Here is a 287,296-nt window from a genome sequence, read left to right on the forward strand (position 1 = left end):
TTTTTGTTTGTTCTACATCAAATGCTTCAGAGTCTGATGTAAAGTTGCTACAAGTTCCTGTAGAATTAGTCTTCTTAAATGTTACAAGCCTGCCACTTCACTGATATAGCAGCCAGTTCTGTTAAATATCAAAAGCCTTATTTACACTAGCTGAAGAGATATTAGTACATTATTTTATTCAAGCACTAGCAGATGAACTCAGATTTAAAAGTTACTGTAATCATATTTTCAGCATACATAACCTTGGTATGTTGCTTAGTTTATTTAGACCAAAAGATATAAAATACATACAAATGTAGTTTGGCTGCTATATAAACTAATGCATTCCTCAATAATTTTTTAAAACAGATTATTTTGTTCATCAAGACTTTATTGTATATGAAGAAATTTAAGACAATGAAAATCTTATGTCTTCTAATTTCAGCCAGTTTCCAGAAAACTTACATGCAAGCAAATAATCTCAATTTAATTTCCACAGATGGTCTACTTTAAAGATTTAAAAATTAAATTAATGCATAAGTGCTGTCTTGTATAGGGAAGCTCATAAGCATCAGCCTTACCAACGTTCTACATAAGCAAATATATTGGGCACTGTTAGACTAGCTTAGGTAAAATTCATGAATTAAGGTGGTATCATTCAATGGTTTAATAGCCAGATGGCAGCCACTGCCCTAAACAACTGCCTTAATTTATGATGAACATATTTTGCCAATATTGTGGAATATAAAAATGTCTCATCATTATTATACATACAATACTGAAAGATTTTTATTTCACAGGTATTATAATACTAATCCTGCCTGGGGATGGAGTATTTCCTGTGTATTAAGATAATAGTATCAAATCTATCTTCACTGTAACCTTGGCAATGGCTGTCCTTACATTAAAACAGCCTTTCTACCAGCATAGATATTTTACAGTGCAAAGAACAGGGTCACAAACAGCAGGGGTACCTGCAGGTGAGGAACATACATGATTGTAATACTGCAGTCAGAAAACTCTTTCTGTAACTTAAGTTATGAAAAAATAGAACTAATGATGCTCCATTTTCTGAAATGCAAGTGGAAATCCCATCTCCATCAGTAGTCAAAGAGCTATTTCTGCTCACCTGGAAAGATACTTGTGATTTATCTATTGGTTTTGCTAATGCTACCTATAATACTTACATCATTAACAAACACATTTGGAAGATTATGCTACAGAGAAGTTAAAGCACCTAAATTATTCCAATACAATAGTAACTACATTGTAGTATAAATAGGATGTCTCTGAAAGTCCTATTTCAGAGCACAATAGAATAAGTGTTCCCATGATGCAAGGCAGTTGTAGTTTAAATAGCAGACTGTAACTGTGTGTTTGTGTTGTTAACCTCCCTTGAAATCCCTCCTAAACTACAAATCTTTGCTGAGCTCTCAAACTATGAGCTTCTATCCTGCAGTTAGATCTTTGCCAGATCAGCATTTATTAAAACTTTTTACATCAAGCGCATTTTCTACAGGCAGCTAATCGAAGTTAGGAGTGTTTGCTTCAAGGGGTTTTACAAGGAAGGTACTCAGGACCCCTGCTGCTCTTCCAATTAAGTTTACTGATTTCATCATGGGTGTCAAAACATTCAGGGATTCATCCAAACTGTTTTACATGTATGACGGGGAACTGATTTTACAGGTGCTCTGTATGTTCCCTATCCTCTGTTATAGGCCAAATAGAAATCTGAAAGTCAGATAATCCTTTCACCATTGTTCCAATAGAGAAGAAAACCTCTTGAAAAATAGTCTCTTCCCTTAGTGACTTAGCCTTTTTTTAAATAAGAATAATAAAAGCAACACCAACACATAACCAATTGAACTAGTAACACCATTTATATATACAGATAGAATGCACTCAATCTGATCATACCAAGTCTGATTTTGAAATACATAGCATAAAAGCCAAGTTCCTAGTATTTTCAGAAGCATAACTTCTTAGAAGATTTTTTTGTTTTATATAACTAGGAGAATTTACAAAATTAAAATAGATCAAACCTGTTATGAAAGAACATATAGAGAAATATGTCCAAGCCAGAGATTTATAGCCAAAACCCTGTAAATTGAAACACTAGGCCCATGTCTTCCCAATCACATCTAATCTTACTGGTATGGTCTATGTTCTACATTTATACTGATTTACAGTTCCAGTTTACAAGAGATGTAACAATGAGAACAATGTAGTATTTCAACTTAGAAACAGGGGGGAAGAATGAAAAAAACTTGCATATAACTCATAAATGCTGCCTATAAATATGTGCAAACTGTTTAATAAGCATATAAAAATTAGGTAAATTAAGGAAAAAGTGGAGTAAGTAAACAAGAGTATATTGGTCACTTAAGCAATAGCTGTGTTAAAATGGTAAGTCATTCAACCATATTTGAAAAAATATAATTCTTCTTTCATAAGCCTGCAGCCATACCATCTCCTTAAACCTCTTCTATTAGCCTGTACAAATCTTTACATGTTTCTATGGAATAGATCGAAAGAAAAACAGTGCATATCGATTCACAGCAGGTAGCTGGTTTCCTTCTGAATCAGCACCAATCCAATGCTACATCTTAGTAGCAGGGATACCATGAAACCCTTGAATGACTAATATTAAAGTGAGAGCCTGAGTGTACAATTTCAGTAAGAATCCAGGTATTTTTTCAGAACACAGAGCAAGTCACTTGGTACCTGATCAAATTCTGGTGTGGGCGATTCTTTCCGTTTCCGTTTTCCCTGCAGTTCCAGGAACATGACTCTCTGCACAACAGTGTGCTATCCCAGGGTACTGTGCTTCCACTGCTATATTTTTAGCAGCACAAAACCCAACTGTTTTGTAAATGCTTTGAAATTCTTTGAACTGGGAGTTGTATATGATGTGTCTAATTTCACCACATATAGAGGTGGTTTTGTCTATTTCAGCAGATAAAATATCTCAGGATTTTAGATTTTAGTCCTTCAAGAGAGCAGCTCCAGCTACAATACTAGCACCTCAGAGTAAGTCACTTCATGGAAGTTGGTTTATACCAAGGGAATTACAACACCCAGTTTACACGGACGAGGCATTACTTAAAATTTACTGAAGATTATACAACAATGGGAAGCATATAACTTTCACACGCCTGTACAATATTATCCTATGAACGAACTCAGAGCGACAGAGCAAGATACGAACCAAGTAAGGGCTTACTTCTGCATAAACTCCCGCCAGAATACCCACTCTTATCCCAAGTCTGTAACTGCTCACTGAAAAACGGTCTGTTACTACTGAATGGCTACCGGAGCCAATACAAAGCTGTTTCATCTGTCCTCATACCAGCAGCAGTATAAAAAGTATAGTCCCATAAGCACCTATACATACTGAACTCAAGACCATCTTACTGACAACCTCTTCCCTCACAACGCTACCAGCACCCCAGCTAGCCAGAAGCCATTTTGTGCGTAACCCCCACCCTCGGGCGCCGGCAGAAGGTTGCGCGCGGGAGGAGACCTCCCTTCCGCCACAGCCCCGCCGCCATCTTGGAGTAGCCGGGCCGGCTTGTTTGCGCAGCTCTGAGTCTCATCTCCTGAGGTAAACTCTAAAGCAAAAAACCATAATCCTTCCCTCGCCTACGCCCTAAAACACCCAACGGCCGAACTCACAATAAAATCGTAAGGGTTAGCGAACGTGGCTCGGCAGATGTATAATGAGGGTAAGGCGGCTAAAGCCGTTTCCCTCGTCTCTCAGTGAGGGGAGATCTCTGTCTTCAACAGCGTTGTTACCTACACGCAGGGGCGCGGCTCAGGTGTCTCCAGTAACCGCAAGAGGTACGAGCGAAAAGCACTCTGCGTGTCCTACTCGTGAAAGAGAAAGATAAGCGATACTTGAAACCACGCCCGGTATTGGGGAGCCTGTTAGGCTGGTACCGCCTCCTCCTCCTCCCTGCTCCTAATGCCGGGCCTGGCCCCGCTGGTGTAGATGAGACCTCCCCGGCGCGTTTGGGTGCGTTATACCTTTCCCTCTTCCTTTCCCTCTTCCTTTCCCTCACATCTCATAGCCCACCCTGAGCCTGCAGTATAGGCGCCCCAGTACCCCGTGCTCCGGGATCGGGTTCTCCTCCCTGTCTAGGCCCGGTCCTTACCGTGGGGCGGGCTAAGCCGGGTGCGGAGAGCCGAAGCGTCCGGCGCAAGTGGGGCCTTAGCCCGAGTATGCTCGTGAGGAGAAAGGAAACCCGACGCTGCCCATCCGCCTGAAACTTTTTAAACTTGAGGAGCGGAGTTTCCTCTTGCTTCATTTTCCAAATGTGATTTAAAATTATGTAGTTAGAAAGTTGCGTGGAAATCTGCATAAACTCCCTGCGGTAAAACCAGTTTTCGTTTTGTTCTTTTGATGAGGAGGATTGGGATGTTAGACTAGTGTATCTCTAAATGGAAATCAGCGTGGTTACTGCTAGTTTACGCCGAGAGCAAACTATTTAAGCCTAGTACAATAATGAGAAATGTGAAAGTTACAGCAGGATTTCCCTGTTTTTCCTAAGTATCTCATACCAAATCCTCTTTCTGTTATAGGGAAATGTGAAAGTTGTGGAGCACACTCCAAACAATTCAACATTTTGAAAAATGCCAGATGATGCAGATTCAAAATGCAGTTACCTTTGTGTGGTTTCATCACCTCTATCTCTTAAACAATGCGGAGTGGAGGAAGCACAAAATGCAGCAAGTGCCTTCTATAGCAAAGTAACCTCCTACTCTCTAGCGTAGGGGCTTCCACATGAGCTCATCTTGTGAAACAAAGATCCATTTTCCAATCAGAACTACACCCACTGATTGTATATCCTGTTTTTGCTGCTGCAGACATGGTTGTAAATCATTGAAGAAAAAACGCTGTCAGAAATGACAGACTCTAATTGTAGACCATGTCTAGGGTGTGAAATGTTTCCCTGCTTCTCTTGAAAGACCTTTCCTCTTAATATGAGGCCTGATATGTTGATTGTTATTAATACGGGACACTTCACCTTGATAATCACATTGGTATTGGTATATTGTGCAGCATTTGTGTTGCAGTCATGGGAACAAGGGTTTCATATATGGTGTTAAACAGCAAAGAATAAAATTGCTTGAGCCTTATATATGCACACCAGCCTCCACTTGTTAATCCCAGCAGGGAGTTGCTGGAGCCTTGTGCATCTGTGTGTGTGAAGTTTTAGTATGTTGTTTCCTGCTCCTTGCGGGGGGGGGGGGGGGGGAAAGAAAACTTACCCCTGATTTTGGTTGTATTCTGTATGGACTGGGGGCAGTGCGAAATAGTTCAAAAATAGGAGTATAGTTAACTTTAGATATGTTTTTCTGCCTGTTTTAGTGTGGAATGGAAATTATTTGGGGTCTGAGGAGTAAACGTGCTTGCTAATATTCTCAGGTGTTTACCTTAAAAATTTTCTTCTTTTGAACCTTGTTTACAGTGTAATACCCAGGGTCAAAATTCAGTGCAGACTTGGACAAATGTGCCTGTGACAAAGGTGGTTTCCTGTGCAGAATGTGAGAAATTATTCAGCTTTAAAATCTTACACTTTGCTTAGGAAAGTCTGAAAGATAACTAAACACATAAACTTGCATTTAAGAGCACTTTGGTGCTATCTCCTTGAGATGTGTTTTCTCTCAAACCTCTTTTGGGGACAAGAGGACAGATGAGTCACCCTAAAATCAGTGATTTTCTTACCAGAGACCCTAAGACTGTTTCCCAGAAGAGCCCTTCCTCTGTGAAAATTTGGGGTGATAGTGAACTAAAATAGCCAGACTTACAGATAACTCTTCCGTCACCGGTCATTTTCCCTCAGTGTACCAGGGCTTTTCCTGATTCTTTGAATACAGGAAGAAAAGAGATTTTGTTGTTGTTGTTCCACGTGTAGGCCTGCCCCTTTAACTCGCTCTGCCCTTAATGTCACTGACGTGATCTTGTAGTATCCTTTTATCTGTCAGTGGTGGAGGTTGTGTTAGACTTCAGCTATTTGGAATTATTCTGGATTTCTTTCTAAAATTGGGAATGTAAATGAGAATGTGTAGTACTTTAGGTTTCTTTTTTGAAACATCTTCCTGCTCCATAAGCTTTGCATTGAATTCTTTACTCAATACACGAAACGTTGACCTGAAGAGAAAAATCTTGACTGTGTTCTTGCAGCAATATTGGCAAATTACACGCGTACATGAACACACAAACTAGTGAGGCAGCTTTATCTCTGATGAGTATGAAATTTTTCGCTTCTCTTGAGAAGATAAGCTGGTTTTCCTCTCCTCTTTGTAAAGAATTTACATTCAATAACTCTTCCCGTCGCAGGGCCCAGCTAATCTAAATTGAAAGCCAGGCTTCTGGGTTTTACATTGTCATTGCTTTTCTCTTTTTCTTTAATTGTTGCAGCTATGATAACTGTATCTGTGACGTTTGCAAAAGTGGTGGTATTGGATGGAAGGGTGAAGCATGATGCCCTTCATGGTGAAGTGGATCTGGCTCAGATGTATGCAGATGGAATGTATCAGGCTTGCCCCCATAGTGTGACACTCCTGCTATCAAAATACGGTGACCTGGGGTTTGGATGCAAAATTATAAACTTTTTTAGTTTATACTAAACACTTAGGACATGTTGCTGTTACTCATTCACCACTTAGAACCCTAGGGGAATGAATGTTATTGACAAATCACTATATGTGCACAGCTGTTTTTCCTTTTATTTGGAGCATCATTCCTGGTTCACTGGACCAGTGGAATTGTGCAGAAGAATGCATGATCCTAGGTCATTTTTCTTTGGTTTCCCCCCCACTAAAATTAGGAAGTAGCCCCCAGCAGTAATTTGTGACGTTGCTATTTGTCCAACAGAAAACGAGCTAATGTAATCAACTTTTGTCTGTGGACTGTCATTGGAGAATACTGAATGGAAACCAGAGTGTGCTGGATCTGGATCAGTGGATTTGGCAATGGTCAAATGCTGGCCTTCCAATGTTCTTGTGGACAGACTTGTATACAGGTGAGAGAGTTTCAGCACTGGAAGTATTGATCAGCATTTTTTATAATGAGCGTGTGATTTATGTTATATAAAGGAAGTTCACAAAAATAAATAATTCATATGTATTTTTTAAAGGCAGATTATTTTTAAGATAACATATAAATAGTAATTTTGCGTGTCTGAAATTTCAACTCTAGGAAATTCCTCCCTACCACCACCACCCGTTTTTAACTAGTTTTAAAAGATTAGATAAAAATCACCTAGAGTCACCTAGAGTAGATAAAAAAAAAAGTTTATCTGAGATTTCTGAAAATGGCCAAAAGTTGTTAAATTCCCATCTCCCTTCAGAGTGAGTCATAAATATGACTTCCACAAGCTCTTTTGAAACTCCCAGCTGTATGTACCTGGGAGATGCTTCATATGAGAGTGTTTTGTGCTTCCGCCCTTCTTGACTGCATTATGTCATGAAAACAATCTTTGTCTTTCTGTAGAATTCTAACAAATGTTTGATGCTAGATTGAAAATAAGAAGTTAGCAATAAATATGCTTTTCCTCTGATAGAAAACTGTACAAAACACGTTCCAGTGCATGAGGGGTTCCTCTGCTTATCAGAGGCCTGAAAATTTTCCACCTTGCCCTTCCACTCCAGCTGTACAAGTGATAGCATTGCAGGTCCATGTGTGAAATAGAACAGGTTCAAAAGCACAAATATTTTGTTTACCCAGTTTGATTTGTTGGAAACAAAGCTTTTCAGCTTGCTATATTAAAAATACTGTGGTCCTGGCTATTTGAAAGGGGCAGCTTCTACTGATGTTTGATTTCTGTTTGTGAGTTTTTTTGCTGCTTGCCCTGTTTGCATTAGGGTTAAATGTTGTTGTACTTCTTGGAGCAAACAGTGCATTTAATTATCCCAGGTTCCTAAATGTTATGATGTAGTGAGGGAAAACACTGTGTTTGTGCCTGCCCCTTTTGAGTTCTGAAGAACAGAACTGTATCAGAGAGGACAGTTGTGTGCTGTAGCAGGAGTACTATAATTGTGTGTTTTCTCTGGGTATTTAGCACAGTCTGTGTAGAACACATATAGGAGGCTGCGATGGGCTAAGCAGGTTATCTGCGGCCTTGTTGCACTCAGCTGCAGTTGAATGCTCTGTGCTTCTGAAAATGAGCCAAAGTGGCCTCAGTGCCATTTTGAGGACTGTTACATATACATTAGATCTCATTTACACTGTGGTGTGGAAGTGCAGGAGTACTTAAACTTAGTAATGGTTGGGTCTTCTAATGTGGTGAGTTTATGATATTTTACAGCTTGCCTGTGCTGCCCTTCCTTACCTCCCCCTTCCATTTTGCTTCTGAAGGTGTGACCTTGAGGTCATAGCAGCTACTTGTGTTATAATCCCCTAGTGATTCAGAAGACATGCTATCAGCGAGATTAACAGTGTTTGTTTTTTTGTTGTTTTGTTTGTTTGTTTGTTTTAAATACTGATAGCTTGCTATTGTGACTGTCAGCAACAGCTTTGAAGGAAAAAGCCACTGCAGTTTTTGACTCCATAGAAAATACGGCTCACTGGGATAGATGTAGATAAAGGAGACTTTGCCCTAGGAACTTAAATTTGATGCACTCTTTTAGTGGGCAGTGGAACCCAGTCCATGGTTTTAATCAAATCCAATTCTTATTCACTTTCTGAGGAAAGTCAGGTGCATGTATAGAGTTATTTTTCATTTAAACAGCATTGGAATGGAAAAAAAGAAAAAGAACCTTGTAGGTGAATTTATCTCATCTCCTTATAATGCACGGACACAATATGTGACAATTCCAGAATGTGTAACAAAAGGCTGAAAATCCTTTAAAAAATGTTATCCAGGTGCTAGAATCTTTCAGTGTATTAGGCTTTGAAGTCGAATTGGTTTTTGCTTTTAGAACGGTTTAAACAAAACTCTGCAGTATAGTGACTGAACTTCTTGTAAGGGCTAAGATTTGTCTTCGGGTTGCTCATTTCACCTTTCTCCATGTAGGTAATGGGGATCAGAGAAGGTTAGATAGAATTTTCATAGTTGGTGGCAACAGAAACTGAGCATAGCACCCTACTTATTTTGTTAATCACATGGGGGGGGATGGTTCTAGGTTTGAATTTTTATTTCAGTTTTCAGTATGGTGAATCATGAGCATCACATGAAGAAAAAGGCAGTCTGTTGCTTATCTATACTTTCAGAGTTAACCAATTTGCATACTTCAGGTTAGAGTTTTTTCTGTGTGGTTCTTCGATCTTTTTGAGCATGTAGGGTGTGTGGGGGGAATCCTTAAAACCCCAGTAACTCATTCAGATTGGAATCACTTTAAATGGTGCTAATAAGTAAAGAAATCCACACATTCCTGAATTTATAGATAATTAATATTGTAAAATATTACACATTGTGAATATTTCCTTTATTTTGACTTCATTTAAGGCAGAGTGTGTGCCTGATAGCAGTGGGTTTATATGTGGGGGAGGGTTTAATTCTTTTTTCTACAATGTGTGGTTACGCTACCTTTTAGCTCCCAAAACTCTTCCTGAAAAATGCCTTGAGACTTTTAAGGGAGAAAAGGTGGTGGTGAGCAGAGGAGTGGAGGGTTGCTGGGAAGAGGTTGGAGCTTTAGACTTAAATTGCTGTGGAACTTAACTCTTATTTCCTGAAGCATTTGAAATGTCACTCATCAGCAAGCTGATGACTTTTGTTTCACTTCCTATGGAATTCACAGACTTGTGTTAAGGTAATTTTACTTTTAAAAGAACTAAAATTTTTTTCTGATTAGTATGACCTACCAAGTACTTTTTGTTCTGTAATGAACAGCTGGGAGAACCCCTTGAGAACAGGAGGCTGTGTAAACTACATTGGTGTTTTAGTTGTAAGTGAAATACATCAGATAGAGGAGTTAACTGTGAACTTGTGCAGCAGATCACTGATTCAGTACCTTTTAATTCTCTCCTACAGAACTGCTTATGTAAGAATGCATCTAGTTAACAGTGACCACCAGAGAAGTGCTGTGGTAGACATGGACTTCATGTCATGTTGGCTTCCTGATTAAAAAACAGTAGGCTGGTAGTTTTAAAGGGACAGTGACAAAGTGATGACCAGGTGCCAAGTGCCAGCTGTCCTTATTCACCAGATTGAACAAGAATTGGATAAAGAAGAAGAAGAGATGATGGTTTTCCTTTGCCGAGACCTTGCTCCTGACTTGGCCACTGCTGACCTTAGAGAGCTCTTGGTGGCTTTGAATGAGAGGGAGAAACTGTCTTTTCTTGGCTTGTCTGAGCTGTTGTACAGAGTTAAGAGATTTGACTTGCTGAGGAGGATCTTGAAGATTGAGAAAGCAACAGTGGAAGCTAACCTTGCCAGGAGTCTCAAACTTGTCCCTGATTACAGGTAATACATCTATTTCAAATTTCAAGGCTACTCTGTTTTGTTCAAAATGTGTGTGAGTTGCTTTTGGTTTTGCAGAGGGGTTAATCAATAAAACCAGTGGTGTTCATACAGTTCTAGAGTAGCAGACAGAAAAGATGCTTTAGAGGAATGTCAGTAGTTAGAGTTATTTTATTTTCTAGTTTGCTTTGGGCACATAGCCTTGTGGTATAGCTTTTCTCAGGGGGCCTGTCTCTTACTACTTTTTACACTGTAGTTTTAAGAAGCTTAGATTAAGAATCTCCAGTTGTTGTCTTTGAGAAACTTCAGAAAGAAAGAAATGTACTCATAATGTTAACTTTTGACTGAAGTGAAAACCTTGTAACTACTAGGTAAAAAAGTTGAAGATGTGTTCTGTTGTCTCATTCTCTCACTTCATCTCTATTGAAATATTAAGGAGACTTCTGTTTTCCTAGCAGTGGGTATTACACAGTCAGTCCGAGTAACGCAGGTGCTTATTAACAAGAGTAGGTATTTTGTAATTGGATCTTGGAGCAGGGTAGGCTTTTTTCCTGTTGTTTAATTGGGAATGGTATATTAAGACTGGAACATGGGAGAAGTTGGGTAGTAGGGCAAGTGTGGGATCTTGCTGAAAGCTAGTAATTTAGGAATGTCTCAACTTTATTTCAGGGTACTAATGGTAGAGATTAATGAGAATCTGGAAAAAGAAGAAGTGGGTTCTCTTGTTTTTCTACTCAGAGATTACGCACCTCGTATGAAAATGGTGAAAGATAAGGTATGTCTTTCTGCTGGTCTTCTCTGGAGCAATGAGAGATTGAAGTAAAAAGGGAAGTAGCTAGATAGTAAATGAGGGGAGAAAGTACTGCAAGGGGTAGTGAGGCAGGAGTAGACAGAAGTCAGAAAGTGGAGAAGGAATAGTGGCTTCTATTTAATATTTTTTTTAATTCAAGAAAAGAAGCATGAGAAACAGTAAGATGGAACAGTGAAGACTTGCTTTAGTGAATGGTGTTAGCATGTCCCTCAGAGGCAGAAGGCATTAAAAGAAAAAAAAAAAAAAATCTATCTTCAGTATTACTGATCTGAAAGTTCATATATGAAGGATCTCAAACCAATACTCATATGAAATGTATCTTGAGTTACAAGGTCACTTTTTATGTTTGTGCTTTGCTTTACTTACAAAAGAACAGTTTTATTTTAATTATGTCTTTCTCCACACATTTGCATTCTGACTATTTGTTTCAAGTGCTCTGAGAAAGCAGAGATTCAGTAGAGGGGGTCCAGAAAACTTGACCACTGTCCATAGAAGACTGAAGATTTCTGTCTTCTTCCTTTGTTTTTTTTTCTTTTTCTTTCTTTAACCAAAGAAGGAAAGAGGCCCTGCAAATTGCCCAAAGCCTTTCTTACCTCTTGCTTTGTGGCATGCGAGGTGACATTCCAACTCGCTGGCTTTTTAACATCAAGAAAATGCAAAGCTATTTCCTCAAAAACTTTGATTTGTTTTTAAGAATATCACTTCCTGGTTTCCATTACTCCTATGATAATACCAAGAATTCTTACATTTTCCAGATAATTTTCTTAGTGTTTCAGAAGGTAATGTCCCTAGTTCTTGAATATACAACCTTTATGACCCCACCCCCCCACCCCCCATTATTTTCTGGGTTGCTTTATTACTTAGTGATAAAGAACAAATTACTGCTATGACAGTATGGGTTTCTGTTCTAGAGTTTTCTAGCTCTTGTGATTGACCTGGAGAAACTCAATTTGGTGGCTCCTAATCAACTGGATTTGATAGAAAATTGTTTTCGAAATATTCACAGGATAGACCTGATTAGGAAGATTCAGAATTACAAACACGAAGGTAAGATGCTATTTTTGCACTGGTTACTCTTGATATTAAGGATCAGATGTGTTCTTACTGAAGACAAAATTATGAGTTACAAGTCAGAATATTTGCATGCTTCAGGGATTTAGGCTTTTAAAACAGTTGATATATCATGGTGTATTTCTTTGTGTGTTTCTGTTAAATTTTCAGCTTTAATGTCCTCCGTTCATTCTCAGCCAGTATATGTAAATGCACTTCAGGCATCTCTCCCTAATCTCAGTCTGATTGATCCTCCTTATAATTCAGGGGTAAGTATGCAATAGATCAGACAGATCCTTTATTTCTAAATATTGCCAGACATTGAAAGGGGATTCGTTTTTGCAGAGCCTAAGGAATGAGAGATTGCTACTAAAATATTACTTGGTTTATTTCTCTTATTCCTGTTACTTGCTGGGTTTAGGGTCTGATTTAAATCTTCTGACTAAGAAAGATCCCCTTTAAAGAGCTTCTGTGAATTTTTTCCTATTAGTTGGATATGTAAAATCTGTTATCTTGAAACTTTTTCTACTACTCTGGGGAGTGAAAAGTATTGCTTTGACTGTTGTTTGCAAAATGTATCATTCTTCTTTGTACTTCTGGACTTTGCAGGGAAAGTAACTTTTTAACTTTGGAAGCTGAAGGTTATGGCTTCTTAAGGAGAGCTTTTCAGATTTATTTTTTTGTTTGTTTGTTTTAATCTCATTTTAACAAAGATATCTCAGTATGTGAAAAGTCATCAAATCCTATTGCATGCTGCATTCTTTATATTTGGGTTAGGTCTGATATTGTAACAACATGACCTTACTTAAAGTCATTAGTCTTGCTAAATGATTTGATGAGAACACACTTCTGTCACGTGTTCAGTAAATATGTACATATAAAGACATACAAGACACCAGTGATGCAATTTGCCTTTACTAACAAAGCCACAACAGCTTTGTTTTCCATACTACTAATAGGAAAGAGTTTGCATTGACTTTCCATATTATGATAATACTGTTACAATTTCCTTTCTAATTCAGTGAAAGTTCCTTCCTGCTGCTCTATAGGAAACAAAATTCACGTCGTCAGAGTTTTTTTGTTTGTTTTACTATGTTAGGGAATAATCTTTTCTTTGCTGTTCATGGCGAGCTGGTAATTTTTTTCTGAGGAGAAACGGTTTGGGATTTTTTGGTTGCTTGTGATTTTGGTAGGGGTTTTTTTACTTGTTATTTTGTAATTCTACTTAGCTGATAGATGTGAATCTAAAATATGTAGTCCTTTTATTGAGGAAGAAAAATACTACTGTGTTATATTTTGGAACTCATGATTATTAATTCTTGAAGGAGACAGGGAAAATATACCTTTTTCTTCATTTTAGATCCAGAATGTGAACAAAGAAAAATCACAAAATGGACAAAGTCTTATTCTAGGTAAGAGCATTTTATCTAGTTTTGATAATCTAAAAGAGCCAAACGATGAATTTCATTGTATCAAAATGACTTCTGTTTCATAGTTGTGTTTATAGCTAATCCAGTTGATAACACCAGGAGCAGAGAGTATTTCATACCTCTGAAAATTGAGCCTTGCCTTATTGTTTGCTTTTGTATATGCTTTGCTTGTGCTGCCACATCTCAAAGCTTTATTGAAATTGTCGTGGGCTTCCACTGTCACAACTTTTTAACAGAATAAATAGTTTATTAATAAAATCATGGAAAAGGTTGACTAGCCAGCTCTGGAGGCCTGTGTAGTACAGCAGTGCCCACTGTGTCTTGAGTAGGAAGTTTTTGTGTCAGTTCAGTGGTAAACTCTTCACCAGGCCAGCCAGGAAGTTGTCCAGTGAGTACCAGGTTCTTACCATGTGTGTTGTGTTCTTTCTGGAAACCCAAAATACTTCTCAAATATGGTGAATTTTAAGAGTACTTGGCTGAATTCTCTCATTGTAGGAGGGATTGTTTGTTTGTTTTTTCTAGTCACAAGCAATGTAGAATGCAATCCAAATAATGTTTCTGAGGTGAAAATTTTTGTGGTTTTTTTTAACTTCAGTAGCATACATAGAAACTAAGAGGTCCAGGTGAGTGAGAACTTGGCTGAACTAGATAGGTTCCTCTTTAACTGCATTGGTGTCAAAACAAATGTCACTGGTACCTACATACTGAGATTACTTCTGTATGTTTTAACTGCAGCAGAACCAGTCCACATGTCCATTCAGGAATCTGGACCAGTGTCACATAAGGTATGTGCTTGTGCATATGTATCCATGTAAATATAATAAAAACCTCTGCAGGTATTTACCTTAGTTTTCTTCGGGTTTCATTTTGAGATTTCCTTTAATTGCATGCAAACAGAACAATATGTACATCCATATCTTCCTCAGCCATAAACAGGTTTTATGAATTGCTTTTGCAGAATATATGTTTAATATAAAATATTTGCTACTGCTCTGGAAGCAGCAGACTGCAAAATGCATGTACATATGATGCGCATGTGTTATATATTTATTAGTGGAGGCTAAGTCAAAACCTGTTGGAAGTCAAACCCCTTGCCATCTACATTAGAAGTCGCAGGGTTTCTTTACATGCAGTAAATTTTGTGCCTTTTTTCCCCCTGCCCCTTGCTCTCCATGTAGAAGACAGATGTGCTTTGAGTATTAATGATAAGAATGGATTACTGCTATTTTCCCTAGCTCTCCTATAGGCCAGGAACCAGGGAGTTACCTATAGCAAATCGATTTAATCTTTTGAAAGGGGAGAAGAACTGTGATAGAGTCATTACAGATTATTTAGGAACAAGGAGGTTGTTCCACTAAATAAAGAAATAAATGTTGTTCTGATGAGCAGTGCTTGTGTGCACACCTGAAGAACACAAAAGTTCTCTACATTTATTGTGTTGGCAATATGAAGTTTATAGCTCCCAACATCTCAATAGCAGCTACACTTAAGGAACTTAATTTGGAAGTACTGTAGAAGGATCATTGCTATTGTAGTCCAGGCCTTTAAAAAGCCCCTCAACACCATACAGTGCCTTTTTTTTTTTTTTTTTTTTTTTTCCCCCCCCCCCCAAACATTTGAAGATCTGTCCAGAGTTAAGGTTCAGTCTCAAACTTGCTGCTTTAGTTTCTGGTACAGTCTTAGTCTTTGTTTAAAGATCTTTATGGTACTAAGATTGCATAACACAAGGACGCAAAAATTAAGCCTGTACTAAAAATAGGAGGAAAAACTATTAGTTCATGTCTCCTGCTATTAGTTCATGTCTCCTGTTTTTTTGGTTTTGTTGTATAGATAAGACATACTACATCCCGGTAGATAGACTTCTGCTAGCTACAAAAGAATGTAATTGAATAGATCAAGTCTGTAAGTTGAGAGAGTGACATATTAACTTATTTGTCCTTCACGTTCCTCAGGTGTTTGATGATCAGTACAGAATGCAAAGTCAACCTTTAGGAATATGCCTGATAATAGACTGTATTGGCAATGACACAGGTAAGTCTCTGGAATTTCAAGTGCCTTATCTTGTTAATCTTGGATAATTAGAACAATTTAGTATAAAGAATATGATGTACATGTACCAGCCAAATGAGGGTAATGTTGTCCTAGTCAGTTAGTCTATCAATTCTAGTAAGTCTTCTAAAGCAGAGAGTTGGAAGGCCCAACCTGAGGTTAAGCCAACTGTCCTAACTATTGCAAACAATGTTTGGTTGGTTTTTGGCGCAGAATCTCTGAATGAAAGAACTTGAAAGGGGATAGACTGAATTCTGGGAGGGAGAAGAAGGATGTTCAGAGACCAACAGAACAGCTAAACTATAGTCATACAGCAGGTTATTGGCAGAGATGGTAAAGATAGTGTATCCCACCAGTTAACAAAACCAAAACCAAAGCTGTTGTGGATTTGAAGCATAATCATATCGGACACCACAGCAATTGAACGGCTGAAGGCATGTGGTCATTTATTAATAATGCACCTAGGCTTCTGTTACATTTTTGACAGTTTAACTGAAACCATCATCATAGCTTTTTAGGGAAAGGAATTTTCTTCCTTTCCTCTTGGTTTAGCTAAAAAAAAAAAAAAAAAATTAAAAAAAATCTGCATGTAGAATTCAAGATAGTCAGTGCCTTGGTTAAAATGTGGGGTTTTCCTGATTGCCTTTGTAGAATCCAAAAATTAGATTCTTGCATAAGCAAAAAAACCCCCACTCTCTAATCACTGTAACACATGAGGCTAAAAATAAAAATGAAGAGAGTACTTGCAGTCAGTTTTGTAATAGGCTAGGAGACGTAGGGGAAGAAGAGGGTTTGTTGGCATATCTTTTCTCTTTTTCGTAACTAATGGTCCAGCAGATGGACCAACTTAGAATTATTGATGTAGTTGTTGAAGAGTAGCGGATGCAGAGCACAGACACAGAAAGTAAATTTTTTATGTTTGCTTGTAAATAGGATTTTAGGTAAATTATATAAAACAAGAGACTTAGTTTTCCATTAGGGTAACAGGAACTAGAACTGATTCATAATCCTGCCATGCATGGACAAGAGGGACAAGGAATGCACTTAACACAGTTACATGCATCTGGGAAGCATCCTTAGGATCTGATTTCAGTCTGTCCTACCAAGTTCATCAGTGACCTCTGACCAAAAAAAAAAGAACAAGGATGCAATTGCTGGATGTAGAAATTAAATTGTTCAATCTAAAGCACTTCTTCACTTCTACTCTCAAAAAAAAAAAAATGCTGACTCTGCCCCAAGAGGAAAATAAAACAAAGCCTACCAAGGACTGAAAGATTGGGGGTGGGGGAAGGTCTTGGGATCAAACATTCTGCTCTGTCCTGTTGACTGCTTCTTTCCTTTCCTGTTCTTCTCCCTTTCATGGTAGCTTTAAGGAATGAACCTCTTGATGCAAGAGACTTACTATGCAGCCTTAATCTGGAAGGTAGCACAATAATCTGCTCCAGTACCAAAAGAATTACTTATTACTTGGAGTTCTGTTTCTTAAAAGCAAATGCAAAAAGGATTGCTAGAGAATTTTCAGTGTGGAGAGCTGATGAAAACATGAGGTGTGAAAATAGCCTTGTTTAAAAAGAAAATCTTTCAATTTCTTTGTCTCTAATGGGATAGAAACATGTGCTGACCTGATTTATTGAACAAGAGTGTTTTACTATGCCAGGTCTGAGTTTTTTAAATGAAACAGTAAGTATAAAAGGTTAGGCACGTACACTGGAGAAAACAGGAAATAAAGAAGGAACTGCTATGTCAGTTCATAGTCACAGATACATGCATTTAGATGTGTGCCTTCTAAGGAAGAGTCTATCTTTTGCACAGGCAATATACTGTGCAGACACTTTTGTCATAGTAATTGCTACTAAATTCAAATGTGTGCACAAAATTTAAAAAAAAAAGGCACATGATCTTCATGAACTCATATGGTCATTTCAGTACTTGTACAAAAACAGAAAGTGTGATTGTGATAGAGGAAGTCTGCTGACTGGAAAGGACAAAAATGGGTTACATGTTTAGCATCTGACATGTAAGATACACCTGCAAATAGTGGCTCTGCTGCTGTTGTGCCAAAACCATCGAAAGCAAGTCTTAGTGTGCCTCAGTCTCCATGCATGTCTGCATTGGATACAGAAGCAATTAAACCATGTGTATGTCTCAGATGTTTAGCATCACCAGTGCATCATCAGCATTTTAACATGATAGAAAGCAAGACTTTCACTGAAATAGTGTGCTAGTGAGATTCAGGAGAGGCAGGACATAAGGCATTGCTTAAAGGAGTTTGTTAGAAAGGCATACACTACTCTATAGAGCTGTTGTGCCACAGTACTTCTGAAGTCTGAAAATACCAAAGAAAGAGAAGAGGACAAGGAGCACATTAGGAATCTATCTGTGGTGTGCATTAAGAGACTGTAGTTACCCCAAGATTTAATTTGAGAAAGATGAACCAGTAATAGATACAATAGGATCAAGGATTACAACAATTGAAAATGCTCAGCATAAACAATGTGAATTCATCAGATGCTGATAAAATTGAAACTGGCACCTTGCTGTTTTGTAAATAGCTGCTTTTGACTTTTCCATTTGGAAGCCAATTTTTATTCTTATGTTGTAAACAATTGAGGGGAGAAAAGGGTAATTTTTTATGTAGCATGGAAATGCTGGAAAGTCAGTGGAGTTTTGTTGGGAGATGATTAATGTTGAAGAAACAGATGTTTTCTGATCTCAGGTTGCAGCATGTAACGCTGTATTTTGTCTTGCCTTAAAGTAAAATTGCTGTATACAAAGCTTACCATGTATAATTTTTGATTCATTGTTAAAGTAAGGTATCTGCTCTAAGTTTGTTTGGTTTAATTTTTTTTGATTGTGACACTTAGAGTGTGTGTATGGTCTAAGGTGACACTGGTCTAAGCTGACACCAAGTTTTGTATCTTGCTATGTATGCACACGTGATAGCGAGGTAAGTAAATTACAGGAAAGCACTCTCGTTGCCGTAACTCTCGTTTTGCTATGTACTACTGCCCTCTAATGGATGAAGTGCTTCATGGAGTATATAACTGCCCAACGGTGTTAATACTGAATCTTCCACCTGAATTTTGAGAGCATGTTTTATTGCCTAAAATAGAGGGACTTTTCCTTTCTATTTCCAAATAAAAAAATGTATGGAAAGTTTTTTAATTATTTTACAAAATGTAATCAAACCAACAGAACTGGAATGAAACTCTATAGTTCCTGTTTATAACCTTGCTATAGTATAGAGTTTGTATCAACCCTGTATTTTGCTGAGGAAAGTTATGAGTTCTGTTCTGTGTTTTCACTGTGGGCTTTTTGAGGAGAACACTGCTTTGCTGCCAGTTACCTCTGAAATAGCCTCTGCTAACTAGGGGTTGTTAAACTTTTGAAGCCAAGGAACATGCTAGCTTCCTGTGTGTGTAAGGCATTTTACATACACATGGCACTTGATATGTCCTGTCATATCAGAAACTGTGCTTGGGCAATGTATATGTGGTTTATACTAAAGATAGGATATGAGGTACAGGTATGAGTCATTGTAATAGCTTGTGGTTCTCTGAACACTTAAAAAATACCTGTGGTTTTAACCACCTTGTATCTGGTTTCACTCCCATATTAATAAACATCCAAAGTAGTTATTCAGAGCATTGCACATTTTTTTGCAGCACAGGTTAACACAAACACAATAAAGTTAAATCTTGATTTTTGGCTATCTACAGTTTTAATTTCTAACACATTTGAAAGGGTTCATTGTTCAGCTTTTTTTTCCTGCTGAAAATGCCATTCTGTCACAGTTAACGACTCCAGTGTCCATTTTCCAATTGGGACTCATCACTTAAAGTCCATTTTATACAGTAGGAAGCATAAATGACTGCAGCAGGTTCGTTTGGGACTGATGAAAAGGAGCCTATCTGTTTCCTATGCAGTTCCGTATATCTATAATAACAATTCAAAGTAATTTTGACAAGTTAAAAGGTGAAACAGACTTCCCACGCTATCCAGATCACTCCTTGCCATTTCAAGAATGTTCTGTGTGAAGCATTTTCTAATGTATCTTGCCTGATATTTTAAGTCCTAGGAACTTGGGATACTGGCTCTAAATGAAAGTATCCAAGTGTCTGTGGAATTTGGAACAGATCACATGCTAAATAATACATTGTGTCTTTGCTATCATGAAGTACATAACTCATATTAAAGACAACATGCATGTAGCACTGTAAACATGTGATGTACTGTGATCAACATCGTTCTCTGCATTTTTTAATTATTGTGGTGAAATAAATGTCTTATTTCCAATACTGAAATACTGTAAATACTGTAATTCAAGATAGTTGAGACTGAGCCTTGATGTGCTGTGATTTAATTACATCTTCCTTTTTTCAGATGTGTTGGAAGAGACCTTCAGAGGCTTGGGCTATGACGTTCATTGTCACAGATATTTAAATATGAACACCATGAATCAAACATTACTTGAAGTTGCAAGGTTGCAGAAGCACAGAAATTTTGACAGCTTCATTTGCGTATTGGTCAGCCGTGGAAGTCCTCAAAGCATCTTCTGTACAGACCATACTTTTTCTGGATTCCCTTTGGAACAAATAAAGAAATACTTTACAGCAGACTCATGTCCTGAACTCCTAGGAAAACCGAAGCTTTTTTTTATTCAAAGCTACATTGTGCCAGAAAGTGAGCAAGAATGTACTAGTCTGCTGGAAGTAGATGGGAATAATGAGAAAATTACTGCTAATGCAAAAATTCCTTGGAAAGTCACTATCCCCCAGGTAGCAGATATCTTCTGGAGTCAGTGCAAGGTGGATGTGTCTACACTAGAAAAATCTCCGAGTTCATCCTCATATTATCTGCGTTGTCTGGCTGAGCTACTCCGCAATCCTCATAAAAGGTAAATGAAAAAAAGAGGAAAAAATAATGCTTTTCCTATGACAGCCTGCGGTCCTAGAGAAAGAGAAACCTTAAGTTTCATCCTGTATGGTCCTGAAAAGTGTCTTCATGCTGTGTCATAGGTTAAAAGACAAGTATAACTGATACTGGAACAATGGCACAGGAAGGTAGTCTAAAGTAGGAGTGAGGTTTCTGATTCTGGAGAGTAAAATTAAAGTGTGTTGGGGCTTGCAGAGTGAGAAGGGAAGAACCTGTCCTGGGTAAATGTATATCAGCGCTTTAAACAGGATTGGAAATCTTCCTTCTCCAAGATAACAAGGCACACACCAGGCTTCTGTCAAATTGAGGATTGTCTTTTATCATTAAGAAGGGCTCTGCTTGCAAATATAAGAAGTCAGTGCCTAAGTTCCAGGAGAAGGCAGTTGAGAGGAAAGGTTTTTGTCCTTTCTTTAGATCTAATTAACCCTCCACTCAGTGAGCTGCTAGATTGCCAATTTTTAATCTTGAATTCAAGCTATCAGAAAACTTTAGTCTATCTAAAGAGGAATCTGAGCAAAAATGAGGTATGTTTGGATATATAATTTACCAACAAAGGTTTTCTTTGCATAACTGATCTACCAGGGAGCTAGCAACTTCTCTCAAGGTAGTTGTGGGGTTGACATTTAGTACCCGTTTACAAACCCTAAAACCTTGTAATGAAAGCACAGATCATCATGTCAGCATAACCATTATCACAACAGTGATTTGGGTTGTAAGAAATTGTCTCCAAAATGCATATTCAGCCTTGGGTTTTAGAGGTGTAGCTGCTGCAATAAAGACTGAAATTTGAAACTTTCTCCTTGCTGAGTCTAAAGTTGTCTTCTCTCTTGTGGATGCTTTAATGGTGTCTTGCTTCATTCTCTAATAGAAAGCTTTTACTTTTGTTGCTGCAGGAAACTGTCTATATTAGATATCCATACGGAACTGAACAGAAGAGTCTATGAATGGAATAAGACCGCTGACCCAAGCCAACAGTACTCACTTCTGCTTCAGCACACACTAAGGAAGAAACTTTTTCTTTCTCCCACTTAACTGGTGTTGAAAAGGACATGTCTGAAGTGGCTAATGAGAAACACTTACTATGGTAGTTTCACATATACTTTTATTTTATGCATTGTTATTGCATGTACATCTAAAGTGCCTATTGCTTCCAAACCCAGCATTTTGGTGTATTAAGGCACTAGATTTTATATTTTAATACAGAAAGCTCTGAAAGCTTGGATGAGAATGGCAGCTAACATATAGCACTGCAACAGATCTTACAACCAAGTACAACAGGTAAACAGGGTGGAAAGATCTGTAAACTGTATAGCTATTGGGTTTTCCAGGGTTTTGTGTTTTCATTGTTTCATTGGTTGTTTTTTAGCATACCTATTAGCAGTGCACCGATCTAGGTTCTTCTGTTGATGCTTAAAACAAATACAAGCCAGTGCACACCACTGAAATTCACTGGGTACTTTTCCCAGCACCTAATAATGGAAAACGTGTCAGGAAAGAATGCCTACCCAGCAATGCTAGTTCTTCATTAACGAGTTCCAGCTTGCATGCCTCCACAGACTAGGAAAACAGAAGGGAAGAGTTGGTCTTTTAAAGGTTCCATCTGCCTGCTGCATTAGAAGTTGTGATTCACCCAGAACCCTGTGTCATCAGTACTGTCCACAGCACACAAAGGTTATATATTAATAAATGAGACAGTCTGCCATGTTTTGGGCTATATTTTCCGCTGATGCAAAAATGAGGCTACATGTGGCAGGGCTTTACAGTAATCCACCATGCAGTTAAAAAAATGAGGGATTTTGGCAGATGTTTTGTGGAAGCTGAAGCATGATTCACACTTGTTTTACCACGCATAGTTGTAAAAGTACACTTTATCATATCTGAACCTAAATGTCGTGTAGCAGCCACTGGCTCTTAAGACTGGATTAAGTTAAGCACCCCACCCTCACTGCTTTTGTTTATGAAAAAGGAGATGTCTTTCTTAACTGATTTTTTTTTTTTTTCAAGTTGCCCTTGTTCTTCTGAAAAAGGCATGAGAGAAAATTGTCCTAAATACAGAAATTTTTCTCCATTGGAGCAGATGCCTAACATGAAGAGTTCATGTAATCTGTTTGTTACATAGCAGTATAACCTGGATGAGTTGTACTGAAATTTATTGTCACTGAATTTATGGCATTCTCTTCCCTCCTAGAGTAGGCCACTTGCAGATTTCTAATACTCCTAATACAGTCCCCTGTCCAGGAAAAAAATTCAAGGCCTTGGCATGCTTTGCTTAGTTTCTGGTGTAGTTACACCATACATCCTTCTGGCATATGTTTCATGCAAGCAAAAAGGAAAGGGGTTTCTGCTAATACAGGGTATGCTAGTTCCTTGAGCAAATACACTGCAAAAAGATTTTTTGCTAGTGTAGCTGCCTTTGATTTGAGCAAAAAGGTGTGCTTACATATATAACTTCACCAACAATGCTTTTCATTGTAGACCAAGTCTAACAGGCAGCTAGCTTTTTGATACTGTACATTGTATACTATCAGTATACATTAATATATTGATAATAATCAGGAGGGCTTGGCCAGTAAACTTACTCTGGTAGCAGTGATTTCTTTTTATTCCTTGATACTATGTTGTACTTAGGTGTTGGCTTGACATCATTTTTATTAACTTTTTTTTTAAACCAGGCTTTCTTAAGTTTCATTCAGGAAAAAAACCAAGTGAGTTTTCAAGTAGCTTCTGTAATTGAAAGTAAAAATCACTTTTATTTGGCAAAGAGTAGATACTGAAGTCTAAAAAGTGCTCAGGAGTTCTTCCTCGTTATGTGATGTAGACCCAGTCTCTTCCTGGCTTAAGGGGTTCCTAAACTGGTGATTGATGAGGATTGTTAAGAGTATTTGAATAGGAGAAACCCATGGAATAAATTTTACCTTACAGTTTTTTAACTCTCCGTATAAAATGTTAAGATTAAAATATATATTTATTTATATTAATGTACCATTTTGTATAATATAAAAAGTATACTTTATATAATTGTGATTAAATCTTCACTCATTATCTTTTCTTAAATTTTGTATTCAGTTTTATTTGCATGTTGACTCTAGATAGTTACATACACAGATGTGCAAAAATTTCTTCTTACCACAATTTAGAAAAATAATTCACCTGTATTGCAAGCCTATGTATTCCATACTTTTCTCTTTCCACTTCATAAGCTATAGTGTCCTCTAATAAAATTATATGGAAACTTTTTAATAGCTTTGAATCTGGAAATGCAGCCCAACGTTTTATGTTAACTGTGGGTACATATGTTACTTGTGTTATTGTAATTTTATATAGGCACAGGCATAGGAGGAAAAATAGAAAATAATTTTTTGCAAAATTCAGACATTCTCTAAAAGCTTGTTCTTTATGAGCATTGAAATAAAAATACTAAATCCGTTTTCATGATGTTATAGGTGTGGAAATAGATGTATCGTAGTGAGGCAGGGAGAGGAGGCAAGTCTTCCTTTCAGTTTACTGTTTTCTAAGAAAGGGCCTGTTGAACTGGTCTAGTGCCGTATTGCTTCTGGCTTTAAAAATACTTTGTGTCTTAAAATTACGTTCATGTGTATTCCACACACTCAAGTAGAGAACTTAGAAGGGTCTGTATTATATGTGATAGGTAATAAAAATAGCATTCATTTCTAACCCTGAATATTTAATAACTGACTGTCTTACAGTAGAATAAAGCACAAGTGTAATTTTGAAACTCGTACCTTGCTCATGTTTCATGGGGTAAGAGAAGGATTGTAAAACGACAGATTTTGAATCTTAGAAGTTATTTTCTGTAGTAGTTGGTAAATGAAGCAAATGGTGAAAGAGATGTTTTCTGTGGTTGTAGAAATAAGATGTGGTTTCTAGTTATCATATATATATATATATCTCTATGTGATGTTAATAAATGTGATTTCTTTCATAAATTAACTTAACTTTTTCCCATTTCCCTTACTAGCTTTTGCATGTGATGAGCACTTCTGCTGCCTTATAGACAACCAAAAGCAGGGAGAATGGAACCAAGAGGAGGCAGAGAGATGAGGGAAAGAAAGACGGAAATTTCAAACAGGAACAAGAAGGGGAATGGTAGGGAGAACCAAGAGAAGAACAAGTAGGGAAAAGAAGATTTGGAGGAGAAATACAGCATCAATATTGGAAGGAGAAAGAAGAAAACAGGAGAAAAGTGAGAAAGGAAGTAAGAATAATAGTGGCTATCCTTACAGGATCTAATGATGTGGTAGATTTTTATGGGTTGGTTGTTTTGGGGGTTTTTTTTCAGTGACGCTAAATACAACTATTTACTTAAAATATTAGCAATAGAATGTATTCTTTTTTTGATAGTTTTGTGACAATGTAGGTTTGGTTTGGGCATTATGACGTGTACGTTTTCTTCACCTTAATGTATGACACAGTAAGTAAAGTCTATGTCCCCTTCCTTAAGAAATAACAAAGAAACACTGTTTTGAAAACTGTAGAGGCTCCTGTAAATAACTCTTGCAGTGAAAAAGGAAGAGTGTCTTTGTGTCTGGCTGCTTGGGTCGGAAGTGATGACAGCCCTCTAATGACCAAAGAATTGTGGGGACATTTAATATATTGTGCAGCATTAATGGATGTTCGATACTGATTTTCCACACTGATGTCTTGACCCTCAGTAGATTCTTAAAGCAGAGCAGTATTCATTCTGTAATCATTCATCTAAGCAGTATTTACTGCCTTGACACCTCTTTCAAGAGTGGCATGTGGGTAGATTGATTCCCTGTACTCACTGCATAGTGAAAAGCGGCACTGAAGTCAGAATTTATTAACATGCAGGAGTTTTGCGATGCCAGAAGTTGTCTGTCGCTTCTCCCATAGCTTTTTGTGTCCCTCTGTACATGTGATAGGGACTGTCTGTTGCTGCTGTACTATGCACCTAAAATTTGAGTCTGGAAAGTGACTCGATGCACGGCATGGGCTGCATCAAATTGTACATGTATTGCTGATAGGGTGGTTGAATGATGTCAAACTTCCATAGAGTAGCCAAAAGAAAGGGGGGAAAAGAATTAATTCTGGATTCATCATGAGTTTGGGGTGTTAGCACAGGAACATAAAAAGTGACATGCTGGTGAAATTTCATGGTCACAGACTGCCAAAATGTCTAGTTTTCAGAACCTGCTGTTGAACAAGATAAAACAAGCCGCTCTTCCTCTGCTCCTGTGTTGTCAGTGCTTGGAACAACGCTGTCAGACTCACTGCACCATGGCACTGAATTTCAGTTTTGCTTTCCAATAACTGAAATAGAAATTACTTGTACTTTTGTGTGTGCTGTGTATATGGAAGAGGGAATGGAGAATTAGCAGAATATAGGTGATGCCTTTCAGTGGCTCGGAAGGCATACCCATGAGGCAAGAGATGGTGGTGTTTTGCACCAGACTTAAGTTGCATGATTTTTGTCAGCCACCTACATTGTCATGACTGAGCCATAAATCCAGTTTACTTTGTACTGTTGCATACTTGTGTCTTGCAATGATTGCCAACTCCTTATCCAGAAAAGAAGTTACATTCAAGAGGAACTTACAGTGCTAACAGTTGTAAATGGAGCATGCTGTATGTCCGATCTCCCCTTTCAACTCTGTGTAAGAAGTAACAGTGACTCCTGTTCCTGTTACAGGTACCTGAGTCAGAGAAGCTTTTTATGACAGTTTCTGCGAGTTGTTTTCTGATATCCAGAGTTTTATATTTCTGACATGCAGGATAATGTTGCTGAGAAGAAGCTGCCATCTGTGTGGATGATCTGCTCTGTATCTGTGTTCTACTTAAAACTGTATCTCCTGTACTGAATTATTTGACAGCTTTTCTGTGGCTGTTTTGGAGAATGTCTTTTTTTTCAGCTTCTGTATTAGAATCAATAAGACATTGCAAGTCTTTTCAGAATTCTAGTTTTGTGGATTGTGCCTTCCTGTACATGCCATATTTTAAAATTTGTGTTACTCAGAGTGTGTTGTCAGTGTTTTGTAGAAACATCGTAAGAAATGGGATTTGAATTTCCCTATAGACCACAGAATAACTCTTTAAATTCTTGGTCGACTCATCTTGTAGACCTCTACAAGCCCTTGTTAAATTCAGCAGTGAAGTTCTACAGCTCTATTTCAAGTGAGCTGGCTGAATAAAGGACAGCGAGCCTTTTAGTTTCAACAGGTAACGTGGCCATTGTTTGTGTGTTGGACAAGCAGCTCTTCGGCATGAGCAAGGAGACTCTTCCCATTCTGGCTCCACGGACCCCAGGGCGTGGGGGGGGATACAGGTGTCACTGGAGATGCTGCAAACCCTGAGGAGCCTGCACTGGGCAGGGCCTGCTCACCTTCCTCCTCCTCCCTTTACTGCAGCAGGGGTGTGGAGGGGACAGACCCCCGTAAAAACGGCATTGAAGCCTTCTCCCACAAGCAGTGCTCCGAAGCTTCTTGTCAGTGAAAAAAATCTGCCACAACTGTTCGAGGTATTTTTGTAGTGTAGCCTGCTTTAAAATGACTTGACAGCAAAAGCGAAGAGAGTTGCCTGTCACTTCGTGTGTTTCGTCGTGGAAGTGTTGTCGCTTGGTTTTTTTCTATCTAGCGAAGTTCCTCGGCCGGGGGGAACGGGTAGGAGGTTCACAAGCCCTGAGGCCGAGTGCTGGGCGGGCCCCGGCCCGGGCTCGGCCGGAGGGGAAGGGCGGCTCCGCGCGACGGCTGCCCGGCGCTCGGCCGATCCCCGCGGCGCGGCGCCGCGCTTCGTAGGAGCCCGCCCGCGCCTTTGCAGCGGTGTCGTCGCGCTCCGCGGAGGTGCCGCCAACTCCTTCCCCTAGATCGACTTTGTCCCGCTTTTTCCGCCCCCGCTGCTGGGGATGCCGCCTCCTTCCTGCACGGCCGCCGGCTGCCAGCGCGGCCGTTCCCGGCTTCGGCATCCCCGCAGGGAGCCCCGCCGTCGTGACTCAGCACTCGGGCACGCACCGCCGGCTTGCGGCTGACCGGAAAATAAAGCGGGAAGCGCTGAGCGCCGCCCCCAGAGCAGCTGCCGGGAGAGGGGGACGGGGTCGGAATTCATGTAGGAGGTAAGAAGGGAGGGACTGAACTGGAGAGGGAACGCCGAAGGGTTTAGCTCCCGAGTCCTTTGCCTGCAGCCCGCTCTTTCCTTCCGGTATTGTGCAGCTTCCGGGCTGCCCGCGGGCCCGGGGGTGAATACTGCCTTTGCGTGTGGCGCTGTAGGCTGAGCCTCGGAGTTCCCTTGTGCTCCGTGGTTTTGTATTATTCTGAAATCTTTCAGTCTGGCAGTGCCCCAGGCAATAAAACTTTAACGGAAAAAACAATAATCCGATAATCCTCATTTCTTGTTTTATGTGCTTTTCCTTCTCTAAGAGTTTATGGCAAAACAGAACATTGGAGGCGCTGATCCATCACTTTTCTGTGAGTCGATGTTCTGCCTGCTAGTGTCCTGCTAGCTCTAGCTGTAAACGTTAGCGTGAGCCGCGGCAAACCTGTGGAGCAGGTAGGTCCTGGGTCGCGTGTGTGGTAGGCTGGGTGTTTAGCACCATCTTGTTTTACTGGAATAGGGATTATTTGCTCCTTTTCCTTCTTTGCCTTAGGACTCTGGGATTTTACCATGATGTTTTACAAATGGCTTGTAAAACGCTTGAAGTAGTAGAGGGTTCTAAAAACACCGTAGCAGTAAGCTGAGCAGTGGATGAGCAGGCAGTGAGCCGGCGGTATTTCCTTTCATTGCAGTGCTGGGAGAGAGGGCCAGCCCAGCCTGCCCACAGTGCAGAGGTGGGGAAGAGAGTTTCCAGACAGCTGGCAAATGCAGCACGCGTTGAGAGGTCTTGAGTGTATTTCAAACTCAAGCAGGAAATCTTAGGAATGAAAAAAGCTTTCCAAGAATGACAGCAACACAGACTTGAAAACTATTTTAAAGGTAGATGAAGGAATTTGTGCTGGATTTTGCTTCAGTTTGATTTGCTTATGAAATGACAACGTACACCTGCTGTACACACAACTTGCACCTGTTCTCTCAAAGCCATGAATTTTCAACTCATTTAGTTGAAATCATTTGCTCTAAATTCTGAATTGTCATAATTCAGTTTGAACCTGGATTATACAGACTTGTTAGTTTAGGCAGGAATCAGTTTAACTTAATTTATTCTTCTAAATTTAGTTGATTAAAGCATCTAGATAGGATTTTAAAGTAGCTTTTAGCTAAATTAATTTAAAGTCTGAGTTACTGTGAAGTGATATAATTTCTGTGTGTAGATAACTGGCTGAGATCTGAACCTTTTTGATAGCTTAAGTGAAGAGGATGTCACAACACATGGGATTTCATATGAGGAGATAAGGAATGTGAAGAACAATTATTGAGCTATGGGAGAGCAAGTTGAATACAGGAAAAAAGCAATCTGACTTTTTTTTTTTTTTTTGCACAGGCTCTGACTTGTGACTTAGGGACAGAACACGATTAAGGATTCCTGGGTTGTGTCAAACATAATTTCCTAACTGGGCATCTGGACTTGGGGATTACATTTTCTATCTGCCACTGAACACAAAAATGCAACAGTCTCTATGCCCCCACACACTATGATATCCTCTGTGGTTCATCTGCTGAGCTGTCCTCCCAGATGCTTCAAAGGCTTCACATTCAGAGGTCCTGTCCCTACTCCACTTCCCCGATTTTGTCTTGAGCTCCCTCATGTAGAAAGCTTTGCTGCTTCCAGCTGCTCTAACAAAAGATGAAAGACCTACCTGCCCATTTGGGCAGAAGACACTGAAGCACCTTTTTACCTATATAACCTTCCACCAGCAGAAAAAGAACTGCCTGGGCTACACAGAAGTTGGTGTAAGAAGGGTGATTAGTCTCTGTTAAACTTCAGTAAAATTGAGTTGCTTGCACAGAGCTTATTTAGCCTGAGCGCTATTACATTTAATTGACATTTACTTGTAAGGGAGGCTTTAGGGGTTTCCTGTGCCAAACGTGAAATACAGCCTGGTAGCAAGATATGACTGTGGGTGGGTGGATATTTCATAGCTTCATTCAGCTTGGGTGTCAGGCTTGTAACAGAGGAACACCTACCTTCTACAGCTACAAAAGAATGAGCCCTCGGACTGCAGATCAAGGAATGTGTGTGAACCACTGTGCTCTCTCCACTGAAAGTTGTAGTAAGTTATTGCAGGAAATATTCCCACCTAGAAACAGTGGATAGAAGCAGAGAGCTGAATGTGGAAGATGTTTGAAAGAAATAGAAGAACTTCAGGACCTCCTGAAGTCATCTAGCCCAGTTTTCTGCTCAGAGCAGGCCTAACTTCAAATTTAGATTGGGTTGTTCAGAGCTTCTGCGAAATCTGGTCTTTGTTGTAGTCTTGTGTTTGGAGAAGGAAGTAAGTTTCAAATTTATTTAAAAGGAAACTTATCTTCCGCAGAGAATTAAGGGCTTCCAAACAGCTGTTGCATGAAATCTTGTTACAAGCATTGTTGTATTGAAGATTCAGGTGTTTCTAGTGTTTGCTTTCTACTTTCAGGCAGAGTCTGTTGGTTCCAGCAACATGGAAGCTGATGTCAGCTTGAAGTTCCGTCAGCAGCTTCTGCTCATTGATGAAAATCTGGTGGCTGAAGATGTAGCAGCTTTAAAATTTCTCTGTACTGACTTGCTCCCCTTCAGAAAACTCGAAAGCGTGAAGTCAGCAGTGGACATCTTTCAGCTTCTCATGGCTGAAGAATATCTGAATGAGGAAGATACTTTCCTACTAGCTGAACTCTTATATAGAATTAAATGTCACTCGTTGCTCAAGAAACTTGGTTATTCCAAGGAGAAAGTGCAAGAATGTCTGCATGAGAAGGCAAGGGTATCTCCATACAGGTAAGTTTGCAGTGGAATTCTCTGCTCTCCACTACTGCCATCTATGCCATACTGTTTCCCTTTCCATTTTTTAATTCTCGGATTGCTTTTAGGTTTTGCACTGTCTTCTATTCTGCTTGTATCTTACTGGATCTCTGTTACAGGCAGATGCTGTATGAATTGTCAGAAAACATTACCAATGAGATGTTGAAGGATATCGTATTCCTCCTGCAAAACTGTCTTCCAAAGCGACGGATACCTCTTGTATGTGAGGAGAGAGCCAAATGTATATATGGTGGGAAGGGAAGAAGGGGTAGGACGGGAATAGGAGGAAAAGCCTGAAGAGAAAAGTATTTGGTAGAATAGGGGATAATCTGCAACTAGGCTGGTCAGTATTTATGGGATTAGCAAGGAGGAAGCTGTTGACAGGTAAGCGTGGAATTTGGTGCTATGTGCCAAGGTCAGTCACTGACAGTCCATAGTCTTGCATTAGATTATAAAAGGGTGACAAATCAAATCTTCGCCCTGCTTGAGCCTTGTGCTAAGGAGACTGATGTCCATGTATTGTTGGTACCGTTTCACAGCAATAAAGCCTTCTCGAAGCCAGGAGTCATTAATATGGTTTGGGTGGATCTGTTTAAACAAGACCATACCAAATAATAACAGAACCAGTAGCTTTCCATGGAGCATAATTTCACCTCCCACAGTGATGTAAAATTGACTGTTTGGACCTTGTTGGTAGGAAGAAAAGCAGATAATAATGTGATTGTGTCGCGGTAGAGACGGACACGACAAGTAATAGATCACGCAAAATGGCTACTTTATTGTTCTAACACACCTTTTTATCCCCTTCTTCAGAGTATGTGTTAGTATATGATTGGCTTAGTTAGTAACTAACAATTCATGATTGGTGAGTTTGTCAGGATGGTTCTTCTTATCACTATCTTGTTTTCGTACTGGTCTTCTCGGATCTTTCCAGACTTCTCAAGGATATACTACAAGCTGCTCAAGGTCGCGCTGTTCTCGAACTGTCAGGAATTCCGTAGACTTGTTGCATCCCCCGACATGATTGTTTGAGGCAGACTGGGTTGAGGCAGGTTTTGAGGTCTAAGGAACAATAACTATATTTTACTTTTTCCTTTTGGCTGTCAGTCTGCTCTGGAATTGCTGATTTTATTGGAAAAACAGGGCCTTTTAACTGAAAACAATGTACAGTTGCTGGAGGAAGTCTGTATGAATGTTTCACCTGATCTCCTGGAAACAGTAAACTGCTACAAAAGGGCAAAAGGTGAGAAATTCGGAGTTAGGGAGTAGGTGTGCTAGAACGCAGGAAGCACTAGAAGGGTCTGGGCAACTGAACCTTGGGGTCCTCTGTGTGCATTGCTGGAACAGGAGCTAGAGTGGGATTGCTCATCTTCACACACAAATTTGGCACAACAGTTCCTGTCTTGCATTACTTCCTAGCTGAATTCCAGCAGGGACATGCGGGAATATCTGAGGCCACACAGAGCAGTCCAGCACATACAGAACAGGCTGGGAAACTGAAATTCTACTTATAGTTATGTCACGCTTCTCCATTTCCCCATCATTGAGATGACGACTGTCTGTAAAAGGCACTTTGTGATTTATGAATGTACACTACAACAAAGCAGTTGCCTGCTAGTAAGCTGGGAAGGCAAAGTGTGTGTGCATGTGTGCCTGATACGTGGTAGGCTTTGTTAATAAATGTGTGTTTCACATTATCAGGGAGTTATACTGCAGTTTGTAGTATTCCTTCATTTAATGTCCTGTGGAGTGACTATAAGCATACTGGGAAGAAGTTCTATTTCCATTTATTTAAGCACTGGGAAACAAATTCTGGGAAGTACAAAGCTACATCTCCCCAGTAGGTGCAAGGGCACTCAGCGTTTCACGAGTTCCATTCCCCCATGCTTTCTGAGTGTGTTTCAAAGTTGCTTTCTATTTTAATATATCTTTCAGTAAGTATAGATCTGCATTTGCCTAATGTGCAGATTCATACTGGTTTAACTAAAAGGTGCTTGGCTTCTCTCATTTTGTCTCTTTCTGCTTAGTGTCTTTCCCTCAGCAGGAGAACACTCTGCCCGTCAAGGAATCTTCACTGTCTCACACTGGAGACTTCAGAGTATTCACTTCCCCACAGGTACACTGGAGTACATACTGCCAACCTGGGTTTTAGTGGTTTGGGGGGGTTGGGTTTTTTTCTTGCCTTTATTTTGAAACCTTACTGGCTGTGAGATTTTTCACTAAATCTTCTTACTTGGTTTTGGAAGGGAATAAGCATATTTGTTCAACATGTAAGAAATACAGCTGCATATAGTACCAAACAGTGGACGTCAAAAATACTACTGTCAGTCATGTGCAATTGGGGAAAAAATTAATGTTAGGAAGAGAGATGAAAGAGAGAAAAAGCTAGACACATGCCTTATAGAGAATGGGTTAGTCAGTTGGTACTGACTTTTAAAGTTTCGGCTGATCAACACTGAAGTATCTCTAAATGCTAACACTGTATTTTGATTATCTGTTCAAACTGCTGCTGCTAAAGGAGGTGGTCCCGTGTCCTCAATGTACCTGTCCTTCATCAGTTAAACCCCTTCTGCAGCTGCATGATGAATCACATTGGGAAACTTATCAGGGCTATAACTGATCTCCTTTTGGGGAGAGAGGAAGGGAGGGAGTTTTAACCCAGTTCTGAATGAGGAAAACCAGTGATCTTTCTAAGGATACTTCCCAAAAGTGAAGTTCTAGTAGACAAGAGCTGAGGAAAATGAGCTATTTAGTATTAGAAGGATATGCATTACTGCTGCTTTGAGCTATTTTTGCTCTACATGTGCAGAGGGTTTGGGGAAGCCTTCATGCATGGCACTTGGCACAGTAAGAAAATGAATGTAGTTTTATTAAGAAAACATAAATTTAAAATAATTTGAAAAACAGACTAAGAGTCTGTTTCCATAATCCTGATGATCATGTTTCATTTTTCTTTAAAATGATGAGAGGTTGTACACTTTTTCCATGCTGTATAATAAATCATTGACACTTACTGCTAGAAGATGTCTCTTAGGCAGTACTAGAATCACTAGTTATAACGATTTATGCTCAAATAATTGACTATCCAAGAGAATTGATGCTTTGTTTGTAGTGACCACCTACCCCTATAGTGAGAGGATCATTTGGAAGTGAAAGAAAATTCGTTGCTGTTTCCCTTTATCCTTAAGAGAAAATATAGTTGTTTCCAGCTCTGTGAGATTTGCTGTAAGTAGGGAAGTCTTTTGTAATTTCATTATTAAATGCTTTGCTGCTCTTAGGAATTCAGTATTTTTACTATTCACTACTTAAATAGCTTTGTGTTAAGCATATTTTGCTAAAAACACTATGAAAACTTATTATATATAATAATGATTTTTAACATGGTATTCCCCCCACTCAAAAAAACAGGAGACCTCAATCAAATCTGTTGGTTCTAATATCAATGGTAAGTATTTCTGAAAATACGTTTCATTTTTATTACCTTTATGTTTGATGATTCATTCCTTTACTTTCTCTGGGAAATTTCTAGCATTTCATTTAATGCAACAACACACTTAACCTTGCTGTCTTCTTGGAAGGGTCTTTTGCTTTCTGCACAAATAGATTTGAAGGATTTCTGTTCTTATATAAAAGAAACAAGGGAAAACTGGCAAATCCTGTGTACATTGTCAGTCATTTGCTAGAGACTAACTAATGTGCTTTCTGCGAAGTGAAATAAGGGCTGGTCTGATTAGAAGCAAAAAGGTGATTTCTTTCCTGAAAACAAAAAACCAAGTTTTCTGTTTAAATAACCCTGGGAGGACAAGAGAGTGAGACACTATGACTGTTTATAAAGCTGAGATGGTAGGGGTTTGGGTGCAGATTTTACCTCTGACTTCTTTTGCCATATGGATTGTTATGTTTAAGAGCCCGAGTGTGTTGCATGGTAGAGATGGATGTTTTGAATGCATTAAATAGTGTATGATTTGTACAAAAGAAGACAAGTGTTTTAAGACATTCAGAAGGAGAAGTAATAAAGCAGCAATAATTAAAGTTACATTTTGGATCAGATCTCTGAAAAGATTCTGTACAAATAACAGTGGGTAGTTTGCATCCATCTTTGTGACTCCAAGTTCAAATAGACCAGTTGCAAAGTATAGCAGTACAACATCTATCAGCTCTTTTCTACTTTCAAGCTCTCTATCAGCTCTTTTCTACTTTCAAGCTCTGTCAATGCAGCCTTGCTCTGAAAGTCAGTCAGAGTTGTTGGTGATTCAGGAACAAAAAAAAAAAAGGGAGCTTCAGTGGTAACATTGCAGATCCTTCTTACAATACAGTTTATTTCTAAACTGATTTCCAAATGAAAAATTCATTTGAATGTCTCAGGTAGAATCTGTCCTTGTACCATGGACATCTTTGTTCCACAATACCAATACAAATGGAAACCTTGCCTTTGTCACAAAAATATATGTAATAAAAATAACTGGCGACATGTTCAGAATAGATCCTTTGAACATGACAGTGCTATCTCATACAGAGGAATCATTCTTTTCAATGAAACAGTATTTCAAATACAAAAAGTGCTATATTGTAGCTAAACTGCTTTTTGATACACCCACCAATATTGGATTTCTCTTCATAAATATCTATGCTGTTTGGTTTTTTTTCATAGATAACAAAGCAGCTAATCTTACACAAGGCTTCTCTGTTATGAACCTGGAGCTGCCTGGAGAATTCAGCAATGTAGAAAATGAATCCAAGGTTTGAGACAATCTCTTAAATCCTTCTTTTTGAGTACCTGGGTATGTGAGGTCTTAATCCCCGTGATGACATTTATCGTGCAAGGACATATGAGATGTCTGTGTGTCTCATGAAGTTTTTTGAGTTGTCTGATCAACTGGAACATTTCAGAGGATATTTTAACCTTGGAGGCCAGACACTTACCCATATTGAAAGGTGTGGTGGAAGCAAAACAGGCATAATACCTTTGACGTTATCCACACATCAGTGCATCTGCTTATCTTTGTGATACAGGCAAAACATTTGGCATTTTCTTAAGCTGTGCATTCTGGAGATAGCAGCAGAACGTGCAAGACACAGAGACAAACATGTCTTCACAGTTCTCTTTCTGGATCTGGCTTAGACAAAGCTTCAGGGCATCTTGAAATTAAAAGCAATAAGGGGTAACATGCAAAGACCTTGTGAGAAGGATAAAAGAAGGCAAGAGTTTTTAGTGAGCTGTTGCAGGCATGTAACAATCTTCCTCAATAAACCTGAGGTCTTGGTACAGGAGGAAAGATCCCTTTTGTGAGATCCTTCTTAGAAGTCTTACGTGCACTCTTTAACCTTGTACAGCAGTGTAACCACGGAATTCTCCCTCTGGATTTTTCCTTCTGATGAGCATGGAAATTGAGGGAGCCAGTTGCTGTATTTGTTTATAGCTATTTATTTTCTTGAAGTTCTGTGCTATAATATATCTCTTCATCACCTGATGTTCAGACTGCTGTAGCAAAAGTACTTGCTGCTGTTTAAGGAGCTCGGAGTGCTGCCTTCATTTTGTTCCACTAAAATGTACAAAAGCAGGTGTGTTGCTCTCTCTAGTGAGCAGAAAGGAATTGAAGTGGTGGGAGTTTTTTATTTCAACCTGAGGTTGGACTTGAAGAGATGGTACTTGGAAGTTTTGGTGACTTTTCAGTTTTTAAAACGTTCTTTCTTAACAGTGGGAGGTAACTTTTAAGTCTTAGCAAAACTGGTACTGTGGCAGGTTTATGCACTTCTGAGATCTCTGTTCTGCTTGCATCCCTTTCCAGTGGATCAATATGAGCTACATGCTCCAGGTATTCATCACTACTCTTGCAAAAAAAACTCAGATGTCTAACATCCTATAGTTCCAACTGTGAACCCTCTGCCATCTGAAGTTAAAATATTGTCGTGACATTTGAAACAGTTGAGGACTTCTATCCCCATCGCCAATTCATATTGCGGAGTTTGGCTGCTGGATCCTCCCTTTTGCACAGATGACCAACTCAGCTGCTAAACCTTTCCGCTACAGTTTGATAGTATGGTGACAGAGTGTGCTTGAGGCTTCACCCATGTCTTTTCACACAAGAAGGCACCATTGAGTTCCAGCTTTTCGAAAGTAACCCACCATCTTAGGTGCCTCTCATTTTTGGATGCTGGTTTTGAGACATGTTAAGGAAATATGAGTAAGTTGAATAAATTCATTGAGGCTGTAAGCTTTTTTCCTCTCCTTTCTACAGAAGATGACAAGCTACAAAATGGATGGACCACACAGAGGATTTTGTCTTGTTATTAATAATGTTAACTTCGATAAGTCTCTTCAGGAGAGGAAGGGTTCTTGCAAAGATGCTGGTAAGTTAATGAAATGAGATTTTTGGAGGATTAGTCTCTCTGTTTCCCCATCTGAATTGATTGTCCACTATTGCTCTGTATTTTATTGTCTATATTTTAGTTAGTAAATATTCTTAAAGAGTAAAATGTTCAATATGTGTTACATTGTTATTTGTGTATCCTAGGGGAGGAAGGGTTAAAGGATGAGTAACCACTGAATTTCTGATGCAGGTGGATCATTCTTGAATCATATTAAGAATCTCTTTTTGCTTAACCTTTATCTATAGCTATAATAAAGAGCTAAAACTAAACTAAACCGTCATTCTACGTAATGTAATGCAAAATTCCATAATCAAGTAACACTGTGCATACTTATTTTCTTCTGTTCATTCTACTTGCCTCTTGTGTATGAAGCTCTTATAGTTAAAACTGCAACTGGAAAATAATGATGTGAGGAAGGTTTTGAAAGATCTAATCTGAAACTGGGGGGGGATATTCCTCATATTTTCAAGTGTCATTTGTGAGCTCACTTAGTATGTCATTATACATTGCAAAATGTCATTGTATGTTCTGAAACTTGTCTAGAACAATCCAGGAACTCTGTGAGAGCTGATGCCATCTTTTTTTATTCCAGTTAACCTCTAGTTGATACTAGTAAAAGGATGAATCTGCAGAAGTGTCAGGGTGTAAGGTCTTTCTCGGTTCAGATTAGCTTGCATGGTGACTTCATAAAATGGTTTTCTGTTGCCTCAATTTTTCCTTTTATCTTTCTTATAATTACAGGGGAACTGGAACGAGTATTCACATGGCTTGGTCTGGATGTCAGGACTTACACAGATCTGACGTCTCAGGAGATTAAAGATCTCATGCGAACTTGGCAGCGTTTGCAAGATCACAAAGACAGGGACTGTTTTATATGTTGCATTCTATCTCATGGAGAGTCAGGAGCGATCTATGGGAAGGACGAGGAACTTGTGTCAATCCGCATGATCATGTCCCACTTCACTGCCAAACAATGTCCACAGCTAGCTGAAAAACCCAAACTCTTCTTTATCCAAGCATGCCAGGGTAAAGAGATACAGTGTCCTGTCTATGTTGAAGCTGATGCACGAATTCCTGACTTGTCTTCCATGCAACAGAGCATTTCTCCTTCTGAAAGTATTCCTGAAGAAGCTGATTTCCTCCTAGGCATGGCCACAATTGATGGATATGTCTCTTTCCGGCACATTCAACAGGGTGCTTGGTATATTCAGGCCCTGTGCAGCAAGCTACAGTTGTTGGTCCCAAGGTAAATACTCTGCTTAGCTCTTCATGAAAAAATGGGAGGAACTTCCCCTTTTTTTTTCTCCAAAGGCAAAGTCACACAAGAACACTAACCCGTGTTCTGAGGTGGACAAAATTAGTTAAGCTGATGATTTGTTTGCTTGCCACTGATAAATTTACATTAACACTGCTAGTACCTTAGAGATAATCTGAAGAAAATGAAGTTTATTGTAAAAATCTCAAAACTTCCCATTATATTCTTTAAGGCAGAGCCATCTGTTTCTTGATTGGATTTAGATTAAAAATATTTTATTCCATTATTTTTCTTTACTGGTTGAATCAAGTGAGACAGAGTAAGAAAAGGTCTTTTCTTTTAATATGACTCAAATGAGAACAGAAGGGGAGAAAGTTGGAGAAAAGGATGTGGGTTTTGTGTTTTAAATGTTTGTACGGTGTCTTCTAGATGATCTGGGAGGTGTTAAATGGAGTGCTATCTGCTCATTAATAAGTAATTTTTTTATTTTTGCTCTCCTGACTGTAGGGGTGAAGATATTTTGTCAATTCTAACAGAAGTTAATGAAGACGTGGGAAGACGTGTTGACCGCTTGGGGACAAAGAAGCAGATGCCCCAACCAGCATATACATTAAGAAGAAAATTTATATTCCCAATACCTAGAGACCCTCCTCCTTCACAGCAACATTGAGGCTTTTAAAATACATCCTTTTATCAGCACACCTCGTTTAAATGCAATTCACCACACAACCTGTTTTAAAGCAGTTACCCAGAGTCCTGAGGAACTGTTAGCTTCAAGGCAAGGCCTCAAAATTTTTTGCCAAACGAACTGTAAAACTGGAGGAGATGCAATTAAAGCAATCCATTTGCCAGCTATTTACATCATCTATATATTCAGAGTTATCAGGGTTGGGGGAAGCATGCTTCTATCATGTTAAATGTTTTTGTACCTGCACAGACCACAGATATAAAAGTGTTTTTCTGATGATATAAGGATTGCATGTAGCCTTCCATATCTAAACCAGGATTGTTAATGGTCTGGTTTAGGCTCATCATGTTTTATTTTGCAGGCTAACAATTTTAAATCCTGCCTCTAAATCCACTAGCTATGTTCACAGAGAAAGACAAAGGTGGGAATGGAAGAGGAGAAAGCTTAAGTAGTAAGTGGAAAAGGATTTCTTCCAGCTCTAATTTAAATTATGTTTAACGTAATGGAGAACCAGTTAACTGTTGAAATCAGTAATTTGTTCCACAGTGCACACTGATACCGTCTAATGGTTAACATACACCTCCTGTACAATGAGGTCTTTCCAAAACTGAGTAAAGCCAAAATGCTGTGTAGTATTCCCTCTGTGAAACCTTGTGAACTGTCATTTCCCCATCACTTCTGGGAAGAAAGAATAGAAGATCTGCACGCTATGAGATATGCATTCAGCAGTGTATCTGTATAGGTTTATCAGATTGATTAACTTTGTAAGCATTAAATTTTCTGATTATTGTTTCTTGTTTTAAGATCTAAAATGCAGCCACATGAGAAGCCCTGCTCCTTGATTAATCTTCTAACAAAGCATTCTGTGAGTTAATTGAAATAATGTCATGTTGTTTTGCTATGAGCATTTACTACATATGTCTGTGTCCTTCCTGTTTGTTACTGCATTAAATTCATACTTCTTTTTAAGAGCTTGGTGAGATAAAAATTGTGTACTGGGGTAAGGCTTATCCTTGTTTCTGAGTGGCCCCTGCACTTTTTTGGACTGCACGAATCAGTGGGGTTTTATCTGCCTCAGGGTTTAAGCTGAAGTAAAACTTAGTTTATTTCAGCAAAACACTGATTGTTACATATTATTATGAGCCATAAGTTAGGGTGAAGATTTGAAAGAGTACTGTCTAGTGCTGTTGGATGCAATTTTTAGCTTACACTATCCAGGATTTTTAGGAGGGTAGTTTTGCATCATACAGAGCATTGAAATGCAGCCAGTTTGCCAAAACATAATGGTCACTTTTTATCATGATGAACTGATAGTTGTGTGACCCATTGCATTTTGAGTGTTCTGAGTTAGTATGGCTGCCACACTTGAAATCACTTTTGTGCCACAGATAGGAAATGTTTTGTCTGTTAGTAGAATATATAACGTGTTGTAATGGAATCGTGAAGTTTCTGGCTCGCAATTACTGTTCAGACTTGGTGCGCTCTCGTTTTGTATGTTTAGGTAGCAATTGAATTTTTATCAGTACGGAGTAAACACAACAATTTTGACCTTGTTTTGCAGGATCTTGTTTTCATGTTTGAGTTTGGTAGACAGAGAACATAATCATGTTATGTTACGTTCTCTGTAGAGACTTCTGCCTGGGTAATCTCCAGTTAAATCACAGGAGGGTATCACAGTCAGAAGAGTCTAAACTGACTTCTGCCTTGAGTTCCCTGGGGAGAGGGATCCACACTTGTGAAGTATAGAAGACCTGGTAAAGTCTCTCTCACTCATAAGAAGGTTTATTCAAACACAGTTTACACTACCATGATTTATACTATTCAGCGTGAATATTTTGCTTGTGTGTGTGGAGGGTTGTGTTTATATGGCTGCACATTCTAATATTGGGTGCATGCAGTGGTACTCCATCAGCACAAGCCCAAAGGCAGGGTATGCTTAGCACTATAACTGCAGCTGCCATTCAGCAAGGTCATTGGACATTTCCGAGTGATCTCCTGCAGTGTAAGATAGCAGTTTGAAAGTCTTGGGGAAGAGTGGGTGGTTTTTATACAACTTAAATATTCATCGCTCTTTGCTGTCCACACTGTACACCTTCAGTGTAACTCAAGTAGTACAGAGCTGTGCCAGAAAGAAATTGGCCTAAAACAAGAAAACAAAAAAAAATTTGGTTGGTTTCTGTTGAGCCTTACTGATGGCATACAGAAGCATATGCACATGTGCATGCTCTCCACCTACAGAATTAAAGAAGGGTTGTGACTTGTGCAGCCCTTGTTTGGACAGATTTAAGTGGAACTAGTGTAAAAAGAGTCTGTTGGGGAAGTTGGCAGCTTGGGAAGATCATGATCTTAAAGTGGGATTTGTAATATCCACAGGTTTCTGGTATCCCGTACCTCCTGACTGTCAGTTTTTGTGCAGGAGCTGTGTATCCTGCCTTATGCCAGTAGAGGCCACAGTCACTACAGTTTCTGAGTAGTCAGTAGCCTCAGCGTTTTTGCTTCCTCAAGACCAGCCTTTCTGGGAGAGATGAATTTTTGGCAGGCTACTGCACAAGGAATAGGTTGGGTCACCGGGACAGTTCTAGAGGAAGCCAGAGGGACAAAACCGGGGTGCAGGGGAGCTGAGGGAAATGGAGACACTGTAAGATAACAAAAGGACAGGAACATTTTGGGGAAGGGCAAGAGAAGGAGAAATAAGAAGTGAAACAGTAAAGACAAAGAGGAAGAACAGTAGGAGGAGGGCTGGTCCTTGAAACTGCTGCATGATGGGAGAAGCCTCTATCTGGAAAGTGCCAACCTGGGCTTGGTCTTGTCCGCAAATACTTTTCACACAGTGCTGAACACAGCATGCTTCCTCTTTCAAACTGCAACTGAAGTCTCGATTCAGTTCAGATGCAGAGGAACTGATGCAGGGAGAGAGACTCTGAGGCATGGGATGACATGGAGACAGAACCATTTTGGACCTGAAGATCAAATAGTGCTTGTGGTGTGTCTCTGTTCTGCCCCCAGCCTTTGGATAAAAGGACAACTCTTGCCAGTAAAGTAAGTCAGACACGTTTTCTGAACTGTTGCTAGCATGTGCCTTTTGGAAGGAATTTGTATGCCTCATTCTATCAAAGGTTATGTTATAATTTTGAGTTTATAAAGGTAGGTGGGTTAGAATCAATGAATGATTGCTTTCATTGCAAAATATTAACAGATTTCAGCTCTCCTGTCTCTCTTCATAATGCTGACTTAACAAGCTTCAGAGAGTCTGGTAGCTGTACTGCTTGCTGATCGTATGTTTCCTGCTGCAAGGAAGATACTGGTGACCAGCAGATCATACTGGGAACTTTACCATTGAAGGCAGAGTTCCATACTTCAAAGAGGGTGAAAATGCCAAAAGTTAATTATTATTTAAATTGTTTTGTAAATGGGGAAGTATATTACATAAATAATTTCAAATTAATGTTTAGCCTTTCAGTTCCCAGTATTCACTGAGTACTGCTACTGAATTCAGTGCTGATAGTTGACTTTTTTTATAATCTTCCATGAAAGTGCATGTTAAAAATAGGCTAGGGTGAGTTGGAGAGGGACTTCAGAGAAAGGAGGTAAGTCATGGGATCCTGTGACACAGCAGGACAGTGGGACTGAGATATTTTTAAATGGGAAGATATAATTGATTCACCTTTGCCTCACTGTCTTTGTCTGAATGGGAGCAAATGTATTGAGCTGTGCTGTATGCTAGAAAGTCCTGGCTATGCTGCTTAGTGTATCCCCTTAAACCAAATGCAAAAGCTGGTTATTTTTGTGGCTTGTTTTCCAATTTTCTCACAAGCACTGTAGTAATTTCCTGAAACTGGAATGGTGATTGGTGGAGTAGGGAATTGCTGTATTATGACCACAGCTTATTACTTTGTTATACTTTTTGTAAGTCACGTGACAGTATAGACCATAGTACAAAAGGCAGCACTTTTCCTGGAACTTCAGAGACTATGGCTGTCTCACTTTTTTCAGAGTTGTTCCAGCAGTCCTCCAGCTTGTCCTGCCATGTAAGTGATGTAAAGTAGTTGTTGTTGTTATTATTATTAAACAGTTTGCTTTTTCTATCAGTTGTGTCTTTAATTTAGTAAAATGGGAGAAAAAGACAGAAGCAGTTAAGCATTGTTTTAGTGTGCTCCCTGTATTTACAGACAGGCTTAAATATAGTGTGTAGGTGACACATCTGTTCTAATTGCAGTAATTTTGCAGTTTGAAACTTGCAGCCTTTGAGAAATAAAAATGAAAATCCCTTTACCAGAAAGATTTACCTTTATAAGGACATGCCTTGTATCTTAAACAAAAGGCATGATTTATGTGAGAAAGAAGGTAACTCATAACTAGCTAACAAGGAAATGTTCTCCTCTTTCCTGGGTGGATATAAAAATACACAGTCAGATCTGAGATCACTGAATTGTTAAACACATACGATTCATTCAGATACTAGTGGTTTTGTGGTTATATGGGCTGAACGGTGTGGATTCTAGTCTGTTTAAAAGTTCAATTTGAATGGATTTAAATAAAACAGTACTTGGTGGCAGAGCATGAATTGTATATGCTGCATCACAATGGATGTTTTGGTGTTTTATCTGGTTTTTTGATAGACAGAGATTCAGTTGTATGTTCACTCTTGCTAACTAAAGAGTGCTGACCAAGGGCGTGCCACAAAAAGCTGCTTGCTGTAGAGTGGTCCTTGGAGGAGAGGGGAGTACAATTGTCTGCTAATTTTATTTTTTTATATTTACAGTAGTACTGATTCAGTTAGTCAGCTGGGTTACCTTGGAGTTATTAGTCCTGGTGTTGAAACATTTGCAGTAGCAGTAACACTAAAATGGATTGCCTCATATTCCAGTAGTGTAGGAGAAGGAAGTTCTGATTTGCTGTTGTCAACTTTTCTGTCTCCCAGTGAGTTCAATGGGACAAGAGACCTCTGTTGAATGCATTTCTGTAGACCTTCTCTTCAGAGATTCCTAGGTGTCTTTAGATCTAAGGCAGAGAGAATAGAGTGACAAATGGTTCTCTTAACAGAGAGGCAGTGGAGGCAGGTCTTTTAAGTGTCAGGGTGAGATAGTTGGAAGGCTTGCACTTGGTATTTTCTAACTTTATCTTGTGCCAAGTTTAATATTTCTGAAGCTAACGGAGGAAGTGGTGGAGAAGGGAGGTGGTATCTGATGTTCAGTGAAACAGAACTAGTTTGAGAAGAATTCTCCTGGCCTTTTTAAAATGGTTGGCATGATCTGTATTTGATTTGAATGTTACAAATTGATTGAGAACTGGGAACAACTGAATTTTACTTGATGCAGACAATCCAAAACAGGAAGAGGCATTTTGGCTACGCTGACCAGGGTCAGTAGCAATGTATAAAGAAAGAAGCCAGACAGAAGAGTTATACTCTTGTGGATTCTTATCTTTGTTGTGCTGTAAAACCTTTATCTTTGTCACGGTGTAAAACCTGGCAGTCTCATTTACTACTGTTTTGGGTTTGTGTGGTGGGGTTTTGGTAGCAGGGGAGGGGCTGCAGGGGTGGCTCCTGTGAGAAGCTGCTGGAAGCTTCCCTGGACCCACCTCTGGCCAACGCCAAGCCCATCAGCAACAGTGGTAGTGCCTCTGGGATAACAGATTTAAGAAAGGGAACCTGCAGTCAGGGAGGAGATTGGAATGTGAGAAACACCTCCGCAGACACCAAGGTCAGTGAAGAAGGAGGGGGAGGAGGTGTGCCAGAGGAGGGGATGCCCCTGCAGCCCATGGAGGTGAGTGGGGGAGCAGATGCCCACTTGCAGGCTGTGGAGAAGCCCATGCTGGAGCAGGTGGATGCCCCCAGAGATGGCCATGACTCCATGGGAAAGCCCGTGCTGGAGCAGCCTGTCACTGAAGATTGGCCTGCAGAAAGGACCCGTGCCAGGGAAGTTTGCAAAGGACTGCAGCCTGTGGGAGGGACCCCACGCTGGAGGGGAAGAGTGAGGAGTCCTCCTCCTGAGGAGGAAGGAGCAGCAGAGACAATGTGTGGAGAACTGACCACAACCCCCATTCCCCGTCCCCCTGCACCGCTTAGGGGGAGGAGGTAGAGAAATCGGGAGCAGAGTTGAGGCAGGAAGGAGGGAGGGGTGGGGGGAAGGTGTTCTAGGGTTTGGTTTTACTTCTCAGTATCCTTGTTTTGATTTGATTTGTAGCAGATTAAATTGATTTTGTTTCTTCCCCAAGTTGAGCCTGTCCTTTGCCCGTGACCATAAGTGGTGAGTGAAGCCTCCCTGTCCTTGTCTCGGCCCACAAGTTTTTCTTTCTATTTTCTCCTCATCCCACTGGGTCTGGGGAGGGGAGGAGTGAGCAAGCGGCTTTGTGGGGCTTTGTTACTGGCTGGGCTTAAACCACAACAACTACATAGTCTGTATTTCAGACTGGCAAGTGGCTCCTGCTCCCAAATGGGATCCAATCTCAAAAAAAGCAAAACCAAAACAAAATGAAAACAGCAGCAGCCTGCTGGGATTGTACATCCTCTACGTTGATCAGTACTTCCCGCTGTCTAGACACACCATAGGAAGCAAGAACAATTGGTGACTTTCTCTGTCAATTTCACTTAGTACAGAGTTTGTTTATATTCCTTGTTAAGAGAACTGTAAGAGCTAAGCATCAAAGCTGTGATAGCAAGGCAGCCTCTCTCTACTGAAGTACTTTTGATTGCATGTATTTATTTTGGACTATTCTGCATGATGTGATACCTTTTATAATCATGTTGTTGCACTGCTGTTACTGCGAGATGAAATCAACTTCTGTTTGTGTTTAGATCCAAATCCTGATGTGAAATGAGTACAGACTTCCACAAGCTCCTTTTTGACATTTCTGAGGCTTTGGCCACAGATGAACTCGCTGCTCTGAAGTTCCTCAGCCTGGAGCACATCCCCATGAGGAAGCTGGAAGCCATCCAAGAGCCCAAGGCCTTCTTCGAAGTGCTGCAGGAGAAGGACATGATCGAGGTGGGGAGCCTCTCTTTCCTGAAGGAGCTGCTCTACCGGATCAATCGGATGGACCTCCTGGCTACCCAGCTGGGCTGCAGCCGAGAGGAAATGGAGAGAGAGCTTCAGATCCCAGGCAGGGCAAAGGTGTCAGCCTACAGGTAAGCACTGAAGTAGTAAACCTTTGCATGCAAAATGTACAACAGTTCTGTTGTGTACTGTCTTGTTTTCTGTCTGTACTGTTGTCTTACAATTATGCTGGGATGTTTGTATTTATCACAGCATGATTACCTGCCATTGTGAGTTTTACATTTTGCAGTTCAGATGTGTAATTGTGGTGGTTACTTCTCATAACTTTCTTAATCAGTATTTCTTTATTCCTTATTGCCAGGCAACTTCTATATGGAATTGCAGAGGACTTGACTCCAGAAGATGTCAAGAGCATAAAGTTTCTGCTCCAAAAACAAATACCAAAGAACAAACTCCAGGATAATGCTGTATGCAAAGTGATCTTGATAAGTTTCTTGCAAGGCTAGTTCACAGTCTGCTAATTCTTGTAAGAAGGGAGGAAAGAGAAAGCAGTCTGCTCTCACTAAGATTTGTCATTGAAGGATTGTGATGTTAGCTGATAGCTGCTGTGTGAAAGAATGGACCCTTTTTTTTCTCACTGTGTCTTTTCTCTGCTCTTTTTTGCTCTCCTGTACCTATTTTCCCTCCACCACCTGTCTCCATAGTCTTTTCTTTTTGCAAAATCCATCATGCTCTTCTTTTCATCTTTGCTTGGCATTTATAAGGCATTTGTACATAAGCTGTATCTAGGAAGAGTGATGTTTACTGGAGGAAAAACTGTTTTGGAGACAGAAAATCAAGTTCTAATGTGAGTTCAAACACAAATTTTTGTCTGTCATTGGGTACGTTTTCTTCTTTATTGTAATTTGGGGTAACAGCATTTTGTTAACTCCCCCACAAATATTAAGAGGTTTGATGAGCTAGTTTAATACTTGTATTGTAAATAATGAAGTATGTTATAAAAATTCTTGGTGGTATTAAGAAGCTTCCTTAAAAGTCCTATTTGTATTGTGGCACCTATAGGAAATTAGCAGATTTACCTCCAACTTGGTGGACTATTGAGCTTTAAAAAACAAAAGTAGCCCTGAACACCTTTTCTGTAATAGAAAATGTAAAATGGCACAGCTAAATGACTTAACAGCACTTCATCTGTACACAGAGGCACAAGAGGATTCCATGTTGTTATCCACTTCAGTGCTTTGCACTGCTGAAACAAAGCAGGATAACCTAGCCATAGGCAATTTCTAATGATCCTGTCTTAACCTTAGTGGTGTTTCTTCAATTGCATTGCATCCTGACCCTTGTTTTAATGAAGAAAAAGAAACTGGTCTTTAGCTGGTCAGTCTCTGGGAATGAGGATGTTGTCTTTTGCTTTGTCCAGAAGTGTCTGATACTGCAGTTATTGAAGGTCATTGTATGAGTTTGGGTTATGTGTTTTTGTTTTACCAGTCAATGTTGAAGGTCTTAGTGGAAATGGAAAGAAACGGGATAATTAAAGAAGATGACCTCGCAATGCTGAAAGATATATTAAAGGGAGTTAGAGCTGACATAAAGAAAAAAATTGATACCTATGAAGAAAAAAAAAAAGGTAAATTATTTAATCTCCTGTTTGAGAGTAAAGCTGGGGTTTTTGTGATTTTTGTGGCTCCATCCTTGGCAGCTTAGGAGTCCAGAGACAAGAGGGAGACCTTACGGTATCCTAGGATAGGCAGAGCAGCTCTTGGTACATGTGGCTTCTGAAGTTTTCTGCTACTTCATTATCCCATCATACCTTCTTGTACCTCTCCTTGGAATACATTCTGTGCCTTGTAAATGGTCTGCTTCTCCCTCCTCTTTGCCTTAAATGCTATTTTTCTCTTCAGGAAACAGTGCAGTGCTGGTTTTGGACCAGCATAGCTTATCAGTCACTGAAAGAGACTGGAAGTGACAGTTGCCTTGGGGAAACTAGTATTGGGAGATTGTCAGCATTATTTTCTGTTAGCCAGGCTGTTTGCTCTTAATCAAAGGAAAAGTCCCTGGAGACCAGGTACTTGACTAAAGCGTAACCATTAGCTTTCTGTACCAGATCTGGTATTTCAAGGACTTCAGTATATCTGGGCTGTTGCAGCTGAGTGGTGACTTCTGACACAACAGTTGGGCCTTACTGTTTGGGAGATAGTATGTGTCAACCGACAACAACTGAGACCTATTAAATTTTTCCCCAGAACCTCCTTCTGGATGACTCAGGACATGTGCTTCCTTAGATACATCTATATAGCCCATGCAGTTCCTTGCAGAGAAACCGACTAGTTTTCCCAGCATGTCTTTGTGCTGCCGATCTGTCTCTAAAGAAGCAAGCCCTGTATCAGGGGAATGGCTTTTTAGTGGTATTCTTATGATTTGGTCCCCCTTGATAAGTAGAAAAAGAGCATGTCTTACAGATCTTGTTGCCCTGACAATTAAATTCCATTTAAACACATCTGTGTAACTTGTAAAAGGGGTACTGTGATTTATTTCCTTGGGTAGAGTCATGGGTTTGATGATTTCTTCACTTATTTCAGGCAGCTGTATTCAAAGAACCATTTTGTTGCTTTGAGGAGATATTCCATTGTGCTGGTATTCTGCATGCTTGGTGTGTCCACCCAAACAGTAAAGTTCTCTGGAGAAGAGACAGTAGCCTCAGAAGTAAAGGAACTAGCTGTAGTGTACCACTGTACAAAAATGGGTCTCCTCCTTCACTTATGTATCCCATAGTGGAGATGTTAGTGAATGGCTTGCCTGGCACGACTACTGACATTCAGCCTTTTATTATCTGGATCTTGCTACCAATAAAAGAGCAGAGAAGAAGCAGAGCACAGCTCTGCACAGCTTCAATAACCAACAGTTTGTGAAACTGGAACCCTACTTGGCCCAGCTCTACAAAATGATGGTGTCTCAGTGATGTGGAAACCACCCTCCACCTCACTCCTTATACTGTTTTTTTGAGTGTTGAACTATGCACAGTGGAAAATTTATCTTTTTAGTCCTAAAATGTTCTGTTTATCTTCTCCGTCTTAGAAAATTACTCTAAGGAAAAACTCCACTATCCAGTGTCTGCGTCTGTGCATACAGCAGAAAAAGGAGCAGAGGGGGAGACACCACACCTGGTGAGAAATATGTCAAGATTACCTTTAAAGTATTTATCCAGCTCCTGGGAGTGGGGAGCATAAATTCTTAAGACTAAGCAGGTGGAAGAGCTGAAAGGGAGGGTTTTGGCTTTGTATATAGGCCTTGGAACAATTCCTGTTTTCAAAACAACACCAAGCCTTGTTCCTTTGTGAGGACCTGGCTGTCAGTAACCTTTTAGGCAAGAAATGAAGGAGTAGCTGTTGTGTGAAGAAAAACCAATCTTAACGATAATGGAGAGAGATACCCCTGGACAGATGGGAAGGGAAAAACAGAATCTGCTACCTCCCTAGAAACCCACAAGGACTCTCAGAAGGAATGGTAGGGTGCAGGAACTTTTTGTCTGCACATGCACTTTTGTGTTTCTGGATACTCACTTTCTCCCGTGCCAAAATCGTATCCTAACCACAGAGAGAGAGGAGGAGGGATTCAGGGAGACAAAGCAGATTCCTCTCCCCAGTAGCTAGCTTGTATTCTTAGGCTTTTCCTTTCTTGTATCTTGGCCCCCATGATTTTTTTGCACTTGGACATGAAGGACCAACAATCTTGTGTATAGCGTATTTCTCTTTTGGATGCTTGGCACTGCTTTCTTACCTGCTTTGTTTCTACAGCTTGTGGAATCATATAAGATGAAAAATAACCCCCATGGTTACTGTGTGATTCTTAATAACTACATTTTTAAAAATCCATATGAAGCCAGAGAAGGAACAGTGAAAGATGGAGGTAAGTACTTTTTAAATCCCATTACTGTTTTGTTTTCTTCTCTGATAATTCTCTGAAAGAATTATCTAATCTTTCCTGTGAAGAAGAATCATGTCCACCGAGGTCCTTTGCCTCCAGAGTAACTAGAATGACAGTCACTGTAGAAATTGGAAATACACCACTTTGAACAGTTTATTTGATGGCTTAAAGAAGGAAGTGCTTTCTGTTCTAGGTAAAAAGCATCGTCTTAATTGGTCATATGTACCAAATACTGAAGGAGGGATTACTATTCCACCTTTTCACTTTTTGATTGTTTTTAATTCTTGGCTATCATGTAGTAATATTTTAAAGTCCTTAAATTCTCTTTAATGCTCAAATAAATGCTACTACTTTATAATTTTCCTTAAAGCCTGTCTTCCTGTAAGTCACTTCTAAGATAAACAACCGTTTATCTTAAAAAAGTAAAATCTGGTTCATGAAAGCACACATCACTGATATTTTAATTCCATTCAGCCTCTCTACAGGCTGCTTGCTTCCCAGCTACTTTCTCATTGCCCACACAACAATTAAGTCAGCATTTGCTGACAAGTCTGCATAGGATTTGTTAGCGGGTTACCCTTGCCTTCCTTCTTGCTGCGTTGATCATTCTCACAGAATGAGGGGCCTACTTCATTAAGAGTGGCAGAATTTATCATTCTAAAGAGGTACCTCCTCTTTAACTTGCTAAGTGTTGTTCTTAAGCATCTGAGATGTGCACATGCACAGTTAAAGATTGCTTTAACACAGTAAGCTTCACTAATTTATACCAGTTAATCAGATAATCTGAAACCTGTTGGTTTTTTTTTTAGATAGCATCTTGCTTAGCCCAGTTGTGTTTAAAAAAAATAAAATTAGGCATTTGGGTTCTTCTAATTAGATTTGGCAGGCTGAGTCAGGTGAGATTATTGGTGGGATCTGAACCTTTCTGCTAGTATCTGTTCTACCTCACAGACACTGATGTTTCAGCATCTTCCTTGTCACTGTTTATGTTTAACAAGTGCCTTCTGACTTTCTTTTCCCAGAGTCTGTGAAGAGGGTCTTTAAGTGGCTTCAGTTTGAGACAGTTGAGCACATGGATCTAGAAGCAAAGCAAATGTATGCAAAGGTTAAAGAATACAGCAAAAAAGATCATAGTAACATGGACTGTTTTGTTTGCTTCATTTTTTCCCATGGTGAAAAAGACAAAATAAAAGGCGTTGATCATGAGCTTATAAATATTAAAGATTTACTCTCCTGCTTCAGTGGATCTAATTGTCCTTCTCTTGCTGGCAAACCCAAGCTGTTTTTCATCCAGGCTTGCCAAGGCTCTGTAGGTCATCCAGCTGTCACAGTAAAAGAAGACTTTTCCAGCCATCTTGAGACAGATGCTACCCCTCTGAATTCCATTCCTGATCAGGCCGATATTCTGGTTGGCATGGCTACAGTGGAAGACTATGAGTGCTACCGCTGTACAAAGACTGGCAGTGTTTACATTCAATGCCTCTGTGACAAGATGGAGTTGCTTTGCCCACTGTAAGTACTATTTTTAATCCATGTACATTTGGGGTATTGCAGACATACATACTTAAGCATGCTGTGCTGAAACATCGGTGTTTTGCTTTTGTGCTATATAATGCTTTTCATGTGCAGGACAGTGCAGAACAGTAATTATTCTGGGATTGGGCATTGTTATTCTTCTACAGATGAACCAAAGTACAAATGACTTCCCCTAATTTGCCTATGACAGAATCAGGTTTGTAATGCTGGAACATTACATATAAACAAGTCTGTGTATGTGTGTGCAGGTTTTTTAACGTTTTTTGACTGATAAACTATTTTTTCTTCCAGTGACACCTGATGAGAGATGAATTTGTTGAGTGATTACACAGACAAAAAAATCAAGTGTTCTTTAGTCATAATTTGCATTATTGCCTCCCTCCCATCCCCAACATAAACTTGCTTTAGAAAATAGAATTTCTCTTCAGATATCACTTTCTCATGGTGTCCAGAAGAGGGCTTGGAGAATGCATAGGTTTGGTTCTATTTCAACTTAGTGCGCTCTTCTGACTATAAGCAAAGCAGGGGACTGTGTTTGCTGGTAAAGCAATGCTACACAGAGGTTGCTTTTATTCCCCCAAACACACTAAATTCTGTGATTACACAATGGAGTGAGCAATTTCAGTGACAGGCAGGGTGAGGGGAGGATATTAGCCCTCCCTGAGATAAGACTTTGGTGGAGCAAACATAATCAGCTTCTTGGCCTAGCTGCAAGTACCATGTATTTCAATGTAACTTTTCTTCATTTTTGTTCAAAGCCGCAAGGATCTCATAACCATCCTGACAGAAGTGAACAAGGAAGTGGGAAGAAGAGTATTAAATGGATGGAAGCAGATGCCAAAGATAACATCAACCCTACGGAAGCAATTGATCTTCCAAATTCCACAATGTTAGTCAACTGAAAAGTAGAAAAATAGGAATACACTCAGTTGGGAATCACATCTGGAATGGGCTTCCACAGGGAAGAGAATTTGCAAGAGAAATTATCTGGATCTATGTAGTTAGTCCCAGTCCTACCAGGGACCATGGGACCTAAATTTTCCAATCCCGTGGTTAATCAGTCTCCTGACACCGGGATCTGTAGCAGTCTGGTAAGGCCGTGGAGGAGTACAGATCTGGCTTTCTGTCCTGCAGAAGCAGTGGAGTCTGTTCAGTCTGGGTTTCAAGAGAGGAAGCACTTCCAGATAGTGTGATTTTTAAGAGTTATTGGAAATGGCAGTGGAAGTCTTATTTCTGTCCGAGTTGTTGTAAGTCCCTGAAATCTGAAGAAAAGAACAGATGGATTCAGAATGCTAGATCCCTTCCCAGGGAGCATGTGTAAGATTGTTAACTGATTTACCCAGAGGTGAATCACTGGCTGTCTCTGGAAGCTGTATAATTTTTCATGGAAAATCGCATCCCTGTCCAGAAGGACTGAAAAGTGATGATAATACAAGTTTTGTTCTTTTCCTCCAAATATTTAGTTTGCTTTATATTACTAATTTACTTGGCTAAACAGCACTGCTGTTTAGGTTTTTTAATAGTAAGGGTTCTAATTGTGTTTTTTCTCAGAGCTCTTAGGGGACTGTTTTGAATGGCTATCAGACGCTGGAAGGAAGGTGGTGCTCCGTTAGATCCACTGCTCTGAGATGCCTTCTCCTGGCAACTGACTCTAGCTCCTGTGGACTGTTCTTTCTGTTGTAATAAATACTCTTCGTTTTCACATCACCATTGTTTGTGGTGTGTTTCTCTTTTGGATGAGCTGACTGAGGTACAGTCACCATGACAAACACTTTTACTTCAGCAGTAGAAGTTATTTTGCTCTTGTTGAAGTATTGGATGGCAGCCACCCCAGGGGGTAGCATATTGATATCCCTTCATTAGCAGCTGAAGAGATGGTAGGAAAGAATAAGTTTAAGTTCAGGACTTTCATGATAATGGCAGCTGATGCCAGTGAGGCTGTTCTTAATTTGCATCCTCAGAAATGTGTAGGTGGTATGTGGGATTCTATATGGGATTCTAACAACTACATTCCTTTTGAGTTTATAAAAAGATAAAGGATGGATTTGAGACACTTTGTAACTTTTGCTTTTTTTAGTTTGTATTTTTTGGAAAGCCATGTCTAGCCATAAAAGCAGGGGTTCTTTATTTAATCCTGCTTGTGTTCTTGAAGCAAAACTTCTTCATTCTAATTCCACACAATGTGTTGGCAGTTGCATTTTTCTCCCCTTACCCTTGTTGACCTTCCAAGTAAAAGGGAGAATGCCCATTCTTAGAATCACAACTCTGTTCACACAGGTTTCATAAATAATAAATAGACGTTACAAGCACTATGTAAATGAGAGTGCTGTTTGTGGCAAAAGTTACCAGAAGGTTTTGCCAGGTATGATACAGTTTAGTGGCTGACATTTGGTTAACAATTTAGGAAATGTGGCAACAATTTATTTACATTTTTATAATGTTTTCATAAATGAGACCCCAATATGAAGTTAGTAATTAGATTTGTGAATGTTTTTTTATGATAAGGAACTATAGCTTAAATGAAGTAACTGCTTCCTCTGGGAGAAACTTGCTGGAAGGTGGCAGCTGCTCCAGTAGCGAAGTTGTGAGTCCACAGCATTTCTGATTTTTTCATATTTCTGTGTGTTGGAATTCAATACTCTCAGACCAAGTTCTTTCAGATATTCTTTATGAGGAGAAATTGAATATCAAATTTACTTATTTGGTATATTTGGTGCTACATGGGATTTTGATTTAGGAGAGTGATATAGCAACATCACAATACAAGCATAATTTAGCAATTGCAATATACAGTTGAATCACAATACAAATATTACTCATATTACTCATTACTACCTGTCTTATTACCTGTCTCTGCTCATAACATTGGGCATCCCCAGTCACGATGGAACATGTGGGTTGAAGCCAGCTGAAGCCCATTGCTCTTTTCAAAGTTTAAATATTTTATCAGTTATCCAGTTTTTACACTTTTCTGTGGGGCTGAGCCACATATTCACGCACACACCACCCCGCCCCATGCTGGTCTGGGTAGCTCAGGAAGACCTTATTCTTTGTAAATTGTCTTGGGGAACCTGATGATTCACAGGTGCAGCTGTCTTCTCTGAAACTAAGGTTACTCTCCAGTGTCCTGATGAGCTTTCTTTACAATATATTCTTTGAGATCATTGGGGTTTTGCCCTTCTCCTCTGACCTGTCCTCCACTGGAGTGGGTGTGCTGGTCAGTCGCATCTTGTCATTAAATTGGCATGGTATTTTGTTCTATCTCTTAAAATCAGGCCACCTCCATAGCTAACCTTATTGCCTGCTGATGAAGACCTACTAGAAGGGAGAGAAAAGCCCATCAGAATCCTCTAAAGGACTGCAGGAAGTAGCCATACTGTGAATTTATGTGTGGCTCATGCAGTGATCAAGGAAGGAGAAAACGCACTTTGAGTTTTATGGTTCTGAGCAAAGTATGCTCACACACGCCTGTGGCAGGGTGGCTGATAAGCTCTTGCACGTATTTGTAGCCTCCCCCCGCCAAAAAAAACCCCACCACCAAACCTGAGAGGTAAGAAGGATGTCAGATCTGCAATTTTCTGACTGTTTTTCCTCTGTAGCACCACTTGGAGAATGGTGAGGGGCAATCACCTTTCCTCTCTGAAGGCCCTCAGCTATAGTTAATTTGCCTGTCCTCCCTTTTCTTCAACTACTGGCTGGGAGGCTAAATGCTATAGCAAAACAATCCTGGCACTCAATTCTGTGTTTTGTTTTCAGCCAGCAGAAGTGCTACCACCAGAAAGTGGAGTCAGAAGGCTAGCAGGAAAGTGAAGTTGGTGAGTTGAAGTCCCGCAGGCTTAAGCTGAAAGCAGGCAAGATCAGAGTGATGCTGTTTGAAAAAAGACATGCTTAGAAGAGTTAGGGAGAACTGTTAGCTGCAGAGGCAGAAATAATGTTGTTCAGTGGCATGAATCCCTGCCCAGTCATTTGCATCTTGCTACCTATTCGTTCAGTTTAACATCAGTTTCCCAGAGAGCTGTTTATGCCCACCTTCTGTGGGAAGTTTGTAATTCTCTCCACTGTAATGATGTTAAGGTGACTTGTTAATGTGCTGCTCTTGGGATGGGTTGGTGGTACGTATGAGGAGCCGGCCCGTGTTCAGATTGCTACCAGCTTCTCCCATTGGACGGGCTGCTGTAAGTATGTGTTTTCCCTATATAAGGGCTCACTCTTCATTCTCAAAGTGGTGTGAAAAAGTCAGGTACTGTGGAGTTGTGATTAGTTGAACTGTTGACTATGTCTGTGATCTTTAAGATCTCCTGCAGGAAATCTTGAAGCCCAGAGAAGTGGAAACAAAATGCACACCATTTAGGAGGTTAAGCTATGCAGCAGGAAGTCCAGAGCTAGATTTTTCTCAGGAGATGTTGGGTGTTCAGCCCTCACTGCTTACCCTTTGTATTCTGACTCTTAACGTGGGCATGTTCTCTCTGAAATTATTCAGATCTGCCTCTCTTCAGCTCAGGATGTGTCAAATGATGAACAGAGAATGGCATGTTTAATCTGCAATGACTTCTGTGAAACATGCTAAAAAATTCCAAGATACTCATTTCTGTGTGTCCTTTCTGTAATTGTGTCTTTGCTTGTCACTGTATCGGTTCTGTTATTGGCAGCCACAGGAATTCCCCAGGCGCCGAACGTGGCTGGGTCTTGTGGGTGCCAATGCATTTCTAGCTAGGTGGAACGTTATTCTGGGCCTGTCTTCTCAGCTTGGCCTAGGTCTTTTACATTAGTTTTATATTTGTGTAGCCACTTTGTGCTCAGGCCTGATTTGTCCAGGCATAACAGTGCAAAGAGAAGGATCCATACCTCCTTCAGTTTATTTACTAGGAAGAGCATGTTTTAACATGACTTGAGGGCATGTTAGCTCATGGGCTGTTAAAAACTGTCTTGCCATATTCAGATTACTTCCACCTTTGACCCAACTTGCCACATGTGCAGTAATCAAATATTTCGTGTGGGGTTTAGAACATTGATAAGCTGCTTCTATGATAACAATGCGAAGATTTCTGCTTAATATATTGTCGAACTGTTTTTTCCTGTTCTTTGGGGGAAGGGAGTCTGGTTTTAAATTGGTGCTTAATGAGAAGAACACTGTTTCCTTATTTGGAGAGTATGGATGCTCTGAGGATTGCTCTCTTGCTCAAGGTGAGCACTAAGGTGTTAATGTTCATTTTCAGAAGGATGAAATGCTAACTGGTAAAACCGCTTCCCTCCTCCCTCCCGTTGTTGTGGAATACCATCTACCGAGAGTGCTGCACCAGAAGGTGTTATCAGAGGTGGTGCACCATCCCGGGCTCTTACGCCACGGTGCAGTACTCCTGCGAGCCTGCTCCTGGTGCTAGAAGGATCTTCAGCGAATCTGGGAGGGGTGGGAAGCGAGCTGGTTCCGTGGCCAGTGGCTGTTGGGGTACAGGGCCGAACGCCCGCGTTGAGCGTGCTGCGTTGCCTGCCAGCAGCCCCAAAAGGCTGGCGAGGAGGACATCAAGTCAGTGGCGCTATGAGCTTCTTTCTGTTGGTATTAAAATGGCAATGAATTGCGAGTGCCTTTAAACCAGGGAGAGGCGATTGCAGAAAAGCTGCGGGGAAAGGCAGACCTTTAGGCCGGCGCCGCTCGGTTCAGCCTTCTCGGGAACGGACTCAGGAGTAGCCCGTGCTTCATCGCCGTGAAGGGAGGGGGCCTACAGCGCGTCCGAGAGAAGTCCCCTCCGGCAGTTCTTAAGTAGAGTCGTGGGCGTTTTGCCGGTGGGTTCGCTGAAGTCAGAGACCCAGGAGGAACTGCAGCTCCCAGGGGCCCGGGCGCCGCCCTCTGCCCGCCCCAGCCCGGCGGCGGGCGGAAGCGCGGCGGGCGGCGGGAAGCGGCCTCTGCCCCTGCCCGGGCCCGGGCCGGCGCCGGCGCTGCGGGGCGATGGAGTTGCCCAGGCAGCGGCTGCTGGTGGTCAGCGAGGAGCTGGACGAGGCCGAGCTGGCGGCTCTGAAGTTCCTCAGCTTGGAGCACGTCCCCATGAGGAAGCTGGAAGCCATCCGGAAGGCGCAGGACTTCTTCGAAGCGCTGCAGGAGAAAGGCATGATGGAGGCGGGGAACCTCTCCTTCCTGAAGGAGCTGCTCTACCGCATCAGCCGGATGGACCTCCTGGCTGCCCAGCTGGGCTCCAGCCGAGAGGAGATGGAGAGAGAGCTGCGGATCCCGGGCAGGGCACGGGTGTCAGCCTACAGGTGAGTGACCGCCGGCCCGGGCCGGCCCGGGCTGAGCCTCACCCGGGAGGGAGCTCTCTGGGGCCGGCTGCCCCTCGCGTGTGGTCGGTGTGAGCTTTTACCGGCGATTTGAACACCAGGCTCAGGTTTGGGAGCGCACAAGCGTCTTCCAAGAGGAAGCGGGTACGAGCCATACGGAAAGGTGAAATTTCTGCCCAGCAAAAGGGAGAAAGGTGAAGCTGCACCTTTCTGAAGTGTCTAACAGCCCCCAGAAGGGCCTCCCTGCCCGAGTGCTGCGTGGTGCCATAAGCGAGGGGGGCCGAGTCTTTGTTCTCAACTCCAGAAAGTTTCAGCGTGGTTTTGATTTTAGGAGAACTAAGAGCTTTTTAATTGCAGCTGAAAATGGTTTGACTTCAGGCTGTCCCGGGACTGATGTCCCCTCATTTAAAAAGGAAAAAAAGGGCGATACGTGCTTGGGGCAGGGGGGGTGAAGGGAGCAGTTCAGCGGTATAGTGTTCAATTGTGCTAAGGGACATGTTTGGGAACATGTTGAAACAGTGTTCTCCACTTCTTTTTCTAGATACCTGCTCTTTCAGCTGTCAGAAGACATCACCGAAGATGAGCTGAAGTCTTTCAAGTTTCTTTTGGGGAAAGAATTACCAAAATGCAGGCTAAACCCTAAGACTGTAAGAATTTCTTTAACCTTTTTTTTTTTTTTTTTTTTTTGTTAAAATGATTATTATAATCTATAGAGACATTTGGGTTGCTATGAGGGGAATGAGTGTCACTCTTCTTATAGTGTCACTCTTCTTATGGTGAAGACACCAAGAGAAAAAGGGTGCACCTGGAAAGGGATTATAGGCTCTCCGGTGCATATGGGACTTGTCTGTGCTCATGTTATGTGTAGCTTTTCCAGCAGTGTTACAGCCCAGGGAGCATGGGCCAGCCCTGTGCCAGGCACAGAGGCCTTCATGTCTGAGCACCTTATGGTGCTTAGGAGACTCAGTGACTTTGATCAGTGGAAGACTGATGAGCACATTCACTCATCTTGCTCAACCGATTTTCTTTTTGGCTGCTTTCTAAGCCATTACCAAACACAGAAAATCACCCACTGTGGCTATTACTTTATACTTTTGTACTTTTTATTTCCAAATTCAGAAAATAGGGATCTAAGCAGAAGATCCTTGCTAAGGCCCAAGAGCTTAGAGTTTACAAATAGCTTTGTGGGAGATCCAGCTGCTCTCACACTATCTCAGCCTGTAGTTCTGACTGCTGGGTATTTTGTTCTGTCTAATGAAAACTCTTGTAGCATTTTCCGTCTTTTCTTCGAGGAGAAACTGTGACCATCTAGTGATAGCTCTTCTAGCAAATCCTTGGGGTGACCATTGTGCTCTGCCACTCACTGTTTGGCGAGAGCTCCTGTCCCTTGGGGTCCCCTTTTGCTTCAGAGCAATCTCTATACCATACTTGCATGGTTATACCCATTTTAGCCATTGCTCAAGATGGTCGCTAGTGATTCTTGTGTTTCAGTTAAGAGCACAAGATAGCCACTGGAAGTCAAATGAATGAAAGCAGTCATTAAAAATTACATTATATATTCCTGTACAGTCACCATTAGATCTCCTGGATTAGATCTTACTAGGTCTCGGCATCTCTGAGCTGCAGAAGGGAAATGAGTACGTTTTGAGAAGATGTTTGTACTTACAGTACTTGTAGGTTTTGTTGAACTAGGTTGAATTGACTCAGCTGGGGTCTCAACTGAGCTACCAGTCGGCTGGACTGACTCTGTGGGTCGCATGTACTGTCAGTACGTTAAAGCTTAGGTGCACATGCTGCAACTTCCCTCCCAGTGGCAGCATGGATGTGCCCTAAGAGCAAACTACCTTTTTGATTACCCAGACAATGCTCGACATTTTCATTGAGATGGAGAAGAAGGGGATTTTGGGAGAAGACAACCTAAGTATCCTGAAGAGTCTCTGTGCAGAAATTAACATCAGCCTGTTGAAGAGAATTGAAGAGTATGAATTAAACCTATTTGGTAAAACAAAACAAAACAGCCTCTTTCCCGTAGTTATTCTTGAAGTGACACATAGGTATCATACAGGACTAATAATGATTGCTTTTCAGGTGAAGAAGAGATGCTCATCACAGAGGAACAGAGGCGCAGCACAGGAGGCCCTGAAGGTAATTACAACTCTCAAAAAATTAATGTTTATATTTTTTGCTCTTCTTCAGCTTTTGGAGAGTCTGCACCACTTGCATCTCTCTTCTTTACACAGATGCCTCTCTAAAAAGTGATTGAGTATCCAGTTACTTACTCTGATGACAATACATTTTACTCCCTTTTAATTGATTATCTAGTGGTTTATAGCTAACAGGAACAGCTGTTCAACCACAATTCAGTGTTTTCAGAGAACAGTTTTATCCTGGGAGGTACTTGTGGAGATGGAGAATAGGAACAGAGCTTCTTTCCTTTCTCTAGTGCTACATTCTGTACTTAAAACTCTTTTGTCTGTATTCAGCCCACACCAAATGGCTGGCGTCATCTGTGGCACCTGATTCTCCTGGCAGTTGGAATGAATCTTCCCAGGTAAGTCAGTTTGTTTCTTAGAAGCATCATCATTTTGTCTTAGAAGAGATCATCCCTCCATGAGGTGAACAGTTATTATAAGCTCAAGTGTTAAAAGCACTATCTAGAAAAAGAAAAATGCACCACTCTGTAACATCATAGTGAAGCTAAGTCACAGGCAGCAGCTGCTGCAGTGTTAAAACTTCAGGAACATTTGCAAGGGTAGCAAGATAGGCTGAGTTTATTATATCAGGAAATACACAGTTGGCAGATGGCTGGGCGTGGAGAAATGGGTGAACGCAGCACCCCATGTGGGCTGAGCATGATGATGTGGGTCTGGGGGGGTGCTGTCATGCAGTGCACAGGCTCCCAAAGCCAGTGGGGCAGTGCATTGCGAGGTCCTGGGAGCAAAGCTGTATGGGGAGAGCTGCCTAGAGAGAAAGCCAGGTGGCTCTTTACCATTCTGTGCCACTAGCAAAGGCTTAGAAGCACCTAGAGGAGAGTGCAGCAGTTTTAACAATAGTCTTTCTTTTCGACAGCTTGAAGCTTACAAAATGACTAGCCGACCCCGTGGAGTGTGCCTGATCCTGAATAATCACAATTTCTCAAAAGCCAGGGAAGCAGTACCAGAACCCAAAAACATGAAAGATCGGAATGGGACAGACGTGGATGCAGGTACAGTGAATATTGAAGATAAGTTTGTGTATCTTCAAAAATAGAAACCTAATTTCTTTTTCTGTACTAAAGGTCTGAATTTCAATCTACCCTTTCTAGGATACTTTTGTTGTAGTGGCTGAGTTGGCTCTGTTTCCTGTGCTGACAAACCCTAATCAACTCATCAAGCTTTTACTGACTGACTTAGAACAATTCACTACCATTTTGCTGCTTTACTGAGTTTACTGCAACCTTAAGCAGTAACCTCAGCCTAGACTTTACAAGCTAGGCTAGCTTTGTGTCAGCCTTATGCATCCTACTTCTAAAATATGCAAAATCAGAAACAGATTTACTGCTGAACCAGAATTGGGCATTTGCTGTTTAACATCCAACAACAAAAAAAAAAGGGTGGGAGGATGTTGGAATTTAGGGACTCGATTACCTTGCTATTTAGGAGCCCTGATTTTAGCAGGCTGTCCCGCAGCAGCAGCATAGCTCATTCCAGGTCTGAACGTCTGTGAGATGGGTGTATTTGCACTATCTATGTGAAGAGACAAAAATCCATCAATGGGCCTTCCTTAACTGAACTGAACTTCAAAGTTTCTCTTCCTGTGACACAGTTACTACCCAAATGGGTACTGCCCTCTCCTCTCCGGTAAAGCAACTGTAGTGTTCAACACCTTTTGGGAGACGAAGGGACTAGCTGTAAAGTGGGTGGAGGAAAGAGATACAGCTTTCTTAATAGTTCTGAACACTTTCCAGACAGAGGCAATATTAAACAGCAAGATTGCAAGGAAGCCTTTTAATGAGAGTTAAGGGAACTCAGTAGAGATGTGATTAGTGATCAGACTACTAGATTATTTTCAGAGCAGTAGTGTAACTACCTGTTATAGTAGTGTTGCAGGATTTAAAAAAAAATTGTTTATCTCTAGAAATGCAATTTGCAGTTGTAGTCCAACTTTCATATAATGAAACAGCTCCAATTCCCCTTCTGTTTACTTTCCAGCGGCTCTGAGAAGAGTCTTTAGCAAGCTTCATTTTACAATAGCAGAATATAGAGACCTCACCGCAGAGGAAATCCGTGAGACTGTGAACATCTACCGGTGCGAAGACCACAAGGACAAAGACTGTTTTGTTTGCTGTATCCTGTCTCATGGGAAAAAAGGCATTATATATGGTGTTGATGGGCAGGAAATACCTATCCAGGAACTGACCACTTCTTTCACTGGACAGAATTGCCACTCACTTGCTGGAAAACCAAAAGTCTTTTTTGTTCAGGCCTGCCAAGGTGATGCTTGCCAGAAAGGTGTGACCATCGAAACAGATTCTGGAGAGCAAGATTCTTCTGTAGAAACAGATGCAAGATTTCAGCTCGACTGTATCCCCTCAGAGGCAGACTTCCTCCTGGGCATGGCTACCCTGCAGGATTACGTTTCCTACAGAAGCCCAAGGCAGGGGACCTGGTACATACAGGCATTGTGCCAGCACTTGGAGTACAGCTGTCCTCGGTAACTATGTTTCCATAAGTTTCTTTTTGGCAACACCTGTATTTTCCTTCTGAATGACAGAAGTTTGATTTGGGTGCAGAGGTAGATGATACGCAGAGGGAGTGCGCTCTCAGAGTGAAAAAAAGTAATGTAGGACAGAGCAACACTCTGCAGATTGTTTAAAGCAGCTTAGCTAACTGCTTTGTAAGCCTGTTTAAAACAGGAGCCATTAGCACTGGTATAGATCAAGATATATGAAAATGTGGTAATTTTTCTGATGTTAACTGCCTCCCTAATACAAAATATACCTGTGTTTTTGCAGAGGAGAAGATATTCTCACCATTCTGACAGCAGTGAATCAAGAGGTGAGCAGAAAGAGTTGCAAGCCAAATGCAGAGAAGCAGATGCCACAGCCCAGTTTCACATTGAGGAAAAAGCTCATCTTTCCCATCAACTAAATGGGAGGGGACTGTGTGGCTCAGGGAGCAGCAGCAGCTTGGAATGAGCTGGTATCAGCTAGCTAAGAATTTGGTAAAACAACAGACTTTCAGTGTCTGCTCTTACCACAAGAGCAAATGTTATTGAAAATACAGCCAAGGAGCAAAAGCTTTTAAGAAATTTGTGTTAATATGTATGACACTTCATACTTGAGAGCATCTCTGAGCTGGTCTGCAATTTGTGGTTTGCTGGCTAAAATATGCTCAGTGCCCTCTATCAGCTGTACCACATTGCTGTTTCTTCAGTAAGGTATCTTCCCAATGCAAATTTTAAAAGAACTGTTATGAAGCCTTGTGTATTTTATGCGTAACTTCTGCAAAATAAAGCAGGGGGAATTTTCCAGCAAGATTTAATGCATGCCATAACCAAGGTCTTACTAGGAATCTCCTCATAATGAGTTATGAATCTGGTTAGGAATTCTTCATCAGTTAGGAATCAAACTTGTTAATTATCAATCTCCACCATTAGTCTCATATAAAGCTACTGCCATCGAGCCCATTGACAAGGAACCCTAGCAGCTCCACAGACCAATTACACTCATTCATATGAAGGAAGCAGACAGTTCTGGCTCACACTGACTCAGGGTATTATCATAGTCTCCCTCCCCTTGGTCCTGTCTTGTTCTCAGTTCAGTTAGGATTGCGGAGACAGATTCTCAGGCAATTTGACAACCTAAAATCTTAACTATAAACACTGAATTTTACACAGTTTTGCCAATACCCAGCTTTTCTTCAGCAGCTGCGCTCTTCAGTAATTTCTGGAAATATTCTTGCAAGCCAATGACTTCTGATCTGTGAGCTTCTTGAAGCAAGCTGTGAAAGCAGTATGTAAGGAAAACACATAGTGGTCTCTTCAGAGCACAGCACTCTCATCTGCCTATTGTGCTACTCATAGTTCTGATTACACAATGCAACCGAAGGGGACACAGCTCAGTGCTGCACCTTCTCTTCAGTTTGGCTATGTGTTCCCTTTCTGTCAGTTCCTAATGACTCAGTTGGGATGAAGAGCATTTAGCAGTCCTTTAACAGAGAAGGAGTTTTCTTTGTTAGCCTGAAATGCATGAGAACTTGGGAGGGGAGCTGAGCCACCAGAAAGATGTAACAGAAACAGGTTTAACCCTGGAAGACAGCTCAGCCCCACACAGCCACTTAGTCCCCACCACTGGGATGGGGGAGACAGTAGGAAGGGTGAAAGTGTGAAAACTCATGGGTTGAGATAGACGGTGTAAGCAGTAAAAGCAAAAGCCATGTGCACAAGCAAAGCAAAGCAAGGAATTCATTCACCACTTCCCACGGGCAGGCAGGTGTTCAGCCATCTCCAGGACAGCAGGGCTTCATCATGCGTAACGGTTACTTGGGAAGACAAATGCCATCACTCCAAATGTCCCCCCACCTTCCTCCTTCCTCCCCCAGCATTATATGCCGAGCATGACATCATGTGGTATAGAATATCCCTTATGGTCAGTTGAGGTTGGCTGCCCTGGCTGTGTCTTTTGCCAACTCCTTGTGCACCCCCAGCCCTTGATGCTGTGTACGCACTGCTCAGCAATAAATTCCTGTATAATCAACACTGTTTTCCGCACAAACCCAAAACATAGCCCCATACCAGCTACAATGAAGAAAATTAACTGTATCCCAGCCAAAACCAGTACACAGGTTTCTGTCTTTCCAGTTAATTTGAAAATTTCAGCTAAAACCACAGCTTCTCTTTGGTTATCCAAACCTACACACCGAGAGCTCAGCTGCAAGAGTTACAGATATTTTCAAGAGGAGACTCCAACCCACACAAAAGGCCTTCTTTGTATTCACTTCTCCATTATATAAAATGCTATTTAAATGCTCTTGCTCCTGGGAGACAGTCAAAAGTTTCTTTTAGCAGTGTGACCAACTAAAAGGAAAATAAGAAAAGAGCACTAGGCACTTCCAAGTCTCATCTGTGCAGAATCACTCCAGAATTCCTTTTAAGAATTGCCAAAGTCCCAGTGATTTAGGTGGCTTAATAAACCTCTTTTCTCCAGGAAGCTCTTCCTTGCACCTTCCTCAGGCACGCCTGAGCTTTTGTGGTTAGTTCTAGCTCTTTTCCTGCAGCTTCAAAGGGGTTACAACTCTCTTCCCTTATTACATCCAAAGTGCTAGAGAACAACTGGAAAAAAAACCCAAACCTGCCCAAACTCTTACACTCTTACAAAGCGGCAGTCAGCTGTACTCCTCAGGCTCGAGCATTTCAGGACAGCTGAAATCTCTGGAGTTCAACAGGAACTTGTACATTTAAATTTTCTTTTCACATACACCATGAACAGCTTTGATGCAGAGAGAGCACATAGCCAGAACTTCCAACTCTACTGCTATCTAACATTCCTCTGGTGCCATTTCACTGCCTATGGCCATAATGCTTCTCTCCACTGTGGGACACACTTCTGTAATGTTCTGATGACATGCAAATACAAATGGAAACATGCCTAACCGTTCATAGGTGTGACAATTGCAGAGAACAGTGGGAAGAGGGGAAGATAACATCTCCTCAAAATGTCCAACTCATAAGCTTCAGCATATGAGAAGGTGAGCTGAAAAGTCAACTTCAGTCTGACAAGAGTGCAAGCCCCTCTCCTTGTTCTCATGTTGGGAAAAAAAAGAAAGCTAAATAAATACAGGATACTTACCATAGGATAATGGGGGTTCTCAGTTCTTTGAGATGTCATGCACACAGACTACTAGAGGAACCAGTCAGTAACTGTTAGGCTAATTCAGGTAAGAACTTAAATCAAATCAATGTTGTTCCCATTCTGTACGACTGAAGGAACGGAGTGTTTTGGGGAAAAATGATCAGAACATTCCAACCTGAAATGTGAGCGCAGGGGCTTGTGCCAAAAGGTGGTATCAGCCCCAGGCTGACATGACCAGCAAGAACTTGGCACCTCTATGCCAAACCTATACAAAGGGAGTACTCTTCAAGGGTAAGTCGCTTGGTTTCAATCTCTACCCCCATTTTATCACAAATATAGAGGGCTGACATAACATCAGCTACTTGAGATGGAAAATCAACAGTGGTGTTAGACAACACTGTTGTCTAACACTATAATGCTAGAGGAACGTATTAGCTGCTGTAAAATAACAGGAAGAAAAAACCCCAAAGCAACACACACACAAAACTCGCAAAGTACCAGAAAACATGAACACATTCATTTAAAGTGAGGCTCACATTCCAATACTCTGTCTAGAGGTTGATGAGCTATTCTTTATCGGTGACATTTTTCATTCTCAAGTAAAAGGCTTTTCAAACTGCAGCAGAAGGTACTCTGCAAGCATTCTGTTCCAGATTTAAGCATCACACATTTACTGAGCAAAGTCAAACCGCAGCTTGTACTGCACATCTGCCACCTGTAACTGCTTAGGTATAAACACAACAGCAGACAGCCCAGCACAGCCTGATCAAGTTTTAAAATCAATTTCTCAGCTTTTACAGCCACCACTTGTGCAGATACCAACTCACTAAGCTCATGTACAGTGTACAATCACTAAATTTTAGCCAAAAAAGGCCTAATTTTAGGTTTATTATAGAAAACTGTAGTATAGAAGATGACATCTGGAACAAACCACACAGGATGACCAATATACTGAAAAATGGCATGTTATACATGTTTATTATCAAAATTACATTCCACTATGAAACAACAGTAAGTGCAAAAAGCAGATGAAAAAACAAATACCATGAAGTTCCCAGACTGTTCAAATATTGTGTGTAATCCCCTCGTGTAACAGCTAAATGAGGCCCCAACCCAATATTCTCCTTCCCTCTCTGCTGCTGTTTGACTCCAGTAGACTTTTCACTTTGACTACAGGTATTTTGAGCATGCAGGCATCACTGAGTTTAACAAAAACAGTGAAACTAGAAAGCTATGAATTTGTGCCTGATTTAAGCCAATCTGAATAAAGATAAATACTACAATAATTTCCTTCCGTCTCTTGAAACTTTCACAAGTCTGTCCTTTCTAGCATCTGTTTTTGTCTCAAACCTACAAGACAACAGAACCTTTCCAAAATGCAATTCTCCATTCCTTCTAGCTCTACCTCCTGCTCAACCAAATCACACTTGTGCAGGATCAAAAGATCTTGTGCAGGATCTCGGCTATCTTAGTCATACAAGTTTGCCTCCTCTCTTATAGGAAGCAACAGAAGCCAAATCAGTTCCTAGAATGATGGCAACTTTTAATATGTTCTCTGAAACACACATGTTATTAAAAAAAATTTATATTCTAGGTTTTGGCACAAAACAGTAAACTTGGAAGTACCACTAATTTTCCCCGTTGCTGCAAGCTAGGCATATATATATATACAAAATGCACGTGACCATCCAAAGGTATAAACGCATGACGGAATTTCAGCAACGCTGCATCACAGCATCAACCAACCAGATAAACACACAATGATATAAAGATCCTTCCATTTTCTTCCCTTAAGTATCTGATGATACATCATCCTACAGAAAACAAAAAAAAACCCCTCTTGACATATCCATAGTATTGTTTGAACTGAACCAGTTTATATTGTTGGGAATATGGAAGCATCCCAAAGAGAAACAGGCATTTAATTAATGTGCTCTTCAATTAATTTTAACTGAAACCTGGGTCTGCCAAAGGAATTCTGATTTAGCTGATTGGCTATTTCTGCTGATAACACACAGAATGATCCAATGGCTGGAGTTATCTAATAAAGCTGGTTACAAACACAGTATAATACTTTCAAAAATTGATCAGTAACTTGTATGTATTCCTCTAATAAACACACATAAACCAGACATATTATTGACACACTATACACTTCTCTGTTGATACCGAACTGTCTCATCTTCCATTAACTCATTCCTGTTGTTTCCCTAGAAGTTACAAATACACAGCAGACGTACCTGTCTTAGTTCACTGGAGAGCAAAACTGCCTCCCCCCACTCCTTTCACTCTTACCTTATTTAGCTAGGCAAGATCCCATCCACAGCTAAGTACATACAAACATAAATACATGAAGAAATTAAATATTTTTCATTTAAAAACCCCAAAATTAACCCGTATACAGTATTTTAAATAAAATTCACCTTTTATAAGTGTAAGATTTTGCTTAGAGAGCAAAAGGCAACTCCAGGAGTTCCTGAAATATTTCTGTGCGCTGCTAACAGACAAGTTTCTGCTAAGAATCCCTGTGCAAGTTTGACGTGGTTACTCCTTTTCCTTTTACGAAAAAAGACTGTCAAAGAGTCATCACAAGATCTATAGAACTGTAACAGCAGAAAGGCCACATTACAAATTTCCTATAAATCAGGTTAAGAAGCTTTCTTTTCCTACCCTACTCCACTGAACCCTGCAGCAACAAAGGTGCTGATTATAGTGGATATGCCTTACAGCAAATGATAATCAGTGTAATTATACTGATGCTTCACACCATGCATCCAGACAGGTACCAGCTATGTCCCACATACACTGTAACAAGCAAGGTAAACTTTGACTGTTTTATCTAATTGTATGGAAACTAAACTTAAAAATAATTTTAAAATGTATGGAACCTAAACTTAAAAATAATTTTAAAATGTTGATAGGTACAGTGAAAAATTACATAAATAACCTGTTTCCACTCAGGTCACTAGGAAAGATCTGTTCCTCCAAGGAAACCTGGGCAAACTTTTCAAGTTACACTGTAGATCTATTGTAGATTATGCAGTTATGACTACAACCTTGGACAGGAAAGAATAAAAAAAGCAGCATGGGCAGTAATATTTTGCTGATTACCACTCAGAACACAGATTTCTAAAATTGACTCCTCTTTTGAGATGGAAAGTCTGCCTCAGTTTTGTTCAGAATCAGGTTCAGAACCACTCTCCACCATCAAAACACAGGATTTCAACGTAGCAAAATTGATTTATGTTCATTAAAATGCTACAAAGAACACTAGCTTTCATCCTTCTGTTTCTAGAGACTGGTAAATTTTGCTCTTAATGAAATCTTTTAAACAAAATCCTGCCTAAAATCAGAAATTAACAAATGAAAGGCATGAAGCTTACTGCAGAACTCTCAAATATACTTAATGTCTACCTGTCAAGAGAAGAGTCAGGTTACTGAATTTCCAACACTTGTCTTGAAGTAAATGCTCTCCGCTTATGTCAAATAAAAAGAAACCCTGAATCAAGCACCTAGGTTTTATGTCCTTTTGTAATACTGAAATGTGCCTGAGATTTTTTTGTGTGTGCAAAAATACCCTCATTTAAAAAGATGCACAGCAACTTTGGAAAGATTTCTTAGCTTGAAGTTTTCACCCTAATACATACTTTCCTGCTTCTTAATTCTTATTCATTGCACCTTCCTCTGTGTGGTTCAGAAGCTCTGGAAAGAAATTAACTTCTGTTAATACCTCACTAGCACAATTGCACTCTTTCAAAATATAAATCCTGACCACCAGTTTCTGTGTTCATAAACAGAAGTATTGTTTTCTTACATAGAGCTAAAGGTTCTCTCCCTTGCTTCTGAAAGTGGGGAGGAGTTCAAAAGAGTACAGTTTCTGAAATGGAAAATACAGGAATAAAAAAAAAAAATAATCTGAGTTTTCATATTTGTTTGCTACAGAGAGGAACTTGGACCAATAAAGCTGGTCAGACTGACTGTTATTTTAGTATTACATTTAAATGATACAGCCTGACTGCTAACAACTAGTAAAATACTATGGTCATATGGTGGAAAAAATAGAACAGCACCTGCAAGACAGTTCTACACATTCGGTTTAAAAGGTTAAAATACTGAGAATATCTACAATGGTCTTTTATTTTTGCTTCAGTTAAGACAGATGCTGAAGGGGGTCTCAAAACTAAGCTTTGGTTTCTTTTTTCTTATCTTCCACAAAAGCCTTCTTTCTCAAACCCAAGCAATGTTCTTTTTCTTCTTGATCCCCATGCTTCTCTCTCCCACATCTTTAACATGCACGTGCCTTCTCCAACTCTTCTGTAACACACCTAACAATGCGTGTACTGGATGTTTATCCCTCATGTATTATTTACTATGCTAAAAGTCAATCATTTTTCAGACCAGTCAGTCCTCCTTCAGGATATCCATTTTTGATGACTGTGTGCAGACTGGAGCTCCCAATGCCCCAATCATGGCTGGAAGACTCTGGTTTCTTCTCAGTCCCGCCATTAAGTTGCTACCTGCATTTAAAAACACAGCCGAGTCCTGCCTCCGCAAGCTAACCTCTGGCCCCTGAGTCTTCCTGTGGTCCTGTATCTCAGGGGGCTTGATCACCCTGGCAATACCCAGCCTCTTCAGTCTGTCCACTAGGTTCATCTTCAGCTGGCCCACATCTGGAGCATTACGGGAGGGCTTTAGGCCATACATTTCCTGCAAGAATGTTTCTGCTGGTCGAGAAGCCAGGAAGTTTTCCGAGTGATGCACTCGAGGCTCAAACAGTGGAGGGGAAGGACAAGGTGAACGCGAGGGAGAATTTGGTGGAGTAGAAGGAATGGGGAGAGTTCGAGCGGGCTGTAGCAAAGGCAGTTTTGATAATACGGGGCTATCATAAACCTTGGCAGAGATGCCTCGTTCTTGCAAAAGTTTAGCCAGACTGCTTGTGCTGCTAAAAGTAGTAGTTGAATCTCTTCTGTTGGTGAGAAATTCTCCAATACTAAGCCTGTAAGAAATGGCTGGACTGCTCACAACTGGGTTTCCAATACTGCTGCCAGTATTTCCAAGTGAAAATGGGGCACTGATGGAGCTGAAATAAAATAAAAAAGCAACAGAGAAGATGCACACATTAGACATCTTTGTACCTGCTCTGCTCTGTATTTGCCTTTTAGTATACAGAAGGCTTGAAAAAAAGTAAACTATTTCTATTAGCTGTGACAGTTTCAACTTTAGCAGATTCGGAATTATTGTTCTGCAAAATATTTAGAAGATACGAGGCTGACAAGAGAGGTTTTGGTGTAAGTACCAATGAATTTACCTTCTGTGGTCACCTGTACTGTATTAGATGGAATATCAATATATATGTCAAGTAATAACTTAGTTTAAAAAAATTATGACAGAATTGGGGAAAAAAATTATCATAGAATCTTTTTTTTTTTTTTTTTACAATAGGTATATGATACAAGGCATTTGGTATTTAAGAGCTTAAATTTACTTCCTTAAGTTACCCTAACCTGTTTTAACTCTCAGTCTAGAGAATTTCAAGTTTCCCCTTTGTAATTCCAACTATTTGTATGAGGAACAACCTATGTGTTGCCTAGGTGCCTTCATGTATTTTAAAACTGGTCCATGTATCACAAGCCAGAAATCAACTGTTTAACCCTATGCAGCAATATTTAGGATGTCAACAGTCATCATACCTGGGAGTAACTTGAGTGACATCAGATGGGTGAAGGATCCTACATGTAGTAAAGGTAAATGTGGAATTTGTAGAAGACAGACACTTCCCTGGATTTGAGGCTGCAACGTGGAGAATTTACATCCATTGAGGGGAAAAATAAAGACAGATAAGAATTAATCAAAGCAAAGTTTAAGATAATGTTATTATCACTGTTAATTTTTTTTTTGTAAGTAAAGAACAAAGACAGCAAAGACAGCATTGTTGCAAGGTCAAATACCTTCCATTGAGAAAAAGACACTGCAAAGTAGAAAGAGAGGAAAAAAAACCCACTAACCATGCTTCTTACCAGTGAGTGGTACTGCTGCTGAAGTAATAGGTGGTAGGAAAATCCCTGCCACTGGCTTTGCCACTGTACATTTCTTTTCCTCTGGGAAGGACTGTTGCACTTGAAATGTTATACCTCCTTCACCTTCTTCCTCATCATCCTCCTCCAAGTCAGAGATGTGGTACACAGTATCATCATACAGAGGGGTAAAACCTTTTGTAACAACACCTGGTCTTGGGTCAAGAATGGTGCCTAGGTTGGGTCGAGCAAGCTGCTGCCAGTGAAAAAGGGTCTGAGATCCTGGTGTGACAAAACAGAAGAGTCTCAGAGAGCCATTACCTACTATTGTATTGAGTTACAAGAATTCATGATCAAAACAACTCCAGTCAACTAGTGCCGACACTGGTGATACACATGGTGCACTTGGATGACAATGCCAAGAAAAAGCCTAACGCTTAGCACCATATAAGAAAGCCAAGTAGAAAGTGATATTGATGAGCTGGTTGGCATGTAGCCTACCGAATACCACTACTTCCTCTTACTGCATATCATACCTAGCCATGTGCACACTAACAAATGATTTAGTTGGCAAATTAATGTGAAATCCTTTTCTGCTGATGACAGAAGGAAGATCATCCTCTTACCTTCAATGGGTTTGACAATTTGCAATTTTTCTGGTAGGAGCACACGGAGATTATTAGAGCTGGTAGAAAGATCAGTGAATTCTGAGTTTGTACCCAGGGAAAAACAGCTTTCTGTTGGTGTACTACAGCCACTAGCCCCTTCTTTCTGCTCAGCCAGCAAATGCATTTTTCGCTCCCATTCCTCCTCGAAGAACTGCTTCTCACTCAGGTAGTTCTGACGACGGAGGGAGAGCCTATGTAGAGCTCTGACTAAGTCATTGTCTCCAGGGGTTCCTGGCTGGCCAGGATTATGAGTGTCTCTGTGAGAAACATCAAATAATAATAGATATTAAGACCATTAAATTAACTATTTCTCTCTTACACAGCAGAGTGTGTAAGCCTGGATTTTGAATCAGTTAGTTTAGAAAGAATATAAAAGGCTGTGTTTCCTACTTCAAATTCCTCTCAGAGCTGCTCCTGTGGGTCATCTGTGTGTGGCTCTCCAACTGATGTACACCAGACTGAAAGGGCTTTGCTGTCATAACAACACTTGACCGATTAGATCCAGGGATTGGCAATGGGGCAGGAAAGGAAGAGGAGCGGGCACGAGTGACATTAGCAACCTTGACAGTGTCAAATACTCGTTTCTGTTGAACCCTGCAGAAAAGACAAGCAAACAAATGTGGTTTTCAGAAGCATTTTGAAAAAGATACAATAAAGAAAAAGCTCTGAACAACAGACTTTCAAAAGTCTGCAGAGACCTGACTAAAAAGATTTAAGCCCAGAAAAACAGGATTGCCTAAGTCGCTGTTTTCAGGAGTACTGCTCGCTCTATTAAATATCAGAATTACCACTTACTTCGACCTGAAAGACTGAACCTCTATTGATAACCACTTGAGAACATTCAGGAGCATATTTTTTATTTATTTAATTTATATATGCTTTCAGAAGCATATATTTAATTTTTTACTTCTTGCTTAGAAGTAAGAGATCCAGGAACAGGGCTTTGGAAACTGTTACTAGTCTTTCAGCTATAGTTTCATTTGCCTGAGAATTTTTCTATAAGCATTAAAAGGGATAAAACTAGTGCTGTGCATCAGAGAATTTGCATCAAAAAACCTCACAAATTAAAGAATGAAATAACACCCTTTTAGCAAATTCCCAACTTCTTCATAGAATCAAATAATAATAGTAGGTTTCAAAGTTGAAAAGATTACCAAATACTACAAAGCTTTTTTTATTAAGTTATGCAGAAAAATTATTATAGAGGGAACATTCACATTTATTGATTTCCAGAAATCAGTTTCACCTTACTTAATACAAGCATATGGAAAAATACTGAAAGAGCACATAGAGATCTGAAAACATACTTTTGCTTGGAGAGAACAGATTCATCACCCTGACTCAATTCCTTCCGCATTGTCCCCTCAATTTCTGCTGCAAGAGAATCCTAGAGAAAAATGGAAACCAGAAGAGTTGACAAATTGGATTCAAGTCTTCCTCCTAGCAATTTTAGCAGAAAACATCTCTAAAAAAATACTCAAAAAATTTCCGTTTGTCTTCCCGCTGTCAGTGCGTTTCAGACAAATCCTTCAGTCTCTGAAGGGCATGGGGGGTAGTTTTCCACCATAACTACACCTATGTATAACCAGTATGGGTTCAGTTTTCATTAGCAACATCTGCTTTTTCTTGGTACTCTTTATGTTGGTTTCTTAAGTTAAGCTACAATTTTATGACCACTTCTTACAAGGCCAAACACGTGCATGAGGGATTCTGTATACAAAGAACAACCAACCAAAACCTGACAAATTCCCAGCACAGCCCAGAAATTTTTGAGAGTACAGGAATCAGAACATACTTGACACTAATAAGAAGAGGAAAATAAATGCCTTTAACCCTTTTCCATTGGTTTAGTCATCTCTGGCAATTAGTCTAAGGTCATGCATTTCTGATGATGCTTAAAATTTAATCTCACAAGATAAGGGCATAAAATTACATCGTAAACTACATAAAGGAAGAAAAATACTCTTTGAACTTTTGAAAACATGCTTTGTTTCTTAAAGAAACACTGTCAAGTTATAAAATTCACATAACATTGAACAATATATTAGCACAACTGAGCACTAGCTGTAGAACATGCCAATTTCCATATTTAACAGAAAAGGTATATAAAAAGTAAAAATAGTTTTAATATCACAACATAGCAGATGAATGATTAGTTTCCTAATACATAAAATTCTCAAAAGTGTACATATTAAATAATTGAAAAAACACTAGATCAGCTCCATTGCCTACTACAAAGTAGTTCCTGCTGCAGCTCCTGTCATGGCTGTTTTACTCATACAGTTGTATGCTACTACAGGCCGTATGTGCCAGTAGGTATATGTCACACTAGCGGTATTTATTACCACAGGAAATGCTCCACATGACTGGGAGTGGCAGAGACAAGCAACAGAGCTGGCCCTGCTGCGCAGCAACTTCAATTCTTCTTGTGATTCGTGCAACATCCCTAGACACTCTGCATTCCGATCTTGCAACTCATGTAGCTGAAAGAGAAAAGAGGACATCATGTGATACCAGTAAGCTTCAAAGAAAAGACAGACTGAAATGGAATTAACTCCTACAGAAATCTCTATTGACTGATTCAACACTGTAATATTTTTCCAACTGCACAGCACATGCCAACATCTGGAATGGACAATGGCCAACATAGCACCCACACTGATTTTTAGTGGTGAAGCATGAAGTCCAAATTAAGACTTGAAAGAGGAAAAAGTATGATAAAATCCAAAGGAAAATACATCAAAAAACTCTGCAAATACAGTAGCTGCTGATGCAAAAGAAGCAAAAAAGAGAACTTCCTTAAAATCTAATGAGCAACAGTATTGTTGATATGATCAGTAATATTCATACTAAAACGGTCTTTTTCCCCTAAGAATAGTAAGATCTCCCTACTTGGAACACCTTCTTTGCCTTTCATATTCCTGTGAACTACAAAAATATTTGTGTAGACTTAAATAAAAATAATTATTCTTTTCCTCCAATCATATGTCTCCAACCACAATGAAAAATGAAAAGCCCTACATAATTAAAAAACAATAGTTCTCATTCTCTTTCTTCTCTTGTATTCTATTCTAAACATTTATCTAAATGTATATATATAGAAACCTTAAGTACCTCTGCTGTCAGTTGTCTCTGAGCATCTTTGGAAGCTTGTAAGTGAAGTTTCAGCTCTTCCTTTTCAATCACATGCTGAAAGCACAAAAAGGTGCTCATCATTTTCTCAGCCAATTTCCCCAAGAGATTTAATCCTCTGCCATACTTCCCTAAAACAGCCACCCTCTTGCAGTGTAAACACCTGGCTTGCAAGTCAATTTTTACCTGCTGTAAGCACTGGCATGCACACGCAAGCACACACACACACACACGCGCGCACGCGTGTACACTCCAGCATTCCCTTACTTCTTTGAGTTTATGTTGAAGATCAACAATCTGAGACAAGAGGGATGAGATCTCTTCCTGGTAGCGAACCAACTCCTCACTCTTCTCTGACAACTCCTCTGTTATTCTGGAAATTTGAGCATTTGTTTGCCCTACAAAACATAAAAGGAACTTAGTAGAGAGCTTTTCCCAACACACAACTAAAACCCAAACCAAATGAAACCAAACCCAAAACCCAGAAAAGATGAGTGAAAGTCAACAACAATATTCAAAATCATCAATACTCTAAGGAAATCAATTTGTAGTACATAAGAGTAGGTGTCTTAGAACATCCCTAAAGAAAAGACAAAACAGTGGGGAGGAGGAAGAGAAAGATAGTTAACTTCAAATGCAGGTATAACATATTAAGATCTAAGCACGCAGAACCTGAAATATATATCACAGGGAAGTGAAATGACCGTAACAAAATCCAAGGTCAGCTGCGATAAACAATTTAAAATTACATACTGGCTCATGAGCAAGGCCAGACTTGGAATATGCTGAAGAAATCAGGCTCTGAACTGATCTTGTTGTTAACTACCATTCTCTGTATGCAAAGGTATTTTGTCAGACCTGGTCAAGCGTAACATACTAGCTCTTGATTCTGGTCAGTATCTATTCTCCAAACACCCACTGCATACAACTTCCAGTTTCTTCCTTCCTTTGAGCAAGCACTTCATCAAGCGAGATGACAAAGCAACTCAAAAGGTGAAATATTTGTATGGACTTAGTCTTGCTTGTATACTTGCCCTGAAAGCATAGCAAAGTCATAATAAAGTCCGATCAATCTGGCATGAAGATCACACTACAAATTTAGTGGTTATTGTACCTCACAGATTTACTGCAGAACAAGGTCCTACCCATGGGCCTGTGGATATTTAAGCTCACAAGTCAGATACCTTTTTCCTGAAGATACAAATTTTAAGGCTAGTTGTAGACTAGACATCCTTTGGGAGAAGATTCTTTCTGTGCGTCCAAGTTACCTAGCACGCCTATATGTGCTATAGAATTGGACAAAACAGAACTCACAGACATTCTCATTGAAGGAAAATAAGAGAGCTTGTATGAAATAACTTCTATTTGCAAAGGATACATATTTTATCAGAGGGAACGGTGTAAATAAAAAGCCAACTAAGTATCAATTCATAGTATTTTATGGTCATCTGAAACAAGAAAAATCAAGCAGCAACCCAGTCTTCTTTATGGTGGTTGTACAGAAAAAAAAATATCTTAAAATATATGCTTAAGGTTATTATGCACAAAGGAAGTAGCACACATCAAATGACTACAGATAAAAAATTGTACCACCGGGTTACACAATCATCACACAAAAAAAAGGATTGTTCCTTATTGTTTCAGAATACTTAAATGCATTTGCATAAGAGTAGCTGCAATTCTTTGCAAATAAGTAGTCCCCAAAGCAAATACAGACAACTGTTCTAGACAAATTAAAATACTTGCCAATTTAAATTTGGTTCATAACTGATATTTTAAAAATAAACTACTGTGTTCATAGACACATAGTGATTTAGAATGAGCATTTAAGAGTCTATGCACTGATACGTTTTAGTGTCAAGCGTGCTGAATACTCTGTACAAGAAGTATATTTTGTTGATTTTCCAGTGTCTGTAGGCTTCAGTTTAGGAGGTTTATGGACGTTAGATGTTGTGTTCATCTTCTCTCTCTAAACACAGTACACACACCTGAAGTTGAATGCCAGAATGAAACTTCATGAAATACAGAAACAACTCTGCACTTGAGTAAAGAGCAAGACTTGAATAATTGGCATAAATTACTGAAGCTCATTTTTTTGATTCAGGGATAACTAAGAAGGTGTTGGCACTAGGTATTTCAAATACCATTTTGCCATTGCAAGATACAGCCTGGATACTCACGGAGTTCTTTGACACAGTCATTGACCAGCTGCTGTTCTTTCTCTTCATATGTAATGGTTTCTGTCTTCAGATGGCAAGCCTTCAAGAAAATTATTGGTATTCCAATTTCAGTTTATCTATACATATATTACTGTTATAAATTTTTATTTCTGAAATTCTTGCAACTGAAGAGTCTCCCCTTTATCTGTCTTCATAATTTCTATGCATCTGGCCATACTTCCTAACCATTCTTTCCACCATAACCTGTTTCCCTGAATTGTATAGGTCTTTTGAGTAAAAGACACACAGACACATGAACAAAACCTGATCTCTCGCCTTTAATAAAAAATTCTTGCAAAAATATGTCATTTGGTAGGGAAAGTAAACCAGCACAGTCATCAGAAGAAAGCAATTCAATTTGCTTCAAAACTTGTTAAGGCAAAGGAATCTTAAAAACTGAATGATGTTAGTCAAATCTTTTATGGCACTGAAAAGATCTCAGTAGAACAGCTTTTCTCCATATTGCCCAACTAGATAGGCTAACAAAAATGTAACGGCAACACAATGGAATTCCCAAAATACTACTACCAATTGCAGTCAGATTTGTATCAAAACCTGTCAGACAAGCTTGAGGGCCTGATGGGTCCAAGTACTTTTGCTGGGTGCTTATATATGTTCCCATATTCTTTTGCATACCATAAAGGCGTTGACTACTAGAGGACTCTGGAGATAGTGAGGAGTAGTGAAGGAAACAGAAGAATGTGGAGGTGGAGGGAAAGTGTTTGGGTATGATTTGTATACAGCAATACAAAATAGTCACACACTTCCAGAGAAACCCAGATGCTGGATTTTTTAACCATCCTGATTTATTTCATGTCCAGCATATATGGTATACACTGTAATTCAGATATACCTTTGATCGGAGAGCAAGGTTCTCCTCTTCCAGCTCTCTGAGTTTATCTTGCAAGACATCCAGCTGCAACAGATCGTGTGGTACATTGAAAGACTCATTGAAACGAAGTGGTGTGGAACAGCTGGAATCTGTTTCACTCTCCTCAGAAGCAATCGAAACAATACGAAGCAGGTCATCCTTCTTTGACAGTTCGTGCTGCAGCTGGTTAACCTATGACAAAAGAAGATCAACAGCTTATGAAATATACTTTAGCTATACAATATTATAGTGTATTATTCATGCAGCCTCTTGGAACATCACTGCTCCAGTCTAAAATGAGATTAAAAAATAGCTCACAAGTCATGATCCTGATTTATATTTTCAAAGAAGATTCAACCTCTATTTATTTTATAGGAAGTTCACCAAATCACTGTAAGGGAAACTGAAAATTCAAGATGACAGAAGAATGGACAACAGAACCTTCTTTTTAATAGTTCACTTCAAAATAATTTTCCAGCTGCTTTGATACATGTTTACATTTTAACATGCTAACTATCAATTTGATTATGACCATTTTTCTGAACTGTAACTTCCTAAAGAAAAGGACTGATAGACATCTGTTTATATGTATATACTGGTACCCCCCAGTCTATACATTAAATGAACTGTAGGACAAATAAAACCAAGAGAAAAGACAGATCTAATTTAGATAAATTCTATTTTGCATATCTAAATTTTTATATGAATACATAAGTTTATGCTCTCCTACCGATAATTATGTTTTTATTACCAGCATACTGTTTTATACAAGCAGCTTAATCCATTTCACTGTAACTTAGACTACATCTGTTGACCCCAAGGTTAAAAAACTTAGGATACTTTATTGTTTGTCAACTATTTAATTCTTTTTTAAGAAAGAAAAACAAAGAAAAGATTCATCAAGAATTTGTGCTTAAAGGAAGAGATGGAGTAAAGATCTTGAGCAGGATTCAGTTTTCATAATATTTTATTTATTTATTTATTCTTAGTGTAAACACCCTGTTAAGGCAGCTCATTTTCTGGCTATTTCCTCACCTGTGAAGTTGTTATGTAGCAGGTCATGTCAGATGTCAACTATTTATTTTGACTTAGTGTCGTGGTTAGATTATCAGATTCTTAGTTTAATGGTGGGATATCAGACTGATGGTCAAAACAAACACTTTGAAAATGCAATCCTGCTGTAGATACATCATAACAATACCTAACATTCTCATAATTTCTGAGTAATTACAATATGAAGTCTTCATTGTCACGTCTTGGACCAAGAAAGCTGATTGAATGATGACAATTAGGAGAATGACATCTAAGTATAATTCTTTAGTTTGAGAGCAGCAATCACCTGCTTGCACAATAAAATAATATATTTCTATTAATCCTCTTACAGTCATCATAAAAAGAAAAAAAAAAGAAAAAAAGAAAGGAAAAAGTCAATAAGTCACTCACTCGATCTAAAGTTTGTCCCAACTGTTCTTCCAGTGTTTCATTCTGTTCCGTCAACAGATGGTTTCGCTTAAGGAGAGCTTGCCCAATTCGAGCTGCCAGTTCCAGGTCCCGATCTTTCTGCTCACAAAATGAGAACAAATGTCTACTTTTGATCAGATAAGGTTTAAATTCAGAGTAGTTTCAGATTTTCCTAGTGACTGCTTAATGCATCACCAGTCTGAGATCCCCCTTCACTCTCAAATGAATCAATATTGTTAGAACAACGATTAATGCTTCATCATTTGGATCCAGAACATGTCTGTAAGTGCATTTCTTGATATAGCACATTCTCTTCCACAGTCATTTGCAGTAAGAGAGAGAGGGGAAGGCACCAAACCTGACAACAGTTTTGGGTTTTGTGCTGCAGACTGGAGAGGTTATATGGGCTCTGTTGAATCATACAAAGAAGTCACATATACTTAGGCCTGTGGTCTTTCAAGTGACACTTTCTCTAGAACAGACTGCTTAACTTGAATAGTGATGAGAGGGTAGAAGCAAAGGAGCAACAAGAAAGCAGAAGAATGCTGTTTCTTTCTTATACCTCACTGGCTCCATGGGTGCCCATAGTTTTGCTAAACTTTGTTTATGAGATGGTGCAACCAAATGGGCAGCTTATCATTATCCATGTGTTTGATAAGCAGCTCCTGAAGATAACTGAACCAAAATTTCCAGTAGCTGAATAAAACCCTTCCTCAAATACCTGTCCTCAAATGTATTAACATAGCATTACAGAGACAAGCATACCTCAGCTAATAGATGTTTGACCATGTCAGCATCACTGTAGGTTTTCTGCTCCACATTATCTGTGCCAAGAACTGAGAAGAGAAAAACATGCTTACTGAAGTAGCTTAAGTACAAAGAAGACTGCTGGGAAGGGAGAGAGCTAAAACTCAAGAGGATGTTGTTTATATACAAATACAGTACTTAGTTGATGAAACTAGCAGAGGCTATGAAAATGCATCTTAACTTCAGCAATAGGAACCAATACTCATTTGGGAGACTGACACATTGAGGTATTGAACATTTACAGCTTTCAGCAATATTAGATAAAAATTGGGGTGCTCACACATACTTCAAATTTAGAAATAGGAGAAAAATCTCTTAAAATCAACTTTTTGAATACAGCTAAGCTATTAAATCATCCAGCCTGCTGGGGAGAGAGGAAAGAATATATTGGAGCATATGCAAATATATCTGAACACACCTGCAGACTTCACCCTTGAAACAAAATTCGCTTTAGTGTGTGTGACAGCTATAGACAGGAAGTATGGAGACCCGAGAGACTAGTCATGAAAATGTATTTATTAAATGCTTGATCATCTTAGTTAAAAGATCATCAGTTAAAAAGAAACAGGATAATGTATGTCTGCAATTTAGATGTAGCATTGAATCCTATCTTACTGATTGAGTGACACTGAAATTTGAAGAGTTTGTATAACTATTAAAAAACTGAGAACTAGTAGGATTGGAAAAACAGAATTGAGTCAAGAATAAACAAGTGAAGAATCTGCAACAACTCTGAACAAAACACAGTACTAAAACACAAAGTACTGGTCTGCTCTGGTTCTTGTCCTGATAAATAGAAGATGCTAGCAAAGAAGAAATCTTAATTACCTTGAGCAAATTTGTGAGATCCAGCCAAGGAGGAGGAAGGAAGTTCAATAAGAGCTAAAGTGACAGAAAATGAAAGGTATGGAGGGAAAAAAGAACAACGAGGAGAAAGAATTAAAATATAAAGAAATAGGTGATTTATTTGCATGCATCACCACCACCAAAAAAATAAATGCATGTGTAAACATACTTTTTACACTATTAAAACTTTCTTAGAACTTTTAAAGAACCATTTAGGTATGATTCCCTTCAGAGGCAGAATTATACATCTCACTTGCAGGTGATGGATGTTTGTCCTTGTCCAAGTTCAAGAAAAATTTGCTATTTTTGCTTTTTTGGAATCAGGATCATAAAAGTAAAGAAAGCAGCAATATAAATTTAACAAATATAGAAGTATCTGCATCAACTGAAGGTCTAAGTTAACCTGTTTTGAAACTAATTCCATCATCACTGCACTGCAAAATGATATTACTATGGATTTGGCCTAAATCTATTTCTGAAGATTTCCTTGACTCTTCTACCTTGTTTAAATCTGATTCATACTCTGAATACATACTGGTATTGGTACTCACGTTTTTTCTTTGTTCTTGTTGAGGACTGCGCACTTAGTTATGAGATAGTGAAGTGCCAAACTGAAGTGCACACTAACTTCATTTATTTATGTTATATAAGCTACGTATGTCCTTTACTTACATAATGTCCATAATTAACCTTTTAGAACATAACACTAAGATTATGCTACAATCAAAAACAAGTTGAATTTTAAAATAGAAAGAAACTTCTTTGCAGTCTTGAAAGACAGGAGAACAGAAAGAACAATATAGAAGAAAAAGGTTTACTGAACTGTTTCTCTTAGAGCTTAACAGAAAAATAAATCAAACTAACAAATCAAACGGTTTTTATCAAGTCGATCAGTAGGCATAAAAACCCAACACAAGTATTTAGGAGCTTTGAACTTACAGCAGTGCCATTTACTAAACGTATTTCTAAGCCAGGCAAAAATAGAAACTCTTCACAAAATTTAAAGTACCTATCTATCAGTAGCATAACATGCATTTGGGAGGTCAATTTTACTGTACTGTTTGGTTACTGATACCAGTTGCTGAGAGGGGACTCCAAACTCATCTGGCTTACTAGTATTTGGAAAATTCATTGCACGTAAGTAAATTTCATAAGTAAATAAGTAAATTTCAGCCATTACAGGCAGAATATTATAGCCAGCACTCCTGTGGTAACTGTTCCCACCAGGTGATATGAAGTTAAAAGTTTCTATCCAGTGCTAAGTCACCTTAATATTTACTCTAATTACATACAAGGTCACCCTGGTAGGTAGGTTCCTAAAGTCAATAGCAAATATATTTACTCTGATAAATGAAATCACAGAACTAACAGCTTTGAAACTTAGCTCTATACAACTTTTGTTATTTTCTCACAGTACAGGATCAAAATTATACATAGCTTGTTATAATTCTCTCTTGTGAACACACACATGCACAATCTCTCCTCACTTACCTTGCCAAGTGAAAGCTGCAAGCATCTCTTCATTTTGGTTAATATTCTTGTTATGTTGTGCCATGTCCCTTTACTCACACATACAAGGTAGTTCTAAGGACAGACTTTTTGTAATTCAGGGTTTCTTACGCCACCACAGCTGAAGCAGAAAATATTCTTCCACCTCACTGGAAACACTGCCAGTGGGAACTCAACTGGTCATTGGATAAACCTTCTAATAGGCAGCAGCAGCCATAAAAAGAGGAGGAGCACAAGTGCAATAACTGTTGCATTGTTTTATTTTTTTTTTTAACTTGGATGTCAACTACAAATTCACTCAAACCATGAGTTTAGCATTCTCTTTAGGAAAAAGTTATAAAAATGTTTCCATACATATATAGGGAGGGGGAGACATATATAAAAAACCCAGGTTACGCTTCAAAAGTGTCATTGTCACATTTATTGCCAATTCCAGTCAACAGAAAAAGATACAAATTTCACCTAACAAGCTACTCAGCAATGATTATAACTGCATCTTGATTTACATCTGTATTTGTCTGGGATCTTCTCAGTATCTCCCTTGAAGTTATTAGGCTCAAAAAAGCTAGTATGATGACTACTACATTCAATCTCTTTGGACGTTTTCTAAGAGAAACATAAACTACATTTATCTTGAGTTTATATGACTCAAGAGTTATGACAGTGTTCTTAAATGATAGAATTAGTTTTGTATGTTGTGCCTAACAGTTATCTCTTGACTTAATGTCAGTCATTGTTACAGCTCATTTTTGAAAGTGTCAAGAAAACACCTATGGCAACTATTCATAAAACTCTCACAGGCAGTTTACTATTTTCACAGGACACATTCTATAGTTAAAAAGAACTTCTCACTGGGTGAAAGAGGAAGACACCACCTTCTGTAGCACCTTGACAGCCAAATAATACATGACTACCTTTGTTAAAACATTGTTGATAAAACCCCTCCCTCTCACTGCAGTTTGGAAATGCAGGCTCACACTGACTGAAGGTCTTTCTCTGAGCTCTGTGCTTCATCACACTGGAACTGCAGGTATTGACTGGAGAGTTCCAGCAGAGTCACCTTTGAGGTAAAGTTCCTTCCACCACTGACAGACTCCAATCCCACCTCTTTATAACTAAAACTTAGAGGCAAGTACACACCCCACTGACTACACAACTGCTTTCAGTGAACTACAAAAGTGTTCACTCAGCTGAAAAATCATTTATGCTTGCAATATTATTATCAGAAACAGACCGAGCAATAAACATTAAGCAGCTTTCCAAATACTTTCCGCAGTTAAAGAGAGTTCTAAGCCTGCAAGTTCAATTGATAACAAGATTGCTTTAAATTGTCGAGTACTGCATTCTTAGGAGGTAATATTTTACTTTTACTTACTCATTTGCTATACACACTGGGTGGAGGCTTAAAGCACAAACAACAACCACAAAACCCTTTCAGAAGTGGCATGTATGAAGAAGAGGTAATCATTACAAATTGTATATAAATACCAAGTTCACTCTCCCAAGTGGTTTGTTCCAATATATGGAGAAACCAGGACTTCCCCATTTCTAACTATGGGCAAGTAAGTGTTCATTTCTTTTGGCACCCTTCTATACATTTGATTTTTAACATATTAAAGGTTTCTTCATGTGATCGGAAGCTGTGCATTTTCTTTCTTATGATCTGCTAGGTTTAAGGATAAGTTACTTAGTATTTTCAAAACTGGAAGGCAGGGATCAACACCGATCTGTTACCCACCTATCTGGCATTCACACCATTTCTATCTCCAGATGAAACCATATCATTAAAAGCATTTCAAAAGCCACACTGACACAAAACATCAGGGCAAACATCAACAAAAGAACCACAGCATCATTCACATTCCTGAAAACAGAGCTGCTGCGTACTCCATGCCTCTCACATTACATCTATAATCTAATGCAATTCTAAGTTCCTGCCTCTTTTTCACTATCAGTTGTTCCAACTCTTATTTCTACGTGAAATCTAATGATCAGGCAGCCACGGAACATGCTAGATCAGCCCTTAGAAGTGCAGTGCTGAACTGTAAGCACTTCCCCCGAACTCAGCTTTTTCTTCCACCTCTCCAAAGTTTTCTAGACTTGAAAACTTTATAGTATTAATAATATTAATTTTATGTTTACAGTTTTCTCTTCAGTAAATGAAAAGAAAAAAAAAAAGCCTAGGCCCAGATATACTCACTCATGTAACGGAAGGGTTCCTCATCACGAACTGGAGAAGTGATTTCAGGAAGATGGCCATGGCAGGCAGGGGGCTGAATCCAGTCTTGATTTTCATACAGATACAGAGAATCCACTCGTAACTTGTAATCTGGCAACTGTTCTTCTAGCATGCTCACCAACTCTACCTCAGGAAGGTCCTCACTGGAGCAGACATCTGAAAGTGAGTAAATGCCAGTAATACTACATTACTATTAAATATGACATATATTTAACATTGCTAACATTGCTAATATAAATTCTATATACTATAAAACATTTTATAAACCTTTAGTAGATTTGAAAAGAATTATTCTGTACTGGACAAATTACCAGAATACTTACTGAATCAGTACTTGATTTACACTGTAATATTTGTAAGCTCCTCACCCCCAACTGACTGCACAACTTCGTGGCTAGACCAGCTTTCCAGGATTCTCTCTGACTTCTTGAATGTGATGTATGTAATGAGTTTCAGTTTCTATCTCTTCCTCTTCACTGAGCTAAAACAGAGACCTACATTTTACCAGCTATTGATTTTGTAAGGTTTCATTGGCTTTAGCATGGTTACACTTCCCTTTTCTGAAGGAAATTCACATTTTTCTTGTTCTTCTGTTTATCCTTTTTTGAACATAGATGTAAATAATCTTAAAGTAACTATAAAAATCAACTGAATACTGCCTTGGAATCAGGGAACAAATATAAAATTCCATTATCATCCATACAGAATCACGGTCTGAGAAACATGATACTCAAAATCCTGGAAAGGAAGTTTAGCCCTTCCTGTGTCTGCTCCCCCTCCCCCCATCTCTTCATAATTACTACAAAAAAAAAACCCCAAAACATTAATTCTAAGTTGCTAAAATACTGCATATCAAAGGTATATGATTATTATCTTTCCACCATTTCCACTAAAGATTAATATTATCTTCAGTATCTTTCAATGGATAAATGTCAATGTTGATTACTGACACCAAGAATTTTACAAACAACATTTCAGAGTGGAAGCCGATTTTACAAGCTAGTTAAGAGGACTCACCATTTTTATTCATTTGCAATATCAGATAAGCAATACAACGAATGCGAAACTTCATGTTGTCTTCAGGTTGGTGTTCTATAACGTTAGATACATTCAGGATTTGTAACAGTTAACTCTTCAACTTACCAGAGACGGTCTCTAAGACCCCGTGATCAAAATTCATGAGTCCTTTCTTCACAGTTCACTTCTTTGGAAATAGCATTCTGTAGTCAGGTTGTGCACCATCCCTTTATTGCTTTGGTAGATGACTTTGGTTTAGAGAGAGAGTAACTGAGAGCCATCAAGCCACCAAGACTTTAACAAATCTGGCATCAACTCACTTCTGTAGACTGGTTCATACTCCAGACCTACTGCCATCTTAGGACATGCTTATTTCATCTGGGCTACTACTCATAAGTAGAAGTATCTATAGGATATTTCAGGTAAGCTTCACAAGCTTCTCAGCTCATCCATCATCTAGAAATAAAGAGAATGCCAAAGTTTCAAACAAGACAGGGAAATTAATGTGACTTTGTCTCTTTCAGTCTGAATCTCCTTCCTGTACTATCATTTAACCAAAAAAAACTAAAGCAAAAAACAAACAAAAAAAAACCCCCAAACATTTTAATCCTCAGTTTACACATTACATGGAAAATGTAGCATTTAAAATGTCTTTTCCCTGCAGACATAACATCTCACCTTGAGCATCGACTTTGTCAATTACCTATTTGTCTATACCATTCCTCCTCTTCCATATAATATTTAGTGTATGACAAGTTCATTCACTGAAATGAGGCATTTCCCTTTTACTCTAAAGGACAGCAGCTCCAACTAAACAGAAATTTTCTTCAGGCTACTAAATTAATTTAAAGTGATGGATTCTAAAGGCAGGACTTCAAAACTGTCATTCTTAGCATTTTGATTGTTAAATAAAAGTTTTATAGGACTGTTTGCTTTAATCTCTTCCCCTTTAGACTCATTTAAACCAGAAATGAAGTTACCATGACTAAATGAGATAACCTATCAGGACAGTTTAATAAAGTAAAAATTCTGCTGTTCCCTTGCCAAGACCAATCAATCATCTTCCATGTAAAACACAAGAGTAGTCCTAGATGACAGGAAAATATAAAATGAAAGAGAACAAAAGTCCTCCTACACTCAAACACAAAATTCTCTTTAAAACTTACATTAATTTCAATTTTGCTCTTAACAGTTTCCCTAAGATCTCCTATCACCGAGCTCAATAGTCTCACGTTTTTCTTGCTGTCTGTAGCAACCTCTCACTTGACAAGATCAAAGTGGACAGTGCAGGAGCTTTTTAAAGAAAGCCTGGAGCCTGCCAGTTCATCTGCTTGTGGACTTTGGCAGGAGATCAAAAAAGAACTTTCTTCCATTAAGGTCAGCTCACACTTGTGAGCAGTATCTTCTTGCTTTGTCATTTACTTTTTTATATATGTACTTCATTTACCAGTTTTATTATCCATATTAGACACTTACTAAAAACAGCAAGACAGGCTTTAGAAACATTTGCTATCTGAATGTATAGCTGCTTCTAACACTAGTTTGTGATTTTTTTCAAGAGGCTGTCTTTTAAATGGATTGCTGAAAAGCATAAACTACACAAACACACACACACAAATGTCTAAAACAACTCAATACAGCAAAAGACAACACTTAAGTCTGCTGTAGATTCACACAGCCAAGATGATTTTATCACCGTAGTCACCATAAAGTGAGACAAAATTCAGTGGCATAGGACAGTTTCTTCACAACTCTGATTGAATCTTCTTCCTTTGAGTTTTAATAATGTAAAAATGAACGCTACTTCCTCTCAAGGTTGGATTTAATCTCTCTTCTATGTAGTGCAAAGCAGAAACACTATTTGTTGCGGGTCAATCTCAGGTCAGCCAAAGAGGGGGGGAAAAAAAAAGAAAAAGAAAAACATCATTTGGCTCAAATTTCTAGAGCATCAGGCCAACATCAAGCTATTGAATAGAAAGGGCAACCTCATTTGTAAAACCTTTGAGGAGTTTGCTAGATAAGCAAACACAATAAAAATTAATGCTCACATTTCCAATGCTTCTCATAGCTTTAGTTTAGTGTGCCATGGGACAAATTCTCTGGAAATTCAACCAGCTAATGCGTTGTGCAGTACCACCCTGAAAGTGACTCCATGACCCTTTTACTCTGCAGCTATGAAACTATTTCCTAAATGCAGATTCCTTCTGTAAGTTACAACTATAATTAAATAAATTTGGATAAAACCCATAAAATTTACAACATGGCTTTAAAATACATGGCCATGCTGTAAAAAGACAGTCTAGAAATTAAAACTGTTAAATTATGCTGAAAGACGTGTCCAAAACAGAAGTAAGAAAACTTTCTCAGGTATTATTTTTAATCTTTATTTATAAAGATTATTTCCACTGTAAATTTATTATATTCATTCCACACAGTTATACTTAGCAGTTTTGTCCCCCTACTCCCTCATATGCCAATTTCCCATTTGATGTTTGAGTCTTTTACAAATAGGTTAACTGAACATGGAAAAACCAAGGAGAATTCAAATAGTGGAGAACGGCCTATATGCAGGAGTGATGCTCTCAGGAGGCTTTCTTCAAGGAAGGCTCAAGAGAAACAGAAGTATCAGACACTGTTTTATATATGTAAATACATACATAGCTACCTCAATCTGTGTACTTCTATGCTCTCTAAATTTGACTCCATGATATGCGTTTCACATTTCAACTATCACGCAGCTTGAAACAGTAAGCTAAAACCAGCAGTACCTATAGCACACCTAAGAAAATGACATTGTGTAGAAGTGAGAACTAGTCCTAAGCCTTTCGCATCTGCCCCAAAGAATCCAAGTTGCTCTGAGGTTTGCTAGATCATCTGTGCATGGGAAATGGAAAAGAAACTCAAAAGGCAATGCTGGAGCCCATTCATTCCAAGAATTATTTTAAAAAGCGTGGAGGGCTATTACTTATGAGCCAAGCAACAGTCTTAGTGTTCACCAACATTATAAAAAGACCTGACAGAACTCCCAATGAAAACTACAAAAATTAAAGCATAGCCAACAAAAAAATAAGAAGGGCTAGAAAAACATGTTAAAAGCATTACAAGAAATACACATCAACTGTCTACTAAATGGTTAAGATGTCATAACGTATAGGTTAAAAAAAGAAAAACTAGAAGAATAGGAATCACATTATTTCATTAAAACACTGATATTTCAACACATTATTTGATCTTAGTAGCAAAGAGACAAAATGAGCTCTCCTGACCACATGATCGGAGATTTTATTAGTTTTTCCTTCAATGAGTTGCAAGATGTCAGTCAAGATTAACTTGCAAAAGCAATATTGAGTAAAGCCTTTGAAAAGTTGAAATAGCTATAAAATATTTAAAATTGTCTTCTAACTACCGCTTTGAACAATTCAAGATAGATGCAAAAAGACAGTTGTTCAATCTTATTTCAGAATGTAATTCTGAAGACATTCTAGCACTAGAGAACTCTAATTCAAATTTGAATTATCAGAAAGGTGAGATGAATTGCTTTTACAAGTTTATGAGTTGGTTTTTTATGAGTTTTACAGGTTTATCAGTTGCTGGAAACCGTAGACGAACAAATGGGTTCATTTCTTCGTGCATAAAGTTAAAAACATATCCAAAATATTGGCATCTTTTTGACAACCATCCAAACTCAAACATAAATATCCTGTTATTCCTGCTGTTTTCCATTTGTTGAGAGCAGTTGACTCCTCACAAGCACTTGGAAAGACTAAACTAGATCTGCTCCTCTGTACAATTACAGGATGCAAGACATCAGGCCACAATTAACACAAACAAAATTTCAACAACAAAGAAGACTCTAACTTGATTAAGAGAAAAGGCAACATCCATTTTCCAAAAGAAAGCCAACTGAATGAGTCAATTATTCTGGGATGCTGAATTTACTGCTATGTAAATATGCAATTAAAAACCCCATTGTATCAAGTCATTATAACAGAGTACTTTTTCCATTACTAAAATTGGAATGACATCAAGCCAACTAATAACAATAAACATATTTTGCATATCAAGGTTAATGAAACAGTTCTTATAGCAAACATGACCGTGCTGGATTGCTGCCAAAACATTCCTGGGACTAGTGCTCAGGGGCAGAGGCCAAATCCTTCAACGCTATATAGTATGAAATGAAGGACAAAGGACTATATACTGAAAAACAAATCTATGTCAACATGAACTTTGTCTATCACATTTAACACTTCCTCCATGCCTAACACCTGTTCTTTTCAGCCATTACTATCCCTACAGAAACCTACTTAGTGCTTGCGTTTCTCTCATGTAAAGAAAAAAACCAAAAACAACATTTAAAAGAATACGCCAACACAATCCTAATAATAATAATAATCATAAGCAAACCTGCAACAGACCTTCAACTATAAATATTATGGTATAAAAAAGGAACTGTAAGAAAACGAAACAAAAACAAACCACACACATCTCCTGGATGGTTTTTAATTTGGGATGGGGATAAGGACTCAGCGGGGAAGCTGGAGAAAACCTCTTAGAGGATGATGAATATCATTGAGGCCATGAAGCCGGCCACAACAGTTCCCTCATCCTTCTTATCCAGAGTTATGCCAAGACGGACTCACTGTTTCTCCTTTTCAGTCATTTGTAATAATCCGTATTCTCCATAAGTGGAAAAACTACCTGTTAAGTACATGTATATATGCTTTATGTATTTGTATACATGTATACTGTTGAATACTACAGTTTGATCGTAAGATTATTTTTTTTAAGTCCTACATGCTTGGAGACTGTCTATACCACCCTTAGCACACAGTGTAAAAATAGCATACGTTCAACTCAAGTCTAATTTCATCTGAAACTATGAATGCTACCTACATGAAATACCCATATCAAGTTTTATCAATTCCTAATTATTTTCCATAAATGCACAATCATAATCTTCTTTCAGAAGAAAACCTGCAAGAAATAATGTGTACACGTAGTAATGTTACAATCACAGGGGAAACAGTCTCTTTTTCAGAGAAAAAAGGAACTGTCATGAATCCAGTATCTGTTGCTTAGAGAGTACAAAAATGTGATACATGCTCTTGAGGCAAGTGCTGTGCTAATATTTCACTATAAAAGTTGTTAGAGGCTTCTTTTAAAATTGAAGCTTGTTCTCTATAAAGTATACTTGAAGTGAACTTAAATAACATTAAGTTACCTGAAATCACTAATTCTTTCAGTTGATGCATAACTGAATTCACTCAAGGAAGTGGTTTAAGTCTCTTATTATATACCCCAGCCAGTGCTCAGCATTTTAACAATTATGATTCTGTATTTATTAGAATAAACCAGACTGATCTATATGACTCAGTCACGAGCGTATCACTAGCAATCTAACTAGATAAAAGGATCTGACATCTCTTTTGTAACAATCTCCGTGAAAATGCTATTTTTGTGTCGTCTTGGAAAACTAATCAATGAATCACGTTTTTCCTTCCTGAAAGACAGCCCTCCTACTGCACAATATTCATCCCAGCAAGCCCTCTATTACAGGCAAACCACTATCAGAAAAGTCTGTCATTTTCCACTCTACTTTTTAAGTCATATTTTCAGATACTCATAACAGAAATTTGATAAATAGATGCAGTTCTAATAGATGACACCATCACTAGAGAGCTTAAGAATTTCAGACACTGGAAATTGATTTTTTTTTTCCAATTTAGCTTCAGTGCTAAACTGTCATTAAAAAGAAGTCTACCTACTTTTACTCAGAAACACGTCTTTTGAAAGATAACAAGTATCTGAAAGCAAACCTAAAATTGACTATGTTGCCTTGTAACGTGTGAAAAGTTATCTACCAGTATGTTAAGTATCTGCATCAGACTCTCACAATCAGTCAACAGTAACTCTGAAATGTGACCCCCCCGAAAAAAAAAAGCACGTACGCAACAGCCTACAGTGGAAGATTGCATTAAAAAAAAATAGAAACACAAAGATGCAACTCCACATAGCACTTTTGCACTAGGATGGCTGACAGAATAAAAGACATTTACTGACAGATACTACAGTTCAATCAGCTAATCAGACTGTAACAATGTGATTAAAAACCGGATAGAAACCAAAATCTCCTCGCCCTCGAACCCACGCGTAAGCAGGGCCACAACTAATACGTCATCAAGCTTTGCCTTCTAAGGGCGGTGAGAGAAACGTCCCAGGCGAGCCCGTACCGTTGTGGGCACTGCCACCGCAGGAAGGAACTCCGGCGCACGCTGAAGGTCACAGCAGCCACCACGCCCGCAGTCGCAGCCACCATTCGCTGCCAGAGTCGAGCATCTGACTGCAACCTAAGCACATTTATGGACGGGTAAAGCTTAACACAGCATCTATCTACATTACCACCGCGAAAACAGTTCTGTCAGCTGCAACACCAGAAAGGAAGAGGAATTCTTTATTTGCCTCCCCTCCCCGGAGGGCACGCTGCGCAGGACAGCACAGCTTCCCCGGCGCCGCGGGGCCGGCCGACCCAGGACACTGCCTCACACTCAGACGCCCTCCTCCCACGCCACCAACCGCACGGAAGCCGCCGGATGCCCACCGCACCTCGGCAGCCTGCGCCAGGCACAGCGGGCGCCCCGGCAGAGCCCGGCTGGTGCCGCGGCTCGGCGGGGAACGGCCCCGAGGGAGAGGGGAGGGAGGGCGCGGCCCCGAAGGGGTTAACGCGAGGGGACAGAGAGGGGGGAGCTCTCGCTAAATTGCCCCTGAGGCGACAGAGCCACCCCGAATCGGTGCCGAGCGCCTCTTACCCGCCCCGCGCTTCCTCCGGCGCTCCTCCTCCCCGCCGCCGCCCGAGGCCGACGGGCGACAGCCCCGCGTGTAATCAAGCGGCGACTGAGGAAGGACCCCGCTGGCTTCCGCCCGGCTCCCGCCCCAGAACTACAGCCCCCGGCTCACCGCGCGGCGCAGAGAGGCCGCCGGCGCAAACGACAAGCCCCACAATGCGCCGGGCCGCCTGCTGCGGGCGGCCCCCCGCCACCCCCTGCGGAGCCGCAGGGGCTGAGAGTGGAGCGGGGCGGGGTTGCGGGCTGGCGGCGCGGCTCGGCGGTCCCGCCGGTCGCAGACCCTGACCTCAGGCGGCGGCGGCGGCGGGTAGGAGCGGGCGCTGCCGCTGCCGCCCTGCGGGGCTTCCTGGCTGCGCCGGGGACGCCAGGGCTCCGGGCCGGCCGCGCCCTCAGCCCCGCTGCGGGGGAAGCCGGGCGGGCCGGGGAGGGGGTAGCGGCGCACGCCGAGCTCGGGAGGCGGCCGTGAGGAGCGGCGCCGGGGCCGCCGCGCTGGCAGGGGCGCAGCCCTGTCCCGGCCGCCGCGGGGGGACCGGAGGGAGGCGGGGGCGCCGTTAAACCGCCGCCTGGTGCGGGAGGAGGCGGGGGAGCCAAGGTACGAGTTTAACGGAGCAAGTGAGCAGTTCTCCAGGGAGAGCCTGCGGGGCGTCGTTTTCTCACGTTCCGTTACTTTTGTCACGGGCGGATCATTTAACTGGAGACAGACGATCGAGAGCCGCCGGTCACTCCGGACGCTGAGGTAGGAGCGGCGGCGCCGCCTCAGCGGAACCAGAGTAACGTGCGCTCGCAGTACCTGGGCTTTGGGCTCCAGAGCCTCCGCGCTCCCCCGCCTCACAGGCACGTTTTTCTGTTTTTCTTCCTCCCCTGCGTTTGCTCGCTGCATCTGGACTTTTGGCCAAACTGGGATGAATGTCTCAGTTCAGCTGTGCGATGCTGTCACTATCCACAGTACAAAAACAAGCCTGCAATATGGAAAGAAAAATGTGGAAACAGGGAAAAGGTCTATGTAGGGACATGATCCAAAATCGTATTGAAAATGGAAACGATGTTAAACTACATAAGAAAAATAAAAATCTTACATTTGTAATGATATTTGAACAAATGTAGATCACGGACGTTTCTGTTGGCTGGCTATACCCCTTTGAACAAATTCTACAATTATTTGACTTTAGTGTATCATAGCTATTAAGACTTTATTCTTAAGCTTAGCTTTTGTGGTTTCATATTCCAAGCAACAGAATAAGTTATCTTGTATAATGGAATGAGGTATCTTCTTTCCAGGTAGGAGAAGGATGTTGTAGCCATTACAGTGCTGGCCAGTATCTTGAAGCACCTGTTTTGTGGGGGTTTTTTTCCTACTCTGCTACAGAATTCCTCAGTGAAGTTGGGTGAGTAAAGCTCTGATGCTCTGAAGGTGCTCAGTACCTACTAAGTATATCCTTTTGTCTACTTCTTTACTTCAAGCAGATTTTCAGGGTAAAAATATTAAGGATTAGGAGTGGCTTGGATATTTGGCAGTGGATGGGGTGGTAGGAGCTCGTTAGCTTTTTAAGAGAGTTGCCTTGATTAAATAGCATACATGATTTAAATGCAGGATATAATCAAGCTTAGCTCCTTGATAAACAAAATGATCAGTTTTCGACACAGTAATTCACCTTTTAAAGTTAACTTGCAAGCAATAATTACATATAAACATAGAACTATCTCCTGTAGCTGACTTTACGGCAGCCACCAAGCAGGATTCATCATGGTAGAAGACTTGCTTGTAGCTAAAATAAATTAGCTAGTCCCACTCTACACTTCAGAAGTTTTGATATGCTTATTAGACAATCATCTCTGTCTCTTCACTGCCTAAGCTTTCAAAGCATCAGACGTAAAGTAAGTCTGCTGGAGGAGTTTCAGAGTGGCTACTCTGATCTATGAGGGAGTCTGAATGCTAATTCTGTAGCCTAAGTAAAGTGAAAATTATCTGAGTTGGCTCCCCTCTTTTTTTTTTTTTTTTTTTTAACACTCAAATCCCTTACAGGAGTATTTCCTCTCTCACTTGTGAAATGTAAAGTGCAATTGCTTCTGGCTTGCTTTTTTTGTGAGCTAGTTCAGCTGCACACAGCTGAGCCGAGATCTGACTAGCACAGCTGTGCTCCTTTAAAACAACAGACAATTCTTTTCCTACAAACTGCCAGGGACTGATGAATCTGTTCGTTTTTACTTTCTGCACTTAAGCAGTTAACTTGCAATTAAATTGTTTGTTCAGAAATAGTAATAAGATCTCTAAACCCATGAATCAAAAATGAAAACTTGAGTTGGAATGTATATTGCATATCCTCAGTATGGAGTTTTAAATCCATATGCTGCTTATAGGTTCAACTACAGGCTTTCCCAGAGCTGTAGTTCTGGGTTTTTGTGTGTGTGTGTTAACCAAGAGGAATGCCTCACAGTTGTGATTAAAGAGACTTATATTTATCACAGGTTTATGTACAATCTTACATTGCTACTTTAATTTTCTAGGATAAATGGGTGTATATGACTTTTCCCCTGATCTAAAGCGGTTCCATGTCTTGTTTGGTAAGTTTGTATTTAAAAATCTTTGGCAGTTGTACCTTGTTACCAGTCATACCTTAATGTGAAAAAGTTCTGGTGAAATGTCTTGCTTGAGGGGATTTCCACAGTGCTGAGATGTTTAAACTTTGGTGTATGAACTATCAGTGAAGGAGACTATTGAGTATCTCTTCTCTCCAAGTCTGCCATGTATGTGCTCTATGCTGTTTCTTAACCTCTTGCTTGACTGACTTGTAGCAGAAAACTTTCTGAACTCCTGCTTACAGGGGCTACTTTTGATGTTTTCCCACTGCCATGTGTAATAAATGGCAGCAGCTCCACTAACATTCACTTGTTTCTGTTCTCAAGGACTGTTCCTGTATTCTGCGTACGCCAGTTGAATCAATCAGACCAGAAGAGCTATCTCAGAGCAGCGTCCATGAATGCCTGGTAAGGAGAAAATAGAAACATTAGCTGGCAATGTTAAACACGAAGCTGGTACATATTAAAAATAATCTCATTAGGAGGTACTTCTTAAAATGTTAACAGCAAAAATAACCAGAGTACTTTGGGGCTTCCACTTTGGAAGAAGACTATAGGTAACTAAGTGTTAATCTTAATCTTGTACCAGTTTAAAAACAAAACACACACACAAAAAAGAACCCCAGTAGCTCATAAAACTCTCAGTGTAATGGTAAAAGCACCAGCTTGAATGTTCTGACTTGAGTACCTGATCTTAGCATTCTAATTAATGATATTTTTGTGTTAATTTTAAATAAGTAAATGTTTAAAAATTACATAGTCATTTTGAGAACTGTTCTTCCTCACTGTTAGGCTGATTCTGATCTAGCCTGGATTCCCCCATCTACAGGAAGGAATGAAATGGTATTTTGCTCTTCTAATGTCTCTCACTATGAACTCCAGCTGGAGATAGGTAATATAAGTGTACCTTAAAATATTTCTTGTTCCTGCAGATGCATGCTCTCAATAGGTTATTGCTAACTGCAGTAAATACTAAGTTTAGAAAATGTATTATCAGCTGACTAGAACTATTCTTGTGTCTCCTTAGTTGAGAAAAGTACAGAACATCGCTCATGTTTCTGTAATCACTTATTTTAAGATATAAGACAAATCAACAATTACCTGAATTTTTCTCTTGATGTTTGTGCATGTCAGTTTTCTAAATCTGTGGTATCTGGACAATAAATGCAGCATTAAGTAACATCATGTCTTGTCACTTGGCTGAGTTGATTGTTCTAAGGATGGCTGCCCTGAATCCTACTGTGCATGCATATGTTTATGTGAATATGCACGCTAAAACTGTTGTTCATTTAGATGTGTAATTGATACTGGCAAATGTTTAAAGACTTCTAGTTGTTCTAAAAATAGCAGAGCCATGCTTTAACTAATTTCCTGGATATATTTTGCTGCAACTACTTAAGTGCTTGGCATTCTTAAAGAAAAGGTCATGCTGCTATCAATTGCAATTGTAGAACTGTAAAATTATCTCTAAATATGAAGGAAATCATGTGGTGGATTATTATATTCTCCAATGTTAAGGTAGCCACTTCTGGTTTCAGGTAGGAGGTTCAACAACTTAACTTCAGTCTACCTTGCACGGCATACGCCTACAGGCATGCAAGTTGCTGTAAGGATCACAGACCTAGAAAATTGCTCTGAAGAGCATTTGAAAGCCTTACAGGTAAAGCAACAGCATTTCTGCACAAGTCTGATGAAGATAGTGATGAATACATATGAGGTTACTAAACAGAGGTAGCCTTTGTGTTTGTACTGGGTCATTTCAGTCAAGTTTTTCCTCCAAAGGAGTAGAATATAAACACAAAGCATGTGTAAATTTGAGAGTTGCTTTCTGAAGAAAACTGTTGATGAGTGTTTTAAATACTTATGTAATTGTACAACTTTTGTTTGAAACATGGTCTGTAGTATGTATTTAACATCAAAACTTCGGACTACGAGCAAACTAGATCTACTTCAGGCAAATGCAATTATAGGCAAATTATTTACATTTCTATTGCAGGCTATACACATTACCTGCAACTATGTATAAATGCACATAGGGAACAGTTCTTTCTACTGATTAAATGCTCTTAGTAAGACTGCTGTCTTGTGGTTAACACATCCATTTTCATTTAATTCCATAGAATGAGGTGGTTTTATCCCACTTTTTCCAGCATCCCAATGTAATGACGCTTTGGACAGTGTTTACAGCTGGTAGTTGGCTTTGGGTTATCTCCCCATTCATGGCCTATGGTAAGAACTGTTAACTGCAATTTTGGAATAGGAAAAAAGGGGTGATAGAATTTGGACTACATGGTCCATGAGAGGTTTTTCTTTAAGCATCTCCTGTCTTGTAGAAAAAACAAACTTTCCCAAACCATTTGTTTGGAGAAGTCTTCTGTACATAATCTTCAGTGAAGACTGGTATTTGAACTGCATTAAATTGTACTTAAGTCCTAACACCCACCACGTGAGAAATGATAACTGGGAGATGTATTTGACTTTATACAACTTTGAATTTTGCCAACAGAAAACTTGTCTAGATTGAATACAGGCTTTGCATAGACTTTGAGTTAACAGAAGCATGACTTGAGTGTGACCTTTGTGTGATGGATGCATCGGATGCATCCATGTAACTGTTCTTGATGTACCATAGTCAATATAAAGATGAGAATACTGTTCTTGATTAATGTATACAATGAAGCAAGCATAGACGGGTAATTTAGCAAGATTTGTTAGGCTTAGCTAGGTTTTTTTTCACTTCCAGGTTCAGCTAGACACCTGCTGAAGACTTACTTTCCTGAAGGAATGAGCGAAGCTTTAATAGGGAACATTCTGTTTGGTGCAATCAGAGGATTAAATTATATGCACCAGAATGGCTACATTCACAGGTAGGAGAATGTCAATAGGTAAGAATCAGATTACAGCATCCAGTTCATTAAGAATTTAGTTTCACTTCAAAACTCTTTTTCAGCTTAAGTGTTGCATCCTTCCTTTTTCTACATACCTTCTTATATCAGACAGTGCAGAAAATTTTTTTCTTCAATAATACAGCAGAACCAAGTTTGTAGAAGCTTAACAAGAACAGTATTCATATATTGTTTGAAGCCAGTTGTTACAGGGATTATACATCTGTCTCTTTGAAGCAGGAGAGAATCAGAGTTGCAGAAAGGGCTTCCTTACTTTATACTCTTTGCAGGGAAGGAGGGCCCCTCTCCAATTTCTGGCAGTTTTTTCTTGCTAATCATCTCTTCTCTTTCTTGGGGCTGTATTAAAAGTGTGAAGTGAAGAGTGAAGAACTTTCATGAAAGTAACTGGCTAAATAGAACTGCATGCTAATGTCTTACTATAAGTTAATGAAATATGAATGCTTTTCTACTCTAGTAGTGCTTAGAGTAATTCTTATAACTAAAATTTACTACTTTATGTTACAGGAATATTAAAGCTAGCCACATTCTGATTTCAGGGGATGGGCTGGTTTCTCTCTCTGGCTTGAACAACCTCTACAGTTTAGTTAACAATGGACAAAAGTCAAAGGTGGTATATGATTTCCCCCAGTTTAGTACATCCGTGCTTCCTTGGCTGAGTCCTGAACTACTGAGACAGGTTAGTATAAATCACACTTCATTTTTCCTGTTCAAAGTTACTGGAAGTACTCAACTTCTAACTTAAGTCTGGTTGTAGCAGGGCAAAAGAAGCTGTTGAACTGCAACTTTTTAAAAGACATAGATGTACTGAATTTGTAATTCTCCTAAACAGAACTGGTTTTAAAGCTGTTGGTAAGGTGCTGCTGTATTAAGTCTCTTTACCTGACCTTCCTGGAAACTACTGCAGATCCTAAAATTTGTCTTCGGTACAGTCATCAGATTTCTGAACAAAGCCTGAGGCTTCACAATTTAATTGCCTCAATCCTGTGTAGATTACAGACATTGTATTTTTGTTGGCACTGCTCAATGGCATCAGTGATCCAGTAGAGTTTTCTTTCTCTTACAGGATTTGTCTGGGTATAACATGAAGTCTGATATTTACAGTGTGGGAATTACAGCATGTGAATTAGCCAACGGACATGTTCCATTTCAAGATATGCCTCGCACTCAGGTATGATGCTAAACTCTGTTTCTACTTCCAAACACTCTCAGTGTTTTTTGTTTTACTCAGAGAAACCAATGCTATTACTGCTGAAATGGAGGCTGCTTTTTGATATGCATGCTTCTTTCTAGACCAAATAATCCTTCCATTCCTGGAGTTTCACAGCTTAGCCTGAATAGGTATGGATAGGTGTTGAACTCTTACACTGCTATTCCTTTCTACTAGATGCTGCTGCAAAAGCTGAAAGGTCCCACATACTGTCCTTGGGATATAAATACCTTTCCCCGTGGGGAATCCAGGATGAAGAATTCTCGATCAGGTGTTGATTCTGGAATTGGTGAGAGCATGACACGCACAATGACCAGTGAAAGACTACAAATTCCCTTTTCCAAAACGTTTTCACCTGCTTTCCACAACTTGGTAGAACTTTGCTTGCAACAGGACCCTGAGAAAAGGTAACCTTCTGGTGAAAACTAATTTTCTGTCACTTCAGTCTAAGGTCAAGTATAGCCCACAATTTAGGATACAGTAATTAGTTGAATACTGTTAAAGTCAGAATTTCAAACCAGAAGTACTATGTAAAACACTACATTTACCTTTGTTTTTTTAATTTAAGAATTATCTTGCCTGATAAAGGAACCATGCTTCTAAAGTTGTTTGACCCCTGAATTTCTTGTAATATGAATATACTTTGTAACAAGTAAAGTTAATTTTTAAACATGCACTTTGTCTAAGAAAAAAACAGAAATCTGAAGTATATGTTTTCAGTACTGTGTCTCTTCTGAATGAGGCATTAAATTCCTTGTTAAAACAGAAAAGTGAAGAAGCCTCTAAAAATAGATTTCTTCAGTAGTGCTTTCACTACAAATTGAGGCTAGACTGTAGGAATTCTGTGCTGCTTTTCTTATGCTTCATATTTGTCCTGTGGATGAAAAACCACGGGGCTTAAATTGATTTGTCAGTCTGGCCCATCTTCCAAAAGCAGTATTTTACTTTCCAAAATATAATTATACTGTTCATTTTATGATCCAGGCCATCAGCAAGCAGTTTGCTTTCGCATACGTTCTTCAAACAGGTGAGTTTACTACATTTGTTAAGTGACACAGATATAACCTAAATAAGCCACAAATTATTAGAGTTTGATTACAAAATAATTAAGTTAGCTGGAGCCAAAAAACATCCTGTAACAGCATATCTGCTTCAGACTACTTTTTTAAAATTTTTTTAAACAAAATGGTATTGGTAGAGTAATCCACTTCCCCTTTGATAAAGTCTGTTTAACTGAAGTCAGCCTAACTAATAAGAATAATGGTTAATATTCTAATTTAAAGCAGAAGAACTGCATAGCTAATGTAATTGATCTTGAAAGACTAATCCAACTTACTCTAGAGTGAGGAAAGCCAAACCCCTCATCCTGTTGTTTTCAATATTGTCACATGCAAGAACGTGGCTCTGATTTCACATGCTTTTAATTAAGTCAGATGCAACGTTATGTAGACTTTTATGTGCAGCCCTGTTTTAACTTTTCTTCTTTCTAGATAAAAGAACAAACACAGAATTCACTACTGTCTCTATTACCACCTCCTATTCAAAATAACAGATCAGAGTTCTTGGCACTGCCCTCAACAGCAGTTGGGACTGAACTTGGATGTATTACTGCAAATCAAGATGATACAGACTGGGAATTCTAAATAAATAGCAAACAATCATACCTCTCCTGTGCTTCAAAGAAGGAAAATGTGATTTGTATTTGCTGCTTTAGTTTGTATGTTTAAAACACAATTAGACAAGGTATACTTGAAAATGCCATTGAAGTAGCCATATTTTCCTTAACTACTTCCTCTGTTGGCATCATGAAGTGCTGTGTGCCTCACTTTCTGACCATAAGGAAGACTGTATATAGAGAATGGCTGAATGCTTATATCCCTCTTTCAAAATATTTCTTAAGAAGAGAGTTCCTGCTGTAATCTTACTCTATACTGTATTTTCAGCTCATTGCTGCAGTCCATGTGCCTTTCTGAATTCAGGTTTGAGTTTTGTCTGTGACCTTACATAATCAATCTATTTGTCTTTTCATTATCACCCAAATTATTTTAGTAAGGAGAAATCTTCCACTTCCAAGTCTAAATTTGAAACTGCACAAATTAGTTCCTTATACAAATAAATGTTTCTCTTTTCACATGTCCCAAAAGGTGTTTTTCTCACTTGATGTGCTCTCATACTTGCCAAAAGTTACCTATACATCATTTTTCATGCAGTTTTAATACTGCGTGTTTCCCAAAGAAGTTAAGCTACTTGAAAATGTGACTTATACTCTTCCATTTGTCTATATTCTTAGTAAAAATTTGTACTTTTGCATCTCCATTTATTGTTGTGTCATTTTAGCAATTAATCTGAGGACCCCTTACTATGCAAAGTCAGTCTCAAGTTAGAGCAGGAACGGGTTAATTTTGAAGAATCATATTAAATAATCTAAAGTTACTGTACATATTTTTATTTATACTCTATTCTTATTCACCACCGGAGCTTACCAGAATCTAACACTATTCTCTTAGAAGAACAGGCAACATGCATTAAGCTTCCCTGGCACTGCTGCTGGCAGACAAGCCTCTTCTGCAGGGCACAGTTACGTTCCCATGGATAGATTCAGCCATAACAAGAACCTAATAAAACCCCCAGGATCCTAGTGAATTTATCTGTTCTAAGTGAGATGAAAAACTGCCTTTCTTCTCCCTACAATTCAGTAAGTTCTCAACTCTTATACTGTACCAGGCAACTCAAGCTGAACAAAAAGCATACTGTAGTAAAAATGTATGGATATTGAATGGATATATTTTAAATTTTCAACATAAAATACATTCCATGTTAAGTCTTCAAGTCTTCCATAGCTGAGCCGGCCTGCAGCAAACCTTGAGAATACTGCTGTTTTGCCAGCAGCTTCACTGCACAGCCTTGAAGACCAAATGACCAAAATGCAAGCCTGAGACAGACGTAAAATTCTAAACCACCACATTAAAGTATTAACAAAAAAGTTGATTCTACTCATTATGCTGTGAAGAGAGCTCTAGATTTCAAAACCTAATACATGAAACTTAAGATTAAAAGCCTTTCAATAAACTTACCCTGTCTCCATTTATTTCTGTAATTCTTGTACTTCTGTTTTCATCGTAGTCCATTCATACTAACAGCTTCTTGTTACCGCAGGAAAGGAGTTTCATATTTATGTCAGTCATTAGGTAAGAAAATAGTTGTCTAAACTAAAAAAGTACTGTGATCATAAAAATACTAATAACAATTATATACTCTTAGAGAAAATATTTTCATGTGAACCCCATGTTCTTAATTCTTAACCATTAAAAATTTTGACTTTTCAAATCACATACGCTATATAGCACCTACAAGTAACTTTTGACTAACAGTATATGTAAAAACCAAGACAAGTAAGTGAGAACACATGTGAAATTGTACATATTTTAATTACAGATTTCTGAATAAACATCAATACTCTTTTTGGAAAAAAACCCCAAAACCCAAACTGCAGAAAATTTCAGGTAGCTTAACTGCTAGTATTTGCAAGTTTCTCTTGAAACAACAGTGCCCTGTGCTCTGTATAAAAATGAACTTGGATACTAATAGCAAAGTCAGTATAAATTGATTTAAACAACCATGTGTTCCAGTTGAGTTACTTTGCTGCTGTCTCTTCCTGTGGAAAAAAATTAAAATTACTTATTTCCATATACCAGTCCAGCTTCTTTTCTGACATAACTTTTAAAAAGAAAAATGAAATACAGTTTCTTAAATTAAAAAGCTCACAAGTCTTCAGTGTTAGAACTATTGCTTTTCAACAACTACAGTATTTTCAAACGAAAGTAATTGAGAGGCACTGTGACTTCTAGTAATTCTTAAAATAACCAGAGATACTTAAAACTAGTTCCTGGATTACGTTTGCTGAAAGGTTTTCTGCAGTTTTCTCATTAACTGTGAGACTTTCTATTAAGGAATAATGCAAAATAAGAAATACCAGTTAATGTAAAAGAAATATATAACCATCATATTGTTAAGGAGGTTTCAACTACCTGTCATGGAAAACAACTTCTTGGAAACAGCTGTGTTCTACTGCAAATCTGACGGTTTTGCATACAGATAGCGTTTTCAAAATCTGAGATTCATGATCTGCATTGTTAAGATTCAAGTTGCAGAGACCTTCTATTGCAGGCTGACATAGTTCTAAGCACAGTATTTTTCTTTCTTTTTTAGAGCACTTATCTACTTATGCCAGTGGTGAGTGTTATCTTGAACTAGAACAACTTGGACTTGAAATTTTCAAGTATCTTACATTTAGGCTCTATGTGAAGTATTTGCAAAGGGGCTTGTAAAGCTTTTACACATTTGCAAAATCTTACGGTCACTGAAACAGAAATTTATAGTTTGGTCACTTTTGCAATACTTGTGAGAACAACACAAGTGTTTTTTGCTGCCACCTTTCTTTGTGTTAGCATTTAACACTACATAAAATAATGAAATACCTGTAACAACAGAAAACTTACATTAATTAATATTATCCTTGAATATATGCTTAATGCTGTTGAGCTTCTTATTGTCTTGGTCTGATACCTCAGCAGTGAATGACTGAATGGATGAACACAGGAAAAAGTATGATTTACTCAGAATCAACTTGATCTGCTAGATGAACTACTCGCTTCAAAGAGTCTCAATGCAGTAAATATCCATTGAAGAGGTAACAGTTTCTTCCACTTGATGCTATTACGGAACAAAGGTAAATATAAAAAAAAAAATTGTCAAATTACCAAGTTTTACCTTGCCTCTCTCTTTTCCCCACCCTCTCCTCCTCAAGTACCATGAAACCAGTTTTTAGCCTAGAAGATGGGTAAAATAATGGGACAGCATTTGAAAACCATTGTTCTGAATGTCTCTGACACAAGGCAGATGATACCCAAGTAGGTGACTTACGTACCCTGCCTTTAATGCTAGTATGTAGCTTTGCTAAAGTATGTTAGGTTGTCTAAGAAACCTCTAGAACTACTGAGCTAGCTGTAATGACCTCTCCTGATGATGGTCATCCCTATCCTGTATGAATGAGGAAAAACTACTAAAATTTGAAGATATTATACAACACTGCCAGCAAGACAGACCACAAAAGACTATGAGTAAGAACCATAATATGAAATAAAGCTATTTGATGTAACAGACCAGTAAAGACTTAAGGATTTAAAAAAGAAAGCACTGAAAAATTGAGATGGTCTACTAATAAACCAGCTAGCAGAGTAACTTTTGGTATTTAACATAATGAAACCTATCCAGAAACCTGAGACAGGATGAAGGAAAGATTAGGTTTAAACAGGTTCCTGTGGAAACCTCCCTCATTCCTAAATGAAAACAACAGATTCTACTCCATAAATTAGTTACATAAATGTGTGTTACTTATCCAAAAGTCCCGTGAAGTTCCTGAAAAATGACAAAAAACCCATATGAAATTAGCTGCAATTGCGTGGTGGTTTTATTTTTTAGGTATGATTACAGAATACACCATTACTATTGGATTTACCCACAAGTCCAGATTCATGGAATCTATAATCTATATTTGTCCTATGCTGAAAGCTACCTGCAATAGAGGAGACCACTAATACAGGCTGAAATCTTGCCTAATAGTATTAACAGGGCTTTCAACGTTGGGGTCATGGCAAAACAAACTGACACACTAATAATAAAGTACTAAGTAAAGGAATATTAACATCAAAAATTCCTAGGAAGGAACTTGGTGAACCTTCAGAGTGGCTGCTTTCGCTCGCTGTAGCTATAATACTGTAGTTAATGTTGATTAACCACATTAGAAAAAAAAACACCTTGAAAAGATTTCCTTTCCCATACTTTCACATTTCTGAAATGTAAGAGATTCTTGCTAGCAGAAACACATTTTCCATCCAGGTCATTTTTTCTTGCAATGGTCTGGTCTCTCTGCCTAACCTGCTAGCCTGTCACATCAATTAGTTACAATTCTGATTTCACAGTGTGCAACACCTTATTTTGTAAATGCCCCAAACCAGAAAAGCTATATAACACCTGTTACAAATCCAAAGATCCCCTGAAATGTGAAAAACACATTTAATGTTGGTTAATACATTAAAGTGACAAAAAAATGCAATAAAGATATTGCAAGAACATTATTACTATTACTAATATGTTATGGGTTTTTTTGATCACAACCTGGGAACATTATCTTTCCAAGTGAGATTCCAAGTAAGATTTTCCTTGCCCTCTCACTTTTCTTTGGAAGGTCATTCTGGTTTCACATGCCATTTTGGGGTGTCACAATTTCCAGTAATAATTCTTCAGAGTATTTCACATAATTCACCCTTTTCTTAAGATTAATTTCCATTTGGTGTGCTTGAATGTTTTGATTCTCAAACTTCAAGCTGGTAGCATTTCCTGTAATAGAGGAATCCAGTGATACAATCTAAGAATTTACAGACTGTACTCTGGAGGTCTCTCTAGCTGACCTACAAATACGGGGAACCAGTATAGGGTCTTGCAGAATATGGTGGCTGACTCACGTTCTCCTAGAGCTTCTCCTAAATAATGTATTTTTTTCTTTATCAGTAAAAAAGACTATTCAGACTTCACATTCAGTGACAACGTATGTATGCCCAAACATATTGGCTCTAAAACACTTTATCTAGAACCTACTGCCTTCTATCTGTCCCCTTCTTGATATATCTCATAACTAACTTACTAATTAGGTTTATCTATTAGTAGTAGTAGTAGTAATAACATGTAACGTACTAACACACAATAAGGAAATATTAACAGATTTTACAGGATTCCTGTGAATCCCTTAGAATATTTATAACGGCTAGCCATTCATGAGAAGAGGAATAAGTTGGCACAATTTATTCAAGGACCTTAGTCACCACTGCCCATGATTTTAGCGACTCTTTTATCCACAACTTAATTCAACCTACCTCTGACACGTAAAGGGAAGACGAACAATTCTAACATGATAGTTTAGAGCAGAAAGGAAACTGTCATATGGGATGAAAATCATAGGGAAAATCTACAGGAGCATCAACTAAACAACTTGTCCCAAACAAGACTGATACCTCATCCCTACAAAAGTGTAATCTATGATGTTTACAATGGGGGGGGGGGGGGGGGGGGGGGGGGGGGGGAGGTTCATTGCGCCAGCCATGTGGAAGCAATATTTGAATCCAGAAAAAATTGCAAGTTGTGGTTAGCAGCAGCACCTAAGCAAAATAACAGTTGATGAAACAAAAAAATGAAAGCAGCACTCAAAATTCAAGTGACGTAGTATAGTCCAAAAACCTTAGGCATGTTTTCAGACAAGTTCATTTTTACTAGTGGAATTTCCTGATACATATTATAAGAATACTGTAAGGAGAAAGCAAGGGGAGCAGAGGGATTGCTGGCAGGATGCATAAGTTTTCCTCTGTTTCGTCAAAATTTACTCTAAATGATGTACGGGTCGAGAGTATCAATGCTGACTTTGTCTACTAGTTTATTAAAAAAGTTTTTTTAGTTTACATTCTGGTATCAGTTATCTTTCTAGTTCTCGTATGTTTGATGTGGCCAATTAAAAGGAAAATGTTCTTACAGGCAGATTTCCTTTTGCCCATGTGAAATCTGGAAAGCCACTTGTAGATGAGTTTTCTTTAAATGCTTTCATGGTTTGAGGTAGCTGTTGTTCTGCGTAGCTGATGAAGCCATCAGACACTTGTTGACTGATTTATTTGGCTAGCTGTCATACTCTTTTTCCTGCTCCACTTTCTGCTTCAAGTTTTCCTTATGAGAGAACACAGATGATTTTGAATCCTTGGACCCCACAGCATGTGATGTTGAAAGAACTGGTTCAGCACACTCTCCATGTTTTTTCTTTACAACATCACCAGCTTTCCTCAAACTAGTTTGTTTTTCCTTCTTAAACGGTGTACTTGTTAATATTTGACCCAGATGTTGATGGCATGACATGGCATGGCATGGCACGGCACATTTCTTAGGAGCGTTTCTACATTGCTTGTCTTTTGACTTCCAGTCAGGATTTGTTGATGACTTTTCTTTTTCCTCATGCCCAGCTTGTAGAAAGACACATTTGGGACAATTTGCTGGAAAGGATAGCCGTGGCCTACAAGTGTATTCTGCTTGAGTAATAGCATCACAAGCATTTAAAATGGAAGAATAATTTACTGGTTCAGATATTTCTTCTTGCTCTTTTATCATGAGACTTTTAACAGTTTCAAAATCTTTTCTTGACTGTGCTATTTCTTTTTTTGCCCTTTCTTTTTTAAAAAGTGGTTGTTGGTTGTTTTGAGGGGTTTTGTGGGTTTTGGTTTTGTTTGTTTGGGTGGGGGTTTTTTTGTTTGCTTGCATACACCCCACCCCCCCAAGTATGTTAAAACGTTTTGGTGTTTTTGTTGTGGGTTTTTTTTTCACTGTTGGTTAACTACTACATCTATCAGTGGGTGTGGAAATTTATCCACAAGATCATCTTGCATTTTTTTTCTTGTCTCTGTATCATTATCTGCCTGAGGCCTGCCTGTATCAATCTGAAAAGCCATGCTCCTCCATTTTCTTTAATATAGTACAGGCAATCGGTACAGGAAACTGCCTTAGCTACAGAGGTCTCCAAATTTTTTTACATTTGAAGAAAAGATTACATACATTTAAAATACAGAATTCAAGCAAATAGTTTTGTTCCTGTGTAGGAACATACAGGAATTTTTCTTTTGGCAAGACAAGGCTTCCTGTTTTGATTGCAGCTACTGGATAGGCACGCATTGGATACCGCGACCAAATAAAGGGGGATGGAAGAGGCAAAGGAAGCCAGCCCTGTTCCCGTCAAGAAAGAACTCTTTTCATCCCCAGATGAGGCAGGGTTGGAATCTAGTCTATTAAGCTGGCAGGCTTCCCTTTCACAGGCACACCGGCCTGCAATGACATCTAGTTAAGAGGAGAGAAAAGACCGTGCCCAAGCACCGCAGCAGTACAGGATAAAGCAGCTCACTTCCCCCATCCCCTTGCGGCCGTGCCGCCCGCCCATCGGCCGGCTCTTCCTCTCCCGCGGCAGCGCCCGCACCTCGAAGGCCAGCATGCCGCCTTCTGCTCGGCCGCCTTCTGCTCGGCCCCCTCCTGTTCGGGGTCGAGGGACTGCCGCGACGGGGGGGAAGAGGCGGCGAGCAGCGGGGGTCTGGGGGGCGGGCGGCCGCACCGCCTCCCTCCGGTCGAGTCTGACATGGCGGCCCCGCGCCCCAACGGCCGTTACGCGATCCGCGCGCGAGGCGCCACCTGCCGGCGCGGCGCGAGGGGCCGGCAGGCAACGGCTGCTAGTCAGGCTTGATCGGTAAATAAACGGGCCGGGAAGGGGACGACGACGACACGCGCTTGTTCCCGATAGGGCAAATCCGGGAAAAGACATCCCCAAAAGCACCTGTCCGAGAAGCGGCAGCCGGCGGGTTTTAGGCGGCAGGGCAACGGGCCTCGCCCAGCTTGGGAGCTCTCCCTGCCCTCAGTGAAGAGAGCGCGCACTGGCGGGGGGGGGGCGGCACGGAACATCAGTAACACCCAGGAAAAAGAGACTTTCTCTAAGTGTCTGTGGACTTACAGACTAATTCAAGCACAGCTGCACTGAGGAATACAACAGCACCTTCCACACCACAATGAGGGAAAAGGAAGAGAAAGGTAAGGCTTAGCAATGAATATGTACCTGATGATTTACTCTATTCTCCCAAAGCCTTCAGTCATTTAAATTAATTCTGCTGCAAATAAACAAGCGAATAATTCTAACCTAACCATAACCCTCCTGAAGTTTACCTCAGCAATACAAAAAAAAACTTTCTAAAAGATGCTTTTCACATTAATGCCACCTGGCTTCACATTGAGAAAGCTGAGTTGAGAGAGTAACATTTAAAAGAAAAAGCAACTGGAATTTAACCAAATTTTAAATTATTGCCTTTTAAGAAGCAAAATAAGAACAACTTAGCTTAGAATGGACTCTAGAGGCCCGCTAGGTCCAACCCCTGCTCAGGCTGCGCAGGGCTCTGTCCACCACGTCCAGAGCAGCTCCAGGGATGGAGCTCCAACAAATGGCTGCTATGGGCCCCCACCCTATCTTGTCCCAAATCCTCAGTCAAAACTCCTGTGGCAGCTAATGGTAATTTTCCTGATGCTGCCTGTGACCATTTTCACTCATCTTTCACTGTGCAGCTTGGGAACAGTCTGACTCTTGTCGTCTTTATAATCACCCATTAGGTGGTTAAAGACAGCAGATTCCCCTCTTCATATGCTTCTTTTTAGGCTAAACAAACCCCATTAACTGATGTAATACACTTTACTTGCTAGTTGTCAGGAGTTCACAGTAGCGTTTCTGATTGTACAAAAGACCAGTACAGCATCAGGAATCTGACAGAAAGAAAGTAAAGCCATTATTTACAACACTGCCACAAATAAAAAAAATGTTTTCTCATAATCACCTCTTTGGAGCTTGTATATTGTACATAATATTAGCACTGGGGAAAAGAATTAGACTAATTTAATTTAAGCAGACTAGTCATTTGGGAACAGGACAAAGTAGTACAATCATTTCTAACTAGTTTATAGCAGTTCTTTAATTGTTTCATATATGTAAAAACAAGAAATTGGTACTAATGTCTTTGTAGTTTTTTCATTAACACAAAAATACTGCATTAAAAACAATGGTATGGAAATGCACAAAGGCATTTCAGGTTAAGGCTTCTACAGATACTGCATGTTCTGTAGTTAAACATCTATTTTGTAAACTTGTTCTAAAACTTTCCAAGTAACTAAACAAAAAAGCTCAGTTAAAGTCATATTCCATTATGAGGCTTAATGGAATGAAAAGTACTGTGTAAAATAATTAGCCATCAAACTGTTAAGTGTGATTTTAAATGGCAACCTCAAACATCATTGATTTAAATATGCATATACTCGGACCCTCCCCAAAAGATACACTGGAAAGGCAAGGCTGGTTTGAAATACTGATCCCATTAAGTTCATTAACTTAATCCCTGCTCAACCATCTAAACAAACTACTGTATTTCACCTTGAGAATGAATCTGGCTCTTGGCTAGCATTGCTTTGTCCAAAGGATACTTGGAGGGCCAATTCCTAGTAATAATGTCAGAAATCAAGCAATGATGTTATTCAAGTTTTTCCTGTACTGATGTGATGCCTTAGCACAGTTTTGCCTGAGGTCCATACTTTATGGGCAAAATTATACTTCTTACCATGCCAAGTTGACAGAAATGTCAAGCAGCAAAGAGAAGCCATTATTAATCTCATCTTCAGGAGCTCAACAATTCTGTAAATCAAACACACCACGTCTGGAGAAAGTGTGGTGACAACTTACATAGGAACACTAAGTAATGCCTCATCCCCCATCTCTTACAGCCAAATCATGACAAGAACCTCCAGTGCAACACTGAAGGGCAGCACCACCCTGAATCTCTCCATTTTAATGTACAATGCAGTGCCAGCCATAGTTTAGCTGTACAGTTTTGCAAAAATACATACACAGGAGCGATAACAACTTACAAAAAAGGTTAACAGCTCCTTCCCACAACAAACTGAATGCCCCAGAATGCAGCCAACAGCTGTGGAACGTCTTTGAATTCTGATAGAACCTCCCCCACCCCACCCCCACCCCCACAGGATTTAAAAAATGTCACAAACACTGAATTTTTTAATTACTTACATTTGCTGGATGGGCATAACAGAACTCAACTCCTCAACAGGGCAGCAGCTGCCCTAGTTATTCATGTTCCCATCTTTGTTTTAAAGCAACTCAGGTAACAGCATAGGAAGTTACTGGCTCTTTAACATCCCCCTTCAAGTCTTCTGGCTACTCTTAACTGCTAGAAAGTACAGAAAGTCTCCAGGGAACGTTGACAACTGCACACCCTTTACAACCACACTTAGACACATTAAATAAAACACTGCAAAATCAATACATATTAAATAACATGTACAGATAGGTTTGGGGCTTTAGGTGATACTTTCTTGAGAAACTGGTTTCAAACTAGCTCTTGTCTATGTCTACTAAGGAGATTGTTTCATCCTGCAATACATCTGTATTTATTCACATGTGCAATGCTTTCATTTTGCCACTTTAATATAAAAGAAAAAGAATGTTGGCTATCATCATCAAAACCCACCAACTACCACTATTACTACTACATCACTACACAAAAGGTGGGTTGCTGCAGAGTTTTTGTTTTGCTTTAGTAAGCATTTTCTTGTAATTTTAAGAAGTTTCTTATTCCATCTGTGTTCAGCTCTGGGGCCCCCAGCGTAAGAAAGACATGGACGTGCTCGAGTGGGTCCAGAGGTGGGCCACAAAGCTGATCAGGGGGCTGGAGCACCTACCCTATGAGGACAGGCTGAGAGACCTTAGCTTGTTCAGCCTGGAGAAGAGAAGGCTCCAGTGAGACCATAAGGTCTCATAGCAGCCTTCCAGTACTTAAAGGGGGCCTACAAGATGGGGAGGGACTCTATCAGGGAGTGTAGTGATAGGATGAGGGGTAATGGCTTTAAACTGAAAAAGGGTAGATTTGAATTAGTTACTAGGAAGAAATTCTTCACTGTGAGGGTGGTGAGACACTGGAACAGGTTGCCCAGAGAGGTTGTGGATGCCCCCTTCCTGGAAGTGTTCAAGCCAGGTTGGATGGGGCTTTGAGCAGCCTGGTCTAGTGGAAGGTGTCCCTGCCCATGGAAGGGGGGTTGGAACTAGATGGTCTTCAAGGTCCCGTCGAACCCAAACCATTCCATTCTATTCTATTCTATGATCCTAACACAAAACAACAAACATCCTTTTTGGGGAAATCGATCTCCATCAAAATAGGTAGAAGTAGGAACATCTTTAACATCTGTGAAATCCAAGTTTCTTTAGAAAGAGCAGTGAATAACACTATTCTCTTGCCATACAAGATAAGGAGAAATTGGAACACTATTCCTGTGAATGGCTTTGTAATAGTTATGCATCCTGACTGTCAAGAAATTACAGGACGTACATATATCCTTTTGGCAACCCAAAAATACCCTGCTTGATTAAAAGATGCATTTAGGTATTCATTAGCTGACCAAACTGTTGCAACATTAAAACTTCCGCTTCTTGTATCTACATCAATTTGAAAGAAATTGTTATCATGAAGACCTTAGTCAAGAGAACTAAACTGAGATGAAAAATAAAGTGTCCTCTTTTAAGGAATTACTAAGCAAAATCCCTGACAATCCAATCCCTTATTCTAGCAAATACTTTTTATGACAACTAAACCCAGATTATTTTATGCCTACTAACTTTGTGGGTTTTATGTTTCTTAGCTCTGTTTTGTTATAATCTTCCTTAGACTGTTTTCTTCATAAGATTTGTTTTAATCTGTAGAGAATATTTAGCCAAATCAGGTAAGCCAACTCCTATCAGCATTGACAAGTGGATCAAACTTTACAACTCGGAGAGTGAGTTATAAAGAAGTTATGTTTATTTTGGTGTCGGGTGCAAGGGGATTTCTCCTCAAAGCTTGCACACCGTTTAAGCAAGCAGCCAGATTTTTATTACACCAAAGCATACATATTCATAGAGTTACACAATACAAAATATACATATGTATAAATTGGGGTGGGGTTAGTTCAAAAACTTGTGTCAGCAGTTCTAAAGTGTTTATGTCATCTTGCGCAGGCTCAGATCTGTCTCTGGTGGTCGTTTACTTCTTCAGGGGTCTTATCTTTCTCTTCTTCTTCTGTCCTCTAAATAAACTTTAGTCATTTACACGTGCTCTCTTCTTACTTGGTGATTTCAGCAGTTTTTAACAAGTCCTAACAAGTTCTGTGGTAAGACTAATATTGCAGTTCCTGTTATCACTCCCTTTGTTTGGCATGTCGGTCCTTGAGGAATACCAGTCCCTGATAAACTTAACCCTTGACAGACGCCACAGGCGCCAGGCCCTGGCAAGTGAGCCTTGAAAGAACAAACAAGGCCAACAGAATTATTAAACAAATAGTAAGTGGTCAAAAGGCAAATAGTTATTTCCCTGTATCAGCATTAGTAACAAAAGCAGGTTGTTCAAAGACTGTACAGCAGGCAAAAAAGCGCTGAATACCTGATCTGCATGCACCTAGTTTCTGTGGCTATACAGGTAGCAATATTTACAAAATCACCTTGACTTTATGCACTAGAGATAATCTACTTCATAAAATAAAAGCAAAAGTATAAAAGTTTTCAATCACATTTGGAAATTGTAGCACACATAAAAAGATCAAAATCAAATATATACAATATAAAAATACATTTTTTTCTTTATGAAAATTATAATACATGGCTATAATACACAACATGTTGAGCCATCAGTCACAGCTACAATATTTGCAGATGCTTGTTCCACACTATGGCTGGACTCTGGGTATGATATCTCCCTGGGGAAATTCCTCTATTTCAGCATGAAACATTAATTCTAAGAGAGAAAGAAAAGAATTATGTTTTCTTTCAAAAGTTTCACCTGAATACAATTTCATTATTCCTGGAAAGTGCTCTAGCATTCCCCCAAGTCCCCTGCTTTTCTTCCCAATTATAATATCAACAACTCGACAATGGCAAGGGCCACCACTGTCTTTAGAAAACTATTGTTGCCTCCCCAAATCAACACAATTAGCAATGATGTTAGCAGCTGATCATATGCAGTATCATCCTGCATTCAACCTGGACACTGAAACAACTTTAGATTGAGGGATTGTTGCAATTTTGAGAGTTTCAGACTCAAGAATGAAGATTTCTGTTTAGAGACTTGTTCATTTATGGATAAATCTGCTGTATGTTATCACAGCGTAAGTTAGCAACACTGGAACCTGGGATAGAAAGAATCATGAATGACATTGCTCACAGCTAGCTGTCACCATGGCAGCTCAGGCACAGGAGACAGCCTAAGGTCAGCAGTGAAGAGCTCCTCGCGGAGATGAGGTAGACCTTGTGGAGCTCTGTGCTGCTGAGGGTAGAGTTTTCTTGTATCTGGGTTCCCTTATGTATCTATACTGCACCCTCAGCATAAGTGTACTTTCTGTCTTGTAAATAGCACACTCAGCATATAGACCAGGCCGTGTTTTCCAACAACCTGTCAACATGGTAAAGTTACACAATCTGTACATGCAACAATGTGGTTTATCTACTCAGGTTTGAGATGTACATGTTTTTGCTACCTCACCCTTAGTAGACTAAACTTTCTCTACTATTTGGGATAAGTCCTAATAGAATTTCCCTTTTGAAATGTCCAAATCAGGTTTTCTAATCTTAGTAGGCACATGTAAATGTCAAAAAAGTTCATAAAAAACGGAGTTAAATCCTGCCACTGGCTTCCTTGAATAAGTCTTAATTATTTAAAAAATGGATTTTAAATACAATACAAACATATATTATAAATTTTACTGTCAAAGATTGTAAAGGCTGCCACCTAGGTTTTTTTTTTAACTCATTATTAGAAATAAGCAGAACTGGGGCTGCTGAAATAAAGAAATGTGTACATTAAAATTCTAAAGTAATCTGAAGAAGCATGTTGAATCTTCTTCAGCCTCCCAAACACAAATCTGTGCTTCAACTCATGATGCTCTTTGGATACCTGTTGACTTTTAAGTTGAAACTTAGGAGTTTTATGTGCAGCATAGCTTCAAGTCCCAGGCTGCACGCACTTGATAGGAAAGCTGAGTTATGATACACCTTTTGGATCCCATTTGGAACAACAAAAGGAAGAAGGCCTAGTCTGTAGCAAAGCATCTTCTAAGAAAAGGGGATGACTTGCTTGCCCCCTCCTCCAGGCTGGACCAACACAAGCAGTCCTCATCTGAAGTCCTGTTCTGCAAGCACAAATCTGACTTTTCAAAGTTCTGGAGTTCCCAAAACTACTGCTATGTTCTATTGAAAATAATACTGAACTTGAATGCATTAAAATTTGTAGCAAAAAGAACAGTAATAATATTAGGGAATTTTCTAAAACACAAGCAGAATAAATACATTTCAAATATTCAAAATCTTGTTAAAGTAAAAATTATTTTTCCCTTTAATGAAGAAGAGGCACATGCTCTCTCATGTTTCAAAATTCATGTTGCTTCAGCCAGGACAAACAAGGCTTTTCTTTCCTTTCTGAATTACTGTTTTTTCTTTATAAAAACAAACACAGACACCAGCATCCTAAGAAGCACTTGCTTTGGAAAGTTTTTAGAAGATCCTTGTTTTTCTGAAGCCACAAAATTTCTCAGGACTAGTCTTGAACACCAAACACAGAGCACAGCAGATAAAAGCCTGAACAAACAACGTTTTGCCTATTAATATTTCCTACCTTCACTGTGGTCTAGCTCTGGTCGGTAAGACAAGAAGATCCAACTTGTCCCAACTAGAATAGACACTACCAGATTCACCACAACCCACGGCTGAACAATTTCTTCCTCAGTACCTGCCGTCCTGGGAAGAGCACATCAACCCATCAGTCAGGGATTTGCTGGTACATACAGGTTACAATAATAATTTCAACAGACTATCATAAAAACAAGCTTGGTAAGCCAGATGTGAAAACAAAAGTACTTGTACTATCCTGATGGTCTTGCATTGCAAAGGCCTGGTAAAGAGAGTGACTACCAAAGACAGCAAGTCAGCTAAGAAACCCCATTATCTCACAGAGAATGTCCACTTGTAGATTTCAACAGCAAATTCCTTTTCTTGGCCAAGAGACAGAAAATAAAAATCAAGATGCATGGTCATATTTTACTGTGGTGAAAGACACCACACAATGTCATCAGTCGATTTTTAAGCACTCCTCATGAGGCAGCAAGGCAAGTCAACAGGAAATCAGTAAAGTCTGTCTGAAAGCCAGTGAAAGGACTTGTTTACAGATGCTGCAGGGTAGACAAGATAGGGCTTTAAGAAGGTTATGATTTAAGTTAGCTGACACTTTTCTTGCTGTAACCACAGCAGCAGGTTGTGGTTTTGTTACTAAAATCTAGGCTTTTTAATAAACAACTCAACATTTACAGAAGCCCTGAAAAAAAAGAAGAAAAATCTAACCACCCAAACCAGCTAATTTTCACATAAATGCTTTTGTTCTACTTCTCCTGGTCTATTTTAAAAACTTGTGTTACTAGAGTTTAAGTCCATTAAATATCTACTTCAGAAAGTAACAGGTTTGGATGGAATTGCCTAGCATGAAACAACGCTTCATATTTAATGCCAGCTGTGTCTGCTAAGCCCTTGCATCCTGTGGCAGACATACCACTTTTTCATAATACCATGACATTCATTTCTTGGACAGATTAGACTATCTCCTTCAAAACCAGTGTTGACTCTCTACAGAATGGCCTGCCCTTGAACACAAAAGGGTTACCTCACTAGGGTTCCATTTTCTAGCAAAAGAGATTCTTACCGTTCTTTTCAGATGACATTTTCAGCATCATTCCAACAGGCTCTTGTTTGAGGGATAATGGATTTGCAACCAACATGACCAAACCTCTCCTTGAGTTCTCATTTTTGAGTGAAGTTATCAAAGATTCAGGACAAGCTCAAAGGCAGGTTTAGTAATGAAATCCTTCATTAATACTTTCTTCTGTAAGTTGTATAACCTTTTCAATCCACCAGTCTGACTAATGTTCCTAAGTGAGCTATGTTGTAATTTACAGAAATGATTTCTTAAGTTTCCTACCAGATGCTGCCATTTTCTGAAGGTGGTGTGTAGAGGTTAATTCTGTCACATGTCATCTGCTGGCTTAAGGATAAGATAAGAGCAGCAAAGTACACTGGAAAAAATTGAATTAGTAATGTCAGATATAAACCCCCAAAATGCTGTCTTCATCATGTCATGATAATTATCGCTACATTTTCTTTCCTTTCACTCCACTGCTTCCAATGATAGTTTCCTTTAATTCATTCTTTCTTCTTCAACATTCCCCTGACCCATCAAAATCTGGTTTCTGCACTTTTGCAATCCATCAGCTACATCAAAGGTGGTATCTTGTGATTTTGGTTTTTGCTAGGTCTGTGTTCAGTATGCAGAAGTGGGAAAAGAACTCTCTCGCTAACAGCCCCACTAATGCCACTATTGCAATTGCTTTAAAAAAATATGTAGCAAAGTGTTCACAGCCTTTGAAAGCTATTTTAAACTACTGAGCAAGTCACTTATTCTAAAGCAGAAAATAATGAGGGAGGAAGATTTCACTGAAAACAGTATGTAGGATTCTTCCATTTACTGTCTTTTCTGGACAACTTCCTATCAGCTTCAAAATACTTACAGAAAGAGGCTACTGCTGCTGGGTCTAGGGTAAGAAAGCCTCTCAGTGCAACCGACGCTTTTGCCAAATCAATCCTGATAACAAAAACAAGGGTCATTAACACGGCCCAGTAAGATAATAATATTGTTCCTCTAATAGTGTTCTATTGTTCTTTTACTTCTTGCAAGACACCTTCTTCTGCCTGTTACAGTGCCTTAATACACAACTTTATCCCACACACATGGCAATGGTCCTCATTATGCCAAATCCAAGAAAGACTGAAACTAAGGAGGATGTTCCATGAGGTTTGTAGCTTTCACACTGCAGTCCCTTCTGGAACAGGGAGAATGTAGAGAGATCTGTCCCCTCTCTAATCCTTAGCATTCATTTCAGTGTCCACACCACCAACCAAGTTATGCTAATGTAACTGCTCACATAGCTTACACCACTACAGGAGCAATGAAGAATACAGGCCTCCTCCCTGCCACCACTCCAGGAAAAAAAAGACACAATTTCTTCCATAGCACCAACTCCTCCCCTGGCTTATTATGCTGCCATGGAAACTACCTGTAACTAAAAGAAACATCTATAAATCCATTCTGTTTATGGTCTTTTTTGCTCCTCTTTCTGTTCATTCCCACTCTTAAGCTGTAATGCAGAAACCCTTGCTAAGCCAGGAAAACCATTTACACAGCTATGTTGCAAACCTAACTGGGCAATGGATTCATGTGAAAAGTAACTCCATAAAAACATCAGTTGTTCTCCACTGCTACCCCCCCCCAAAAAAAACCCCAAAAAACAGGTCAGCTCTTCCATCTGGTTCACCTCATGATCACACAAATAGCACCAGGACATTGATGCGAGGCAGCAGGCAATGGACAGAAATGTGTAACAAATGTCTGAATGCACAAGTACACCCTTTATCTGTATAGCCAGCTGTGTGTAAAATCATTCTTTAAGTGTATCACAAGAAGTCATCAACAGCAGGTCAAAATGTGCCGTAGGAAGGAGAAAGGAACAGATTGCACACAAATTACATACACCTTTCAAACACATATTTTACCTGTCAAAGGCTGAGACTGTACTGATAGACAGCAACAAATAGAACAAACTTTGAGCTGGGTATGCTAGTGTCTTATACTGCTCGAGCAGGTTAGAAACTGTGGAAAGCTGGTTTCCTGCCAAAACGTAGATAACAATGATGTTCCACACAGCATACCCAGCAAGGAAGCCATGGGTAAAGAGTCCAATCACCCTGAATGAAGAAAAGAATATTAGACAAGTTTAACATCTTGAACTGGCAAAGAACTACAGATAGAAAAGGTCTATGAATCCATCTGTTCAACCCTGCTGCCATGACAGGATCCCAGCCTTTCACAGATTGTTTCTGAGTGCTTTTTCTGATCTAGTTTTAAAAATTCTAAGCAATGGGACTTCTGCTTCCTCCCTTGACAGACTGCACCAGAACCTGAGCACTTAACAAAGAAAACCGAGATGTTCTGCCTGATCCTATCACTACTTCATTACTGCTACAGGAATCAAATACTTTCACTCACTGCCTGTAGCTTCTCAAGACCACTGCCCCTTACACTTACACAATGCTCTTAAACTTGTCTTCAAGTCAATCTTTTCATTATTCTCCTTGCTAAGAAAAAGCTGAGAAGGAAGCACAGGCTTCCAGATAAAATACACCAGAGAAAAAAATGGCCTTCATCTTCCCATTCTTTATCATAACACAACCACATATTAAAAAACAATAATCATTTTTTGCTATTGTGTGCAAGCTTATGCCCCAGTCCAAATTCACTCCTCCCTCTTTTTCACCAGCCAGGATTTTTCTTGAAGAACTATCTGAATTGAGGTATTTTTATTCTGGTCATACAGCTGATGGGTGAATCTCATTTTGTAACACATTTTTTCTGTAGGTCTCTAATATTTTTGTTATCAGATCCATCTCTTTGCTATTCAGATTTTGTCTGAATCTTTGCAATATGACTTCCTTTGTTATTCTTTTTATAAGTTGCATTTCACATGTGATGTCTAGACTAGAAGCAGATATTCTTGACAATAAATACCAAAAGCTAATGGACTGAGAAACTTTGTATCTGTTGCATCGTGAACCATCATTTATTAGGAAAATCCAAAAGAAATAAAGATACATCACAATGATAGAGAAAAGCTGCTAACTTTCAGGGAGAAGAAAATAAACCCAAACCAACCCTAATTTCTGCTTATTTACATCAAAACATTTATCTTTTACCTGAAACTTCGGTGCACTGAAAGGGCAACATCTCTGGTAGTCCATGAAGCCTTCACATCCATAAGTACATTGATATTGTCAGTGGTTTTAATCAATTCTGCACGGTCGGCTGCCTGAAAACGCCCTGAAAGTATGAGGAAACTAGTTTTAGACAGTGTTGTTACCTTCCATCATAATTTCTACATTAAAACTTACTAGTGTTAAAAAGCTGTAAGCATCAGAAGTTCCATCAGAAAATTTCATCTCCCCACTTCTTGCCCTTTGCCAGCTTACATTTCTACCAGGATGCATCTGTCAGTGTAATGCATCCTGGTGGGTCAGGCTATGGATTTAAGAATGTGCAACGCACTTCAGGTAATTACTCAGTGTTCGCTGGTATGGAAAAAAAAACCAAAACACCACAAAAATGAACAACCAGAAACTTCCACAGTGCAATATAGTAAATGATACTTTCTTCTCAAAGTACTGTGACAGTATTAGGTCAAATAAGCTCAGCTGCATACTATCAAACAGCCTTTTTCACCCATACCATGGAATTAAAAAATTCAACCAAACATGCCAGCACAGCGACACTAACATTCACTGTTGAAAAACTATCATGTCTATTTATTTCCAAATAGTCTTTGTTCTGGAAAACTTTTTTTTTTTTAAATTCTTCCCAATACTGCAATATTTGGATTTTAAATACAATAATGCTTCCTTTAATTGCAAGAATGTCCCTAAATTACTTAAATCACAAGATTACTTACGATTTTTTTCAACAAACACTTTGCTAACAGGCTGGCTAATTCCAGTGGGAGCAGCAAATACTGGCTGCTGATCTGGGCTCTTTCTGTGCTCATCTTCAATGATATCTTCCTCCTCCACTTCCAGCTCATTGGAACAGTGCATTTCAGCTGGCCGAGGTTTCCTATCAGCACAGAACATACAATGGGGCAGAGAAAGAATAGGAAGTAAAATGTAAAACCTGAAGGCTCCTCTGAGCATTTAACATGTCTAACTTGACTGCTAAGAACTGTTCAGGCTAGTGACCTGCATAAAATTACCCCCGTTTATAATTTTAAGGACTAAAGTTCTCATGAAGTTAGTTAAATAAAACCATAAAGCTAATACTTGATTTTGGTTTTTTTCTCTCTATTTAAATTCCTTCCTGTGTCAAAACAATAAGGTGGGAAGAAATACATATCAAGAGATTAACAATTAGAAAAAAACCCATATAAACTAAATACAAGGCCAAGAAAGTGGATGCTTTTGGTAGAAAGGGCACTAAAATGATTTAAAGGCATAGTTCTTGGAGAAAAGGCAAATAAAAAGAATGAGAAAGCAGTTAAGTTTCTAATAAAATTAAGGAAAAGATAGTAAGAATGAAAGAAAGCAGTTACACTTTCTAATTTTTTCATGTATGTGACTGAAATATTAGGCTCATGTAAATGTATTCAGAACTGCAATGCATCCAGGTATGCATAAAACAAACAAGTGAAGAAAGTTAGATCTTAACCCTGGAAAGAACTGCACACATATTATTTATTGCACAGGCTGAATAGTATCGTGCACTTCAAGATTTTACATTTTTGTAATGTGACAATGTAAAATACTACTCAGCCATGTTCACTATCACAGTTACTCCAGCTTATGAGCTATACTAGTTTTGTCTCACTTTGTTCTTTTTCTCTGTTTGCGGATCACTGTTTCTTCAGCTTCAGGGACATCCATGCCATTTCCATTCTGAAATAGGGATGCAACATTTTGCTGGGTAAAAGAGGTCTCGGAATCTGAAGATTTAAAACAAAACACATTAAAGTTTCACAGCGTTCATAAAATTGGAAATACATTCACTTAAATACATAAGCAGTTATTATATAAACAGCTTTGAATGATAAAAAGGATCTATTTTATCACTTTCAAAACTGTATTGCCATTATTTGTATGAGGGTTTGTACCCCATGGAATCTGAAATCAGAAACTGGAACTCTAATCTACCATTCAGAAATTACTTTCAGCTGTTTTAAGTACAAAAGCACATGAAATGTTTTAAGCCAAAATACAAGTTGGCCAATCACATTTCTGCGTTACCAACTTCTACTCAGTGCTCTTTCCAATCTACAATTATTTCACATACCAGTAGGTACTTTCTTCTTCTTGCGTTTCCTCTGAGGAGGGACATCATGAGGTTCAGGAGTTAGGGGCTCACTGCTTTCAGACTGCCGACGAACTGCTGCTTGGACAATGCCATCTGAAAACCAGATGAAAAGATCCAGCAACCTCAATTAAGAGCCACTGAGAGACAGGCAATAAAAAGCTGCCTTTTGCTACATTGTGCAGAGCCTCTGTATTTGCCCAGCTTACAGCTGAGATGAAAATGTATTAGCTAGGAAACATAACAGTTGGGAAACAAATGTGGTAAGTAAGAATTTACAAAGGTGATAACCCTGATAACCCTCCTTTCACCCTGACAGTTTCATGCCCAGGAGGGAAATATAAGTATCCAAGAAGTAGCACAATTCCCATTTGGGGATACAATAGAGGACTGATTGAAAGAAATCTACCACAGGAGAGAACTATACCTCTGCATTTTCCCTTTCTACATGCAAAGTTTATAATGCAAGGGACAAGAAAAAAATTGTTTGTTTGTTTGTTACAAAATTGTTTGTTTGTTTGTTACAAGCTGATTCACACAGATACGTCCCAAGGCAAAATAGCATCAAAGGGAGATTTAAATACTAAGCGTACACCACAAGAATAAAGGAGGAGGAGAAAAAAACCACTGAAACTCCAGTCTGAGAGATGAATTACTACGTTTGGGGAAACTATATTTCCATGAGAGGTTAACATGAATTCATCAAATATTCTAGCAGCAGTAGCATCAATTTGCATAATCAGAAGTAGGAGGACAAAGTTACTTCTCCATTTTACATCACATCTGCCTTTTTATAGCTCTCTTGAGTACTGCAGTTTTTATGATAACTGAATCTATCGTTGTTTTCACTTCAAGCACAGGTTTTCCTACCTTTTGTAAAGCTTTGCTGTGCTAAAATGCAAAATTCACCAGCAAAGTAAAGGCCAAAGCCAATGCATACTTTGCATGATCATTCAGGTCACTGAAAACAACAGTAAACAAATCTTGGTCCTTAGGAAACCCTGCTAGCAACAGCTCTACTTATTGCATTTAAAGGTCTTTCAGTGACACTTCAAGTGTACACTCTTTTAAGCAAATAAAGGAGGGTTACCTCATCAACCCATCATATGAACCCAAGTCAACTGGTCTGCCAAAATCCACTACATTCTATCAGCACATTCTACTTTATCAAAATAGATCAGACTTGTAATCTTGCTTAAAATGGTATTCTGTTCCGCAGATCTGCTTCTTGTAAAAATACAAGTAGTGCTAGTCATCTTTTAGGCTCTTAACTCTTTGATGATAATGGAATGATTAACTTGTGACTTTATTTAGCCAAGGACTGACATTGAGCCAATTTGTTACATGAGTTTTATCTTAGTTCATTCAAAAATTCAAGCACTTAACACATTCAACATAACAAGCAGCTTACAGCTGGAAATGACTATTTAATGAAGTATCCAAAAATTCTAGAAAGGAAGAAATAGCAGGAATAAAGGAACTTTTTCAGTTCAATATCAAGATATGCTGTTATTAGCAGTACTGGGAAAAAAAGCAGTTCTTCACTTAGTTCAGTTAGCATTACAGACTTATTCTAAAATGACACCACTTCAGGGAAGAAGATTGCAGTTGTTCAGTATAAAATAAATTGTAATAAATTATCTGAGAACACTACTCAAAAAATGAGTACAAGACTGAAACCCATGTATCTGTTAGAAGCTTGGCTACAGCGCAGGTCTCACCCAGGATTACAAATACAGTTTTCAGTCTTGGCAGGACCTTACCTAGTGGAGTCTTTCCTTTGGGTTTCCTTTTTTTGGGACGACTCAGTGGAATTTCATCTGCAGAACATAAAACAGAAGTATAGGTGCACAGCATGGAGAAACCTCCATCTCCTTTTTTTAACAGCCATTCTATTGCTAGTTAAGAAAGGGATTCATTTTTACAAGTGAAGACATCCTTCACCTTTTACAGGCGAGATGACAATTCACCAGTTTACACAAGCAGGAAGAGTACAGAAGATGGTGGGAAAACAGGATAAGAACCTGTCTTAAGTGCAACACGTGCATTCAGTGAAAAACGGAAATACTCTGAATAATGCTGTAAAGAATCAACTTCTTGTTTAGAGCACAGTGACAACATTTCAGTTACCTTGATTCAGTATGGAAATAGCAAACAGTAAAGAGAACAAAGAAAAACAACAGACAGTTCTAACAATTGCAATGCAGGTGTCCATGCAGTTTAAATACTCAGCCTGCATTTAGAAAGAGTGTAAGGCTCTTTCTTTAAAGAGAGGATGAAGTGACACCAAAAGGAACTACCAATGTTTATAATTCTCTTTAATGCCAGAATAACTCACCTTGGTTTCCGCTTCACATTTAAGGAGAAAAGGTGTTGAAGAGCAATGTAAAAGGAACAAAGATAAGAAGAAAGTTAATTTTGAATCAATTACAGTTCACAACAGTGAAATTCACACTGCTGCTTTTGTGATGCATTTCCTTATCCCCACTCCTAGTTCTCTTTAATGAGTAGTTTTGTACAACAGAGTTAAGGGTACTAAGCAATCTTCAAGACTCAACACTTTGTTCGTGACTATGCAGTTTCTTGATTGGCTACCTGTGGATCAGATTAAAAGCTTTAATTGCCTAGCTAATTAAAACTTGTCTTACTGCCTGATACGTAACAAACCAATGAAAGTTATGAAACATTTGAGCACGTACATTAGTAAAAAGAAACTATATGTTGTCAATCATGAACATCACATTTTCTTTTTTTCTTTTTTTTTTTTGAAGGAATTCTTAAGTACCATATCATAAAAGCCATGTAATTGCCTTTCCTTCCACAGTGGAAAAAAAAGCCCAAATTTTTCCCTATGCTATGTCAAACTAGTAGACACCTATACCCCTGTTAAAGAATATCTAGTCTAATTTCAGAAATTCCCAAAGCATTTGTGATTCAAATAAACTAAAGAACATGAAACAAAACAAAGAAGGAAGAAGAGATTGAAAAGAAGGATATCAATAAAACTAAAGTAGATGTTATTAAAACTAAAGTAGCTATTTGTCTGAAACCCTTTAAAAGGTTTATCTCTGAGAGTACTAAAACTGAGGTAACATAGTAAAATTTCTTGGCCCCTGTAAAACTTTAAAATGCTTTGTATTCCTTCTAAGGAGTTCTGGAACAACAAATTAGCAAGAAAAGAAATTCTTTTTAAAGTCGCTATGACTACTCAGATGTTTATTTAACTTATTTCCCTCCCTTAATTTCATTACTTTTAAAAACACTGCAGTACAGAACCATGATCAATTCCATAGAATAAACTGATTTTACCTTGGCACTGGAGGGAGGGCACGAGGTGGGCACTGAAAGACAAGAGAAGAGACAAAAGTCAACTTCTGTCTGTGTGAAACCACCTCCTAGAAAACGGCTATTTCCAGATATGGTCAGAACACTTTTAAGTATGATTTGCTTCGTATACCTCTTAAATAGCTAGAAATTCCTGATGGAGATGTTACATAAAAGTAATATGTAAAAGACGCAGGAATAATATGCTTTTACCACAGTTCTGATGGGCACTGCATTAGGGACATCTACCTAACAGCTGTGTGTGAGGCACAGCTTGCATTTCAACTTCTCTTGAATAATTTCCACTTTTCATGTAAGGTACTGCTTTCATTGGAAAGCTTACCAGTCATTCTGTTTAAATATCAAAATACTGCAATAATTTATGCATTCAATGTACTTGCACAGTATACAGTGTGAGCTGAGTATTTTCTATTAATGAAGTTGTAAATTCAGAACAATAGTAAAAGCAATAAAAGGACACAAGCTTATTTATGAAAAATATTTTTAAATACGATAAAACATTAATTTTAATATATCTTTTAGAAAAATATTTACCAGCAGGTCAAACACAATGGAAATCTAAAAATAAGTAGCTCCTGTTAACAACCTGAAACTGAACTCTTGTGCTTTCTCTCATCTAGAAAAAGGCACTTTACTTTCAGATCTTGTATTATATAACTATATTGAAAGACTATACATGAATAAACATTTCCCGTGCTCCAAAAATTCAGTTGATATCAGAAATAAAAAAAAGACTGTAAGGCTGGTAAGACTCAAGGATCCACAAACTTACCACTTGTTTCTTTCCCATATCATTTGAAGCTGTTGCCTGAAAGAGGCACTGTGAACTGGTCTATACTCCCTCACGCAGCTCACGCTGAACCTCAGCTAATTCTGAACTAAAAATAAGCTTCTAGCAGCCAGGATTAGCTGGACGTGAACCTTCCTGTCCCTGGGTTAGGGCCCAGTACTACTCCCATTTGAAACAGCAGGAGTTTGTTCCATGGCAGGGAACATTACTTGCACTGAAAAACACGCAACTCCACATGCTGGTACAGGTTCCAGTGAGCAAGTTTTACTCGGGTTTGTTTACCAAAAAGAAATTAGACACCTCATGCAAGGAAGGGTTTGCAGGATTAGGCCTCAAATCTCTCACTTGGATTTTGGCCATGCTGAAGACTGACAGCAAGTGCCATTTACACAGGTAGAGAACAGCACACCCTAAGCGGCATCCAGCAAACTAGTCAGGACAGGTCACACCATATAGGTGCACCATAAGGGAGAAAAAATACTGATAAAGGTCAGAGCTCATAACTTTTATTGTTTCCTACGTTCTTGTGGCAGTAATTATTAAATGCTTAGGGTAACTGATATTTTAAAAAAGTAAAATCTAAAAAAAAACCTTAAAAGTAAAAAAAAACCCCAAACCCTTTTATATAGCATTCACTGCCTGCACAGTAGTATGTCTGTGTTCTGTAGTACCTGTTTTGTTACCGTCTACAAAACAACTAAGTGAATTAATTTCTCTATCATTTATTCCTTGCAACAAAGGAAATAACATGCAAGCAGGCAGTCCCATCTGTATGAAAGCCCCTGACTCTGCTGCACAAATACCAGCTTTACTCCTCCATTAGTTTCCAGTTTCTCAGAGTCCGAAGGAACTCACTCCAAGCTCCACAGAAAGGGCGAGTTTGGGCACAGGTTTCCAGAGGCATTTTGTTACTGACAGAAGAGCTGCTGAGTGCTAACATAACCATAGCAGCCCTGAAGCCCAGAGACTCCCTCAAACCAGGTAGCCGCTGCCTCAGTGAAACCCTGTGTTTATGCACATGAGCCAGCCCACAGGATGGTGGGACACACCTGGGAACTCTCAGGGAAAAAATTAAACCACCCAACCCCCTGGGTGTCCATTCAGGGATGCAGAGCAGAAAATGCCGTCGCTCCTAAGCGTGGCTGGTATGAAACAGCAGCGAGCAGATGCATTTACTCCCTGAGTGCAGCGAGCTAAGCTGCCACCACCAGACCTCGGAGGTGGTACCGAGGCGGCAGTTACGCCCAAACTCGAAGGTTTAAAAACGCTTAACGAACTTTTACAAACTTAAAGCTTTGCATACATTTATATATATATATATGGATGAAAACAATGAGGAAATGCTTGTGTCCCCAGCAAAGGACGAGCAGAAACGTGCAACCCTGCGGCCGGCTACACCCCACCTGCCGCGGGTAGCAGCAGGGCCGGCACCGCCGTCTCCCCGCCAGCGCGGAGATGTAGGAGCCGCGCTGCCAGTGCGCCCCGCTGCCGCGCCGCTCCTCAGCTCCGTCTCCCCGGCAGCAACTGCTACCGCTGACAGCACCGGTACAACTCTTCAGCAACAGCTCTCAGGGCGGACCAAGCTCCCGCCGCCCCGCGGGGCCGGCGCTGCCGCGGCCGCCGCCACTTTGCTGCCCGCGCCGCGCCCAGCCCCTTCCAGAGGCGGCCCCGCAGCCCCGCCGCGGGCAGAGCCGCCCCCCGCCCGCCCCGGCCCCACCGCGCCCTCACCGCGCCGGGGCCCGCCCGCCGCGCCGCCATGCCGCGCCCTCCGCCGCCGCCGCCGGTCTCCCGGGCGCCGCGGGGAGGAGCTGGCGCTCGCTTCCGCCCCGCGCCGGGGCTGTGGGAGCGCGGCAGGCCGAGGGGGCGGCCCGGCCTCCTCCTCCCACCTGGGTTCGCGTCCTCCTCGGCAGCTCCGTCAGCAGAGCGAGCCCGTCCCGGCGCGGTGGCGCGGGGCCAGCTGCTGCCGCGGAGCCAGCTGCTGCCGCGGGCGGGGATCCTCGTCCCTCGGGCTGCAGGCGAGCAAAATCAAATGCATGTTAGTGGAAAAACGAGGTTTCTAGCCTCCTAGAGTTTGCAAAATGAAGTTACACGCAGTAAAGGGAAAGGGAAAAAAAAATAGAAAATAAATGTGATCAGATTTTGTTCCAGCACAAACGGACAGGAAGCAAATGCATCTGTAATGAGAACACTGCTCTTTTCTAATAGTGAAAGGAGATCTGTCTGTAAGCAAACACATGAAAAACAGGAAAGGAGAAAGAGCGGACAAATGCTGGACTAGGCAGCAGAAACAGGCAGCTGGTCATGGACCAGCAGCACAGAGCTGGCACCAGTCTCACCCTCTACCTGTACTTACCCCACACCAGTGACATGTTGGGACTCTGGTCTCTCCACTATTTTACCTCTAAACAAGGAGTACTAGGCCTGACATTAGAACAAGAAGGTATGGTGGTAGCTGCAATATTTGGCTTTGAATAATCTCTTTATAGACTCTTTAAATTGCTTCTGTTGATTTTCCTTCAAGGTGAGGTAGACCAACAGAATAATCATCTGTGTTCCTCAGGGGACAAGACAGCTGCAACATGAGGTGAAGAGGGTGAGAAACTTGTTTGCCACAAGCACTGCACCATTTGATGAGAATGAGCGTGCTACTGTACAGCAAGCCAATAGGAAATGGGCTTCTGACAATTTCCTTCTTTGGTAAGTCCACATTCTATGAGCTTTTACTCACTTGAGTTGATGGAACAAAAGAAGATACATGCTACATGTATTGTGAAGGTAACTGTAGGTTCTAGAGTAATTTTTATTGTGACAACACCACTCTGCTCCTGTCTTAAAAAGTAAAAAGGATAAGCAGCAAAGCAATACCTTCATAAATAACACTCTTTGCTCAAAGACAGCATGCTAAAAGAGCATGCTCTAGACTGAGTATTGACTGAGTATCATTTATCAGTAAGGCTTTCAGAATGTACAGGTATCACAGTACCAGAATGACCATGATAGAAAGGAAAGGACTTTTCCATAGCTATGTACGAGTAAATTATGCACATATATGCAACAAAATAGATTTTTCTTTATTCTTGTAATTGAGCGCTCACAATATTTCCTTTTTTTGTACAAAAGTGGATGCAACTGTAACATAAAAAGCTGAAGAGCTACACAGAACATAGTATGATTATATCTCCTGTAACAGCTTCTTTGCTAATCCTCTTTCAAATCCCTCACATACAAAGATAAATTCTTGCAATCCTGACATTAGGATTATTCAAGTAAAACATAAGCTGTAATCTTTCTGAAGCTGCCTGCTGCTCAGAATTAGGGCTGAGTGTCTGAGCATATCCATATTGCAGGGACCCACTGGGGCTCATCCTGTGCACGATGGACTGCAGACAGCAGCTGTGCAGATGCTTCTTGTAAATTGTCATTCACAATCACTTGATCAAAGAACTGACCAAACTGGGCTTCCATTTTCTTAGCCGAATCTTCCATCTCCTGTAAATCTTCTTCCTGCGAGACACAGAGTAAGTCGACAAAAGCTTTTGTGTTGTGTAGAGAAACATACCTGCATGGCACCTACAGAACACCTTGGGCCATGTAAACAAGAGGTGAATAGATAGTGCCTGTGTACTTTATTTCATTTACGACTGCTGCAGTCAGTTCCAAGTCTCTCAAACAGAGCTGACTGCCATATCCTTCTCAAGGAAATACCTTCTGTTTCAGTATGCTCCATTTGCCCCAAAAAGGTTATCCTGCTGACAGAGGATGTTAGGAACTGAAAGGCAAATCCACTAACACTTGTGTTCTCGTTCTACATTTTAGTTTATTTCCCCAGTGTTCATGTTTGTTTCTGCCATAGCAATCATGATTCATTTCCATGTTTTCCATGGTTATGGACTGAGGTCTCCAAAGTTTTAAGATGCTAAACTTGATTATAATTTGCATGGAAACAATTGTGACAATGTACCAGACACATTGTAAATACAAGATATGCGTTTCCTACAAGCAGGATTTTTTTTACCTATTGAACTTAGTATAGAATTCATATTGATACTGTCATTTAGCTTACATGAAATAACAATACATTCTTATAACTACATGAAAAAATAATTTAATTACTGAATGAAGCGCATTACAGGTATTCCAGTGCAAACAGTAAATGTATGTGTTGACTCAAATCTTGTCACAAGGCAGTTAATTAAAACAAGAATATAAAAAATAGCCTCTCCTTTAAAGACATTTTGAAGTAAAATGCCTCAATCACCCAGGTGCAAATTACAACCCTTCCGCTTCATAGCTAATCTGGACAGGGAAAAAAAATCCCAACAAACCAAACAGAAAAAGACAAGAATAACTTAGATATGATCCTAAAGACACAATAATCTTTTTTTAAAAGAGTTAACATAGTAACACAGTAGAATGCATTATGTTCTAAACACAGAATCCCAGAATAATAAACTGAGTATCTTCTACTCCCAAATCTCACCTTGAATTTCATGTTCACATAATAATCTGTAATGATCCTGGCATTTTTACGAGTCTGCCTCATGCAGTTTATGCTGGATGGCTTGATAAATATAATGTAGGGCTTTAATTCATGAGTCCGGGCTACTTGTATGCCCTGCAAATTAAGAGTAAAAAAAAGTTAAAGTATTTCAAGTGTATTCATCCCAGTTTTACTCCCATAAAAAGCCAATTGTTTACAACATGCTGTTATCTCCATGCTACTATCTCCAGTAGTCTTTTTCAGGAATACCTACTTTAAAATGACCTCACTAATAATCCCTGGACCAGACATTGTTAACAATGGTAGTATAACAATCACTAAATTCTGCTTGGTAACCTTATTAGGAGTTGCTTTCAACTCCAGTGAGCGATGGGACACTGTCGTTAACAGATCTCTACAATCAACAACATAAAAAACCAGATTTCAGATTCATTTTTAAAGTGCTGGGGAGCTACCTTTGGAACAACTACACCTTTATTGCTCCATACGGGAAGAAAGTATCCTGCTTTTGGAAATATTTGTTTGTGTAACTTTCCCTGATGCTAATAAGCTACTGCAGAGCTGTGGAGGGAACTAGGAAAAAAAAAAAAGGAAAAAAAAGCACAGCATGTAAAGTTGGCCAAGCCACCAGATTTAAAATACAAATATGCAACTCAGCAGTAATTCTCCTACCTCACAGCAGTTACTGAAGAATAGCTATGAGCCATTACTTCATACCCTTCCCCAAACTTGTCCTTTAAACTCATAGCCTAAAACACTGATAATGGCACATCTGTTCAAGTAGCAAGATGTCATGGTTTAACCCCAGCCAGCAACTAAGCACCACAGCACCCAGTGGGAGCGGGGAGAAAACTGGGAAAAGTAGTAAAACTTGTGGGTTGAGATAAGAACAGTTTAATGGAATATAAAAAGAAGAAACTAATAATGATAATACTAGCACTAATAGTGACACCAGCAATGATAAAAGGATTGGAATGTACAAATGATGCACAGTGCAATTGCTCACCAGCTGCCAATTGACACCCAGTTAGTCCCCAAGCAGTGAGACCCCCGCCCCCACTCCCCCCAGTTCCTATAGTAGCTGTGACATCCCATGGTATGGAATACCCCGTTGGCCAGTTTTGGTCAGCTGCCCTGCCTCTGTCCTGTGCCAACTTCTTGTGCCCCTCCAGCTTTCTCACTGGCTGGGCATCAGAAGCTGAAAAAATCCTTGACTTCAGTGTAAACACTACTTAGCAACAACTGAAAACATCAGTGTTACCAACATTCTTCCTATACTGAACTCAAAACATAGCACCTTACCAGCTACTAGGAAGACAATTAACTCTATCCCAGCTGAAACCAGGATACGAGATTACATTTCCCCTCCCCCTTCTCACTTTTGTTTAGAAGTGTAGCAGAAGAAATCCAAGGACTTTTTTAGATCTTAAGTGAAGACTAAAGTGTGGCCTAATCTGCCCCTTATAGTGGTTTGGATTTTGACTAGAAACCCACAGGTCTTGTAACTTAACTTCTATTTTAAACAGCACAAACCACTGCTAACTTAAGACTGACTACACTGGCTCTGCATAATTAGAGCAAAGTCTCTAAAAGTTACTGAGTTACAGTGTCTCTTTACATTCAGTTAGAAGAGATGTTGAAACCCAGTAGCCTAACTCCTAAGTACTAAATATGCAAGTAATTCAGAGAAGTTTAGTAACATTTTGCTAGACACAGCTTTAAGTCTCTTAGCTATTTACAAACTCAGGCCTTTATTAGTCTTTTCTTCATCAGCAAATTCAATGCAAAGATAGAAGAAAAAAGTGAATACTGTCTAAGTGAAAAGATTAGCATGCTAAGTATTTCTGAAAATGTTAGAGGTAATAAAAGTAATTAAGAAAAAAAACACCAGAAGAATGCAAAGATTGCATTTGAATTTTTTTGTGCAATGCCCAGTATAGAAACATCCGGTAATCACCCTAGTATTTGAAGCACCTCTTGCCAATATCTGCTAGGGCATGTGTGCAAGCTGCCCTTTCTCATAATAGTAAACTTCTACAAGCTGTGGTCCCTAGATGAGCAGTTGTCTACACCGCAAGCACTCGCTGGAGGTTCTTGTGGAGCTGTTTGGTCATGTGCACCAGCAGCCTACTCCCAGCTGTTAAGTTACTTCTGAAGAGAAATAGATGCATGATATAATCCCTGCTTTTGCTCAATTACTTTAATAGTTGCTGCTTTTACCAAAGGGTGTTCAGAGATTGCTAACGGAAGGACAGAACTCTCAACTAAGAGAGCTTGTAGGAGGAGGAGGAAATCCCATGCAACAGTCTCCACATGAAAGAATAATCCTTGCTTTAAGCAAGTATGAAAACTCATTTCTCTACTATTCCACCTGATAATGCAGCTGCTGACTTGGAAACAAATGAACTATACTGACCTGTACATACTTGTCACTGTAGTATCCCCCCACCAAGACCCATGCAAAGAATGATCTATTATTAATAAGCACCATGAGCTAGAGTGAAAAACAAGACAAAGCAACTAACACTGTTCCAATAGCTCAAGAACGTACAGAGAATTATTTTTCCTTCTAGGAGACAGGGAATCTAGATTCCCTGGCCCTTTACAACTCACCTGTGGTTCTAAATCTATTACACAGATCTTCCCTTCATCAAGGACTGTTCGCACTGCATCAATACTGGTACCATACAGGTACCCTTTGTATTCCCCATATTCCAGCATTCTGCAACAGCGGTGAGGAAGAAGGAAAATGAAAGAGCACTTGAGTCTCAAAAAGGTTCCATTTAAGGGTGAAATCTTCAAAGGTAATCCAGTGATCAAGACTGCATGATCATAGAACATAGAGAACACTGATGAACAACCTCCACCTTTGCTCTTTCCCACTACACTGGGCACAAAATCAGAACCATTACAGTTTGACATCTCCAAAGCATGTGTTTTTTACTCATCTTGTTGTTACAAATTACATCTTTAGAGGTTGTGATTCTAATGATAAAATGCTTGTCATTTATATAGTACAAATAACTTCATAAATCAGAAAATCTGAAAGCACTTGGCACAGCTCAAGGGGTGTAGCTTCAGGTGCTGAGTTGGTGTGTCTTAGAGGAATTATTGATGCATAGTAAGGAGCAGACACTTCTGAAAGTTTGGCCCTTACAGTTCAGCTGCTTACATGGAGATGCCATCACTGGAGAGATTCTGCAATGGAGTTGTAGATCAGGAACAGGTCTGACTCACGGCTCAATTTTAGAGAACTGTCTGGTTTCTAGGAGAGTTAAACTCAGCTTACAAGCACACCAAATGAGCTCAGGACTGGAGATCCCACTTTCTTTTAGGATTCTGAGATTTAATTGTAGAGGAGCTTATTTGCAACTGCACAAACACAGTTTTTGAAGCAACGGGCTCAAGTAGTTTTACTATGTATGTGTGGTGTAAATTTGGGTAAGTATGAGTGGAGAAGCCCAGACTTGGGACCTAACTACAAAACTGTCTTTTCTTACATCATGTTACATTTTAAGTTACAAAAGTTTATTTCATCTTTCCTACTTACCTGTGGCTATACACCATGTTTTCAAAAGTTTCCTTTGATACGTAGTGATATTCACGACCATTCATTTCGTAACTCTTCTGAACACGAGTGGTGTCTGAAAGGAGATAGGCAGACACACACATACAAAGCCAAAATCAACTGCAAGTAAATTCCAGTAATTTTATAAACGAAAATGAGACAACTTTCATGAAGAACGATAAATCAGTATTTTTGTAAGTAATAAAGTCAGTTGTTTCAATTTGTTAATCCAGAGCAAAAGCTTTGTCTACTCTACTGGTCGCCCAGTGGCAAGTCCTTGAAAATCAGCAAAGCACATCTGTATTTCTTGGAATGGAAGGAGAGCGGTTTAATCCAAATATCTGCGACTCAAACCAATCAGGAACTGCTTTGGAACCAGTTGCACAACTTCTTTTAGTCCTCTGAGGTAAAATTGATTGAAGTTAATTCAGAAAAGTCCCACAAGCCTTTCCACACTTGCACCTTCCCCATATCTGGGATCTTAAGCACAAAAGAATTACTGAATTTTCAGCCAGCTTCTGATTCATACATTTCCCGTTTGGTTATCCAAATCGCATGAACCAAATAAGCACAGGTAGAAACAATTTCAGTTATTACGTCAGAAATTAAGCTGTGTAAGTCTCCTCTGAGACTTGAAGGCTAATAAGGAAAGCTGCAAAGCCTATTAAGCACCAACTTCTGTTGCCTTCACTCGCATATCTGATCGCTTAAACACTATGAACTTACAATATCCCTAAGAAACATTTTTAAATCTAGGAAAAACAAACATCAAGATTAAACAAAATCATGCAGATAATCTACTGCTACATAAAGCTTTAACAGTTTCAGGAGCTGTAACTTGAAAATAGCTTTGGCTGATTTGCCAAAATAAGGAGAAAGATCATATTTAAACTAACCCTTATAAAAGCAAATGACTCTGGCTTGCAGCAGAGCTGAAATAACAGCCACACAGCAAAGAGTGTATGAATACACAAAGGCAAGAGGGAGGTACCTGACATTTCCTAATCATGTTTGAAGGAGGTAGTGGGAGAAAGAGGAAGAACGTTACATACGAGGTATGGCACTTTGAAACTCCCGTGGGTTACTTGCGATAAGCCTTCGCCTTAGCTCATTCACACCAACTCCTGCAGGACCTGAAAAGTTAGAAAAGTGACTATTACTGACAGAGGCACTTTTTACATGCACACCCCCCATTTTCTGACACATTGCACACAGACAAATGAAATGTAAATAAGTTCCAAAAAATGTACCAGAAGTGACTGAAGCATCCTGATTGATTCAGGGTACAAATCACTTCCCAGCAATATAGTCATACCCAGGAGGCAACTCAGCAATACCATTTTAAAAGAAAAAATTATTATCAAATACTTCCAGACTTAGAAAGGACAATGGACTTGCCTTTACCCAGTTTGCCTTATCAGGATCATGGAACACTGCAGAACAACAGCTTCCTTTCAGTCACTATCATTAAAGACTACTTGAGAGCCTGCAGCCCACTTAATACAGTATTTCCTATAGCAAGCATTATTAAAGACATCTTTTTAACTTTCCCTACTGCCCAAGATTGAGATTTTTCTAGTCTGGAGTTTAATTTTAAACATTCTTACCATTGCCATATCCATGCATTTAACACTAGCTGTAGAAATGCCTCCATGTAAGTTACAAATGTTTTCTCATCAGTTTCTGTACAAGTCCCAACTGAATATAAAACTGAACCATTTCCCTAATAAAATTCATTATCAATCACCATTCATAACTGTATGGCTTCTTCTAAGGACTTTTTGGTTTTTTTCAACATTCGCTATCTCAAGCAAAGAAGATGACACATACATCAAACTTTAAAACCAATAATGGGGTCAGATTACAATCATTCTTGATGTACTGCTTTGAGAGCTACCTGCACAGTCTTGCAACCACTGCAGTCAGCAGCAGGAAACCTCAGTGGATCAGACCATGACTGACTGCTTCCTTCCCTCTGTTACAGGTTCTGAAATTTGCATGAGAAAGTAATTAACCTCTTACCCACAAGTATAATTAGTCTGTTGCGGTCTGCTGGGTGCCGCTGGTACCTAACCACCTCTTCATATGGAGCTGCAAGAGTGCTGTAACAGCTGCTGGGGCACCGAGTGTAACACGACTGCTGGTTAGTCCGGGATTTCCTGCGACACAGGCGCATACTTCTACGGAAACCAGCTGTAAGGGGCAAATACATCAGTACTGAAAATACACCTGAGATACAGGCAACTAGTTCTTTAGTCTAGAGTGTCTGTTTCTAAGCCACACAACATACTGTTTTTTTGAGCTTTTTGCAGGGTGAATTTCATTGCTGCACTTGGTATGTCAGCTTGGTAGAACTGGTGAGTATTAAAAGACAGCTAAAAAGGAGGTCAAATCTCACTGAAAGTCACCTGAAAATTAACCCAGAATCAAAGACCCCCAAAAGATCCCCCCAAAACAAGCCAAAGGAGAAGTTTCTGGCCACATAAAGCATCACTGGGGAACAGGTCAACTGTTTTTTGATAGTGTAGCTGGTTTACTCTCCTAAAGCAAGTATGGAATGCTTGCTCCAGCCTCCAGAATGAATCCAAATATTTTAAAGGTCACTGTGGTTTAGTAACAGGGATAGGTTTGTTGCTCCACCATACCATCCAACTCTGAAAACCTCACTTTTAGGTCTACTTTTCTAATGAAAGCCCTCATGATTATTCTTAATGGATGATAGACAACATTACGCTCTAGCAAAATAAATCATGAAGTAAGGGAAATCTTAACAGCCAGTCAATTTAAAATAGTGGTGGCCAGGTCTCAGTAGAAGCCTAACAGAAGAGAGATTTAAATGGAGGAGAACAAGCATTAGTAGGAGGAAAGCGACTTCTTGAAGTTTGGAAGACAGAGTAGGTAGAATTCAGTGCAGTATGTCTTTAGATTTAACTTCAGACAAGCACTTAATCTAGATCAAACCCCAAACATCTTACTTATCTTTAGTCATTGCGTACCAATAAAGACTCGTTGACCAAATTCACCAAATTCTTCCTCTTCTAGAATAGGAAGAACAAATACTCATGAAATAAAAAAAAGGAACAGTGAAAGCTTAAGAGTTAGATGGCTAACAATTATTGCTGATCCCAAATGAAAGTGTTTCAGTAAACATATGGAAGTACCATGCCTAATCTAATAAAAAAAGCACAATACTCCATAACATGAAATACTCAAATATTTGACATGATCAATGACCAATTCAAAGGACCAATATTTATGTAAGAGAAAATTTAAACTTAGAAAGTCTTGGTATTTTCTAAATTAGATTTGAAACTCAAGATTTTATTTGTTTCATTCCTAAGATAACTAGATACCAGACAATGTTTTGAAATACTTCTCGTGAAAAAAACTCCACATAATTTAAGCTTTTCAGGTGTAACCTAGCTTACAAGAATTATTTAGTTAAACATTACAATAACCAACAAGTCAGTAGCACAAAATCAGAAATAAAAAATTTATAACTCAGTTTCTGCCCAATAGCATGCTTGGAAAATGCAACATGTATCTGCTCAGACCTTTCAGGCAGAATGAAGACCTGATTTTATTACTTCTTTTTAATTATCTTTGAATCAGTAATATCTGTACTCCAACATCCCAGACTAATCTGTTTCTCCAATTCTTTGTCCCCGTTCTCATGCTGTTCCTTGTGAAGGCTTAACCATTCAGGTGAGCCTTCTAAATCTCTATATGGTTTGGGTTTTCTTTTAAAATGAAATATCTCCTTTAAGGCTCAAAAATACCCATTTCCCAATAGATTAATGCTGCAACAGTTTAGAAACTATTTTATAAAGTGATTTGAAAACAACTAAGGGAAAAAAAATGGTGTCAGCAGTGTTTAGATTTCCTTTCAAAAAGGACTCCTAATTTTCCTGTAATCAGGCATGTAGTTATCCAAGCTGTGTATTCCCTTTATTTAGGCCTTGTTAAAGCAAGAATAAGATACAGAATACATAGGCATATCTTTAAAGGCAATGATTGTTCCAAGGCAAGAACATTATTTTCATTTGCAAAGCATGAAATGTATCATCTTTTAGCACTACATTCTTTTGATTGACAGTTATCTCATAAGCATGCAAGTATCAAAACAAAATTAGATGCATCTTAGTTACTCTTCTTTCCCATCTGTACACTCTGCACTACTTGGTCCTTTAAAATACAGTTTTATTCCTACATTTCTATATGTACTAACAAATCCTTGTTTATGACCGTAGAAAAAAAATACTCGGCACAAAACTGCTCATTCAGAATACTATTCAGCTGACATATGCCTGTATAATTTCTATCTTCAGGTCTTTTGAGCTGTCATTCAAATCTTTTTGAGCATTTCTGCTTTATCTACCCTCTGTCCTATGGTATGGACTGCAGTGTGGAATCCTACAGGGAACAAGCAATTCAGCTACTGGGTGTTGTAAGAAGAGTGGTAGTTCTTGGTAATGGAATAAACACAGATAAATTCTAATAGATTACTGCTTACAGGATACAGGGAGAAAAAAGTTTGTGTTACCTTCTTTAAGCTCCTCTGCACATTTAGATGGAGACAGACATAAAACAATTAGTTTTGAGAAGACAGTCTATACTAAGATTAAAAAAAAAATCCAACCAGCATCATCCAATGCATTTAGGAAGTTTAGGGAACAGGTACTGCAGGCTTTAAATCTAAAATATGCCTGTTTGAGCATAAATTCTAAATTCCCAAAGAATGAGACTCTCAGCTACAGCATCTATGTCAGTATTGTACTTGCAAAATACATCACACAGATGTTCAACTACTGGTTAAAGTAAAATGTAGGATAGCAAATATTTGCACCTTCATTCCTCCGACTGTCTGGATATAGCAGAGAGCTGACTCAGCACTGAGTAGTGAATAGGATTTGCAAGAGCAATCCCCAAGTACAGTTATCAGAAACATCCTAGCCTGAAAACAAAAGACTGCCCTGTAGACCTGATGGTTCTGTCTTAAAAGCTTTGGGCATTGCTTAAGAGGTGGAAGAGAATGAACCACTTGTGATAAGAGGAGAAGATCTGACCGGCAAGTAGGAACCTTGTGGAGAAGAGCAAGTGTAAGGTGGAATGACATCTTCTCCACAAGATTACCAAATATCTCAAACAAGAAGTTTAGCAGTACTAGATTTATTTTAGTGGAAAAATTACTTATTTTAGACAACTTCAGTTGTGCAGAACTCTGAATGTACTGTAAATAGGTAGCTGTTCCCTAAAAAAAAAAAAAAAAAAAAAAACAAAAAAAACCAACCAACCCCCCAAACCACCTTGGTTAAAAAAAAGAAAAAAGCACTGATTTATTGTATGTCTTACACATAAATCATTCATTAAGCGTTTTTGTTTCATGTATGTCAGCCTTGCACACAATCGGGAATCCAAAACGGTTCTCCTCTTTACCACATCAACTCCTACAGACGCTGGGGATGCTTAGGCCTCCCGTTACCCTAAGGTAATCCAATTATCCACTGACATCAGTGCAGCCCCTGCTGTCACAGCTTGCACGGGTATAACTGATTAGGATTTGATAAACAGATCTGGTACTGATGCACAAGAAGAAACACTCACACTGTGGGATAACAGGACAAAAACATCACTACTAAAGTAATCAAAGAGCAAGAGGAAGACTTAAGGCAACAGGATTTTACATAATGGCTTTTCAAGCCAGAATAGCTTCTAAAGCTAAAATGGCATTCTGTTTTTGTCACCTGCTTGTTTTTAAGATGCTTGTCTCTGGACACCCTTTTCTCAGCAGAACAGTAGCAAGGAATTTGGAGATAGGTCAGAGGAACTTACCAGACTCAAATGTTTCTTCATCTTGTTTAGTAATCCAGATAGCAAAGATATTAAAATAAATTCAAAATGTAATTATTTTCCTCCTATAGATTTTCAGGATCAGAAATCAATTTTCCAGCTCCTATCAATCAGTCTGTCTCACACATACTTTCCCCACTTCCTCTACACTGAAGTAGCAAAATACAGCTTGCCATACTTGAATGAACTGCCTGGTCTCTCTCCACCCAGTTCTACAAGATCACATCTCTCCACAGAGCTTTCTGAATTATCTCAGGAGAAGGAAGAATGAGCTATACTGCTTTAAGGAGCAAGTCAAGCTAAGCGTCTTCACAAGTACTATTTACATGTAAAAAACTATTCTTGCTCAGTACGTATTCTCCCGAGATCAGTTTCCTGGCAACCAATTGTGTGGGTTATTCAAGACTACAATCATCTGTGGCATTAAATCTACATTAGGCCAAAACTATGGTAACATTACAGTCCAGTCAAAACCCTGAATTAAAGAGGCCGGATCTCATTCAGGCGTGTATTTTGGGGGTGGTTCCTCTTTTCAGCACAACACTTCACTATAAGCACTGTACACTAGAACTGCAAACAGCTCATTTTAATACACTAATATAGGATGAAGTTTCCATGGTATGAAAAATAGAATTTTCTACCATTAAGTTCACTAGGAGAATGAATGTTTTTATCTGGAGAACAAAACAAGGCTTTAACTAGCTACTACTTTGAAGCAAATAGAATAATCTCAAGTGAATTCAGTTACCTGTTTCGACACACTTCTCATCAATCTGCATGTCATCCTCTACAGATCAACACAAGGAAAAATAAATCATCTGAATGAGAGAAACACTGAGGAGGAAAAAACCTTACAGATCTTACAAGACTGAACTCAGACATCAGAAAGAAAGTATTTGAAGCTCAGATCAGCTTTAGACATCTTTAAGGATTTTAACTGTTAACTCCAACTTACTGATGTTCCCTGTCTTTAGTGAGCAAAAGGCTCTTCTTAAACTAGTGCTCTGAAGGGCTTGTGTCAGAGAGGCAAATACATCTAACTTGAATTCTCCTTTTGAAATTATAAAAGGTTTAACATGGCTGGCGCTCTGTTTATCCTGTAGGTATCTATTATAACCATGACAGAATATAATTTTCCACTCCCTTCTCTCCTGTAGCTTTTAAAAGTGTGCATCTTTCTAATATGCTTCACTCAAGGAAAGTGTTTTGTTTGGTTGATTTTATTACTATTTTTACAAGGAAGAACAGGAAAAGAAAAGATTGATTCAGCTCCCTCTCCATCCTCAGACCACATCAATTCATGTCCCTGAAATACAATCTTCATGGGCTGAGGCAATCTCGTGGGCTCACAGTACTGCACTGTTCGTGCGTTCTGTTCTCACGTGCCCCTCCAGATAGGCCCAGTAGGAGCTATTTTCCAGTTACAGGGCAATTCTCAGGGCATCTGTCAACCGTATTCTGCCTATATTTATCCTTTAAAGAAATACTTTCTCAGAGCTGCTCAGGTCAGCTGCTGAAGATGGCAGAGAAAGAGGGAGAGGAAAAGATGAAATGTAGTCTTTCCTTCCTCAGAGCAACCCATCCAAACTGTCAGTTCCCTACAAGATAATGCATAGCTTAAGTTTCCACTTTAAGACAATGTAAGCTTCTACTATTTCAACTGAAAAAAAGGCTTGATTTTGGTTATGCTAAGCACAAAAAAATGACAAGAACTTGAGTTTCTTTTGCATGTATTTAACAAACTGCCTCATTTCTGAAAACTTCTTAAAAAGCCTGTAAAACTATGTGCTATCTTGATTCGAGGTACAGGAATGCAATGTTGTTCAGATATTGATCTCCTACCTTCTTCCACAGTGCTTACTGCCCACAGCATATCCATTGAAGCAGTTAAAATGCAATAAAATTATGGTAAAAGAGAGCCCCAGCTCTAACAAAGAAAGCAACCAGTGCAAGAAGAATCCTAGGCAATGAAACACATTCAATCTGGGAGTTACCACAAGAGAAAAATTAATTTTATACTAGTATAAAGAACCACAGAAGAAAACAGGGAGAGCAAAACCAGGAAGAACATTCTTTGTTGGGGAATAATTGCATGTTTACAGAAAATTATAGTTGGCAGAGGATAATGTTTCTGGATTGTCACCACGAATAAACTCATGGGCAGCATAGCTTATCTTACACCTCAAGGAAAAAAGTTCTATCTTTCTCTCAAAAGTTTTGATGACAAAGAAACATTCTAAACATACTGCATGGCATCTTTCAGTGCAGAACTGTTATCTCTGTCCCTGGAAAGCCAGACTAGTACAATTGTCAACTCAAGACTTATTCACACCCAATTATCCTAGAGAGAATTGGCTTTCCTAGAGAGCTCCTAGATCTTACAGACTTCAGAAGGAGCTGAATTCCCAGTTTCTCTCACAGTCAGATCCCAAGTACATTGGAGACAACAGCCTCCACCATCAGTAATCCAGGTACAACTACTATTAAGTGTTTGATTTCCTGAAGATAGTTAACATTCTTCTGAGGTTACAATATGGCTCCAGAAACAATGTCTTTGAATTAAACTGAATTGTATGAGCTTCTGTTTCAGTAACCCTGGAAACAGAGAGAAGACCTTTCTTTCCTACTCTACCATTCAAGTAAATTTTCACTCACACATTGATGATTTGAGACAGAGATGGGGCTGGAAAGGCTGAGACCACCAGAATTCTCGCTGCTTCCTAGAGAGAAATAAATGTATCACTTAAACAGTCCACAAGCATATTATGCTCCAGTCAGATTCACTGCTTACATGTAAGATCAATCAGTACTGAGTTGACAGAAAACACCAAGAATGGAAACATTACCAATGTTTTAGCCCACTGCAGTCCTGAAAGAAAGCAGACATGCTATCAGAACTATTTAAAAGCAATTTCCAAATCAGCAGCCCAGAAGTATTTAGAGTATTTTGAGTTTATATATGAGGACAGGAAGATAAGTGGTACAGACTCCTGGAAGTAAAATAGTGTGCTACTGCTATGGTTACTAGTACTATTGCCTTTGTTACTACACAGACCCTCTTGCTTGCAGCCTCAATCACAACCTAGTTTGATTTCAGCTTTCATTATATAGACCACAGCTAGGTTTACATATAGTACAAATCGAAGCTTATCATCTACAATTGCGTGGCCTTATGTTTTCCTGAGGGTAACACAGATGGGACAAGGTTAGAGGATCAAACTGAGAAGTGTGCTACTGCAGTTTAAGTACTCTGGTTCTGAAAGCATGTAGCATAAAAATAATGGGCAAGGGATCCTTGTTCTTCCCTGAGCACGTTTTTTTGGTTTGGATTCCCCCCCTCCTTTCTTTTAATCTGGTCTACTCAGTTTTGACCAAAGCTGAAGAGGTCCCTCATGCCTCACAGGTCATCTTTAAAAAAAAAAAATACTGTTTCTTGATACAGCTATGCACTTATACTATACATGTATTATCCCACTCTTCCCCCCTGTGCCCCCCCCCCTTTTTTTTTAATCATAGATGATGGTCCTAAACAGCTGGGGCCCTTAATTTCTACCCATCTTTCAGCTCCTACACTCCACTAGATGTCTTGGCAACTAGCACAGAGACTAGGCAACTGCTATGAACTTCTCAGACGTCAATTTAAGATGATACAGGTGCTTTCAAAAGCTTGTCATCACATAGGTACTCCTAAGGAAAGGAGAGCAAGAAGTTGGAGAACAGAGAGAGGAAAGATGTTTGTCAGATGCCACTCTGAATCATACTGCTATATAGCTTATGAAAAATTTCAATAGCAAAGTCTGAGTAACTGGCTAATTTCTGAACTGCAAATCAGAAAAATTACAACTTCTTTACCTTTTAAGAAGATGATTTGAGGGTATAAGTCCAGCACAGGCACTGAGATCTGAAACTTTCCTGGCCTGCCACCAGAGAGCATCATTTTGGTCCACAATCTGGAGTATTTCACCCTTCTTAAAAGGCAAACCTGCATCAGCACATGGTATAGCAGGATCTTGCAAGGGCCAGTAATCTGCCATTGCTCGCACATAGAGCTGGTAAAGAAAATGTACAAGACTAAGGGGAAGCCAAGTTTAGAACAGATACAACATGAGCTTTATAATCACAGGGCCAGATATTGCTGCTACTTAAGTCAATTCACGATGAAGTCAAGTTTTAAAAACCAGATCAAGCTCCAAACCCTATCCGTTCATTAAGGGAGAAATAAAACTTTGTGTCATACATTGTGAAAAAGAATTGACCTTCAACCTGTAGATCACTCTGAAAATGTCTTCATTACCTTTAACACAACTGTATTTCAGCTTACTATCTTTACTGCTTCAGCAACAGCATATTCATGTCAGCTGAGAGGTAGCCATAAAGGCAAGTAACATTTTAGTGGTTGCAATAAGCTTCTAAGCAATGCCATTTTTTTGTATCACACCATTAGACATTATTGGGGTAACTGTTTGCAGTAACAATCCAGAAAAACAAAAATGTCTCTTACCGTTGTTTGGTTGCTGACAGGCCGATCAGAAACTGGAATTAATTTGAACATAATTGTCCCCTGAGACAGGGCCTAAATGATTAGAAAAGGATTAAAATATGACTGGTATTCAACACAAATAACCAAACATTGGCAGCACAAGCTTAACACAGCATGGCTTTGAGGTTTCTATAATGTCTATATTACAAATAGAATTCAGGGAGACAGAGTCAGTGTGACATTGCTGTATTTTTTTCCAAAAGGCAACTCAGGAAAGAAACTTCAAAGTCTTGCTAAATATTTTTAATTCAATGAAATCTATGTTTCATTATAAATAGATATAATTTCAACATTAATTCATACCAAGCTTTTCTACTGAAATCTAATTTAAATTAGCAGCAGGGTCTGGTTAGACAAGTGATGTAAAGGGGGGGGAAGAGAAAAATATAAATATTTAGGAATTCCAATAGACTTTGTATTTCTTGTACCTAGAAATAGTACAATCAAGGAAATAACACATAGAAAGACTTGATATTGATTACATATTCCATTACCTTACTGACTGGCACTAACACTTTGCAGTGAAGAACCCTGAAAGATTGTGGGCAAAATAACACGTAACAGGGACAGCTCAACAGATTTCTTAATGAGAATTTTGACGACAGTAATTACCAGTGCCTTTTTTTGCAAGGCAAGGTATATAGCTTACAAGCTCATTCACTCTGCTTTAACAGGGACTCTTATTAGAACAGCACCTTTCCACTAGTTTCTTGTGGAATATTAACTGAGTGGAGCTTCCAGAAAAATTATGAATCAGTAACGTCTGAATAAATGAGTATTTTTTGCAGAAGCTGCAGGTGGAATGGTCACAATTAAGTTAATTTCTGTCCTGAACAAGGGTTAGATTTAATTCTGGTTTCATACATTCTGCTTTCATAAGCAGTTGTGAACTTCTTCCACAGTAAGGAAACAATCTGAATTTTGTTAAAAATTTCAGACTGTCTCCTCTAAGAGAGTATGTGTGCATAAAAGAAATTGCATACAGTTACTCTTAAGGTACAAAGTAGAAAAAAGAATCAAAAAAGATTCAATACCAGAATATTAATAACTTGCTCAGGCTCAAGTCCCTCAACAGGAACACCATTTACTTCCACCAGTTTGTCTCCAGCATACAGCAACCCTACAGTGAAAACAAGGATGAAAGCAGCAGCAGCAGTTTTATCACAGCATAGATTATCTTGGGTAGGTGAAGCAGAGGCACACAGATGTACCACAGGTTTGGAAATCAGCATCAAACATTTCCATACACCAGGTATGCAGGAAGGCATTTTGGATTTAGGCTGTATTGCCCCTGGATAGGACTGCAGATTTCTGTGGGTCACAAGAAGCTTGCATGCTTCAGTTTTTTTATTTCCTCCCACCTCCCCCATCAACATGTTTACAATCTATTGATGTAAATTGCCTTGCAGTTGCCTTAAAAGTAGCAGAAACATTTCCCAAAGTAATTTCTGAGCCCATTCTAGCTAAACCCATTATATTAACAGACCATGAGACTTGGACTCAGACCCTTAAAAATTCCAGGTGCAGTGGAAGGCCTTGGGACTCCTCTCTGTCCTTTACAAAATCTTCACAATATTGTTTACTTCTACATTTTCCTTCAGCTCAGTTAAAACATTAGCTAAACTAGGAACTTAATCAGCTATTGTCTACAGTCTGCATTTTCTTCTCTATGCAAAGGCCAGAAAATACTAAAAGGGACTGTTTTATAATGATTACAGTTCAATTTTATTCTGATTTTTTACATTTTAGTTACGTTACATTTCCCAAGGAGCATGGAACACCTTCAATTCTAGGATGACAAAGTAGTGATATTTCCAGGGAAACTCCTTGGAATATTGTTTAGCAACTAATGCTACCAAAGTGGTCAGTAGACTAGTGCCAAAAAGCATTACTACGTATTCCTTAAAGCCGATTATCTTATAGAATCACGGACTACTGATGTTTTCCATTTCTCCATTAGGGAATGAGCTGCTGGTATTCAAACCACACTGCAATCTGGGATATTCCTGATCAATCTCATGACAGGTTTATCCAGGTATTGCTGCCGAGAATACATAATGAAAACTGGATTTGTACCTCAATTCAGTCTCAGACATAGCACATTCATATGAAAATTAATGAAACCAGAATCAAGGTCACTGCAACATACCACTATTTACAGTCCTGTCCAATGTATACATCACCTTGTTCTACAATGGAAAACTAATTGTAGAAGCTAAGCTATTATCTTACTTCAAATATCTTATTTCAAGTTCAATTTTTCGTATTACTTTGTTTCAAATTATACATACCACTTCTGTCTGCTAGCCCACCATGGATCACACGGGCAACCGTTATGTCACCTGTTATCTCGTGGCGTTTAATGGTGGCACCCTGACAAATAGAAACAAAGAAAAAACACACTGATCACTGAAGAACCCCAGCAAGTTTCCTTTCACATCACAAGTCTGATCTTTGCAATGACAAAAAGGCCTTGAAAGATACAGCCTTTTTGACACCACATGGATCTAGTGATAATGTTATTATTAGTACTAAGTCCTTCAGTGTCTTCAACTTCCATCATACTAAAATAACCTCATTGAGTGACTGTAAGAAATCTTTTCTATCTCAGATATTAAAGCTACCTTTTTCTAAAACAGATTAGTTAAGCTATACAATGTTTTCCACTTACAAGCACAAATGATTTCTAAAGAACCTTTCAGAGTCTCTCCTTCCTTCCTTCCTATTTTGGCCAAGGGAATAGCTCTCAATCCAGTTTGCATTTTCATTATATTAGATAAAAACATCTGCCAAACGTTCAAACGCCAAGTGGACAAGGCACTGAACAACCCGCTCTAGTTGTACCCACACTGAGCAGGGCTAGATGGTCTCAAGGCCCTTTCCAACCACAACAATTCTTGTGATTTTGTAAAAAACTGGACAAGAATGCACACAATGTCTGTGACATTCCTGGAAAGAAACCAATATGCATGTGATGCATTATCGATGCTTGTGTAAGTTAAAATAATTTGACAGACATCAGACAGCTCCCTCACCAGCGGCTGGTTGTTTTTCACTAAGCAGACAATCCTCATAGCTTCCTCATTTTCAGGTATGTTGTCTGGCAGAGGTGGAAGGGTTGGTTCAAAATCTTTCTGGGCCACAGTATCATGAGCAGATAGCAAGGCCTTTACAAACAAAAACAAGCAAACCAACCAACCAATGAGCAAAGATGACACAATAGAACAGCTTTAAACAGTGACGGGGCAGAAAACAGAAATCAGCTAATAAATTTCTATGTGCACATAGATCCCTTTCACACATTGACATTGTCTTCTTTCCACTTGAAAATTCAAACTGTGAAATAAAGTTTTAAGAACAGTTCTTCACTCTGCTTCTTCTGGAAAACTTACAAAAGATGAAACATTTCTATTTGGAGCTCTAGGGTAAAGAATGCAGGTTTTGCAATTACAAGGAAAATTTGGTTTTATGTCTGCATTGACTGCTCAGAATTTAACTTTGTAAGAAACATCTCTCTCAAACATAGCCCTTAAATAAAATGCAGCCCACTGCAGCTACTTCAGATACACAGTCCACATCTTATTTCACAGCTAGGTTAGTCCATGACTAGGAAACTATGTCTCTTCTGGCTCCTTTGCCAGTTCTTGTGAACAGCTGGCCATCTCTTTTCCATTCCCACTGCAGACAGCTCTATGAGCAAACTTCTTCTTTCCTGATGCAGGACTTGCCTTTAAGTGTGGAGCACGGAGTAGTCGTCTTAGCTCTTTGATTTCTGCAGACTGAGGGGCTTCACGCAGTAACTCTACCACCTGATAAACGTAAGACAGAAAGCACAGAGACTGGTTCTGGAGGACAAGTGATTTGGAAAGCTCTAAATTGAATTTAGAGGAATATGGTATGGTGAGAGTTAAGCCCTGCCATGTTATGTGACTTGGAGCATACCTATACAATTTGCTCTAGAATTGGACAATACAACCACAGCTGCACAACACTCAACCATGCTTAATTTAGTTCAGGCACAGTGCCATGTGCGCTAAATTAGTTTTTTCTCCTATGCCTCAACCAATTTCATCACTAGTGTCAGTTTCTCCACTTAGTCATTAACTCTCCCACTAATGCAGAAATTTAAGAATTAATCAGCTATTACGATTAGAAAAATCCCAAAAGCTTTTCAAAATCCTCATGTCAGACTGTTTGATTGTAGCCATACAGTTACATGAGAAGAAAAATACATGGCCAGTCATTAAAACAAATAACATATGTGTTCATTACACTGGCCAGGGCTCATGCAGTCTAGTGACCACAGCTGTACACATTTCTCACACCCCCATGCCCCTTAACACAGTAACAGTTATCAAATAGTTTGACAAATGTGCGAGGAGAGGAGAGAATCTTTCAAGTTTATATAGTGTACTCAGACCTGAAATACAAAAATACCCAAACACTGTTATCTGCAGCTAAGTTGACTAATTTGGTATAAGTAAAGCAATACACTATGTACACAGAGTCTTACCTCACGATTCAATGCACGTGCCTGCAGCATGACAGGAACCGGTCTTTTTCCAAGATAGTGTTGGAGGCATTCATAAATCTATTGCATGCCATGATAGACAAGACAATGCAATGATGGTATGATCTGTTCACGTGATTATATAGATACATACACAACACACAATGGGCAATATTGTATTTCTAGGAATTTCTCAGTCCAGCTAGAGTCAAAGAGCTTGCAATCTCAATCCTTAACATCTAATGCACCTGGAATTGAGTCTATAATTCATTGTATTTCCATATTATCATCCAGCTAGCTAGTTATGCTGTAGTTTTAAATTTTCCAGTAAGAAAAGCTGATTACACAAGACAATAGCCTGATAGCATCAATTCTCTGACTTGTAGCTTGCTTCCTTCTTCTAGTTGCAGGCATGATTAACAAAGTAAATTTAACTTAAAAAAAAAAAAATTGCTGTATTTAAAATGGCCTTAATGGACATTCTTATCCACTGCAAGTTTTTCTTCCTTTAAATTTAAAGACTGTAAAAATCCTCATTCAAGCAGAATTTGTACAGAATTTGTCTCAGAGATACAGTTCTTCAAGGGAGAAACACCAGCCAAAACTCTGTTCTATAACAACACAAAATCTTCAACTACACATCAGATCAGTGTGGGCAAAGCCAAAAAATATAATTTCACAAGCATCCATACAAAAAAAGTGGGATGCATAGCCATATAGAGGTCTAAGAACAGAAAAGACAGCTAAGCAGTGCTGTGTTCAGCCTACATCTCCATCCCCCTGGCCTTAATACACATGTGTAAAGTAGAAGAGGACATAATGTCTAGGACATTATGAAATAGAATACTTTTTTTCTTTAAAGCAAAAGTGGTTTTGTTCACTTTTGATTGCTAATGTTAGGACTGACATTAGGAGTATCAGCACATAGTGTAAATAAGCATTTATTGTCCTGATGCGGCAAAATAAAGTAGCTACCCCCTAGAGACTGTCCTCTAGTAAACCTTTGCCTTCACAGCTGAATATTACTTTACCTTTAAAAGTGCTTGCAGCCAGCGAGATCTGAGCAGGTCATATAACATGCCAACGCCATTGACATCTCTTTTACAGAGCAAACTCAGTTCTTGTAGCACTAGAGTCAGAACATGAGATACACCTGAGCCCAAGAAACAGAAAAGCGCAAGACACTTCAGTACAAATAGAAGACCAACTAAAGCCAAACAGTGACCCAGGCCTTTGAAAAGGACCTTTCCTCAGTTTATACTTCCAAGAAATGCACTCATTTCCTGTCTGCTTTCCTTGTTTCCTGCAATCTACTCTGTTGCATAAAAGTTTTATTTTATTATGTTATTAACCAGCAGGGCTAGGTCAATACTAGCAATTTTCAACTGACCTGTGAGAAATACACACAGGGAGTCTCACACATAATCAGTCTGGGTTCAGGCTCGTACCTCCTACTTGAGAAGAGGTAAACATAAAAAATTGCCATGTTCATTTTATAGGCTTTTCTTTTGGATGATACCCTGTTTAGGCCAGGGACCATCTGTTTTTCTCCACTCTTGAGAAGTGCAGACATTTTGGAGAATATCACTAATGAAAATGCAAATTCCTGTCAAATACATACCGTTGTCACAGACACCCACATGTCCCAGGAAAGGGGAAGAGCCGTTCCTGCTATTAGAAGCAGCGCTTAATCTGTTAGGAACAGTATTCTAATGCAGTGGAAAACCAAAAAAATCCAGTGTCTTTCTAAAATCTCAAGGAGGCAGAAACTAAGATGTGACAAATAGGTAAGATGTTACACAAAGTCAGGCCTAGATTTATACTGGATTTTTGTGAGTGCGTGGAATTTAATTTTACCTCAAAAATGACAACAGATATTTTCTCTTATGTGACACTCTTCCCAAGAAACACAATGTTTATAACAGCACTAATACAATACTATACGAAATGCTAGGAGTTGGATTTATTAAGCTCTAAGGGTTCTTAAAGAGACAGTAAGAGTTGGATGCCTGACTCATTGCATGTCAAAGGAAAATAAGTGCTCAACTCTTGTGTACTTTAGTAAGCACAAGCTGTCGCTTGCTTTTTAGTGCCAAAGTAATCATACAATATGATTGCAACTGGAGACTTTCCTTTATATTTGTTTACAACATTAAACTTGGCGTGTTTCAATGAATAATAGTAATGCAAGAAGTGTTGAATAAAACCAAGACATTAGGAGCTTCAAAGGTTACACCAGCCAAAGTCAAAATAATAATTTCTTAAAACTAAAGCTCATCCAACAGACCCAGAATAGCTGAGTACTCTCTCCTGCAGACAATATCATCAGCTACTATCATCCAGTCACCACAGCTAACCTAAACATGGAAGCCCTTCTTTACTTATTTCTCTCCTGAGCACAATTTTTATTACAGTTAATTGTTTCCTATATCAGCTCTAGACCTCAATGTTACCAACACTTATGTGAGATCTGTCTTCGATTTTAGTTTCACTGAGGTATTTTCCTTATGCACTAATTTATACAGGTACTTGCCTGCTAAGATTCTGCAGATAGGACTTTTGCCTCAATCATCAGGCAGAATTATTGAGTATCCAAACTGGGAAAGCCTGGAAATGTACCTCATTATCAAAAGAATCATCTGTTTCTGGAAAGCAGACATCTAAGCACTTACAGATAAACTCCATGAACCCTGATTGTGAGCCCCATAGGAAAATACCTCCCAAAACACAGTTTTCTTAAAATGATTCTATTCTACAGGAACTTCCTAGTGCCTAATAGAGTGCGCTACCTTTCATGGAGGCACTTTTTAAGATCTTTTCCTCATTACTGGTTGTCTCTTTTTGAGATGACTTGTACTAATTAACTCCTAGAATGCTATCCCCTACATCAAACTGGGCTCAAATAGACCAAGTTGTTCCATACAGAAGCACAAACCTTCAAACTACACAGAATCATTTCCTTAAGCAAAAAAACCCCTCTTGCAGTTATTAGTCATTCTTGATACAGCTGCAGAGACCCTTGACTGTAAGCCAGAAACAAATGCCAGGTATTCTCTTCTGACACTCTCTAAATTAACTGCACACCACCATTAAACATCAAGAATCATTCCAATTACTAAGCACTAATACTTCCAGACAAGTTCATCTCTCTCATGACTCAATGGAAGAACAGTTATAGAGACCAAGGAACAAAACTTTTGTCAGTTTTCTTTCTCTTTGAAAAAGAGATGCAAAATTTAGGAGTACCATTATCTTGACTGCAGACTGTTGGCACCTCCATCTTTTCCTTTATTCAAGGAGATTCCTCCCACTTCGAGTACTGCATTCACACCAAGCAGGTTTCACAAAGACAGATGCTGAACTAGGGAAAAGAGTACACTCACATCAGAATACTGTCAGGCATTTTAGATTGATAAGAAAGCAGAAATTAAAAGAAGGGGGGCAACCATTCATATTTTAAATGCACAACAGGTTGCAAGCATAAATTAAATTCATGAGTCCCACCTGTAAATGCAGTTACCCACCAACATCCAAAATGCAGACAGACCAACCTCAACTGTAGTATGACATTTTATCTCCTTCATGGAATTGTCATTAGCTTGCTTCATTAAGCCATCTAAATTAACAAGCTATTTGGTACATCTCCTGTTCCCCAGCTTATGTGCACTACAATGGAAATTTGTAATTTTTTCAAAGACTTTTAAAACTTGTTTTACATCAATATAGCTTGGAAAATGATCATATTCAAAAACATTAGATTTAATGCCTCTTGTTATTGACGTAATATTAAAACTGAAAGTCTCTGGAGTTTATACTGAATTTTTATTGAGCAAAGACATATTTTGGAAAAAAAAAAAGGGATCCCTGTTTCTATCATTGTTAGAATTTAAGGTCTTTGAAGGATTCATTCCACAAAGATTTCATTATTTTCCTCTATTTCCTCATAGTGAAGTAAAACACAAAAAAACCCCAAACCCAAATTAAAAAAACCACCTATACCTTACTGGTATCATCTTCTCTCTCAGGCAATTTATAATTGGTTGCTACTTTTAGAGATAGGGGCAAAGTTTTTTGCTAATCTAAAAAACCCCTCCAATATCTTTCATTATAAAAAGCAGCATATACTACCTTATTTTTTTCCTTTAATTTTAAAATATGAATTTTTAAGTAATGCAGGAAGCCAACACTTACACTAATTAATCTGTATCCGTGCCACACTGAACTTTTCACACATAAGACATAAGCCTTCTAAAATTTTCTTCCAAATTCCTTCCCTCCCTTAAAATTCTGTGACAACATATAATGTTCCCTTAGACTAAAAATGGAGGAAGTTCTCCAACCTACTGCTAATAGGCAACAATGCAGTACAAGATTGCTTCAGAGAATTCTCAGAAATCTTTGCAAACAAGTATAGAAATTCCCCAGGGAACAGCATAAGGTGCATTTATACCCCAAAGCATCAGGAATCTATCTATGAAAGTTCTGAAGCAATTCAGAATTTTCATTACATCCTAGTTGATCTAACTCCAAATCACATTTGATACAAGTTTGAAGATATTGCCACAATTACCAGTACTGTAAGATTACTCTTAAAGAGTTAAATATTTAAACAGGTCACTCAAGAGATGATTCAGAGTACAAGTTAAAAAACCCTGTAACATCAGGAAACCGAGCACCTCGGCCAACAGTGAACCACAGTGTGACACTGTATGCACAGAGAATGCCTTACCAAATTCTGTTAAGTATACAGTAGTTTATCTCCTGGATTAGTAAAGCAAAAAGGCACCCTTTTCCTCTAGATTGTTCTGTGGACAGAAAACATCAAAGGTACAAGCAGGAAAAGTATTATCTTGATCTGCTTATAAAAGCAGAAGGCATTACTGTCACTTTTACTGCACTTCTTAATACTTATTTTTAAAACATGCTTCTTCTCTCCTGTTAAATCATAAAATTGCTTTCAGAAGGCAATGGAAATTAAGGGAGAAAAAAAGATCATAAGTTAGGAGATTATGATTCAAACACTTTATTACTGAGCATTGGTAATTCATTTCAAGTTACCTCTACAGGGCACTCAGTGCTGCTACTTATTGAAATTTCAATCCAAAGACTGCTTTTAAAGTTATGATTTCTTCTTCCAAAGACTAACAAAAATATAGTTTGCTCCTCCCCCAATACCCAATGCAACTGGGTTTTGAGCTGCAATTATTTCATTTTTTTTTTCAGTAGTCTGAGCTCTTTTCCTTTAAGAGTTTGCCTTCCCCTTTGTTTAAGCTTAGTTGATCTGCCTAATGATAGATTTAACAAAGCAGGCCATATAAATCTAGTCATGAATACCTGTTTCTTAATTACTGAAGACATTAGGAGTAGAACACAAGTCTTTACTGTGGGATGGTATAGACATGGAAAGAGGAATCCCTATGTTGCAAAGTAAATTCAGGACAGTGGCGCTCCTGGTTTTCCCTGAATAACTGCAATATGCAAACATAAGTAACCCTCAGCTTGGCTGATCTCTGTCCCCTGCCTCTTTTTGGAAACTAAGAGTCTGTAGATCTAGATTCAGTTGCAGAAGCATTTACAAAGAGATAATATTCAATATGCAAGTTATGTTCTAAAAGGAAACTTCTGACAGCTTATCCCATTAGCGGCATTTCAGAAGCCCCATTTCCTATTATTATTACTAATTCTAAAGCTTCTCTAGCTTTTATGGGGTTTTTTTCAGATTTTTCAAGAACTAGAGACAGACCCTGCTGATGTCTGCCGATTCCCACATACAATAGTTGTTTACTTTGCTTTATATAGTCTACACACATCCAACAGCATACTCCCAATTCAAAATCCTGATTACAATTTTGTGGTAAAGGATATTTGAAGACAAAAGAAAAGAGCATGTCCAAACATTTCAGATGTACTATAAAGGAGCCAACTCCTGATCTATATGTTATATTTCACATGCTGAAAGTCCAGATTTAAAAATCTCATCACATATATCCCTCAAAAAAGCCCCCCAAACAACCCATCTTTTTTGCCCCCCTCAAAAAAGAATCAATCAGTAAAATCCCTCTTATAATATAGTTGGGCTTTCTGGGGCAACTCTCGTAACCCTAACTGAATTCATCTGGCCATCTCACATCTAAAGAATAGATTCTGGTTGTCAGCTGTGATCAACTTTAGTTATTACTATACATCTCTTACCAGATGTATGATTTTATAGCAGTTTGTTCACTCAAAGCTATACAACTTTTATCCATACTCTATCACCCAGAAGGCTCTCAACACATTGTACTTACAGTAAATTCCCATTCAAAGCCCAGTTCTCTCCAGAATAAAACTCGAGTTATTTCAAGTCTAGATCTAGCTTTTCCTATGTTCTGTCCTATTTGGCTTCAAAGCATCAGACTGCATGCCCTTTTAGGTAGGGTGAGACCCTACAAACACATATAGGGAAACCTGTGAAAGACAGGAAATATTTCCAAAAGCTTTTTGATTTAACTAGTTAAAGTTTAGAAGACCCCTTAACCTCAAAATAGACAAGCAAAAACCCTCCATTTTTTTGTAGAAGACTCCTCAGATGCATAATGAAAACTGAATCTTCTCTCTTGTGATAACCATAATCTTAAGACCTGCTTTGTTCATGTAGTGTTGTCTATTAAACTGGCATTGTCACCATATTGACAATTAGCATTGCTTATATTCTATTACGAAACAGAGGAGTTTAAAGGAAAACAGAAAAAAAACCCCACAGCTGTCTCCAGTATAGTCTTAGGAATACCTTCATCAAAGTATCGATCCCTTTTAGACTTTGGAAGCTGGATCATATTTATTTCTTCTCAGCTAAGATAGATCTTACACAGCACAGTGACTCAGGAGGGGAGAGAACTAAACCAAAGCAAGGAAGTTACCCTGTTGCTGTCAAAGAAAAAATATTCTACAATCTTCTACTGAAGAGTTATTTCATTTTTAAATACGCTACTGAGAATCATCCTGTAAACAGAGACAAAGAACAACATTTCTGGAGATGCTAAAATACTTCCAATTCTGCTCAAATACTAACAATACTGTTACCCCTTTAAAATACTTGAGATATTAATTTACTTTTTTTTCTTCCATGGACCCTTGTAGCTTCTGGTATCACTACTGCTTCCATAGAGAACAGCTGTGGGATTAACTTGAGTGTGTTTAGAAGTTTTAGACACACTGTCTTAAAGGTTGACCTTGGATTTCCAAGAAAAACTGGGAAAGCTACTGAATGCTGATTGTTTGCCTTTTTAGGTGAAATCCTCAGGTATAGCTATCAGAGAGCTGCTAGGGTTAGTAATAAACATGGCATTAGTAACCCTTCCATCCACTGTTGCATTTTTAAACTACAGAGTTTATGCTCACACCGACAGAAGCAGCATTTAAACATCAAAACCTGTCAAGTTCTTAACAACACAGCTCACCTCATTCATAAAGTGGTAGCTGTTTCATATTTTCACACAACAAAAGGAAAGCAGCTTCCAACTGTGAAGCCTGGTTTCAGCAGCTGTCAGTAGCAACAGATGATGAATAAGTTATTACTAGAAGAGAGGAAGAATAGTATCTTGCTTCTGTGCAGTTCTTTAGAAAAAGACCCACTAAATTGCTTCCTTAAGGGGAAAAGTCAGAGTTCAAACAAACTTGTAACTACTACTGTGCCTTCATTTCCTAAGACTTATACCTACACAGACTATAAGGCCAGAGCTCAGGGTCTCCTCATCCCAGGGATCTAAGTAAATTAGGTGGAAGTTCTTACTAAAAGGCTTACCTGACTAATCTCCCAGCCAGTGTAAGGTCCTTCCCATTCACATGTATTGCACGCAATTACAGATGCTCATTAACAGGCAAAGAGAAATGTCTTCTATTATTAGGGACAGAACTAGATATCCGTGCTGAGTGTGCCAAAATTTAGAGTCAAAAGAAGTCTGTCACCTCGTGCCTACAAACATCAGTTAGTGCAAATGTGGGCTACAGGGCTTACTTCCTTCAGCAGCAGAGTATGAAATACCTTTACCCTATTTGTCAGACAGACCAGAAGGTCTTTTGATACAAGGCTAGAGTTGCAAGGGAACCCAAGTCCTGCTTTAAAGACAGTTCTATAAACTGTATTAAAGTGGACAATTTTGGATGCTGTCAGGCCTCTACAGGGGACAACACCAGAGAACCTGACATTCAGAACATCAATCCCCCTGCTCTTACAAGCTTCTTTGGCTAATATGCTTGACAAGGTTATTGAGCACTTTTAAAAGATATGACTCGTTTTCCTTGTTAAGTTTGTCAAAATTAATTATTTGGCATATTGAAGACTACAAATTAGCTTGAGGGCAGGGAACACTCAGAGAGCTTTTGCTGTAAATAAGCCACTACAAATCAGCAAACTGATTAGGCAAAAAATGGTAATAAGAGACATTCAGCATCTCGCAAATAACATGCTCTATTCAGGACTTTTGTTCTCATTAAATAAACTTAATTAGGCAAGTCTCACCACTGAAGTCTGTCAGCTTCTAGTCAGTGTAAAAAACCATCTTGCTGCTTGTACACTTTGAGGCTTGAAAGCGTTTTAACTAAAAAAAACCAACACTAAATAGTACTAGAATAAATTGACGCATTTTAAGCAAAGGTAGAGACCTATCCTTTGAAACCATATATCCTTATCTTGACCCAAGAACCACTTATTGCAAGTCTGAGGTGGTACAGATTAAAAAAAGACTGAATGCATTTTATGTTCATGTAAGGCATTCTGTGAGATACAGATAATCACACCTGCACATGTAAGGTTGCTGATGGAACAATTTATGCTATTGCTCTTTGTAATCAGATCTATTCAGTGATGATTTGTTCTGCCTCCCTCTAAAACAAAAGCTTACAGCTCCAGTGGTGGTGCGAGTACCTTGTTCACATGGGGGTAAATGCCTTGAAAGCATTCCTTCCTAAAAGAGCAGCGCATTCAGAGAAAAATACCTAGGTGCAGCACACCATAGTCATGTGAGGCAGCCAGCTTTACTTCCAGCTGTTTACTGCCAACAGCTTGGGTGTACAAAAAACAAACAAAACAAACAAAACACAAAAAACCCCCACAACCAAACCCAAACCACCACCACCTGACAACATCAACACACTGATACTAAACAAACTTAGAAGTACGTGGCTAGGTAGTTCAAAGAAAGGATTTGTTCTACAGTCCCATATCAATCACATCTTTCCGCTACATTCTCTCTCAACATACCAGAACAGGTAGTTCCCCAAACTGCTTCTAAAAACAAGTACAGTTAGGAAGCAAACCTAATTGCAGCAAAATAAGTCAATAATGTATAGCACCTGGCACTCAAGTCAGAATACTTTGTGAAGATTAGGAGCAAGAGAAAAATTCTCTTTTGAGCCCCTACTCCCCATTCATACGTATCTCTAATATTTAGCTAATGGGAATTAAACAGATATCACAAGTTTAATTAGCTTTGCTGTAGCTATGAGAAGAAACTAATTTCACAGTTGCATGGGGGAAATGCATCTGTGCAGTACAATGGTTTCAGTACAGTGCATGTTTTCTTACCTGCAAACACCACAGAATACACCATGTTCAGCTCATGCAGAATTTCCAGAGGGAAAGAGTATTTGCAGGATGTTAGTAGAGCAAGTAACCTCACTGCCCTAGCTAATCTATGGACATCCTCTCCTTTCTAATCCGCAGGAACCTAACCTTAGAACTACTCATTACCAAGGAGAAGAGAACAAATCCCCTTAACCCTTTTCTTGCATAAAAAGCCTGCTTTAAGTTGTCTCTCACTTAAGTAGTTTCTTATTCTCAGCAACTTTCCCAGCCAATAGGGCACTCATCTCTTAAGGTCTGTCTTCAGCTACCATACCGACATTTACAGCGAGAATCTCCAATACTGTCACATCGATCTTCTGTTGCTGGGTACAGGATTTCTGCTGCAGCACAAGAAATAGCCAGCTTTCAATTTAGGGATATAAAAAAAAGATGAGAAAAAAGTAATTACCATGAAGCAATACATCTGGAGAAGTCCTGCAGGTTAACTCATTTCTTTGTAGGCTACAGAAATACACAAATTGCAAATCGAAGCTGGTCTGTACCAATTTCCTAATGCATCACAGCCCACACAGGCTGTAAAGTGGAATCTGTGCCAGAAGCACATTTAATCCTAGGATTCTCTTCAGCTAATAACCAAGCTATATATCAGGAAGACCAAAAATAATCCAGCCCAGGCTGTCTGCTTCCATTAATCAGCAAGCTAAATTCATATGCGATACCACTACTTTTTATAAGAGGTTGTGTAGATGTAGATGTGTGTGTGTGTGTATATACGAAGCAGATGTATTTTTTGGTTTTTTTAGTTCTCAACTTTGCATCATTCACAGTGCATGAAGTTAAACATTTGAAGTTGCTACATATTTGTAGATACACCTCCTTCTTGAAAGGCAGGAAGATTATGGAAAAACTTCCCATCTCTAGTTACATTCTCAGTTTAAGGCACAGAATCAATGTGTGAGTAAGGTCATATGGAACAAAGCTTTTCACGTGTCAAAGCTGAAGATGAAAATCCTTCCTTTCTTCTGAAACTTCTGAAGACAACAGACACTAACACTGAACAGTTACGGGGCGGGGGGGAGCCCAAATCTGTTTTTAATGATTACACTCCTACAAAAGGTGAAAAATCCTGAATTCAGATGTCTGCAGATGAAAATTATTGCCATTGATTTACACAGCTGTTCAGCATAGCTCCCTTTCAAAAAGCAGTTCTGCTCTTACAGGTTTCAGTTAAATATTTCTTGTACATAGAGTTCAAAAGAGATGATGGCATGGAAAGACTGCATCTAGCACAAAAGATTAAGTGTTCAAATTCCCGCCTTATACTTCATTAGTCTCCACCCTTAGTTGTGTACCTCCCCCCCCAGTTAACTTCTTTTTATAGCTTCCCTTTTATTCATATTATTGCTTCTCTCTCTTCAAATTATTCAGTAAAATTTAAAAAGATTAAGCTAATAAAAAACTGTTTGCAAACATGAAGTCTGTTATCACTATAGTCTGTTGCAAGTGTAACAAGTATAATAGTAGTTTTAAACATCATCTTGTCAGAATTACTCTTTCCCCTTCTCTGATAAAACTAAAAATAATTTCAGAAAGACCAATCATTTTTACTTTATTATGAAAATTGCTACATTACAGTGACTGTTCAAAACAGTATTTTGACATATGGTTTCTTTCCATTTAGGTGCCAATACAGAAGCCATGATTACTATTTCAAAAATATGATTAGCATTATCTAATGTAGTTTGACATAACTCAAGTCATTATTACAATACATTTTATCTATCCCTCTGTCCCCTTTTTTGAGTCAGCCATGGTCAAGAACAGCACCTACAATACCCAAGTTATCCACTAGTGTTATTGGTATAAATAAAGTTAACCATAAACCACAGAAGAACACACACACACGCACTCAAAAATCCCCCAGGGAAGTTACTTTTTCTCTACATGTTCAAAAATGCAACAAGGTTAGCTTTTTTCATCTGACACGTAAGTTAACAGGCAAAAGTCTCAAACCTAATCCATGGTCAGCTTGTTCAAGAGTATGTTCCCATTCTCCTATCACATTGGCTTCCAGAGAAAGCATTTGTCCTCTGACCTCAAGGTAATAAAACTAAACACTACAAATTTGGGGTATTTCATTCAGTGCCAAAATTTAAAGTGGTCAGTGCCTTTTATTTATTTCATAAACAGAAAGAATGTTGAATGCCTGTATATTTATAATTCTAATAAACAGGGAAGTCCATAACAGTGCGATTATTTCCACAACAGTACACTAATAACTGCATTCAGCAATGCTGTTCAACACAGATGCCTCAAAACCTTTACAGCTGAACACACTATAGGTTACCCATTATAAATACTAACATATTTCTATTTTTTAAATAAACATAATAGCTTCATTCAGGAAGACTGAATGGTTCTGTGGTGCAATTAATTCTCTTTAAACATCTCTGTTGAGAAACCAGGAATAATAAAAACAAACCCACTGCTTTAGAAGCCATGCGGTCCAGACTTTCACAGGTACTCTAAGTAGATGCCATGCCTTTTTGCAGCATTGTTAATTTAAAACGAGCAAATAATCTTTCTGTTAGAATAGGAAATTATTTCTTCTTGGCAAGTACTTGACAAACCAAGTCTCTAGCTTCATCACCACTTCATAGAGAGCCTCTGGCTGCAGTTTTCCAATCTTAAAACTGGAAGTTCAGAAGAAACAACTGAATATTTTCATCTGTAACAACAAAACTGTAACAGAGTATTTTCTAAGTGCCATTTCAGGGAAGAAAGTGGGTATTAGTGAAGTTCCAGAGTAGAATATCCCACAGAGCCAGGTCGTAAATGATGTTCTAGGTAAGCTTTTCATGTTGAATCTGGTAGTAACATGCCTGAATTAAAACAAAGTTCAGTTTAGCATACATACCAGTTCTCAGCAAGCTGATAAAGCATCATACACAAAAAGGTTGCCTTTTTTTTTCTATCCAAGAAAACAGAGGACTAAGCTTTCTACAAGCAGTGATGATACAGTGACACTCAACACAGGAGAATCTTCTGATACATAAACTAGCAAAAAGAACAACAGGAGATTGTAAGTTACAAATTAGGTCCAACTCCTAATGAAGCAAGATAGCATGATTTGGGACTCTGAATACTGTCACAGTTCCCAGCTTTGCCAAGATGAAGTACATTTTTTTGCTCACAAGTCTTTCTTTGCCCTTAGACAGAAGGGCCCAAAACCCAAAATATTTTCTTATAGGACAAGGATGCAGGGATTAAGCATTTCAAAAGCACTCAGACTGAAAAGCAAAGGTTTCTATCACCTAAATACCCTGACCCGCTGCTGATAGCTATTCATCCCTTAATGCTGGTTCAAATATGCGTTGGGTCAGCCATGACCAGAAACTTAATATAAATGTCTCAGACAGCACTTGCACTCACAGAAAGTAAGATTCTGCTTCTACTACATAGATTCTTTGATAAGTTTTAACCAACTCAAACCTTCCCTTTTTGCAGAACTATAAAAATAACAGGTATGAAAAAAACCTATGCACCCAACTATTTCCAGTTTACACAGACAGAAAATACAATCATGTTAACCTAACAGCTCAGCTTAAGATTTTTAAGTTTCAGATTAACAGCCGCCCTCCAAAACAACCCCACAAAAAAGCACCACACAGCTGAATTGTCACAAGACCCCCCGTTTGAACAGTTTTGAGGTATCAAAACAACCCATTTCCATTATGGAGGTCCTAGTGTACAATAGGATAGTCATCAAAACAGATTCTCTTCCTTTTTCCATACTTAAAAAGAAAAAAAATACTAAATGTGGAGAGTGACACAGTAATTTTGTTGGGGTTTTTTTCCCCCTAAAATTGAATTCCTGAAGCACCTTAATGTAATGTTAGACTTTTCCATTACTGGAATGGCTACTCTCCAAAGTAGCACTTCATTCCAATTTTTAAAAAGGGAATAAGGTTAAGTTGCAGGGGAATGACAAGCTCCAAGTGAGCATTCAGAACTGTCAAGAGCAACCAATATTACATTTGAGTAAAGTACGTTTGCACATTGCATCATTTTAATTAGCAGTACCTGCAATTGTTAGGTTATCCTAAGCTCCAAGTTAAGTTTCCTTGCTCATCCTAGCTAAAAAAAAAAAATCAATAAAAACATCCAAAAAGTTACAACATAACATTCATACAATTATCCTAAGCTGATCACATCATTGCTCAAAGCTGATTAATTTCCAAAGAAAGCTTTTAATAACCCTGAAAAATTTTCATACCTTCAAGGTAGTGAACATGATGCCTTGCTCCCCATGCTGCAGATAAGGATCCATAAGGTCTTCGATTAAGTGCACCTCAGACCCCAAATTCCTTATCCTGTCACATGGGGGAGGGAAATAAAGTAGGTGAGCAAAAGATGCCATTATAATGTTTTTACTTTTTGTACATGGTGTTGTGCAAAAACCATGCTTTTCCCTAACCTCATTCTGAGGTCACAGCCATTTCACAGTCAACTGTTCAAAATTTTTCCAGGCCAAAGCAAACAGCCAAAATGGAAAATTTACTAAGTTACAAAAAGCTAGCAGTTAGTCCTATAACGAGAAGCAGGAGTGTTTATTACAGGTAAAAGTACTCATAGTGCCTATACTCAGCTTATGACTGATACCACTTTTAGTGCCTACCTGGCTCGTAGCACCACATAGAGAAAAACAGGAAATAAGTCATCCATGGACCACAGAAAATCTTCCTGAAGGGTCTCAAGTACATTCTGAGAGATCTCTTCAAAAGTCTGCTGGATCACCTTCAACTTGTCAGCTGGGGTAAATGTGGTACTATTAGGAGAGCAAAAGCAGAACAGGATAACGGTAAGAAGTTACAGATCTGCATCTAAATTAGGAAGACAATTTGCTAGCTAGCATGCCCCCCTGCCCAAGAAGATAAGGCAGATCACTCACACCACAACAGCCATGGCTGCCAAGGCTGTGTAGTACCCCAAGCTGTGATTACCGGATCAAGGCACACTATGGCAAGTGAGACTGTCTTTGCAATTTTAAGATGTTTTAACAGGAATTTTTTTGCACCTTTACCACTTTCTAAAACCCTTTTAATTTTTACTTAAACAGAATTCCTTATGTCACCTAACAAACACGGAAAAGCTCGCCATGCACAGGTCACTTTGCCATAATTGTTTAGAAATTCACATGTATATTTGATTAGACATCCTCATGCTTTTGATTCTAAATGGTGTCCTATGGAGACACCTCAGTCACATTTATGAGGCTGTCCTTCATTCCTCATCGGGAGAATTCGCTAACATTTTTAGTAGGAACTCTGAAACTTCTTGGTGACCTCTCTTATGAAGGTGAACAAAGAAAAGGTGACAAGTAAAGGATCACAGTCAAGTAAACTACATACTACTATAGCAGGAACAGTAAAGCACTAAAAGACAAATTTCAGAGAATTACCTGATTTGCTGTAAACATTCAACTGCAGAGGCAAAGCAGGCATCTTTTGTATTTGATGATACCTGTGTAATCATGAGAAGATTTATCATGCAGGTTTAACACCACCACTATTCAGCAGAAGAACAGCAGAGTATCATGCCACACTGACATAAAAGACTTTTTCAGTTTTCCAGTGCAAAGGAAGGAGAAAGGTGCCTGGATGCTAAGTCATCCAGGAAATCTGCCTACATATAATTCGCATGAGTTTCATTTAAAATTCATAAAAACCTGTACTGAATTTTCTTGGTATGTTACAAGAATCAGGTGTTGGATATCTTCCAGGTCAGGTAAGACTGAGAATCATTAAATCTTAATGGTGAACAATCATGAGGGAACCATAAGACTGGAACAGTTGAAACTTAGAAAAGTCATAGCAGTCAATAATCAGAGACTCAGATTTGGAGCAAACAGAAAATACCAAATATAAATGTTAGCTCTTAATATGCAACTGAGCCCAAGTCTTTCTGAATGGAGCAGGCAGAGAATGGATGGATGCAAAAAGACCTAGACAAATTCACAGAAATGAGGAAACTGCTCAGAGGAGAGAAGTAGATAAACATGTCTGGGCTAAAAAATCCTGTTTAATTGAAGGAGTGACCCAGCAAATAAGGTAAATGGCTGCAGAGATCATCATATACTGCATAATTCAGAGAAGGCACATGCCACATAGTACTTAACAGTGGAGGGGCTCTACGCTATAACCAAAAAAACCTAGTCAGAAGCGTGAAGGTTTCAGACAACTGGTAAGAATTTTGCCCAATACCTAAAACTACAGAAGATCTGAAGGAACTCAAGAAACGTGTTATTTCTGGATTTTGTAACATTTAAAGTCTGAGTGGAGATTTGCATCATGTTTTCTCAGGTGAATCTTCAACTTCATGACTTGGGAAAAAAGGGGACTTTTGCTGGGAACCCATAGCCTCAGGGGTGGGGTTCAGTGGCAGCTTTGGTTATTATTACAAACTTGTAACACTCAATCCCTATCAAAGACTATCAGCTCATCCATGTGCTGCAACTTCTATGACGAAAAGTCATACTTCTGATTATTACAGACTTTGCAAAAGCCACAGTTATAAATAGGGAGGAGGTGATCTGAAGGCAAGAGTATCTAAATGACTATAAGAAACAAAAAATTTCAATATTAGTATACTGATTCATAAGCAGACATGATTTAAAAGTATAGTGTAAACATTGATATTGTTCAAAGTTATGATTATTAAACCACTCTTACTGGAGCACAGAGATTGAGTACTATACTATTATCATCTAAGACGAGTGTTCAGCCACTTTCAGCAGGATAATGATTAAGAATAAAAACTATACAATTCTTCTCCTAATCAGAAAGTATACAATGGTATAACTCTCTTAATCAAACAGCTGAAAAACTTCCTTGCTAGACTCTTATTCTCACACTTTCATAATTGGTGACCAAGCAAATGTCTTCCTGAATTAGAATACATTACAGAGTAAGACAGTAAGTGACAAAGCTGGACTAACAGCTATTGTAAGAAATCACTAATGTAGCTTTTAAGTAGCAGACAAATCTTAAGGAAACAAGATAGCACAGCAACTCTTAAGCAAAAAGCCTGGTCAAATCATACTGTAAGTCAAGGCCTAATGAACATACCTTTCTACTCTCTCCAAGTATGGATACAGTTCCTGGCCAAAATTTCCTGCAAGAAACACAACAGTCTATTGAGAGACCATAGTCTTAAAGGGTATTTCACCTTATGAAAATGAAGTCATCATGTTCTTCTGAGATACAACAGCTCTTTCTACAGGATCAACTACATTTAGCACAATTGGCTGGAAAATAGCCTAATTTGAAATGCCTCACTCTGGTTTTGTAGCAATGCCCATCTTTTTTCCATCCCATCCGCCTTGTGGAAGAGGGAAGTTTTGAGTCCCTCTCTCTTAACCATACTAATTAGCTTGAAGATACGTTTAGATGCATTTTAATCAAAGAAAACACTTTAGACAACAGGGTTTATTTGCTTTATCTAATTACATGCCATAATCTTTTTCTGAGTTCTGTTTTATTGTTGAAGTATACTCACGCTTGCACGCCAAGAAAACTTAGAAGAGCCATATCAGTTTGTTTGTTTAGACGTAAAACACATTCCCAATAAATATCTTCCTCGCGCTCGTTGTCTAAGGCATACAACATAAATAGAGGAGGATAGAGTCGTGGCAGTAATACAGGGAGCAGCAAGCCAAAACTGGTTACCACATAGCTATTATAAAAAAAAAAAAAAAATAGGGGGGTGGCTTGAAGAGGAAGATATTTTTAAAAAACTAATTATCTATAAAAATTGAACAAAAAAAGAAATCATTGGAACAAATTTCTCATTTAGCACAAGCCTATTCTATAAGGGATAAGAATAATAAAATAAGTACAAATCCATCAAATAGTATCTGTGAAGAAACACTTAGGAGTAATTTTCCTTTATAGTCCACATACAGGTGGGTTTGGGGCAGGAGGAGAGTGGTTGTGGTGCAGGTTTTTTGTAGTTTATGTGTTTTAAACAGAACATTGGCTTTCTTCCTTGTATAATGTAAAAGCTGAATACTGTACTATATTACAGTTTGAGTTTTATCTGTATCATGCTAATCATTTAGCCCCCAATCTGAGCCCCTCTGCTGACAGCTGAACTTCACCTTCAAAGCACAAGCTAGAAAATAGACTAAACCCCATTAAATTACCTGACCTAGCTCCACACACTCACACTACAGGCTTCATAAAGTCAGCAGTTGCTTGGCCTCAAGCTGTAATCCTAACAGGGGAAGCTGAAGGTGCCCACTAATACTGTCTGCACAGGTTGCTGGAGCCTATCTCTACTGATCCCTCTTCCTCGTTTTGACCATGCCTGAGGCTGCTGTGGACAGGACAACGATGGACACAAGAGTGAGCTCCACGTGACTGGCTATTTGTGATGCAGTATGTGTGCACTGGACCTGAATTACTCCCAGTGCTCATATCCCAAATAGTTTTCTGAAGCCCAGGCCCAAGCCTGAACTTGTTTACCCACAACAGACAAAAGCAAGTTTCGGCTTAAGTAAAGACCCATTGCATGGAACAAGGGTGAAATGCTTATTATTACAATGATTACATGGAATTTTGCCTATCAGAATCTATCATCAGACCCAAAGGAAAAAAAAAAAATCTGCTTATATACATAAATTAAACATGCATATCTTTCTTCCCCCACCCAAGAGAAAACTGCGAAGAGAAATAAAATGAAGCCTTCATTAGTTGTTTTTTTTGTTGGTTTGTTGTTTTTTTTTTTTTTTTTCCTTTATGTACCCCGGCTCAGGAGATTCTGATCTGGAGTCAGATTTCCCACTGCAAAATGATCGCCTTCCTTTTGTCTCTGTTGGCAGAAGCGGAATTGTGCTGCCCTCTTCCGGAAGATCAGGAAACAAGAACCTAAACGGCAATAGACACAACATCTTATTTCATTTCAAGAAGTTTCCACAAATCACAGCATTAAAGAGCAGACTAGAGAAAAAAGAAAAGTAAGCTGAAATAATACATGGTGGACTAAGACAGCATAGCCAACAGATGTACAGTACCATCTACCTGGAAGAAAACTTAGGAAGGCCAACCCCTCCAATGCCAAAGATACCTTTTCTATCTTGCCATCACTTACTTCCCTCCACACAAGACTTCTAATAGTTAATAATTTGCAGTATTTCTGCTTTCAGATTGGCAGGACCCAATTCAAGCTGTAATTTCTCTCAAGAATCTAAGCAAACACTTCATAGGAACATTGCTCATCCATGTTGGTAACAGCTTTAATGGAATACACTGCAAGTCCCAGTCCTCACTATTCTTCTATATCCTTTGAACTCTGTTTTTTCATAGCATGGACATCCAGAGACACTAAATTGGAACCCCACATTCAAGACGAGCTTCTTACAACCACATTTTGAAGTATGATGTAGGATGTAATTCACTGCAGTGAAGATTTTAATTTTTCTATTCTGACAGAATATTCAAGACTTCTTAAAAAGGTTAAGGAAATAAAAGCAACCCCCAAAACAAAGTAAAGATACTGGCATACTTGGACTGCATAAACACTAGACGTTTCAGTACCTGAGACATCTTTAATTAATTAAGCAGTAGTTTGACTTGAAAATTAGAGTCTCATTACCTCACCAATTGGAAGATGCGTTTGAGGTAGGACTTAATCTCTCTTACAGCCTCCTGCAGTAATCGTCTATTTGCTCCTACTCCAACATAGGTCATTCTGTAGACAGCTACTAGTGTTTCCACCAGCTTGCCCAATGGATGGAGAGGAGTATCACAAGCCTGAGGTGAAAGATATTAATTGGCCAGGCAGATAGGTCAATGCAAGACAAATGAAAGAAAAAAAAAAAAAAAAAAAGGAATTCAAGAGAGATGGATTAGAGGTCCAACAACAGGCTTTGAAAACAACAAACAAAAAAAACCAAAAAACCAAGTACATAAAAAAAGTAAGCTATATTTAACAAATTACCATTTGGATTATGAAATTTATGTATTAGCTGAATACAGCTCATAGAGGAGTCAAGGTAATACAAGAACATGTGCTACTACTTGGACTAGTCATCTGTCCACTGATATTACAATTAATATACCATAATTAGCAAGTATTTCAAGATGCTTTGCTGGGATCCAATGTGTAAGAATTAAAACAGTAACTGAGCAGAAGCTGACTTTAAGGCAGTATCCATTAGGTATACAATGATTTTAGTCTTAGTTGTGGATTTTAATTCACTAAACTAGGAAGTTATGAGCAAACATGAATGAATACACATGGATTAGAAGAATGCAAATATGGAAGGAATTAAGGAAAGCTACTACAAGTAAGCTTGACGTCATACCTTACCAACAAGCTATATGAGCATTTGAGAGTCACAATACCTTTATCAAATATTTTTTTATATTTTCATATTTTTCCAGGGTGAAGGCACCAATATGTTGTGGAATGAACTCCAAACTTTCCAGTGTCTGAGTATGTGAGCGGCTCAGTAATTCTGGGCTGCAGTTATAAAAAGGACAAAGACATTGTACAGATTATTTACAAGACACATGCAGTAGGAAAAAAACCCTGAAGCTAACAACTGAACTAATTCTAAACATCAGTAAGTCCCTGAAAGGGTTTATAGTGCAGAGTATTGAGAGTTCTGATTTTGTTTAGGATTTGTTGGTGGTGTTTTAACTGAACTTTCACAGTCGGAGTTTCTAGTCTAGAGTAGAATGTGATTGCAGTTTCTTTCTCAATACTTTTTGTCTTGCTGACTACATTCTCTGGGAACCAACCTGTCTTTATGTTGCCGTCGGTTGGTGGTCAGGGCCACCGCAATGTTGTCCCAAGCCTTCCATCTGTCCCCCTGGCCTGGGCTCTCACAACCAAGCTGGTTCCAGCATTCTTCAAACACTGCCTTCCATTTCTCATCCGGAGGCACTGCCAGGATCCCAAGTTTCCGCCTAGTAAAATGACCAGTTAGTCTGTTAAAATCAAACAGTCATGAAACAACACATTCAGCTATGAAAACCACCTATGGCTAATGTCAATCTAGCATTTCATACTATTTTACCAAAAGCTGATATACATAATGGTCTCCACTGTGAACTGAGTCTATCACTAAGAATAAACCTAGAACCTACTATTTAATTAATGTGTTGAATTTCAACATCTTTTAACTTACAAGAAGTTATCCTTAAATCTTTTTTCCTTGCTAACTAACATACATTAATCCATGTAACATATTATAATGTTACAAGATTAAAACAGTTTTAATACCTATGTGTGAGAACAACTATGAACCTTATTACATTAGGCAAGTCAGTCTTAATCTTTCTTGCAGTATTGCAGGAAACAGTTTGTTTAAACAAAAAAGGACTGGTTTGATTTCCAAGAAAACAGGACATACTGCACTTGACTAGGCTTATCTTCACCACTGGTATTTGTTCAGAAGTCTCAGGACACATTCACCTTAGCAAGGAAATAGTACACATATGTCCCAAATATCTCACTATCCTGGAACGTACAAGTAGCATAGCTACGCAGATAAATACCAAGGATAGGCATATGGCTCCTGCCCCTAAAGTAGTATCTACATATGATGTTGCATGACATGTTAGTGATGTGCTGGTAGAGAGTAAAACAAGCTCAGGCATCTTTTCACTGACAGCCAAAGCTCAGGGATCCTCTATAGCCAAAAGAAAACCAAGAACTGTTGTTCTCCCTACTTTATATATAGGTATAGATATCTCAGGCATATAATGAAATTTTGGGCTTTGAAAAGCTTTCGTAAAGCAAATAAATGCTGTCAGGGTTAACAGATCTATCTTGATTTAAATCAAGTGTCAGAAATTGTCAGACCTTTCATTAATATTTTTTCCACCATGTTTGAGATGAGAACTAGCAACACTGGTATGTCCCATGCTTCCAGCTTCACAAAGCAAAAAAAGCAAGCTCTAAGCCTTTTCACAAATTATACCAGAAGATTTTCAACTCCAAGAGAGCCTGAAAAGGGTAGATGAAACCCTTATTTCACGAGCAATCTTCACAAATATGTACATACATTTATTCATAGACTCCCTACTGGGGTAAAAAGCAGACAGCTGCTAAGGTTGCAAGTGTTCAGTTCAGCAGGGAGGCCTGCTTAACTTTGCATCCTGTTGTAGGTGTCAGCACTGTCAAAAGAAATTACCAGTGAAGGCTTCAGGAAGCACACTGAGAAGTAATCTATATAAAAAACCATTAAAGTTGTGTTTCTCATTTTAATCTGAAATTTGAGAGTATGCTTCAAAGATACAATAGTAGTAATTGTTGTACAGGATTCAGTAAATCAGTATATAGTGCTACCAAATACTGAAATTTCACCAACAACTCTTTAAATTTACTTAAATTTCTTCTACTCAAAGATATCTGTTAGGACTTAAATAAAAAGAATGTGGCTTTTTTCCCCCCAGAGATAATTAAGCAAATTGACCTAATGCATCTGCTATAAATAGGGCTATAGGGATACTTTTCAAAATTATCTTTGCCAGGTTGTTAAAATGCTCTCTTTTGCAATTCAGCAGATTTTTCTACTTTTTTTTATGCATTGTTTGGAAGAGGTGTAGTAACTGGCTAATTCTGTCCAAATGCATCCTCACTGGCATTATTAAATGACATACTAAATGAATTAATTTACCAACAGAATAATTGGCAGAAGGCAGAGAGGTCTGTGATTGACTTAATGACTCAAATGTAACTTAGTCCTTTCTCAGTACCTCAAAAGTCAGCAGCAGCTGGGAACTCAGATTCTAACAGTCAGTTCAGATCTAAATAAAAAAAAAGTTTGACACTGCTACAGGACAGTAGGAGTATGTCAGCTATCCTGTAATTTCATACTGTTACTTGGGTATCAAGTAGTAATTAAAGCAAGAACAGCTGTAAAAAAGATTTTTTATCTTATTTTATTTCCTAAGCAGGAGGGAAAAGGAATGAAAAGGGAAAAACATTTTCAAAATCTCACTGTTTCTTTGTAAAAATATTTTTAACTGGCCTTTGAAAAAAGACAATAGTTATGTTCTGAAGTACTACTGAACTATATGAGAAATTATTCCTTAGTCAACACTCACAATGCTTTAGGTTTGTCCTTCTCATTCTCATACAAGCTAGGTTTGAAGTAGGTTCCTGTGATTTTTATCCCAGATCCCCATTCTCCACTGAAGAGACCTTCAATATAATCTCCATTTGGCAAGGTCAGCGTTCCCTTGAGAGAAGATAATAAAAAATTTAACTGACAAGGAAAGAGACTTTTTATTTAGATGGTAACAGTTTACAAGTGACAATTGTTAATACCAACCTTTCCACTCAGAGTCCAGTTATCTGAAAATTCCCCCTCATAGACTGTATCATCCTCAGAAAGCAGGATTCCAGTCCCCTATAAAGAGAATCATAAAGAACACAAAGTAGTAATTACAACAGAAGGCCAAACCACAGATCTAAGATAAACTGAAAAACCTGTTCCTAATTCTTAGCAAATTATTTTTTTAAAAGCAGTTTCTGAAGTAGTCCTAGGTAAAACAGAGCAGGGATTATAAAGACAGTTTAAAAGCCAGGACAATGGAAGGTTAGAAGAACAGAAGGTTTACACAGCCTAACATACACTTACCCACCCCAGAAAGCTACCACACTTAGAGGAAAAGTCACTACAGCACAGAGTCCAGTGTTCAACTCACCATCATTTTGTTGGTGCTGAAGGCTCCTTCATAATACAGTCCAAACTGAGTAACCACCACACCATTGCCTTGGCAAAGATCATCTTGCCACATTCCCATATACTTTTCTCCTCTGAAGAAAAATGAGTAGGGAGAATACAGTCTAAGTAGTACACTTATATCCTTTCTTTGGCTTTACTGCGATATTTGACCGTTACAGAAACCACTAGAAGAGAGTCATACAGCACTTGCTTCAGGTCTGTCAATCTAGTTTCACTAGCTTCATGGAAATAAAGACTCTTTTTGATAGAAATCTACCATAATGAACTTGTTTCACAATTCACATTGCAAATTGCCCACATCCAAGCAAACTGTTCCTGATAATCTGAAACAATTCTGAGGCCCCATTAAGCCCAATTCCTACCCAAAGGAACCTGAGTACAGCACATAAGAAACAGGGAAACTTGTTAGCTGATCCAGATCGGCTAACATCTAAGACTTAAGTTGCACGTGAAAGGCAATCTTTGGCTTCATCAGGCATTTACCCAATGTATTTAACAGTTATTTAGAAAAGATGCAAGTTTATTTATATGGGCAGGTTTTTTGCTAAAGCTTTTGATTTCTTTACCTAAGCTCAGATGACCCAAATTGGGAGGGTAATAAATGAAAGAAACCAAGCTGTTCTATTAGGGGATAGGAGGGAGACCTACAAAGTCATACATGACATTTTGAAAATATTAGAGTGCAAAAACTGTAAGGAAATGGTTCACATTGTAGAAAGTTTCTGGATAACAGCCTAACAAAGGTCATGCCATAAAAAAAATCATTAGACAATTAAAAATTGCTCACAAGTAAACATCAGCCTCCTTCAGACTGTTATTTAAAATACTTTATGTGTGTAAATCCACAGAGGTCAGGCTAGAGTGTTTGAAACTAAGTGCAAGTCCCAAGTATTTTGAAACAATCTATTTTTCCAGTTGTTCTGAAAAAGAACATGTTTTCACCATACAAGTAATAAAAAAAAAATTTAACTTGTCAAGGACTTATGTTTGCTTTTAGAGGGAAAATAGTGATTGATTTAATAGAAGCCTGCTTATTACAGAACATTTTCCTTCTGGTACCCAGGAAAAATTATGGTCATAGTAAAGAGTGCAAGCCCAGTCATTAATCTAAATTCAGGGGTATCTTCCAGCTGATTGGACCCATAACCTAGCAGGATGCTGGTCTGATTCATCATGCCAGCTACAGGGGTCTCTGCTGGGTGAAGGCTTCTTGAAGAGACAGGTGCAGCATGCTCAGTTACCAGGATGGAAACATAATAGAGTAGAAGTCCCCCTTGCTCAAATGACTGGTTTGCAGTAATGACAGCAAGTTATAAAGAGTGTCTGCAGCTATTCCGTATTTGTCTGGGCTGAAGAATAAGAAGTGAAGAAAACGAATCCTTAGGTCACAAACACATGCACATATCCTTCCCTGAGACCAGAAGGAAAACTACCATGAGGGCAGCTCACTCATATTTGAGTAACTGGAATAGAAAGAAATGCCACACTCCTCCCCCACCATGAACTACCACTGCATTTACAAATTCTGGAGATAAGACCATCTGTGAGGAAAGCTGCCATCTCAATAGTTTGTCCTAGGTAAATAAATGACTAAATAAAGCATGTGGAGACATCTTGACACTAGTGTTTAAGAACAACCACCACTGAGAAAGACAAGATGCAAAACTGACATGAGGAAATAACCTAGACACGCTACAATAGCTCTGTTTCAGGAAAATATCCACATACACACTCCCCCCACACCCTCTTCACCTCCAGACTTTTTACTACTCTGCTTTTTAAGCGGGCTTTCAGTTAAACCAAAACCAGTTTTCTTGGGCTCTCAACAAAACCTCTCTTTTCAGGAAAAAACAGCATTAAATTGGTGACTGAAAAAACCAAACTATATTGATCTGTGTGTGCTCAGAGAGTATTCATTTAGCACACATATTTAGTGCAGTTTTGCTTCTGAGACCATCATTTCACTAATCTGCCCTGAGAGAAAGCATCTTCCCTCTGCTGCATTGACAGAGTAAGTTAATGGAAAACCTGAGCACAAGCTGAAATTTACCTAGTCCTGTATACCCATCTGATCACTGAACAATCCAGCCTTGCAGGCCTGAGATGAAAGAATACTCCTCACATGACATTCATAAAACTTTCAGCACTTGCACAACAAGATACCTCAACAAGATACCATATTCAGTGCTAGTTTTCAGGCAGGAGCATGATAGGAAAGCAAGGCAAAAAACCCCAAAGCAAATCAACCCCCCCCCCCCCCCCCCATTTACTCCAGAAGCAGCACCAAAAAGCAGTCTCTAGACCCAATTCTTTAGACCCATCATCCCAAAAAGCCTACTATAAAGAAGAAAAAAGAAAAAAAAAAAAAAAAGACATGCACTACTACTGCTTCTAACAGATCAAATCCTTTCCTAGTCTTTTTGCATTTGCATATCATACCAGTGTTTTAAGGATTCATGGAACTGAAGCACTACCTTGTGATATCATCAAAAACTCCATAACCGCTCTTCTTATCCATTGTCCACTGTCCAATGAACATACTGGGAGAGGAAGAGGTCAGCTTCCCACTGCGTAGCAGACCATGCCCATGACGCATGTTATCCTGAAAACACCCTTCATACACCTCACCAGTAGCATAGCTGTAATGAAAGAGAGAGTAAGATTCCTATAGTCTACTTTCCTGTTGTGGGTTTGGGTTTTTTTCAGTTGATTTGGGTTCTTTGATTGTTTGTTTGGTTGGGTTTTTTTGTTGGGTGGTTTTTGGCTTTTGGGGTTTTTTTTTGTCTCATTCCCCGTCCCCCTCCAACCCCCCGCCGAACAGATTAACCCTCTCTTTTTCCTTCTAGGAATTACATTACAGCCACATCAAGCAGGAACTATAGTAAAAGTATATTTGGGATAAAAGCGAGCCTTTAATACAAGCCTTCTGATGCTTTGTTGTTTCAAAGCCACTCTCTCCCCAACAAGCAAGGCCATTAGAGGTTATATTTATTTCTCAGAAGAAAGAATCCTCTATTATTTGAAAGGTGGTAGCAACATTAGAACAGACATTAATAACAGAACACTACAAGTATGCATCGTGAGCCATCTACCAAAAGCAAAGCAGAAAATAAGGCAAGCCAACTATAACCACAAGTCTGAAATGTAACAAGAGGGTGACACACAGAGGCTTGCTAAGCAGCGTGCCTGAGCATCAGCCCTGCTCTCCTGCAATGACAGCAACACAAACGCTACGTTACCTGTAAACTCCGTGCCCACACATTTTGCCTTCCTTCCAGTACCCGACATAATGGTCATCCTTATTCAATGCTTTGTTTGGCACTCTGTATTCACCATACCTATCAATGCATGGAAATGGAACACAAGCAGCTATAATACTAACGCATTTCATTAAAAACAGGAGCAGATATATATCACAGACCCATTCTAAAATCAGAATGCTCTATATCATTTTCAGAACACCTCTTTCAACTACAGCACTTACAGATTATTTTTTTAAAGAGAAAGCAGGAATTTTTAAAGAGAAAGCAGGAATTCCAACATCACTAGGTCAATTTAGTCCATAGTGCTTTTCTCTTGTTTGATTGTGGCATGTTGTAAGTATTCCCCTCTCTACCACACTACAGTATTTTTCTCAACTTTCTAAAGGCCACAAGTCTCCTCACATCCTAACACTGCTTCTACCTGTGTTGTCAGGACTTAATAATTCAAGCACACCTTTATTCCAGGGAAAGATGAAAACATATATCTCTACAGAGAATATTTTTTTAAAAAGATGCTTGCTTCCAATTATGCTCAAACAGTGGTACAGAATTGTTCACAATTTCAGTATGCCTGAAAAGAATGAGACACACAACTTTTATTTACTGATTTTAATATTCTGAGATTAAAATCCAGTTATGAAGGTTCTCCAGAGAGCATGTGTACCCCAACCAGACATTACTATTGTTAAGCGTTGAGACTGTAGCACACATACTGAAATGCAAATACATGCATTTGATAGTCCTAGCAGTTACAGCTAAATACCAATCCATTTATTTCTTGTGGGGATTGGTTTGCAATATTTCCATCTCCAACAACCCTAAAATCACCAGGGTTAGTTACAAATGACCAAAGCTCTAGTCTGGTTTTATAGTTTGACATTATACCAATAGCCAAGGTGCACTTTAAAAAGCTGTCTGCAGCCAGACCACACTTCAATTTCCCCTCCAACTCAATACTTTGAAAATACATCTGGAAGCCAATAGGACTTCTCATATATTTTTATCCTGCCCAGTACAAACATGTCTGCTCACAAGATTCATATAAAAATGCCTTTGGAAAGAAGTTAACATCTTAGCCTCAGTAGTGCCCTAGGCAGATTCTTAGCAATGAAATCCATAGATTAATTCAAAGCTGTGTAATAAATTATTAAATTACTTTCAAGAGGTCTTATTTGTTTCACCATATAAGTTGGTAATGTCCAGAACTTCCATTCATCCTATTTTCAAACTCCTCTGTACTAGTTATCTTAATCATCAGGATCACATACTCTCATTAGTTCTGTTTTCATCACCCAAACCCTGAAGTCTTCATTCAAGATTTTGTTGTCTCCTTCCTGAATTGCTAAACCCTTGCTCTACCAGAAATACAGCAAGGAAAACATTAGAGAAAATGCATCACTGCATTGTATGAAAGGCATTGCATTTTCTCGAAGGATAGAAAAACGATACCAGAACTTTTGAAAGAATATTGCAATACAAAAAGTTAATAGTTGCCTATACAGCAGAAAGTTGACCACAGACTTTTCAGTTGGCTTCCTCTGCTTAGAACTTTAGACCCACCTACCCATTCTTTCTCCTCCACCATTTTACCATTTCCTTCCTCCATCCTACAGCTGATTACCCTAATTAGTTTCAGCTTTTCTGAAAGAGCAAATTTTTCATCATGCAGTTGCAGAGTCTAGGATATCTAGGTGTTGTGAAGAGAGCCAGCACACCGCTGGATAAATGAGAAATTATCTATATATCAATATATAGATGTATCTTGTTAACATACATAACGCTGAGTCAGTAAGATTCACTGAAAACCCTTTCAAGGTTTTTGTTATTATCTTCTACAGCAAAAGGTATTTCTTGCCCTCTGGCTCCACAAGTAGTGAGAGGATCTTACCCATCCTCCAGTCCAGTCCGGAAAGTCCCAGAATACATTCTTCCATCTGCCCACTTTAGAATCCCTCTGGAAAAAATACAAAGCCATACATGTGTATAAGATAATAATTTCACTTCACACTTCCCAAATAACTTCTGTGAGTAAGCCTACTTATTGATACAGCAACCACCTCATTTTGTTTTCAACTGTTATGTTCAAACACTTTTACCTGCCATGGGGTTTTCCCGAAAGCCATCTCCCATCATAAACAGCATCCTTAAATCGAGGGTCCTTATAGAAGGTGTATTTGGCACTGCGAGAAATTGGAGGTTCCTGTCGTGGCACATTCGCACCAGCTCCATAGAGAACTAAGTCAGAAGTCCCTCTAAGGGCCTGATCCACTGCTTGGCTGATTGCCCTCAGCCACTTGGTCTGAAACAGAAAGTGTTTCATCACAGAATTTAGCTAACATCTGTCTTTGCCTTGAATCTCGCCTCCGCAGCAACTACAATAATCTCCATCGCACTCCTCAGTAGAGTGTTGTAAAATGGAGCACTGCTACACTCAAGCACAGTGTATAGTCAACCTGCATACCAAGTTGTAGGAAGACTTCATTCTTGGTGAATACTTAGGTGATACTTCTCCCTATTTGGTTTCACAGTAGGGGAGAAAAACTCATTCATATTACTGAAGCCATGCAAAATTTGTAGATATGCCTACCTTTTCCTGTGGTGTTGAAGAAATAAGAACAAGCTGCTCTTCTGGTGTTGTAATCTTCAATCCATTCCTACGGGGGGGGGAGGGGGGGGGGGGGGCGCGGGGGAAGGGGAAGTATTTGAATCTAGTGAAATTTCATACTGAAAAAGGCAAGGTTTCTTAGAGCATGAATATTGTATCTTCCCTCTACCACCCCAGCTAGCATTCACTTAATATTAAAGTTGGCAGTCAAAAAAAGCAGCAGGAAAGACTACTCACTTCCCTCCTGACTACCTTATTCTTTCTGATGTTTATACTTTAAGACATAAAAATACAGTAAGTTTTCTGAAACAAGAGAGGTAGACACGATTGCATCCAGCCAATTCCACTCCTAGTTTACAACAGTTGGTTACAAAATGCTCATCCTCTCTCCCAAGATACCTATTTCAGCATCATAAGCAAGAATACTCACACATTACCAGCTTCTTCTGAAAGAGCTTCTACCCACAGTGTGGACAAGGGAAAAATATGGTGTGTTGAGAACTGTAGGCAAGGAGAAGAAAAAGGGAAACTTCACCAGGTACTTATCCATTACCCCTGCCCTATGCTTTTTCTGAACAGTTTTTTTCCTTTCTTTGAGGACTACGGAAAACTGAGCATTACAGGCTCCTTACATGCACCTTGTTCTGAGAAACAGCCAACAGAAACCAAACCAATCACCGGGCAACAGCAGTCAAACATTAAACAAAAAAAATTACAAATAAATTTGAAATTATGTAAACATGAAAAAATATCACTTTTAAGTGTTCAAGCAACATTGCAGTGAATAGTGCAAAAACTTATCTTCGCTATATGAAAAATAGGTCATGTTGTTTGAGGCAGAGAAAAGGTTTTGTTCCTGGACACAAGCTGGCTTACCTGAGCATGTACTAGAGCATCATTAAAGAGGATGAACCAGTTTACAGAGAATCTTCCAGCATGCTGTAGTGACAACCCCCGATTGCTGCTTTCACAGATTAAACGACGGTCTGGCTTCCGCAAGGAATCCTACAGGTAGGGTTAAAACCAAAATTAAGGTCAGTGCTACTTGCCTTTCATAGTAAAGGCCCAACCTTTCTAAAGTTAAAAAGTGGTACAGGAACACAGATTAGAAAATTGAGAAGTGCAACTGGGACAGTACCATCAGTAATAGACATGGAGTGTAATGCTAACAGCAAGAGATTCAAGCTGCTAATGGACTGACAATTGTCATTATACCGTCATTTTCCCAGGAAAGGTCTTCCAGAAGCCAAGTGTGTATTCTGCTTCTTTCCTTTTTCTGCTAAGATGGACAGCAAGGCTCTCATAACAAGAACTAGAATCCTGTAGCTTCTGGTATTCTGGAGATGCCTATAGGGCGCAAGGTAAGACAGACCTGAGAGTGTTTCTGAACACCTGTACCAACAAAACTAACCAAGCTGCAATGCAACTGCTCATTTTATTAAATCGGCACCAAATGCATGGCGGTTGGTCTGGTTAATAAAAGTAACAGTGGAGGCCAATTTATTTTCTTGGTCACATGTTCTGTTGGTGGGCTGGGAGTTTTTAAAATCACAGAAGTTCCACAAACGTTGAGAGGAGAATGATTAATATACAATTATATGATCTACCTTCTTGCAGCTTAACAAGCTCTAGCAGAAGTAGTGCTAATAATTGCAGGGGTAATACTTTAAATAACTATATAGGAATAAACGTACAAGCAGTTATGGTTCCTGCTTAGTCATCTTCCATTTCAAAAGAATGCAATTATATACATCCAAATGGGTGGTATTACAGCCAATGAGAGCTACAGTAGTGATGCCAAATGGAACTGAAAAGCAACAGGCAAACATCAGAATAATATATTTGCAATTAAGTACTCAGACACACAAACAAGTTCTGGCAGGGTAACAAGTTTCTACCTGTCATGTGATCTGTGCAGGTGTGGTGCAAGATTGCACAAATAAACTTGCATGATCTTCCCTGCAGCAAACACAATTCAGAGGTAGCTTCTCTGAGGACTAAGCTATTTCTAATTACCTGGCATTTGCTTCATGCAGTTACTTCCGAGCCATAAGTTTTATGTGTATATTTATTCAGATACAGATAACAAAGCCAGCTTACCACTTCAAAACACGTGGCAAGCTTTAACAAAGTTCTAGCGTAATTATGAAGTCGTCCAAATGGCATGAAAAACAGAGCATTCAGAACTTCCACTAGCTGGAGATTTTCCTCATTCTTCTCAGACAGTTTCTGTAACAGCTCCTGGTTTTTACTCAAGAAGTCTCTAAATGATGGGACCATTGGGGAACAGAGGGAGGAAAGAAGAAGAAAGACAGCAAGACATCAGTGATGTTTTACATAAATGAGCTCCAAATGCCCCTTTTTGGATTACCATAAGCCAATAAAAATTATAAAGACAATTGCATGCTGCTTATTAATCTATTCCCAATTTAGTTTAAGGAAGTACAGTAATATAGACATGTAGCTCTTACAACTGCAACACAGGACTTTTTTTACTTCTAGTCTCACATGCTCAATCATTAAACTGGTTGAAGAAAAAGTTGACCAAGTTACCCCACTTGGAGAGTAACTAACTGCCTTTTTCCCCTTTAACACTTGATTAGTAAAAAAGCTAACAGGTGGAATGACTTCCCCATTACTGTTAGAGTAGTAAATTTCTTAGACTGGTGATTCATACAAAAAGGCCTGAAAGAATTTTAGCTTTTCTCCAGTGCACTTCCCTAAGTATATCCAAATAAATTCTTCCCCACCCCTGCTGTTCAAGGCAACTGACCAGTTTTTCCCCTAACTAGAAAAATTACATCCTACCTCAAAGAAAGGCAGGAAATCTGTTCAATCCTCAGTCTGATTTCCAAGAGGGAGAACTAATCTAGTTCAGAGAAGAAGAGGGAAATGATTCTGAAGACAATGCATTAGCACACAAAACCAGGATTTCTTCAATAAAAGGAAAACAAACCTACTTTTCCCTCTCCTTCACCATATCTGTGTGCACACATGTGCTAGCACATATGACACATCTGCATTAAAACACATCCAGCTGGGAAGCATTTAAACCACAAGCTGCAAGAATCAGGTGAGGCTGAGAAAGCAGGCCCCACAGACAGTGAAACAGATCAGAGAATTGCACAGCAGGGTCACTAAGAATTCTACATGATTAGCAAAAGGCCATTTCACACATCAAAATAACATACCTTGTCTAGGTCTGCTACTGATATTTAAGAACTCTCCTGTTCAACAAGCCTTAGGAATAAAGGTCTTCTCTTCTTTCGAGAGAAGACCATATTTCTTAATTTTAAAGTTAACCGTCTGGATGGCTTGCATTTTTAAAGTGCTTCAAGATCCTCACATGGAGGTCTCTGTAGAAAAGTGTCAAATAACAAGATTCATAACACTGAGTATAGCTCATCTACTCTTTCAGAGGACATGCTCAAAAACCTGCCAACAATGGAGACTTCTGTTGAAGCTAGCACTTTTTTTAAAGCTGGGACTATTTGTAATGCATTCATACTGCAGAATATCCATAAAAGACAGGCTGACATTGCTAACCATTGACTTAAGACAGGATCCCTCAGGGAGGGGGCAGGGGGGAAATTCATCATTATCAGCAAAGATATTCTTGACTTCCCTTTGCAAGTAACAGGACAAAACTTCTAAGACATCTCCTCCCTGAAGTTTCAGAACCTGAAAAAGTGTTATTCACCTAATGAGACCCTGGCTGCAGTAGGAGAAGCTGTGACACCTGACAGCGACAACTGATGTGATGAATTCAGGATAAGTAATTTCAGCATCCAGGACTTTGCAGTACTAATTATAAATAAGCTTATACTTGAACTAAGATTTCCTGTAAGTCACCCTAAAAATCTTGCCCAATGCAGAAAGATTCTCAATGTCTTGCTGCATTGGGATTTTGTATTTAGTCTTTGGCACTGGTCCTCAGGTGCAGAAGACTCTTTGCATCAGGTACCCTGGTGTTTCAAAGAACTTTCAATATCATCAGTTAGATTACATTCAAAGTGCTCCATAAACAGCTGTAACAATTACTCCCAGATTACAGAATTTAGGAAGGAAGGAAAGCTGGCAATTCCTCAGACGAGTTAAAAATATACCCTCACTGCAACAACTTTTTTACAGCACTAGAGTCAAAGATGCACAGTGTCATTACTTTATTTCCTAGACAAAAATACTATTGAACTAAGAAAAAAAGCTTTACTTTATGATCTATAAACTTCAAATATACTTTCTCAGGCCTTAAAGGCACAATTCCTTCCTCACATTTAAGAGCACCTATGCATGAAATAGAGTAAAGCAACCTGAAGAGGCAGAAAAGATACATGGGCAGAAATGTTATTTTAGCATAATTCTAAAGTGCTTCCATAAACTTAAAGAATTCAAATGAAAGTGAATTCACATTATCTACTCTTACTAATTCTTACAGAAAAGTTTGCTGTTCTGTATTTTCTTGACAGCAACATTTGAAAGAATAAAATACTAATAAACACTGAATAGATGATGAAAACAACCTCCAGACTAAGTTTTCAAAAAAATCATTATCTGAAATCTATTTACGTTTCTTTCAAGGAATTTACAATAATTTAAGCTTTTTTCCTCCTTTCTCCACCTTCAAGATAAAGTAACTGCTCATTCAGCAGCATTTTAACCTAAACTTTTATCACAGTTGAGAAGAAGTAACTTTTTCTTCACCTTATGGAAAAGGAATTAGTGTTCTAGAGTAAGCTGAGACCAAGTCTCTGCATGCTCATTACTACACACATACACACACAATTCTTTAAAGCACAGTTCTTTACTAGTTGACCAAAAACTCCAGAAAATGGTAAAGGTTTGCTTACATTGCTGGCTTTGCAAGGAGCATAAATCCTCCCATTACAAGGAAGTTTGTTACTGAAGTACAATACCTAGAATAGGGAAGAAAAAGAGCTTCGGTTACAAAATAAGAACATCCCTGGAGACAGCAACTGTTGTCATTTCCACCAGTTTACCAATGAGATCTGTATTATCTTTTACTATACAAGTTATCTAAGTACTTAAGAAAATATTAAACAGTGAAACACTCAATGTTACTGGAACACTGAGTATTCACTTTCCACGAGGATAGAACATGCATTACTATTCCACATTTCTCCTGTCATTAGCACAATGAAGAAGGGTTACTTTGCAAATGAATCTTTGATTATTTATTATTTTTTGTTTGTTTGTTTCCCCCAAAATTTGGGCATGTACAGAATATGCCATCTGTTTTAACAATTTAAAAAAAGAAAAGCACCTTTCTCCAAGGGAAGAGGTCTCAGCTTAGCCCAATTAACAGATAATACTTGTTGCCTGACAGATCCTTGGAAGATGGTCAAGGCACTATGCTGAGGAGCATGCATAGGTTCTAATGCTATACACAGGAAACTGTGTAAAGCATTAGAAAGCAAAGGGAGAGAACAGAAGACAGGCAGTAATAACGAGAACAGAAATTAGGTATTTCAGTCTCTGACAAGGAAGAAGAAGAAATTTTGAAACCCTTCTAATCTCAGTAATGAGAACCAATTCTGGAAATCCAGGTTACAAGAAAACTGAAGTCAAAGGTAAGAAAGGGAGAAAATACCTATTTACAATTATGAACAACCCATTTGATAAATGGAGAAGAAAGCTTCTTTTAGGGTGATATGGCGTAAGTTTATCACTGACCCAGTAAAAGTGGTAACTGTTGTGCCTGTGTTAGAAAGAAGTGCAATGAGCTGCACGTTCTAAATGCTACAGCATAACAACTGAAGTTGATGATCCTGAAATTTTGTTCCCTTAGAAATTTTCAGGCATCTGGTAACCAAGACTACATTCAGAGAGGACATTTTTAGAATCTCCCCTCTGTCAAGCCAGTGTTTTTCAGAAGCCTGTAGGTATTAAGTATGATGAGACTTCTGCTACATTTGGATCAAATTACCCAGCAACTACAAAAGTTATGGAGGAGAAAGACAGCAAACAGCATGACTGCGTAGACTTCCTCTCCCAAAAGCATTAAGCTAATAAAAATAACCAGGATCATTCAGACTTAATTCTGAGCACTAAAGCAGCTCTGTCGTTGGGGTGGCAGGTGTAATGCTAGCTAGTTAGCAGATATCAGGACAGAAGAATCAATAGTCATTAACTAAAAATTGTCTCCCAGAAGAACGACTATTAAAAAGGCATTTTGTAACCACAGAAAACCCCCAAGGGTAGCTTTACTTAGTAGCCTAGCCATGGTAACTCTATTACATTATATTACAAGATCCTTACTATTAACTAACAAACATGTCACTTTTTACAGGTATATATGCAGCAACCGAAGAAGAGTTTGTATGTAGTTTTACATTAGGGAAGCTGAAGCTGTCCAGTGTACTCTACTGGCAAAGACTTTGAAATATATAGCTCACTACAAAATGAATTAGTTTGTGTAAAACCCTCCACACATTTTAAATAGCAAGAATACAATTTGCACAACAGTTACTTATGTAGCTTTCCTTATGATCTACTTTTCCCTAAGTCAGGGCTTGTTGTAGTCAGTAGATAAAGCCTGCAGAGACTCAAGATGAGAGAGAATTGGATACTTGCTCAGTGTAACTATCCAAAAAGAGACTGGAATGCTTCAGGATGGCCAAGCTCCTGGCTTCTTTTACTCCATGAAGAAAGCTACTTAAAGAAGCTCCATGTTGACCAATGAGATAGCATAGCTTGCTGAACCTGCTTGCCATTTCCTGCAACAACTGGATTGTACTTGCATTGCCCAAATTATCTGTAACAGACCAGAAAGCAATTTAGCTTACCTTACAAAAGAGCAGCACCCATTAATAAAGGGAATTACCACAAGGTGCTGTTTAGATGTTTTAATGGCAATTTCACCTCATGGCTACATTATCCAGAATCAGGAATTCAACAATTTTAGACTAAATACAGCTCAAATAATTAAGTTATTTCAGGTGAAACAGTCAGGAAAAGTGCAAATACTAACAACATAGTGCAGATGTCAAAATGCAGCTGTATTTCACCAGTTCATGCGAACAGGGGAGTAAGACCTTAGCTTTATCTTAAAAATATATAATTAATTTAAATTTTGCATAAAGAAATTTGTTGTGGAACATAGGGGAAATAATATCAAAGAAAATATTAGAAGAAGTTCTTACCTAAACCTAAAAGAGGTCTAAGAACCTGAGATTTGATCTCACTCAGTTTGAAATAAAACCTTCTCTCAGTAGAAGCCAGCTCATGCAAACTGGCAATATATCCCATTACGTTCTTGTCTACTAAGACCAAGCAGTTGTCACCACCAGCTATCACATTGCTTATGTACCCTATCTGAAAGATTAAAAAGAGAAAAGAAAAAACAGCAGCTTTAATATTTTGCTTTTTACACCCCAATTTAAAAACAGGGCAATGCAGAATAAAGCATATCTTTAGGAGCACTAAGTGATAATAAGTATTAGTTACCTACAGTGACAAACAATGCATTCAATACTGGCTTAATACAAGAATGATAAAAGTAGAAGAAACATTTATAGTCAATGCTGTTCATTTTCCTGGTACTGACAGAGCCTAAAAGACAATATATAGACCATCTTTTAAGGTGACTCATACAACCATTCCATATTTAAGAGATAGTGACCTTAAGTTCAGTCACTTTCAGAATTGCAATATACTTCATGCTTCTATCAACAATGTTGATATTAAATAGTATTATTACATCAGCTACTTCTACTAATTAGGAAGTGAGAATAACAAGGCTTTAATATTATGACTGTGCTCTGAACTATAGTCCTTTCTGGACCCGAAAGATGTCAATTTATTGATAATGGTATTAAAGTATCAATAAACTGGACTAATATTAATAACTATACTAACACCACAAGTGGTATTAGTAGCTATTTGCTTTCCACAGTAGTTGGGAGGAAAATGCTTCTCTAAGGTCAGCACAAGTGCTACTGATGCTTTGTGGCTCCTCACTAATTCTGGTTCCCATGCAATACTTCTAGTAATTCAGTGTTTGAACTCTACTTTTATTTTCTTTGTTGCTAAATAGAGGATTCCTTAGAAACGTTGAGCCAGAGTTGTTCAACAAACAACCCACAGGCCGATTCTGATATGCAAGAACCTATAAGTCACCCTACAAGAGAAGGGAATGGCTAGCAACAATCTTACAGAAGGAATACAAGTGTGTGCATGTCTGCATGCACATACACGTGTGCACACATGCACGTGCGTACGCATGGAACCAGTGCCTAAATCCCTGTGTCTCCTCAAAACCCCTCTCCAACTGCTATTCTGCTCAATCTAGGGAAGTAGCAATGAGACCCAGAAGAGCTGAGACAAAGAGCTGCTTTCTACCCTCACCATCTCCTTTTTGTTACCTTGAACTCAGGTTGGTCTGAAATCGAACAAACAACTTGGAAAAGGACATGCAGAATACACACTCCCCTACCTCACACTAACTTCAAGGTAGATATGAGATTCAGCTTGATGAAAAAAGTTTGCATAGGGGCACCTCCTCTCCCCCATAGACATGCAAATGCACACTTCAGTGCCTTTGCTCAGTTCCCCCTTTACACCCATGAGAATGGGAGGGGGAGGGAAGGAGACGGTGCAGAACTCTGGGACCTTCTGCTTACTCACAGACAAGATGCATAGGAAGCAGAAAGGAACAGAGAAGGCAGTGCACTCAATCACTTGAGAAACAACAGGAAAACAGAGCAATAGCAGCAAAGAATAAACACATGAAGACTGTGGTGAAAACAGCACAATGTAAGGGTGCACTTCTGCAGCATGCGCATATGGAATGAAATGGATTAGACACACAGGAAACACCTCCTTGTCTCTCAAACAGAAGGAAAGACCAAGAAACAGGCAGGGAAGAGAACAATACTAACTAGGCCTTCTCTCTGCCCTCCATAAACTGTGCTCCTGATTTGACTGCTAGAAACCAGTTACTTGACTTGACACCCTTAAAGCTAGTTGAACAACCAGCACTCTGCTAGTTCCAAAAAGCATCAGTATGATTTGCACTAACTTAAAGGAAATACCACTCACCTTACTACAGGATAGTAACAAAACTGGACTCTTAGTACAGCTATTTTCATACAAATTATTTTCTTCTGTTGTCTCCTGGCCACTGTAATATAATCCAGGTTGGAAGTCTTCCTCATCCGCTAAGAAGAGGGAATAATCTAGTCCTGCTGCTGTACTCCAAACACCATCACCACACACCTGAAATTCATGAGGAAGGAAAAGACATTAGAAGTCATCAGCTGAAGAAGAGTGTACTTAACTCTTCTCAACACACATGCACATAATACACCTGCCAAAAAAAAGTATTGCAGTAACTGGTAATTTTTTAACTTCATCTCCTAACAAATACTTTTCTTGCAGGTATACTGAAAACTATCTTTCTTTCCAGTCTTCTTTCCAATGGCTGATTTTCTGCCTTTAATTTATAAATCAGTTTTATTTTTAAATGGGCATCAGGTGAGCTTGATTGAAGTTGGGACACTATTCTCCCCTCTGCATTTAACTGGGAGATCTATAAATTTGAGAGAGTTAACATGCTGTACGTTAATTTGCATAAGGCCTAAGCAGGAAAATTCTGCAGCTAGTTTTCCACTATGACAAGCACCAGAAAACATAGGAAAGGGTCTGTTCTAACCCAAAAATCAGTATTTGGCTATTCATTCAATGTGATAAAAAGTTCAAAACAAACAGAAAACCCACTGCCAAAACAGCTCTGGAAATACAGAAACGAACAAATATGGTCATGGTCTAGCAAGGCTAAAAATGCTAGAAGCAGTTGTTTAGAATAAAAACAGTGTTCCAAAGTAAAAGTTTCAGCACTGCAACATCAATATCAGAGAAACCAAACATAAGGTAGAAATGGAATTTGACAAGAACATACAATCAGTCACATTTCTCAGTTTTAGAACTTCAATGTGGTCAAAAACCAGCAGAAGTCTGTGTAAAGGATTTATTGGGTAGATTTTCACAAGCTCATATAAGGATCGTATTCCCAGTATAAGCCAAAGAAATCAAGGGTTCTATTACTATATAGCCCACAGATCCATGAACAAGGTCAGTTTTCAGAAATTACTTTGCACTTGTATAAGAAGAGACCCTAAACTGAAAGAAGAAAACCACAGAAAACAGAAAGTACCTTTGCAAGACGAGGGACTGTTGTGGGGGAGTTCAAGTGACCAAGCTGGCCAGAGATATTACTGCCCCATGAATACACCTGTAAGAAACATAGGTAAACATCAGAATGTAACTTTATATACACAGACACATACTGAATTGTAGTGGTACAACACATCAAGTGTGCAAACACACACAAGTCAAGGGTATAAGATTCATGTACCAAGATGCACTTCCCTAATTTCCACTATCTTCCTATATTTGCTAATTGTCTTCTCACTTCAGAAATGGAATGCACCAAATCAAGTCACGGCAATCTTTAAACATAATGTTGACAGTACATGCAGAACTTTGTCAGAAATAGAATTAAAATTCCACACTGCTTCCAAGTTGCCTCCCACAAACAGGAACAAAAGTTTAGAAGCAAAAGAAACAAAAACCTAGAAAACACCAAACATGACAATTATGTCATAGATAAGCAATAAATGATAACAATCACTTGTACCTGGGATTTGGCAGTGAGTGCTAAGGAATGATGGCCACCAGCAGAGAGGTGAATCACTTCTTTACCATCTAGGCTTTTCACACATAGTGGTTGAAGCCTGTCAATCCCCAGAACCCATTGCAGAGCAGGGGAGGGGGAGAGGAAGGAAGAAAATAAAATTTATAAGATGTATTAACACAAAAATACATTCCAAGTTTTATTTTTTCTCCTCAAGAAATCAGAGAAAACAAGTATACATGGAGTCTTTTGGCAATAAACCAGCTTAGTCAAAAAGGTCATGAAGGGCAAAAGTTGATGACAAACCTCATCCCAATTTGAAAAAAGTCAAAATATCACCAAAACTCCTAGTGATTACAAGGGGAAAAGTCATAACTGATTGACATTCAGTAACAATACAGCATAAAACATGTTACTTAGAGGAACTTAGGTCACAACACTTAAAAGAACAAGAACACAGTGCAAGGCAGTTGACCAAATTTGAGAATTTGAGAAAGTTGAATACTCAAAATTTCTTAGTGACCTACTGAATAAAAAAAAAACCATTTAATCAAAGACATCTCACCTTGGCAGAACATCGCCATGCCCTAGCTGTCCTTCCTTCCCTTTTCCCCAGCTCCATACCTCCGTTCTCAGAGAGGGTAAAAGAGCATCAGCCTCACCACTGTAGGTTGGAGTCAGAGCTACAGTCCTCATTTTTGCCCGCCCTACCTTCCGTAAGAGCCTAGGAGAAACTGAAAACAGGCCAAGAGATAGAAAAATTTCTCATCATTTTAGGTAAATGTATCACTCAGACTGTGTTTTACACAGTAACAGTACCATTTGAGATAACTGATCAAGACTTCTTAGAGAGGTCTTAATTAAGATGGAGAGCAAAGGCTGACATGTAAGAAGATAGGTTACTGATACACAGAGGTAACGTATGTGCTAAAAGTAGACAGATCCCAATTAATTTTTACCAGCTATTAAAGGATAACAGGCATATGAGAACTATGCAGTTATACTGAAGCAAATGAACCAAAACAAACTATGCCTTAAAAAAGTATGTTTTGAAAGAAAATATATCCTTGCAGTGAACGGATTTCAATACTTCCTAAAATCTCCCCTCAGATCCAAGATCAATATTGAACTAAACCATGTACCCATTAAGAACAATTAACAACACTAAAATCTATGAGGGAAGAAGGTCATTGACTGAAGTCTGACAGCAGGAATTAGACTATTTCTAGGTCCCTGGCTCAAAAATCACCTCAGTGCAGTAGGATCTACACAGGCCACACAGCTTTTTAGCTTCTATGCAACCTATATGAAAGCCAGTTTGCCATCATTTCGCAATAAGATGCTCAGACTACAATGTGCCCATTTTACCTTACTTTACCAACAAAGAATGTTCCTAAACCCACTACACTTTTCTTAACATGCAGTATCTCCTAGTCTTCACTCCCTCCAGCACTTTCAAGTCCTAAAATATAGGTTATAATTCTTAAACTCCTTTGGTAGATTATTAGATTTGTGCTCAATAAATGCATTTTATTTTCAGTTATAAACCTCCGCATTATTATAACTTTTCCAGTTGATTTTCCCAACACGCTTTTTTACCTTGTGACAACAAGCCAGGCAGGGAAAGTCTTCGACTCCCTCCTTCAGATTCCTCCTCTCTAATATCTACTAAACTGGAACTCTTCTTCCCCTGCATGGATTCCAGTCTGACCTGCTCTTCTCGGCTGTCTTTCAGAGCTTCAGGCCCTGGGGAACTGCCACCAGTTTGAGATCCTGGTTCACTTGAAGGTGTGCCATAGAAGTTCATCACTTTCTTCAGAGACAGTGCTCCAGCTTCATAAGTAGCAGCTACTCTCACACCAACTGCTGACGCACAAGAGGCCACCAAGCTGTTCAGGGCAGATGTGCTGGTACCTGGAGGGCCAGGGATACAAGCACTGAGTTGCTCTTCTTGAGAAGGCTAAAACCAAAGAAAAATTGAAGACTATCATACCAGACAGCACATAACAGTAGGATGACAATATACACATTCACTATTCAAACTATGTGCTATACTAAACAATACATTTTGAGGAAGCTTTTTATACTTAGGTGTACATCTGTTCCTCAGAGTTGTATTTTTTAAGGTAGGACCAAGCACCATTTCTACATGGCCTGGCTTTCCCTGTTGCACTTGTCTTGTAGCTCATCCATAAGACACTGTGGATCTGTTTGGTTTTTTTAAATACAACAACAACAACAACAAAAAGGATCTTTGCAAACAAATATAAAAGGGGATTTCATTTTAGGCTTATTACCAACTTATTCACCACCAATTGAAGTTCATCAGTAAGCATGCTGTATTTACAGAGAGAAAGGTCTCTCCAACACGTTAAAAGGAAAACAGTGTTCATGTATTCATTTTGCAAGGTCTACCTTAAGACCAGCCTGGGCTACATGTCCCCTTATGCTACTGTTGTATCCATATAAAGCTTAATTAATAATCAAGTCACACTAGGGACAAACTGACCGAAGGCAATTATTGGTACCAGCACATGATTACCTATAATAGCAATTAATTTACCCACCAAATAAGAAATAATGCACAAGATATTTACCAAATAGTTTGAATGTTAAAACAAAGACAGCAAACTCCCATTTTCCCACCTAATACCTAGTGCGAAATAATATTATTATAAATATAGCTCCTTTTACTCTGCCAGAAGGGAAACAGTCTTACTTCTCTTCTTTGTGAAAAGTTAGGCTAAAGGATTGGGATTGGTCTTGTTTACTGGTACTTCATTCCTATTTATAAAAGGCATGCCTAGCAATACAGAAAAGCAAATGTGATTTCTGTAGCAAAGCAAAGAGAAGCAAAGGATTGTACTAATGCTAAAACATTACATTAGTCCTCATCTCTGCTCTTCACATGTATGCTCAACTGTGTTAAGATTCAGTGAATCAGTTCCAGGCTTGTTTATTCCTGGACCTTTGCAAGGGAAACAGTACTCTGGAAATATTCCAGAATAAGGACTTGAGAAAGGGAGCATGAAACTATGCATTTCAGTCATTTCCTAATGGCAGGAGTTCTCACATGAGGCTGAGGGGCCCACAACTGTTAGAATGCATTTGTATTAGCAAATAGCAAAGGGAAAGACAATCGTGTTCACACAATGTTTATTTCTCTGAAATAGGTTTCCCTCAGAGTAGGAAAATATAACTTGCTGAATCCCCAAGTTACTGGACAGTTGTTGGTTTTTTTAAATACTTTTTCCCCCCCCCCAATCAGAGGTGACAACAAAAATCAACTATTTATTAGGCACTGTGAAATCTGCCTCTCAGAACCATTGTGAAAAAATTTTTACTGTAACTATAAAAAAATAATTAAGAAACCAATGTCTACACAACACTTGAAATGACAGAAGAAATTTTCAGAATTCTGCTATGGACTTTGCATATCGGGCCACAGAGTGTCAGTTTTCCTTACAGATGTTACCTTTACCATAAACCATCCAGCAGGACAGTACTCACATACTGCAAGATTTTGGATTCGTTTTCTGTCTAATAGCTTTTTGGTTGTAACTTCCTCCCCCCACCCCAAATAAGATTTTTTTCAAAAAAGTGGAAAACATAGTATTTTGCAGGGAGCTGGGAACAGCTCTTGAACCTTCATATCAAGCATTTTCTGATGTTTATTAAGAAATTATTACTTTACTGTTCTGCTACAGCATCAAAACTGTGTCATTGAACCATTTTCCACATCACATAGAGTAGTACTTATGTATTTCTCATCCCTGTTTATACGTTTATGCCACCCTCATGTGATTCACATTAGAAGCCTTTTGGTCAACTTTTTAACATTACCTTTACAATCTTTACTTCCAATCTAGAATTTTTAACTGATTGAGAAACTTGACAGATTTGTGAGGGATCCACTCCATGTATAGAAAAGAAAGTTTTACCTTAAAGATAAATTAGGCAAGTGCCAGGTTACTGCCCCATTCAAATGGGAAACCCATGCATCATAAAGCAGGTAGAGAATGGGAGATTGGCTTATGTGGTTCTGGTACTGTGGACCATGAAGAGGAGAGACTACAGCACTATCAAGGCTGCTCACATTAAAGGCTTACCACTGAACAAGTATGGAGGACAAAAAATCTTCCACTTAAAAGTTGAGAACCATGGCAGAGAAGAAACACTTCGAAACTGTAGGAACACCACAGCTACATAAACTAGCAGAATTTTTCATTATGGAAAGAGTAACATTGTCACATATACATGAGAAGTTGTAGCACCTTAAGAGCTAGTCACTAGGTACCAACCTGCTCAGATTCTGTGCAGATGTTTTTCTCCAGGCTCTCATTTAATGAGTGATCTGATAAACTGATTAAGTACTCTTTCACTTCTTTTTTGTCTGGGAACAGGATATTTCCAGGGCTAGAAATTCCACCCTCTTCCTGTCCATCGTTGCTGGAAAGCATACTGGCTCCATCAGATTCTAAAGCAACAAGCATATGTCCTTCCACAAGCGCTTTCTGACAGTCTTCACTTTGGCTACTTGTTACACTTCTTCTTTCTAGGGTCTCCAATGAGGGACAGAAGACCTGGTTTTCTGGTTGGTTATCAGACAGTGCTACACCCAGTGGGCAACAGTGACTATCTGAAATAATTACATGATCTTCCTTGTCCGTCATGGTAATGAGGAGTTGACTGCAATGATTGCACCTCTCTGGGATAGCCTTCATTTCCTGCACAGGCAGACATTGTACCAGAGCCAGGCTGTGGTAGGCTCCACAAGCAATCTGGAGCACAACGCGTCCTGCCAGGTGCTCTACCTTCTGTGGCTTTGTCACTGGGAAAGTTGTTGTTATGAGACCAAGCTGGCAGCCACTTCCCCAAGCCCATATCTCTCTGCTTAGTGATAGTGCCAGCGTGTGTTCTTCTCCACATGCTAGCTGCAAAATCCTTACTGATAACAGAGGACTGGTTTCAGAATCAGAAATACTGATGGGTTGTGGCTCTGGCACACATGGCTGATTGGCAACTGCACACTGGCCAGCAGAATTGTTTCCCCACATGTACACCACACCACTTTCTGTCACGGCTCCATTGTGGAAGCTACCAGCTGCCACTGTAATAACATGATGCCCAAGCAAAGTATTTTCTAACATAGGACTATTAGCACATAACTCCTCTGGTCCTGATCTCCAGGGCAGTTTTCCAAAACTGTAGACCTCTCCACCTGGGGAAAAAAACAAAAAACAAACAAACAACCTAGCATGAGTCTAATGAAGTTAAACCAATACAAAAATTTGAAGAGAGATTCAGATAAACAGATATCAATTTTTAGCTTACTCCAGGCTCAGCAAAACTGGCTATTGATGTATGAAGATTGCTGGTTGCTCTCTGCTATTGCTGCTGTTAAGTTCTACACCTCATGTTAACGTTACCCTGTACATGCATGCAGTGTTGAACGAAGGTAAGCTTTTCTGCTAAAAATACTACTATAGTCAAGTTAAATATATTTATTGGTCCCTTCTATGTTAAGAACATACAACATATTAAGGACATACAACCATGCTTGAAGAGCACAACAAAGTCCAGAGCTCGTCTTCCCATACAGAGATCTAGCATCACCAAACTGCACTGTTTGCCACCCTACAGTAAAATAGGATGGCCCTATCAGGTGGAAAGTGAGGGTGGGCGGGTAAATGTACCTTGCCACTAGTTTGATGATGTACTGCAGTCTCTCCAAAATTTCATTACCTTTACCTGAAAAGATTGCAGCAATGCCAGTTCAAGTTACTTTGCTAATTCTAAAGAAAAGCAGAAATCTAGTTTTAAAATGAACAGTTGTTTTCACAGTGATAGAAAAATGGTAAATCATATCAACAAACAACATCCTAAATGGGGCAAGAACACACATGCAAAAAGTCCTTTGAATTATGAAAGAAACATGTTCTAAAAAAAACCACTGGACCTCCATAACAACTGCAGTAGCTCACCAATAACCCAGATCTTTCCTTCAAAAACATCAAAGAAAAATCAAAGAAGCAACTTCCAATTTAGTCTTTACAACTGTACGCCCATTGATCAGTACAAGGATGGACCAAGCTAAGCAAACACTTAGAGGGACTGGCTTTTAGAAATACTTTGATTCACAGTGCCAAACTGCTCACAAACCAAGACTCACTCTGATGCATCTACTAGCTACACATTTTTCCAGAAGCACACAGAAACCAAAGCTCTTACACATCAAGAGAACCTCTTGCTGTACAGTCTTTTTTGAATGAAAGACATCAGAAGAAATGTCATTTTGACTTCACATGGTTCAGATTACACTACCATCTTTAAACAGGAAATCCAGAGCCATTTTTAAAAGAAAAAAGTATGAAAGAAGACACTATGCATATAATTTCCATTCCAACACAGTTTTAAGTAACTTACAACTAACAAGGAAATACTGGCAAAGTTAAAAATCTAACCATTTAAATGTTGTGTATGAGACACAGATAGACTGAAAAAAACCAACCAACTACAAGAAGAAAACTTGACAATAGCTAGTTTGTTATTGCCTCAAATCTTCACAATTAAGATGTTTATTACCTTCTGTTAGAAGTAACCCATGATTTATGCCAAGGGCTGCCTGTAATACAGTCTTTCCACTGAGGCCTGGAAGCCTTTCTGGAGTTACAGAGCAAGAACCAGCCTTCCAAACATAGACCAGGCCTCTCTCTTTGGCTCCTTCTGCCTCTTCTGACCTACAAAAAGATTGGAGGAAATACAGAATCAGCTTGAAGTTTTCTGTGGTTCAGTAATGCACAGTTTGCTTTTCACATATGTAGGAAAGGCTTAGAAGTTCAGGTATTAGTTTTGATTTCAGAAAGTCAACATATATAATTTACAATTTGGTAATCTTAAATTAAGTGTTATTTAAATGAAGAACAAGTGTCTTCTATTTGAAATCATTGGCTTTCTTTTTCATTTGTACTTTACTGCCTGAAAAACAGCTGATCTCGTCACTAATAAATTTAAAGATACATTTACTCACAACTGATACAGACTTTATAGTATATATTGTATTTGTGCTCACAGCAAGGAGATCAAATTAAGACACAATTCTGCCATTGTATGCTGAGGGAGATCATTGCATCAGTTCTACTCACATGTAAGCAACTCTGTTCCTATCTGAACAGTAAGATGTATAATGTTAACTCCTCCTGTGTTAGCAAGCAGAAGGAACGTTTCTGGTTCATTAAGTTTTATTCATGTTTTGTATTATTCAGCTTTTAGAAGTCAAAATGTAGGAAAAACAGCCTTATTATGATGTTTTTATCAGTTACATAAAACATCAAGTATGTCTCAAATAATATTTGCTTTAAAAGTAAGTAATTAAGCAAAGGATGTATTGTATGCAGATTTTACCATGAAGCAATTGCTCTCATTCACAGTATCGTCAAAATATCACACCTGTTAAGAGCTCATCCTTTATATACTTTCACTTCTACCTTTAGAGAGAAAAATGAGGTTTTGGTCAGGTTTTTTTTGTTTGGTTTTTTTTCTTCTTTTAATTCTTAATGAGTTTCTCAGATTCAGATGAGCTAGTCATTCAAATTAATTGAACCAGAAAAATAGAAAATGATCCTGAAACACAACGGAAGCATCTGGGCTTGCAGGAGTGACTGGAACTATCCAAACCACTCTGGTTTGAATGCTCGGTCAGCAACTTCTCCCACTCAGGAGAAAAATTCCTCAGAACTTTGACAACAAGCACACAGTTTTAACATTTTGTGCAATCACTTGATTTAAACACAAGAAGTAATTTTAAATATCAATATAGACTGACAGCATTTCAAGTTAAATTAAGAGTTTTCTTTAAATTTATTTTAAAAGTTATATAGAACAGATTGTTATCCACCCTGCAAGAAAAAGTAGGTTTAGCTCCTTATTTGCCAACAGTCAAGACTTTACTCCCCACATAAATCAGTTCTTGCAGCTTTGCATGAACTTGTGAAGTTAAATATACATAAGGTGGCAATAAAAGCTTTGATGAAATGGCAATCTTTGTCTAGAAGAAAGGGCACAAAAAAACCCAAATGTATTCCAAAACTGAAGCAAACCCAGAAAAACCTAGTCTGATAGGCTGCATTGTGGACAACTTATCCAAGTAGCACATTCAAAAGCAGACAACTGATTTCTTAAACTAAAATTTTTGCTAACTGTGGTGCATAGGATGAACAATACCCTTGCACAATCTGCCTCTGAAACACTCCAGATGAGAATAACCAAGAGATAGAATTATCTCTCTTAGCTCCTGTACCCATCCCCAATCTCTATTTTTTTCCACATAACAGAAGAGAGGAAAAAAAAAAAGGAAAAAAAAAAATCAAGAAAAAGGTGACAGTCAAGAACTCTTCTAAAATTCAGATAAGTAATTTAATCCAAACAACATACATAGTACTAAAAGGCAGAGTCCCTGTTGCATTTTAAATACACAGGACTTGTGTTTAGAATAGAAGTAAATTAAAAAGGAACCAATTGAGCAATATATTGGCCAGAAACAAAAAATTAGAAAAATTCAACATCATAGTTAGGAAATTTACCTAAAATCAAAATATGGATTTTACTCAGATGGGCAAAGCACACGAAAGAACACAACATGATAATATAGAGTTTTCAGCAAAATACTGTGCATTAAATTGAGCGCAAAGCCTGATATTTGGGCTTTTATCCATTTAATAGGTTGTCAGAGAACAGTGTAAAACAAATTTGGACATTCACATACCAAGATTTATTACAAGACATTAACTTCCCATCCCCAAAACATCTGACCTCTGTCACATATCTTAGTGGAAGAAACAAAGAGCAAAAGAATAGTCTACTGCAGGGCTGTTGATCTAGAATCAAAATTCACAGGTGCAGGTAACAGATACAATTTACCATTCACCAGAGAATGTTACTTTAAGGTTTCTAGCCTCCTCAAGTTACAACAATCAACTTAAAAAAAAAAACTTGCTGTTGTAATAAGTTCAGTGTTCCAGATATAACTGAAATTAAAGCGAAGTTACTCCTTTTCTTCCCTTTAGCATAAGTTACATAAAGAGTATGCTAACATTACTTAGTAATTTTACAGGATGATCATGAGCTGGCATATTTCAGGGAGCCTCTGTGGCTTCACCTAGCTGCTCATTCTCACCTTCTTTCCTGTGAGTCCATCTGTCAGTGGCAGCACTCCATCACCACCAAATCATTCCTCTTTCAAAAGGAACAATGTAATTTCCACAAACTGTAAAACACAAACCCCAGCTATTTAATTGCAAATAAAGCTAAACATTAGAAAAAACAAACAAACAAAACCCCCACAAAAACCCAAGAAGCAAATCTTTAGAGCCCGTGTTAAATAAATAAGCACTTCCACAACACTAGGATGGTTGAAGTATTTAGTTCACTCACACTGAGTTGGCAGACAAAAGCTAAACAGCCAGACTTATCCCATCTACTCATCTCCCAATAGGTCTACTGTTAAGGACAGACTGAACAAAACCTAGTTCAAAGGCAGAAATTAACATCAATCTCTCTCCATAATGCTCAGTATACCATTCAAGAAACGTCAAAGTGATCCATTTTCAGTCTAATAAAAGATAGAATTCTATGCTCAAGCTAAATTTTTAAGGTAAACAGATTTGTATGAGCAGAAAATGGTTAAGAGTTGAATTAATAACTGTATTCCTGAACCGTTAAAAGGTACAGTTCTATTAAAGCCTGTGCAGAAATGCAGAAAGCCAATTAAGAGTTCAAAACATTTCTTCATGCAACTGGTAGCTGAGCATCTATAAAGGTATGATAACACCACAGAAGCCAAGGAGCAAAAAGTGGCTGTTCTATTTATGCTTTTATCCTTTCAGATTTTGAATTTTGCACCCTCACACCTTTCCATCTTCATGCAGATACCTTTGTGTTACTTTCCTTGTAATAAAACAAAGCTACAGTTTGTTTCTTATAATCTGTTTGGCTTTTTAATATTGAAAGAATTGTAATTTTCCTTGATCTACTGTCTTGCTAGGTGAAGTATTAAAAATTTTAGTTACATTAATGTATGTGTGTAATCCTATTTATTAAAACAAAATGTTTCATACATAAATTCTTTAGACCTTTTGCTTCATTATAGTTGCTGTCTGGTATCCACTGTAACAAAAGCAGGAAATAAATTATTTAATATAAAGGTCTTTTAAGACCATACATCCCCAAGAAAGGATCCAGAATGAGTAGTCTGAAGCTCTTCCATAAAGAAAATAGAAATAAAATATGGCCAGTCTTGATTATAAGAGACAATATATGCAAACCTCTAACTTGCATACGGAAGTTTCAATCCACACTTGGAAATAGTAATCATCAAGTTGATAAATAATTGAAATAACTAACACAAATTCCAACACTTTCACTAGACCACTCTGAATAATGAAGTACCAAGCAGATCTTTATAGACAGAAACAGCAATGCATCATACCAAATGTTTCCAGTTTTCCAAATACAAGGCACTAAAAATAACAATTTGGGCTTCAGGGTTGGCAAGGAACTTACAACAAAAAGATGAAGAGCCCCCCAAAAATGAAATCAACTTAATATGATAGAATAGTATTGTGATAAGTGATATGCACCTTGCTCTAAAATTAAAAAAAATACTAAAAAAAAAATCAGACCATACTTTCTAGGAACAGAAAGCCACACTTGTCACCACAAAGATATTGCTTTCAAGACACTTCTGTCTCTCCTTCCTCAACTAAAAAAAGAAAAAAAAAAACTCCAAACCCACCCACAACTGTAAAAGTTAACTTTTAAAATATTAACAGAGGAAGTCTCACAAATACAAGGAAGCTGTCATGCAATCCTTCAGTAAAAGAGGTGTTGATGAAACAACAAAGGAAAATGGAAGTTCATTTTTGGAACGTCTAACTTTGTGATGTATTCTTGCTCATAGTAAGTACATTTTAAGTTGTTTTTTTTTAGCCTACTCAAAACCACCTAACCGTACAATTCATTTTCCTGAAAATGCTGGCACTTCTCTGTGAAGAACTCCAGCTTTACGTATAAATATCCAATGGATCAGTGAAACAGAAGAAGAGTTGGGAGCTTTGATAAAGTCAAAGTATCAACGATTGTATCGTTTACATTGTATAGCTTAAAATTCTTGGCTTCTATAATCTTGGCAGGTTTTTAAATTATTTTTATTTTTTTTAAGGGCTCAAAGAATTTCTTTCATTTTCATAAGCTTCAAGTGGACAAAAGTTTACTGTAATTCTCACGAAAACTTCCGATTATAACAAAGCAAAGTTACAGCCAGGTAACTGATTAGCTGTTTTGCAAGACCTGCCTTTAAGGCCCAACTGAAAAAATGATTTAAGTCATAATTAAATACGAAACCTGCAATACCAGTGAACTAGAAATTAAGAATGATATGACGGTGGCGATACATTTTGTTTTCTTTACAAAAGCTCATACTTAAGTTTGCATTACTAAGCGTTTATGCATATTACGGAAAATGCTAGTCAAACTGTTTTCCTTCCACAAATGAGACATCTTTAAGACATTTCAAAACCATTTTCAAGTTCAATGCAAGTTTTCATTCACTCCTAGGACAGCACAACATTATTCCCATTTCACAGCTAATGCAAAATACGAGTCATTTGGTCGCAGCTACAAACTAAGTAATTATAAATAGAAAGTTTCTTCCTCCCAATAGGAATATGCAATTTTCCTTGCTGATTTTCACATTTATATAATATTATATTGTAGCATTACATATATATTACTTCTTTTCCACTAACATTACCTGAATTATTATTAACTTTAACATTCATAGAACTCAACAGCCAGGCACAATACATCATTCTCACGGTTTGGAAAATCGGTACGATACCAGCACCTGCACTGCTCTGCCTATATATTTACTTTCTACATTTTTGTTTCAACACTGCAAGAGGGAAAAAGCAAAGAGTGCCAAATAGTGCCAAATTATGAACTGGATTTCTGTTACAAACAGATGGTCACTAGCATGACACTGATGTCATACTTTCCACTTACAGCGTAGAATACTAATTCAAATTCTCCAGAAATCAAACACCATAACAACTGCTATGGCAGGGAATGAGTTGGAGTAAGCATTACTCTCATTACTCTGGACTGCATCCTTCACTGGACAATGACCATTCTTTAATAAGCATCATAGGTATAAAAGTAATCTTATATTCAATGCTGAACAGGAACAACTGGTATGCCCCTGACCTTTAGAAATACTAAAACTCCCATTAGCCTCATGTGCTTATTTACCTGCTACACTTAATAAATAACTACAAATACTTCTACAACTTTCAGACATGTTTACTTACATATTTACAAACACACCTTTAATAAACTTGTTGAATCATATTTAGCGATAACTTACACTACCAAGACTGCAAGCTTGTTATACAAAATTACCTATTCAGGTTCTGAAAGAGGTTACTGCCAAACTTCCTAATTCAAAACAGGGTTGTCAACATTAGTCTTGTCTACATACATACAATTTGTTATGGCTAACTGTGGTTCACATATGTGTTACCAGTTCAAGAAGCCCTTGTGTTTTGGTCAGCACCGACAAGGTACAACTACTGTTCTTAACATTAAGATCTGCTCAGAGCAAAACAAAACAACTTGCTACTCAAAAACAGCAGCAATCGCTTCAGATGAGGGCTCAAAGCTTTTAATGCCAGTTCCAGTGAATGAGGGATGGTTGCATACAAGATATAACAGTAAAGGAGTCGGGGAGGGAAAAAAAACCCAAAAACCACACAACAAAGAAAGGGCCTAGTATAAGCTAAAAGAACACAGCTGAAAACTATCTGCTATAGCACATAATAAATAATTTAAAATTTACCAAACTCATAACAGGCTCAAAAATTTCTGAATATCCCTTCTTCCCTCCTCTTTCTCTTTTTAAATTACACCTTCTTAATTTAGTACGTGTTCAGGTCCTTCCCTTTCTGAGAACAATTAACTCCACAGAAACTGAAAGATGGTAAGTGTAGCTAGTTTTTATAGGTTGCTGCACTACAACAGCAGTGATCAACTACCAATCATCTGTGACTACTCTAGGTGCTCCCCAGCGTCTCACCAAAATAGTTTTGTGCTGGAAAAGGAGGTCTGCGAGAGTGACAGCATGCTAGCTACGTCATCTGTACACAATATTGCAGCCAAGCTAGAACTATCACTCGATGGACTCCGAAAGTTGAAACAGCATTTACTCCTGAGCAACCAAGTCATGCAAAGAGAAAGGGCTCTGAAATGAACACGGATGGAGATAAAGGGAGGACATGCTATTTAAAGTTTAGGTGACCTCTTCCTATCAAAAGGGAGGAGTCCTTTAGGAACCTCCAGAAATAAATCTCAACATCTCTGCTCTACCAGCCCCTCGGAGAGCGGGAAGAGTTGGACAGCCAGCACCTTCGGTCAGAGCCGTTCTTTAGCCTCTCCCCCAGCTTCTCAAGCCCAGTCCCCGGCTGAGACAGGGCCTGTTCCCCGATCACCAGTGCAGCACAACAGCACACCACCTCCCCTCCTAAAGCCCAGGGGCGGGAGGCGCAGGGAGCGCGGCGGACCGGCCCACGGCGCTTCGGCCAACCGGGCTCCCGCCGCAGCGCCGCGCTCCCCGTTTCCCTTCAGGAGCGGGTAGCCATTTCCTTCGCCGCTCCTCATAACCCCCCAAAACTTTCCCCACCTGTTGTTGCCCCGCAGCCAGGGCAGCACCCGCCCGCCAGAGCGGCTCCCAGGGGAGAGGCTTGGCGGCGGGGGGGGGGAGAGGGGGGGGGGGTGATGCCCCGAGCAGGGGCCGAGCGGCGGGGCAGCCAGCTGCGAGAGGCCGTTGGCGGGGTGAGGGAGCGCGCGGGTGACCAGCGGCAGCGCGGAGCCGTTGCCGGGGGGGGGGGGGGGGGGGGGGGGGGGAGGGGGGCGGTGGAGGGCACGTGTCGTCGTCGTCCCCGGCACAGGTCGGTCGGCCCCACGTGACTCAGACTCCACTCCTCCCCACGGCAGGGCGCGCGCCACCCCCGCACCTCCCTCCTCGCGCCGGCGCCGCTGCCGCTGCCGCCACCCCCCCTCCCCCCGTCCCTCGCGCCAACGGCCGCCTCACCCGGCGCCGCGCTCGCTCTGACCGCCGGTCTCGCCGCCGGCTGCCGGGGCGTAGATCAGCTGATTCACGCGGGGCCACGGGGCGGGGACTGCGCCGGGCAGGGGGCGGAGCCTAGCGTGGACCAGCGCTCGCGCGCAGGAGCGTTGGGTAGAGAGGCGGCAGCCCGGGGGCGGGCTCCGGCGCTCGCGCCGACGGGTCCCTCCCCGGGACAAAAGAGGCAGAGACCCGCCTGAAGGGCGCGGCCGGCCCCGGCCCCGGCCCCGGCCCCTCCGGTCTCCAGCCGGAACCGAAAACAGGATCCGCTGGTGTTGCAGTTCCCGCCACGTTTAGGCCAGTAAACAGGAGAGTGGTGAAGCTGTTTGGGCAATGCCACTGTTACGGTGCCGGCACCAGGAGTGCAAGGGAAGACACCTGAACATGTATCTTAAAATATTAGAGGCACAAATAAAGAACAAAGCTATAACCTGCGCAGGAAACCTGATCAATAACTGGCAATAATACCCGGCCGTACCATCCTGCTCCATAAACCCGCCGAGTAGCTACTGGTTTAAATGGGGGCAGGCCTGCACCGCTGGTGTAGATAGATGGGCCCTGTCTACAGGACAAGCCGCCTCAAAATAGTTAGGCATGTGTACGCCTCTGTACAAACTGCACACATGCATTTTATGTATGTATGTATACGTCCATAAATTTTACAGAATTAAGTTTAAACTAGAGTGGTGTATATATACATGCTGTCCAAAAAGCAGATTCATCGCCCGGTGTGCAACGACCCAACAACCACACGCTCAAGAGAGACGTTATTTATTTTGTATTTGTGCAAAAACGGGTGCTAGCTGGTTATTCCACAAAGCCAGCACACCTCACCAAAGAAAAACAATGTATTTATCCTGTCACATGATTAGTAAAAACCCACCTAATTTTACATTCATGGGTTAGCAGTCACCATCTCATCTACTATTGGCCAGCTATATTTAAATTAGCCCCACTTGCTTTGTGGGTTAGCACACGTGCTCCTCGCAGGTGGGGGCTGGGCAAGTTCTTCCAGCCCGGAATTGAGTCGGTGGTCGCAACCTCCCCCTGACACCTTTACCCTTCGCCCGGTTTGTGCTGCTTTGGCAATCAGCTGGCCCTCGGCACCTTCTGGAGCTGGATGTTTCCTTTCATCAGTCACAGCCTGCATTTCTCAGGTCCAATTATCCTTCTTGTTATCTCAAGAACGTTTCTTTTCTCTCTGATGGACCTTCAGTATTCTTGCCAAGTTGGCAATACACATGAAGTATCCTCAAAACATCAAGGCCTAAATGTTCCAGGGTGTCTTTACTCTATGAATGTCAACTGTGTGCCTTTCTGATTGCAGCCTTACTTGTTAATTTGATATATACAAAATACATCTCACACAAACCAGTCAGACCATTCTAAATCTCTGAGTTATTCTTCAACATACACACTATGCATATACCTATATGTATATAAACATACTTATATATATGTGTTTCTACCTGAAGAAGTTTTGCAAAATGTACTTTTCGTGTCATATCAGCACTTAGTAGACTATTTCATACACTGCCTGAAGTTTCCTTTAAAAACTGTGGTTCCAGAACCACGTATAGGCTCTCCTTTATAAACTCTTACATTTTCTAAGGATAACTATTAAACATTTATATTAGAGTGTTTCCTCTGCTAACTGGAATGAACAGTCCTTTATTCTTTCTTCAATAACCAGAACCACCAGCTATTACCATGCTTTCTTCATTTACCAGCTCTTGCTAGCTGGCAAAAGTTGGATGACTTTTCTTTGTAACAGAGTAATTGCCCTCTACTACCTGACACAAAATGTACCTAAGATTAAAATGAATAATCTTCATATGAATTAACATGTATATTTTTATATTGTCTACTTTTTGTGCATTTATCTTTCCATTCCTTTAAAATGCAAGTATTATTTATGCTTAAATGTATTTGTATAAATATGGTCAAAACAATAAAAAATAGTTTCCAGAATAAGAAACTTTGTACAGATGTGAAAACGATGCTTGCATAACCAGTTTATTACTGAGTATGTTACATTCAGACAACCTTTCTCGTGCCTGGACAGCACATCCAAATTACTGCTATATTCTGATGGCTCAAAGAGTATATGGAAAATAAATAGAAGACTGAAGTCCATGATGATAGATATTTAGCAAACTACGGCTAACTGGGGAGTGCAAAAGAAAATCATGTGAAAGAAATCAAGCCTCCCAGTATGTTAGCTCCTTCTTGCCATGCAAAGGCTGGGTAGTTTGGCTGCAATGAGACACAGAAATTGTTCCTGCCTTCCCAGAACATTTTTTCTTAAAAAAAATCCTTTTGCTCAAGGAAAGAGCGTTTTTCTTAGACACCAAAACAGTGAAGCAAAGGGAAGACTCCACATCATGTATTCACATGAAAACTGAAGGACCTAAGGGGTCAGCGTAAAAATTCCACAGTATAATGCCTGCTCCCTCACCCCTTGCAGCATGTTCTCAGTCTGGGTGGGGTGTAACTCCTAGAAAGCTGCACAGCGAGGCTGACTCATGGAGGACTGAAAGAAGGGGACTTTTGTCTGTCCACATCCACATAAATCCACTGCGCATTGCCTGCTCAGTACAGAATTGATGAAATCTCTTTTGGGCTGGATTGATCAGCTTGCTCTCGCTATTTTGACATGTGGACAAGACTATTTTCTACCAGCTACAACTCATTGTGTCCCTTAGACAAGTGATCCAACTGGGACAGACAGCTCCCCGTGCTGACATCGCCACCACATCATGGCTAAGAATGTAAATACCAAAGCATGGACAGTCAATGTACAGCTCCTGCAGAAAGCACAACTCAGCCACACTGCTCAGATAGCTCAACTTAAAGCCTAATGGCACACAGAATAGTACCTGCTATAGACATGGAGGGAAGTCAAGGTCTGTTCCTGTATGAAACCTATCACTTCATTACCTAACATATTACACTGAAAGTTGCTTAACTGGAAGAAATTTGTACCAGCAGAAAGTTTGGATTTATTGCTTAATTCTCCATCTTCAGGTATGAAAAAATGTGGGCTGTTTTTGGAGGGCATGTGCCAAACGAGCCGAAATCAGTGGAGCTACTCCAGGGCTGAATTTGGATCACTGCGTGTTGGACTTTCAAAATAAAACGGCAGAAATCACAAGACTGCTTGAGGCAGAGACCTCATGTGAGTCATATGAACTGTTATTACAGACAGAGGGATGAGGAGGAGCAACAGAGGAAAAACGAGATACATTTCAATTGAAACAGGACAACATGGGAGACATGTTGTGTGTAAGTGCTGTCAGACCAGGATGCTGCAGCTGCTGTTCAGAGAGAAGGGGTTCCCAACATATCCAAGGCCTTCAGCACATGGAAGCAGCATCTACAGCAGAGGTATTTAATATCACACTGTGATGCTTCTGCGTTGGGATAGGTTAAGCCTGGGTTCTTCCACTTGTTGTGGGAGTGCAATACATTCACGTTTGCTTCTAACCAGACAGCATCAAACTTTGCAGCTTCAGGCTTGTGAAGCTACTGAAAGAGGACTCCATGCCTTAGATGACAATAAATGCCTTTGATGTGATGAACGGGGAGAAGATTGCACTCTAGCGAGCTCTCTGCCAATGAAGGATTGTAAAAGAGGGAGGGAGCCAACAACCTACAGTTCTGGAGGAGGCAGCTTGCCATAGATTACAAATCTTGTTATATTTGAGTCAAATGATAATGCAGGCACCCATCCAATATAGCTGCTCAGGAGGAGCTTGCAGGCTGCCTGCCATTCATTACCACTATTTTTATAGTTTATGGCACTGTTATGCTGTATGGGCAAAAATAACAGGCTGTGTAAATTATACAGTGGTGAGAAAGGCTCAACACGGAGGGGGGGGCAGGGGCTTAAGGAGGAGAAGACGACATAAATTTAAACTTCCTGAAATTTCACTCCTGCATTTGGTTTTTAGTCCCTGCCCTAACAGATTGCTATCTAGAGATGAATAAATCAATGGTAAGAGAGACTAACATGCATCTGGAATGATACTGGTAGAAGCGTCCTCTGCAGTTAAGGCAGTTTTATCTTTGTGTGTTCTCAGAGTGAGTGCTACCATTTACGAAGACCTGAACATATAGACAGTTGTTCCCCTTACAGACGGAGCTGAGAAACTGTGCTAGAGGTCTGTGACTGGTGGGGAGGGAGATGAAAATGACATGAAGTGCTCAAAGTCAGTGCAGTCAAGGAGAAAGGAAAGAATCACATCAGTAAAGTGGTGGTTTGCCAGTGATACAGTTTGTCTTCTTTTCCTGTGCCAGCCATCAGATGTAACCAGAGCACCCCTTTCCTCTACCCTCACTGCAGCCGCCGCAGCTCCACACCCTCCAGAGATGGAGGTGCAGGACACAGAGGCCTTGGAGTCATGCTGATCCTTTCCAGGAGCAGGATGTTGTGGAGAGGTTCAAACGGGTGAGTGTGCAGCATCCATAGAGCCAGACAGGAGATAATTCATCCTATGATTATTCCAGCCATGAATCAGCATTTAATTACTGAATGACATACTAGTAGCTTCTTGTTCTATCCAGCAATCCAAAACACATACCAATTTCTTCATGAAGCAGAGAGAAGGCATCTCATTTGGAGCTACCGCATCCTATGTACATCTAGAGAAGCTCTGTGAAGGATCCTGTGCAACTGTGTACAAGGGGATCAGCAGGTGAGCAAGGATCACTGGTGCCATTATTGCCTTCCCAGTGCCCACTGAAAACACCCGTTACAGGAATCCGTAAGAATGAGCTTGAAGCTGGGCAATTTGGAGTACTTACAGGAAAATAAAGGCAAATCAAAAGTCCAGCTTTGCCTTTAACCAGGATATTTGCAAAGCCCCATCCCAATTTTTCAGGGAACTCCTCCATTACAGCCATGTAGGCTCCACAAAGACACTTTGCTCTGCAGCAGCGTGCCAGGAGATTGTCTGGCTGCACCAGGGAGGGAATGAGGATTTTCCTTGGAATGAGGGATCCCTGCATGATGGAAAAATTGGAGGTGAGGCCATGCTGCCATCACACGGGGGCAGAAAGGCTGTGAGAGGGCAGAGTGGGAACACTGCCCAAAGCCATGCTCTAGCAATACCCGGTCAGCAGAACGGTGCTACTCTAGCCAGGCAGGCTGGCTCCCATTTCACTGCTAATGAAGGCAAGATGGAGGTGGTTTGCAATACCTTTCTGAGCTTGACCTAGGTGGAGGAGTGAGCCCTAGAAATTTTGCTTGGGTAAGTGTGGAGCGCCCCAAGGGACTGTTAATGTTGTTGTCATGCCAAGCACTGAGGTGCTTCGTGTGACCTTCCGCTCTGACCTGACAGGATCAATGGCCAGTTGGTGGCGTTGAAAGTGATCAGGCTGGAGGCAGAGGAGGGAGTGCCCTTTACAGCCATTCGGGAAGGTAAGACATAAAGACCTTCTTCAAACATTGGTGAAAAGCGAGGGACATCATTCTTGAAGAGCATTTTTTTTAACCTGAAAAAGCTCCATGTGATGTCTTCCTAAGTCCTTTCTTTCCTTATCCCCTCTTGAAGGATGTCTTTGTGCTGGGCTGGGTGAGCATGTGATGGACGGAGAGGGAACCTGCTGGCCAGTGTATTCCCTCATGTCAGAAGCCTCTGAGCTTGTGATAAGGAAAGTGCCAGCTGCAGCCAGAGCACGTCCTTTCTAGCAGTGTAGGGGCCCTCTTGCACCTCCTGTCTGCTACCTGCTCCATAGTTGCTTTCCAACTCCCATTTTTATACACTAGCACTGCACAGCAGGTGCTGTTGCATTGGGCAGTTGTGGACTGGAAGTGCCCTTTGCACCAGGGTCTCTGCTTGCTGTTATCACAAACAGTGCCACTTTCCTGTGTGATGGCAGCTGATAACTGGATCATCACATATCCCAGCCCGAAGAGAAACACTTTCGATAAAACTGGTTTTTAATAACATCTATCATTTCAGCCCAGTGAGAAATTCTTTCTATCAGTTGACTTTGTAGAGCACTGGGCAAAATGTCTGCAGCTTTCTCAATTTCTTTGAGAAAGAAATAATTTTAAGTGCTTGATTTTGGCTGAATGTATTTACATGTCCCTACAGACCCAGTTCATAAACTGCCTGGTTGCTTAAGGCTTCTATTTTCATCTGCTCTACAATCCCAAGAGGATCATAATCTGGTTTCTTCCTTGCACAGAAATATGCAACCTTTGTGCCAGTCTGTTGTCTGGTATTAGTGAGAGCTATCAATGTAAGAGGTCACGCATATTTTGTTTTTTACTTCTTACTGCAATTCAAAACTAGGGTTGATCTTGTCACCATGGGGATGGAGTGCCAGCTTTCACAGACCAGCCCTAGCACAGAAGGACTGTCATACCAGTCAACTCAGAATAACGAGAGGACGGTCAGTAGATCCACTCCAGGTTTATAACAGTGTAATTAAGATAAGAAAGTTTACAAAGTCCTTAGTCAAATTCTGGCTGAAAGCAGAGAGATACCTAAATATGCCTATTTACAGAATGGCTTGTGTTACAGTTTCCTATACACTCATTTGTCATGGTGCTTTTGCTCTGCGTTTACACCTGTAGCCCACCAGTAGAATAAGCCTTAAAAGCTTTATCTACATAGAACTAATGATGCTCTAAAGATCAGCACCCCTTTAACATGCTCTACTGGACAGACTGAGAGCCTTAACTTCATTATGGAAGAAAACAAGAGTGATCCTATGAAGGGTCTACTTTAAATAGATCTTTTGTGTACTGCTGAGCTTTGCAGCATCTGACACCTCAAATTTACAATGTAAGTCAGTAGCGCAAACAAAGCACAAGATTTATTAACATGGTGCATTCTCTGCTACCCTGGAGGAATGGCACTCCCCTGACAAAGAGCTGCTTCACCCCAGGAAGCCCCACAGAGACGAAATGCATTTAAAGCTCAGTTCTGGCTGTAGCACCTGACACCCCAGCAGGGGGTTGTAGAAGAAACCAACTGAGGAGCAGTTCCCAGAGGCCTGATTCAGGCACAGGAGCTGAATTCTCTGTATTACTGTGGACCCTCTGGAGCAACAGTTCTGGTCATATGGGATTTTTGAGGTATCACAGAGCCAGGTTAGCAGCCCCTTTCTGTAGCAGGTGGGATCTAGCCAGAGTATCTTTACTGGGTTCATAGGCAATTAGGTGCAATCTGGGGCATGTTTAAGGTTCATACTGCCATGCACTGGAAACGTACTTGTGGTAGCTAAATGGACTAGCATCAGTACTACAGGCAGTTTAGCTGCAGCAGCACCAAGCTCTGTGCAAGAACTATTTACAATCTGTGCTGTTTCCAGTAGTTATGCTGAATCAGGCATCCCTTACTGCTCAGCAGTCTCAGTATTGACATATGCTTAGGCCACAGCTGTGTAATACAGTATATCTGGCTGTAGGGCTTTTAGAACCAGGTGAAATTGTTACACTCACAAAAGGCAAAGTGCTAATCCAGTATAAATTTGCTTTGCCAGCATGAAACTCTTCAAATATCTTTTGCAGATTGTTTGAAAAACAAAAAGCAGCTTTTATCCAGTACCAAAACTCATTTGGCCTCCCGTGACCGGCCCAAGCTCTGTATTGTGTGCTTCAGCTAATTCAGCAGAAACGAGATTGTATGCCCATGCCTTATCTGGATGAAATTTGTAGCGCTGCGTGGTCTGACAGTAAACTAATTTGGTTTTAATCAGCAGGGAAGGGTGAGTCTGGAGCTGCTCTGAGGCTAATCTTCTATGTCAGAAGGTGAACTAAAATCTGGAGTCAGGGACCCCTGTTTTTGTTGAGCTTTGGGGCTTCTGTCTGTGCACAGTTTCAGTATAACAGTTGGCTTGGATTCTTCAGTAGTGCCCAGGATCTGCAGGCAGAGCGATCCCACTTCCTCCACTTCCCCGTGTCCCTCCTCTGTGCAGAGGTACAGCAACTACTGTCTCAAACCTATGGTAGCAAATGATGAAGTTGTGCATGCTCGTCCTCCATAAAGACTATCTTTGAGACTTTCTGCTGAGAAGCTGCCTTCGTTAGTGTGTTGGCTGGAGCCTGCTCTATTATGAGAAACCTAACGCAAGGCTGAAAGGCTCAGAAGGCTGTAGCTTTTGTCTTAGCATCAGTCAGCAGTCTGTGGTCTGTATGGAGGCAGAGAATCTTCCATGTGCTGCCCACTCCATCACCACACCCTAGATGTACTGAGGCTTGGCAAAGGCATGTCAGCACCTAAGGACCAGGGCCCCACAGTTGCAATGATGCTTTTAGATGGTCAGGCCAAAAGAAAAAAGGTGCCAAAGTTGTAGAAATACAAACAAGTTACTGTTCACTCAGTAACTTCATCCTCTCTGCTCTTTGAGTTTTAAACCGGATAAAGTAACCAATATGCCTTCTCCAAGCTAGAAGCACAGAGCTTAATTCAGAATTCAGCTTAGCATCTACAGTGATTTCTTTTGGCAGTTTTTCACACCCTGGTATTGTGAAGCTGGAAGCTGATAGAAACTCAGCTTTCCCCAGAAGTCTCCTAAGGGCCCTGCTGAGGGCACGTGCCAGGAGGCAGATGGGAGAAGGATGAGAAGCTCAGTGACAGGTCAGGGGCTGCTACATTTTGGCTCTGGGAGCTCCCAGTCCCTGCCTCTCTCTCAGTGTTTTCCTTGAAGAAATTATTTCTCCTCAGCTGAGAAGCTGACAGCTGGGAACTGTGAACTGCTATTTCTGATCGAGGCAAGATCCCACCTCTGAGGGACGGACAGGTTGCTCTCAAGTCCGGAGCACTGATGCTTGCTTCTCTAAGGAGCTGTTCCACCCTCCTCCAGTCTCAGTAGCTGCCGCTTCTTACAGAACTTTCAAGTTTGGACTATTTCCCCCCAGTTTTTTATTCTCACTGCCTTGCTGTGTGCACTATCTCCTTCCACTTCCAGCAGCAGTGGTTAAGTCAATCTTCCTTTTGTGTTTTCCCAGCTTCTCTTCTCAAGCGTTTGAAACATGCCAACATTGTATTGCTTCATGACATTATCCAGACCAAGGAGACACTAACATTTGTCTTTGAGTACATGGTGAGTTGCTGTTTTTCTAGCTTCCTAGAAAAGTACTAGGGGAGCTAGTACTGGGAAGTACTGGGAAGTGGCTGCATAATGAATTTATTGCATTATGAGACGTCTACAAAGAAACGAGTTGTAATCCTTTAGTGCAATGATTGATTTTCCTTCTTGATCTCCTGTTTCCCAGCCACACAGCCGTACTCTTTTCTTTCTGTATATGCGACAGCTGTATGCAAAAATGATGCCACATCTTGTCTCTACTAGGGTGGTAGACACTATTTACCTCCATTTCTGCCTTGACAACACAATAAAAGTACTGTTCTTGAGCCACAGCAAGGACAGGAAATAATGATATGAGCTCACATCCCAGTTGGGGTCAGATTTGGCACTGACCCCAGTGGCTCACAATGACCAAGCTGCAGGTTGCTCTCATGCGGAGGGTAGGATGCCAATAAAAAAGTTCTCCACATGAGTCTTGCTACTTCTGTTGCTTTTGCTGATAGCTATCAACCAAATTACAAGAAAAATACAGGGGCTATGTCTTCTTACTGCAGCTCTATGATTAATTCTGGCATAAGTGTGAATACTGTTAACTGTCAGCTTCAGGTCATAAACTACTAGGGTGAGATAACAGGTCAGCCAGGTCCCTGATTTGACCCAGCACTTAAGCACATCCTTGTGTGCTGCATCAGATCAGATGTTCACCAAGGTGAAAGAGACACCTTTGTAGTGGTTGCATATTTCTTCCATTTACAGAAGAGGCATTGTTGGTAGAAGCATTTTACACCAGTAGCTTTGCCTCAAGTTCTCCTCTTTTATTTAGCACACGGATCTAGCACAGTACATGGGCCAGCATCCTGGAGGACTTCATTCGTGCAATGTTATGGTGAGTTCCCTAGAAGACATCCCTCAAAGCATGAGGAAGTGTTGTTTTCCACTATGTATGATCACTGTAAATTACTAATATTTATATGTTCCATATATGACAAAAACTTTGAAGAAAAGCTGCCTTTGATAAAGATGTAACAACCTCCCTCTCAGTCTCCAAAGCCTTGTTTTGGTTAGCCCCTCTTCCCATTTTCTGATCCTGCAAGAGGACATTCAGCTTTTGTGAACAATGACATCCCGTGGCAAGGAAATCTGCCTCTACACAAATTTGTATCCTCCTATCATAAGAATAGATTATTCATCTCTCTAATTAAAAACTCTCAAAACTCACTCTCTCCTGCAACTATCTTCATATTTACAGTCATTTAAGTCTATTTTGTTTCTATCACAGCTTTTTGGGATGGGTTGACTGGACCTGAGCACAGCTGAAGATGTAGCCTTACATTACGGATTGATGTTATAATAGTCTCCTACTCTCCTTTGTATGCATCTTCACATTTAATTAACTTTCAGAATTATTGCTGCATACTGACTTAAGGTTTCAGTGTAGATGTCCTCAGTAAATGCCTAGGTCCTTTTCCTGAGCAGCTTCAGTTAATTTATCTTACAGCTGTCAACAATAACTTTGTATCTTATCAAACTGCCTATTCATCTGACTTTGTCAGATCTCTCTGAAGTTCCTCACTGTCAGTTCTTACCACAGCTAATCTAAATACTTCTGTCATCTTCAAATGTTGCCACCTTGTTCACATCTTTTTCCAGATAGTTGTTAAGCAACACCAATTCTAATGAAGTTTCTTGGGGCCTCAGATTTTAAACATCTTTAAAACTCAGATACGTCCAAGATGCAGTCTTGTAGTTTTGGCACAGATCTCAAGGGCTCTGCTACCAGGCAGGACTGTAAAGCACAGGGAGTACATGGCTGTAACACATACTGACTGGCATTTCTGTGAGTAAACACTAGCCAGCTGCTCTGCTTTCCTGTCCAAAATCCTCATTGTCAGCAGGAAATGAACTGCAAAATGATTTACTCCTCCTTTAGGAGGGTCATCTAGCTTGCTTCATTTTTGCTGGTAAATGTTTTTTTTTTCCTCTGAGTGATTCCTATCAAATAAGATGCAAGTACGCAGTATGTTACAGGGACACTTTTCTGGTACAAAAATGACCTATGGGTGTCACTGTTTTTCCTCCTCTTCAGATTAAACTTCTGGTAAAAAATATCTTTCCTCTGGTAAAGTCTGATTACTTTTGCTGTGTTTTGTTTCTATCCACTGTCCAACTTCATACCTTGTTTCAGCCCAATTTATTTTACCCCAGGCTTCTTTACGCTGCCATGGTGGTTGGAGTTTGATATTTCTCTCTTGCTTGCCTGCTTTCTTGCTTGCTTTCTTCATTCATCGTATCTTATAAGGTATAGCTGTTCAAATCAGGTCCTTGTGTTTTCTCCCATCTTGAAGGTAAGTTCACATTGTCAAGTAAGTCAGTTCACTGGTACAGCTTATACTGGGAAGAGGTGGTGTGTACAGCAGCCGCAGAACTCCCTCTGCTGGTGTCAGCTGGCTCAAATGGGCAAAACTTCCAGGTCCTTAAACCTTCATTTTACTTGGCTGTCTTTGTCTTGAACACTGAAATCAGAATATCTGTTGTTCTGAAAGCTGGGTCTGTGTTTAGGCAAGTTGCGCTTGCTCCTGCAATCAACAGTCTATTTCTAAAGAAAAGTTAAATTTCCAAAATGTGCACTTAGGGACTGCGCTATAACTGCCCTCATGGCCAAATAATCCACGCTGAAAACCTCAGAAAGCTGCACGGCAGTCATACCCCACCACAGTTTTCTCCTCCTCAGTGACCTCTACTCATTTGGGGGAGTTTTACCAATTTTTTAGATGCTTTGCCTCTGCTTTGTTCTAGGAGTTCTCCTGAAGTTCAGAGTTTATGTGTCAATGCAAAGTGACACTAAATAATTTCAGTTTTTTGCTGGCTTTTTCTAGCTCTTCATGTTCCAGCTTTTGCGCGGCCTGGCTTACATCCACCAACAACACATTCTTCACCGAGATCTGAAACCCCAGAACTTGCTCATCAGTTGCCTTGGTGAGCTCAAATTAGCCGACTTTGGTGAGTCACAGTTTGGATACTGCTATATATCTGCTTAGACCAAAGCTTTAGCATGCATATAGATCTGTATCCACAGCTAATTAAGGCATAAAAGCAAAGCCTCTTACTGAACTTCAGGAAACTATTTCTGTGGTCAGTCCAGCCTTTCTTGCCTTTATACTGATAGGTGCAGGGAGTTACCTCATTTAAGTCAGAGCAATTACTGCCACACAAAACTGATTCAAGAGAACTGAGAATCAACCCATCTCTTCAGAAAATAATGTAACATGTAGAGTCCACCACAAAGTGCTGAACCAAAAGGCTTTCTTGGCATTGGTTTGAGATGGCTGCTTCAGTCACAAATGGTAAAGCCCTGCACAACACCGCATATTGATTGATCTGATGTGCCCCAGAGGTATATTCCAGACACACTTTCTTTGTCAATTGCTTGTAAACTGCATTGCGATTGCTTGTGTTTAAAGATCCAAGAGAAAATAATGTCCTGTTTCCAATTATTATCACCTATGCGCTGCACAGGTAGAAGGACTTTTTTGTTTGTTTGGGTTTTTTTGCAGGCCTTGCTCGTGCCAAGTCCATCCCCAGACAGAGATACTCCTCTGAAGTTGTGACACTCTGGTACCGTCCTCCTGATGTGTTGCTTGGAGCTACACATTATTCTTCTGATCTAGATATCTGGTACTGACCAATTTCAAAGCATCTGGGGTCCCTTGGGAAAAATCATCTTTAGCTGAATTAAATTAAGTCAACCAGGTTACAGCAGATACAGTCATAAGTAGAGGAATTAACACCTGTGAGCAGAAAATGTGTGAGCAGTGGGGAGTTTCGTACTGCTGGGTTCATAGAACTTTGGGGGAATTATGTCACTACATCTCAGTTATGTATTTATATAAACCTCATCCGATAATATTTATGAGATATGTACATCTCATTTGGTAACATTTATGAAGCATTTTCAGGTCTTGCATTGGAACACCTTTGCTTAATGCACTTACTGTTTTGTATCTATGTGGTCAGCTGAGTCAGTGGTAGCTCTCTACAGCAATGGCTTTGTGAAGAAGCAATGGACGCAGTCACAACCGCACCGACAATGACTTTGGCCTTGGTAACAAAAGGTGGCATTAAAGGGTTTCTGAGTGGGTCTGGAGATAGAAAGGTGCCTGAGACTTTCATTATTTCTGTGATACTTTGTCCTTCTTCTCAAATAACATGTCTCGGATGCACTCTGCATTTTATACAGGAGAAGGGCTGTGTTCTGTTAAAGCCTTCTTACCTTACAAGCTCTATCCCAAAAACTTCATGTGGCTGTGAATTGCAGGAAACAAGCCGCATGTTAGCGGAGCTGAAGGGAGAGGGGTCTCCGAGAGCAGGCAGAAAGGAGAGGAGGAGGAGGAGCTTCACAGGGGTCCCACTGGTCCTTCTGGGCTGGCCTGGACGTGTAGCTGGGCCCTAGGGTTCATCTGCCTTCTGGCTCACTTCTGCACCAGCCTGAGCCAGCTTCCAGCACCACAGTCCTGACTTATTCATGAACAAAATGCAGCTCATGAAGTTGCAGGAGACCACCCTTATTCTGGGCAATTTTACATCTGTAGATAGTACTGCTGCTTCACCCTTTCTCCAGACCAGGTAATCTTCTGCCTGTGCCTGTCACACCGGGACTTTTCTTAACTGCTCTGCTGAGTCAAAGGCTGGGGAAGGGTGGGAGCGCAGCAGGCTGAAGAATGTGCAAGAAGAGGGCTGGGTAAGTTTACAAACAGCAAAGTTCCAAGCCTTCTCAGGCTGTATCGACCTCCAGAGATCTGTAGCTTATCGGTGACTCTGATGGCCTAAGCCTGGAGGGCAGTTCAGGAAAACAGGAGGTTTTAGTTTGTTCATTTCCCTAGGCCTGCTGCTAATTTAATTGCTTAAAGATTTCTCCAAGGAGGAAAACCTTGCTAAATTCTAATGGGTTCCAGCTGCTAAGCCAGTCTAAATGGTCCTGTTTTCTCTCCCCTTCTACCTGTCACCTCTCCCCTCCAGACAGTCTCTCAGGAATGTCTGCTGAGTTTGAAGAAGACGCCCGCCTAGCAGATTGGAGGGTTTGTATTAGGCAGATGCTGGTATAAGCTTGTTGGGATTTTTTCCCTGAAAGTTGACCCCTGTCCAAAGCCCCAGCTACACACAGAAAGCCTGACATTTCTGCCTGTGCAAAACCAACATCCCCACTACATAACTCTGCTCTAGTGTCATGAATAGCAACATAGGAGCGGTATACAAAGATCCCATCCAGCACTCTGAGCGGCTCTAACAGCACAGTACTCTCAGTCCCACTGAACTACATTCACACTATAGGCACCTTTGTTATAATGCCTCCTTATAATAACAACATTCAAAGTGTTTGCCCTAAAGAAAGATGTCATGCTGAGAGAATAGAGAGTACTTCAGTGAGCTCTATTCAGTAACTTCCTCTAACAAGAGTCATTTATTATCTTGATGTACACTGCATTTAAGTTCAATTTTTGTCTATTAGGAAATAATGTGAATTCACACAGATGTTACTTGTCTATTGGGAAGAAAGGGAAAAAAACCCTATGTCTTTCGGATGCTGCAATTTACATGAAGGCAGGTCAGAATGCCCGTGGTAATGGCATGAGACAGTGGGTGTTAAAGCCTTGGTTTAAAGAAACCAATTATAACAAAATAAAACATTATGGCAATTCATGCATAGTGTGCTTGAGCAGCAATACTGTCAGTGGGAGGCACACGGGAAGTGAATGAGGCCTTGAATAGATGAAGAAAGAGATACAGAAGGAGAGTCACTCGCTCCTGGACTAACTAGAAAAGCTGCTTTAATCTCTCTGTATCTTTTTTCTCTCTCTTTCTCCCTCACTATCTCTTTAGGACTTTAATAGATTCAATTAAGGGATTTCAGGGACACTAACGGGAGACTAATGTTTCAGGGAGATTACACTGCATATCAGAAAGACTTTTTTTTTTTTTAAACCACCAAGTGCTTTATGCACGTGCCACACTAGTAGCTGCTAACATCATGAGTGCCTTAAGTCATGGCTCCTTTTCACTTGGGCTTTCCTTGTATAATCTTCCATTAAAAAAAAATAAAAAAAAAAAATTAAAAAATTGTAAAAAATCACAGGAATCTTCCTAGGTAGATTCATGTAGACTAGGAGTTCCTGTGTAGTCATTTAACTTGGACCTACCATGCCCACTACAGCCTTCTCTCCAGCCTGATTCGCATTGCCCTGCTGTGCTAAACTGGGACATACAGGCTAAGGGCTCCCCTGTACAGACCACATCTGGTGAGGAAGAAGAAGAAGAAGAAGGATATATTTCTGGTTAAATATAAAATTGCAATCTCCCAATGCCAGAAAAACTGTGGAGAGGGAACTCTGTGGTGCCACAGAGGTATCTTAGATGTTAATCCTGATGAAGTCGCCTCCACTGTGTGATGCAGCACTGCAGGCTGAGGGGTAAGTGCAGTGTTCAGATCTGCCCCAGGGATTGCAAGCAGATGCAACTGTGCTGTCTGAACCAGCTCTGTTTATGCTCACTAAATATCCCTATAACCAGTTATACCTCTCCTACTACTTTGGCAGTCACTGTCTTGATTCACGTGCATATCTGGCACATGCTGAAACATCATGTCTAGGCCTCTTCCCAAAAGACCCCCAGCTCTGCCCTAGCTCTTCCCAAGGCAGCTATATGGGACTTAGACCTTTTGAGAAACTTGGAGACTGGAAGGGGTAAGAGGACCTCAGAAATGAGTATCAGAGAGGTAAGAAGGAAAAGGAGAAAAACAAAACAACACTAGGTCTAAATCTTTAGAAATATTTAAAAGTAAATGTTTTTGAATCATCTTCAAGAACAGAAGGATCCTCATAATGCTGTCAGAGCAGTAACTGTAAATCCAGTATCTCAGAAGGAAAGTTGAGGCCTCTACTGAAAGACTAACATGATGACTAGCACTAGTTTCTAAAGTCCTACTTTAACAGATAGACAAAAATACCTGGGAAAAGAGTGGAGTGTCCATATATCAGTTGTTCTATCTACTTCTGGCCTTTTCTTTTAAAGAAAAGCATATTTCATCCAGAAACAAACAGAGATCGAAACAGTCATAATTGCCATTGATGAATCAATACAGTATCAAGCAGGCATTAAAGGCAGCTGGTTAGCTGACTCTTGCTACAGGAAGCAAAAAGCCCTTCCTTTCTGGCAGTTATGGTGGGTCTGATAGTTTTGTCTTTATTAGACACACTGAGGTTTAAAAGCTTCCAGAGATAATGGGAATAAACCAGGAATACAAAGAGAGCTCTACCAGAAGGTGCATTTGTAACAACCCACAAGTTGTTCCTCTCCTCAGACTGACAGCTTGACTATTAGTGAAAAGTCTGTTTCATTAGATTGGAATTTTTTAACTCTTTGCTCATGAGTAATTCTTAGCAAATGCTACCTGAATCTAGGAAAAAAGATTTCTGCTGTTGCCAGTCTATTGGCCATTTCTAGCTAGGACACCAGAACCCAAACTGTGGGTGAACGACAGGATCATTTGCTCCAAAACCACATAGAGCTGATCCTCTTCTCCCTACAAATCAAGAGTGCCTAAATTGCTTTATACAGTTAAACTTGTGCAATGGAATCAGTGGATTACAGCAGCCCCTGTGGTTCCAAAATAGGGTGAGCCATCTCAGCATGTACATCAGCTGTGAAAACAGAAAGTTAGTATGACACTGGTCTCAGTAGAATCAATCTGTGGGCTCCAAAATAATATCTAGTGATGTGGTAGTGCTATGAAATACAAAAAAATCTATGTCACAAAAGCTGTGGATTAAGTTTCATGACGCCTGGAGCCTGTAAGAGCACATTAGACAAGCAAGGAGCTAAGCTCACAAGACCCAAGGTTAGGGTACAGGAAGCTAAGGGAAAGTACAGCAGAGGTGTTTGTGAAAACAGCGTTAGATATGGATCTGCAAATAGGCTTGGCATCACCTGATGCACAAGGATGACCAAAATGAATACCACAGATGAGTTGCATGTCAGGCTTTCAACTGACCACAACCAGGTGGAAAAAGCATCTACAGTATTGCAAAAAAAAGGTGCAAGAGGTAACACAGCAGTACAGATGACCAGAAAAGATTACCAGTTGCTCAGCAAGTGAAAATAATACTTTCAGAGCCTGTTAGGCAAAGCTAGGTTTTCAACATTTGACCTTAAAGGACTCAAATTTGCTATAACCAAAGAAGATTGATACTGAAGCCTGAAAAGTTGTAATGGGGCTTAGTGAAAAGACAGGAAACCTAGAAGGAGTTTGGAGAAAAAAGATTAAAAAGTAAATGAGCAGAGTTTTACACCATACAATAAGAGATGGAAATACTTGCAAATAGGTAAGTCTACCCTGACCACAACTATCTTATCGTTTTTGCCAGCAGGACTAATAACCTTAGTAAAATTAAGCATTTTTTGCAGGGTTTGGTGCTTTTTTTTTTTAAGCTGGATCATTTGCTTTGGCACAAGTGCAGAGAAGGGAATGGCATAAAAATAAGAATACTTTAACTTGCTGTTGTCACCAAGTTCTTTATGCTATGAAATCTTAGCTTCAGTTTTCCAGTGAAGGGCTAATTGCTTCTGAGGAAAAAATCGCTCTAGTGGTTAGTGACTCTGTGTTCTTTCTGCATCTAATGTATCCTTCAAGCCAATAGAGTGTGTAGTAGTTCCCTGTTCATCTTTCCTGCTGTTATCACTCCAATTTTGCACCTTTTTCTCATGGAAAACAGCGTAGTATTCCACAGGCTTCTGCCACAACCATCTTTTTAGATGTATTCGTAACAGGATACATTGAATGAGACCTGAAACAAATTGTCTGGTGCTGGAAAAAAAGATGGTGCTTAGTGGGTTTCTTTTCCAAGGATATCACCTGTCTTCTCTTACTGGTGAAAGGTGGGGTTTTTTTTTAGTGGATGGTGCTGATGAGAAAAAGGAGATGGGAACAGCCTTGTGTGGACTTTGCCTGCTTTTTTTAATTTTTCTAAAATCCTGGAGGGATGTGAATGTGACATATATCTGGTCTGGTCCCATCCTATTTGACTTGTCAGCTTTTTAATTCAAGTGTTTCAATCTGTCGGATTTGGATGAGGTTAATGATACTACATACAACTTGCAACAAGGGCCAGCTGCAAGTGCTTAGAACAGTGCTGCAAGACCAGGGATATATAAGATGGCCCTTCCCAAAGGAAACCTTCCTGACTTCCCGCAATCAGTAGGGCTTTTTATAATGCTACATCCTCCCTACCACTATACTGTAGAGTATATCAGTCTTCACTGAAGCCTGTATTTATTTACATATATACAGACACCACCCCCACCACCCCCCATCCTGCCTTGCTTCACGGACACACACACACTCACTAGACAACATGAGGTGGGTATACAATACTTACATTAGACTGGTACTTTTCAGACTTGAGCTGCAATATATATAGGGTTTACAGGTTATATCAGAATTTCTGCATTTATAAATTGGGATTTCTAAATTTCCATTCCAACAATTATCTCTCTTCCTTTCTCCCCTGCCCATCCCACCAATCACATTATATATGTCACATACGTGAATGACTTAATACCTTGGGTTTCTTGCAGGAGTGCAGGCTGTATATTTGTTGAAATGATCCAGGGCCAGCCAATATTTGCAGGAACTTCTGGTACTCATGAACAGCTGGTGAAGATCTGGGCGGTGAGTAAAATATACCCTGAAATGGGAGAGAAAAAGAATCTGTTGCTCCAGCCCCCTACTTAATTTTGGAGTCCTGAGCATAGGTCCTGTGAATAGTAGAAATAATTTGGTTCAATCTATCTGCCACGTTCATAGCAGACTTTGTAACCCATTTTATATTTGGCAACTTTCTTACAGATACAGGAGTAAATCAAATGACTTTCCTTTGATGTTTGTCATCTCATCAAAAATTTAAAGCCAATTAAAGTGACATCAAATTGAAGAATGCATAAAAGGTGTGCAGATACTGCAAATTCTATTCCTTCTTGTTAAATCCTTTACTTACTCTAGGATACAGCACACCATATTATCACAAAGGAGCTCTAATACTGCTCTTAAACTACCTTGAAAATGGCAAGACCCTGCGGTTTTTCAGAGATCCTTCTTCATTTTAACTTGGAACATTTTGTATCATCCAGTTTATGGTGCAGCCCTAGAGACTGCTTTGGCATAATGGAAAGTGTGAAATTACTTTATAAAGGCAGCAGTGAGAGCAGACATATTCAGGAGCCTCTTAAGCCAATTTTTCTGCTGGGGAAACTGAAACACAGAGCCACGTCATTAGTGCAGCTTGGTAGAATTGAGGCAGTTACCAGCATGAGCAGATTCTGTATGTTTGTGACTGCTCATTGCTGACCCTGTTACTGATTTGACAGGAAGGTCAACCTATAGATTCCTATTGGGTTTTGCTGTAGGTGTCTGCCCTTTCACATCTCCTCCCAGGGGTTTACTCTTCTGCATAGAGTGTTTCCCAAATGTGGGTCTTCAAAGGAAAAAGTACAGCAAACTGGAATTTGGAAAGTGGTGAGAAAGGACTTTATAGCCTCAACTCTGTGTAAGTCAGACTTTTCCTCTTAATTCCTTCATCCAGAAATATTCCTGCCTGGTAGGCTTTTCCTATCTGCTTTTAGCTAGAATGTGATAAAAAGTCAGGCAAGTGGGTCCAGTTCTTAGACTTGAGTTCAGTCCATTTAAATAAGTGCTGAATTTCTCTTCCATAGAGAGTGAAAAAAAAAAAAAAATCCATACTTGGCCAATTAACAGGGTTCAAAGCCAGGGCAGGGCCCAGTTTCCCAGAGTGTGAATGAAGGGTATCCTTCCACTTATGGCTCTGAAATCTCTGGATACATTTCCTGTGGTTTTGCAGTTGGAGGGTTATAGCCCTATCGTCATTTCTCTGGTATTATAACTAATACCGTGATTAATAGGATTTGTGCTATAGAAGGCAAGAAAAAACTTATTTAAAAATCATGAGGAAGCTTTAAGAGCCATGAAATAATTAGTGCCTTTCACAGAAGGTTTTATGTTATTATACAGCCTGGAATGAGGCTCTGTGTTAGGCCAGGATTTCAAAGCTCCTTAGAGGCTTTCGATGCCTAACTTGAGATTTTTTGCCGAGTGTGAGGTTCAGAACGGGGATTCCTACTGTTTTCTAATAATCAGTTCCTTTCATGTACTAATAATAGAGGCACCCTGCACTGGTTTAGAGACTGTCTGCATTTGTGTGCATGAGTCTCTATCACCCAGCATGCTTGTCTCCACGTCAGACTGCTGGTTCAAACACCGTATAGATATATGGCTGGAAAATCCCCATTGTTTGTCTTCTTGAATCATCAGGACTGACTGTCATTTCACCAACATTTCTTCTAGAGGCAAGTGCCACCTCAAGCAGCCTCCATTCCCCATCTCTATCCCTGGCTGCTCCTTCCTGCTCCTGTGTCACCTCTCACATGTGGGGCTACATGAACTGGGGAGCCTATAACTTGTTTTTTTTCCTGAGTTACTCTAAATAAGAACAGTTTATTTACCCAGTTCATCATCTGGCTGCACAAACAGTAGCACTAATGACCAGTAGTATTCATGAAGGGATGACACAGGAGCAGAACCAAACGGGAAGGGAACGAAGAGGAAGGAGCTACTTAGGCTGGCAGTGCTACTTATGGAAGTATGACCTGAGGGAATGCGAACTGTAGTGTCTCCAGTTCTCTTGTGGCATGGAGAGTAAGCAAACTTGACAAACTTAAGATCCATCATTCAAATTTCAAGAAATTGGGCACAGGTTTTGCATTAAAAAACTCCATTTTCTTGATTAACATTGTGCTGAGAAGGACTTCATGTGGGCTGGATTAGACTGCAGCATGCCACCAGCATGCTTTTGTGGCTGAGCCGAACATGTGACACGTGCCAAATGAATGACTACAAGGCTTCTCTACATAAAACATAAAATATAACTTCCCAACAAAATTAAGCAAAATCAGCTAGGGTGATTCCTTCAGCTGGTTCATCACAGGAGATGCAAGCAGTTAGAGGGCAGAGAGAGACAACAAAGACTTACACCAACTTAAAGTGCTTGCTGAAATACAGGCATTCTAAATATGCTTCTGGCTGAAACTATGCCTCTTCCAAAGTGCACTGAGCCGAGCTGCACCAAGACCTTTCACTACAGGTGCCTTTTTGGAGATGCATGGAGGAGTAGCGAGTATAGAGAAGCTGTTTTGCTTTATCTGTTGGCATGCACCAGAGAGTTAACAGCTAGATTTAGGGTGGATACACAACAGATAAAACAATCCCCAGAGTATAATTAATTTCAATTAAATAAATATAACTCATTGTCTGATTTGGCAAGGAATCTCACTAAAGGTCCAGGGGGAAAAAAGAGAAAAGAAAAAAAAATAATCACCTGCCCTGTTACCTTGGAAATGCAAAACTAGATCCAAATGCATGGATTGGAATAGCATCTTTTGTAAAAAAAAAAAAAGACTCAGAAAATATAAATATAAATCCATATTCATATGACATTCAGTGACTGGTGCTCTGAATGCTTTCACACCTCAACTCAGCAAAATTTAAGCATTTGCTGAAAACATTATGTTGCAAAGTACAAGCATGCACAAATAACTATTTTCTTAAATTCTTCACCAAAGAGAGGCAGAGTGCTGAGCTGACCCTGAAGAGTATGATTTTACTATGTACTGAACTTTCTCAGCTCCCTCCAATGCCTTTAGGACTGATGCCCGATGGCTCACAAGAAACCTTGAAGAATGAGGGCCCAGATGAGTACAGGGATGGCACTTCAGAACACACACCTGGATTTTCAATACAGAACATTTTAGAGGGTTTGCTGTAGCCTCCTAAAAAGCTAAGAGGGTAGCAAAAGAGAGCAAATTCTGGATTCAGGTTCAGATTCCAGCTCTCTCCTTCCTCTGCACAGAGAGTTTGCTCTGGGCAGACCTGCCCTGCTTACATGATACACACACCAGTCAAGAATGCATCCTCATCCAGAGCTGTCAAATTACCCTTGGTGCAAGCCACCTTCCAACATACTCACATGGCTGAACGCTGCAAGACACCTTCTCTTTGGAGAGCTTTCAAGCTTCCAAGACTGATTTGGGGCAGCTTCTAAGACTGATTTTACAGGTGAGCAGAGACAAGGGTCCTACCCCTTGGTCTTTGCTGTGGCAGGGTGAGTCCATAAGCAGTTTGGAAACATGGACCACAGCAAGCCACGCTAGCTTGCTTCCCCCTACAGACCACCTTACTAATATGTGCCAGCTGTGAGATGCAGTCCCTGCTTGTGGCTGTCCAGGTAGCTGTAATTGTCCTCACAGCTGTTTCCCAACTCTGAGTGAGAAAAGGAATCAGCTACCAGATGCACAACTGCAACAACCAGGCTTTAGATTTCTTCCATCTTTAATGTATTTTTTTACAGATGCCTGTTTTCTTGCAATCTTATCACAAGTTTCTGTGAGGCCAAGTTCTCTATATCATGTATCCCAGCTTTCATTTTAAGGGAAAGGAATTGTCTATCATATGCAAAGTGTAACTAATATGAGACAAATCTAATGTTGGAGAAGAGAAAGTGAATAAAAACCCCTGACATTTTTCATGTCAAAATTTCACCATTTTTTGAGGAAATCTGATAATTTGGGGGGTTGTCTGGATGATAAGCTTTGATTGCTTGGAGTTAGAAGTACTGATTTATAATACCATATCACATGCTCCGGAGTTGTCTTAAATATGTGGCTTTACCTTTTTAGCACAACTCATCCATATCAATAGGCGCAAGGCACTTTTCATGTGGTAAGTAATAATAATAACAACACTAAACATCTGCAACTGCAACCAGCACAGAAATCCAGATATGCTTTATCTCACATATTTCAGCAGCTAAAATGAGGTTGGAGGAGGCTTTACTGGCCCACACTTTGCTCAGTGAAGACCTACTCCTGAACCCCACAATTCACAATAAAGGCCGAAGACTCCACTGAAGCCCTGGACCCTTCAGGATGAGACACTGTACTGCTTTCTACATTCTGCCAGTAGACCTGTCTGCCAGCTTTTCTTCGTCACCTTGGAATGGCAGGCGTTTCTACACAGCTCACAGCCTGTGCTGCCACTGAGCGTATCAGCTGCTGCCAGCAAAGGTGGGCAGAATAAGTCCCCAGTGCAGCTCTGGTGCAGGAAGACACCTTCAGTGGTGAAAGGGGCTCAACAATCTGACCCCTGGAATGGCAAACACATGCCGGAGTGGCACCTGGCAGTGAAGCTGCATACGCTTTCACTGATGTTCACAGCAGCAACAACATTCAATCTCAGCAGGACCCTTTCGGCTATAAAATCAAGTGCTAAAATGTCAGTGTCCTTTATGCGCAGTGGTAGATCCAGCACAAGCCAGGGCAGTGTGAATCTGTGCTGGTTTACAGCAAAGGCCAGTCTTTCTCCATCAAGAGTGATTCCTCCAGCTCCACACCAAGGCAGAGTACTGGCAGACAGAGGTTATCGCTCTTCTCATTCTCTTTCTTTTTTTGCACAGGTACTGGGGGTCCCAACTGAGGACACCTGGCCAGGACTTTCCAAGCTCCCCAACTATAACCCAGGTAGGATTTAACTCACAGGAATGCCAACTTTTTCTCTGAGCCACTAGCCACCCAATTTTTGGGTCAGTAATTCTCATTATGAAAAATCCTGTGCTTCAGTGTTACTGAATCCCTTGAGCTACTTAATGATTGTTGTAGGACCCACAACAACACTGGGATTGGCCTAGTATACAAGCAAAGGTACACGTGTGGCAAAGTTGCCTCACTGAGTGCTGGGTATATATTAGGCTGATGGAAGATTTCATTGCTGCAAGTGCTGACAATGTAAAGTCTCCACTCCTCAGTGCAAAGGACCGATGTCTCCTGATTTAGACTGGAAAAGCTGACAGGTACCTGGAGACACAGTTTATCTGAACTGTCCTTATTTTTATGGAGATTGGTTTGGGGGCCTTTAAACCTCAGTTTTAAAGGTCACTGTCCCTGATTTTGATGTGGGCAAGGTGAGAAATCTGTGTGATTTATAAAGCGGGCTTCTTTTATTTCCACATGGGCTGGTAGAGAAGTCTGTGTCCTGGACTTCAAAGGGCCAGTTGTCTCTTATTTTGATGTGGGCAGGTTGAGAAGTATGCTTTGAAAAGCTAGCTCAGTCACTCTCCCTCTCCCTCCCTCTCTCCCCCTTTCTCTCTCTTTTTGTTTAATGTTTTCTCTTGGGAAAATATATTCAAGTGTCAGTGAGGGGGAAATGATGAGCACTGATTCTCAGCCTCTCAGCAGGATCATTCTGTAAGAGAAATATAAAAGTGAAATATTAAAAACCCTAGAATGTGAAATCCACCCATCTACAATCTAGCCATTCTCTCTCACTTGTACCCTAAGAGAGTGGTGGGGGCAGCCTGTCTATCTGGAAGCGGGGGGGGGGGGGGGGGGGGGGGGAAGAGCAGGGGAGAGAGGAGGAGGGAGAAGACGTGCTTTAAGCAAGACGTTTACAGGTTTAGTAGAGCATAGTAACATCTTTTCAAAGAAGTGGGTGTTGCTCTGTGACCCAGTCCAAGATACCCCTCCTTTGATTCTGGTGCATGAACACTGAACAGCCCCCATTTTCACATGGTAGCCGCGATTGGCTGAACAATAACCTGGTCTCACAGTCGAAAGGACTGGAATCTTTCACACAATTAGCTGAGACACATTAATCAAACCAGCGTGAAATGGGAATGTGTCGCTGTCCACAGCAAGTTTAATTTGGATAGGGAGCAAGCACAGAGCAGACAGCTGGAGGAAGCACTTTCTTCTCTAAGTTGTTGAAGGCTTGGCTGGATAGTCTACAAGTTGGGAAGGGTAGTCTGGGAGGAAAGAAATGCTCATGTGTGGGACAAACTGATCACAAAGAATTTTTTTATGACAGTCATCTGCTCATACAAGGCCAAAAACTCTCAGCGATGATGATTAGGTGTCCTGATGCTATATAGAGGGACAATCTAAAAGTGCAAGCCTTAAGGCTATGCTAGCAAAGAAGCTAGTACAGACAACAGAGAATGTGTGAGTGCCCAGGACTGCCCTGAGCGGTGACTCCCACTTAGTTCTTATTTTGTCTGAGCAACAGTGCTGTCCTCTGCTGCTGTGGAGAATGCCAGTGGCAGGGCTGGGAGGGAGAGGGCAGGCACCTAGGCAGCATGGAAAGTAAAGACAAGTCTAGTCACCATAAGCAATTTTCAAGTCTGAGTTGCTTTCAGGCTTGATAGAAAGTTTCCCTAATGGACTCCAGTGGGGCAGAATGGACCTGTGCTGTGCTGTGATCCTATGATGCTGGTGCCTTTTGTGGCTGGAGCAGACAGAAATACAGGAGTTAGAGGACACCTTCCTGTGGGAACACCCCACCAAGCTAGCAAACACATGGGAGAGGGGTGCTAAGCCAGTGTTTGGGGCAATAGCTGTGCCAGCTGGAGAGGCAGCATCCCTTTTCCTCTCCTCAGAGCCTGCTTAAGGGGTTCCGAGCTGCTCCAGCCACGTACTGGAACCAAGCTCTTGGCTCACATCTGGATTATACAAACCAGTCTGGATAGAAGAAGGTTAGTCATATAAGGTTGGACTATTTGCCTTAGTCATGAACTAGATCAAGTCAGTTTTTGATGGGGCTGCTGGTAAAAAGGCAAATCAGTCTCTTTGTTTAAAGCTATTTGCCATTCACATGCCCCTGTGCACTTCCCCTCTCTTTCCTGAAGCACAAGTGCTGTTTCCCCCCCAGGACACACTCAGCCCAAGTGGAAGCTGTGGAGTCTGCCTGAGAAAACCTTCTCTCTTGAGGTTATTTCCAGTCCAGTTGTGCTATTCTGAATGCCTGGGATGGTTCAGATAAGCAAACAAACTTTGGAGCGCTTCCCCAAATCTGATGGCTTGAATGCTTTTAGCTAGTCCTATTGATGTTCGCAGTGAGCGCAGGCAGCAAACAAACAAACAGGTTCCTGCCCGAGGCAAGGAACTAACACGGGCAAAACAAAGCACTGAGGTGTGATCCTATTCTCATTGAAGTGGATGGCAAAACTCCCACTGGATTCAGCAGTGTAGGCTCAGCCCCAGAATGAGGTTGTTACTGGGAGGGTTCCTGGGCCAGGTGGGTTAGTAGGAATCTTTGAAATGAAAGCTGGAAATCTTTAGATGTTTTCCTATCCCTACTATGGGCTTGAGCACATCCTGCTGCAGTGTCTGAAGAGGAGATACAGCATGGGCTGTGGGGTCTGTGAGCCAGGCACACGCAGGGCAGCCGGAGCAAGAGCAGCTCCCCTTCCCCATCTATCGGCAACTGGCAAGGGATGAAATGTGCGAAGGAGTATTTGACCACCCTATGCCCCTGTGCCTTCTTGCACAAAGAAGTTCAGAAATAGGCCTCATGCCCATTGCCTACAGTTTGTCAAAATCTCAACCTGTGCCTAACCCGAAGTGAACAGGAAGGGTGGGTGAGCAACTCTTCTGCGGCCAGCCCTGCAGCTCGTCATCTCGCCCCCTCTCTGCAGGAGAGACACTTGGGGTAGGGAATTACATGCAGCCGTGGGGCCTGAAAGCATGGTTTTACCCCAGCCCTGGCTTGAGAACCAGTTCCTGCAGAACATGAAGGGTTGGGAGAGCTCCTGCCCCACGTTTCAGCGCGCTCGCTGGCCCTCTCCCTGGCTCCCCAGGCTTAGGAGCCCTGCCCATAGTGACAAGGCTTTGCCCTGTGTTTGTTCATTTGTTCTGTTCCCCTCATTTTGCTTCCCCTGAAAGAGGCAGTTGTAGCTCTGTTAACACTATTTTTGAAAGCTCTCACGCTGTGTGAGCTCAAATCCTTGCATTAATCTACTGCTGTGTTCATTTCACTGCGCTGAAAAGCAGGGAGTTTAAATCCCCTCTAAACACCATTGGTGACACCAGAAGGCCAGTGTTTTGATCCAGCCCCATTAATGGTTACAAGTTTGAATCTAGACAGCAGGGGTCAAGGGCAGGAAAGGATTAGGAATCACAGCCCATGACATTAAGCTAGTGCTTTTGCCAAACTGGGAATACTGGAGCGCCCAATGTACCGAGTTGTTTTTTGTTTCCTTTTTCTGACATTTGGAGTCCAAAGAGTGGGGAATAGTGCTTATTTGTTTATAACATGATGAACTCGCTATGAGTGAGCTTTACTCCTTGCTTTATCGCACAGGCTGACTAATGAAGTTTCCTATGCCAGCTAGCATCATCTCACTTAGCAGACACGGGGTTTACACCGTCTGTTTCAGATGCAGCAATGACTTTTAAATTAAGCCTAGCTTTCCACCTATCTGCAGGCTTCGCTACGCTGAATGAGATTTAGAAGCTTTCCAGACTCAACTTCTGCTCCCGAGTACGGGTTTTTATTATCCGTTGCATTTCCAAAATGTCACCAGCAGATGGAGGCAACAAGCAGCAGGCTCTGAAACGCAAACTGAAGTGACATTTTTGAGAATGCAGATGAAGTCTGCACTCCGAGTGCGCTCTTTTTTTCCGCTTTTTTTTTATCTCACTTTTTATGCTGATGCTTCATTTAACAAATCGGATGGTTGGGAACTGAATTCTAAAACGATGACATTTTTATTGTCATAATAAACTGCATGTGGCTTTGATCCCAAAGGGAAGAGCAGCACTGTAACTAATGCGCAATATATGCTGGTCAGGCTGTAGGGAAACTTCCTATCTGTCAGGCACTGGGCACAGACTGCAGTTTCCAGCCTGCCACACAGACAGAGCTCTGCTTCTGTCCTGCAGCCACAGAGATTTCACTAATGAGAGAAATTTTCTCTGTGAGCCTGCAACCCCAGCGTTCATCCACAGCACTCGGCATCCTCTTTCTCTCTCTTCATCAATTAGGAAAGTTTAACTTTTGTCCTCTGGCTTGCTTGCCTCATTATCAGTTCATTAGCCACTTCCACCTGGGTTTTCATTTTCAGGAAGGTATTTCCTCATTAGCACACGCTGACTTGCATTCGGATAGAAAATAACAAACCCAAGTGCTACCTTTCAGATCTACTCGTACTGTTAGAAAAGCCAATCAGCCCTACACAATCCCATCATTTAATGTCTATATCATCATTGTAAGACAATTAAATCAGTAGTTCATCCACTTTTTGGAGTGATATCCAAATATTCTTTATCTCTTACCTTTAAGGAGTAGGTGTTTACGTTGTTTTACAATTTTAGATTGGTCTTAATCTTACAGTAGGGAAAATATTTACTGCTCTGTTCTTACCCTGCTCAACACAATGGGGCCTCAGCATTCTCTAAGGGTTTGTCTTATATGGGGTCAGTCAGGAGATTAATCTGAACTGATTTAAAGTGGATTAGTTAACTGCATTAAATCCTTGAGCAGAGACACACTGTTTTCTTACCCATATCTTCCATTTATAATCAAAGCTCTGTATACTCAAAGTGGCAAGTTTGGCAGTCCTCACCCAAGCAGAGTTCTCCACTGAGAGATGTGTTTGGACGGGGACAGCAGTAGTTGGCTCCCTGGCTCTTACAATACCCCTTGTAGATAATTATTAATCTCCATGTTATATAAATGATGAATTTCAGTCAAGAGGCTTACTTGAGACAGCGAAGACTATAATTCAGGTATTCCTCTCGGTTCCCAGTAAGCAAGCTGCTATTTCGGTCTGTAATGTAAAGAAAATCCTATTTCCTCTTTGGAATGTTAATCCTGAAAATGCACTCCACAAAAACAAAGTGACATTTCACTTAGATATCACTGAAATATTTTGCCCTGCTGTTATCAAATGAACATGCATTTTTAAACTTTTATGTTAAACTCATTAAAGAATATTAAGGTTAAAAGATTTCAGTAGAGTTAAAGTACAATATTTAAGTAAACCTGACATTTTTATTAAATATTAAAGGAACTTTATATATTGTCATGGAATATTTCCATCTCGCAAATGAAAATTTTCTGGCAGAAAGTTACAACATCTGAAAGTTTTTGGCCAGCTCTGTGAAGAGGTAAAAATTTCTACCTCATACAAAAAAAATCTTAGGCCTTTCCAAACCATTTTTAAAATTATTTTTCTTATATTCTGCCTGGAAACTTTACATCTCTACTCAGTATGGACAATTTATTTCTACACTTTTATTACAGTCAAGGGGGCAAAATGAAGGAAAGAGGGTCCAGAGAAAATGTTATTAGTGATCCAAGAGGAACGTTCTGCCAGAGTTAATCTCAGTGACTGATTTGGGAAGGGGCTATTCAAGATACTAATATATAACTTCTATATATGGGTGATAATTCCAGTGCTCTGACACCTAAACAGTCATTAATCGCATTCCAGGTTATATTGCCATTTACTGCTTTAGCAATTACCTTAGTATTTGGGTGTAGGAGAACACTTCGATTGTGAACTGTTACTTACCCTTTGATAGACAGGTTTAACAACCTGCTTACCTGGCTTAATGGTGAAAGATTGCTGCTGGAAAGGTTAAGTGCTGAAAGTTCAGTCATTTTCACTTTTTCAAATTGTTGGTGCATCAAGTCAGATAGTGAGTGACCAAGCCCCTAGGCCTGGCACTCTGGAAATGGCCACGCAGGTGAAGGGAGATGGGACTCCTGCTTTGCCCACAGCTGGCAGCTTCTGTCCCTGAATGATGTGGCTGGTGCTTCTGGGCAGGAAGGGAGGGCAGATGCTCTCAGATGGTGCAGGATAAGCCCCAGCCGAGCTCCCAGTCTACTGGCAACAGACCAACGGCGTTTGCTTCCTGGTGGTCTCGCTGCCGTGGGGAATGCTTGTCCAGGCTGGGCTGGAAGAGGGGTCTACACCACCCTTCCTGCTCTCCTTTCCATGGCTAGAGCACCATTCACCTCTGCTGTCAGAAACGGTGCTCAGGAAAATGTAGCTGGGTAGAAACTACAGCCTTTCGGATGCAAGAAAATGTCTCTGTTGATCAGCACTAAGAGGAAATCTTCCAGGCGTAAGCCATTCATTCATATCTAAGCCTGAGAAAATTCACGCTTTGTAAGAAAACATTTGAGGAATGTATTCCTCCACATTTTCCACAATGTTTAGAAATGTGTCCTTGAAAAATGGCAACAACACAGCCTTCCCAAAACTGCAAACTCTGCAAAGTTCCAGTCTGGTAGAGATGTTTGAATCAGTGAGTACAAAGCCTGCATGAAAACGGTTAACTTGATAAACAACAAACTTAGTGAGGGATTGACAGCAAGAGCAGTGGGCAAGAAGAGAGTAGGACCCAAGTGTCTTTGCTCTGTCCCCAGCCTTTCTGCCAGATCCATGCAGAAAACCCCATGTGCCCACACGGCAATACATAAAGCTCAGCAGCCCCTTCGTAAGCCAAGACAATCGCTGGGGATTCAGGCCTGCACACCTCTTTCTGCTTCCTTCATGTGAAGGCTTTAGGGACTGATACTGCTTTTATTGAAGTCAAAGCTAAGATTCGCACTGTAACAGAAGGAGGGCCAAGGCCTATATTCACAGATGTATGAAGGGAAAGGGTTACAGAACTGGAACAACCTTATTAACATCAATGCTGGTACTCAAGTCCTATAGGAATAATGTATATTTATAAACACTAAGAAGACAGATTCTATAGGGCCCTTTGAAATTCTGAGCACACTTTTTTTTTTTAAGGGCTCAAAGAATGGTTTTTGGCTTGATTTTCATTTAATCCTGTGATTACATATTACACTTTCTAGAACTGGTTGCTTCCAGGAGACCTCAGAGACTCCGAGTCATCTGTGACAGGTAAGCTACCTATAACGGCAATGTCAAAATCGCCTCTGGGTTTATTTGTTTCTTTATGTAATCATTTAATTTGAAATGAGCTCTTTTGGCAAGCTCAGGAAGATCGGGGTGGCTCTGTAGTAACAAGCAGATCTAATGTCAGTTAAGTAACTGCTTTCGAGAGATTGCAGTAGAGGTAGGCATATAGTGGGTTTATTATTCTCAGAGGAGTAGTGATTATTCTCAGATAAGTGGTGATTCAATGACATTATGAGCAGCTTTTTGTGGGGCACAGTTCAATTCAGAATGTCATACTTTCCCAGGCCCTGTTGCCCAGACTGAAGACAGACTTTACGCTGTCCCAATTTTCATTTCTGGAAACAGACTGTAGGAATGTTGCTAACAGTGGTAAGGAAGACGTGCTAGGAGAGCGTTTTCATGAGACAATGAAATAATCTTGTGATTAGTTAGGAGGGGAAAAATCGCATTCTTCAGTGGCCAAAAGCTATGAGACTAGGGCCATGGTTACAGACCTTGGCTTGACCAGGCACACCACGACCACCACCACCACCGCCCAATCTTGGTGTATAACCATGGCCCTAGTCTCATAGCTTTTGGCCACTGAAGAATGTGATTTTTTAAGCACATATATGTACACACACACACACACGCATATACATAATGTAAATATGTATCAGTGGAAGAAATTTAAAATCAGGCAAAGTGCCCTAGCCTAGCTCAGAGAGTCATTAAAATCGAATCTGCCCCCCAGTACTGATTTTGAGGCACACAACAGGCTTTATAGATATGTAGGAAAAGACTAGATAGGATTTGTCCTCATGATTGTGTTCATGCACAGGTCAAGAATCAAATATTCTTTGAGGACATAACCGCATTTTTCATCGCTGTTGTTTATTGCCTGCTCAGCTCATTGCTTGGGATCCAGTGGTGCTTGGAGGGAAGTGTGCTGCCCTTCAGGGCTGGGTTTCCCAGACACTGTTCTGAATGGCTGAACATGCTGAAGTTTTCAGCAAAGCACAGGTTGCTGAAATGCCAGCCATTGTCACGCACATCTTCAGAAACACACAAAGCTCAGTACGTCCGATGCCATGATAATGCAGGTCCTGGAACAGAACAAATCCTCTCTCAGCCTGAACATAGAAATAACTATATTCCTTGCAACTCTGCTGTATTGCACTTCTGCTTTTTGGCCATAATCCCTTGACAGGCCCCATTACAGACCCATACCGATGGGCTGGCCCAGCGCCTCTGTGGCAGAACTCTGGGCTGCATGTGAGCCAGCTCCAACTCTGCGTTACACAGTCCTTATGCTGGTGTGGCCGAATGGCTGCCTTGGCATGCCTGGGTCTTGAAAAGGAAAGAACTGCTTCATACAGACCACTCAGCCATGACTCTCCGTGACCAATTAAGAAATCAAAGGGGAGCTCTGTGTGGAGCTTGGCCACCACCAGGAAGCCTGAGACATGGTGGGAAGCACTGAACCATGTTGTTGCCCAGTGTGGGAGTCTGTAACAGGAGCGAGCAAGGGGGAAGAGGGTCTCCAGTAAGACCCTGCCATGGCAGGGGCAGCCTGTGGTGCAGCTCTAGCAAGCAGCCTCAGGCTGGATGCTTTGGTTCCTGTCCCGTCCCTGCTCCCCAAGGCAGCAGGGGCTCAAACTGTTTTGCTGGAGGTGAGAATTCAGCAGTTACCTACCACAGTGAGGCCAGATACCTTTTACAAATCTATTTCTCAGGATATCTGCCTCTCTCTGTCTCTCTCTCTGTGTTTTCTCCTTTTTTTTACATCTTATCTGCTCAAAACAAAACTGTCAGCATGTCAAATGTCCTGTGTAGAGAGGTGGGGTGCAGGGGCATGGGGATCCCGGCGCCTGATGTCACTTGGAGGGGAAGCACGGGTGGGGGCTGAGGGAGGAAGCACAACAGGCCATGCTCCGATGGGCCTCCTGATGCTGAAACATGATCAGAACAAACAAACAAAGTAAAAGCTGTAAAACTAAATGACTATATTTGTTTCTTTGTTGGTTTGTTTTCTCTCTTCCACTTCCTTGTCCCCAGCTGTGTGCTCCTCTAGAAAGCAGCCACTTGGCATTGGTATTTGCTGGGCATGGAGCATGTGTGTATTACATCTATTTTAAGCACTTCTCCTGAGAAACATTCATCTCTGTGAATCCCCAACACATTTTACAACCAGCTGCACTACAGGTACTAGGGTAGGAAAAGGGGAAATGGTATTTTCTTTAGTTTTTTAGTTTTGACCTCTGGTCTGCTCACAGTTGGCCAGTCAGGTTATTTTGTGCACTTGCATTGTCACTGTAAACTGGTAACACCAACCTCTGATATTCAGTTATGACATGTAAACCTCAACCTCAGTTATGACATGTAAAATATAGTCTCCCCAGCAGCATTTTCCCTTTTACTTACAACCTTCTTTTTACAAAATAACAATTTCTTTTCAAAATTCCTCTGAAAACATGAGTTTGAGCTGAAATCTTGGATGCATATCCTCCAACATAATCAAACTCACAAAATAACAATTTCTTTTCAAAATTCCTCTGAAAACATGAGTTTGAGCTGAAATCTTGGATGCATATCCTCCAACATAATCAAACTCACATGGAAAAGCAAATGTCCTGGAAAGCTATATAGCTGGAGTGGGTTTATCTAGCTCCCCTGTGTCCCTCCACTATCTCTGCCTCAAGCTCTGAGAAGGGCTGGGTCAAGTTCTGGTTCCAGCTTTCTTGCTTGTGTTCATCTCCTATGCTATTTTTTTCTCCTGTTTTCCTAGGCTGAGCAGGGTGCCAGCAGCAGAGGATTTAGCCTCCAGGATGCTTACAGCCTTCCCTCGAGGCCGGATCTCTGCGCAAGATGCGCTTCTTCATGACTTCTTCAGCCTTCTGCCTCCTCAGCTCTACCAGGTTCCTACTGGTAAGTTAACTCTCGATTTCATCTCACCAAGAAAAAGCTATTTCACCTGCTATTTATTATGAGTTTATTCTGTACTTTGAAAGTCTCTGCCATTCACTGGCCTGTCTTTCTCTTTTCTGCCTGCCCTCTCTCCCCACTCCTGTATGCTGCAAAGTTTACATCCCATTGCAAATTTGACAGCCTGTTTTTCTGTTTTCTTCCACTTGATCACAGTGCTAATACTAGAAAGGGACCTGGATGAGCTGCCGCCATGGTACATTTACAAAGTGGAGGTGTATATGCTTTGACAGGTCGTTTCTCCCCCATTCTGTAACCCCAGGGGCCCAGAGCTTTCCCTCGGGCTGGCTCACACTGTGTATTCAGCGTAACTCACATGCTGGTCCCTCCTGATGTCCTGAATTCCCAGCTGCTCAGCATGGTGTGCTAGCTCCAATTCCCTTGGACTGCTCCTCCTGCTCCCTTTTGATGTTCAGAGACAACAGCTGTTCCTCATACCCTGTCGCACCAGTTCCCCCTCGGTTTTACCTGCTTTATTTTCTTCTTCTCTTGCCCCCTTCTCTTAAGCACACAGCTGCATACTCACAGATCTGCCTCTCCTGCCCTGAGCTGAGAACAGGTACAGGGTGTCTCAAGCTACAGGTTCTGTTCCTCACTAGGAAAAGCTCCCAACTATCAGGTAATGGGCCAGAGAGCCCTCGCATTCCCCCTTGCTTCCTGGGCACCCACTACACTAGTTAATTTGGTGGGTTTATTTAAGATAGGGGCAATTAAGAAGAAGCCTTCTTGGACTGTGTTGTCAAGGTATTTGAAAACCTAATTTCTGGCTCCTGCGACACATCCCAAGCGAAGGAGCGGCCAGCTAGCATCTCTCCCAAACCGCTGCCCTTCAGAAGGTGCTGTGTGTGTATGTGCATGAGTGAGAGACATCTGCATTCCTTTTCTGTTCACCCAGCCACAGAGCACAAATCTACTTTGACACTTTTAGAAAAATGAAAAGATGGAATCTCGCAGGAGCCTGCCTGTGCCGGGGGGGGAGGAGGGGAGCACGCACAGCAGGAGGGAAGTTGACTTTTCTTTATACATATAGGGTTTTTTCCATGCAGAGTTTAAATTATGCCTGATAAAAGGAGTTTCGTGGATGTTTCAGTTCTTTCAAACCCTCCTGGCTTCCTCCCAATTAAATGAGGTTTGTCAAAGCCACAGGGCTCTGCTGCTGCCGGAGAGGCGGACAAGCACTTCCCGCAGTGACATCTCCAATCCCCAAGGGAGAAGATGAAAGTGTCAGTGCCAAGAGAGAGAGAGAGAGTGTGGAAAAAAACAGGTACAGAGACAGACAGTGTGAGAGAAAGGGAGAGAGTGAGGAGAAATAGAAGGAATGGGAAAACAGATTGGCATAATGTGTCAATCTCTCTGACATGCTGCCAGAGAGGGGATAGATTAATTTCACCTGGGTTTATGCACCATCCCATATTTATTATCCCCCATATTATGGCGAGAAGTACCTTGTGGACAGGAAACTGCATGGCGTTATCATAGCAACCAATGTGTTGGGAACAGAATCAAAGTGCACAGGGCTGAAACAAGTACAGTATGATCATGCAAGACCATATTCATGAGTGACTCATTAAGCCTGTAAAAATTAGGCAATTCTGAATAATTCCCCATGTAGCCATCCCTATTGCCATAACCGTGTAAGACATTTGTTCTCTTGTGTCATTTTGGCATCACACTATTTTGGAATTTAACTGTATCATTTTAAAATTCTCATTGCTATGATAACACAGTGCAGATTTTAAATATATTCTGTTCCCACTTTGTTCTGGAGGATGCTGGCTATTAGTCCCTATCCTCTGAAGGAGAAAGTTAAAGCAGAAGGGCAAAGAATGAGCTGGAGATGAAAGGTGAAAGGAGGAGGGGGTTGATCCCAAGGTGTGTGAGAGAGTAAGAGGGAAACAACATTTGAAAAAATAAAAGGTTCCCATAAGAAATGATTTTCTGTTTTTATGAAATAATTGTATCCATTACTGTCCTTTTTATAAGTTGCTATGACAAGCTGGAAGCTAGAGGAATTTTTCAAAGGTCAATCCCTGGGAAAAAATAATTGGAGAAATCAGTGTTTCAAAGATAAGTACCCCTCCAAATGGCGTGTTTCTGATTACTGAGGGGAATGCTAATGGCTGGAGGCTGGCTGCTGCCCCTGGGAAAGGGGACAGGGAGCATGGGGCTCTTTGCTTCCTGGTGGTCAGCTCCTGCAGAGGGGGAACAGGTTGCTGTTGCTTATGCTCATCTGGATGCAGAGTGCTAGAAAAAAAGAGTAGCTCACGCTGTAAGACATGAAGACTCCCCTGAGTGGGGCTAGTCCGCAGATGGGCCAGCTCTCCTACAGCTGCTTGCTCCTGTGCCTCTAGTGCTAGAAGGGGCTGCTAAGACCCAGGTTCAAATCCCACTCATCATCTTGGTGGCCTTAATTCTACACGTGCCACCAGCACCTCTGGATATAGCAACAGAGGAGAGGAGCAGGGGATTCTCCAGCTTCCTTCCGCTGCGGCTAGTAGCCTAAGGGGTGGCAGTGATGACCTTTCGTAAAACTGGAGCATTTGCTGTGCTTTTTCTGGCCTAAGCCAATCCTGAGACAATTATCTTTGTGCAGTGCAGCCCTGCACTGCAGCAGCTCTGATAAAACTTCAGTCTAACCCTTTGCCACCTGCTAAAGCAGAATGTTTTCTGTCCAATTAATCACTCCTGGAAGAAAGATGAGATCCTTGAATCAAGAAAGCATGAGCTGTGCTCTCAACTCAGTGTCAGTCCCGAAGTGCAAAGGGCCTTCTGAGAAGGTATCTCACTCTGCTGTCAGACAGGTCAGACACAGTAACAATTGCAGCTTATTATTCTTAGTTATAGATTTGGCTTATTTTCCCTCGAATGGTTTTGAGCAGACTCGCAAGCAGGGATGGTGAGCAGTGTGATTTGGGGTTAGCACCAGTGCGCTCCCAAGAAAACATACTGCAAGAAGAGCTCTGGCCAAACAACGCAGGCACGTGGGCCAGGGAGGCCTGAGCTGGCACCTCAGATCCTATCCCCACAGGACCAATGTCCAGGCTCAGTACACACCTTTCTCACAGTTCAGGAGACATTCAACCCTGGGCATACCATCAGCATAGCAGTTAGTCCTTAAGTCCACTTTATGCTCCGTGAGGAGGATTGCGTGTTGCGTGGATGTGATCCTGGCTTTGACTAGGAGGGACTTGCTCCTTTTGGATAGGGTTGGTCTCTGATTGTTACCTCCCCCCAGCAATTCAAAACCACTGTGCCAGGTGGTGATGACACTGTGCTGTTTCTCCTAAAACAGCCCGCTATTCAGCTTTTCGGAGACAAGGAGGAGGAGGGAGGCTTGATGTTGACAGAGCACTGTCATTTTAATGCCGGTTGCATCTAAATTAGTGCAAAGCAAGCATAGGCAATGAGAAGGTTAAGGCTGCAAGCCATTGCCTACCAAAAATCCCATTACTATTGGGATTAGCCAGCGCCGGTAGATATTATCACAGGGCACTTAGAAAGAAGAGCTGGCTTTCATGGACATCTTGTTTGGATTGGCTGGTTTCCCTAGGTTCTCCTACATAGCTAAAAAGTTTATATAGTCACATTTTTTTACTTCTGTGCTTTGCCACCTCTGTACTCAGCAAATGGATATCCTTCACTGCAAATCAGATACAGCCACCTAGAAAGTGTGTATACACTTAATGTGTATACGCTATAATGTGTCTTAATAAGGGAATAAACCGAAGTTGGTGTTGAGCAGCGAATCAGCTGTCACTCCTGAACCAGAAGCAGTCTTTCCTGTAAGGTGATAAAGCAAATCTTCACTTAACTCAGGAAAAATACCCCTCACTTCACCTGGCCTGATCTCCACAGTGGTAGAAGGTCTGCTTGCGTAAATACTGACAGGACACTGAGGTTTTGTATTCCGCCGTTAAGCCACCACCCTAGGAAAGAGCCATTGCAACATCACAGCAGATGTGTGCCAAGGGCACAGGCCTCTGGAGATGTTGCCCTGCTTAAGCTCTTCCCCAGGCGCTGGCCTGGAGCAGACATCGTGCTGGCAGGTGCTGGGCCCTGTTTAGGAGCACAGGGCGAAGGGGAAGATGGGAAAAGAAGGAAAGTTTTCTTTGCTTACTCCCCAGCTCATGCTCTTGCAAAAGCACAACTGGCGCAAAGTTTGGCCCACATGACTTGTGGAAACAAAGTCCTACAGACATGGATCAAATGCTCTGACTCCTCATTGATCTCAGGCCAGAGAATCTTTATAAAGGTCTTATTGTTCAGGGAGATGAACTGCTTTTTGGGGGGGAGTGCTGTTAATACCCTTCATGGAGGCAGACGCTATTGCATCAGAGGTTAGCACATTTTTTTCTTTATTTTGTCTAATTGCAAGTTGTATGTGAGGTTTCTTTCCATTTTCCCTTTAATACCCTTAAATGCAAACCTGAGGAGATTTATTTGTCTTGTTTGCTGTGAAAGACATCTGGACTGGAACTCCCATGTAGTCATTTTGCATCCTCAGGTGCACTTCTGCCTTCACCCAGTTATCAGCAGAAAAGAGCAAATGGGGATGCAGTGATCGGATTTCTAAGGCACAAAAGTTAAAGCTAAGTTTGAGATTGTGACAGCAAGCAACCATAAGCCTAGGAACTCAATTAGCCTGAAAGACAACTATCTCATTATCTTTTCTAAAATGATATAAATACATAAGAATATAAAAATTTAAAATAAACTCTCTCTCTATTGACTGTCTAGATGACTGAATTTCACTGCTCAATTTCTTTAAACACCCACTTTAGTATTTATTTATTCTAAGCGTGAAGCAGCTACGATAATTAGACTGTCAGATTTGGTAAGTTAATGAGGAGTCACTGGAGTGGAAGGTTTTGCATTTGTGAGATTGCTGAAGGAGAGAAGCCCCGTGCCTTCGCTCTATCTCTTTTTTCTTTTTCTTTTTTTCCCCCCCTCCGCTGGGTGGGAAGGAGAGAGCTTGGCAGCATGGAGATCCATTTGAATCCTTTTGATTAGCAGGTTGCATTCCTACCACCGTTCTACCAAATAGTATTTTCCTGGTTGCTCCAAGAAGAAGAAAAAGAAAAGAAACTGTAGATGAGATTTCTAGAGAAGTGTGCCTAGATTAAAGAAATAATTTTCAAAAAAAATCAGAAGGAATGGAGGTGTGAGAAATAGGATCCTGAATTAATTTATATTGTGGCTAATGTCATGGGAGAGCATTAGGAAAGTAGCACAATGAAGGAAAAGGACTGTTTTGCAGCTTTCTCTTTAACCTGATTTTTCCACAGGACAATCAGTGCTCACATTTCCAGGAGTGAGACTGCAACCTGAAATCTGTGACCTGTTTGCTTCTTACCGAAAAGGCCATCTCTCAGGAGGTTCAAGCAAGTTTTGGTAGAAAGCAGGGATGATATTGACTAATTCTTGGGTAAGCACATAGTGGCCACTGTCAAAGCTGCTGCCATCATGCTTAGCACATGAATTCCTTTGTGTACTGACGGTGGGAAAACAGGACTGATACCCAGGCTGGATGACCACATCCCAGGCTGAGGACAAGGTGGAAAATCTCACATTCAGAGAGAAGAGATCGGCAAGCCAATGGCCCCGGAGGCACAATGCTCAGTGGTATCATGGGACATTTGGGTTTGTTTTGTCATATTCCCAAGTCCCAGACCAGTGCCTTTTCCTCTGATGCCACCCCAGTCAAAATATTGCTTAATTTCCCTGTTGCTTAAACTGACCAAATTGCTATGTTCGCCTTTGTCCTTGTCTATTGAGTTCACATTTTATAGCTTACTTGTTTTGATTTCACATGCAATGGAACCTGAGCAGAGCTAGGCAAAATCTCCTTAGCTCATAACATCCTTGGTTTTAATTAATCACTATTTTAATATGACACACCTCAAAATGATGCTTCAGCATCAATGTTTTTAATCTGCTTTTTGTTACAGAAGACCAAAAGATCACTTAAAATCACTGCTATTGAAAGATATTACCAGAAAATACCCTTTTATTATACCCTGTCTCTTTGTTTACTTTTTGCATTTGTTAACAGTATGTGTCCAGTCAGTGTCATCACTGGCTGGGTCTGTGCTTACAGGACAGACCTGGAAACTGACCTTGAGGCCAAATTAGTTTGACTGTCTTATTGTCTTCCAAGCTAAAAGGCAATACAGCTGTGATTAGCAGGGCAAACCTCAGCTACCCATCTGTGCTTTCAAATGCATGTAGATGGCATGTACCTGCTATAGGATCAGGTCCCAGAACTCAGTGCCTGGTCTCACAACCTCTCTCTACCCCATCTGCCCTCATCATGTAGACAACAGCAGGCAGACAGGACAGCCTTGAGTCCTTTCGAGAAGGACCTGACACTGCCAGCCCTGTGACCGGATTGGGTTTTGGAGGCAGCCTGAATACATTCCCTGCTCACCTGCTCAGCTAAGTGCAGATGGGACGGCTGTTCCCTCTCTGTGATCAGAGAGGAACTAATCCTGCCAAAAAAGCTGGTTGTCAGTTCCACTAAGGCTTCAGGGACAACTCACTTGAGGAGGGCACTCATGCTTCAGTGTTCAATGAACTTGGATTTGGCCAGTTTTAACTCATTTTGAGAGTATTTCACAAATACATAATTTAAAATAGTGAAACCATTAACATAGTAAGAGATACTTTTAAACATTTTCTTTCTTTTTTTTTCATATTAACCTGGCCTCAAAGTGATTGTGTCCCCTCTTTTAAGGTGCTTACAAAACATACTAAAAAAGCTTAAATGTCAACTCAAGTTTTCTTCTGCACTTCATTACAGGAAAACATTCTATAAGTGATGGCGTTCATATTATTAATTCTCTTTTTAAAAAAAGGCATCTGCATTCAGACAGGCAAGCAAGGTTATAAATGAAACAGTAATTTTTTTTGTCATTGTAATAGGCTACCAATGGAAAGCAGGGAGTTCTCTATGCTTTTTCAAATCTAATCAGAGGTAGGTAGGCATCCAAAGCACAACAGCCTCGCACTGGCACATGAGAGAATGGAATTTCCTGGGAAGATAATGAAACCAGCCAGCCTTCCTTCATTGGCCAACCTGAGTTAAGTTACAAAAACAGACAAAACCAAAAAACTAAACATACCAGGCTCAATTGTGAATCCATGGGCCCTGAGTGACACAGCAAGGGACAAAACATCATCACAGTCTCCTCCTTGATCTCCTTAGGGTTTCAGGAAGGGAAGAGATAGTGCCAGGCATCTATCCTATGGTGATACACACCATGCCAACATGCCATCCATTTTCTACCCTATTCGACCTCTTTCCCTCTACCTGCTGAGGAGGAATGTACGGATCATTGGCATCTGCTTCCGTTCTCACGCTGCATCTCAAATTGTAGATAAATAATGCAGTGCCTCTTATATGTATGTGCTACTGTACTAGCTAAGTGTAGTTGAATCTACAGGAAGATTAGAACTTGTTTTAAACCAACTGTTAACAAGTAAAGTAACTAAAGTCACTAGCCCTGCAGAATATTTGTAATTAGGATTTATTTTTCCTTTTGATTCAGGACTTAGGCCATGGATTTTTATCCTAACAGAATTCCTTTGCAACAGGGGCAGATTCTACCCTCCACTACACCAAGGACCTTTGAAATAACTCTTGATATTGACAAAATGAAGCAAAATCTTTGCGAGTATAAAACAAGGGCAGAGTTTGGTTGGGGAGGTGTATTTTTAAAAATCACCTTTCAGTAGAAGACAATGAAATTGTGCAGATGTCCTGCCTTTTGTTTTTCAGAATGCAATGTCAGAAAGATTGACTTGGCAACGAAGATGTAACAGCACAGTCTGGACACTGGACTTGCAGAATAAACTCAGCCATGTGTCACTTAATAGAGAGATCCCTGGACCAGAAGATCGATGTACAAACAGGACAGATGGGGACTGACAATTGAAAGAATGTAGAGGCTGATCCAAGGCTTACAGAGACCTGTCATTCCTGGGGTTTGCCTACAATCTCCTTCAACAAAAGAGGTCCTGGGGGAAGGAGGGGATTAGTCAAAATTTGAGTGAAGTCTCCAGGGAAGATGGTTTCTTGGATAAAGTTGTCAACAAAAGGAATTGTTTAAGACTATTTGTTATAATTTCCTAGAGGGAGCTTCTGCCATTACTAACAGGATTACCAGCATACTGGTTCCACACCAGCAGAGCATTAGACATGTGCATTGCAGACTGGTTGCTTAGAGCTGAATTCAGGGGTCTTCTTATATTGGGTCCCAAATGTGTGCAGGTGTTGATGAGCAGAGGGGAGATGGCAAAGAAATAAGATGCAGCCAAACACGGGCCGGTTTTGGTCCAGCTGTTGCAGAGAGTCTTGGCTCATTAATGAGTTACCAGGGTGTTTTAATCTCCTTGATCTCAGGGCTGCTGACAGACTATGAGAAGGAAAGCTAATCCAAGGTAAGTGCTGATCAGGATACATGGGGAAATCAGAGAGCTCTTTCCCAACTACAGTTACTGTGAAATTCCTCACAGAATTCTCCCTGGAAGAATCAGGAAAGCAAGTAACTTACTGTGTTCAAGTACTAGTCTGCTTGGTTTCAGTTATCTGGGATACTTTTTGTCAGCTCTGGGACATCAGAAACCAGAAGCCTTGGTGTAACCTCACAGCAGATCTGGGAAGAAAAGGAAGACAGAGATAAATCATTAAGGTGCAGGCATGCAAACCTTGAATACTGCTTATTCATCTGAGTAGTGTCACTGGCATGACTGGGAGAACTTCTCTGAGCAAGCATTATACAGAACATTGAGGCATTGGAACAAAACCAATCATGGAGCTATGGGACTATACCAGATAGATGGTTGGCAGCCATAGAGAGAGCTGGAAGGTGACATTTTAGTGTAAGGGAGATAGATCTCCAGCCCCACCCCAGTCCATTGTTTGCTACCCAAACACTGCAGATCTGGGCAGGAAGCAGCACAACTGTTTATGTTCCCCTTTGCCCTTGCTATAGACATAATTGCAGGAACATATAGACTAGCTACATAGAAAAGCACACAGACTATCTGTAGGCACTGCTTAGTTAAGAGGACAAGAGGTATTCCTTATGTTACGTGACAGTCCTTGAAGTTCTCTGCCTTAATGAAAAGGCAAGCTATGTCCCAAAAGTCTTTCTACCTCTAGATTACATGGACCCTGATCTCCCAAACACCATCCACTCTCAAAGTGAGTGTGAATGCCTGACCACTCTTTGCAATACTGAACAGAAATTTGTCTCAATATTAGGACCTTCTGCCTTTCATTTGCTCTCTAACTAATCTGGAATAATATTACAGTGACCTCACAGCAGTATAAGCAAGCTCAGACTAGAGCATCCCATAGAGTTCTACTTAGGCGTGTATCTCTCTGTCAGCTTCCCAAGTGCAGGTTTATTTGTGGAGAGAAGAGCATTTGGAACCTTTTTAGAAGAAAAACAATAGCTCTTAAGCACACTGGCACTGCCTGTTGCATTGCAAAAGCTTCTAAGAACTGGTACAAATAAGAAGCTTTTCTAAAGTGGATGGCTGGCTGCATGGGTAGAAAGCTCTCCACTTCTGAGTTACGCTGCATTGTCATATGCATGTCCAGAGCAGCTGTAAATGTTGCCCAAGTTGGGATAGTGGCGTTCTGCATTCCTTTTGCACTCTTGGAGATGGCTGGACTAGAGCGGTGAAGAAGCAGGATCTCTAATGCCTGCCATGGGATGGTTATGGCTGTACGTCTGCTCCTAACTGAGAGCCACTAAATGCTCAAGATTATGCATGGGCAACGAGGGATCTAATGATGGGAACTGAATCACTTTCCTCATGGTGTCTACCCAGACATCAGTTGTAAATTTCTTCTGCCCTGGAGCAGCAGCAAGAATGGCTTTGCTCTTTTACATAGCTGTTACCTCATAATGGCCAAAGCTCATATGCTAAATTGCCAAAGGGTTGAATAATAACCTTCTAGTTCTGTATCTGGAGGGACGGAAAGCCAGGAGGACCCTGGCAAAAGGATGTGCTGCAACCCAGCACTCTTCTGTTCTTTAACTCAACATTGGAGGCCCAATGCCTTAAATATGCCAGATCAGAGAGAGAAATTGTCCTAGAGCCACTCCTTTCCCAAACTAATGGGAGACTATTTACAGCAGGAGTACTGATCTCAGTAGATTTTCCATCCCCTGGCCTGCACAATCTCAGGGGCAACAGCACTCAGGGAAAATGGATCTAGTGTTGTAATAAGTCAGGAAGAATAGGTAAGAAACACATCTGAGTTCATGTATCAAGTTAGTGCCACCCAAAAAAGTGGTCCTGCTTCCCCCATTTCCCTCCCTGCTCCAAGCTTCACAGTCTTTCTCTCTTGCTGTCTAGCACTTTTCTAAGCCCTTGATGAGCTGATTTAACTCACTAAACAGGTGAAAACTATTAACTCTTTTACTGAGTTAGTTTTTCATCGCTTTAGTGAGCTGAATCAGATTATGAAGGGGTCAGAGAAGTACCAGACTTCATGCATGGCTGAGTGTGGAGCAGGAAAGGAGGAGCAGGAAAAAGCCATGAAGTTCAGACTCTCTTATCTCCAACCTGCTTACATCTAGTTCGTGTGGGTGGTCATCCCCTGTCACATCTGGATGTTTGAGGTTCTGTTTTGAGGTAATAACTGAATGGGTTCTGGTAAGTGCTCAGTACTGCTATCATGTATGTGGGCCCATCTCAAATCTAGGTGTTTGCTGTTGAAGACCTTACAAAAAATCCCAGACACTGGCAGAGAGGTGCAGGACTGACCTTTCCTTTTTTCCAGAAAAGACTTTCTCTTGGCAGGGGTAGGATGCCTTGGTAAAGCAGGTGAGAGTTTATGAAGTGCATGTAAATGGAGAACATTGTGCTCGAGGGTCATCAAACTGTTTCTTCTCACCACCTAATAAAAAATTAAAAACAAATCTGAGATTTTGGAGAAATTCTTTAACATCCTCTTTTATGTAAAGAGAGTTTAACAGCAGACTTAAATGTTTGCTTTAAAAACATCATGAAGTAAATGAAATAACTTCTTTCCCAGGCCAAGATTCTATTTTACTTCAGCCCAGGGCAATTTTGTTGGCCAAATTACATAGCCCCAAGAAAAAATCTGAGGGCTTTAATACTTGCAAACCCCTGTCTGTAATGGCGCAAGCGGGCAATGCTCTTTAAAGGGGGAAAAAAAGCGCCAGGAAAATCCCCCTCACAAGTTAGAACTGCATTTGGGGAGCCCAGATGAAAGCTCTGATGCGGGTCATGTGACAGGTGTCACTTCAGTAATGATATTGGGGCAGAGATAAAAGTCCTCGCCGGCTGGTCATGTGACACTGCTTCATTACTGGCACAGCAGGTGGTCGGAGAGTCTCAATGCCTTTATTTTTTTATTATTTTTTAATTTTTTTTTATTCTGTGATAATGAGAAAATGTTTAAACTTCCATCCCTGTGTTTAAACACTTCTTCATGCTGACAGCAGCAGGAGATCCCTTGATCAGCTGTCAGATGGGAAAGTGCAATTTTTCTGGAAAGTAAACAGTGTGTTTGCCAGTTGGAAATCATTTTCTGTTTGTTGGGACTGCTAGTCATGGCGTGATGGAGCCATGTCACAGCATCTGACAACTCGAGAGTGGGGAATAGAAAACAGGCTGAGAAATGAGTTTTAGACTTTGCCTCTGATAACAGGAGCTTAAGATTTTTGACATGTTGCTATTGTTATTGTGGGGAAAATACCCACCACTTATGGATTGCTTATGAAACTTTTAAAGCAGTGGCTCAGTGTAAGCGTGAGTACGTGGGACCTTCTAAAAGAAGCTCCTGCATTTTAATAGAAACTTTCCTAGGAGAAAAACAAGAGAGACACACAAAGGAACTGAGTGGGTGTGCTGACATGTGGGGGTGAAGGTGGCCACATCTCATTCCTGCCTAGCAAGAAAAAAAAAAAGTCTCCTTATAATTATATTAGAAAACTTTTCATGGCTCTGGTGTCACATAGGCTTGGGGAACCCCCTGGGAGTTTCAGGTGAGACAAGGAAGGCAAATGTGGTCACAGGGTCATGCCAGAGAGCACAACCCCATCCCAGGGCAGCGGGGGCCTGGCTGAAATCAGAGCTGTTACGCTGTCCTTTGGAAGTACTCTGGAACCCAACTAAGCTCACTTTAAATGCTAACCACATTTTTTTTCTTTTCCTATCAGGCAAATACCTTCTCAAAGTCAATTCCCATAGAGAACAAGAGATACAGATATAATGCACATAATTGTAATTAAAATTAAGGTTTGAATGTGCATATGCAGAAGCATACACAGCATTTTTCCTATGCAGACACAGACAACATCTTATATGCAGAATCAACAAATCAACCTGATTTCAACACTGGGAAAGTTAGTTACTCAAAGCACGGCTTGGATGGCAGATTAGGTATTTGCAGCAACTGTGTTTCATGGAGTCCTTGGTAGTCCCCCACAAACGCTCTCCTCTGCTGGCTGCACTGCAGCCTTCTCCCCCTTCCTAAAGATGCCCATGGGAAGCTTCCTGCCTGTTACACTTTACAAAGTCTCGGCTCATTGAAACCCAAGTTTTGCTGCCCCGTTGGTATCCCCCCGCACCAGGAAAGCCCTAGAGCTGGTGCTTTGGTTTCAGCTCCCCGCTCTCGAGCGGGTGGGGAGGCGGCTGCCTCCCACCCGCCCCGCACGGCTGCAATTAGGGGCAGGGCCCGACCATCAGCAAAAATGATCCCAAGCGAAAAGATCAGATCAGAATCTGGCCCTTTGTTACCAGTCATTAAAAAACATTGCACTTTTAATAGAGGCTTATTCAATTAGCAGACTAACAGGCTCCATCAGATAAGCTGGGGATTTCCCTGGGAATCTGAGTCACATACATACTGCCAACAGGGCTCTGCACCCTATGGTTAACCCTCTCCATGCAGAACCAGAATGAAGAGGCTAAATTCCAGGAAAAGGTTTATTTCTGGATTCTTAAGGGAGACGGGAAAGCCCTCCACTGCACCTCGAAGCCCCCAGAGGTGCCAGTGCCAAGTGTGAGTTGCACACGCTGGAAGGACTCAGGAGGATCATGGCACCAAACTGGAGCTGCTGCAGACTGGAGACTTGCCTGATCTCCGATAAACACGCTGACATTTGGCAGCCTGACAGCTTCACAGTCCCATAAGAGGCTTCCTAATTAGAGCCTGGGTGAGAAACAATCCACAACTTGAAGTTTGTCTCTAGCTTCCTTGCTGTACTTTTTTTCCCCTCCCTTTTTGTGCCTTTTCTCCCTTTTCAGTGTTTTCTCTTACAGATTCTCAATACATCCCCTCCCCGCAGGCGGAAGCTGTTTGAAACGCCAAGCAGGAGAAAGGGTCATTTTTGCCTGTCCTCTCAGCTCAGAACAGCTCCCAGCAAAAGCACCCCTCTTGCATTCCCGTGTTGCCCTTGAAGGAGATGGGGAGATAAGGCAGGGGAAAGGACAGTACATGGTGAAGTTTATAATGAGGCAAAGTACAACCAGTCTGGAAGAAAACCAAACCAGTCCCATTCATTCCTAGTCAGACAAGTAAGGCAAAACTAGTGCTCCCAGCAGCAGGAGAATGGGGACTCTGGGTCTGGATCCAGCCCTGAATTTTGCTTTCCTCTACAGCAAGCTGGCCCCGAACAGCACATCACAACATCCTGAGTCTTTTAGCTGGAGCCAGGGTCTGAATTTAGCATTGCCTTCAAGATGAACGGTACCATGCTGCTGCTGTATCATAGCAAGACATTCATCCAGCTGGTGGTAAGATGAAATATATTTATTAGAGATACGTACTGTTACAGAGCCAGATCTTTCAAAGCTAAATCATATTTCACCCATTTACCCCATCACACGCATATTCTCTGAATCAATCCAGAAAAGATCTTCAAATGCAATGACCTCTGAATTTGAGATGATATCAACAAGCAACATCTGCTAAGACAAGTATAACTCTTCTACTGTATTTATTTCCTAGAGGGTTATTTGCTGATAGTGGGATTGATTGTTCTCTATTTAATATCCCAAAGTCTCTTCCAGGGTAATGAGACAGGTAGCAAAGCTCTTCAAAGACAATAGCCGTTGCATAGTCTGCAACAGCCTGGATACAGATACAAACATCACTTTATATTAGAGGGTTGTTCCCCTTCACCGTTCTCCTTGGTAAATACCATATTCCTTGGATAGCCACCAGAAACAGGTAGAAACTTGGGATTCTCCATTCTTGCCCGTACATTACATCAGACAGCTCATACAGAGCTGTAACATACAGTTACCACCATTCAGCAGGATCCCAGATGATAACATGGGACCAATACCTACAGATATTTGACCATTAGCTCTCTCCAAAGAAAAGAGATTTCATTCAGAATATGCAGTTGAAACTATTCCCAGGACAAACATAATTATTGCTGAGATACTCTGGAAGATCTCTATCTAACATCTCCAGGGTTCAATATGAGTCTTATCCAGAGGACTGGGTGTCCTTGGGGAGTGTACTTTTTTGGCGTTTCACTTTGGGGGCTTCATTATGATTGCTGACACCCAAGTATTTCACGTGCTGCAGATGTCCAGCTATGAGAAAAAAACTGTGGACCTACACCTCTGCACTGGGGAGAACAACCCTGCATTAGGACTAGGAAGGCCTGTAACATCATCCTCATCTGTAATGCCTGTACTGCTAAGATACTGAGGCTGAGAAAATTGTTTATTGAACCAATATTTCCAACAAACAGATGTCTACGAAGCAAGCAGAGCTGCTCCCTGAGGTTCTAATATTAACAAATTCCCTGAACAGAATGTAGCTGTGTGTTTTCTACTATTCCTCTGTATAAACTGGAGTACGGATTAGTGCACACTATTTATAAAGCCCAGCCCGCCCACTTGCTTGGAGCACCCCTGAAGCTGAGGGAGATGTAGCTGCATTCGTAGCCAGACACCACCTCCAGGGTCCATGTATCATCATATCAAAATTCTGCCTTTCAGTATAGTAGAAACCTTGGAAAAAATTAGAGGTTGTTCTGGTCCTAAAATATCTGGCTCCATCCTTGTCAGGATTTTTTTGCCTGATAAATGAGTATAGACATGAAGAAGGAGGAGAGACAGACGTGGGGAAAGCTCTCCTGGAGGACTGTACTGAGGAAGAGATGAGGCAGAGCTGGCTTTGGGTGACTCGCTCGTTGGATACCTGTATTCCCTGTCACTGCAAAGTGGGCATAAAGGTCAGAATAGCAGCATTGTACACACACAAGCATGTTTGATATGAACCATTTTAAAGTTCAGGTGAATCAGATGCCATGAACAGGTACAATACCACAGGAGAAAAGAAAAACATTGATTCTTTTCAATGAAAATCCATTTTTTTCAGGGTTTAGAATTTCAGTCATTTAAATCCATTTTAGACTAAGTCTTAGAAATAGAAGTTGCCAGCCTGGAGGAATTAATTTTTTTATTATTTTATTTTAAGGGATTAACTCAAGTTGATAGATTTAGAGCATTTTTTAAGTTTGTTGGTTTCAGATGTTTAAAAAGAAATTTAAAATAAACAAACAAGATCCAGTTGAAAATTCGGCAAGAGCTGAATCCTTTGGGTAAAATTTTCCCAGGAGAAGCATAGATCTCTGATAAGCAACAGAGGAGATGCCATACTTCACAGCTGCAATGCAGATCTGTGGCCTCTCCAGAGACTCCCACACACTAAACAGGGATTTCGTCAGTTTAAATGCCAGATCTGCTTTGGTCCCAGTGAAACTCCAGAAGGGCATTATCTAGGAAAATGGGGCACATTTAATCCACTTCATCATTAATGCAAAGAATAGTCTCAATATTTGTGAAAATCAGAACCATGCATTATGAAAGGTCCTTCATATCTTGAGTAGATTAAACTCTGCTCGCCAGCCTCCCCTAGGCAGTTGGGCCATAGTTTGCTTGTAATGTCTCTATTTATGATATACAGGTCTTTCTGGGTCTGTGTTGAAGCAAGCATGAGCTAGACTGCTGGCCTGACTGGGCACTTCTCTGAAGGATGTGCTGGAAACTTTAGTTTGGTGACTATGGCTGGAAGTGCCACAGGTGCCAAAGGAAAATAACAGGTCTGAGCAACACAGTCTGATTTTGGATTCGATCTTCTCATCAGGCATGGTTGTTGCATATTCTTTGCAGAACCTTCTCTGCTAGTGAAATCTCAGGCCATTTGACATTTTAACTGGATTTAAAATGAAAAGGATGAAAAGATTTTACACCACTGAACAGGGCTCTTGAATTTATCACCACGTGGCTATACTGCCAAGGCCAACTATCCCCATGAGGAAGTTCTGGGAACAATTGTTGTGAGCTAAACACAGTGCTGTTGCACAGGCCTCCTCCTAGGCAAGTAAGTAGTCACTATGATGATGCTGGTGAGCTGTGGGCTAAGCTGCACAAACCTGCATCCTGCACTTGGTGAAAAGCAGCAAGACAAACCGCACCATGCTTCACTGGGTAGGTGCTGAAGGCTTCTCACGTGATTAGAAGTCTGTTTTATACAAAACCCGCTCAGAAGCCATTCAGCTGGACACAGACCTGAAAGATTTAATTCAGTCGAAAGAAGACTCTCTGCAAGAGACCTAGGCGCAGGGTTGCTGACCATCCCACTGTGGATCCTGCGCAGAAAGAGCCAGGAGACAGGCTTGGAGATAGCTGTGAGGCACCCAGCTTGCGACCATGTTTGAGGCTCTTGGGAGCAAAACGATGAGGCTGCCTTGGGGGCTGAGTGAGAAGGCAATGTGAGAACCATAAACTCTTTGAAGGTGATAGAGAGAAACCCAGGACAGCAGCTGCCCAGCCAGCAGAGAAGGGACCGTTATCGTCTGGGTGTGACGAAGGAAGGCAGGCAGGTCACTAGACATCCCTGTGCTTTCACAGGGAGCTGCCTGTATGTGCCAGGCTGCACCACAGCCTCTGCCGGGGCAGATTCTGCTTGACTTGTTAGGAGTGAGGAAAAAAAGGCCAGGCCTGGAGGGAAGCATGCTGTCAGCAGTGAGGGCTGGATGCTCCATGCCAGACAGCGCCTGAGGCAACTGCGGAGGAGATGTCCCTGAAGGGGCTGCCCTGAGGCCCTGGCCTGGGAGGAAACAGCCCCTGAATACCACCCTCTCTTGTTCTGCCCCCTCACAGCAGGCACTGCTATGTGGACTTACCTTCAGTTTGCCCAAGTGAGGGAGGGAGAACATAGCCTCTTCTCACAGATTTCCACCCACCTCCCCTGTGGCTCTGGATAAAGTTTTGGAGAGAAGTGGAGCAAAGAAGCTTGTTCCCAGTCATAGGTGTCTCTGGGCAATGCCCATTTCAGCAAGGAGTGCAGCGCTTCCATGAGCACTTCAGAATGAACAGCTGTATCATATCATCTCCTTTGGTTGTACCTGGGGTCTCTGCTTCCTTCAGGCAGATCCTCCAGCTGACACTGAGAGGAAAGGCAAGCCTTGGGCAGATGTTTGAACCCTCCAGCATGATCGCTGCATTTACCAAGCATCCAAAGTGCTTTCAAGGGTCTGAAGATATCTTCCATTGCTAGTATGATTACAGCTCTAATGAGATTTGAAGCAGGCCATTTCTTCTAAACAATGGTGCTACCTCATTCTAACCCATTTAGATGATAATCTGCTCTCCCAGATATTAATATTTTCGTATTAATGTAGATCCTTTTATCCCTGTAGCTTAGCACTGGGTTCTGATTTATTAATAGCTGGCTCCCTCTGGACTAGGGGAGCAGGATGCTGCGTTGTGATGAGCTTAATAACTCACTGCTCCCCATTAGTAAATCACAGACTAGCGCTTCAAATTTGCAGAGAGAATTGGGTTGAATTTCCCTCATTCCTTGAAGCATCTTAGTCCTGTTGTGCAAAACTACCTGCTAACAATCTTTCTTAAGCGAGCCAAGTGCTTTAATACCAGTTCAGCCCACTCAACTGAACTTTTAACAGCATTTTAGGGAGAAAGTGCAAGAGGGGAGTTAACAGATGTCACTGGCTTTTCCCATCAAATGGTGCCAGGGCACTTTTCTGGAGGCACCAGCAATATAACAACATCCAGCAGAATTAATGTATTTATTATTTTAGAAGAGTTCATGTTTTTTTAATGTCTCCCGGTTTGAAGGAAGGGTTGAAAGTAAGGGCAGCCTATTTGCATTGTGAATAAAGTTATCTGCCTCCTCCACCCTTCCCCCCCCCCCCCCCCCCCCGAATATGCAGAAAGAAATGCCTTCTAATGAACCCTGGGGGGGCTGAAGCTTTGATATGGATCTTGCCGGGGGTATAGTGGTCGGGAGAAGTTCTGCCAGACTGAAACCCAGCATGGCGTGGGGGGTAGGCAGTCTTCCTCAGAGTGCAAAAGAAGGGAAATTGGATTATCTTGCTAGCAGTTGGTGTTTTTCTGTCTGCAAGAACTTATAGATGAGAGGCCCCAGTTAGGAAGTTAAATTCAGCCCTCTGCAAACAGTAAGGTTTTTTTCCTCATCTAAATAAAAGAGACGATCCCATCCAAGTTCTGGAAACTTTCTCTTACTCTGGCTGGATGCAGGGCAGGTGGGTAGAGAAGCAAAACTGCAGGATTTGAATTTTAGTTTGGTGGCTGCTGAAAGTGTTGACTATGTGTGGCCATGTGTTTGTAAACACAGATTACTCTTTGAATGTGACATCTGGCTTTCAAGGAGCTCCCACAGCAGGCAGAATCACAGCAGTACACACTTCAGTTCCTTCAGACAAATCTATTGTAGGACACTGTTTTGCAGTTTACAGCACATCGAATAAACTCAAAAAACAACAAATGCAGCTGAAGCCCCTTAATAGAGAAAATCTGGTTAAATGGGTTGCTTTCTGGGAACAAATTGTTGAATAAAAAGAACACCCTGGCAATGGGAAAGTTTTCTGTGTTGCCAAGAGGTTGCATAAAAAGACCATTTTATAGCGTTAACCCATTCCCTATAGAAGCCAGAGCATACCGCAGAGGATCACATGCTGCCTGGGAAGCAGCAAGCAGCACAGAGAGCTGAAATACAGCAGCCACTGACAGAAAGAGTGTAGAGCGTCCAGGGTGCCTGTGCTTGCTCCCTGGGCAGAAGCTGGTGCAGGACAGTGCTGTGGGATTCCACCAACAATGCCAGACCAAGCAGCTCTTCCCTTGGGGTGCAGACACAACACCTTCCTAACAGAGGGCAATACCAGGAGCGTTGAGCAAGCTCCCTGGCACACAGGATGTGCCAAGGAAGGAGCAAAGGGAATTGCCAGATTTTTTTCCTCTCCCAGAGAAGGATAGAGAAGAAATGATTCTGCAAGAGGGTTAGGATAGTCAGGAAGGAACCAAGACATAAAGTGCTGCTGTTGATTTTCAGTATCAGGATGCCGCACCCGTAAGTTTCACAAGGTTCCAGCATCCTTATGCATCAACTGCAAAGTCCCAGTAGCAACATTTTGGGATGATTTGCCCTGATTACTTGAAAATTTCTGCAGCTTTTTTGGAAGAGGCATTTGTTCCCCTTCCCACTTCTGTGCAAACTGCAGGCCAGCCTTGACGCCAAGGAGGAGCCCTGCCACTCTGGGCAGGCTCTGATATCAGGCTGTGGTTGCATTTTTGACAACAGGGCTGCTTACATAAGTTTAAGCAATCCTGCTCCCCTTCCAATCCCCATTGCTTCCTTGCCCACACTCAGCACCATCAGCTATGCCAGCATGCTATCTGTGTAGCACATGGCAAATGAGATCAGAGAACTGATCCAGATAAAAAACAACCCAAGGAAAAAAATAATGTTTATTTTTCAGCTGGATTGGTTCCTGCTCTGGGTCACTGCACAGCAGGGTGACTCAGGGATGAGAGCAAGTGCTGAGGATGGGATCTGTAAGCTGTCAGTCAGTAAAGGTCCCTGCCACCACCACCCCTTTCTACCTCTCTACATAGTGGTTTAGCCTTCATTTTCCATAGGGCCTTTACTTTCACCCCAAGTTTGGGTTTCTCCACAGAGATGTGATCCAACCCACAACAAGAGCTTGAGACCCTTCCTATTTCACAGAATAGCCTTGGAGTGTCAGGCTACATCTCATAGTGCAGCTTGCTGCAAGGATCCTCAGGATCCCCAAAAATTGTAAACATTTTTTCGGGGAGTTGGACTAGACAACCTTTAAAGGTCCCTTCCAACCCAAACTATTCTATGATTCTATCTCTTGTAAATAGACTTGTCTATGTATGTGGCACCATCCAGCACCACTGAGTGAGAGTAAAACCAGTCGCAGGAACAACAGAGCCATGTTATTAGCATGCTGCACATTCCATACTTAGCTCTTTCCTTCTCAGCAAGATTTCGGGTCATAGGATGCAGCTATTCTGCTCCCTGCTCTGGGATTAGTGACTTCTGGGCAGGCAGCGTGGGCCTCTGCCCCATGCTCCACCGCAGGCTGAAAACACACCCGGCAAACCTCAGGAGGCAGCCTCTCGCTGGGCTACACGAGGCTTGTCTGCCTTGTATTGCAAGTGGGCTAGTTTTAGCACCAACTGCTTCAGTACCAAAAGGTGTCATGGAATTTTAATGACCACAGATGGCCACAACTTCTGTTTTATGTCTAATCTGAGCCCCCCACCCCCAAAGTACCACTACAGCACCAGCATGCTCCCCTCACAACAGGCTGGGGAGAGGGCAGACTCAGGTGAGTGAGTGCTGCTGGTTCCACACCTCTGCTACCTGCTGTTCAGCCTGGATTTTCCTTACCTAATAGAGAATGTATTAACTATATGTAAATATAATGGAGTCAGGCAACACAAAACTGTAGATGAATGTTGAGTAAAATACTTTTGATCCACCTCCTCTAAAACATTCCAAATCCATGTCCTCAGGGTCTTTGAGACACGTATTAGCTGGAACACCTTGGTTTTGTACTGGATGATTAGATTCCCACATTTTTCCACAGGCAAAGGAAGCATACCCAGATATAGTTCATAGCAACTGTGCAAATTCATTGTAAGTAACGGCCAGATGTTGGCAAGAAGAGACTGAAGAAAAGCGCATGCTATTTTCTCATTTAACTATATAGGAAAATGCATCCTCCTATCCAGCTGTGAGTCTTTCCAGAATACATCCCAGAGTACAGCTGATGGATGTGCCTCCCACAGCCCATAGGGTTTGATGTTGTTCCAGGCATGCTTCATGGGGAGTATTCCATTCAAAATAATTATCAACTTGAATAGAGTAAGTACGAATCTATGCAAACCCCACTTTGGCTTCTGCCTGGGAATAGATTACAAAGCACATTTGGCTATTGTGTGCATGCTTGTAAATTTTGAAGTGCTGGGTGAGATCTCTGAGTCTGAAGAGCATCAGAGGATCTTGAGAGCACTAATGAAATGTGGAACCCAAATCTTTCTACTTCATCCTCCCAAAGGAGTCCCTGACTGTATTCAGTAAAAGTCACCACAGCTTCAGCAACTCCTAATAAATCTTACACTAGCTTCAGATTTGGGGAACCCACACAGGAAAAACCTGCTCCCAAACTCTCATCTCCCACCTTGGTTACATTAATTTCTCCTTGTGGTCTTTCCCTGACATCCATAATGCTCCACCTCCAGTCCAGACAGATCAGAGTAGTGCAGATCTGACTCACACAGCATTGCCACCACATTGTTCTCAGTCTCTCCACTGTGCCACCCTTTTCATCACACCATGTAGCAGGGCCTTCAAGCTCCCCTCTAACCCTGCTCTTTTTTATTCACCCACCAGATCTTCTGTTACACTGCCAATAGGATGCAGCTACCCACTTTGCTCCTCCAGTGCTAGTTGCTTATTTTCCTCACTGGCCTCCATTTCCAGCAACTGCCTTCTTGTTTCCATCTGCAACGCCTCCCCTCAGCACTGGCCTGCCTCTGAAGGTCTGCACAATACCACCTCATTTAGACCCCTCCTGGATACCAGTATCCTTTGCAGTGGCCATAATAATCTGCCTAAGATTAGCCCCAGACTTCTATACTTCACTTCTCCATGGGTTTTCCTTAAGGAAACCAGGACATTGGCTTTTGAGGTCCATCTCAGTTTTTAAGATCCTGAAGGCAGATGAGACAACCTTATGTGTAGTTTAAGCCCACAACAGAGTCACTGAAGACACAGTAGGTTAGGAAAGTCCCCACTGTGCCCCAAATATGCAGCCAGCTGAGGTGCAAGTATAGATTCCACACACATGATTGAGGTCTGCAGTCTGGGCCACAAAGTTTCGAGACTTAGGCTGTGGTTTGATTATAAAATACATCTGATTTCGTGGTTCCCAGTATTAGATCAAAAATGTCACAGCCATATGACATGAAGCATGGATCCAGCATAAACTCAATCCAACAAGTTAAATGCATTTAGAAAATTTAGACAAGTCACTTTCACATGGCAAGGCGTTGCAGTAGACCACATACAGCCTGCCTATACCACCCTACTTTCCTGCCAGATGACGTATAAACTGTCCACCACAACCAGCCCAAAGCTGACATAACAGCATGAGGTTGCCTAAACTTTATGTTGTGTGCTTGGGGTAGTTTGACAGAAATGCAGTTGTGTGTACAGGACTGATCCAGGTTAAATGGGGACTGCTGGGTGATCTGTCAATGCCCAGATCCTCAGTGCTGGTGAAACTTGGGCCTTCCGTGTATTGTGGGGTTTTTTCTTCCAGGACAAGGCAAGATTTTCTGTGTTCGCAGCTGCACAGTTAATCCTGCTGCAAAAACTGAAGCAAAGGGGTTTGTGTGGGCTGTAGGCAACTGTGCGACTCCAGTAAGGATATTGGAGATGGCGGCTGTTAACACTGCCAAACCTCTTTCTGAAATGAAAACTCTTTGCAGCCAAACACTGGCTGCTCTAAAGCACATCACATATTGTGAGTGAAACTGTACTGCCTGTAGTAGAAGCATATTGGTAACCGGTACAAATGCAGCCAAGGGTGAGAGTAAAAAAACCCTGCACCAGGAAACAAGCGAAGGCAGCAGGTGGGGATGCATCCTAAGTATGGGAAGGAGGGTGGGATGGGGTGCCCAGGGCAAGGGGCATTGGGGTGGGGTGGGACAGCCGGGGAGAATGGGCGCTCAGGAAGGATGGGATGCCTAGGGATATGGGGCTCCAGGGTGGGATGGAGCACCCAGGAGGGATGGGGTGCCCCTCCTCCATCCCCTGCAGCCTGGGAGAGGGCTGCAGAGCTGCAGAGAGGCAGCGCTTGTGGCTGCAGAGAAGTGAAGGGGTTAACTGGATTCGGGTACCCCCCTCTCTGTTGAACTCATTGGTTCATTTTCTCTGTTCCTATTTCTTTCTCTCACTTTCTTCTTCTCTCTCTTGCAGACTGATTAAAAACTCTTTGAGTTTGAAGGTTTTTGTGTCAAAACAGCTCAGCTGCCAGCTGGGTGCCAAGCAGTGAATATTCATGGTATTTAAATGTGACAGTGCGGTGGGGGCTAAAGGACGGGCTAGTTAGCTCTTTTTAGATGGAGATTAGCTGCCTCTTTGCTCCTAATCACCACTGTTGTTGAAATATTACAGCGTCTGTTACAACTATTAATGTCCTAAATGAAGAACAGGCTCCTCTGAATAACATCAAACACGAAATGGTCACTTCCAATTCCAGCCTGTTTCTCTCCTCTTTGCTAATGTGTGTTTTCATTTTTAACTGGAGACCTGCCTTGGTACCACACAGTTCAGCTGCAAGCCCTGCTGAAGGAGAGGAGCTAGGCCGGCTTGAGGGAGCTTCCAAGAGCCGAAGGAGCATTCGCCTCTGGGTCACTGGTTCGAGAGAGGTCAGTAGCTGGCCAGAGGTTGTTATTTACCTCATGAGGATGGTGGCTGCTTGGAGTTAGGAGTGGGTACTCAGCTGCAAGTCGACGGACTTGCCTTTTTTTGCACGAGCTTTCAGAATCTGCTACTCTAGGTGAAGCCCCTGTTACCAGCAGAGGATGGAGGCAAGCAAGTTATTTTCTTGCACCTAGAAAGGGCCCAGGCAAGTATGAGCTGAGGCCCACCACCGGAGTGATGTGCAGGAAGGCACAGTGCTCCATTGCTCTCTGGGATGGTATTTGCCAGGGACAAAATGAAAACTGCAGCCCTCAGTTCCATCAGGAACATTATAAATGGTGAGGTAAGCTGACAGGCTCCTACTGGAGCTTTACTCAGATAAAACTCCCACTGAAGTCAGAGGCTGGGTAAAATCTGTGACAGGGTGGTGTGAGTTGCTCCTTTCATGGCAATATCTGGAGGGAAGCCTGACGGAAAATACTTTGCAGCAAAAACTGCCCAGATGTCCGATGCGTGTTTGGCCATTTGGAACCTCTCTGCATTCATCCACAAGAACTGCCCGCCGTTATCCAAGAGCATGCCTGGCAGTGTGACGAAGAGGAGGGAAAACCCATGTGTGGTCCTTAGGTTCTGGCAAGAAATAGCAGAGCAGAACACCAGGCTATTGATTTCATGTTTGCTTTAAAAACAACCTAAGTGCATTCCTGGAGCAAGGCTGGTCTGGAAGCCTAAATAAAATAATATTCTTCAGCCTTGAAAACTGATGCTAGACTTCAATGACTGCTTTAAAGTCCTGTCCCCCAGACTAAGACCTGCACATTTCCTAAGCTCTTGTCTACACACAAAAATGGTGCTACTTTAACTAGACCAGTGTAGCTAAAGCAACACATCTCTTCCCTCTTCCATCCCTTTTCTCCTTCCTTGCATGAAAACTGTTAAAAAGCACCCTTATTTTGACAAAACCTTCCTTATTGGAGGAAAATATGGTTTTACCAATGCGAGGCTTATCAGCATCAGCACACCTAAGTAGAACTAGTGATAGCATTTCTGTTTTGGTAGCGAAAAATCACATCCATAAACAGCATACTTAGACTGTCTCAGAAGGGATGCACAGAGCAAACCTATGGAAAAAGGCAAGCCAAAGAGATCTAACGCATCTTCCTGCTGACACCACCTAGGTGTAGGTGCTGCACTCTACAGAACACAAATGATCCCATCCGAGATAGTCAAGGACTTCTCCTACTGTGACAAGGCAGCGCAGTATCTGGTTAAAATGTGTGCACATTATTTATAATGTACAGGCAACACCACAGAATCCAGACCTTCCACAGCATAAGCAGACCAACAGAAACTGCATGTTAGCTCAGTTCATTAGAAAACAAACAAACAAACCCCTAACAACCAAAGAGAAGCCACAATGCATTCATAGATACCAGTAATAGATTTGAACACTGGTCTGTTAGAAATGCTAGTTTCCATGGATGGTATCAGAAACATGTGGGCCTGGCTCTTTAAAATTCTTGCCTCTCAGGGAGAATTTCATTGGCTAACACTGGGTTCCTGAAGAAAAAGAAAAAAAAAATTATATAGGGTATACATGTATTCCCTTCTGGCAGAACATCAGAACTATAGATTTCGACAGATTGCATTTGATATTCAAGATGCTTGTGGGCAATGCAGTTGTAAAGGAAAACCAACATGGTTTCTCATTGGTACTTTTGTTAAGGCAGCCTGGTTTTAATAATAATAGTAATCATCATCATCATCATCATCATCATCAAACTCCTAATTTCTGTCTTGGTACTCTCAGGATTTTCCTGCATCAATCCTATTCCCACTCAGGCTGAACAACTTCCCAAGGTTCTAAATGCTGTATTTAAAGCTTCACCAATTCTAATATTCTCAGTAATAATATCAAAGCGTTCAGGAGCCTTATCCATTGAAATTAGGATGACCTGAATTGCATTAGCTTTTCCCTTGAACAATGGTTGTTTCATTCTTTCTAAGTAAATCAGATGGTACTTGGTACATACTTTTGGAGGAAGAAAAAACAAAAGACAGATGGATGTGGCTCCCAGCAGGCAGCAGTTTGAAAACATGGCACCAAACACATCAACAGTCCCAGTCTGTTCTTTGACATATTGGTGTGCCTCTTGCCTTCCTCAGATAATTTTCTTCAAAAGTGTTCAGCCCCTCCAAATTCTGAGCTCCAAAGTTGTATGAAATAGGAATATCCTCAATGCAGCCATAACTGAAGCTGCAAAGTGGCACAGCTGTACAGCCAGAAATGCAAAAATCCCCTTAATGCACTAATGCGGGTGAAAATGAGTGTGCAGGCATTGTTAGCCAGCAAAAACGAAGGTAGCAGCGACCTGGCAAAGTTCTTCTGGAACAGCCCCTCCTTGCCGTGGGGTTGGGAGCCCCATGCTAAGGGGTTGGACCATGTCAGAGAGCTGCGGGTGTCCAGAGTTCTCTGTCCCCAAAAGGAGCAGGTATGCAGAGAGCTGGTTAGCTAAACTACAGCAGGACAGGAAAATGGGAGCAGGTCTCCAGGCCAAAAGGAGACTTGTCAAACGGGCACACATTTCAAGGGTAGATAGAGTGCGTCACATTCCAGCATTCCTGCTTGTTAGTCAAGAACCAGAAACAAAATGATAACCTGGACTCGCAGAGTATGGGCTATGAAATTCCTAACACCTTTCCTTTCTGACACCAGTGATCACAGATTAAAAACCATCTAACTCTTCGATCAACTGTCCTGCCTCCCAGTAGCCCCACAGGAAGAAAGGACATAGAGCAGTAGGCACTACTTGGTCACAAGTGTCTGAAGGCATCCTCTTTGCTTCATAACTCCGTTGTTCTCTTAATTGAGGGTTGCTTAAGCTGTTAAGAAATAGTTATTTCTCAGCCACTGACTGTGAGCAGAATGAACTGAACAGGCATGTCCACCTCTTCCTTTCACCACTGCCATGTAATCTCATCCCTCCCCACTTTGTAGTTCGCCCAAACCTCACTAGTAAAGTTGCATTCCTCTGCTTCATTACGTGTCATGTATTCCCTCTCTCCCCTCCATCTGTCCTTCCTCTTCAAGACTTCAACTGCTGATCCCATGCCCTGTTCAGTGCCTTCCCCTTCCTGCTCCCTAGCTCCCTTTGTGTCCTTTCAGCAATTCTGTCTTTATCATGCTGATCTCCCCTCCTCAGCACAGTCACCCACTTTCAAGCCACAAAGCCTTCCCCAGCTCCTCCAGGGCCACCACTTTTTAAAGCAATCCCTTGTCATCACCCGTATCTCTTCTTTATCATGTGCCTCTTGTGTGTTTGTTTCACCTGCCTGAATTGCTAGGTGCAGACAAGTTTGCAGACCGACATCCAAATTTGATTTATGAAATGATTGATAATGAGGATTTTTGTGCACGGATGTACACTACAGCAGACCTTCACAATTATGAAGTTGTGTCATGTCCCCACTGTCTCCTCACGGTCCAGGTAACCCAGCTAACAAAGCCCTTCATGTCCTGTTTGGCTAGGAGGTAGATGTCTTTTCTTTCTGTTCTAAAGTCTGCTTCAGGTCAGGTACCTGCCCGGCACACTTCAAGCCCACCAGGCTGTTAGCTGAAGCAAACCCCAGCTTAGCTGGGAGAACTCATGCAGAGGTCCCTGAGCTCATGAGGAACATGGTGTAACTGCACTGGCCAAGTTGCGAATGGGCTCTGAGGAATATCTCAAGATTCATCTCATTAAGTCCTATTTGATTTAGATCTTGCTGTCTCTGAGACCATCTCCTTTCTTTTCCAACTTTCAGAAGTAAAAACCATTTGGGTGACTTTGTTAACAACTGCTGGGCTACTTTGACACTTCACTGATGCAAGTTAAAGCAAGGACTGAGACCACCTGATAGGGGAAAGTTTTCCATGAGAAAAACTGGAGGTAACCAATCTCTTCCTAAAAATGGGAGCAGACTGAGAATAGACCTCTCCCCTTTCCCCACAGCTCAGAGCATCCAATTGCCTACATCCCTGATGCATCCCTGCTAACCCTGGCATTATGCCTTCTCCATGTGCATGTCCTATGTCCCTGCTTCCAAGGATGTTGTTCCAAAGTGACCTACTTTCCATGCACTCATTTTTAGAAGTACTTACATGAGAAATCAGTACATAGAGGCTACACAAATGAATGTTTCCAGTCATTCACCACCATGTTTTAATTTTCTTGCCATAATCACCTTGTGCATATCTCCTGTTGGCTGTCTGGCACACACCCCAGCACATCACAGCCTGGGGAAAGCTGAGGTGAATGCTTCCTCAGTTATAGCTTATCTGAGAAACCTGAAAGGACATTTTTAGATCAGAGTACATAAAATCTGCACTTCTGCCTTGTCCATTCACCAGGACAAACAAAGAGTACTCTTGCAAAGTCCCCCAAAAGCCCACCTGCGTAGCCTGTGGCGGGAGACATAACAGTGGCAGAAGTGACGGACCTCCCTGACAGCTGCTTGTTTGCTGACTCTGAGAGTGTCTGCTCTTCCCTGTGCATGGATCCTCAAGCCTGGCCCTTCCCACCAAGCCAGTGTCCAGTTAGAGAATTATTCTCCATCTTCGTTTTCCTCTTGCTCTTTCTTCTGTTGCTCTTTTGTCTTGCTCTTTCTGTTGATCAGACCTCTGTTTGGTTACTTTCTAAACTTATTTCCATTTTTTAGCAGAGATCATTATATCTTGTTATGGTTTTGTTCATTAAAATGATCTACATTTGTGGGAAGGGCAGGCAGTTAACTTCTCAAGGAACTGCCTCACTACTGATCTGTCAAGCAGCACCAAGCACAAGGAGGAAACTGAATACAGTCTGGATTCTTTTCACAAAACCAAAGACCAGCTTTCTTCCAGGAAAGCAATGTCTCTGCGTGTCCCCTCTGCCAGCTGGACCCACAGTCGGGCTGTGCAAGGAGCTCTGAGTGAAGTAGCCCTGCTAGCTGAGGAAGCACTTTGTAATGGAACAGTCCCTTAAAGCAGACCCAGCTTCAGGATCTAAACCCTGAACAGGATTAATTACCCAGCAAGCAGCTTGTTAGAAGCTATGTTGGCACGCAGATAAGGGGAACTGTAATGGAATCAGCCAATTAAACAGCCGATGGTGCTGAACTAAATGTGACCCCATCGTTAATTGTGGTTGTTTCTCAGCAGTTTTCTCATCACATTGGGTGCTCAGGAGAGGGGAGAGAGAGAGGGCTTATCCAGGTGCTTAATTTATTTCTGCTCACAAACAGGAATCATGGGATATAAACTTCATGACAATTACATGGCAGAGCTTTAAATCTTATTACACCTACTCTTCCTGAAAGAGAGGGGAGATGAAAGTCCTGGAAAATCAGAAAATAAGGCCTCCTTACACTCTTCAGCAGAGTAAACAGCTGTCCGATATAATAAAGCCTTCCTAATGTAGTTTACCTGAAGGTAAATTTTCTGTGTGAGTGGTGTGTGAGAGGAATTCCTCTTACTCTACCTGCCACATGGCCTGTGGCCCAGCTGCACTGTGCGGAACAGAGCTGGTGCTCTCAAAGCAAGCTGACATGAAAAGCTCAGGATGGCCTCGAGCTACAGCTGTGGATCTGGCTCCAGACTTCCCCTCAGTTCAGAGGTGTTTGAATCTCAGCCCCTTGCGGAGCTTTTGAGCCAGATGGAAAATCCAGGAATGAGTTTCCTTAGAGTTCAAGAGGGTTCAAGAGGTTTTGCTTTAAATCCATCTCTGGGGATGACCTAAAGCAGTCAGTGATGCAGAACAAAGGTCTATATTTCTGTGGCTGCACCCCTAAAGGAAATGGTTGGACAATTCTTTGTTAGGAATGAATCTCACATGCTCCGGAACAGCTAACCCTTTCCTGGAGTAGGACTGTGATGAAAGTGCATCAGTCACAAGAACGAGTACATTAATTGCTAAGTGTGGCCTTGCTTCCTGGAGGACATGGAGTCTGCACTGATCTAGCCACAGCTAGATCTGTAACACAGCCTCTGCCACATGTGCCTTGGACTTAAAGTCCATCTTCTTCTGCATCCTATCTAGCAGTAGGCAATGTGGCAGCTTAGAGCAAAACATGGGAGAGGAACAGGACGGAGATTCTCCTAATTTCCTGCAATCTGGAGCATAGAAACTTCCTGAGCTGGAGGTTGCATCTGCATGCCTGAGTTTAGCATCCCTTTTTAGACTTTATGTTCATGAGTTTTCCAAACCGTTTGAACTCATCTATAATCGTGTCACTGACTTGTGTCCTGTGGCAATGCGTTCCAGGTTTGGCCATGCATTGATGAAAAAGCAATTCTTTTCACTTTCCTTTAAAACTTTTGCCTGATAACTTTGTTTCCTGCCTCCTAGCTCCCGTGCTGAGATAAATAGTGAATAATTATTCCTTACTCATGTCTCCGTGCATATCACGACTTGGTGGATCTCTAGTGTAATCCCCTCAGCTGTCACCTTTCCAAGCTGAAGAGCCTGGTTATTCTCCCTTCATAAGGGAGTAATTTCATACCTGTTGCCACTATGCTTGTCACTCCTGACCCACAGCTCTTCAAAATGTCACCCTGTTGCTGCTCCCAGCTCTGCCCCTGCCTCTCATTACCAGCCAGAGCCCCCTGTCACACTGCAGGACTCCTGCCAGCACTGCCACACTTTTTTTCATTCCACTACGTCCTCTCTGGGGGACGAAGACTGCATGCACCATTCAAGACACATACGCAGCATGGATTTATACAGCAGTATAATGATGTTTTCTGTTTTGCTGCCAGTTCCTTTCCCAACCATTCCCTCCCCCCACCTCCATTTCAACTGATGCTGCAGAGTTTTCCTCCCCAGGATGGCTCCAGATCTCCCTCCTGGGTGGTAATAGCTAATGTACGTACACATCCACTTATCACTGTTTTTCCCCACATTACTTCTACGTTTATTAACATGGAATTTCATCTGCCATTCTATCACCCACTCACTCTGTATCCTGCAGCTCTTTGTTCATTACAGCTTATTACAGCAATCTCATGGAAAAACAAGCTCATTACAGTTGAGAAACTCACGCCTTATTCCACTGTCTGAGGGGCTGCCTGTGTTGGAGGTGGTGCTGACTGCTTGAATTTCTTCCCAGCTATTAACAGAGGGCCCAGTGTGCACTCCCATCCCCTACCCAGAGGGGCAGGACTGATTGAGGCTCCTTCATCAGCCAAAAGGGCAAAGGATCACATGCACAACACACCATTATTTCCCTACTGCTGGCAACTTTCTCCCAACAGATTGCTAATGACGGTCACCTACCCACATTCCCCTCCAGTGCTAACCTTTCCCAGCACCACTGCTTCTCAATAGAGGGAGAGAGATCAGCTGAAGTAAGACCCTTCCCAGCACAGCCCAAACTTGTACACTAAGGATCCAAGTGGAGCAAGGAGAAGGGAAGTGTTCTGGGCAAGACTATCAATATCTATCATTACAGATGGGTAAAAAACAGAGCAGGGAAACCCAAGACCTTACTGCAGCAGTTACTTGGACCCATTATCACGGAAGGGATCAGGGCCAAGGACGTCTTCTCCAGCTGGGTATGCCATGCAAAAGCACTTGCTTCCCCATCTCCCCAGAGGAGACTTGTGTGTGTGGTACCCTGGAGAAGAATGACTTAATATTAGTGTCAATCCTGTTTTATAATTTTATCTCATTATTCCTGGTTATAGCCTGTTACAGTCACTTAAATTATTCCCCTCCCTTGTGGAACTCACACCCAGCAAGCACATGGACACATGTAATCTCATTTTCTCAGGCTCCTTGTTATCTACATTGCATCTATTTTTTTTTTGTTTGTTTCCTCACCAGTCAGCCTCTCCATTCCTAGAGTACATCTTGGTGCCTCTCCCTGAATCCTCCCAGATTTATCTATACCTTTCTGCTGTGATACAGCCCAGAACTGAATGCAGTAAATTTTGCTTGGGATCTCATCAGAGGCATTGAGAGGAACCAGTGCCTCCCTCAGCTGCGATTTGATGCCTTTCCTTACATAGATAAGAATGTCATTAGCTACTTTCTTTTGCTACCATAACATATTGTAGTCATACACGATATTCAATTTGCTGTCTACTATCACAGTCCCATCTCTTTTAACATAAGAGCTTTTCAAGTCCCTCTTCCACTAAATCACTATGGGCCAGCTGACCTAAACGGAGTACGCTGATTTGCACCAGTTAAAGATTTGGCCTTTTGTTTGGCTTAAGTCTTCTTCAGGCTAACCAGCCAGCCTTCTTCAAATCTCACATCACTTCTTGCTTGTACTGCTAATCTTTGCAGTTTCTAGGTTTTTTTTCACCAAGAGAACAGTCATAACTCTTTCTTCTCGGGTACCACGTGTGCATTTCCACCCGTGCAGTCCACGAGATGTCTGTGTACTGTGCACCTTTAGATACTTTCCCCCTAGAATATTGTGTTTCATTTCCAACTGCGTATACATAGTTACATGTGGTATACTGCCAGTCAGCAGTTCAGGTATGAGAATTCCTTTCCAGAATGACTGGAAATGTGTAGTTCAAACAACGCTGTGCCTGATTTTCCACTTCTCTGCTTCTGGTTTCAGTGGCAGCCACGCCAGCATGCAGGCAGAGCCCAGGAGTGCCACAGCAAGGTCTGTGAGCGCTGCGCGGCAGCCCACGGCTGCGTGCGTCACAGGCTTTCCGGGTTTCAGATTTCATCCAGTCCCATACAGCTGGGCTAGCTCCTACAAAGCCCTTCCAGAACCAGCTCCTACAGTGCACATGCATTTCTGACAGCTGCTCAAAATGTTGCACAAGAGTTGTCGGGATTTAGACTGAGATAACAAGACTGATTTAGGCCTGTGTGTCCTCACCAGGAATGGGAGGCTTCAGGGAAGTGGGGGACTTGTCTCATTGTGCTGCTGACTGCCTCTTTGTTGCCATTCATTCCACAAAGGATGGGATGTTGCGAGGGTCTTTTGCTTGCTCTTTGGAAAACTGGCATTCACAGCTGCAGGGAAACGTTTGGTAGAGCCTCCTAGTCACACAATACAATAACCAGATGGAGAGCTGCTGCAGTATAAAAGAAAAGGGGGGAAGACAGAGCAGGCAAGTATCTAGCCATCTTCTTACCATGCTGGCCCTGAGGAGCAAAAAGAGTCCTTCTCAGCCTGTATCAGTAGCCAAAGATGTGCTTCCCCCTCTATATTAAAGAAACACCCCATCCTGTTCCCACAAGCTCCAAAACTTTGGGTCTGTGTTGCAAAACAGCCTGTGTGGATTTAACAAAGCATGTGGGTTCTGGGAGTGCTGGACAGACAGAGGAATCAGAAAAATCAGTGACCTGTGGGGTTGGCAGGAAAGGGCTGAGAGCCCTGGCAGGGTGCCTGCAGGCTCTTCCCCCTGAAAATGAAGGTCAAGTGTACCACAGTCACCACTTGCACGGTTCCTGGGGAGAATGTCAGATGGCTTTGCAATGAAAGACCTAAGGCAGGCAAAATTTACTTCTCCAGGTCTACTCTTTGTATTCTCAGAGTGGCTGTGTTTAAAAGCAAGTAAGGAAATCTATACAGATGGGTTTGCAATGCTAAGTCTGGATCTTCAGGAACAATTTAAGCCAGAATAAGGCAGCACAAGTGGGGATAAAGGTGCCTTTACACAGTCATACACTCCCTGATCAGTTCTTAAGCTGTCAGGAGTTTTCCTGGTCTTTGCTGAGAGTTGGGGCCAGCAAGAATTGATCTCATTCATTCTTGGCTTGCCAAAGTCTCCATGAGCTCTTGTAAACTAAGCAGCACCTCAGCTATACTTGCTACACTGGCAACTTCTAGAGCAAGTCAGCTGTATACACTTACCAGGGAATTCCAGAGATTCCTGTTTATAGCAACATTAAAATCCCCTTAATAACAATTAGCACAGATAAGGCAGGTAGCTTGGGACAATAGATTTCCTCCATAGATTTCCCTCATCCTCTGCAAAAGGTCTGGTAGACTTTCACACCTCAGCCTACCTCTTTAATCTCTTCTCAATATCCATACAAAGACAGCACACAGTGTTACTGCTGTTTGCAGCAGCTGAGGGAAGGCACCTGCAGTCTGTGCCATGAAGTTATTTCAGGATCCAAACATGTCAGGCTCAACCTGCTCAGACTGTGGCTCTACAGGAAGGCAGGCCCAGCATGGAGAGAGCCCAGTGCCAGTTCAGTATGAAGCACTATATATCTCAAATGCCTGAGATGTCACTTGCCAGCTCAAATTTACTCAAAAAATGATAAAGAGGGAACTTTGTCCTTGCAGAGTTGATGATGGATCAGGTTTTACATTCTTTTCCAAACCTCCTCCTCCTCCCCTGCAGCTCACAGAGGCCAGCACTATGCGCTATGCAATTCAAACACCTAGGCAGAAAATCATTTGGGCTCCCTCCTGATGCAGACAAAAGTCTTGCAGTGTCAGGAGGCTGCAGGAGAGCAGAGATCTGGCATTAAAGAAGGCACAACCATGCTCTTAAACTAAGCATCTACATGCTGTGCAGCTGCACTGGGCAGCTTCCTCCTCGCACTTCCTATGTCCCCAGTGTATGTGATCGCTTGGTAGCAATGAGGGGCTTCATCCCCTCCACGATCTGGCTCCTGCCCCCCAGGGGTTTAAGAGAACATATTTTAAAAACCCACCCGGGAGCTCACTCAAGCTCTCTGTTTACACAGCAGATTGGTGGCTTCTCGTTTGAAGTCAGGATTTAAGCTGTTCTTTCTAATTACAGAGAGACTCTGAAACCTGAGAGATCTCTGCTGTTGAAGACTAAGCACAGAGGAAAAAAAACCACAGTCGCATATGTACAACAATACTACATCCAAACCCTAGAGTTTGCTTTAAACAGAAGGCCCCTGCAGCAAAACAGGACATACGCTGTTATTCATCCCCTATAGTGTCTTTTCATCATGATATTTTCTGCCCATTACCTCTGTTCCTTCCAAGTTATCGCCAGCACTCAAGGACATTTGTTCCACTTTGTCTACTACAGAGGATGGGGGATAGTAGAAAATATTTGAATCCTAGTGAACTTCCCTAGACAGACAAATGAAGGCCAGAGTATTTCCGTCCTCTCCAAACTGACAGCTGCCATGGGATATAACTACATTAACAGATTATATGTTGAAGTTCATTTGAACTGACCAGTCATTAATGTTTCCATTAGGAGAATAAAAGGGAATATAATACCACCCCATTTCAGAAAGGCAGTTACAGTTTTTAAATGATTCTTCAGTAGCTTTTGTGTTTCTAAGAGTCAGAAAGTGCTACCTCAGTGCCCCAGTTGCTGTGCAGATATCAAAGGTTTTAACACACTCATCCTTGCAAGGATGATGGGATGGAAGAGGAGATTTGGGGCAAGGTGGGACAGCAATGCTTGCTCCCCCCCCAGAGTGCCTTGTCTCTGAACAGTGTAAGGTTTCCCATGAGCAGGGCTGGTTCTTACAGCCCTTCATATGATGGGATCCTGAGCTTGCCTGGAGCTTCCAGACACTGCTATCAGCTGTGTAAGATGGGACACTACCTCAACTCCTTTGCTGTCACTAGCAAGTGTGATGTTTTGGCAGTTGACAGAGGAGGCAGGAGGTGGAGGCAAGGTGAGAAAAGACTTTAAGAACTTTCCCAGCACATCAGAAATAGTCCTCCAGCAGCACAAACCCACAGTTGACTGGCTCCCCATTCGCCTCGGGTGTGTGAGCCAAGTGGGGAATACATTAAATAGAAGGTGGAAAGTAGCATGGTTGAAACAGCTGAAGTACATGGGTCTAATCACAACCTGGAAGCAACTCCAGTCCTTCCCTCACCTGAGTCTCCTTTGCAAAAGAGAGCTGTTCTCTGCTGGCTCAGGGCAGTGCCTGTCCCCTTGGCTCACTCTGGACTGCAAGGCTAGCACTTCAGTAATCAGATTAAGAGCCTCAAACAACAGCTGTATTTGTTCTCTGAATTAAAGGCAAAGCAATTATAAATGATTGTTTTCCTGCAAATTAAAAGACTAACCGTCTCCTCTCCTCCTGATTTCCAATTTGTTCCCTGAATAAATATGCTGCAGCTTTAACAGCAATGAACTATTGCTGCTTGGATCATACTGACCTCTGCAGACTTCATAAAATTTATAATCTCTTATCTGAAAATGACTTAAGGGAAGGGGGCCATAAATCCCATTGAAAGTGAATTCATTCCAATGTTATCCACTATTCAAATAGATATAGACTGAATAATTGGACTTGATTAATTAAAAGATGCAGGGCACTAGTGGGAGAGACTAATATAGTTCTTCACTGAACACCCCCCCCCCCCCAAGTTTTCTGCATTATTTTAAAAGACACAATCCCCCACTGCCCCAGCTTAATTTGCTTCAGACCAAGTAACACCAGAGTGGGATACCTGTGACCTGTGTTGCAGCTGCTATGTTCCTTTTGCCCTGCAGAACAAACACAGCTATCCTCACACCACCATGCTAGCGCAACATCCTAATATGGGCTCATCTACTCAACCTAAGGGACTCCTTGCACATATAGCAATGTGCTACAGCTTAAATGCTTCTCCTTCTCAGAGTTTCTAATAAAAAATCATTACATTAGCAACAAAAAATTATTACAGGATCTTATGTTCAATGTCCTGTGATACAGAGGAATGTAATCCCTGTTTGAAGGTAACTAAATTGTGGCTGACCTAGGGATCCAATCCAGATCTCATGGTGGACACAGCTGCAATAACATCTTCCTGCCCACTGGTACAGCTTGGGATTCATGTCTGCTGCAGAGAAAACACCACATAAGTGTAATGGTATTTCTGTGCCTGAACCAAGGTGTGATGTTGAGATTTTGATGCAAATTTTCTGTCCTATGTTCCCAGTTTCGATGCCATTTGGGCACCAAAAACCTCAGCAAAACAAGACAGTGCCAGAGACAGCCTCTACAGACAAGGTAAGTATGATTTGATGGGAAGCAAATGAAAATTACCCCAGTTCTCACACTCAGGATGTTATTTACTTCCATAATCACTCTCCCCTCTTTCCTTTTTTACCCGCTGGACCAAATCTCAGCCAAATCTCCCATGGGTGTTTGATGACTTGGCAACAACTTCAGGAGCTGAGCTGTTCAGGATTTGATGTTAGGAGAAGAAATTACCACTGTGAAATCTGAGACAGTTTTCATGCACATAGCAGGAGAAGAGCACAGGCAAAGAGAAGCTTTACCAAATCTGCAGTGTAAGTCATTCTTCTCCTGTTTCTAAGTTAAAATCACTGGCTTTCCAGCTTGAATATTAAGCATGGAGCAGCAGAGCAGCAGTGAGACAGCTGCGGAGATGAATTTTTATTCCTTTGTTAATAGGGGCATACAGACTCTGGAGGGAAAATAGTGAGTAAGGGAGGCAGAGGAGAGAGAGGGGAGAAAAAGCTAGTGGATGTTTCTGGTGCTGGGAAAACTGCTCATGCTGAAATTAACAGTGTGAATTTTATTTCAGAGGGGAAGAAGCAAAATCACCACCATTTGTAACACATACACACTTCACCACAGCCACTCTCTACCTTGCACTGAGTCTGCCCACACGGAGGCAGATGCAGGGGGACCCTGCTGCGGAAAGGAAATCGCACTGACAGTGCTGATGCTGGGCAGCTTCTCCATGGGCTCCTGCATCACACACCATAGTGCAGTAACTTCTGATGGGTAAAAGAGGCTTGTTCCCTTGCTAAGGAGCTTCTCTGCTCCCCCTTATATATATATATATATATATATGTATATATATAGTCTTTGTTCTTCTATCTCCAGAGAATATTTCCCTAAAATGCCAGGGAGAAGCAACAGCCGATTATTCTGCCGTACTTGAGCAGATAACAGCACTCAAAATGACCCCCAGCTCTTTGGGTTTCCCTGAGAATTTTCTTCTTAACCACCTGTCACAGAAAAGGATCCCATTTATTAAAGTTAAAGCAAGGCCAATGTCAGCACTTCCATTAGAGTAGCACCTGTCTCATCTCTGGCTAGCTTGGCTTTAGCTCACTGGGAGCTCCTGAGGGTAAGAACTATGTTTTCTCTACCTGCATGTATTTCTGGTGTTCAACAGAATAAATCCTCTGCAGTGACACTATGGTGAAATCCCCAGAGCTAATGATCTTCATGTTCCTGGGGATTACTGATTAAAATCTACAGTTTAGTAATGCCCTCTGCAACTCTTTCTTCTTTAAAATCTCCTAAAACCAGTTTCTGACTCTCTCTGCTGTCATGCAGAGCGATCAGACACATCTGTTGAGGCCACCAAATCAGAGAATTTAGGAGGTACTCACATAATATACTTGGCAATTACATGGATTAAGAAGTTCCTGCCCCTCTACCTCTTGTTTCTTCCCAGCCCATGTTGCAGCTCCCTGCCTCCTCAGTTGTGCCAGAATAGAAGTGTTCACAGGCCGTGATGCAAATTGGGCACAGAATGATCTGGGCAAAAAATAACCCTCTTTCTTTTTTTTTGTTCCAGTTATTTTTCCACAATGAAGTGTGTACTAGAAGATTAAAATGACTTTTTCCTTTGGGATAATACAGTTTCCTTACACTACTGTTAGCTTGCTGCAATACCAAACTAAAAAAAAAAATAAAATCCACTGATTTATTTGAAACTGTTCTTATGTCTAGAGAGTACGAGGGACAGGTAGGCCATCAGAAAATGCCAGCTACACAGTCAGTGAGAGTCTTCTTTGGGTAAGGACTCCAGAGCTGGATTCCCAGTCTTGGATGACTGATCCCAACATCTGGTTTCACTCAAACCTGCTACAAATTGAATAGTAGCCCCTTAAAATAATAACACAAATGCAAAGCTTCAAGGTTAATCTCCTTGGGACCCTAATGGTGATGATTTTCACTGTAAAAACTAAAAACCGGAGAATGACTGGTCTGACTCCAGTGCCAGGCATGTGTCCTGAAGTTTAGTACCAGGTGAGTACTTATAATCAGGTGTGGTCTCACACAGACAGACTCCACACTAGCAGTCCCTGAGTCATGACCAGGGCCAGCTTCCATCTCCCAGGCACTTCAGAAGGGAGCCGTGGGCTGGATGGCAAGTGCAGGGCAGACAGAGCTGCTCTTCCCCAGATAGTCTCAGACCAGTGTGAGGAACAGCGTGAACTTGAGATGCAGTGAAGAAAACGCGATTCCCCAGAGTATGAATGGGTTGGGGCAGGGGGCTCTATATAAACACTAAAACAAGGTCACCTGCAGTTTAGGGAAAGGTAAAGCCACATCAGAGCTGAAGGACAGAGAAATGTTGGTTAGATGAGGATCAAACAGAAGCAGAGGAAGAGTACTTCACTCCCCCTTGAGAAAGCCTAAGGCAAGAGAGTATGTTGAGGATAGGGCTGGTTTGCAGAAGTGTGCAGAAGAGCATTAGAACAAGCACTCCTTATCTTTCCAACAGTGTTCAGGACACACAAAGTTGATACAGTAAAATATATTCATGGCATTTCCACCGTTAAAATTCATGGACTGCACAGACTGGGCAATCCGAAGATTGTTTGACCATCCCTTAAATCCTACAATATGTCCTAGGAAAGAAAGTTCTCGAGCAGAAATGTCTGAGGCCACAGACAGGAAAATGAAGAGGTGTGCCATTTTCTGAAGGTGATAATAAAAAGTCAAGAGTTTTACAGGCACTGAATTTGTCACAGTAAAAAACGAGAAGCCTTGTAAAATGAAAATAAGTCACATAGCTTGTGTGTTGTATGCCACTTGCTGAAATAAGGACTCCAGTTATTTGTGTGGGGGAAGGGAAGGCACAGTTACTCTATTGTCCTGCTGTGTTTGCTTAAAAAGTCCAGGGCACGTGATGAGTTGATCCTTTCCTATTTAATGACTCTGAATTTCCCTCTCCTCTAACAGTGTAACCAGGCCCCTTGCAGGGGCAATCCATTTCCAGCTCAGGTATTTGTCAATTTGTTCTTCCCAGGCTTGCAGTGAAGGCCCCCCCCGATCTGTTGGAGGAATATAGAGTTGTACAGAGGTTTTTGCAACCGTTACAGGGACAACAGGGCCCTGCCACCCACCTTTCTGGCTCACCAGTTTCGACTAGGTCTGTCACTCTCTACTGACCAAAGACAGAGTTTTGGGAGGGGAGAGCATGAAGACTATATTGAGCCTTTTCTTGTGGAGTAAGAGAGCATATGGAGCACTGATAGAAGGAAGCTGAGGGGGATAAGTAACCCTGATATGTGGGGAAATAGAGGGAGATGGGAAAACAGCGTACAAAGAGCTGGGAAGTGTTAAAAACCTCAGCAAGGAGAAATTCTGAGGCAGATATCACCTCATTTTACTTCAGAGGGACCCAAAGACAAGCAGGTTGACACCAGGATAGACACCTGTGTGTGGATGCAGAAAGGGCAGGTGAGCCCTTTCTGGCAGATGTGTGATGCAGACGATAAGGATGATGTGCTGCCATAGAAACGGATAGGTGCCACAGGCTCCAGGGCACATGGTGCTTTCATCCCCAAGTACACCTCTTCAACTTTATTGTGGATCTATACAAACACCTTAAATGTAGCCAGGAAAGCTGCTCCCATTTAGGTAGATGCCTGATTCTCCTCTCTAAGGAACACACATGCCAAGGTCTCAGTAACCTTGCTTTAGCCTGGGAACATTAGGTTTGCCTCCTTCACAAATGCCAGAGGGGCTTTTCAGCATAGTGCAAGAAACCTATGCTCTAAAATTGCCAAATGGAAAAATGTTAGGAGCTTTGTAGTGAGTTCCCATACAACAGGAGAAAAACACCCTGATCATATTCTTGTGAATCATCTGCAGTCGTCTGCAATGCCTGAGCTGTGCCCCTGTGCAGGTACAACCAATCCGTGCAAGAAACGAGCAGCACCCAAGTGTGAAGCTGTGCCAGGACAAAGTCCCTGACCCCAGAACCGACCCTCCAGGGCCTCCTGTGCCAAGGGCCAGGCAGAGAGGTGCTGGGCTACAGGGACCGCACCGTGACTGGGCAAGGCTGGAGTGCAGCAGAGAACAGGGAAGTTTTCAGAGCACACAGGAGAGAAAGGTTGAGGGAGGCAAGGCGAACCATGAATTAAGGTAATGCATCTCGAAGGCACTCTCTGGAAGCAGTTATCAAAAATAAAGCTACTGAAGATAAGGGGGATTTGGGTGTAATTTGCAACACTGAGGTAAGGCTAACCTAGCATCCTGGATCTGCCCACCTGAGGCATGTGGAGACTGATGGGATCAGCTCATGCAGAAACAATTGCTGTCTAACTCTCCTCTTTTTAGCAGTGAGCTTTTCTGCCTCTGAAACTGTAGATAAACTCTCATCAGCAACAAAGATACCAGGAATTAACACTGCAACATATCCAAGTCCCTGGATCTCATTGTGCTAAACATGACTCTGCCTTTTCAGCACGTTGGTTGCTCAGCAGACTTGGCATAAACAATTGGCATTGGTGGGGTGTCACAGTAGGGCATCTTGTTACTGCTCATCAAATATCAGCAGCTTCTGCTGTGCGCCGCAGAAACAGGGAGAAAAATGTCTCATCTCATCCAGTTCTTGCGTGCAATTGTATCAGCATTTTTCTGAGATGCAGTTAGTTGGGTTCTAGTACAAAACTGTCACTCTACCTTTGAACAGATGATAGTAACATTTCACCTACCCCCAACAAAAGAGACACTTGCTAGAGATTAAATCATAAACCCTGTCACCCTCTGCTAGTTTTAAAGTGCATGAAGTAATAACCCTGCATCTCTTGTCAGTAAACAGCATGGCAATTAGTGCAGAAAATTTTCCCTGAAATACTTCTTGTAAATGAAATGGCTGGGACTTCCCCTCAGACTAAAAAACATAACAGTAACAGACAAGAAGGACCAAGGACTTTGCAATGACACGTTCCCACCCTCTCCACACAGCTCTTTCCCTACAGACATGGGAGCTGGAAGAAGAGCGCTGGGGCCCTGCTGTAGAAACCATTTGCGGCGCTCTGTGCCCCAAGCAGAGGAGAACAAGCCTCCTGTGAGCTACGGAGGGACCGAGGCCCCTTTGATTTTGCTAAGGCAAATGTACTACCTTGCCAGCTCCCATGCAAGCTACAAGTGTTGCACTGATGTTCCATCAATCAGGTAAACCAACACCAACAACAGGCTTAGCCCATTGCTTCCCACTGCCCCTGGCTCTGACAGCCCAGCACAGGCACAGCTCACTTTGTTTCCCTTCACAGCGCACACGGGGCACTGAATGGTATCTAGTTTCTATTTATTTCCTCTGTTTTTATTCTTTTCAGTGAATGATTCTTTTTTTCTTTTCTCTTTTTTTCAAATCAGCCTGAACCCATGCTAGACTTCATGCTTAACACTGAATGACCATTGGGTGTTCCGCCATGTTACCTTGACATGAGCTACATCGTCTTGGTGGATTATTTCTTCTATCCTTATTATTTCCAAATCTCAGTATAATTGTCGCCTGCTGAACATACTCCACATGCTTAATGGCTTCAGAGTAAGACAGGAGAGAAGCTTCTAAATTTGGGTTTAGAAGCCACCTGGAAAACTGAGTAGCTATTTTACAAACCAGTCTGAGCTTCTGTAAGTCCATAGACTTTTGCCTTCACACTAAAAATATGCAAAGAAATAAAAAGAATTAGCAGTAGTGACTGGGCTTATGAAGTGAATTCCAGAAGCCAGAAGTAGGCTTCCTGTGCTGAAGTAGAGTATGCACCCTTTGAGGACACTATTTCTGATTTAAAACATTTACCTTTGACACTGCAACAAATTTTAGCTCCTAAAAATTGTGGCTGGTATCTGAGAAACCTGAGTCTGGCAGCAAACAGCCGGGCAGAAAGAGCAGAAAAGTCTTCCGACAGTATGTGTAGTGCAAATGAAACAATTGAGAGCTCCCCAAGCTAGAAAATACATCAGCAGCATGTATGAAGGATCAGGGTCCCACCAATACCACTGTTACATGACATCTAAACCCCTTTGCCTTCAGATACAGAACCTGTGGTTCACCCCTGGGGTGCTGACGGAGCTGAGAAAATAATCAATGAGGCAAGGCTGGCTCCCAAACATCCCTCTGAGCAACTTCCAAGAAGGTGAGAATCAATTAGATGGATGATGGGTGCTGTAGGGATCTGCTGCAGACAAGAGAGAAGGCTACACTACACACAGACGTAGTCTCAGTAGTAAAGTGCTTGTCAATGAGAATGGTTTTCCCTCTTCTCATCTGCTACTCCCTACTTTTATTCCTGCTCCTGTTTCCCAGCTCATCCTTTCACAGCTAGCCACAGCTAGCCCTCAGGCTACCTGCCAGCAGGCCATTCTCATTCACAAGGAGCTAAAGAGAAGGCACAAAGCCAGCCAGTCAGAGGCATATTAACCAGGCCTCACAGGCAGCAAGTCCCTTTCTGCCCTCCCTGAGTCCATTCAGGGCATGGATTCTTGCTATGCAGAGAAAGACCTTGGATATTTCAAAGCAGAAAAGGCATCTGTGCTTGCTTTTGTCTGGGGATTTAAACATCAGTTATGTGTTTGTCCCAGAAGATTTAGTCAACAAGAGCTTTAGTGAACAAAGAAACACAAGCCAACCTGAACTGGAATGGGGCTGGAAGGAAAGTAGATCGGGTTTCCAAGGCGGTTATGTAGGAAGCCATCATTAGACGCTGCAACGTGCTCTCAGAGTTTCATACTGGAGCTGAACTCAATATAATCAATGCCAGCTGTTACATCAGTTTCAATAAGATGCTTGTCAGGCCCTTTGAGAGCAAACCATAAATTGGCACCAGTTCTCCCTTCCTGAGAGCAGCCGATGCTCTTTTTCCCTTCTAACAACACAGGTTCTCACTTTCTGATGGATGTTGGGCTGATTGCAGTATTCTGATGGCAACTGGTCTGTTGGAAAACCTAACAAGAGACAAAATAAGAAAACCTTGCTTTCCACACTGATTATTCACAAGTTAGTTGCTGAGACTCAGGACTTCCAGCAACTCACCTGGTGCTCAGCTTTCAAGAGGCTACAGGGGTGCAATTCCCTCTGCCACACAAGCACTTACAGTAGCATTGATGGTAGTGAAGTTGAGAAGGGTGGTATCAGCAAGCTATCCAACCAAAACTGGTTGGTTTTGAGCAACTTTTCCAGGATGCTTAGGCTATACTGTCTTTGTTATACATGTCGTGGTGTGGTCCTGGTCCTTGCTAAGTAGAGCATGCTGCCTGGATGGTGCAGAGCTGCCATGCCCTACACTCTGTTTGATTTCCCTGCTGAAAAAAAAGCCTGGTACCAGAGTCTGGGTTCAAACTAATGAGTGACTGTTTGGGGCTGAGAGGCTGGAGGGGAATAGTACAGATGAACTGAGTCACCCAGGACATGGAGAGGTAAAAGCACTGTTCTTTGCTCAAGCTGCAGAAGCACAGGGACAGATACTCAGCCACACTCCAGCTCTCCTGTGGCACAGAGAGTTGGAAATGCAGTCAGATCTCCACTCTTGGGGGAGAAGTCTTTAAGACAGTACACTGCAGTAGTGGCTCTGATACAGTGTTTGACACTGGCAAGAGGCCTCTGGGAAGAGGTGCTGTGGGGCTGAGGAGAAAGAAGGATGCATGGGGTAGAATGAAGCAAGCTAAATGACCTCTGTAAAATCCAACCATTCCTGGCTTCACAGAACAGCTTTTTGGACATGGCTGTGATAAGGAATGGTTTATAGAGTCATCCTGAGACTGTTAAATGACACTAGGATTCAGCAAAATGCTGCAAACAGAAGCCCTGCCTGTGAAATCTCTCAGCTTCCAATTAGGATGACACTGAGTTCCTTCCCCAGGGCATTCTCATTGCAATCCTCATAACAGCTTTTGTGACTGCCTTTCCACACAGTCTCAGCTCTATTATGGGTGTCTTAATTCCTGTGACTCTTGAAAATCTCAACCACCATGCACATTTACAATGTTCATACAGCACTGAAAAGCACAAATTATACAGACAACTTAGTTACATATACAAATGATATTTGATGTTTCAGCCAGGAGGACTGGGCAGTCTGGGTTAGAAAGGTCTCTGAAGAAGACCCTCACACCTATTTACATCCATTCTGCACAGTTAGAGAGGCCTTTGAATTTCAGGAGGGAGCTATTTCCTCTCACAAGGCTCTGAGTTTCACAGTTCATGATGGGTGTTCATCTGGTGGTCACTGATTTGGACACAAGGGTGCATGAAAGTGATCACCCTTCAACACAAGGCATTCAATAAGGACAGAGTGGTTAATAGGGATTTAATCATATAATTTAAGGCTAGTTTGCTTTTCAAAGCAGTTTTGCCACTATGTAGTTTAGAAGCCACTAACTCTTGTTTGTTAATCTCTTAATATGAGCAGGCCTTAAAATCCTTTGCATAAAAAGCTTTGTGCTGGTCCTGAGCTCTTTGCTGTCTCAGGGTGCATGTCTGCTGCTGAGCCTTGCGCCAGGGAAGGAGAACTAAGGAGAGTAGACTTAGCAGAGTGCCAAATGCCACAGCAGGAGAAGAAGCTGGTCACAAATAGGCACGAAGCAACTCGTATGTGAGCTGGCAGGGCCCAGCTGCTGTGCCAGCTGCTGAACAAACCCTCTTCACTTCCCTCCCCTCTGCTGGGCTGCCTCCCACACGCTGCACTGACAAGGGCTGCATTGCCGCGTCTGACACTTCATTCTGGGCTTTTAAAGTCCAGTCTTATTGAGTGACAAAGTCATTCTGCCTTGCATCTCAGCAGAGGATTTTACTGTAAAGACGCTTTCATCTCCTGACCTTCTCCTCTCCGCCCTTCCTGAAGCCTGGCTAGCCCAAGCCCCAGAAGGGCACATGAAGGGGCAGCTGAACCTTTCCAAAGACACATCGTGTGCTCTCCCAGCCTGAGCCCTGCCAGTGCAGTTGGTACTTAGGGGGAGCATCTGGTTGGGAATCAGGAGAGGGAACTGCCAGCACAGCCAGGCTTCCTGAGAAGAGCCCAGCCCCTCCACAAACACAATGCCACGCAAGAGCCATCACTATCCTGCTCACAGCACTCTCCATCAAAGGACAAACTCTTCTCATGTTCCACAAGCAGGCTCTGGGTTACAACTGCTTTGACCAGTGCTGTTCCCCAAAGGCTAAAAAATTAGGATCAGGGCCCTCTTGCACAAACACTGCAGAAACATGACCTGGCAAGGTCCCTGCCCTTGCCTGCTTCCAGACTGAATACAATGTAAGACAAGGGTAGAAGAAAAAGTGGAGATGGGAAGGATAAGGCTCCCAGGAATCAGATAATGTTACTCAGGCTGGACATACTGATGAGTGTTACATGAATCACTTGTCCAACTGCTTAGTTCTGATGAGGCAATTTCTTAGAAGCAGAAAGAGACGTAAAAATTAAAATGAATTTAAAAATACAGAACCATCATGAAGAATTTAAATAAGGGGAATCTAGTATGGTCCTTAGGTATACCACTCCCTGAATTTAGTATTAATGCCAATCTTGCCAGAAAAAACAGTAGATCAATCCCTCTTACACTGCTTTGCTTTCACAAACTTTGTCTTTAAGTTTTGTCATGCCTATTACCTCTGCAGAACTCTCCTGGCAGTTCTGCCATCCCTTTTGCCATATGCTCACATGGAAGAGAGACAAAAAGCAATAGAATTTTATAGGCTTCTTGATTCCCAGTGATGGATGCCCAAGTGTCATCTCCTTAGAAGGCACGTGTTTTCCTTCCTATTCTGCCCACATATCCTCTCGTTCCTCTCACGAGCCCCTATTCTCATCAGTCTAGGAGAGTACAGTCCTGTGGTTGCCCACACCAAAGCACAAACAAGCAATTTTTGAGACACTTCCCAGCTGGGCTGCCACTGATTCAGTACATGGTGTTTTCCCTCCACAATACACAGATAACCTCAGGAAGTGTTTGGGTTTTTTTAAGAACTGTCAAAATGACCTGCTAAAACTCTCATGCCAATGTGGGTGATTCCTTTCCGCCTCCCTGAAATCCCCTTGCTGTCTTAAACTGATGCTTTCTTTCTCTACCTCTACCCTAACCAGCACAATCCACCCTGTAGATCCTTCATCCTCCAAGATGATACTATCAGTTCTGCCACCTTTCCAGAGGAGGAGGGGGGAACCGCTGCTTGGGCAGTGTAGAGTACACATCGCAGGAGTAAAGGACCAGTGTTCCCTGTGCCTGTGAACAGCTCAGCACTTACAGCTTCTCTGTAAGGGAGGAAGAAGAGGCTGGTGCCATATTTCTTCTTATGCTCAACAGAGAAGTCAAGTACTATTATACTATAACAGTCTGCGCAAAGGTCCCAAAAGGGAACGCTGGACTAGCCCAACCTCAGCTATTAGATATGATTATGAAGCACTGTAAACACAATGTTAATTCCACACCAGAAGTGGCTTCACTTCCATGGAAGACATTATAGAATTTACCCTTTGCAAATCTCTGTGAAAAAAACCCATGGGATAAATGTAAGTAATGTATGTAATAGGTATATACACATATATAGATATTTAATATCATAAATATTAGAGAAAGAACCAAGCAATGTGTAGAAATTTTCTCTTGCACTGAAGCTAATTATCATCAGGTGAAATGCAAGTGTTCTTTTTGCTAGCTTATACCCTTCTGGAATGTGGATTTTAGTCTAAGAAGCAATGGCAGGCTCTGTTCTCAGGGTATAAGGGCTACTTTGCTTCTCATACTTTATTTTGTGTAAGCATCCAAAAGGAAACCATCTGGTCTGAAAGATGGCTATGCTATCAATTATCTGTGAGGATGCACTTTCAAGGAAAATTATATCCTTTCAAGGTTTGGCTAGTTTGTTTAGACAACTTTACCAGTGGAGAATTTTCTTTTAGGTGCCTTAAGCGTGTAAAATTTCAAGACTGAATATTTGTGAAATAACAAAGTTAAAAAGGTCAAACAGGAAAGTGAAAGGCAAGCTGCCTATAGACTGTACTATCAATGGCAGACATTGTTCTGCCAGAAATCACTAACTGGGAGGTATTCAAATCCCTAGATAAGTATAGAGAGAATGCCACAGAGAAAGAGATGTCACCTGATAAGTTTATGGAGTGCAGAAGCCAACAGGGCAGATGGGGGGACTAACAGAGGAAAAGTAGAACTAAGGATTCTGCTCCTACATGCACCCCAGGAAACTACTGGTCCACGAGGAGTACAAGTGCCAGTACAGTCTATGGGTGTAGCAGCCCAGAGACAGCCCCTCTCTCCAAAACACGGCCGGCCTTTGCTCTGGCATCTACAGTCACAGCTGAATGATATCAGGGAAAAGAGTATTGCATCTATAGTACTGACTGCTGATGTCACAACATGTGTCCTATCCTCTTCTAAAGGACTGGGAGGCTAAGTGTGATGGACACCCACAGCCAGCGTAGCCAGGCTAGGTAACACTTTCAGAAAAACTACAAGTTTGAGATCAAGAGCCAACTTTGTATAATCTCCAGGGTGCCATACCTGCCTGTTGGAAATTCTCCATTATTGTCAGTATAGGCAATATAGTAGTGAATATCTGCATCTGTTAGTAGAATAAATGAAGCCTCCTGGCCTGAAGGTAGGATTCCTAAGAAGAGTTCAGGTGAGAGGAAATAACTAGTTCTCAAGATGCCCTTCTGATCTCTCACAACTTCTGCCAGGGTCAAGCTGACTTCTACAGTTTGCACTTCGGCTTCCCATTTAATGTTTAACTGCATGAGTTTATATCTTTATAAAACGCTGTTGTGAGGGTAGTTTCCTGAACAGTTGTTGCATTCTTTTCAAATACAGTCAGAACAAACTTTTTCAGATCTCTTTTTTGGTTGTTTGGGGGTTTTCTGTCATCATGCAGCACAGTCTTCAAAACATATCGACAGCCAAATGCTTCCACTTGAAATGAGTAACCTGATTTTTAGCAAATACTTGCATTCTCACACTCCACACATCTAAGGCACTCCATTAAAATTGACTGACACTACTGTCATCTTGTTCACCACCAACTGGATTAGTCAGCTGTAGCCCAGTTCCTCCAAAGAAGGGCGAAAAGCCAGAGTAAATATCGGTTGCAAGCACTTAATGGAGCCAGGAAACAATTAACTACCTCTAATTAGAGATACGTGTTCATACCTGCAGCTATTAGTTCCAGCTGCTTCTCATTCTTGCGTCCTAGAAGAACTGTACTGCTGCCATCACCTCAGAGAAGTCCTGAGCAGGACAACTGCAGTTTGATAAACCCTTTTAAACCTTCTGTGATCTACCAAGAGTTTTGCTTGAGACTTTGCTGCAGAGTATACACATCTCTTTGTACTAGCATCAGCCATTCACTCCATCCAGACCTTGCAAGTACATGGACAGGTTCTGCCTGAAGATCTCTGAGTGCTGTCAGATGCCTACCTCAGAATTACTCCCAGAATATGGGAGTACATGTGGTTTTAGGGCTCTGCACCAAAACCACTGCAGCCACCTAACCTAGGATGTTGAGTTTACTCTTCAAGCTCTAAATTGTTCAAAAAATTGTGAAGGTTTATCTTTGTGTTAGCAAGTTTTATGCTGGATCAGGTACTTTTGATTTAACACCATTCTGTCTTTACATGAACCAGGGGTATCTTCTCTCCAGAGTAAATCAGGGAAAAAATACAGCCAGTTCAGTTGGGTGGCACAGCTGATTTGGATCAAGTGTGTGCTCTTAGGTACGGAATGAGCAAACCAGCAGCAGCAAAACCCACCATATTCCCACCCTCTGCCCTAGCAGTGTCCTCAGATATTGTTCCCAAAGACTGAGACATGGTTATTGTCCATGGTCACCCAGAATCTGTCCTGTGAGCTTTACTGCCATTCTACTATGGGATTTGTGCCATTAGCTATTGCTCACCAGCAACCACCAAACACAGGTCTGTTTGGGCTGATCAGCTTGAATGTGTCCCATCCCCTGCCCCAAGACTCCCATTTGTTAACAGTATGCAGCATCTCTCACTCAAAGTCTTCAACAAGTACATCAAATCTGGTCTGTACAGCACCTGGCACTGACGTTCACAGCATGATGAGACGTGGCATCCACAGCAGGCAGGAACTGCAGTGTCTTACTCCTGGTCTGACACCAACTCACAAGATCACCTTGAGGAAGCCACGTCATCCCTCCTCGTCTGAGTTTTCCCAGCTGTAAGATATGGATAACAATGTTCTTTG

The 287,296-nt window shown here is 40.6% G+C and overlaps 9 protein-coding genes across 48 annotated transcripts; 5 read left to right on the plus strand and 4 right to left on the minus strand.

Annotated features, from left to right (window-relative positions):
• Positions 1-2,227: 2,227 nt before the first annotated feature.
• On the plus strand, positions 2,228-25,117 carry CFLAR (CASP8 and FADD like apoptosis regulator). 7 transcript variants are annotated; one of them, XM_049822478.1, is made up of 13 exons: positions 3,751-3,994; positions 6,860-7,007; positions 9,520-9,735; positions 9,957-10,388; positions 11,055-11,160; positions 12,108-12,243; positions 12,418-12,515; positions 13,607-13,658; positions 14,412-14,461; positions 15,629-15,707; positions 20,109-20,622; positions 21,554-21,938; positions 24,640-25,117. In XM_049822478.1, the coding sequence occupies exons 4-12, from the start codon at positions 10,093-10,095 to the stop codon at positions 21,690-21,692; spliced, it is 1,470 nt and encodes a 489-aa protein (XP_049678435.1). In that variant the 5' UTR covers positions 3,751-3,994; positions 6,860-7,007; positions 9,520-9,735; positions 9,957-10,092; the 3' UTR covers positions 21,693-21,938; positions 24,640-25,117. The 7 variants fall into 7 exon arrangements, with proteins under 7 accessions (XP_049678526.1, XP_049678788.1, XP_049678435.1 ...); XM_049822569.1 differs by lacking the exons at positions 3,751-3,994; positions 9,520-9,735 and adding an exon at positions 2,228-3,583; XM_049822312.1 differs by lacking the exon at positions 9,520-9,735.
• Positions 25,118-26,732: 1,615 nt separating this feature from the next.
• Positions 26,733-40,436, plus strand: CASP10 (caspase 10). Of its 8 annotated transcripts, none has more exons than XR_007508656.1 (12): positions 26,733-27,747; positions 28,052-28,181; positions 29,110-30,537; positions 30,681-30,780; positions 31,669-31,804; positions 32,589-32,677; positions 33,970-34,006; positions 35,213-35,301; positions 36,801-36,912; positions 37,675-38,179; positions 38,696-39,327; positions 39,681-40,436. XR_007508656.1 is itself a non-coding variant. In XM_049821168.1 (12 exons), the coding sequence occupies exons 4-12, from the start codon at positions 30,224-30,226 to the stop codon at positions 38,856-38,858; spliced, it is 1,545 nt and encodes a 514-aa protein (XP_049677125.1). In that variant the 5' UTR covers positions 26,733-27,747; positions 28,052-28,181; positions 28,418-28,604; positions 29,110-30,223; the 3' UTR covers positions 38,859-40,436. The 8 variants fall into 8 exon arrangements, 7 of the variants coding, with proteins under 7 accessions (XP_049677125.1, XP_049677301.1, XP_049677370.1 ...); XM_049821168.1 differs by adding an exon at positions 28,418-28,604 and having other exon boundaries at positions 38,696-40,436; XM_049821344.1 differs by having other exon boundaries at positions 29,110-29,528; positions 30,200-30,537; positions 38,696-40,436.
• On the plus strand, positions 39,300-63,049 carry CASP8 (caspase 8). 9 transcript variants are annotated; one of them, XM_049823215.1, is made up of 9 exons: positions 39,300-39,327; positions 39,681-39,741; positions 45,673-46,002; positions 46,233-46,338; positions 47,360-47,498; positions 48,947-49,035; positions 49,666-49,777; positions 50,818-51,307; positions 52,090-53,593. In XM_049823215.1, exons 3-9 carry the CDS (start codon positions 45,692-45,694, stop codon positions 52,223-52,225), a joined length of 1,383 nt encoding a protein of 460 aa, XP_049679172.1. In that variant the 5' UTR covers positions 39,300-39,327; positions 39,681-39,741; positions 45,673-45,691; the 3' UTR covers positions 52,226-53,593. The 9 variants fall into 9 exon arrangements, with proteins under 9 accessions (XP_049679172.1, XP_049679100.1, XP_049679536.1 ...); XM_049823489.1 differs by lacking the exons at positions 39,300-39,327; positions 39,681-39,741 and adding exons at positions 42,482-42,904; positions 45,093-45,124; XM_049823143.1 differs by lacking the exons at positions 39,300-39,327; positions 39,681-39,741 and adding an exon at positions 41,777-41,915 and having other exon boundaries at positions 52,090-53,592.
• A 3,332-nt stretch (positions 63,050-66,381) lies between these two features.
• Positions 66,382-93,109, minus strand: TRAK2 (trafficking kinesin protein 2). Of its 2 annotated transcripts, XM_049819690.1 has the most exons (17): positions 93,025-93,109; positions 86,342-86,671; positions 85,160-85,354; positions 81,433-81,486; positions 80,563-80,633; positions 79,780-79,896; positions 78,319-78,528; positions 77,427-77,505; positions 75,514-75,644; positions 75,229-75,303; positions 74,460-74,597; positions 73,422-73,501; positions 72,505-72,708; positions 72,073-72,371; positions 71,450-71,728; positions 71,123-71,222; positions 66,382-70,512 (listed from the first exon to the last, which is right to left on the minus strand). In XM_049819690.1, the coding sequence occupies exons 2-17, from the start codon at positions 86,376-86,378 to the stop codon at positions 69,834-69,836; spliced, it is 2,748 nt and encodes a 915-aa protein (XP_049675647.1). In that variant the 5' UTR covers positions 86,379-86,671; positions 93,025-93,109; the 3' UTR covers positions 66,382-69,833. The 2 variants fall into 2 exon arrangements, with proteins under 2 accessions (XP_049675647.1, XP_049675725.1); XM_049819768.1 differs by lacking the exon at positions 81,433-81,486.
• STRADB (STE20 related adaptor beta) lies at positions 92,457-102,823 on the plus strand. Of its 8 annotated transcripts, none has more exons than XM_049824312.1 (13): positions 92,457-92,585; positions 94,339-94,445; positions 95,566-95,622; positions 95,965-96,045; positions 96,430-96,529; positions 97,176-97,297; positions 97,758-97,866; positions 98,381-98,504; positions 99,048-99,219; positions 99,607-99,711; positions 99,928-100,157; positions 100,735-100,777; positions 101,241-102,823. In XM_049824312.1, exons 3-13 carry the CDS (start codon positions 95,611-95,613, stop codon positions 101,391-101,393), a joined length of 1,251 nt encoding a protein of 416 aa, XP_049680269.1. In that variant the 5' UTR covers positions 92,457-92,585; positions 94,339-94,445; positions 95,566-95,610; the 3' UTR covers positions 101,394-102,823. The 8 variants fall into 8 exon arrangements, with proteins under 8 accessions (XP_049680269.1, XP_049680193.1, XP_049680023.1 ...); XM_049824236.1 differs by lacking the exon at positions 92,457-92,585 and adding an exon at positions 93,290-93,367; XM_049824066.1 differs by lacking the exon at positions 92,457-92,585 and adding an exon at positions 93,582-93,652.
• A 10,420-nt stretch (positions 102,824-113,243) lies between these two features.
• Positions 113,244-128,280, minus strand: TMEM237 (transmembrane protein 237). 2 transcript variants are annotated; one of them, XM_049824692.1, is made up of 13 exons: positions 128,248-128,280; positions 125,694-125,725; positions 124,723-124,733; positions 124,148-124,204; positions 122,367-122,480; positions 121,905-122,019; positions 120,997-121,157; positions 120,248-120,371; positions 119,051-119,242; positions 118,009-118,082; positions 117,423-117,516; positions 116,070-116,191; positions 113,244-114,197 (listed from the first exon to the last, which is right to left on the minus strand). In XM_049824692.1, exons 1-13 carry the CDS (start codon positions 128,275-128,277, stop codon positions 114,130-114,132), a joined length of 1,194 nt encoding a protein of 397 aa, XP_049680649.1. In that variant the 5' UTR covers positions 128,278-128,280; the 3' UTR covers positions 113,244-114,129. The 2 variants fall into 2 exon arrangements, with proteins under 2 accessions (XP_049680649.1, XP_049680743.1); XM_049824786.1 differs by lacking the exon at positions 128,248-128,280 and adding an exon at positions 126,502-126,567.
• A 1,050-nt stretch (positions 128,281-129,330) lies between these two features.
• On the minus strand, positions 129,331-159,152 carry MPP4 (MAGUK p55 scaffold protein 4). Of its 4 annotated transcripts, none has more exons than XM_049819992.1 (22): positions 159,054-159,152; positions 152,735-152,849; positions 150,520-150,641; positions 149,492-149,569; positions 148,707-148,787; positions 148,014-148,145; positions 147,270-147,351; positions 146,013-146,098; positions 144,940-145,011; positions 144,291-144,487; positions 143,094-143,158; positions 142,281-142,298; positions 141,187-141,225; positions 140,421-140,441; positions 139,132-139,146; positions 137,585-137,626; positions 136,611-136,781; positions 135,641-135,721; positions 134,571-134,664; positions 133,634-133,742; positions 131,000-131,134; positions 129,331-130,023 (listed from the first exon to the last, which is right to left on the minus strand). In XM_049819992.1, exons 2-22 carry the CDS (start codon positions 152,766-152,768, stop codon positions 129,832-129,834), a joined length of 1,866 nt encoding a protein of 621 aa, XP_049675949.1. In that variant the 5' UTR covers positions 152,769-152,849; positions 159,054-159,152; the 3' UTR covers positions 129,331-129,831. The 4 variants fall into 4 exon arrangements, with proteins under 4 accessions (XP_049675949.1, XP_049676119.1, XP_049675864.1 ...); XM_049820162.1 differs by lacking the exon at positions 159,054-159,152 and adding an exon at positions 156,928-157,005 and having other exon boundaries at positions 150,520-150,617; XM_049819907.1 differs by lacking the exon at positions 159,054-159,152 and adding an exon at positions 156,928-157,005.
• A 1,466-nt stretch (positions 159,153-160,618) lies between these two features.
• Positions 160,619-203,556, minus strand: ALS2 (alsin Rho guanine nucleotide exchange factor ALS2). Of its 7 annotated transcripts, XM_049798845.1 has the most exons (35): positions 203,478-203,556; positions 198,510-198,599; positions 195,920-196,074; positions 193,636-194,555; positions 190,934-191,294; positions 189,900-190,068; positions 189,338-189,434; positions 188,855-188,932; positions 187,741-187,917; positions 185,844-186,015; positions 185,275-185,455; positions 183,531-183,596; positions 180,784-180,946; positions 179,899-180,030; positions 179,560-179,688; positions 179,114-179,184; positions 178,666-178,732; positions 178,175-178,377; positions 177,967-178,032; positions 176,055-176,153; positions 175,290-175,454; positions 172,775-172,886; positions 172,399-172,476; positions 172,172-172,305; positions 169,859-170,047; positions 169,460-169,577; positions 168,708-168,865; positions 167,858-167,980; positions 166,611-166,787; positions 166,181-166,226; positions 164,515-164,576; positions 163,732-163,881; positions 163,330-163,426; positions 163,137-163,186; positions 160,619-161,935 (listed from the first exon to the last, which is right to left on the minus strand). In XM_049798845.1, the coding sequence occupies exons 2-34, from the start codon at positions 198,527-198,529 to the stop codon at positions 163,151-163,153; spliced, it is 4,971 nt and encodes a 1,656-aa protein (XP_049654802.1). In that variant the 5' UTR covers positions 198,530-198,599; positions 203,478-203,556; the 3' UTR covers positions 160,619-161,935; positions 163,137-163,150. The 7 variants fall into 7 exon arrangements, with proteins under 7 accessions (XP_049654802.1, XP_049654811.1, XP_049654766.1 ...); XM_049798854.1 differs by lacking the exon at positions 163,137-163,186 and having other exon boundaries at positions 160,620-161,935; positions 169,859-170,026; XM_049798809.1 differs by lacking the exon at positions 163,137-163,186 and having other exon boundaries at positions 160,620-161,935.
• Positions 203,557-206,786: 3,230 nt separating this feature from the next.
• Positions 206,787-242,744, plus strand: CDK15 (cyclin dependent kinase 15). The gene is given in 14 exon segments (XM_049798888.1): positions 206,787-206,897; positions 207,810-207,836; positions 207,838-207,960; positions 208,110-208,207; positions 208,853-208,932; positions 212,476-212,570; positions 213,379-213,441; positions 215,432-215,555; positions 216,110-216,230; positions 222,183-222,276; positions 227,129-227,192; positions 234,319-234,367; positions 237,153-237,292; positions 242,635-242,744. Coding segments are annotated over 14 exon segments (1,299 nt in total).
• The last annotated feature ends 44,552 nt before the right edge of the window (positions 242,745-287,296 follow it).

The sequence above is a fragment of the Accipiter gentilis genome, chromosome 1 (assembly GCF_929443795.1).
Source record: "Accipiter gentilis chromosome 1, bAccGen1.1, whole genome shotgun sequence".
NCBI lineage: Eukaryota > Metazoa > Chordata > Aves > Accipitriformes > Accipitridae > Astur > Astur gentilis.

Excerpts from the sequence above, each read along its gene's own strand:
- ALS2 (XM_049798809.1), bottom strand. The coding sequence starts at position 198,529 with ATGGACTCACAGGAAAGAAG. Across the intron at positions 196,075-198,509 it reads ATGGACTCACAGGAAAGAAG|GTCAGAAGAGGCAGAAGGAG; the intron begins GTGAGAATGAGC and ends ATCTTTTTGTAG. Across the intron at positions 191,295-193,635 it reads TCTGCACAGAATCTGAGCAG|CCTTCTCAAGAAGAGCAACT; the intron begins GTTGGTACCTAG and ends CTTTGGTTTTAG.
- CFLAR (XM_049822569.1), top strand. The coding sequence starts at position 10,093 with ATGACCAGGTGCCAAGTGCCAGCTGTCCTTATTCACCAGATTGAACAA. Across the intron at positions 12,244-12,417 it reads TCAGAATTACAAACACGAAG|CTTTAATGTCCTCCGTTCAT; the intron begins GTAAGATGCTAT and ends TTAAATTTTCAG. Across the intron at positions 13,659-14,411 it reads TGGACAAAGTCTTATTCTAG|CAGAACCAGTCCACATGTCC; the intron begins GTAAGAGCATTT and ends TTTTAACTGCAG.
- CASP8 (XM_049822959.1), top strand. The coding sequence starts at position 57,276 with ATGGAGTTGCCCAGGCAGCGGCTGCTGGTGGTCAGCGAGGAGCTGGAC. Across the intron at positions 59,601-59,689 it reads GTATGAATTAAACCTATTTG|GTGAAGAAGAGATGCTCATC; the intron begins GTAAAACAAAAC and ends ATTGCTTTTCAG. Across the intron at positions 59,747-60,084 it reads CAGCACAGGAGGCCCTGAAG|CCCACACCAAATGGCTGGCG; the intron begins GTAATTACAACT and ends GTCTGTATTCAG.
- STRADB (XM_049824312.1), top strand. Across the intron at positions 96,046-96,429 it reads GCAGCGTCCATGAATGCCTG|GCTGATTCTGATCTAGCCTG; the intron begins GTAAGGAGAAAA and ends CCTCACTGTTAG. Across the intron at positions 97,298-97,757 it reads AGCATTTGAAAGCCTTACAG|AATGAGGTGGTTTTATCCCA; the intron begins GTAAAGCAACAG and ends TTAATTCCATAG.
- TMEM237 (XM_049824692.1), bottom strand. The coding sequence starts at position 128,277 with ATGGCGGCGCGGCGGGCGGGCCCCGGCGCG. Across the intron at positions 119,243-120,247 it reads TCAGTGCACCGAAGTTTCAG|GGTGATTGGACTCTTTACCC; the intron begins GTAAAAGATAAA and ends TTCTTCATTCAG. Across the intron at positions 117,517-118,008 it reads AGCAGCAGTAGCCTCTTTCT|TGTACTTTGCTGCTCTTATC; the intron begins GTAAGTATTTTG and ends AATTTTTTCCAG.
- MPP4 (XM_049819992.1), bottom strand. The coding sequence starts at position 152,768 with ATGGAGGTGCCAACAGTCTGCAGTCAAGATAATG. Across the intron at positions 150,642-152,734 it reads AGTCTGCAGTCAAGATAATG|GTGTATCTCATGTTCTGACT; the intron begins GTACTCCTAAAT and ends TCTTGGGCTCAG. Across the intron at positions 134,665-135,640 it reads GTTTCAAAGTGCCATACCTC|ACACCACTCGTGTTCAGAAG; the intron begins GTATGTAACGTT and ends ATCTCCTTTCAG.
- CASP10 (XM_049821168.1), top strand. The coding sequence starts at position 30,224 with ATGGAAGCTGATGTCAGCTTGAAGTTCCGTCAGCAGCTTCTGCTCATT. Across the intron at positions 30,538-30,680 it reads GCAAGGGTATCTCCATACAG|GCAGATGCTGTATGAATTGT; the intron begins GTAAGTTTGCAG and ends TCTCTGTTACAG. Across the intron at positions 31,805-32,588 it reads CTGCTACAAAAGGGCAAAAG|TGTCTTTCCCTCAGCAGGAG; the intron begins GTGAGAAATTCG and ends CTTTCTGCTTAG.
- TRAK2 (XM_049819690.1), bottom strand. The coding sequence starts at position 86,378 with ATGAATTTTGATCACGGGGTCTTAGAGACCGTCTCTG. Across the intron at positions 75,304-75,513 it reads TTCAACATAAACTCAAAGAA|CATGTGATTGAAAAGGAAGA; the intron begins GTAAGGGAATGC and ends TTGTGCTTTCAG. Across the intron at positions 71,223-71,449 it reads AGCAGCAGTACCACTCACTG|CCTCAAATCCAGGGAAGTGT; the intron begins GTAAGAAGCATG and ends TCCACGTTGCAG.